General features: G+C 44.2%; 12 protein-coding genes, 1 non-coding gene and 1 pseudogene across 25 annotated transcripts; 5 read left to right on the forward strand and 9 right to left on the reverse strand.

Annotated features, from left to right (window-relative positions):
• Window positions 1-21,402: 21,402 nt before the first annotated feature.
• Window positions 21,403-26,118, forward strand: LOC129826060 (sphingosine 1-phosphate receptor 1-like). The gene is made up of 2 exons (XM_055886362.1): window positions 21,403-21,620; window positions 23,136-26,118. The coding sequence occupies exon 2, from the start codon at window positions 23,414-23,416 to the stop codon at window positions 24,614-24,616; it is 1,203 nt and encodes a 400-aa protein (XP_055742337.1). The 5' UTR covers window positions 21,403-21,620; window positions 23,136-23,413; the 3' UTR covers window positions 24,617-26,118.
• A 1,540-nt stretch (window positions 26,119-27,658) lies between these two features.
• Window positions 27,659-29,771, reverse strand: LOC129826068 (kinetochore protein Spc24-like). Its single transcript, XM_055886375.1, has 6 exons — window positions 29,684-29,771; window positions 29,277-29,445; window positions 29,030-29,174; window positions 28,279-28,383; window positions 28,063-28,139; window positions 27,659-27,935 (listed from the first exon to the last, which is right to left on the reverse strand). The coding sequence occupies exons 2-6, from the start codon at window positions 29,428-29,430 to the stop codon at window positions 27,829-27,831; spliced, it is 588 nt and encodes a 195-aa protein (XP_055742350.1). The 5' UTR covers window positions 29,431-29,445; window positions 29,684-29,771; the 3' UTR covers window positions 27,659-27,828.
• A 62-nt stretch (window positions 29,772-29,833) lies between these two features.
• On the reverse strand, window positions 29,834-36,954 carry LOC129826050 (protein KRI1 homolog). Of its 2 annotated transcripts, none has more exons than XM_055886349.1 (19): window positions 36,866-36,954; window positions 34,977-35,047; window positions 34,702-34,807; window positions 34,485-34,590; window positions 34,335-34,395; window positions 34,194-34,243; window positions 33,965-34,055; window positions 33,786-33,863; window positions 33,588-33,694; window positions 33,323-33,455; window positions 33,132-33,227; window positions 32,858-33,028; window positions 32,690-32,765; window positions 32,477-32,595; window positions 32,166-32,316; window positions 31,906-32,036; window positions 31,355-31,419; window positions 31,150-31,245; window positions 29,834-31,055 (listed from the first exon to the last, which is right to left on the reverse strand). In XM_055886349.1, exons 1-19 carry the CDS (start codon window positions 36,903-36,905, stop codon window positions 30,569-30,571), a joined length of 2,235 nt encoding a protein of 744 aa, XP_055742324.1. In that variant the 5' UTR covers window positions 36,906-36,954; the 3' UTR covers window positions 29,834-30,568. The 2 variants fall into 2 exon arrangements, with proteins under 2 accessions (XP_055742324.1, XP_055742314.1); XM_055886339.1 differs by lacking the exon at window positions 36,866-36,954 and adding an exon at window positions 35,355-35,590.
• Window positions 31,601-31,698, reverse strand: LOC129833821 (Z30 small nucleolar RNA). The gene has a single exon (XR_008756118.1). It is a non-coding gene; the product is annotated as a Z30 small nucleolar RNA (small nucleolar RNA).
• A 12,663-nt stretch (window positions 36,955-49,617) lies between the features above and the next one.
• Window positions 49,618-61,722, reverse strand: LOC129826074 (low-density lipoprotein receptor-like). Its single transcript, XM_055886387.1, has 18 exons — window positions 61,458-61,722; window positions 56,552-56,677; window positions 56,305-56,427; window positions 55,750-56,127; window positions 55,492-55,614; window positions 55,261-55,383; window positions 54,957-55,076; window positions 54,464-54,589; window positions 54,166-54,337; window positions 53,787-54,014; window positions 53,555-53,673; window positions 53,297-53,436; window positions 53,020-53,161; window positions 52,598-52,741; window positions 52,235-52,483; window positions 52,022-52,096; window positions 51,733-51,896; window positions 49,618-51,585 (listed from the first exon to the last, which is right to left on the reverse strand). The coding sequence occupies exons 1-18, from the start codon at window positions 61,513-61,515 to the stop codon at window positions 51,553-51,555; spliced, it is 2,643 nt and encodes an 880-aa protein (XP_055742362.1). The 5' UTR covers window positions 61,516-61,722; the 3' UTR covers window positions 49,618-51,552.
• A 5,087-nt stretch (window positions 61,723-66,809) lies between these two features.
• LOC129826082 (transcription activator BRG1-like) lies at window positions 66,810-85,612 on the reverse strand. 3 transcript variants are annotated; one of them, XR_008754996.1, is made up of 32 exons: window positions 85,405-85,612; window positions 81,886-82,143; window positions 81,569-81,704; window positions 80,412-80,837; window positions 80,068-80,166; window positions 79,230-79,786; window positions 78,644-78,817; window positions 78,346-78,528; window positions 78,135-78,185; window positions 77,646-77,776; window positions 77,361-77,415; window positions 76,624-76,887; window positions 76,322-76,485; window positions 76,028-76,094; window positions 75,774-75,884; window positions 75,402-75,644; window positions 75,199-75,312; window positions 74,897-75,004; window positions 74,682-74,768; window positions 74,515-74,561; window positions 74,231-74,397; window positions 73,800-73,963; window positions 73,345-73,611; window positions 72,834-72,911; window positions 72,393-72,611; window positions 71,997-72,268; window positions 71,734-71,842; window positions 68,896-68,997; window positions 68,513-68,651; window positions 67,877-68,013; window positions 66,985-67,631; window positions 66,810-66,825 (listed from the first exon to the last, which is right to left on the reverse strand). XR_008754996.1 is itself a non-coding variant. In XM_055886410.1 (31 exons), exons 2-31 carry the CDS (start codon window positions 82,099-82,101, stop codon window positions 67,599-67,601), a joined length of 4,917 nt encoding a protein of 1,638 aa, XP_055742385.1. In that variant the 5' UTR covers window positions 82,102-82,143; window positions 85,405-85,612; the 3' UTR covers window positions 66,958-67,598. The 3 variants fall into 3 exon arrangements, 2 of the variants coding, with proteins under 2 accessions (XP_055742385.1, XP_055742375.1); XM_055886410.1 differs by lacking the exon at window positions 66,810-66,825 and having other exon boundaries at window positions 66,958-67,631; window positions 78,135-78,182; XM_055886400.1 differs by lacking the exon at window positions 66,810-66,825 and having other exon boundaries at window positions 66,958-67,631.
• Window positions 85,613-88,226: 2,614 nt separating this feature from the next.
• Window positions 88,227-98,868, reverse strand: LOC129826096 (transcription activator BRG1-like). Of its 5 annotated transcripts, none has more exons than XM_055886448.1 (6): window positions 98,790-98,868; window positions 94,000-94,254; window positions 93,667-93,802; window positions 92,010-92,435; window positions 91,670-91,768; window positions 88,227-91,391 (listed from the first exon to the last, which is right to left on the reverse strand). In XM_055886448.1, the coding sequence occupies exons 2-6, from the start codon at window positions 94,210-94,212 to the stop codon at window positions 90,301-90,303; spliced, it is 1,965 nt and encodes a 654-aa protein (XP_055742423.1). In that variant the 5' UTR covers window positions 94,213-94,254; window positions 98,790-98,868; the 3' UTR covers window positions 88,227-90,300. The 5 variants fall into 5 exon arrangements, with proteins under 5 accessions (XP_055742423.1, XP_055742404.1, XP_055742433.1 ...); XM_055886429.1 differs by having other exon boundaries at window positions 94,000-96,663; window positions 98,790-98,842; XM_055886458.1 differs by lacking the exon at window positions 98,790-98,868 and adding an exon at window positions 98,145-98,567.
• A 547-nt stretch (window positions 98,869-99,415) lies between these two features.
• Window positions 99,416-103,118, forward strand: LOC129826126 (galactose-3-O-sulfotransferase 4-like; annotated as a pseudogene).
• Window positions 103,119-103,693: 575 nt separating this feature from the next.
• On the reverse strand, window positions 103,694-115,894 carry LOC129826118 (cysteine protease atg4da-like). The gene is made up of 11 exons (XM_055886472.1): window positions 115,742-115,894; window positions 110,377-110,624; window positions 110,205-110,288; window positions 108,325-108,498; window positions 107,864-108,140; window positions 107,696-107,763; window positions 107,454-107,602; window positions 107,268-107,346; window positions 107,105-107,181; window positions 106,713-106,832; window positions 103,694-104,630 (listed from the first exon to the last, which is right to left on the reverse strand). Exons 2-11 carry the CDS (start codon window positions 110,561-110,563, stop codon window positions 104,445-104,447), a joined length of 1,401 nt encoding a protein of 466 aa, XP_055742447.1. The 5' UTR covers window positions 110,564-110,624; window positions 115,742-115,894; the 3' UTR covers window positions 103,694-104,444.
• A 320-nt stretch (window positions 115,895-116,214) lies between these two features.
• Window positions 116,215-179,041, reverse strand: LOC129826134 (microtubule-associated serine/threonine-protein kinase 1-like). Of its 2 annotated transcripts, XM_055886494.1 has the most exons (27): window positions 178,070-179,041; window positions 167,443-167,474; window positions 143,909-144,006; window positions 143,713-143,788; window positions 143,055-143,127; window positions 140,569-140,805; window positions 139,947-140,156; window positions 139,245-139,346; window positions 137,141-137,273; window positions 136,952-137,019; window positions 136,462-136,538; window positions 136,074-136,282; window positions 135,811-135,949; window positions 135,553-135,685; window positions 134,776-134,941; window positions 134,561-134,662; window positions 134,164-134,286; window positions 125,889-125,998; window positions 125,425-125,469; window positions 124,419-124,579; window positions 123,984-124,255; window positions 123,655-123,885; window positions 123,216-123,445; window positions 122,906-123,028; window positions 120,523-120,659; window positions 120,191-120,378; window positions 116,215-120,066 (listed from the first exon to the last, which is right to left on the reverse strand). In XM_055886494.1, the coding sequence occupies exons 1-27, from the start codon at window positions 178,106-178,108 to the stop codon at window positions 118,394-118,396; spliced, it is 5,187 nt and encodes a 1,728-aa protein (XP_055742469.1). In that variant the 5' UTR covers window positions 178,109-179,041; the 3' UTR covers window positions 116,215-118,393. The 2 variants fall into 2 exon arrangements, with proteins under 2 accessions (XP_055742469.1, XP_055742476.1); XM_055886501.1 differs by lacking the exon at window positions 125,425-125,469 and having other exon boundaries at window positions 178,070-179,038.
• Window positions 179,042-193,871: 14,830 nt separating this feature from the next.
• Window positions 193,872-200,958, forward strand: LOC129826146 (riboflavin-binding protein-like). The gene is made up of 6 exons (XM_055886515.1): window positions 193,872-194,062; window positions 195,198-195,405; window positions 195,570-195,663; window positions 195,828-195,956; window positions 196,086-196,182; window positions 199,319-200,958. Exons 2-6 carry the CDS (start codon window positions 195,243-195,245, stop codon window positions 199,688-199,690), a joined length of 855 nt encoding a protein of 284 aa, XP_055742490.1. The 5' UTR covers window positions 193,872-194,062; window positions 195,198-195,242; the 3' UTR covers window positions 199,691-200,958.
• Window positions 200,959-201,022: 64 nt separating this feature from the next.
• Window positions 201,023-203,270, forward strand: LOC129867398 (peroxiredoxin-1-like). The gene is made up of 6 exons (XM_055940774.1): window positions 201,023-201,133; window positions 201,286-201,358; window positions 201,562-201,715; window positions 202,155-202,301; window positions 202,405-202,535; window positions 202,792-203,270. Exons 1-6 carry the CDS (start codon window positions 201,023-201,025, stop codon window positions 202,875-202,877), a joined length of 702 nt encoding a protein of 233 aa, XP_055796749.1. The 3' UTR covers window positions 202,878-203,270.
• A 3,592-nt stretch (window positions 203,271-206,862) lies between these two features.
• LOC129826150 (transcription factor JunB-like) lies at window positions 206,863-208,712 on the reverse strand. Its single transcript, XM_055886529.1, has one exon. The coding sequence runs from the start codon at window positions 208,347-208,349 to the stop codon at window positions 207,369-207,371; it is 981 nt and encodes a 326-aa protein (XP_055742504.1). The 5' UTR covers window positions 208,350-208,712; the 3' UTR covers window positions 206,863-207,368.
• A 57,759-nt stretch (window positions 208,713-266,471) lies between these two features.
• LOC129826157 (protein Hook homolog 2-like) lies at window positions 266,472-281,150 on the forward strand. Of its 5 annotated transcripts, XM_055886570.1 has the most exons (23): window positions 266,474-266,938; window positions 267,784-267,866; window positions 268,789-268,861; window positions 269,018-269,068; window positions 269,253-269,385; window positions 269,716-269,783; window positions 271,588-271,650; window positions 271,851-271,931; window positions 273,648-273,811; window positions 273,912-274,052; window positions 274,169-274,370; window positions 274,493-274,603; window positions 274,780-274,867; window positions 275,036-275,102; window positions 275,991-276,128; window positions 276,827-276,914; window positions 277,350-277,355; window positions 277,500-277,534; window positions 277,651-277,733; window positions 277,853-277,956; window positions 278,104-278,211; window positions 278,302-278,373; window positions 278,539-278,760. In XM_055886570.1, the coding sequence occupies exons 1-23, from the start codon at window positions 266,894-266,896 to the stop codon at window positions 278,668-278,670; spliced, it is 2,136 nt and encodes a 711-aa protein (XP_055742545.1). In that variant the 5' UTR covers window positions 266,474-266,893; the 3' UTR covers window positions 278,671-278,760. The 5 variants fall into 5 exon arrangements, with proteins under 5 accessions (XP_055742517.1, XP_055742526.1, XP_055742545.1 ...); XM_055886561.1 differs by lacking the exon at window positions 277,350-277,355 and having other exon boundaries at window positions 278,302-278,377; window positions 278,539-281,150; XM_055886578.1 differs by lacking the exon at window positions 277,350-277,355.
• Window positions 281,151-288,358: the final 7,208 nt, after the last annotated feature.

Here is a 288,358-nt window from a genome sequence, read left to right on the forward strand (position 1 = left end):
CATATATATGGCTATATAGGGAGTTAGAGATTTGGTTCTGTAGTCATATATATGGCTATATAGGGAGTTAGAGATTTGGTTCTGTAGTCATATATATGCTTATATAGTGAGTTATATATTTGGTTCTGTAGTCATATATATGGCTATATAGGGAGTTAGAGATTTGGTTCTGTAGTCATATATATGGCTATATAGGGAGTTAGAGATTTGGTTCTGTAGTCATATATATGGCTATATAGGGAGTTAGAGATTTGGTTCTGTAGTCATATATATGGCTATATAGGGAGTTAGAGATTTGGTTCTGTAGTCATATATATGGCTATATAGGGAGTTAGAGATTTGGTTCTGTAGTCATATATATGGCTATATAGGGAGTTAGAGATTTGGTTCTGTAGTCATATATATGGCTATATAGGGAGTTAGAGATTTGGTTCTGTAGTCATATATATGGCTATATAGGGAGTTAGAGATTTGGTTCTGTAGTCATATATATGGCTATATAGGGAGTTAGAGATTTGGTTCTGTAGTCATATATATGGCTATATAGGGAGTTAGAGATTTGGTTCTGTAGTCATATATGGTTATCTAGTTAGTTATATGGTTGTATAGTTATATATATGGTTACATAGTTAAAGATATGGTGCAATAGTTATAGATATGGTTACATAGGCAGATAGAGATATGGTTATACAAGCAGTAATACATATGATTATATAGGCAGTTATAGTTATGGTTAAATAGTTATAGATATGGTTATATAGGGAGTTATATATAATGTTATATAGGGAGTTATAGATATGGTTATATAGGTATATATTTGGTTATATAGTTATATATATGGTTATAGAGGTGGTTATATATATGGTTATAGAGGTGGTTTTATATATGGTGATATAGGGAGTTATTGATTTGGTTAAATAGGGAGTTATAGTTATGGTTATATAGTTATATATTTGGTTACATAGTTATATATATGGTTATATAGATAGTAATATATATTGTTATATATGGAGTGATATATATGGTTATATAGGCAGTTGTTGATTTGATTATATATGGAGTAATATATTTGGTTATATAGTTATACATATGGTTATATAGAGTATTATATATGTTTATATGGGGAGTTAATTCTAAAGTTATATAGTTATATATGTGGTTATATCGTTATATATATTGTTATATAGTTATATATGGCTATATAGGAAGTATATATATATATATATATATATATATATATATATATATATATATGGTTATATAGTTATATATATCTGGTTATATAGGTAGTAATATATATATATATGGTTCTATAGTTATATATATATGTTTATATAGGTAGTAATATACATATGGTTATATATGAATATATAAGGTTATACAGTTATATATATATGGTTATATATGTAGTTGTATATATGGTTATATAGGGAGTTATATATATATATATGGTTATATAGGGAGTTATACATTTGGTTATATAGTTATATATATATGGTTATATATGTGGTTAAAGATATGGTAATATAGTCATGTAGATATGGTTATATAGTTATAGATTTGGTTATATAGTTATAGATTTGGTTATATAGTCATGTATATGGTTATATAGTGAGTTATATATATAAGGTTATATAGTGAGTTATATATTTGGTTATAAAGGTAGTTGTAGATATGGTGATATAGGGAGTTATTGATATAGTTATATAGTTATATAGGGAGTTATAGATGTCATTATATATTCATATATTTGGTTACATATTTATAGATATGGTTATGTAGGGAGTTGTAGATGTCATTATATATTCATATATTTGGTTACATATTTATAGATATGGTTATGTAGAGTTATATATATATATATATATGGTTATAGGGAGTTAATGATTTGTTTATATAGGGAGTTATATATATTGTTATATATGGAGTTATAGATTTGGTTATGTAGTTATATATATATATGGTTATATATGTGGTTATAAATATGGTAACATAGTCATATATATGGTTTTATAGGGAGTTATATGTATGGTTATATAGGGAAATTTAGATTTGGTTTCTATAGGGAGATAGATATGGTTATACAGGCAGTTATACAGCAGACATGGTTATATATTTATAGATATGGTTAAATAGTTATAGTTATAGATATGGTTAAATAGTTATAGTTATATAGTTCCGGTTAGGCAGTTACAGATATGTTTGTATAGTTATATATATGGTAATGCAGGTAGTTAAAGATATGTTTATGTAGTTTTAGTTAAAGTTATATAGTTATACATATGGTTATATAGTTAACGATGTGGTTATATAGCCATATATATGGTTATATATGGAGTCATATATATGGTTGTATAGGGAGTTATAGATTTGGTTATATAGTTATATATATCGTTATATATGTAGTTATAGGTATGGTAATATAGTCATATATATGGTTATATAGGGAGTTATAGATTTGGTTATATAGTTATATATATCGTTATATATGTAGTTATATGTATGGTAATATAGTCATATATATGGTTATATAAGGAGTTATAGATTTGGTTATATAGTTATATATATCGTTATATATGTAGTTATATGTATGGTAATATAGTCATATATATGGTTATATAGAGAGTTATAGATATGGTTATATAATTATATATATCGTTATATATGTTGTTATAGGTATGGTAATATAGTCATATATATGGTTATATAGGGAGTTATAGATTTGGTTATATAGTCATATATGGTTATATATTTAGAGATATGATTATGTAGATTTATATATATGGTTATATAGGGAGTCATATATATGGTTGTATAGGGAGTTATAGATTTGGTTATATAGTTATATATATCGTTATATATGTAGTTATAGGTATGGTAATATAGTCATATATATGGTTATATAGGGAGTTATAGATTTGGTTATATAGTCATATATGGTTATATATTTATAGATATGGTTTTGTAGAATTATATATATGGTCATATAGGTAGTTATATATATGGTTATATATTTATAGATATGGTTATGTACAGTTATATATATGGTTATATAGGTAGTTGTATATATGGTTATATATTTAAAGATATGGTTATGTACATTTATATATATGGTTATATAGGTAGTTGTAGATATGGTGATATAGCGAGTTATTGATATGGTTATATAGGGAGTTATAGATGTCATTATATATTCATATATTTGGTTTCATATTTATAGATATGGTTATGTAGGGAGTTATATATATATATATATGGTTATATAGGGAGTTAATGATATGGTTATATAGTTATATATATGTAGTTATGTAGTTATATATATGGTTATATATGTGGTTATATGTATGTTTATATAGGGTGTTATAGATTTGGTTCTATAGGGAGATAGATATGGTTATACAGGCAGTTATAGCAGACATGGTTATATATTTATAGATATGGTTATATAGTTATATATATGGTTATATAGTTATAGACATGGTGATATAGTTATATATATGGTTATATAGTTATAGACATGGTGATATAGTTATATATATGGTTATATAGTTATAGACATGGTGATATAGTTATATATATGATTATATAGTTATAGACATGGTGATATAGTTATATATATGGTTATATAGTTATAGACATGGTGATATAGTTATATATATGGTTATATAGTTATAGACATGGTTATATAGTTATATATATGGTTATATAGTTATAGACATGGTGATATAGATATATATATGATTATATAGTTATAGACATGGTGATATAGTTATATATATGGTTATATAGTTATAGATATGGTGATATAGTTATATATATGGTTATATAGTTATAGACATGGTGATATAGTTATATATATGTTTATATAGTTATAGACATGGTGATATAGTTATATATATGGTTATATAGTTATAGACATGGTGATATAGTTAACGATGTGGTTATATAGCCACATATATGGTTGTATAGGGAGTTATATGATTATACAGAGAGTTAGTGTCAGTGTCAGTATGGTTCGATATTGTCTCCTCCCCTACGGCACCTCAATTAATGCCTTCATACTGTATGCATTGTATTCAAGCCAGTAATCACCATTTGCCCATGATGACAGGCCAGACAAATCACCTGAATCTTTTAACCCCCCTGGGATATGTGGGACGGTAGCATCCCACATGGCCAACATCCAGTGAAAATGCAGAGCGCCAAATTCAAATAAATTACTATTAAACATTTAACTTTCATGAAATCACACATTCAATATACCAAATTAAAGCTACACTTGTTGTGAATCCAGTCAACATGTCAGATTTCAAAAATGCTTTACGGCGAAAGCAAACAATGCTATTATCTGAGGATAGCACCCCAGCTAACAATCACAGACCATCATATTTCAACCTTCCAGGCGCAACACAAAACGCAGAAATAAAGATATAATTCATGCCTTACCTTTGACGAGCTTCTTCTGTTGGCACTCCAATATGTTCCATAAACATCACAAATGGTCCTTTTGTTCGATTAATTCCGTCGATATATATCCAAAATGTCCATTTATTTGGCGCGTTTGATCCAGAAAAACACTGGTTCCAACTTGCACAACGTGACTACAAAATATCTCAAAAGTTACCTGTAAGCGTTGTCTAAACATTTCAAACTACTTTTGTAATACAACTTCAGGTATTTTTTTACGTAAATAATCGGTTAAATTGAAGACGGGATGATCTGTGTTCAATACTGGAGGAAAACATTGTGTAGCATGCTTTCTGGTCATGCGCCTCTAACAAACAGTACACTTCACTGGAGCCTCATTCTGAACATGGCTACCTCTTCATTTCTCAAAGGAAAAACCTCAACCAATTTCTAAAGACTGTTGACACCCAGTGGAAGCGATAAGAACTGCAGGAAGGTCCCTTAGAAATCTGGATTCCCAATGAAAAGTCATTGAAAAGAGAGTGACCTCAAAAAAAAAGAAATCTGAATGGTTTGTCCTCTGGGTTTTGTCTGCCAAATAAGTTATGTTGTGGTCACAGACATGATTCAAACAGTTTTAGAAATGTCAGAGTGTTTTCTATCCCATACTAATAATAATATGCATATATTAGCATCTGAGACTGAGTAGGAGGCAGTTTACTCTGGGCACGCTTTTCATCCAAATGTGAAAATGCTGCCCCCTATGCTAGAGAAGTTAATAACCCTGTTTGTTAACTAATCATTGAAGGGGTTATTTTAGATGAACTCAGTTATGCAAAGGAAATGGGAATGAGCCCTGCAGTTATGAAAAGGGAATGGGAAGACGAAACCCCTCTATGAAGCCCCTACTGCTATTAAAAAGTACATCCACAATAAGCAGATAATATGACATTGAGGTCCGATATGTACTGTATCTCTCCTGACCTGCTAATGTTAGCTCGAGGGTTGACATACTATTGTTATCAAGTCTGGATTTCCTGTTATTTCTCTGATTGGTTGCATTACCTTTTCATCATCTGTGCCTGATTGTGTTTGGCCCATCTTGTTGGGGCTTCTTCAGATGCAGGGCCATTTCCTGCAGACAGCAGCAGTTTTACGTCCTGCCCTTTGACTGTTACACGGACCCGATAACAACTGTTATTAATCATGTGAAATTACATTTTTAGGAAGCCTGATATATCAAATCAATATGATATTACTTAGAGAGGTGCTTTAAGGTGGGGTCAAATGCAGACCACCACTCTCTTTACAGACAGACACAGGTTGTGGTTATTTCAGGTTCTCATAAAGGCCTGTCTCTTCGAGGTAATTTGGGGTATGACCATGAGGTAATAGAAGGTGCTAAAGGTTGCCCATGTAGGCTGGACTGACTTATACAAGGCTCATATTACATTTACTATGATGATTAATTACATCCAATCCAATTTCAAAACTTTTCAATATTATTTTAAAGATTACTTATGACTTTTAAATCTTACAGTGTTACATTGAGGCTATAATTCAATATACAGTTGAAGTCAGAAGTTTACATACACTTAGGTTGGAGTCATTAAAACTAGTTTTTCAACCAATCCACAAATGTCTTGATAACAAACTATAGTTTTGGAAAGTCGGTTAGGACATCTACTTTGTGCATGACACAAGTAATTTTTCCAACAATTGTTTACAGACAGATTATTTCACTTATAATTCACACAATTACAATGGGTCAGAAGTTTACATACACAAAGTTGACTGTGCCTTTAAACAGCTTGGAAAATTCCAGAAAATTATGTCATGGCTTTAGAAGCTTCTGATAGGCTAATTGACATCATTTGAGTCAATTGGAGGTGTACACGTGGATGTATTTCAAGGCCTACCTTCAAACCCAGTGCCTCCTTGCTTGACATAGTGGGAAAATCAAAAGAAATCAGCTAAGACCTCAGAAAAAAAAATGTTGTACCGCCAGAAGTCTGGTTCATCCTTGGGAACAATTTCCAAACGCCTGAAGGAACCACGTTCATCTGTACAAACAATAGTACGCAAGTATAAACACCATGGGACCACGCAGCCGTCATACCGCTCATGAAGGAGACGCGTTCTGTCTCCTAGAGATTAATGTTCTTTGGTGCGAAAAGTGCAAATCAATCCCAGAACAACAGCAAAGGACCTTGTGAAGATGCTGGAGGAAACAGGTACAAAAGTATCTATATCCACCGAGTCCTATATCTACATAACCTGAAAAGCCGCTCAGCAAGGAAGAAGCCACTGCTCCAAAACCGCCATAAAAAAAGCCAGACCACGGTTTGCAACTGCACATGGGGACAAAGATCGTACTTTTTGGAGAAATGTCCTCTGGTCTGATGAAACAAAAAAAAGAACTGTTTGGCCATCGTTATGTTTGGAGGAAAAGGGGGAGGCTTGCAAGTCGAAGAACACCATCCCAACCGTGAAGCACGGGGGTGGCAGCATCATGTTGTGGGGGTGCGTTGCTGCAGGAGGGACTGGTGCACTTCACAAAATAGATGGCATCATGAGGATGGAAAATTATGTGGATGGAGAATTATGTGGATATATTGAAGCAACATCTCAAGACATCAGTCAGGAAGTTAAAGCTTGGTTGCAAATGGTTCTTCCAAATGGACAATGACCCCAAGCATACTTCCAAAGTTGTGGAAAAATGGCTTAAGCAAAAAAAAGAGCAAATATCAATGGCAAACTTAAAGCTTGACTCCTTAATAGGTGAAACTACTACGTCCCTTTGGGATATTACGACAACAAACACAATTCTTTCATGTCGGACATCATTACACACGCAATAGAACAGCAGAATATGTACTGCAATTCTTTTTTCCACACTGCCGGATGCTTCTCTGCTCTGTTTTCATCAACAAAACAAAAACAATAGCAAAGGTACTAGGTGGCGAACAGTGGCTGCTGATTTAATCTTTAAAGGGCAACTGCCCCTAAAAACAAATTCTCATTTATAAAACAGCCTGTGGCATCAATATGAGTCAGAAACATGTATTCTACTGTTAAAGTGTGTCATATGATAATTTTGGTTATAGTCAGTCTTGTCCAAAACAGAGTTTTGTGAGACTTGTGGTCGTGACTGCATCAGAACGAAAATTAAGGTTGGGTTTGTTTTAATCCTGCCCACTTGCCCATAGCTGGCAGCACACAAGTATTCATCAATTCGGAGTGCAGCTGCACACAATTCAACTGTACCTCTGGGACTAGTTAGGGACCATCGGTAAATTACACAACGTACATGAGACAATATATTAAAATTCCAATGGCTCCAAATTTCTATGACTTATAAACCTCAACCCAACTGTAAATTGTAGAAATTCATATACAAATATTGAAAGCATTTAATGACAAAGCTAAAGGTGTGCAACATGAAAATATTGTCATATACATTAATAATAAATTCTTGACGGTCTCAAATTAGCCCCAGAGATAGGCTATCCAAAGTCAATCCAATTTTGCAACAGTCGCACACCAGCCGGCTGAAGCTAATTGACAAAATCATTTGGCTTACTCTTCCCACATCAAACCACACCCCAAAAGCCAACTTCCATTTTAATTCAGTCATGACCACTTGAATGTCTTAGTGAACCAAATCTAAAACGAGGCAAAATCAGGAAGTTCAGTCGCCCTTTAAGGTCAATGTGCTGAATAGGTTTTGTTGCACACTGATAAATGTCTCAGACTCAGGCAAAAATAAATTGTCTTCATTTGAAAGTGCTGAAATGACATCCTTTTCTCAGGTTATCACAATTATTAACCCCTGTACTGCACTCAGCTCTATGCTGACTACAGTAGCTGCTGCCCTGTACCTTGTACGTGTTGTACAGTATGTGAAGGTTTTGTCTATTGTACTTCAAGGGCACCTCGAGCATTTCATAAACCCCAGAGTCTTATACCGGCCAAAGACAGCCACAGGACACATGGTGGATCAGAGCAGAGGTTTATGGGAAACCAGAGCTGTTCTACAATACCTCAGGTCATCTGCAGCCCTGCACATGGTCCAGCTAGTGCACGTCATAAAGCCCTGGCTGCTGCTGCCTAGTGTAAATATTTCACCTCTCCCCGAAATGCTCTCCCTTTTTTACTGGCACAAAGAGCGGCTAGGCCTCTAAAACAACAAGGCTTTGTCCTCTGTCACTGGCCTGCTTCTCATTACTCCAGATCAGCCCTTTCATTTCACAGGTGTGCCCCCCCACTGCACAGTTTAAGCCCTTATTTGTCACTGTGTCATTGTCCGTACTCACTGCACCAGGGAATGACATCTGTTTGTGACTCAGTGGCCATCAATTGTGTTTGTCTCAGGCAGGAGGGTGAAGGGGGCAGGAGGGCTCTAGTAGACCAGTGTCCCCCAGCACTACTACCATAATGTTCAGAGAGCCTCCAGTCAATCCTATACATTCTGTACCATGTGGCCTATTGTACATGCAGTCCAGAGTAACATATTCTCACCAGGTCCTGCTGTTGCTCTCTTTGGGTCAGAATCCTCCATGATAAAAACACACGTGATGAAACTGACATTCCTCCAGCTAGCGCTGGTTTGGAGATTTGGAACCATGGACAGCTTGTGAAAACCACTGGCATCCAAACAGGGCTCTGCTTTCCCTCTAGTTAACAGTCCCCCAATTGTCACGATCGTTCTCCTCCTCTTCGTCTGAAGAGGAGAAGCATGGGTCGGACCAATACGCGTCAAGGTATGCAGTCATAATGAATTTATTTAAATGAAAGACGAACACTTAATACAAACTATACAAAATAACAAAACGACCGTGAAGCTACAAACGTTGTGCATAGACAGACAGGCTACAAACGTTCTGACATAGACAATTACCCACCATTAATGAGAGCCTATGGCTACCCTAAATAAGGCTCCCAATCAGAGACAACCGACATCAGCTGTCTCTAATTGGGAACTCATTCAGGTAACCATAGACTCTTCTAGATCACTCACCAACATAGACAACGCTAGACATCTACACTAAACACAAAACCATACTTTACACCCCATAACCCCTTTACCAAATAAACATCCAAAACCAACAAAACATAAACATTACCCATGTCACACCCTGACCTAACTAAAATAATCAAGAAAACAAAGAATAATAAGGCCAGGGCGTGACATAACCCCCCCCTTGAGGCGCGAACTCCGGGCGCACCATACACAGTCTAGGGGAGGGTCTGGGTGGGCTCCCCTCCACGGTGGCGGCTCCGGCTCTGGTCGTAGTCCCCACGTCACCACAGTACCTAACCACCTCCTAGGCCTCCTCCAAACGACCCCCCTCCACATTAACCCCATTGCATTCAGGGGCAGTTCCAGACTAAGGGGCAGTACCAGGGTAAGAGGCAGTACCAGGGTCAGGGGCAGTACCAGGGTCAGGGGCAGTACCAGGGTCAGGGGCAGTACCAGGGTCAGGGACAGTACCAGGGTAAGGGGCAGCACCAGGGTAAGGGGCAGCACCAGGGTAAGGGGCAGCACCAGGGTAAGGGGCAGCTCCGGACTGAGGAATGGCAGCTCCGGACTGAGGGACTGCAGCTCCGGACTGAGGGACTGCAGCTCCGGACTGAGGGACAGCCCATGGCTGGCTGACAGATCTGGCTGCTCATGGCTGGCTAACTGATCTGGCTGCTCATGGCTGGCTGACGGATCTGGCTGCTCATGGCTGGCTGACGGATCTGGCTGCTCATGGCTGGCTGACGGATCTGGCTGCTCATGGCTGGCTGACGGATCTGGCTGCTCATGGCTGGCTGACGGATCTGGCTGCTCATGGCTGGCTGACGGATCTGGCTGCTCATGGCTAGCTGACGGATCTGGCTGCTCATGGCTAGCTGACGGATCTGGCTGCTCATGGCTAGCTGACGGATCTGGCTGCTCATGGCTAGCTGACGGATCTGGCTGCTCATGGCTAGCTGACGGATCTGGCTGCTCATGGCTAGCTGACGGATCTGGCTGCTCATGGCTAGCTGACGGATCTGGCTGCTCATGGCTAGCTGACGGATCTGGCTGCTCATGGCTAGCTGACGGATCTGGCTGCTCATGGCTAGCTGACGGATCTGGCTGCTCATGGCTAGCTGACGGATCTGGCTGCTCATGGCTGGCTGACTGATCTGGCAGATCCTGTCTGGTTGGCGGCTCTGGCAGATCCTGTCTGGTTGGCGGCTCTGGCAGATCCTGTCTGGTTGGCGGCTCTAGCGGCTCCTGTCTGACGGACGGCTCTAGCGGCTCCTGTCTGGCTGGCGGCTCTAGCGGCTCCTGTCTGGCGGACGGCTTAGTGGGCTCATGGCAGACGGGCGGCTTTGCGGGCTCATGGCAGACGGGCGGCTTTGCAGGCTCATTGCAGACGGATGGCTCAGATGGCGCTGGGGAGACGGATGGCTCAGATGGCGCTGGGGAGACGGATGGCTCAGATGGCGCTGGGGAGACGAGCAGTTCAGTCAATGCTGTGCAGACGGCAGACTCCTGCCGGCTGAGGCGCACTGTAGGCCTGGTGCGTGGTGCCGGGACTGGTGGCACCGGGCTGGGGACACGCATCTCAGGGCTAGTGCGGGGAGCAGCAACAGGACGCACAGGACTCTGGGGACACACAGGAGGCTTGGTGCGTGGTTTAGACACTGGTGGTAAAGGGCTGGAGACACGCACCATATAGCTAGTGCGTGGAGGAGGCACTGGTGGTACTGGGTTGGGGCGGGGAGGTGGCGCCGGAAATACCGGACCGTGCAGGCGTACTGGCTCCCTTGAACGCCGAGCCTGCCCAACCTTACCTGGTTCTATGCTCCCCGTCGCCTGACCAGTAAGGGGAGGTGGAATAACCCGCACCGGCCTATGTAGGCGAACCGGGGACACCATGCGTAAGGCTGGTGCCATGTACGCCGGCCAGAGGAGACGCACTGGTGACCAGATGCGTTGGGCCGGCTTCATGACATATGGCTCAACGCTCCGTCTAGCCCGGCCGATACGTGGAGCTGCAATGTACCGAACCGGGCTATGCACGCGTACAGGAGACACCGTGCGCTCTACTGCGTAACACGGTGTCTGCCCGTACTCCCGCTCTCCACGGTAAGTACAGGGAGTAGGCGCAGGTTTCCTACCTGACTTCGCCACACTCCCTTTAAGGCCCCCCCCAAGAAATTTTTGGGTTGTACTCACGGGCTTCCAGCCTTGTCTCCGTGCTGCCTCCTCATATCGCCTCCTCTCGGCTTTCGCTGCCTCCAGCTCTTCACGAGGGAGGCGATATTCTCCAGGTTGATCCCACGGCCCCTTACCATCCAGTATCTCCTCCCATGTCCAGAAATCCTTTATGGGTAGGTCCTGTTGCCGCCTTCCATGCCGCTTGGTCCTATGGTGGGTAATTCTGTCACGATCGTGTACTGGAGAGAATGAGGACCAAGGCGCAGCTGGATATGAATACATCTTCTTTTTTAATTAAACGAACGAAGATGAACATGAAACGAAAAGACACTATTACAAACAAACAAAACAACAAAACGACCGTGAAGCTACAAACGTTGTGCATAGACAGACAGGCTACAAACGTTCTGACATAGACAATTACCCACCATTAATGAGAGCCTATGGCTACCCTAAATAAGGCTCCCAATCAGAGACAACCGACATCAGCTGTCTCTAATTGGGAACTCATTCAGGTAACCATAGACTCTTCTAGATCACTCACCAACATAGACAACGCTAGACATCTACACTAAACACAAAACCATACTTTACACCCCATAACCCCTTTACCAAATAAACATCCAAAACCAACAAAACATAAACATTACCCATGTCACACCCTGACCTAACTAAAATAATCAAGAAAACAAAGAATAATAAGGCCAGGGCGTGACACCAATAAGCCTTCCAATAAAACTACATTTTAAAACAGTCCCCCCATATAATTTTTTAAACATAATTTAACATGAACACCATGCCGGATCATTTTTCAGGGTTATAAACATGTGATGCACAGGGGAAAGAAGGTCAGTGGGGTAAATTACTTGTGGTAATTGGTTAATGAACAGAAGATCAGGATATTGTAAACCTTCCAAAGGGATCACACAAAAAGAACATGGAATCCATACGGGTAGTCATGTTTATGATAACAGAAACCATGTGTCCAAATAATCAGCCGTCCCACAAAATGATACATCTCTCAACTCAATTTAGACAGCTCATCAAAATAAACAAAGGGATGAGCCTGAATGGAAAGGCATGCTACTAATTTCCAAAGAACATCAACAAAGAGTGTAAACCAATATGAGCCTGTGCTGTAATTCCTTGTCCCTGTGTGTGGATGAGGTAGGATTTGGGGAATTGAAACCCTCTCCTGGGTTGAAGAGGGGGCTGTTCCAGGGCTACAGTTACAAAGTGCAGGAGACAGGAGTTTGGAAATCATCTACTCCTTGTCTCCTGGATATGTTTTACAGCGGAATACCTCACATGGCTCCACAGCCATACGGTACACAGACAGAGCGCAGACACAGTGGGGTGTTGATGTCCTCTTGCTGCCATGTGTTGAGCACTGTCACCATCATGCCCTTCACCGTTACAGTACACACTATCACCACCGGCAACTTGGCCCCACAGCTGTTTCCCATCTTTGATGCCTGTTTCCAACACGCACAGACTTGACATGATCGGAGAGAGACTGCCACGGACCACTACCGCCATGACCCAGATGAGGAAGTTACCGGTCCTGGTTTGTGTAGCCCAAGACCGGGTGGTTAATCGCTGGTGATGGGTAGAGAGAGGGAGGCAGGGATACAGAAGTAGCTAGAGACACATCAAACTCAGGCCCATGTCTGAATCTTCTGACTGTGTTCTCCAGATTGTGCTGGCTAGATCTACAGTAATGGGTTCTAGAGGGTTATTGTCAGCCAATGACAACCCAGTCACAAAAGGCAGGACAATTCACTTCCTGTAGTGATGGGAGTTATCACCACCACAGCCAGCATGCACTAACAAATTCTCTTCTCTTACTAAAATATGTCAGGTTTGAATTATATTCTAACAAGAGTCAAAGTTAGATTCACAAGTTTTTAAGAGAAAATATAAAGCCTTTGGGTTGTAAGTCCAATTTAAGCTCTTCACTACAATGAAAGGCCAAACATTACTCTCTCTTTTATGTGAGATGTAGTGCAGGAAATCAGAGAAGCAGAGACAACAATAGTTTTGATTTGGGTTAAGCTGAGCATCAGTGGAACATGCACGGCAGAACCTCTGTGATGGTCTGGGTAACTCTAACAGCTGCCTGGTTTCCCCCAGAGCGGCCCGTACCACACTGACAGAGCACACGCATAATTAAGGGTTTACCTTCCGCTTTTAGGGAATGCTATGAAACAATATACGGAACATATATTTAACATATAGGCGAGGGGGGTGGAAGAAGGCAGAAAGCGAGAGGTCTAGTGATAGCTGGGTGCTGTAACCAAACTCATAGATTTGTTTAGTTTCTCACTCAGACGGGTTTAAATCTAGCCTATTTGCTGGTTTGCATGGATTGAGCTAAGGAAATCCCATCCTTAGAAACATGGTCCAAGAGACAAACTTCTTGTTTATTCTTTGATTTGATTTAGTGCAAAGATGGTTATTTGAGATATTTGGTTTGTTTATTTGCTCGTGAAATTACAGATCCCATCATACTTTAGAAGTTACTGTCCAAACGTCCTCACCACAGCGTCATACGGGTTGAGCCAAGTGCATCTTATATGTAAACATCCATACCCTTGATTGAGAGAACTGTGCAGGCATACAACCTGAGGAATCTCCAGCACCACCATAGAACCTCACTTGAGTGAATGAGTGGGCTGGTTTCCCTCCACTGTGCTCATTTAACCCTAATAAACACACCAAAAGGCATAGGGGGAATAAAAGAAGGAACACTTACATTGTCTCAAAACATTGTTAGTCACGCTACACTTGACTTGAACAGGGCCGTATCAACAGTCAAAACGCTTGAAGCAAACCACATCCAAATCAAAAGAAAGAGCGGAACAAGGGGAGAAAAAGACTCCAGGGCATGGCCGTAGTAGCATTTTGCCTTATCAGCCTTTACACTCCATATTTTAATGATTAACTTTCCTCTCGGGAAGCCAGCCACTCCAGTCCGGCTCACTTCTGACACTGTAGGTTCAACTTTATGGTCTTATTTTTTATGGAGGTAAAAAGGTTATACAATGGATTGGGGAATAGTGATGTTTGTGAGATGACTGGCCTGGGGGTGGTCGTAGTTAGGTACGGCTATTGAATACAGACAATGGGCCTGAAAAAAGTTATTTTTAATGTTGACGTGTGCTTCTTAGAATGGCTTTACATTACATATTAGGTCTGTACACTTCCATAGTCTGTCCTAAATACAAATCAGAGATATTATATTACTTCCCCCAAACCCATAAAAGGCGTCATTGAGACACTGTTACAATGACCCATATCCTGTACCTCAGTAGCTAACACACAGGTGATGTGGTCAGAGGGTATGCTCTCCTCTCTACAGGAAGAGAGTATGAACCCAGGGCTAGATCTCATTAGTGCTGGAGTTCACCAGAGGAAAAATGAAGACAACTTTATTCATCTGTATTCATTCATTCAATGAATACACATTCACTCTTTTATCGTGTACCAGGGGAACACCAAAACTGGAAAGGGTCCCAGGGTCGGATGCTGGATTTTCCCATCGTCTAGATGAAAAGAGTCTTGCCATTTAGCATTTCATTTCGGATTCCGCCCCCCTCCAAGATGGCTGCCCCCTCTGTGTGGAAGCGAGGGTGGCTCTTCCCAGAATCTGACTCCTGACTAAGACATGGTGGGCTAATTGGTGCTTATTGGTCATTGAAAAAGTTAGAATAAATCTGGTGAAAGACCTAACTCATTCACATGACTCACCCAGAACGGTTACACCCCCACCCCTTTCTCCCCTTCTCCATGGGAATGTTATTTCTTCCATTCCTCCTTCCAGGATGAACTCATCCCAAACCACGATTCACCGCGGCTTCGTAGAACAAAACAGCCTTTCATAAGACTCTTCATTCAAATCATACTCAGCAACAGCTAATCTGGAAAAATACATATGTAATAGAATGAGCAAAATTTGTAGGTCATCCAACATGATGCTAGCTAGGGAGCCTGAGAATTGAAAGTGACAGTAAGTGTAATATTGTCAGTAAAACCCTTTATCCTAAGGCCTGGGGAGGGGCTGGGGACCAAACCAACCTCTAGAATGTAGTGTTTCAGAAGGTTGCTACGTCACTACATTCTCGAGGTTGGTTTGGTCCCCAGCCCCTCCCCAGGCCTTAGGATAAAGGGGACCTGGAATGCGTTGTTATATTATGTTGATAGACGAGACACAGCAGCAGGGAAAATGGGTTGACACTGCACTTTTAGGGTGATATCTCTGTGGTAGGGGTTTGTATTCAAAAAGCAATGCACGTCAGCTTCAGAGTGAGGATTTGTAGAGGTTTAGATAAAAGCTGAGGATGTTTGTGTTTATGCACAGACAAAGTCACATTCACATTTTGCAGAGTGTGTGTATAATCAAACTATTCCCAAATGGGAGCCTCTTCCTGTTGTTTATTTGTCCCAGACAATCCCCACTGACTGCAACGACAACATCAAACTGAACAAAGCGTTTTCCATCTCCTGTTCCACTCAAAAAGAGGAAAAATGTACATGGGAAAAGATTAAAACAAGTTTGTTTACCCAGTGAAATAAATGAATGCATTCCAGTGTAATTTCTGTTTTATTGCACCACCCCCCTCTATAAAGTCTGCCTGGCTTACACACAAAGGCTAAACTTCAAGAGTGTGTTTCCTTATAAAAACAAAAAGTCTGGATCACAGCAATTTGACATTCTGCTCTACTTGAGAATTCCAAACACACAAAGCTACAGACCTACAGGCGAGTCGAGACTATGGTCCATACACTTAATACAACAATTGCTGCCCACGTTTTATATTTTTGCATGCATTTCCATGTAAGACATGCTAGTTTATATACTAGAAGTCACACACAGGGAATGGACAAGAGAGGGAGGCAGATACAATCTTCATCCATCTATCCATACTCAAATTGTGAGAGAATAGTGTAGTGAGTCCTGTTGTGTGGTTTAGAAAAGGACTGCATCACAGGACAGCCTCAGAGTTCTCCAGACAGCCAGTGGCTGGGAGGAGAGTCAGGTGATGTGCCTGACAGAGGTAGACAGACCAGTAATGGAAAGGAAAAGTCCAGCAGTTTCATATGTTTCCCTTACTTCCTCTCATTTGGAACTTGGGCTGTGGTCATTGTTTGAACACTAAGCTGTAGTTAATCACCATCAAAACCTGGACTTTCTACACAGAAAGGCAGGCGAACAACTTGTTGCACACATTCAGAGACATTTTTATGAACTCTGTCAGTCTCTGTCCTTTAGTCTCTCCACTGTAGCCTCTGTGGGAGGTTTGTGATGGACAGAGGCTTTGTCCAAGCCACCCTACCCAGATACGGTGCTCCAGACAGGAGGAGTGGAAATCCCATGACCTCACTTCACCCAGAGCAACATTGGGTCAACAAGCCGCCCAAATCAACAACTTCCAAATTAAAAAACAGCCACTCCCTCAACCTACTGTACATTTGAAATATGACACTTTGCATTTAACTGAGAGAGAAAGAGAGAAGAGAGAAGAAAGAGTGCAAACACTTTCTGCTCATGTGTATCTTGTGGCTTGCATCTACGCGCTGTATGTTTTGTGATGAATCCTGCCAAAAAGATAGTGTGGAACAAGTAGGGGAGTAAGGGAAATCAAATCAAATCAAAGTTTATTTGTTACGTGCGCAGAATACAACACTCCTCCTGTCTGGACCTTACAGTGAAATGCTTACTTACAGCCTCTAACCAATAGTGCAAAAAAGGTGTTAGGTGAACAATAGGTTGGTAAAGAAATAAAACAACAGTAAAAAAGACAGGCTATATACAGTAGCGATGCTATAAAAGTAGCGAGGATACATACAGACACCGGTTAGTCAGGCTGATTGAGTTGAGCCAAAGGATGGATGAGAAGACATGTCCTTTTGAGTTCAACCAGTGTCATCCAGATGAAATATTGTTTAACCCCTCACTTTCATTCTCTGTTCTGTTGACCGTGTGAAGTGAAGGGGTCAGAGTTGAATCAGAGGATGAAGATATTTAACAAGCTCTTGATTGGATAAACACACTAACGAAACACCGTTCTAAGCAGTGGGAAGGTGTGATTGCTTTTCTCATGACCTTTTCAGGGTCCTTCATACAGTATGTACGGCAGGCACTGTTATTTTGACTGAGGTGAGAATATTATTCTGAGGTGAGAATGTTGCTCATCAACTGGATTAGCGCTGAAATGCTGCAGCCAAAGGAAGTTGTCATAGTCTCAGAATGCAATGCTACACTGAGGTGTGATTCTCGCATCCCACAATGGACAAAATAGTAAGAGAGAAAGAATCCTGTATCATTATGAAACAAGCAGAATTATCAGACTGATCAACAGGGACCCTCTTTTTTGGGGGAGTTTCTGGCTCATCAATCAAGACATGACAGCCATACTGGCAATGTGCCTACCCTAAAAGGACAACACACAGAGCACACAAACAACAGATACATTAAAAACTCATCTTTACTCCCATTGACTTCCACATTACAAGACCAACGTCACAGAAATATATCATCCAAATCCAAAGCACTTCATGCATGTACTATACTCCCTAGGGGCGATGGGCGACTAATGAAGTGTCACGTTCCTGACCTGTTTTCTCTTGTTTTGTATGTGTTTATTGGTCAGGGCGTGAGCTGGGTGGGCATTTCTACGTGTTGTGTTTCTATGTTGGGTTAAAGGGTTGCCTGGTATGGCTCTCAATTAGAGGCAGGTGTTTGGCACTTCCTCTGATTGAGAGTCATATTAAGGTAGGTTGTTCTCACTGTTTGTTGGTGGGTGATTGTCTCCTGTGTTTTCCATGTCTATGTCGAAGTGTTTTGTGTCAGCACTGATGTTTGTATAGCTTCACGGTCGTCTGTTCGGTTTGTTGTTTTGTTTTTTCCTTCTTTAAGAATAAAGAAGATGTACTTTCCACGCGCTGCGCCTTGGTCCTCTCTCAGTCCCGTTGACGATCGTGACATGAAGAGTACAGACACAAGACCTGAAGGAGAATAATGGGGGACTGAGTAGATTCCTACTGTGGGAAGCAGCTGGGCGGAGTCGGGTGTCATTCTGTCTACTCTTTGTGTGTTAATGAGGGTGATATGGTGAGATAGTGTCACAGCAGGAGGCTAACTGCCACTCGGGTGACAGGCCCATGGAGAGGATCACCTTCTTAGCAAGCAGCCACTGGGTGGGCCTTAGGCCAGGGGACAACTGAGACAGGCAGGACAAGTCAGGGTTTACCACCAGTTATCTACTGCGGGGCCAACTGAAAATTACTTAATGGGGGCAAGAAAATAAATAGTTTAACTCCAGAGAAGCAGCTGACGTGAGAAGTATGCCTCCTCAACAGTTAAATAAAACAGCCTTACAGAGAAAAATTGCTTAAATAGATTTAGCCTCTAGAAGCTGATGGAGCATGTCAAAGGAATGGAACCCAATCGACTAAAAACGAGTCTCATGTCTCATGCAGTAACAAGAACAATGTATGTGTGTTCTGTAAATGTGATTTGTTTACAACGTATTATGAGTCCTCTTCTAACTGGAAATGAGTAAGGTGGCATTGCATTCCCAAAGGACAGTGTGTTCCACGTCAAGCTGGAATGCACAGTGTCAGTGTCGAATCCGTCTTACTATGACTTCATAGGTGTTTCTCAAGGAAATCCCTCTCCCTTCTAGACACAATGAGACGGCTTCCTGTTTAGAGAAAGTAGGATCCAGCCACTCAGCCACCCACCATCCCTTTACGTAATTTCCACATACTAATGTAGTAATTTATCACAACTGCACAAAGTGCACATATTGTTGTATTTCCATCATCCTCCTCATCCTCAGAAACATGTACGGTTATGAGGAAGGTCTACATACTCTATACGCGTTGAGGTGTGGGAACTGACAGAGAGCATTGTCCAAATCATGAAAAAGAACCATGGACCACGTTTTCATTCAGAATGTGAATAAAGATAAGATGTAAACCAATAAAACTTAAAAAGGTAAGTACCATATCATTGTAGGAAGTGCAGTCTGGTCTCATATACTAGACGTAACATAGTAAAAGTAAATCCGGGCCCTCAAATTATGCTGAACAAAAAAATAAACGCATATGCAACAATTTCAATGATTTTACTGACTTTCAGTTCATATAAGGAAATCAGTGAATTTAAATAAATTCATTAGGCCCTAATCTATGGATTTCACATGACTGGGCAGGGGCGCAGTCATGGGTGGACCTGGGAGGGCATAGGCCCACCTACTTGGGAGCCAGGCCACCCACTGGGGAGCCAGGCCCAACCAATCAGAATGAGTTTTTCCCCATAAAAGGGCTTTATTACAGATAGAAATACTCCTCAGTTTCATCAGCTGTCTGGGTGACTGGTCTTAGACGATCCCGCAGGTGAAGAAGCCGGATGTGGGGGTCCTGGGCTGGCATGGTTACACGTGGTCTGCGGTTGTGAGGCCGGTTGGATGTTCTGCCAAATTCTCTAAAACGACACTGGAGGCGGCTTATGGTAGAGAAATTAACATTCTCTGGCAACAGCTCAAGTGGACATTCCTGCAGTCAGCATGCCAATTGCACGCTCCCTCAAAACTTGAGACATCTGTGGCATTGTATTGTGTGACAAAACTGCATATTTTAGAGTGGCCTTTTATTGTCTCCAGGACAAGGAGCACCTGTGTAATGATCATGCTGTTTAATCAGCTTCTTGATAGGCCACACCTGTCAGGTGGATGGATTATCTTGGCAAATGAGAAATGCTCACTAACAGGGATGTAAACAAATATATGCACAACATTTGAGGGAAATAAGCTTTTTGTGCGTATGGTACATTTCTGGGATCTTTTATTTCAGCTCATGAAACATGGGACCAACACTTTACATAGTATGATATGTTACGCTTGGTATGGTTACCTGAGACAGAAGGTTACTTAAGGCAAAATTAAAGGAGGGAAAGGGAAAGGGAAAGGGGGGTACCTAGTCAGTTGCACAACTGAATGCCTTCAACTTAAATAAATCAATCACTGAATCAGTGATTGGTCGAGCATATAACGTGTATAACGTCTAGTAACCCAAATGTTGCGTGTTCAAATTTCATCACGGAAAACTTGTGCATTTTAGTTAATTAGCAACATTTCAACTACTTTCTACTTTTTAGCTACTTTGCAACTACTTAGAATGTTAGCTAACCCTTCCCTAACCCTAACCTTAACCCTTTTAGTTAACCCTTCCCCTAACCCTAACCTTAACCCTTAACCTAACCTTAACCCTAACCCCTAGCTAACATTAGTCAACTAGCTACGGTTAACATTAGCCTCCTAGCCACCTAGCTAACGTTAGCTACAACAAATTGGAATTCATAACATATCATATATTTTGCAAATTCGTAACATATTGTACATTTAGCAATTTATAACATATCATACAAATTGTAATTCGGAACTTATAATACGAAATTGATGATGGATATCCACAAACTAATACATACCATACGAAACTTAACATATCATACTAAATGGAGTGTGATGTATTTATGTACAGAATCATATTAAATGCTCTGAGACCAGTTTGGGAAGTAGTATTGTGATCCATTTTACAACCACCGATCAAAAACGTATCAGATGGCATTGACCTAGAAAGAATGCACTTTTAAACCTTACAGCATGCGCAACTGCCTGTAGCCAAAACAGATCATAAATGCCTCCCACTGCATCCCTGCAATAATTGTAAACCAGAGAGTAATGCTATTTCATCTCCAAGCCACCTCGGACAATTTATTTACCTACAGTTATTGCGACTTCAGAAGCCAATTAAAGGAGAGGTAGGGAGGAAGCCTGAGCGTTGGAGGGCAGAGTCCAGCCCAGCCCACTTCAAGTCGAGTCCTGCACCAGTCTATTTTCTCTTATCACCATCTGTCACGTCTGATCATCAGTCAGAGCGTACTGTATTCAACGCAAGACAACTGTGCTAAATAAGAACACGTTCTCAGGCAAAGTGAAACTTTTAAAAGGTAGGTCTTTGTAGTTATATTTGTGTAATAGCCTACTTATATTTGTACGGAGTATTCTTCGGATTTATAGATATTTTAATGATACTTGTTTGGTATTTATATATTCAACAGATATTATGGTGTTTTAGACAGTTGATCGAAATTCTATAATTTGATGGCATATAAAAACTAGGCTAAAGCAAGGACAGGTTTATTTGTCTTATATTTGAGAAATTCAGCAATGTTGTGGAAAATCCAGATATTTACCTTCACAATTTTGATACAAGCCTGTAGCCTATACTTGCCCACTGATAAGTTGATGAAAACAACAGATTTCAGTGTTGTCTTGTTATTTTTCTGAAATAATAAAAAACTTGAATAACTAATAATTGTTTAAAAAACGTAACTTAATTCATACATTTGCATACCCAGTCCATAATAATTTTGAAGTAGTGTTTTATCATATGCTATGTTTCAAACAGATAGGCAACAGTGCCTCAAATACAATTTAATACAATTGTATTTGCACATGCTTGTAAACAACAGGTGTAGACTAACACTAAAATGCTTACAGACGGGTCCATTCCCAAAAATGCAGAGTTAAAGATTAAAAAAATAAAAATAGTGGGACAAGGAATAAATACACAGTGCACAACGAATAACAATAACGAGTGAAAATAACATGGCTATACAGGGAGTACCTGTACGGAGTTGATTTGCAGGGGTACGAGGTAATTGACGTAGCTGTGTATATATAGGTATGGGTAAAGTGACTGGACAACAGGATAGATAATAGACAGTAAATAGACAGTAGCATGTGTGTGTGTGTGTGTGTGTGTGTGTGTGTGTGTGTGTGTGTGTGTGTGTGTGTGTGTGTGTGTGTGTGTGTGTGTGTGTGTGTGTGTGTGTGTGTGAGAGAGAGAGAGTGTGTGTGGCGTCAGTATGCATGTGTGTGCGTTTTATGTGTGTGTTTTAAGGTGTTAGTGTAAGTATGTGTGATTGTAGAGTCCAGTGTGTGTGTGTATAGAGTCAGTGAAGGAGATTTAGTGCATACAAAAAGTGTTTGTGTGTGTGTTGGGGTGTCAGTGTAAGTATATGTGTATATGTGAGTGTGCCTACATTTATGTTCATGTGTGCATCGAGAAAATTAATCAAAGTTGACAGGCAGAATGACAGTTTTGCCCCCCAAAATAAAACTGAGCTTGAAGACAAAGATAAATATGCTAAAGATGAATATGAATTAGTGACATAATAGGCCAAGTTTCTCCAGGACAAAACACTAATATTGGGAATTCTGTTATTATGTCTTTTTAATGGCGCCTTAGCTTGGTAATTTCTCATTTGTAAGGCACTTGTGGAGTAAAGTCTTTGCTAGTTTCATACTCAAACACATTCTATTAGAATTTGAATGAAGACAGGTACTGTTAATTACAAGATTAATGAGGAATGTACGACCCCCCTTTTCTTTACATGTGTGTGTTGTTACAGATAAATAGGCTATTATACTGTATTTCAATACTGTTATTTTGTTTCCAGGTTTCTTGCTTGTCTGAGCCATCCAGTGGATTGTCCAGGCATTGCACAGTTTTGGATAATGCTATCACATTGAACATTCTTATTACCATCCATTCTAATACTAAATACAAAAAACTGGACTGATCTAGTTGTCAGAAACGACATTCAAAGATAGATTTCCTAAGGAATGTACATTCCCCACTTCCAACATATTGAATTATGGACTGCTTAAGAACTATGTGACGCAGAGTGGAAAGCATCTTGTCAGCTAAAAAGAAAGCAACATTCCCAGAATACCAATGGAAGCATCGCATGCCGCTTACGCTGCTGTTGCTGCCCCCACTGTGGTTCCCATGACCCCCTCGGCAGGGTACCTGCTCCGGATGTTCCACGAGTACCAGAGCAATGCTGTCATCAGAGAACACTACAACTACACAGGCAAACTGAAGGAGAACAAGTACAAGGATGGACTAAAGCCAGAGGCCATAGCCTTCCTGCTGATCTGCTTGCTCATAGTGCTGGAGAATGCTGTGGTGCTGTTAGCTATCTGGAGGAACAAAAAATTCCATCTGCCCATGTACTATCTGTTAGGCAGCCTAACACTCTCAGACCTGCTAGCAGGCTTCACCTACATGGTGAACATTGTGACTTCAGGGGCCAACACGTTAAATATGACCCCTGTGCTGTGGTTCCTGAGGGAGGGGGGGGTCTTCATAACGCTGGCCGCCTCCGTCATCAGCCTCCTGGCCATCGCCATTGAGCGCCACGTCACCATGGTGAGGATGAAGCCCTACCAGGGGGCCAAGCGAGGCCGGATGTTTGCCCTGATCGGGGCCAGCTGGGTTCTGTCAGTGTTCCTGGGGGTGCTGCCCGTCCTGGGCTGGAACTGTATGGGCCGTCTGGACCAGTGCTCCACCGTCCTGCCGCTCTTCGCCAAAAGCTACATCCTCTTCTTCATCACCGTGTTCACCGCTGTGCTGCTGGCCATTGTGGTGCTTTATGTGCGCATTTTCCACACTGTCAAGTCCAACACAAAGCACCTGGGCTCTGGCCCGCAGCGCAAAGGCCTGGCCCGCAAGTCCCAGAAGTACATGGCCCTGCTGAAGACTGTCACCATCGTGCTGGGCGTCTTCATCGTCTGCTGGCTGCCTCTCTTCATCCTCCTCCTGCTGGACTTCTGCTGCCCGGCACGGAGCTGCCAGGTGCTCTTCAAGGCGGACTACTTCCTGGGCATCGCCATGTTCAACTCTCTCCTCAATCCCATCATCTATACACTGACCAGTAAGGACATGAGGAGGGCCATCCTGAGGCTGCTGTGTCAACGCTGCCTCCTCACCAAGGATGGCCAGGTGAAGAAGATAGGTGTGCCCTTCCTAGAGTGCAGTACCAGTAAGACTGAGGCGCCCTCCCATAGGCTGGAGGGCCTGGAGATCACAGTCTCCTCTGCCAACTTCACCCCTTCCACTATTAAAGCCATCTACCCCAGGATGTCAAAGACATGACTTGTCCATGACGGCCCAATGTGACTCAGCAGTAATAATGGATAATTGTCCAATTACAGTAAGAGCACAGTTCTGGATACCCCCTTGACTGGACCACTCTTCGGCACCATCTTACAGCTGTGAGACTACTACATGTTACGTATGGGTTGTAAATGGAACTACAAGCAAGGAGGAAGTAATACTCTTCCTCTCACCTCAATGGTAGCGAACGTCAGCGGAACCCACCATTGTCCTATGTTTTGCCTTCCTCCGCTGGTCTGGCATTTTCTTCCTAGACAGATAAGCTGGAGGTTTCCACTTAAAGACTGGTCGGTCTATTGTTAGGAAGTCAAACCTCAGTCACAGTGTTAGAGAAATAAATACCTTGTTGGTTTTTACTCTTCGGCGCGAAGCATTAAACGGATTAATATGCTGTTCTCATACTGTGAAATTCCTTTTCTCGTATGCTGAGATACAGTATATATTTCATACGTTAACAATCTTCCATAATCCAAACTGCAGAATAGAAAAACCCTCCTGAAGGAATGGATTCATATTTGTAGCAGTATTTTGAATTCACCATTTACCGGTAGTTAAAGAGAACCACTCAACCAGCAGCTGTGAAATTAACGTTTTTCATGTATTTTTATTATACAAACATTGAAAACACATTCAGTAGATATTATTTTGAGTCATATACATAATTAAAGTATACATTTGAGTCATGCTAGGGCTCATCCTTATATCCCCTCTAAAGAAAATACATAATACAAACATAATGACATGTAGTTAAAACATGAAGCATCCACACCCAAAACTGCTGCCAGAACCATGTCATTTTTGTCATCTGATCTCACGTCAGCTGGAATTCTGGGTAGAGGTTCCCAGACCAACATTAGAGGCTTGGTGGCTTAGAAACACAGATAATTTCATGTTGATGCCTCTTCTGGTTTGCACATCTTTGGAGGTCTCTAAAACACACGTAGCAGCAGACATGATTGAGAGCAATTAAAAGGACAGATTAGGCTTATTGACGGCTCTGGTTTTGTGGACTCAAAGTATGGAAATCATACTGAACACAGCCTGTTCACAAAAACAATAGCCTTCAGAACTTTCCTGTACAAGCTGGAGAATATCCCTCTCATGCAATGAAGTGTTATGTCTATCTTCTGTAAACAGTGGTTAATTAATAGAAATTTGTCAAAAACAAACCACAAATGCTTGGGGTTCCATGTATGAAGTTCCATTGTGACAGCAGTGGTGTTTGAAAGCAAGCAATTCAAATCTTTCACATTGTATATAAATGTACAAATGAAAAAAAATTTTTTATCTTACTGTACTATACGGTATATTGTGTAAATAAAATGAACTATAGTTTCTGTATTTTGAACTAAACTTAATTTATGAGGCCACTGCCAATGTTTTATATGTACATTCAAACGATAAATAAATGTATGTAAACAACATCTCCAAAAACAGTATTTTTGGACATTGTTTTGCAGAATAAACATCCATACAAATAACATGTATTCTAGTTATTTCCTCTCACCAAATCTTTGTGAAGCCAGAGGCCTCATGTGTGAGAATATGACAGTGCTAGTGTCAATGTGGTGAGAGCGATGTTTAAGATCTTTCACAGGAAGCTTACACTCCCATCATCCACCAGCTATAAAAGGCTTTGACCTATAGTCACCACATACCATATACTTCAACACTGAAAAGTGCATAAACACTGATAAGCATATGTCAACTTAATTAATTTGAGAAGATGGAACAGTCTACAAAATATACATATACTTCAACACTGAAAAGTGCATAAACACTGATAAGCATATGTCAACTTAATTAATTTGAGAAGATGGAACAGTCTACAAAATATACATATACACCAAGGTGTAGTTTCCCACGATAGAGCAGAGACAGATGCCAAAGAAACAATGTACTGTATATCACAATAAAATGTAAATGTCTGATTGATGCTGAAGTTATTGAAGTAAACACACAAGCACACCCGACAAACCCCCAACATGACCCACAGTGCACCAAATCCATACCACAAGCAACCACCCAAGAAGAAGCATGCACTTGTGGTAACACAGAGAGAAGGCAGCAGTCATTGGGGACAATAGACTTGACGCCCCGTTTCCAGTAAGATTATCAACAAGAAACCACCAGCTGACGAGGTTACACGAGTTGAGATCCAAACGAAACCTGTCACCCGCCCTGTACCAAATCAACTACTCACCACATGCTACACTGGCAGAAACCTACCTAAGCATCGGCAATAAAATTACTAATTTACAAAACGTGTGGGACGTGCAATGAAGAGTAATGGTAAGATTTGCATAAATTGTGTGTGAGCAAAAAACTGCCCTTTTCCATTCAAAACTAGAAACAAGTCCTCTCAACCATAAATGGTTGAACTCACTTTGTCAACTTGGACTTTTGCAAGTGGGTCAAGTTTGGGCTGGCCACAAATTTAATAAATAGTTGCTCTAAAATGAAATCATCTTCACAATAACTCATGTCAGGCTTTCTGCCCTGCCAATTATTTTATTCCTTGGGCTTTTAGGCTAACAGATGTTCATTAGGAAAATTCAATGGGTTGACAACTAATAACAGCAACACATTATTACTGCAGCAGTTACAATGATCTTTTTATTCAACCAAAATCTCAGAAACACTATCCAATTGCGCATCCTCCTTGCTTTAGACATTGAAAGCCCATGGAGGAATAGCATTTACCATGAATAACAGTTACCATTCCAGAAACTCTCAAACTTTGCAAATTATTATTTTTTATTGCTGCAATGCAGTACAGAATACTGTCTGTTGCATAAGCACATCTTCAAATTGGACATTTATTGCATTAAAAAGGTGAGCAGCACCCAACTTTTCAATACAGTAATTTCAGTACTGTATCAAAAAGCAGTGGGCTTGCAATGACACCTATTGGGAGAAAATAGCCTTTATTAAAATCATATTGACTATGGTGAAAGTAGATACAAATAAAAGCTAGGGTTATAGGTTACTACCCAAATAAGTATTCTAGGAAATGTGATATTTAGAAAAACTGCTTTATTCAATATAACAAAATGTCATGGAAGGCAATACCAACAATAGGAATACAATCTTAGTTTAAAACAAATATATTACAACACAAACACAACAGACAATCCAACTACAGGACAAACAACTACTGGACAGATATGGCAACTTTACTTTGATCTCTTCTACCATTCAGTGCTGACAAAGTTCCACAGCTCATCACTGACTGAACACCGAGACCGCACAGAGGTGTCTATGTTGATTGGTGTGGCCAGGTCAGCTCCATAGTGAACTGAAAGGGATTAAAGTACACTCAAACTTTAGTTAAACGCAACCAAAATCCACATCAGCCAGCCATTAAACAAGAATTCCACATTTGTGACTCTGTGATGGAAAAACAGTTATGCAGTGACAAATACCTCCTCTCAGAATGTGTGGCTCCGTGTCATACTCCCACTTGATCTTGGTCACCTTGTGGTACAACTGGGCCACGTATCTGCAGAATGAACAGTTTGTCAAGTTGCACCATGCTGTTCATGATGTGAGATCAATGCTCACCGACTATCATGGTTTAGTGTGGTGGGCTCGTGTGGTGTTGGGAGTGATTATTTCAGTATGCTGTTAGTCCTACTCACATGGCTGATGGGATGACCTCTGTAGTGTCATCATCAACCTCCTGCTGCAGGGTCTGCAGCTCCTGCTCCGAGTCACGCAGACTCTCCAGCTCCCTCTGCAGGAACCTGAGGAACAGGTCAAGGAAACCAACACGGGGAGAATCTCAAGTGGTGCTGTTCGACTCCTCGTTTCCTCAACTCCATCTTCTACTACTCCTCAACTCCAACCTCTCCTTGCCTGATTTTGAAAAAAGTCAAAGGTAATTGAGGAGCGGAGTTGAGGAAACAAATGCGCTTGTATTAAATAAGAATCCTTGTCCACTAGTATGTCATCAGGCAAATTACGTTTACAGGGGTGGAGTCCCAAAATAAGTGTAACGTGATAAAAACATTTAGGTAGTATATCAAATCTATGTCGTTTAAAAAATATATATATATATATTCTTTTAAATGTGTGCATGGATTTCTCTTTTGCAAAAACAGCTGATTTAAAGGTGTTGTTGCATATTTTAACACACTTCAGCGCTAGTCACCGGGAGGATCCTCTGCATACTCACTGTATGGCATATAAACTGAAATCTCAAAATACTTTCAACAATGGATGGCAGCCTGGTCAGCCTGCAGCAATGGATAAGCTCAAGGTAGAATGTGACTGCTCCCTATATGTATTATCTGGGCAACACAGCACTCATGTGCACTTTTGAGAGCACCAGTTGCAGTACATTTAGAACTTGTTCTGTGTAGAGACAGAGCATGACTGGGTGAAGGATACTGTAGTTCTGAGTCCATGTTCTGGCTCCTTGCTGTACACTGCTGCAGCTCCTGCTCCAGGCTGTCCAGTTCCCGCTCTGCCTGGATCTTCTGCCCCTCCATGTCCAGCAGTTTCTGGCTCGCCTCATCCTCACACTGAACTACACCTGAGGACAATGGCGATCAAGATTAGGCTATATATCTTGAAGGCATGGAAAGAAAGTAAGTTATCATATGATAGGATCTACAAGTTAATTATTTTTCCTTACCGTTTAACACCAGTGTGATGGTTTTCTTCGTGTACAAGTGTCGCTCAAAGAAAGACTGCTGTTTTTCTCTCACTTTTCTTAATTCATCGTCAGCTTTGCTGCTTTTCAGTATTTTGACCATCGACTCTCCCGTGTCCATAACGTCCTGAAGCATGGTGACACGTCTTTTCTGTGGAATATTTTAGTAGAAATAGATAATAAATGACTGCCTGTTCTAGAGCAGACTAGCCACAAAAATTGTTTGCTGCCTACGGTCAACAAAATCAAATGCCATGTCTAACTAACGTTAGCTGCAGAGGCTCTTATTTGAAAACAGCAATCAACTTTAATGCCCAGGCCCTCTGACAGCTACTGTTACTAACATCTTAATTAGATACGTCTAGAAAGTTGTACAAGCATTAACTTGCCGTGTTTTGCCGAATGTAAACAGTTCACTGACAGTTTTGGTTCACTTCAGTAGTTTCCGTAATTCAAAGTTGTCCTGCGAACGCGCGCACTCACATGAGGTGCCAGCGAAAGTGCCTGACAGAATTTTTGATTCTAAACAAAAAACTAAATTACATGACAAATGTAAAGTATTTATTCACATACACAATAAGTAGATGTCTACAATTGAAAATATCAAATCGAAAGCGACAAAAATATCCAGCGTTGTGATTGGCTAGATACACATGGGGGTGACAATTTCATGAGATTGTGTAAAATAAATCGTGCAATGGAACCTGATGGACCCACGGAGTTTAATTTTCGTTAGACGAACAATGTAAGGCAGTGGTTCCCAACCCTTTTCGATTACTGTGCCACCAACTGAATTTTGCACTGCCCGGAATACCCCCTCGTGTGCATTTTACCAGTAAGCCTATGGTCTATTCTCAAATACCCCGTGGATAGGCCAAGTACCCCTGGTTGGGAACCAATGATTTATAGTATACATACTCTCTTCGATGGAACTGCGGTTGTGCGGTGAGATAGGTAGACTCACTGTACCTCCAGAGGTTATTTCTGGACAAAATGTGTACATTTTAGGGAACCATTTTCCAAGAGTTGTTCAAGCTGATCTGAGTTTTCAGGAATAAAATACAAAATATACAATTCTAAGCGGCCCTCAGAAAAATAGCAGGAATGGCAACTATCAGTGCCAATGCTATTGTAAGCTCATTCAACTTTGATTTATTAGGAACCATACTGTTCTCTGGTCCATTTATATTGTGCAGTTTGTCACTTTACCAACCATTCTCCGCAAACCACAAAAATATAAGGGGAAATAAATCATGATGGTGCTGTTCTCTACATCACTCCTTGATCCGTTGCTTCTCAGTCTTCTCTTGAGCCTTTCGTTTCTGCCTGCCAAGCTGCCTGAAGTGCAGTCTCTTGGGATTCAGTCCATAGGCCTTCAGTCTCTGTCCGCTGAACTCTCGCCCACCCATTTTCACCCTGAAGGGCCCCTTCCCTGACATGAGGCGGCTTCCTGGGTGCCTGTTTTTCTTCTTGGGCAATTTTGGCCTTTCAGTCCTTGTGTTGGCAGTCTCCTGAGTGGTAGCAACTGTTTCCTGCTCCAGTTTCAACTTCTTGGATTTGGGTACCAGGAACTCCTCTTCCTGGTCTCCTGCCTCTCTCAGTGCCTGGACTACCATCCCCTCACCAGAGTCGAATGCAGAGCTTTCCTGACTGGGTCCAGCCTCATCATCATCCTCCAGATCCTTGTCATCCTTCTCTGCATTCTTCATCCTGTCTCTTCTCTTCTTACCCACTTTGGTCTTGCCCTCTGCTTTGTCCTCCCTGCAAGGAAATATGTGCACAAATTGGTCAATGATGATAATTCAGTTTTCTGGCAGAATCTGTTCTCTAAATCTGCATATGGTAGAATACTCACTCAGCATAGAAAGAGTTCAAGACTTCTATCTTTTTCTTCACATTTTGTCCTTTGATTTTGTAGTTCTGCAAATCACTCATCTCTTCCTTGTCAGACCTGAAAAAGAGATTGAAGAAAAAAATAGAAAAGGAAAAATCTGAAAGGCCATTTTCCCCATTAGTAGCTGATTAGTAAATGCCTACTGTTTTGAGACCAGGTTCAGTACCTGAACATGCAGGTCTTCTTTAGCGAGGCCCAGCGGTTCAGCTCTTTCTCATCTGCTCCCAGGATCTGAGGGAAGAACAAGTTACTTTCTGTAATAGTAACATATTCATACAGCCACTTTAAACATAGATGCTAAATCCACAGAAATGACTTTAAACCTAATTTGTGCAGATAAGGCTCCAAGCAAGTTGATAACTCAGTGCATACAAGCATTTCTCTTTCTATCATTCTGTCTCCTCATCCTCGTCTGCTCAGAGAGAAGATTAACTGAAGTCATGCCCTGGTCAGAGCCGTCCCCGGAGGGTGGCAATACCAGGTCAGCCACATCTCAGCTCATCAGTGCAGGACTCAGGGTCTGTACAGTACAACACTATAGCACAACCCAGGGTTGTGGGGGTCAATTATATTTCAATTCCAGACAACTAAAAAAGTTAACCAAACTCCAATATTTTCTAATTGAAAAGCATGGGAAAGAATTTGAATTTTAGTGTACTTCCTGAACTGACCCCAACCCTGAGACAACCTAGTAGGAACTAGAGCTCCCAGTCTCACCTCGTCAGTGGACAAGCCAAAGTCATTGGCCAGGACTTGCCTGTAGCGAAACCTGCAGGGGATGTCGTCTATGATGTCCTCATAGTCCAGCTTATAGTACTCGTCCAGGTACTGCTCAAAGGACTTCTCCTCTGAAACACATATAAAGGATGGATGCATGAAAGAGCATTCAGTCTCAATATCTATAGTACATCGAACAGAATCTAAAAGGTTATGGAAAATAACCCAAGATTCATGGCGCTGAACCTCCTGAGACTTACGGGGGTCAAACACAGGCTTGTTTTGGGTAATGACCTCAGCAAAATGAGACTTCTTTCTCTTCTTTCCCATCAGCGGGGCATCCACCTTCATCTTCTTTTTCTTCTGCTTCTTGGAGGTGCTTGGCTGACTGGGATCATAGTCTGCATCCATCTGGTCAAGTGAGAGTTCAGATGAGTGAGTCACATACAATCTCAAAGGCCTGACTATCTCCAACATCAACGAGACCTTTATTTCTGACTAGCCTCCACTAAACGTGTTTCTGAAGGTCTGCAGGCAATGCTGAAGTGATGATCATATTAGAGGAACTCACAATAAAATCTGGATCTTCACAGTTTGGCTGGTCATACTCTTCTCCTTCATGCTCCTCTTCTTCACCACCATATTCCTTTTCTCCACCCTCTCCTGTCCATGTGTCCCAGTTCCAGTGTTCTGCAGGACAGAGAAAGCTACCTTATTACAATGCCACCGATTCTAAAGTATTCAATTCTACCTGAGATAATAAAATCAGCAACGAGGGACTTACCACCCTCTAGCTCTTCAACTTCAAACTGGGGCTTCTCCCCCCCTTCCTCTCCATAATATTCATCACCAAAGAATTTCTGGAAAAATAAAAAAATACAGGGAGAGACAATAAGAGGAGTGTCTTTTTATTTACAATCTGTTTCTCTTCTTGAGGTGTGTGAGTGGTCACCTGCATGAGCTGGTCATGCTGCTGGGGGTCAAAGTCTCCCTCCAGGTCCACCTGACTGAAGGTCAGCTGCTCGTTGCCTGTCAGCTCCTGCAGCCGCCGCAGCTTCTGCATGATCTCATTACGCTTCAGGTTCTTCAGCTGCTTCAGCTGCTCATGCTTCTGCTCCTTCTCCTGCATGGGCCAGAAGAGTGACAGGTCGGTTCGATGGGAGAGTGAGAGAAATGAGGAAGGGATGGAGTGATGTATAAGATTAACTAAAAGAGGGTCTACTGACCCTTTTCTTCCTATCCTTCACTTCCTCCCTTTTGAGCTTCCTGCGCTCGTCTTTGGAGCGGACAGAGGTGGCAATAGTACGGGGGTAAGTCTTGATCTGTAAGGAACAATAGGCAACTATATGAGACCAATATACATACACTACACCATACAAACAGACATGTGCATGTAGAGACAGACGGGAAAGTTCACCTTCTGGGCATCAGGCTCCTCAAAGCGGAAGTTGTAGTGTCTTTCAAAGTCCTCCTGGCGCTCCAAGAATGACTCCCCATCCTCTTCTGAGTCCTCCACGTCATCATTCACCACCTCATCATAGCTGGGAATCCTGCACACAGCCATGGCAGATTAGTACACAGTCAGAGTGGTGCTGAGCACCGCTCTACGATTACAATTGAAAGCATACATGGACAAAACATATGTGTAGACACATAAAATAACTTGTGTAAATAACTGTTACCTGTCCACGTCATCTTTCTCCATGTAGCCCTTATTCAGGACAAAATCCCTAAGGAAACACTCCTCCTCATCCAGCTCTGGGTCGTTCCAATAGTCCCTCAGGTATTTCTGTCTCAACACACAGCACATATTTCAGTCACAGCAGGTCATTACATATCGCTCTCTTGCCCTCTATTCCAACAGTTTCTCCATCACTCACCATGTCCTGCACCTCTTCTAGGCCCCCCAGCTCTGCCTGGCCTTTCAGCCAGTCCACATAATCCTCTTCCTCTTTATCCTGTTGGGTAGAAATATAACAGGTTAGAGGAATAGAATGTTTCTCTCTGCAATGCTTTATACTGTAAGATAAGACAAAGTCAGGCACCAGTTCCCACTGACCTTCTCTTCCTGTGTTTTGCTCCTCCTCTTCAGCAGCTGAAAGTCCTCTTCACTGCCTTCCTCATCACTGTCCTGTATGAATTTACGGAAGCTGGTGGAAGCATGACACAGTGTTTATGTTCCAGAGACAGTTATAAAAGACAGAAAACAAGAGTTTATTTATAAGTGTAAATACACCATGTTCTTCAGGGCAAAGGACACAGTGATTATGAGAGAATTTAACCCTTACCTCTCTTTCAATTCTCTCTGCTCCTGGATGTAACTTGGAGATGCAGCTCTCTGTCAAAGAAAGCAAAGGTAAACAATACATGACTTCTCATGACATACCTCCATGTAAATGTGTCATTACATACAATGTTTCATAACATGCCTCTCTCCTCTTTGCAGCCTCTTCATCATCACTCTCCTCGTCATCATCATCCTCATATTTACTGGGAACGAGACAAATTGTTATTGTCAAACCATTTGCCCCAAATGAGATACAAAGATATGCACAGTAGGAACACTGCAGCTCACTCACCCTCCCCTTTCCAATATAACTTTTCGCTCATAGTCTTTCAGATACATTGGCTTCTCTGTGGTTTTCTTTGAAGTTGAAGGCTGGGCATCATCCCCAATGGATGCATCTGATTAAGAATGAAAAGTTGGGTGGGGTGGTGAAAGACACCTCTTAAACAAACAAGCAACACAGAATCAAAGTGTCATACCGTAATCAGTTGCAGCAACAACAACAATACCTTCCACTGTGTAGAACGTTGCATCAGTCTGATAGATCTTAGGATCTTTCTTCTTCAGCAGAGACAATGTTCTGTAGAAGTCCCTTTCAACTTTGGGGTCAAGTTCCTAAGAAGACACACATTAGTCTGCATTGAAATTACAAATATACAGGTCAAGGACACAAGGGTAGGGCCAAAAACACGGACAAACTATAAACAGAACACCATGGCAGTGTTGGCATTGTGAACTTGAAACTATATAGCTAGCCAAATTTATATACAATAATAGTACTTACCACCTCGCTATCATCATCTGACCCTGAACCAGACTCACTCTCGTCAGCTTGGTCGCCATATTTGTCTTTCACTGAAATAAAGCAATAATGAACATGACAAGCCATTCAATGTGTTGCAAGCATTCCGCCAGGAAAACAAGTCAGAACTAAATTGCTATCTAGCTCGACATGCTAGCTACCTCGTTATAACCAAAAATGTAATGATGGCTAAGTTAACTTCTGATCGTATTATTATGTAAGTTAAATAATTACAGAATAAGAGTAATTTCAAGTGAGAATGGGATCAAAAGTTAGCAAGCAAGTTGAAAAGGATAACTTTAGCTAACATGAGCTAAACGGCTGGCTTGCTAGCTAACAAGCTTGGGAAGTCACACTTACGCCTTTGTAACTCTTCTTTTTGTCTATATTTGTCATATTTCTCTGCAAACTTTGAATTAATCTTGAAATCCGAATTGCCTGACATGATTACTTGTGAACTGGATAATATTTATCGGGAAAATAATTCAGTGAAATCTGTTCATGATGCTAACATCCATAGCTAACATCCACATGTATTGAACTACCACGTGGTTTCTTGAGAGGAGGGTCAGCAGTGTTGCTTTTTCGGGTAAGTTGCTAGAGGCAGGTTGATTTGTTGCTAAAAGTTGCTAAATGACGTTGTGATGTCATTTTGTGATAACGTAAAACTGCGTCATTACGTAGAATACACTAACGTTACTCAAAGTGATTTGACATTTTGTTCAGGTACAGACTCCCACTCTTTTCTGTACTTCTGGTTGTACAATTTTGATTGAGACATGTTGATTGATGTTGTAAGTTCTGTTCAAGATCAAACATTCGTGACCAACTATATTAATTGGGTTTGGCTTGTCGAACACGTACTACTGCTGCTGCAATCAGCCAACAATGATTTGCTGCTGCCTGTGCACGGGCTGAGCGCCTGCTGCTGACGTCACTCACAATGCACTTTTGCAGCCAGGCAGGTGTGTTGTAACTGAGTGTGTGACAGAGAAAATCATTTGTGTCATTTAGAGGAGATACAATGCTAATCTACTCTGTAGCTATCTAATGTTTTTGTGTTGTCTGACTCAGAAAGAACAGGTCAAAGACACCAGTTTACTCACCCTGTTTTCAATTGCAATTACATTACATTACATTTAAGTCATTTAGCAGACACTCTTATCCAGAGCGACTTACAAATTACTTCATCAATATAACGTTCTGTTTTTGTCTAGTTGGACGAGTTAGGCCTATGCCCAAATTATCTCAGTATATTCTGTTTGTCACCTCAACATTCCTGTGGCTCTGACCTCTCTGAATTGGGCTTTACTCAGATCCTTTCAAACAAAAATATGGTTTTACATGGCATCAATTATCACTGAAAGATTAGTGGAATCTATGTGGGTAGTGTAATAAATACCATTTAAAATAACACAAGCATATTGCTATTACATTGTTATAACTAACTTCTTTCTAAGCAGGGTTTCTCACACACCCAGAGACAGATGGCTGACAGAACATTCCTAAACACTGATAAGAAAAGGGTGCAGACACACACACATACTCAAGGACGGAGGGCTGACTACGCACACACAAAATCTCCTGCTTAGCTGAACATTTGATAACAAAGAACTTTTGCTATAAGACTCAGAAGGATGACGCCCAGCTCATCAGGACCAATCTGAGAAGACAACAACCTGTCCAGAACCAACCAAAGGACCAGAACTTCCAGACTCAACCTACTTTCTGTGTTGTATAAAATGTCTATGGATTCTGTTATCTGGGCTTTTTCTGGAGGTTCTCTATGAGCCGAAGGAACGAGACCGTATACGCTTGTACCAGATATCTTTACTCATAATTAAACTGTCGCTTGTCATACAATTTATCACCTTGTCTGAATCGATCCTTGACCGGCTCGCCCTTCTCCATATCCAATTATCAACAGTAGCTGGACGGGTAGGATGACTGACAGTGAAGGTGAACAGGTGGTCACGTGTCAGGTGACAGAAGAATGGATGAGACTGAGGCAGGAATTCCTTTAACCATAAAGTGGTATATTTACTGAGTAGTCTGTGGATTCATGGACGCACAGAACTTCTGGAGCAGACGGAGTTAAGGAAGAGAAAGCAGCGAGATCAGGCGATGCCGTTTTCCTCCTTTTATGTGGATGAGATCTGTCGGTCATTGCCACCTGACCTAATTAAAGCGCTCTGGCCCAGCTGAGTAAGTGGCCATGAATTAAAGGATTATTCCACCAACTCCATGGGCCTTTTCTACAGCCACCCTGGAAATTTGTTAAATTCCACACTCCTCAGAAAGGCTCATTGCTCCCCGTCCTCCGTCATCTCAGGGAGAGGAATTAGTCGAGCAACTGGCCTAATATATGTTCGGTTCTTTACCTGGATCTACTGATCTAACGCGACCATCGATCCCAGGCATGGTCTTAGTGATACGTCCCACCGGCCAGGAGGCTCGAGGCAGCTGAGGGTCCACCACCATTACTACTTGGCCAGTTTCCAGGCTGGCCATTTCTCTCCGCCATTTCCCTCTGTGCTGTAGGCTTGGTAGGTAATCCCGAATGAATCGGGCCCAGAAATGGTCAGCCAAGATCTGGCTGTGTCGCCACCGGCGTCTGCCAACGAGGTTGGTATCAGCATACATGGCTTGAGGAAGTGACGCATCCCGGCGTCCCATCAAGAGCATATTCGGTGTAACCGGATCGGGGTCAGCGATATCTGCAGAGAGATATCCCAAGGGTTTGGAGTTCAATATCCCTTCCACCTCTATCAGGACGGTCCGCAAGACAGTTTCAGTGACAGTTTGGTCCCCCAGGACGACACGTAAGGCCGTCTTCACCGATTTGATCTCTCGCTTCCATGTTCCTCCAAAATGAGGAGCTCCTGGAGGGTTAAATTTGAATAAGATTTGTTGGTCCATCAGCTGATCCTGAAGGCTGGGTTCCGTGGCTTGGAAGGCTTCCTCCAACCTGGCTTCCCCTGCCTTGAAGTTTGTGCCTCTGTCAGCCAGGATCTCGTAGGGTTTCCCCCGTCGGGAGATAAACCGCCGTAGGGCCATGAGGAAGGCTTCAGTATCCAAACTCTCCAGTAGGTCCAGGTGGACACACCTAGTCGTCAAACACTTGAATAGAATGCCCCAGCGCTTTTCCACTCGACGACCTAGCTTGATCGTCAAGGGGCCAAAGCAATCTACTCCGGTTGACCAGAAGGGTGGTTTGAGAAGGCGCAAGCGAGCAGGGGGTAAATCTGCCATTTTGGGCCCAGTGGCTCCAGCCCGCCATCTCTGACATTCTACGCAGGCGTATTGGTGCTTACGAATGGCTCCTCGTCCTCCAAGTATCCAGTACTTCCGCCTCATCTCCCCATAGACCCTCTCTGGCCCTGGGTGGAGAAGCTTTTCATCATAACTCTTGATGAGGAGCCTGGTAAGAGGGTGTCTGGAGTCAAGGATAATTGGGTGGATAGCGTCGGGGTCCAAAACTTCTGCTCGGCGCAGCCTCCCTCTGACTCTGATCACTCCAAGGATTTGATCATATTCTGGGGCGAGAGAGAGAAGACGGCTCTCCTTAGCAACTTCCCTACCAGCTTTCAGAGCTTTTAGCTCCTCAGGGAAGCTAACTGCTTGTGCATGCTGGAGGAGTAATGTCTCTGCCGCGAGGGAGGTGGGTATAGAAGCCACCCCATCTGAGGTCTGGTTTATGGCGGCGATCAGATCCGGCAGTGTTTGGGATTGTGCTAGGTCAGGGAGAGCTGTTGTTGGTTCCGTAGAGATGCTGTAACATTGGGCGGACTTCCTTAACTCATGAGTTTCAATTGGTTGCGGAGGAGCCGCACGCCTGGGGGCTTTCGGCTACTCGTTCTCTGGTTGGGACAAGAATGGTGGTCCCAAGCTCCAGCGATGGGGTTGAGCCAGTTCCTTAAGGGTTTTACCGCGAGTAACGTCATCAGCAGGATTGTTTATGCTATCAACATACCTCCAGTCCTGGACTTCTGTCAGGTCTTGGATTTCCGCAACGCGAGTTCCGACAAACACCTTATACCTGCAGGACTCCGATGTGAGCCAGGTCAATACAGTGGTCGAATCACTCCAGTAGATGACCCTCTGGATTGGCAAGGTGAGCTCGGCTCGCAAGGTAGAGGCCAACTGGGCTCCGGAAAGGGCAGCACTGAGTTCCAGCCTAGGCATTGACAACTGCTTTTTGAGTGCAACCCTGGACCTGGCCATGACAAAGGAGACATGGGTGTGTCCTGCCTTATCTTCCACTCTTAGATAGGAAACCGCCCCATAAGCTCGCTCCGAAGCGTCACAGAACACATGCAATTCCAGGCATGATCCCACTTGGTCAGCACAGGGTGGTACATAACATCTTGGCATTTGGACTCCAGAGAGCTCCGATAACTCTGTTTCCCAACAGAACCATCGTTCCACTAGGTCAGCCGGATGGATCGGTTCATCCCAGTCCCTCTTGGTCTGCCACAGGTCCTGGACTAAGACTTTGGCCCGGGTTGTGTATGGCAGGATATACCCAAGGGGATCGTATTGACTGGCCAGTGTCCGATAGATGGTGCGCAGAGTGGGGGTTTCGGTACTCAGGGCTGAGCGGTGCTTGTACCCAAGGGTATCCGGTATGCAGCTCCATCTCAGTCCTAGAGTGGGCTCTTGTGGGTTAGCACCAGACTGCGATAGCCAGAGTTCACTGCTACTTGACCTAGCTTGTGGTGGGAGGTGCTGGATAACCTCCGCTCTGTTACTCGCCCACTGTCGGACCTCAAATCCCCCTTTGGACAGGAGATTCCGTACTTTATCGAGGAGTGCTTTCGCTTCAGCCGTGGATGGGATGCTCTGTAAGCAGTTATCCACATAGAAGGCATTTTCCACTGAATCCCATACTTCTGGGTCACTGTCTGGGTGCTCCCGTGTGTGTCTCTGCAGAGCGTATATGGCACAGCAAGGACTGCAGGTGGTGCCAAATGGGAGTACTTGCCATTCATAGATGGTGGGCTCTGCGTCTCGTTCCATATCTCGCCATATGAACCGGAGCAGTGTGGTGTCGGAAGGCAGGAGACGAATCTGATGAAACATGGCTTTGATGTCTCCACTGATGGCTGTAGAGTGCTGCCGGAACCGGAGAAGGACACCGAGCAAGGAAGGACCTAAGGTTGGTCCCGGGAGTAGACAGTCATTCAGGCTTTGACCAGCAGCTTGGAATGAACAGTTGAAGACAAGTCTGTACTTCCCACCGTGTTGCTGGATAACATGGTGAGGGAGATACCAGGATTCGCTGAGTTCACCTCACTTGCTCATATTGTATATAGACTTATTTTCACTGTATTATTGACTGTATGTTTGTTTTACTCCATGTGTAACTATGTGTTGTTGTATGTGTCGAACTGCTTTGCTTTATCTTGGCCAGGTCGCAATTGTAAATGAGAACGTGTTCTCAATTTGCCTACCTGGTTAAATAAAGGTGAAATAAAATAAAATAAAATAAAAGTGGGTTTCCCTCTTCATGAGCGGTCACTTTTGTGACATAGCCTGCCTTCACAAGGTTCTGAATCTCCCGGTTATGAACTTCAGCAAGCTCAGGATTCTTCACCAGGCGTCGCTCCGTTCCACGCAGTAGTGGGAGTACAGCCCGTGTTGTGGTTGCCAGAAGAGGATGGTTGGGCACCCGTAGCAGTGGGGTTGCGTACCTCTGAACGCCATCCAGTTCAGTGGTAGTGGTGCGCTTCTCCAGGAGGTCTAATGCATAGGAGTCATGTTTCGAGCGGGTGACCTCCTGTAGCTTCCGGTTGGAGAAGGTGTCCATCTTCCAGAGCATCTCTACATTCCGAAGGAGGTCAGTGGCCGCACAGGGGGATGGAGCTGGATTGCTTCTGGTGAAGAGGACTTGCTGTGACTGTACAGCTTGGGTGGAAAGAAGTAGATGGACTGGACCTTGCACAGCCCAACCCAAGGCTGTATGGACAGCAATGGGCCCTCCTTCTGGTCCAGCTCGTATAGGCTCAGTCGGGGTGACGAGATGTGGGTGGTCTGACCCAATCAGGATAAGTGGCGCTACTCTGGCCAAGTTAGGAAGAGGTAATCCTCGTAGATGAGGATATTGTTTCTGGAGAACACTTACCGGGCAGGAGAGCAAGATTCAAGCCATCTGCCGTGAAGGCATTGGTGATATTATAGGCCACGTCCCGGTTTCCTGAAGGTGAAATGCTAAAGGTCACAGCAGAGCCTTTCATTTGGATAACATCATGTCGCACCGTTCTGAGGTTAAGGGTCTCGGGAGTCCCCTCCAGGTTTAGCTGACGGGTGGCCGCCGTGAGAATGATCGTTCTTTCTGACCCATCATCTAGAACGGCGAATGTATCAATGCTTCTCCCTTCACTTTGCAGAGTGACCTTGACCACTTTCAACATGACCCTTGGAGACCGGTTCTGCTGGTCGAGGTACAGCTCTTTTGCAGCTCCTACCATGAGCATACTCTGCTCCTTCTGTGCTTGGGGAATTACATCATGCAACACTGTGAGATGGATTTCCTTACAGCGATTGCAGGGTTTCCTCAATGTGCAGGTCTCCGCCTTATGGCTACGGGCACACTTGTAGCATCGCTCGCCTGAAGTGATCCAGGCCTTCATTTGAGTTTGGGTGAGCTTTTTTACCCTGGGGCATGAGCCAAGGAAGTGTCCCTTACTATTGCAATATGGGCAGTAAGGCTGGAATTTGATGTTCTTGCTCTTGAGAGGGGTCTTCCCGGGTTCCTCCCCAGCTTCACTATTTAAGTACATGGTAGTGGGATTTGGTCTTTTCTGTCCCCCCTGGCGTTCAAACTCCTTCCTTCCCCCGGTGGCTATGGCTGAGATTGTGGCCTGGTGAGCGATACTCTTCGCCTTTGCCTTCACCTCCAACCATGCGGCCAGGTCTCTGAGTGCATAGGTGCTTCTCGAGCCCTCTTTCAGGATGCCCCTGTTCAAACAATGTTCAATGAAACTGTCTCTGAGGTACACTGGAAGCTTGCTAAGAAGCCTGTCCACGTGGGAGCCACATTTCAGCTCGTTCCCATCTTCTCCTTCAACAGATTGGAGCATTGAGGTCAGGGATTGGACAGCCAGGGAGAACTCTTGGAAGGCAGCATGGTCTCCCATTTTAATTGGAGACGTGTTCAGGATGTTGTTTAGTTCATTCTGGACTAACTGGCGTGGCTCACCATATCTCGCCTTCAGGGCCTGGAGAGCTGCAGTGTATGGTGTTGCGGAGTGCATAAAAGATTGGGCCAGCCTGTATGCACTAGGAAACCGCAAATGATCCATTAGTACTTGGTATTTGTAGCGTTCTGAGAGATGACTGTGAATACCCAGTAGGCTCTCCAATGCCATTTCCAAAAGGACAAATTCACTCTCCTTTCCGCTCTCAAAGTATGGCAGTTTGGGTCTGGGAATTCCATAGGCTGAGGCTACTAGAAGTTTCATAATATTGGCTCCCTCTTCTGGTTGCGTGAAGGATAAACCCGGGACTTCTGATGAGCCCACTGTGACCTCATTGGGCCGGTCCCCTACTGTCCCAGACCCTCCATTGGTGGCAGACGGAATTGGGTGATAGCCCTTCCACCTGATGTTTGAGGACTGGCCTGGCCCTGGACGAGAGTAACGATTTGCCGTGGTTGGTAATTGGCGGAAAGGCGAAGGAGTGATGCTTTGTCCACATGGAGGAATGCTAACTTGTGTCACTGGCATAGAGGGCGTTGGTGGCGCGGCCTGTCCCCCGTGCTCCGTGTTGGCTGTTGACCCCGGAGCCTCCGGGGACTGTGTGCCATGTTGTACCAGAGGGGCAGATTGGGAAAGAAAGGCAGACAGATCAGGTCCATGTGGAGGGGTGGTCAGGTCAACTCCCTGTTCGTTCCTCTCCAGGAAGGATGAGACCATCCGTGCCTCCTCCAATTCCCTTCTGGCTTGACGGTGCCGTCGCTGTTGTGCCAGGTCCTTGGCAATGAATTCCCGTTCCTGTAGAGCACTACGGGCCTGCACATCCAATAGATGACATCGTTCATCAGCCTGTCGTTCCTCCTCAATCTGACGCTCAATTTCCTCCAAAGCTAATAGTTTCATCCTCTCTTGTAGGACAGCGGTCTGTGAATCGCTGTGGGCTAGTGAATGGCGGCTGCCATGGCCACTTCCAAAGGGGTATCCACTGGTCGAACTCCCACTCCGTCTAGAGTGCCTCGACGATTTCCCTTTAGTTAAGGAGTGAGCGGAGCCTGCCTCAGGAAGCTGGTTGACCTGTGCTGTGGGAGTCACCTCCATGGGTTCTTCCTGTAGACCACTTTCCTGCTCCAACGCAGTTTCCGGTGCTTGGCTCAGAGGAGATGGTTGATGGCTGAAACGTACAGTTGATCCATCATCACCTTGAGCTCTAGTGGGCTTGCCCTTTGATGTCGAAATCTCGACCACATAATCCTTAAGATAACCAGGTGCTTGCCTGGTTCTTCTAGTGCTGCTGGTGGTTGAGGATGAAGCCTTTGTTGCTTTAGGCTTAGCTCCTGGATATTTCCTTTGTTCCAAGACCTTTCCCTCAGCTGCCCTCTCCTCCTCTCTTCCCTCCAGTGGAGACAATTCTTCCCTCTCCTCCTCCATTTCACCTGTCTTTGGTTCAGTCATCATCCAGCTTGAAGGACCATTGAAAGATTAGTGGAATCTATGTGGGTAGCTGGACGGGTAGGATGACTGACAGTGAAGGTGAACAGGTGGTCACGTGTCAGGTGACAGAAGAATGGATGAGACTGAGGCAGGAATTCCTTTAACCATAAAGTGGTATATTTACTGAGTAGTCTGTGGATTCATGGACGCACAGAACTTCTGGAGCAGACGGAGTTAAGGAAGAGAAAGCAGCGAGATCAGGCGATGCCGTTTTCCTCCTTTTATGTGGATGAGATCTGTCGGTCATTGCCACCTGACCTAATTAAAGCGCTCTGGCCCAGCTGAGTAAGTGGCCATGAATTAAAGGATTATTCCACCAACTCCATGGGCCTTTTCTACAATCACCCATGTTCTCTTTGCTGTTTGCTCTTTGTACATAGCTACTCTGAGTCATGTCTTCATCTCCCTGGGCCCCACAATAAATTATCAGTGACGTTTACATTGCAATTCTTTGCCAATCTATGTAGCTTATCACCACTGTCAAACGAGTCTGCAAAAATAACACTTTCCCACCTAAAGCAAATAATAGTGCCTGAGATAAAAAGACTGTTTCTGGAATGATTAATGACTTTAAGTAGCTTCATTCACCTCATGTCTTGAATAGTTGACCAGGTATTGAAGAGCTCTAGGGAGTGTGGCTGCAGTGGGATTCAGAGAGGAGGAAGGTGTTTATTTGAGGTCTGAGGTGATAGCCAAGGGACAGCAATTTAACTGTCGTGTCACGAAATGAGTGCCTTTTTGCATCCCTTTGATGTTTTAAGTAGAAATTGTGGACCTATGTTACATTTTGAAAGCATGTTATATTTAATGAGGTGCTCTTTAATATAGACCACATAGATAATTAAAAAAATCAGATTTTTTATATAAATGAAGACAAAATTCAGTATTTTGACATGTCCCTCAGTGCACCCTCTATGACTTTCACCATCATCATAACACGTCAACCCTGTTATCCATGGATAAACAAGCTAGAAATGTTTTAACAATTTCATTTATTTTCTGACGCTTGTGTTCAATTGCACCTGCCTGTGGCACACAGCAAGCTTCCTTTTCCCCTGTCACAAGGGGATGTATGGCTAATTTAAGATGAAAACTTCAACCCTGTAACTTTATTCTGGACTCTGTGCCACTTACTGTAGTAATTTAGTTTTTGAACCTCTTGAGTTGTGAAAACTAGTTTGGCAAATATTCAATGTACACAAAAAAACATAAGGATGGCCTCACCATTTATCTCTTCTGTAATGTTTACTTAAAATGAGAGAGTATGGTTAATATGTGTAACGGTCCTGACCTGTTTTATGTTGTTTTTGTATGTGTTTATGGTCAGGGCGTGTGTTTTGGGTGGGCAGTCTATGTTTTCTGTTTCTATGTTGGTTTTGGGTTGCCTGGTATGGCTCTTAATTAGAGGCAGGTGGTTTGCGTTTTCCTCTAATTAAGAGTCATATTTAGGTAGGGTGTTCTCACTGTTTGTTTGTGGGTGATTGTCTTCCGTATCTGTGTTATGTTTTGCACCATACGGGACTGTTCGGTTGTTCGTTCGTTTTGATGTAGTCTGTTCCTGTCCGTGAGTTTTACGTTTAGTTAGTTAAGTTCATGTTCAGGTTTAGTCTACGTCGTTTTCTTGTTTTGTAATTTTGTGAAAGTGTTTTGTTTTTCGTGTTGCCATCGTCGTTACAAATAAAGAGATGGCTTATTTCCCTAATGCTGCATTTTGGTCTACTGATCCTTCTCTCCTCTCCTCATCCGAGGATGAGGAGAACGACAGCCCTTACAGAATCACCCACCAAACTAGGACCAAGCGGCAAGGGAGTGCTCAACAGAGCAACAAGGACTCCTGGACTTGGGAGGAGATCCTGGACGGTAGAGGACCCTGGGCTCAGCCAGGGGAATATCGCCGTCCCAAGGAGGAGTTGGAAGCAGCGAAGGCTGAGAGGCGCTGGTATGAGGAGGCAGCGCGGCGACGCGGTTGGGAGCCCGTGAGTCAGACCCAAAAATTTATTGGGGGGGCACACGGGGAGTGTGGCAAAGCCGGGTAGGATACCCGAGCCAACTCCTCGTGCTTACCGTGGAGGTAGAAGGCGTCGTACTGGTAAGACACCGTGTTATGCGGTAAAGCGCACGGTGTCCCCAGTACGCGTGCTTAGCCCAGTGCGGGCTATTCCACCTTGCCGCACTGGGAGGGCTAAGTTGGGCATCGAGCTGGATGTCATGAAGCCGGCCCAACGTATCTGGCCTCCAGTACGTCTCCTCGGGCCGGCGTACATGGCACCAGCCTTACGGGTGGTGTCCCCGGTTCGCCTGCATAGCCCAGTGTGGGCTATTCCACCTCGCCGCACTGGCAGGGCTACGGGGACCATTCAACCTGGTAGGGTTGGGGAGGCTCGGTGCTCAAGAGCACGTGTCCTCCTTCACGGTCCGGTAGACCCGGTGCCACCTCCATGTACCAGTCCTCCGGTGGCAGTCCCCCGTACCAGGCTGTCTCTCCGGGTTCTCTCTCCAGCTGTTTCCTCCTCTCCAGCGCAGCCAGTGCCTAGACCACGCACCAGGCTGTCTCTCCTTCTCCTCCCTACAGAGCCAGAGCCGTCCTGCCATGACCAGCCAGAGCCGTCCTGCCATGACCTGCCAGAGCCGTCCTGCCATGACCTGCCAGAGCCGTCCTGCCATGACCTGCCAGAGCCGTCCTGCCATGACCTGCCAGAGCCGTCCTGCCATGACCTGCCAGAGCCGTCCTGCCATGACCTGCCAGAGCCGTCCTGCCATGACCTGCCAGAGCCGTCCTGCCATGACCTGCCAGAGCCGTCCTGCCATGACCTGCCAGAGCCGTCCTGCCATGACCTGCCAGAGCCGTCCTGCCATGACCTGCCAGAGCCGTCCTGCCATGACCTGCCAGAGCCGTCCTGCAATGACCTGCCAGAGCCGTCCTGCTATGACCTGCCAGAGCCGTCCTGCTATGACCTGCCAGAGCCGTCCTGCTATGACCTGCCAGAGCCGTCCTGCTATGACCTGCCAGAGCCGTCCAGCCGGGACCTGCCAGAGCCGTCCAGCCGGGACCTGCCAGAGTCCCTCAGCCGGGACCTGCCAGAGTCCCTCAGCCGGGACCTGCCAGAGTCCCTCAGCCGGGACCTGCCAGAGTCCCTCAGCCGGGACCTGCCAGAGTCCCTCAGCCGGGACCTGCCAGAGTCCCTCAGCCGGGATCTGCCAGAGTATCTCAGCCGGGACCTGCCCCTTGTCCCGGTGCTGCCCCTTATCCCGGTGCTGCCCCTTATCCCGGTGCTGCCCCTTATCCCGGTGCTGCCCCTTATCCCGGTGCTGCCCCTTATCCCGGTGCTGCCCCTTGTCCCGGTGCTGCCCCTTGTCCCGGTGCTGCCCCTTGTCCCGGTGCTGCCCCTTGTCCCGGTGCTGCCCCTTGTCCCGGTGCTACCCCTTGTTCCGGTGCTGCCCCTTGTTCCGGTGCTGCCCCTTGTCCCGGTGCTGCCCCTTGTCCCGGTGCTGCCCCTTGTCCCGGTGCTGCCCCTTGTCCCGGTGCTGCCCCTTCTCCCGGTGCTGGCCGTTCATTTAGGGGATGTTAGTTTTAGGGTGGTCATTGGGAGGGGAAGACAGAAGCGGGGAGTGACTATGGTGGTGTGGGGACAGCGTCCAGAGCCGGAGCCACCACCGTGGTCAACTGCCCACCCAGACCCTCCCCTGGACTTTGTGCTGGTGCGCCCGGCGTTCGCACCTTGAGGGGGGGGTTCTGTAACGGTCCTGACCTGTTTTTGTATGTGTTTATGGTCAGGGCGTGTGTTTTGGGTGGGCAGTCTATGTTTTCTGTTTCTATGTTGGTTTTGGGTTGCCTGGTATGGCTCTTAATTAGAGGCAGGTGGTTTGCGTTTTCCTCTAATTAAGAGTCATATTTAGGTAGGGTGTTCTCACTGTTTGTTTGTGGGTGATTGTCTTCCGTATCTGTGTTATGTTTTGCACCATACGGGACTGTTCGGTTGTTCGTTCGTTTTGATGTAGTCTGTTCCTGTCCGTGAGTTTTACGTTTAGTTAGTTAAGTTCATGTTCAGGTTTAGTCTACGTCGTTTTGTAATTTTGTGAAAGTGTTTTGTTTTTCGTGTTGCCATCGTCGTTACAAATAAAGAGATGGCTTATTTCCCTAATGCTGCATTTTGGTCTACTGATCCTTCTCTCCTCTCCTCATCCGAGGATGAGGAGAACGACAGCCCTTACAATATGTTTCCATATAGATAGGTTGTATTTCATATTAACTACACTGATGATATAAACTGTTTATTACACCAATCTGTTTGAATACCAGTATAAAGAATACTGCCTATATTGATAGTTTGTTACAGTTTTACACTCTGCTGTACCTCTAAGCTCCAGTTCAGCTGTACTGAACTCATGTTGTTATGTTAATGATTAAGGACAACCCGAGGTTCTTTGCCTCAAAAATGCCTCATGCCAACAAAAACAACCAGTCTAGGACACTGTGTTAGGAAATGAAGTCATATTCCGGGGAGCAGTTATTTGTTTGGATGAATGTCACAAGTAAAGTAATCAAACAAAAGGAGGCCAAATCTCCAGTTGAATAAGTGTCCTAGTTACTGACAGCTGGTTAACATTGTTCAGCCAGTGATCCAAACCTAGCATTTACTTTATCTTTAATTGTGTGCAGTATTGTCGTACTGTAACATGATAATCTATTGTCGAATGTCAGTTAGCACCCATGACAGTCTAATAAGGATGGGGATTCTCCTCATTTTCCATCTTTCACAATGGCAGCCAGAGTCACAACTTGAATGGAATGGAGATGTATGTGTGTTTGTATGTTTTTTATGTATTTACTGCATATGCATAAGTACGGACGTGTGTGTGTGTGTGTGTGTGTGTGTGTGTGTTTTCTTGGTATGTCATAATTTATCCTCCCTTCACAGCCTTGAACTTTGTCTACAGTAGGGAGCCTGCTGCCAGGACACATAGACAGTTTGACGTGAGCGATGTAGCCTGAGACCTCATTGCTTTCTTGGATGCTGTTCCTGTTATTCTGGACACTGTTTTTTAAGGCTGCCACACAATCTGCAAAATTGTTTCAGTTGGAGATGTGTGCTGTGAAAAGTGTTCTCTTGATGTGTTCTTGTGCAGTAGCTTTGACATAAACTGGTGTCATTATGACTTTGTAGACCAGAAAGCTTGTGGCAATATGACAGGAAGATGAGATATTTCATTCTACATATGGAAAGAAAGTACCCATACACCCATTCATCCCAGCTTGAACAAAAACTAGGCCTACGTCCCGTCAATAAATAATCAGATCTATGCAGAAACAGTGCTCCTTTTTCTTTATTTAAGACAAAAACACTCCCATAGTTAGTTAGTTAAAAACACTAAAGGTCAGTCGTCTGAGTCCATATAATTAAACACAATAAATCAACATAGTCCGGAAATATAAAACAGCTGTGTGATTTGTGTATTTACAATCATACAATTTCATAAATAAATATATATCTTCCATGCTTCTGTCAGGAATTACAGAACGTTTGTGTTATTCAACAGGCTGTCATCCTGCTAATGTAATGGCCATTGGTAGTGCCTCTAAAAGGTTAAAGAAATGTAATTCTGGAAATATTTAATTCTCAATTTAGTGCTAAAAATCTGATGGAATGATAAGGTATAATAGATCTATGTGAAAGGTGACTATTTTGAAACTACTAAAGCATCTCAATATTGATTAATTATGGAAAACCAAAGGCAGCAAACACAATTAACACAGTTAACTTGTAACCTGTATTTTGTGTATGTATGATACATTTACAACACAAAAAGGCTTGTCAGACCAAAACTTCAGGCATACGTGAAGTACCAATCACAGTGTAATGATTCTAAAATAAATATAAGCATTTATTTATGTACATCAAATGTTTAACGGTGTACAAATTCTACACTGGGGGACATCATGGCCAAATTTTTTAATTAATATTTACAAATACATTATGAACATAATATTTACATATTTGTGATCTGCACTGTTGATGTTAGTTAACACACATTTCTGTATTTATTCAATACAGCTATTGAATTAAACAATATGTTTAGCCCACATTAAAAAAAGAAACATAAACAAACACTTTCACTGACCCAACAATAATGTCTTTGTTAGGCTTAGGCCATATGTAATTACCCAAACTCTCTGTCTGTCTAATACCTGTAACACTGTGACATCCTCAAGGTCAAACACATTTAATTGTAAACAGTTAGACACATTCATTTCACTCTGATCTCAGAGAAAGAGGTGTCAAACATTGTAGCCTAAAGCCACCTCAGCACTATCATTAGTATTTGAATAAATCATCTGGTTAAAAGGTTAGCAGCATGATATATAATGCACTTGGACAGCTTCTATTCCAGTACCTAGAACTGTCAAAATCAGTTTTTACTTAGTCAAATAAATATCTCTCTCCAGTAAACAACTCTGTGAAAACCATTGAAAGGCAACTTATGTTTCTGAACCTGAATGAAGACATGATATGCTACACTCTTAGAAAAAAGGGTTTTAAAATGGTTCAGCTGTCCCCATAGTAGAACCATTTTTGGTTCCAGGTAGAACCCTTTTGGATTCCATGTATAACCCTCTGTGGAAAGGGTTCTATCTGGAACCAAAAAGGGTTCTTCAAAGGGTTCTGCTATGGGGACAGCCCAATAACCCTTTTTCTAAGAGTGTAGTCATGGCTCATATGGTCCCGTAAACCAATTTTTTAAGGCTTTTTGTCATAGAAGAATTACACAATTATATACTGCTCTCACACAGTTGGGCTGAAAGAACAGGAAGCTTGAGAAGGAGTGGATGACAGAAAGTTAGACAAGGCAGAAAATGAGAAAGATACATCTCAGACAGACTGTCCTAAATCTACTGTCTTGGCTTGCAATTAAACACCATATTAGGGAAATTGACAGCAATAGTGTTACCAAGGCACATAGACATACAGTATAAGTGTCAGTGTGTTTAACCGTCCATTTGGATAGTGCTCCACTAGTGAGGCAATGTGGACGATTGGTATAAAAAGCTAGGAATTGACTTTGTCCATGTCTGGTGATGTTATAGAGGTAAAATTGGCTCATGTATAGAATTCAAGACGACATTCACTATCCAAGGGTTTCATTTCAACAAGTGGCTCAGGTGTTAGTTTAAGTCCAATTTTGATATTAAAACATTTCAGGAACAAAGAAATTAGTCTAGACATAGTAAAAGCTATGATCCGCTCATTATTTCTCAACATTTTGTCAGTCTCGGACATAAGTAAAATAAATACCTACGTTATTTACAATACCTAATTTCTGAATTCTACGTAACAAGAAAGAGAGATTTTTCTCAATTCTAAGTGGTGTTAAATAAAGTTGCATTAACCTCATATATCAAGGGCACTTCTTCACAAACACAAAACACTCAAATATTACAATTACATTACTGTTCTTTCATAATGGGGTTCAACTTCTAAACAGTCTTCTATTTGTAAGACATTTCACAGTTCAGACAAATAGTCTCTGAGAAAAATACTATGGTGTAGAATGGGCCAATAAAACTCAAGCTTGGTGGAGATGAGTTGATGGTCTCTTATGGCTCTGGATTGTGCACAAATGGGCAAGAAAGACACATGAATGAGAAATCTTCCTCCTTTTCCTGCTTTTCTTTCCAGAGCTTCCATTTGTCTTTGAGCACACAGTGGTTTGGTCAGCGGTATGACACTTTCTCTGCCTTCTTATGTCTTTGAGGTTGTGAGGTAACATTTTTAAAATAAGATTGTCCAGGTAGCTTATATAAAATGTTTCTCTTACTCCTCTGCTTTCTCCTCTTAAAGTGTTTGTGTTGGCAGGGAACGGCAGCACTACGGTCAAGCCTCATCATCAAGACTCACAATCTGTCTCTGAGGGGAAGGAAACAAAGAGTAATACATTAGGTCACTGAACTACAGCTAATGTACAACATTCCATAGGCTACATTTGCTAATACAAAAACACTAGCATACTCCAAGTGACATTGAGATTGACTGTATGAGAGATTGACCTCTTACCGGTGGGTAGGAGTAGCCGTCTGAACTGTGGCTCCTGCATATGTGCACCTGTTCTTCAGTGGTCTTCTGGTAGACTGGGTTTTCAAAGTGAATGGTGTTAGTGTTCTTCAGCCTGTAGTTCCTCCACACCAGCATGGCGCCAAAGGCCACCAGACACACAATGGCTGAGAGACACAGAGACATACAGGTCAGAGGGGATTTGTTGATGCTAAAGTGGGGTTTTCACATCATTGGTGTGTAATAATCATGCTAACTGTGTGTCTAAGTCGGTGATGTTAAAGCAACTTACCTATAGGCAGCGCGATGTATAAAGCTGCAGGGGTTGAAGGGGGTGTGGGTATAGCAGCAAATTCATGGCGGATGTCTGAAGGGAAAAACAAGACAGATTTAGACCAATGATACACCATGTCAAAGTGTGATGTTCCAGGAAAGTCATCTTTAAAAATATTCATTGCTGATAACTCCTGCATTTAATGAGAGCACACATTTAAGTCAAGCTTACCCTGAGTGGTGACTTGAGGCACTGTGGTAGTCTGGGCCTGGGGGATCCTGGGTCTATCTGGCTGGGCAGGTTGGGAGTTGCATGGCACAGGCTTGGTAGTGCGGGGAGGAGCAGGCGTAACTGTGGTAGCGATGATGGGGGCCTTAGTGGTGGCGCGGGCTGGAGGTGCAGGGGAGGTGTGGGCGGGTGCCGGTGGGGGGTTGGAGGCGGGAACAATGGGCTTGACTGGAGCTGCAGGTGTTGGTGCAGCTAGTCAATATACAGATAACACTTAGGTTAGATATTATACAGGAAGCAAGGGATCATATATTTCCCCTGTGTTATGCTACATAGAGAGGCTGAGGGTGCTAGCTAGATATATACCTGGTACACATTTCCTCATGTCTTTGGCCAGCAGCATGTTGTCAGGGCATGCACAGGTGTACTTGGGGGAATGTATGCCCACCTGGGGGGCTGCCAGACACATGAACTCACAGCCTCCGTTGGCCACCTTGCACCAGTCCCTGCCTGGAGTGGGGCAGAGGGGAGGAGGGGATTAAGTCTGGGTACTGGTTTGTCTCAATAGAAAGCACATTGCTATTGCTATGCTACTGCAGCATTGCAACTTAATTGTAATAGTCTGAGGCTCAAACACAAAAATAGCACTTTGAATAAAATGCATCCCTGAGGTGCAACCGTCACGCAAAAACCCATTGGTGCCTAACTCCATGGCTACTCTTGCATAAACAAACTACTGATCTAACTAACTATGGGAAGATTAAAAATCTGAGAGACCTGATACATACCAGTTGGCTGTTTGAGGTTGTGGTACAACACAATGTCCTCTGGGGATACCAGGTGCTCTGCCACAGGCTTGATGTCCCTGCCTGTCACACGGTTGGCACTCAGAATGGCATTGTTGCTGACATCTGTCCAAAACACTCTTTCCTACACACAGAATACACAGTACTCCATTTAAACATTTCTAATCTCTGCATAAACATATGAAATATATATGATTATTTTCAGACTTATTTTCATAGTGCCTCATTTAAAAGTTAAAGTTGTAATTTTGGCACTCACCTCAAACACAGTGATGCCTAGGGGATGGGCTAGCCTGTGTTCATCTATAATGAGTGTTCTTCGGCCACCACCCTGGACGTCGATACTGGAGAGGGTGTGCAGCTTGGAGTCCACCCAGTACAGCCGCTGGTTCAGCAGGTCTGACCAGGGGATAGGACAAGAGAAACTAGTCAGACCAGAGTGACCATGCAGAAACACACACACAATTATGCATGCGCACCCTCACACACAAAGGTAGGAAGTTATGAAAGTGCTCACCAAGGGTGATTCCATTGGGCCACACAATGTCGTCTGTGACCAGAGCAGCACGGTCCCCTCCGTTCAGACCTCCCTTCTCAATCTTGGCTGGAGTTCCCCAGTCAGTCCAGTACATGAAGCTACGAGGGCAGGAGAACACATTTATTGAAGCATGTCATCATTCAACAGATATCCTGTGTAGGCTCAATGTTTCAGTCATTATGCTCATTCCTGAAGCCAGTGTGGGACCTACTTGCTGTGGGGGTCGACCACAATAGCGCGGGGCTTGGCCAGATCATTCTGGAAGAGAGTCTTGCGGCGGCTCCCGTTGGCGGTTGACACGGAGATGCTGCTGCGGATACTGTCGGTCCAGTAGATGTTGCCATGGACCCAGTCAAAGGCGATGCCCTCCGGAGCTTCGATGTCGCTGTCAATCACAACTTTGTGTTGTGCTGTGTCTGCAGCCAAGTCTATTGAGGTGCTGGATTGTAGGAGAAGGGTGAACAATAGAGAGAGAATATATTTATTATACCATCATCATCATTCTAATCATTATCCTCATCAAAATATCACTGGGAGCAATAGGCCTACAACAGGGCTATGGATAAAGATAACATGGAAGCTTTGCTCACCTGTAGATCTTCTTCTGGGAGAGGTCAGACCAGTAAATCTCCTTGGCAACCATGTTCATGTCCAGAGCCACTGCATTCTTCAGGCGGGGGATGACACGCGTGTACTCACTCTTGTCCAATGTCATCTTCCTCACCTCATGGCGATTGGTGAAGAACAGATAGGCTACAGTGCCTGTGTGATCAGACGAGAGAGTATCGTTCCAATAACTGCAATGCATGACCCATGACAATATAAAAATAAACTTGATCAAAACATGAGCAAAGTAAGCATTCAGTCTTTCTTAGGTCCAATACTTACCGATGGCCTTGCAGGCTTTTGTGGCTGGGTCGACCTGGTAGCCCTCCTCACACTCGCACTTGTAGCTGCCCATATGATTGACACAGATCTGGCTGCAGATGTCTGGGTTGGCACACTCATCGATATCTGTGGGAAGAGGTACAGGACAGATATGACGTCTGTGTAACTGGCACAGTGTTGGAGAAGGTAAACGGTGGCGTAGAGTCAGATGAAGGGGGTGTGACAGTAACAGCACTGGGTCATCATGGCTCCACAGGGAAGTGGTCCAGTCGGGACAGATACCTTCTCACCCCACTATCACCAGCTTTACACTGCCATACAGGATTGAACTAAGGCAAAGGTATCAATGGGCACATCGCCTGGCACTAGGCCTAAAGGATGTACAGTCTGAAGTCCACATTGGCAAGGACATCAGATCCAATAGGGCTGCTGATTGAGCCAACTTTTTGGGCTCTGTGGACACAAATGCAGCTATAGTGGTAAGGAGTTTAACCTTCACAGTGTTTCTTGTCAGTCAGGTAGTAGCCGGTGGGGCATTGGCACTCATAGCCGATCTTCAGGTCATTGCAGATGTGTGAGCAGCCGCCATTGTTGTACAGGCACTCGTTGGAATCTGCAGGGAGGGTTAGAGGAGAGAAAAGTGACAGTTCAACACACCAGTCCACAACTCCTCTTTTCTTTCAGCAACCACAGCTAGATAGCATTCCCACGGTTTCCATCCAACTCATTTTACGTGAGAAGCTAACCATAGACAAAACAATTTCCCCCCTAAGTACATGTTCCATCTTTATACTCACCACACTCTCTGAGAGGCTCATCTGACCAGTCCCTGCAGTCACGCTGCTTGTCACACACCTTCTCCATGCTGATGCAATCCCCACTACGGCACTTAAACCTGGTGGGACCCTTGCAATGGCTCACTGTGGAGGAGAGGAGAGTGGGACTATAACACAAAGGTAGTATTACCATTCCAGTAGGTCACAGTAGTAGAAGCAGGGGTAGTAGCTTTATGTGGGGCAAGAGCCTACCATTGACACAGCCTATTTCATCACTCAAGTCTCTGCAGTCGTACTGGCGGTTACATTGGCGACCGCCGTGGATACAGGTGCCATCACCGCATTGGAAATCATCGGGGCGGCAGGTGAGGCGGCCTATGGAGAGAAGGAGAGATTGAGAGGTCAGTCAAAAATCCATATGCAATTTACATATTAAAGACAGAAAATATTAAAGTGAATATAGCTAAAAGAAGTAATAAAAGGGTAATATGAGAGAGGGAATGTACTCACTACAGTTGGTCTCGTCAGAGCGATCCAGGCAGTCGAACCCTCCATCACACTTCCAGCTGCCGTGGATACACTCCCCGCTGCCACATTGGAACTCCCGAAGGGAGCAGGACTTGGTGGCACCCTCAGGGGCTCGCGTCCCACAGTTCTGGGGCCACTCATCGGAGCCATCCGAGCAGTCAACGTCTCCGTCGCAGGCCCACAGGCGCGGCACACACACAGAGTTGTTGCACTGGAAAGAGGTGGAGCTACAGGTGGTGGGTGGGCAGGAAGCCTCGTCGCTCCCGTCATCACAGTCCAACTCCTCATCACACACAAAAGAGGCTGACACACACTGGCCGTTACTGCAGCGGAATTTGTTATCTGTGCAGCGCTTGGGCGCTGTGGGAGGAACAGAGATGTGTGTGTTAGAGGGGAGCCTCATTTGTCAGGCTTATATCAGTTGGGAAAGAATGGGACTGAGAGGGAAAAGAGAGAGTAGATGAAAGAAGGGGAAATGTTGGGAGGTAAGTTGGGGAGAAGGGTACAATAGAGAGTGGAGAAGACAGGACCACTCACCACAGCTCTCCTCATCAGCTCCATTTTCACAGTCTGCTTTGCCGTCACAGAGCCAGGTACTAGGAACACACTGGTTCAGACGTCCACCACAGCTAAACTCTGTGGTTCTGCATGTTCTGGCCGCTACAGGTGCAACCGAAAAGAGAGAACAACCATCAGTGACTGAAACTGAAACAGATGTTGAACTAGAAGTGTGGTTCAATCCTCTATTGTATTCCTATTAGCTACGGCGGTATGTGTTACTCACAGCAGGTTCCGGGGAGCTCGTCAGTTCCATCTCCACAATCATCTGTTTCGTCACACACCCATCTCAGCGTAATGCACTTTCCGTTCCCACACAAGAACTGCCTAATCCCGCATACTGTCTCTGCGTCTATAAGGGGAAAACACACGTACCCACACGGTCAGTCCATGACTATTCATTCTGGTGAACAACAAAATCTCAAAATCAAAATGGGCTTTAAGGAGCATTTAACTGACTAACCTTTACAACCCCGGATACATTGTATAGTGGGACAAAACATTTCTTATGAATGAAACCAATTGCTGTTCTATTTATTTCTGGGAAGCACACAACCCAGACGCTTTCCCGAGAGGACACTGTATATAGCTGCACATTGATCTGGTACTGGTACTCCTGGCAAAGTACACAAATCAGATGCTTTCCGAGAGGGGTCGCGTGGCAAGCCAAGCCCATGGCACTGCAAAGCCTTAGCAAGATAGGACAACCAGTGGTATTTCTCAGCTTTATCATCTACATACTGTCAGGTCAGTCAAGAACACTACACATTATTTGAACACCTGTATCCAGACATCACAATAAACCACAGGAAAAGGAAACATTGTCTGTTTTCTGTAACTCTGTGGATGTTATCTGAGGCAAATACTTGAGCAGACCATAAATCAGAATGTATAGAGTTAAAACAAAAGTGCCAGAGCAGGTTGCATCTGGTGGGTCTCATTTCCCAGCTTGCAGTCATATGTGACAGTGAGTGGGGGAGGGGATGGCTGTTCAGTGGGCTATGGCAGGGATGCTGGTAACACATCAACAAAGAGGCAGGGGGATGGGTGGGAGAGGCCCATTATGACCCTCTCCCTCAACATACACACATATACATGTACAGACACATAAACATGCAAATTCCAACCTGCCTATAGAGGAGGAATGTGGAGAATCTACAACTCAAACACACTGACACACTGACACACTAACGTTTACACCTGCCATTGGTAGTGGAGAATGTAGATTTTTGTCAGTAATTGGGTGGTGATGACTGAAGACAAATGAAAAGAGATCGTAGACATACAGTGCTGGCTGCTGTTATGTTCTCTTTAACATCTTCATTTTCCTCCATGCAGTTCTGAATGCTCTTCATCCATCAAACAAAGACATTCTAGACCTCCTACAGCTCTCCACCCAACCCCCTATCTAAATCACCCTAGTTAGTGAACTGGAAGAACCAATTAAGACACTGTACTGTATATCAGTGCCCCTTGCCGCAGAGATGACTCACAGCAGTGTCCAGATGCCACTGGGAATTCCTTATCCTGCACTTAGGCCTCAAAACACTGGATGGACACCTGTTTCTGATAGGAGCCAGAGGGAGGAGCTTGACCAGAGGGAGGAGCTTGAATCACACCACTGGTAGCTGATTGGGTCAAGAGGAAGGTTTGCATGATAATAACAGTAGAGACAATAGTGGGCCAGATACTCTTTTTACTGACCACTGGGGATGGATTTTCAAAACAGGACAGTTCCTGGGTGAGGTGAACCTTTAGTTTCTCACCAACGGTTTCAGTTTCAGGAAAAATAATACCTACTAGGGAATTTGGAAAGATTTAACAATTTATGCTCATTGGAGGAAGGCCCATAGTTTGGCCTACATTTTCTTTACTGAGATATTTTGGTCATAAACTGTGACAATGCAGTTCTGTTGCTTTTTGTTCCGTACTATTCAACAGATGTCAACAGCAGATCTGGGAAAGTGGATGGAAATGAAATGGGGCAATCTAGTACAGATATTTCTCTGTGAACAAACAGTATGAACATGAGAAGTCAATGTCCTCATTCACCATGTCTCCACAGCTAAACAGGTTACTGCTATTCCAGTTCTGGACCCAGCTGTCCCCATGTAAAAGTGTACTATGGGCGGCTGTATTGGTGGGACCCTCTTCCATGTGCATTCCCTTTCTTTAAAGGTTTTATCATTAGTGACTTTAATCTTATCTTACCTGGTTGTCTTATCTATAGAGTTCACTCGTGAGTGAACAAGACAAGCCACAAAATAAGAGCAGAACAACACGTGAATGAATACCCACACAACTGAGAGAGAACATAAAAGAATACCCAGATGTGATCACATTTCACACTGCCATCCCTTGGAAAACAGTTTGGGTTCTAGTAACTCACACAATATGACCCTCTAGGGCCAGGTGAGTATATTGACTTAATACCTGCAAACTCTAATTAAAGGCTATCAAAGTCTCTCTCTCTCTTTATCATATCCACCTGTCCTCATTCCCAGAGAGAAATGACGGTCAGATGCAGGCGAATACCCTGCCTTCAATAACATTTGGTTAGGCTTAAAGTTCAGTCCATCAAAGGCTCGGACTGACTAGGTTTACTGATTAACCTTGGGGAGAAATGTAACGTGGCATACTTGTTTATCTGTCCTCTGATGTGTGGTGTGTTTAATTGATCTTCCGTCCCCTATCAGGACAAGCTGGAGGAGAGTAAACAGCTCTGCCCACTGTTTGATGAGCTATTGAAGCTGGCTAATAAAAGTAAAAATCTCTTAATATGACACTTAGAAGGCATGGACATGGTTCACAGATAGTATGATAAAGTGATTTGCACAGGCTTACAGTTAATCAGTACCACTTTCTAAATAGGTGATGGAACAGCTCTTTTTTGAGATGGAGCATGTCATTCTGCAACTACTTTCATTTATCGCTCAGCATTCTCCATTTAGGCCCTCAGAAAATGTCAAGGCAAAAACGGTATTCTTTCTGATTATTTGCAAAGAGTTTGAATCAAGTTCCCAGTGTGAGTCTCCCATTCGATGTCACATTCTCGATATATCTGCACGTTACAAATTGCGCAATATGAGGGATGTCCGCTCCTCCTGATAAGACAATGGACAATGAGCACAAACGGTTTCAGACTGCTGATGCTCTCACAACAACACAACTCTGTTGTGTCAATGGATAGGAGTGTGAGAGTCAGTTCCAACACATTCCTGCCACTTTTCCCCAAACATTTCCATACTAATGATAAAACTGTTTATTGTTTACTCCATGTGTAACTGTGTTGTTGTCTGTTCACACTGCTATGCTTTATCTTGGCCAGGTCGCAGTTGTAAATGAGAACTTGTTCTCAACTAGCTTACCTGGTTAAATAAAGGTGAAATAAAAATAAATAAAAATACTGGCCCCAATACTAACACTGGATGTTATTGCATACAGGGCAGATGGTGTTGAACCAATATGTTGGAATGTTGCCTCAAGAGAAATACACAAAAGTCCTGCTTTGTGGAGGTGGGCAAGAGGGATTCCTTTAATTCTCAAGGTGGCCCACCACAATGATGCCATAGGGCCATCAATACATCATGAAAGGGTCAAAAACATGAGTGAACAACAGAGAATCTAGATTGCAATGTGACTGGTTATTACATCAGTTGATGAGAACACATATAGTCTATTGCAGCCTTGCTATGTAGCCTAATTATACAATAACTCACTTGTAATCGGCTGTACCTGAATTTGGAAGATTTTTGCACTTTAAAGCTAGAATGAGCAGTTGAAACAATAAAGCAACACCCCGCCTATGTTTTGGTAAAAAGCTGAGGGATGGGTCTGAAGAAATGTAACCTCTCTCAAATTCATAGACACAGCCAGACTATGGATGTAAGGACTGCCCATCCATGATATCAACATTATAATTTGAACCATGTTTTGAGACTCTGCAGGTTGTCATTTTTTATTTAGACTATATTGTTTACATTGGAGGGAAAAAGCTTATATTTTGGGTTCTGATGGGATTCAACAGCTGGACTAAGCTCATTAGGTATGTATAACTGGCACAGCAGTCTAAGGCACTGTATCTCAGTACTAGAGGCATCACTACAGTCCCTGGTTAGAATCCAGGCTGCATCACAGCTGTCTATGATTGGGAGTCTCATAATTGGCCCTGCATCGTCTGGGTTTGGCCAGGGTAGGCCGTTATTGTAAATAAAAATCTGTTCTTAAATTACTTGTCTAGTTAAAAAAATATATAATCAATGGGTGTATATATAATTAGGTAGATAGTCATTGCGCTAATGCTAGTTAGCACTGGCTCGCTAAACTACCTCAAACGTCCATCATACTGGCCACATGGTATCCACGAGTTCATCTGACTCTTGGTAAGTAAATGGCCTCATTGGCAAAATCCCGTAGTATCCATTTAATTCATAAATCCTGACATGGATGTAGCAATGAAGGATTATAGCTTTAAAATAACAATAGCCTACTAACAAAATAATTGTCTTGCACAAAAAAGTATTGCACAATAGTGCAAAACTGTAAACTGCCGCTCTTCTCAGGGTGCACAACAATGCAAACATCCTTTAGCCTCAATTCCACAACAAGCTTTCGGAAACGTCTTGTTGCACATTCTTAAATCTGATTGGCCACGGAATCTCATGGCCAACAACAAATCAGAGGCTGTGAACGTAGATCATTCAAACAAATGCCGGTAAAAATAGATCATGTAAATGTATCTAAAGGTAAATGCGAGTGCAATGACAAAATAAATACTCGCCTACGCATTGTGTTCTGATCATAATAAGAAACAATTTGTGTTGCACACTATCGCAGCTTCTTCAAGATGCAACACAAATTTGACCTACATTCTACAAATAACTATCCCCCTCCCCCGTCGTGATGCGTCAGGCGATGTCCAAGAGTGGGTTATTTAAACATTTCAAATCGATTGATAACTGCCATTTACGATAGACATAATATTTAACAAGAAGGTAGGCTGTGTTTCAAAATATACTTACTTTGCCACTATGCATTAATGGAACAAATAACAAATAAGCCAAATTAATTGGTAATTATTCTGAAGTTTACGATACACTAGAGTAGACCTATGTTAGAATAAAGATACTTACTTGTTTGGACAACACAGCAAGCCAGGAACACCAACAGCACGCACAGCAGCCGCTCCATAGCCTGCAGCCAAATTGTTAAAATGATTTACACTTTACTCTGACTGTCAATAAGGTATTATGATACAGCTATAACAATGTTAAAACGATTGTTTTATTTTAAAGTCACTGCTTCCAAGCTATTGAGTTCCTCTGCTCTTATGTTCTGGATTCAGATGCGCTTGGGACGAGAGGTTAGACAGGGATGCTCCTGACAGTGTAATCATGTTTGGCAACATCAGAGCAATTTCAATGTGGTCCAGGAGTGGGTTGGAACGGGAGGAGCCCAAGAAGCATAGGGCGGGGTTTGGAGTGGTGTGATCTCTGGAATACAGAGCCTCTTTATCGAAAGGCGTGTCTTCAGACGCTCTATTTTACTACTGTTTAACCCTTGAGTTCATTCTTAAAGCTCCACGCACGCACGAACACACACACACACACACACACACACAAGAGGCGGGCCAAGACATACAAATATTTGTCTATAAGCTCATTCTGACAGGCGTTTCTAAGTATTCAAAAGCAGGATCTCCCTGGTCAAAACAATAGATAAAGATTGTTTGAAGTTTTGGTCATAACATGTTTCCTTGCTTTTCCGTGGAGTTGGTAAAAGTGGTAACTATAAAGGTGATTCTTAATAGTGATAGGTTCTACATATCTATCTTGTGACATTTTGATAAAACTGTACATTTTCATGACTAAGCTCAATCCAGACACAAACAGAAAATGACATAGGCTGTTGGGGTTCCTCGAGGTTGTCCCTATGCAATACAAGAGAACTGAGTGGGGGGAGAGAAGAAAAATAAATAGGATGTTAGTGAACCAAACAATAAGCACAGAACATGTGATCAGGTCTATCATGATGGCCTTGAGGACTAATTCTCATCTAGTTTGTACTTGCTCTATCTATTTTTAATATTGATCTATCCAATGTCCATCAGTGTGCAATGACGCACCATCTCTTAAACAAAAGACAAAAACGCCACAGCCAAACGACTGTTTTTCCCTCATGGTCAGAGCGGCAACGCGCGACAACATAAATAATAGCAAAACAAGTGTAGTCAAACTGCTCTAGTTCTCATGGGTCTGCTGACCCGACCAGTATTAGTATGACATCCTGCTATGCCTCTGTCAACCAGTAACTGACTACAGCTCCCTATATTATTTCGGATCTAATAGAACAAGCTAAAAACTGTAATCTAATAGTGGCTTCACATCAGAGTTGAGGATCTAGCTACACACAGTAGCTGGAAATAAGATGGCAGGATAAGCCAAGGCTTTGATGATGACAGCGATTATATAGCTATTACCCTCTCCTTCTGAAGCAATGGTGTTTTATTTAGTAACAGGGAGTGGTAACACAGATGTAATCAAGATTATGTCAGACAGATTTGGATCATACTACACTACATCAAGATGAAAGATTAACAGTTCAATTTCTTGTTACAATACCTTACAAAATAATCATTGCTAATTGGTTTTTACTCCAGGATTGAGATGTATTTCGTCCACATGGATTCTGAGAAAGCTAACCTACACTTGAGACCAATAATAGGAGTTGACAGTCACACAACTCTCTTCCCTCTGGTGAGAGTGGGTCCTCTCAGTGACTTGAATAGCCCACCATGGGGCATGAAAGCTTCTGAAACTGTGCAAAGGAGAACCACAGAAGTGCCTAATGAGACTGTCATTAATTGTGCTGCCCTCACTGCTCCCGCTATTGGAATGCTGATGGAGCAGATACAGTGACATTTCACATTGTTAAAATAAAGTGGTGGTCCTAACTGACCTAAGACAGGGAATTTTTACAAGGATTAAATGTCAGGAATTGTGAAAATTTTTGTTTAAATGTATTTGGCTATGGTGTATGTAAACTTCCAACTTCAACTATATATCTCCTTCAAATGTTGATATTTGAGTATTGATAACATTGCAAATGTTATATAGGCCTAAATAGCATCAACGATGATATACAGTTGAAGTCGGAAGTTTATACACCTTAGCCAAATACATTTAAAATCAGTTTTTCACAATTCCTGACATTTAATCGTAGTAAATATTCCCTGTCTTAAGTCAGTTAGGATCAACACTTTATTTTAAGAATGTGAAATATCAGAATAATAGTGGAGAGAATGATTTATTTCAGCTTTTATTTCTTTCATCACATTCCCAGTGGGTCAAAAGTTTACATACACTCAATTAGTATTTGGTAGCATTGCCTTTAAATTGTTTAACTTGTGTCAAACGTTTCGGGTAGCCTTCCACAAGCTTCCCACAATAAGTTGGGTGAAATTTGGCCCATTCCTCCTGACAGAGCTGGTGTAACTGAGTCAGGTTTGTAGGCCTCCTTGATCGCACACGCCTTTTCAGTTCTACCCACACATTTTCTATAGGATTGAGATCAGGGCTTTGTGATGGCCACTCCGATACCTTGACTTTGTTGTTCTTAAGCCATTTTGCCACAACTTTGGAAGTATGCTTGAGGTCATTGTCCATTTGGATGACTCATTTGCGACCAAGCTTTAACTTCCTGGCTGATGTCTTGAGATGTTGCTTCAATATATCCACATAATGTTCCATCCTCACGATGCCATTTATTTTGTGAAGTGCACCAGTACCTCCTGCAGCAAAGCACTCCACAACATGATGCTGCCACCCCTGTGCTTCATGGTTGGGATGGTGTTCTTCGGCTTGCAAGCATCCCCATTTTTCCTCCGTACATAACGATGGTCATTATGGGCAAACAGTTTTATTTTTGTTTCATCAAACCCAGCCTTGTGCAGGTCTACAATTTTATCCCTGATGTCCTTAAACAGCTCTCTGGTCTTGGCCATTGTGGAGAGGTTGGAGTCTGTTTGATTGAGTGTGTGGACAGGTTTCTTTTATACAGGTAACGAGTTCAAACAGGTGCAGTTAATACAGGTAATGAATGGAGAACAGGAGGGCTTCTTAAAGAAAAACTAACAGGTCTGTGAGAGCCGAAATTCTTACTCGTTGGTAGGTGATCAAATACTTATGTCATGCAATAAAATGCAAATTAATTACTTGAAAATTAAACAATGTGATTTTCTGGATTTTTGTTGTAGATTCCGTCTCTCACAGTTGAAGTGTACCTATGATAAAAAATTACAGACCTCTACATGCTTTGTAAGTAGGAAAACCTGCAAAATCGGCAGTGTATCAAATACTTGTTCTCCCCACTGTATATGAACTGTAACGCAGTAAAATCGTTGAAATTTTTGCATGTTGCGTTTTTATTTCTGTTCAGTGCATTTCATTTTTCAGGTGAAAATCCAGTAACAATCATTGCCACGATAGCACATTGATAGTAGTCAGGGACAACTAACATAGCGAAGCAGGGGCTGGGTTTGGTTAAAGCCCTGCATGGGAGACCAAAGGGTAACTGTTGTCTACAGGAGGAGTTGTCTACAGTAACTGTAGTTATTTTTTTTCTTCTGATTGTGAATATAACTTTGAAGATCTGACATTTTTTGAAAGGTATTCTACATATTTTATACAAGTTTTATCTATGTTGGAAGTTGGTTACCATGATAACAAAATCCTGTGGTTGAAATTTCACCCTAAAAACAACAGTTTACATTGATGACTTTTTTCAAATCCAATGTATTTTCCATGTAGATTCCACATCACAACACATTGACAAATTACATTGGAACAACGTTGATTCAACCAGTTTGTGTCCAGTGGGTTGGCTGGGAATGAGAGTCCTTTCTCCCTCACAAAAGAGGAGACATGAGAGTCAGATTAGGATCCTCCAGCTGCAGTAGAGCCTGTTGGCCCAGTGAATCATCTTGACAGACCTGGGAAGCATATGCTGCGTAGACATTGGATGCCTTGCACTAGATGCATTATAAAGTTAAAATTAGGAAAGCACTAGGTTCTTGGCATGTAGACTAACTAGTCTGATGTTTCATGTGGAGGCCTTCACCTAGCAAAACATCAGTCTGTAGACAACAGGGCAATCCATCACCAACCAGCTGGAAGGACTGCCATTATTTATTTGCCAAGACTTAACTATCAAACACCAGAAAACACATGGCTCTAATATCTCAATACAAAAACATGGTTTTATTTCTAATGGGAGGGAAGCGGTATGCTTTAAGAATTGTTTTACAATGTTCTGCCCTTGGACAATTGGATAAGGCAGAGATAAGCGATACGTTGGGTGGATACTGAATAATATATAGTAAAATGACTACATTGTCCTCAAATGAGAGTTTGTGTCCAACGCTCAAGGTCACTTCTGTTGGAACCTTGCTATCCAGCTTTCTCTCGTATGTCACGAGTCTTGGAGATATGACAATGTGAGACAACTTGTGCAGATACATGTTGAAACATAACCACTGGTTGCAGCCCCTCCGCCTTGCCCTCCACTCAACCCCTCAAGACAGCTCACATCCATGACACACCCCTTGTTCATAACAGACCATCTCCTCTTCCTGCCTGCCTACAGTGCAGTGAGAGAAACTGTTCCATTGGTTACTTGGTTCTTCCACCCCTGTGGGGCACCAGCTGTAAATCCTGTACACCGATCTGTTCTACTGGTTTCAACCATCACATTCTTTTCCATCTCTCTTCAGATTTCACCTCAACTGACCATCATCCCTCCTAGCAAATAAGCTTTTTTATTGGAATGTATTTCTGATCAATGACAAAGTAAAAAGAAAATCACAAAATAAACTGGCCATGTTAACCCATATACACATAGGCTAGTATAAGGCTAGTCAGAGGTTGGTCTCAGCGCAGTCAGAAACTCTGCCATCATGGTTAATGCGGTGACGGTAGCTCTTTAGTCACTTAAAATGAGTTAACAAACCATTTGAGGAGAGAACGGACTCTAGTGCAGATCCATTCAAAAACATTCTACTGAAAAACGACTTTCCACACACAGAAAAAAGTATTTGTCCAGGTGTTATGACATGAGCCCAATGCTGGAACAAAGCAGTGTGAGGGGGAGCGGGAAAAACAGCAGGGTCAATGAGTGACCTGAGGAAGAAGAAACTGGTGTATATCTGAGATCAGAGGCATGGAAGCCCTGGCAGGATCTCACACATGCCCAGAGTAACACTGTTTGAAATACAACTGTGTGAGTGCTACAAGCCTATAAAAGCACTGTGGCCTAAAATACATAATTCATATAATTCAGTTTATCATAGCAAACTAGCATTCATTTAGTGGTCAGCATGTTTACAGTTCAGACTCAAGGAGAAAATCTTCAACATAAACATCAACAAAACACCTACCTTTTCAACCCATGGCTTTTCATCCAGAGGCATTCAGTACTGTTATCTGGTCAAGGTGAGAGGGCCATCTAGTATGCATACAAGATAACTACAGTTAGTCAAAGATGGCTTAACAGTTCATTCCATTCAGCACATTTAGGATACAGCAATCAATCATGTGTAGTGCATAAAGTGAATAAAGACAACAGCAGCGAGGAAAGTTTAATTACGAGACGCATTTATTGTACTTTTTGGAATCCAGTGACACAGACGTGAGACAGAGTCCCGCCCTTCCCTTCTCACTCGTAGCCGGAGGAAGGCCTAAGGGGGAACGTACCGTTATCTCACTTGTATTCTTAAATTAAACAGAGATATAATAGAACGACACACCCAGGTGCATTTCCACAGACCAAACCACATGCATTCAAGGGACTTAGAAACCACAGCGACTCCGGTCACACAGCTCCATCTCAAAGGAAACAAAACGACAAAACAAACTCACTTAAAAAGTCAGCAAACTCTCCCTATGGTCCACGATCAGTCTGCTAATCAAACCCTGTCCACCTTAAATCACTTCCAGGAGAAAACAACAAGGCAAAAAGACATACAGTCCAGCTATTCATACCAGGATTGCCTGCTTAAATATGTAAGTGTTTTTTTTGTTATGTGTTTTTTATTTTTTAATTGATGGTGTATTTTAATTATGGAATACATTTCTCTCACTAAAAATCAGCTCATCTAGGTAAAACTAGGCCCCTCTCCACTGGCTTGTCTCCCTGCTATAGAATCTAGGTAAAATATATAAGTTCCAGTCGAGGGTGTCAGTGGGCCGTTGGTCCTCACAGAACAGGAGTGGTTCAGTTCAGTCCTCCTCACTGCCGCTGGCCGAACCCGCCTGGAACAGAAGGCCGAAGAAAAAACACTTAATCCTTCAACCCAATACAACATAGCTTGTTGATCACCAGCCTAGTCTACTGTAGACGTTTAAGAAAACAATTCTGAAAGTGTTAAAGACAATCCCCCAAAAATACTGCTGCTCTGAGTTACATAAGTTAATCAGTGTTGCCAGTGTTGTTGGCTTCGAAAGGAAGCTTAAATGGACAGTTAAGTAGTGTCTCAATGTATTTGTGTGTGTCTTACCTCCTCCTGTTCCTCCTCGCTGTCGTCGTCGCTCACTACAGGTTTGGCCCGGGAGCCACGGCCCCTCCGGCGCTGGCCCTTCCCTCTGCCCTCCTTCTCCTTCCTCCCCAGCTTAATCTTCACCTTCACTGAACGAGCTGAAAGAGGGAGAAAGAAAGAAGAAGCATGGACACAAATCCATGAGTATACAATTCCTCAAAAGTACAACAAATTATTAAATAGTTTAAAGGGGCAATCCCTGATTGCAACATCTATTTTTGGACTTTTCAATTAATGATTTACACCCATTGATTCTTGAAGAATATAAGTTATAAATGCCTCATGAGCTGAGTTAAATTGTCACATTCCACCAGAACCCAAAATATAATCTTGTTTTACTCCTTTGTAAACAATGTAATTGTAAACAAACACTGTACAGCCTCAAAACATGGTTAAAACTATAATTATGCATTCATAGCTCAGTCTATGAATTTGAGAGTGGTTTCAACAGCCCCATGAGTCAGCTATTTACCAAACACTGGTGGGGGGGAGGGTGGGATGCGTTGTTGTTTGAACGGCAGATTGCCCTTTTAACAGTGGACTATGATACTAAGTGCATGTAATGTAAATACTGTATGTAAATACTGTAACACTCACATTCAGACTCAGAGCCTTCGTCCACCTCCTCCTCTTCTTCCTCACTGTCCTCTCCCTCACTCTCCTCCTCCTTCTCCTTTTCAATCTTCTGCCTGACACTGGTGAAGACTGACTGCAGTACGATGGAGTCCTCATAGATCTAGGGGGTGAGAGAGAAATATAGAAGATGTCAGCAGCAGGGTAACAGGCTACTGTGACATTTCTTCAGAGTATGAGAGGTTCCATTCAATTCACCATAAAAAGGTTGTGACAAGTCTCCTCGGATCTGTAATACATTGGGCTGAAACAGGCCCTTCATATCCCAGCACCCCCACAACGTTGTCTTATCATGCCCAACAACGGTCTGCCCTCCCCTCATTCCCTCCCTGTTGCCAGACACTCACCAGAGAGCCCTCCAGGTTGAAGGTCTGAGCGTTACTACACAGCAGCATCACATCCTTCTCCAGGTCATTCAGGCTGCGGTACTTATGGCCGCGGATCCTCTCCTGGAGGGGAAAAGAGGAGAGGACATCAGAATAGTCATCAGACCAGTAGAGCACAACACAGGACTGAGAAGATCAGGACGAGACAGCTAGATGTGACTTGTCAGTCCCCTAACCTCCCAGAAGGACTATTTTACTGATTGCGATTCCCTAGTCGATTCCCGCGATGTCTAATATTAAAGAAGTCTCGAGGTATTGCTCGCCTGAGGTAGAGTACCTTATGATAAGCTGTATACCACACTATCTACCAAGAGAGTTCTCATCTATATTAATCGTAGCTGTCTATTTACCACCAGACCGATGCCGGCACTAAGAACGCAATCAACAAACTCTAAGGCCATAAGCAAACAAGAAAATGCTCATCCAGAAGCGTCGCTTCTAGTGGCAGAGACTTAAATGCAGGCAAACTTAAATCAGTTTTACCAGCATGTCACATCTGCAACCAAAAAAAATAAAATTCTAGACCACCTTTACTCCACACACAGAGATTCATATAAAGCTCTCCCCTACCTTCCATTTGGCAAATCTGACCATAATTCTATCTTCCTGATTCCTGCTTACAAGTTAAAACTAAAGCAGGAGGTACCAGGGACTCGCTCAATACGGAAGTGGTCAGATGACGCGGATGCTACGCTACAGGACTGCTTGCTAGCAGAGTGGAATATGTTCCCGGGATTCATCCAATGGCATTAAGGAGTATACAACCTCCTTCTTCGGCTTCATCAATAAGTGCATCGACGACGTCCCCCCCAACAGTGACCGTACGTACCGATCCCAACCAGAAGCAATGGATTACAGGCAACATCCGCATCGAGCTAAAGGCTAGAGCTGCCGCTTTCAAGGAGCGGGACACTAATCCGGACACTTATAAGAAATCCCGCTATGCCCTCAGACGAACCATCAAACAAGCAAAGTGTCAATACAGCATTAAGATTGAATCCTACTACACCGGCTCTGACGCTCGTCGGATGTGGCAGGGCTTGAAAACTATTACGGACTACAAAGGGAAACCCAGACACGAGATGCCCAGTGACACGAGCCTACCAGACGAGCTAAATGCCTTTTATGCTTGCTTCGAGGCAAGCAACACTGAAGCATGCACGAGAGCACCAGCTGTTCTGGATGACTGTGTGATAACGCTCTCGGTAGCTGATGTGAGTAAGACCTTTAAACAGGTCAACATTCACAAAGCCGCGGGGCCAGACGGATTACCAGGATGTGTACTCAAAGCATGCACGGACCAACTGTCAAGTGACTTCACTGACATTTTCAACCTCTCCCTGACCGAGTCTGTAAGACATACATATTCAAGCAGACCACCATAGTCCCTGTGCCCAAGGAAGCGAAGGTAACCTGCCTAAATGATTACAGCCCCGTAGCACTCACGTCGGTAGCCATGAAGTGCTACCCACCTGAAAAAAAGGAACACCTATGTGAGAATGCTGTTCATTGACTACAGCTCAGTGTTCAACACCTTAGTGCCCACGAAGCTCATCACTAAGCTAAGGACTCTGGGACTAAACACCTCCCTCTGCAACTGGATCCTGGACTTCCTGACGGGCCGCCTCCAGGTGGTAAAGGTAGGCAACAATTCGTCTGCCACGCTGATCCTCAACTCTGGGGCCCCTCAGGGGTGTGTACTTAGTTCCCTCCTGTACTCCCTGTTCACCCACGACTCCAAAACCATAATTAAGTTGGCTGACGACAACAGTGGTAGGCCTGATCAACAACGATGAGACAGTCTATAGGGAAGAGGTCAGAGAACTGGCAGTGTGGTGCCAGGACAACAACCTCTCCCTCAACGTGAGCAAGAGAAAGGAGCTGATCGTGGACTACAGGAAAAGGCGGGCCGAACAGGCCCCCATTAACATCGACAGGGCTGTAGTGGAGCGGGTCGAGAGTTTCAAGTTCCTTGGTGTCCACGTCACCAACGAACTATCATGGTCCAAACACACCAAGACAGTCATGAAGAGGGCACGACAAAACCTATTCCCCCTCAGGAGACTGAAAAGATTTGGCATGGGTCCCCAGATCCTCAAAAAGTTATACAGCTGCACCATCGAGAGCATCCTGACCAGTTGCATCACCGCCTGGTATGGCTACTGCTTGACATCTGACCCTAAGGCGCTACAGAGGGTAGTGTGTACGGCCCAGTACATCAGTGGGCCAAGCTTCCTGCCATACAGGATCTATATAATAGGCGGTGTCAGAGGAAAGCCCATAAAATTGTCAGAGACAACAGTCACCCAAGTCATAGACTGTTTTCTCTGCTACCACACGGCAAGCGGTACCGGAGCGAGAAGTCTAGGGTCAAAAGGCTCCTTAACAGCTTCTACCCCCAAGCCATAAGACTGCTAAACAAATCATCAAATGGCCACCACACTATTTACATTAACACCCCCCCTTCCCCTCCATTTGTTTTGTACACTGCTGCTACTCACTGTTTATTATCTATGCATAGTTACGTCACCTCTACCTACATGTACAAATTACCTCAACTAACCTGTACCCCCGCACACTGACTCGGTACCAGCGCCCCCTGTATATAGCCTCTTTATTGTTATATTTATTACTTTAGTTTATTTGGGAAATATTTTCTTAACTCTTCTTGAACTGCACTGTTGGTTAAGGGCTTGTAAGTAAGCATTTCACGGTAAGGACCACACTTGTTATATTCGGCAAATAAAGTTTGATTTGATTTAGTCTTATAACCGATACATTAAAGGGTTAGCGCCATACCTTAATCTTCCTGAAGTCGACAGGCTTGCGGATGAGCTCGTAGTACTCAGGCAGCTCCTTGCGGGACGGCAGCTGGATGAAGACTTCACTCAGCTGGCGCCCATTGCTGCTGTGAAATAGGAGAACAGGGAAACTCCGGGATAAGTCCACCTCAAAATGCTCTGCTCTGACCATTACATGACAAAGTAGGTTGTGTTTGTATATGTTGTCATGTGCTGATCTTCACTGGGTTGTCATCCAGACATAGGAGCTCACCAACTCACCCGTCCTTGTACTTGATGACAGTGTCCACCACCTTTTTCATCTTCTTGGTGAGGGATGGGGGGTTAGGGGACAGTTTTTCAGCCGGAGGGCGCCCGCGTTTCTTGGCCTTCTTAACCTCCTCATCCTTGTCACGGCTGCGACCACCGCCACCACCGCTGGAGCTGGGCGTGGCTGGGCCGGGCATGTCGTCACGGTCTCGCTTGCGCTTCCGGGTCGTCTTCTTGTGACGCACCTCCTCCTCGAGGTCCTCCAGATTACCGTCCTCTATGGCCTGTTGGAGGGGGAACCACACATCAGCATTGCAGGTCATAGACCATAGAGGACGGTAATCTCAGTTATAGGACTTTCAATTATTAGCTAAAATCTTTTTCAACTACAACAGTTGGATAGCTGACCTTGAGCCACTGCTTCTCTGTCAGTGAGTCGCTGTAGTCCACCTCCTTGCGCTGGCGAGAGCCGCGACCAAACATCTTCTCCTCCTCCTCCTCACAGGTGAGCCTCTCCACCTCGGCATCATCCTTTAGGATCCAGGTGGGCAGCTCGTCATCCTCCATCAGACGGGGCTTTCTCTTGGGGTTGCGGGCATCCTCACGGCGCCGGTCCAGGTCCATACGCTGGAGGGGAGGTACAATGTAAGAAAAGAGAAAAAAAACAGTTGAAGAATGGTAGATTTCCATCGTAAGTCTATGTATCGGTGTCATTTTATCAGACTTGAGGTTGTGTCAAAGCCTCCAACAGGGCAGTCTTCAGTCTAGAGACTGACAGTGAAGCCTCCAGTTGCCTCAAGCAAGACTCAGACTACATTACTGTAAATCTTGAAGAATTATGGGACTGACCATGAACTGGTCAAACTCCTCCTCGCTCCTGGCAATCATCTGGTTGACAGTCTCATCATCAGGCACCTCGTCCTCCTCCTGTAGACAATAGAAAGAGTGAGCACAAGGCTGTTAGTGGTGCCTCAGTCTCTGAACTATAATTCTTGAATGCTTATCAGTTATGTTAGTATCATATAAAGTGCATTGTAACATGTAGCGCGTGATGTATTGGAGTGAATATCCTACAATAGGTGTGATGCATACGTCTACCAGAAAACCACTGCTCCTACTAACTGTATAGATAGTAGCCGTCCTAGCTGGAAGTCTGTTCTATGTTATTGAAAAAGAGCTTCATTAAATAAATAAAGTTTTTTTTTTTTTAAGAAAGCAGGAAGAGGAGAAGAGGAAACCAAACCTAAAAAAAGGAACAGCCCCTAAATTCAGAAGGTAGAGAAAAAAAAAGTAAAGAAAGGTTAAATGGTAGGGAGGCGTGTGGGTGGTTGGGAAGTGTGGTGGACGTGATCACACCCACCAACGCCCCCCCAGCGCGCCAGCCCCCTGGGGCCCCGACCTCGTCCTGTTCCTCATGCTCCAGGATGGCCTGCAGGAAGGCACGGCGCTCATGACTCGATGACTTCTGGTCGAACATGCCGGCCTGGATGACCTTCTGGTCCACATTCAGCTTGTACTTGGCAGCCGCCAGGATCTTCTCCTCCACACTTTGAACGGTGCAGAGACGCAACACACGCACCTCGTTCCGCTGCCCGATACGGTGGGCTCTGTCCTGGGCCTGCAGGTCCTGTACAGGGGAGGGCGAGAGAAAGAGAGGGGTGAGTGATCAGAGTTAGGGGAAGGGTCGGAGTTGGCTATGTTACCTCACAAAATCACCTCAATAGCCACTAATCCCAGCTGTTTTCTAAATATATATCAATAACTCCAGTGAGATTCCTAGATCATAACACTACAGTAGAGGGTAATGAGCTGAACCTGATGTGGGTTCCAGTCGGAGTCAAAGATGACCACAGTGTCAGCAGACTGAAGGTTGAGGCCCAGCCCGCCGGCCCTGGTGCTGAGCAGGAACACAAAGTACTGAGAGTCGGGGTCATTGAAGGTCTTCAAAAGCATCCCACGATCCTCAGCCTTAGTGGTTCCTATGGACAAAGACCAATGGTGTTAGTTACCAGTTTCCACAGAACAACAGCAGGAGGGATTTGCAAATAACATGAGCTCGTGAACATACATCAGCCTCCCCACATCACAATGTTGAGCCATTGTGTTCTAGTAAACTGCATACCGTAAGTACAAAACAAATCCTACACATAGTTCTGTATTTCTCATAGTACAAAATAGTTCTGGAATTTGTCTTGAATTCATTTTCCCAGCACCAGACTAAATCACTTTCCTATCCCGCCTCTCACCGTCCAGACGCAGGTACTTAAAGTTGCGCCAGCCAAAGTAGTCCTCCATGATGGTCATGGTGGAAGTCATCTGACAGAAGAGCAGGACCTTGTGGTTGGTGACCATCAGCTTGGGCAGGATACGGTCTAGCAGCTCAAACTTCCCAGCTGCGCGGTACAGGTCAGGTCTGGAGGGAGCAGGGGACGAGAACAGAGGGGTGGATGAGGGAACGCGCCACACATAGTAAGATCAACCACAAGACCATGAAGCGTCAACATGCAACGTCAGCAGAAGATTTGCTTACCCAGACACTACGCCTCCAGTGAATCCCAAATGCTCAGAGAAGGACTCCTGTGAACAGACGAGTCACAACTATTCGGTTAAAATGAGAAGCTTTAACCACAATCTTACACTTCAGTCAACATCTCTTCTCAATTCATGTAAGAGTTGAGGTAGGCCCTTGCACTGTACCTCGATCTGCTGGAACATGTAGGGATGGTTACAGATCTTCCTCAGCTGCATGATGGTGTTCATCAGGGTCTTGGTGCCTCCTTTACCCTGAAACACAACACTCTACACTTAGTCATCCTGTAGTACCCATCTAAACAGCCCAGTATAACTGACCCCCAGTCAGTTGTTAGGGGGTGTATGGAGAGCAGTGACGGGGGTTCTCTACTCCTCCTTACCTTCTTGTCTTTCTCAGAGCCGTCGGTGAGCAGCACACCCTTAGCCTGCATGTGTCTGTACAGCACTCTCTGCAGGGCCGACATGTCACACTTGATCACATACTCCACCTGCGGAACACACACACACACACACACACACACACACACACACACACACACACACACACACACACACAGGGAGAGAACAGGTTAAAACATTGCATTGATTGGACAGATATGAGTTTAAAGTACTGAAAAAAATCAATTGATTGATCTTTATTGTCCTTGGAGACTGAAAGCCAAGTGATTGACAGGAGTCAGACCTTCTCAGGCAGCTGGGACTCCACTTCCTTTTTCAGTCTGCGCAGCAGGAAGGGGCGGAGCACTTTGTGCAAACGACGGATAATCAGGATGGTCTCTTCCTCGTTCAGATCCACCTAGGTTCGAGAGAGAGGGGGGTAAGAGTCCAGCCATGATGACCCCAATGTCTCCAAAACACCCCTGTACACAGCCCTGACTAACTCACCTTCTCTCCAGTCATGGCGAAGGGGGCATTGAACCACTGCTCGAAGGTTGTGCAGGACTTGAAGATGGTCGGCAGCAGGAAGTTGAGCAGGGCCCAAAGCTCCGGCAGCTTGTTCTGCAGCGGAGTGCCGGTCAGCAGCAGACGCCGCGGGGCCAGGTAGTGGGTGTTCAGAACCACAGTCAGCTTACAGTGGTGGTTTTTCATACGGTGGCCCTCGTCCACTATCATGTACTTCCATCGCAGCTGAGAGGGAAAGAGTACAGTGGCGTGAGAAGTTGAAATGGAAGTTTCCATAGGTTTACCTGTCTGACTAGGGCCATTTCTAAGGCGATGTATAATTGCACAGGGTGATTTGAAGAGGTGGGTCCCTACCTTAGCCAGCACTTGCTTGTCTTTGATGATGTACTCGTAGGTGGTAAGCAGTACGTTGAACTTGCCGCTGCGCAGGATGGGGAGGAATGCCCGGCGAGCTTGTGGTGAACCCTGGACATAGACATAGTAGAACACACATCAATTTTACATCTACAGAACACTATAATCAAAGGATATTCACATGTACATGCGGACCACCTACTACGCAATTGTCAAACTTCACCCTGGAAGAAGCGTTGAAAGGGGCTACTCACTTTGTAAGAGACTTTTACCACAGATGGAGCCCACTTATCAAACTCATACACCCAGTTGGACAGAGTTCTGAAAACAAAGACGGGAGATACATTTATAAACATATACTTTCTCTGTCCACCTCAAGATCGCACTGACATAACACAAGGCAAAAATACCCATAACAGCCCTTCTGGGCTTGTATCTGTATAATTACAGGAGAACATCTCGATTGAAACAACAGAAATAGTGCATCAGTCCCGGTCTATAAAGGAGCAGAGAAGTGACTAGAGGAAAGGAGAGGCAGAGGGACTCACGAGAGGGGCACGATGATGAGGAAGGGGCCGTTGATGCGCTTGTGCTCCATGAGGTAGGTGATGAGGCCGATGGTCTGGATGGTCTTGCCCAGACCCATCTCATCAGCCAGGATCCCATTCAGGTTGTTGTTGTACAGAGACACCAGCCACTCCAAGCCCTTGATCTTAGATGTGAGGGGGACACAAACCAATCATTCTACTGTCTCACAATATCATCAGGTGTGCGTCATCTCTTCTTTTTTGACACGTTACTTCTTGTAAGCATTGTGAAAGGTAATGAAACACATGGGTAGACTGTGCACCTGGTAATGTTTGAGCTGCCCGTTGACCAGCAGTGTGGACTGTTTGTCCACCGTCTCAGTGACGGCGTGGGCCACAGCATAGTAAGACTGCAGGCCTCGGGCGAACGCCGCCTCGGCACTGTTATACTCATCATCCACATCCTGCTTGGCTCCCTCGATGATGTAGCGGACGTCGACCTCAGACACGTCCTCTGTGTCGGGGTCTGGGATCTTCTTTTTCTCCTCAGTGGGAGCCTGGGAGGGCTGGGGCTCCTCCTCTTCCTCCTGAGGGGTGCGGAGCAAGAGGATGGACTCAGATACAGATGCCACACAGCCTGGCTCAAATTGTCTCAGCCAAGGTCAAGTCAAAAGACATGTTATAGAATCGCAATATAATATTCTTTATGGAAACTAGAACACGGCTTGTCCCATGAACTGGTCAGGATTAAGATTAATCTGGAAAAGATCTGTTCCAGTAAAGATATTTACAGCACAATATGTTTTAATTTACATGAATATAAGCTTTATAGTACACAATGCAGAGAAAAGGTTACATTAGTTTGGGCTTGGCAATGGCCTAGTTTCTGATAGCCCAAGGCGAGAGTGGTACGCCTCTGAACAGACTCCACACGCAAGGTCTCATCCACGGCGGTCTGCTTACATTTATTTAAAGGTGACTTGAGGTTTACGATATACATATATTAGAGGGGAAAGTGGGGGGTAAGGAGAGAGCATTGCGGTCTCTGTAAGGTACATACCTCCTCTTCCTCTGAGCCACTGTCCTCGCTGTCTGAACGAGGAGCCACTTCATACCTGCAGGAGAAAAGTTAAAATGATTAGTTGTGATGCCTGATGTCATAGTTTTGAGATTACAGTGTTTATGTACTTATGGCTAAGCAACAGTGTGAAAGGCATTTAGAATTGTACAATGTTCATTCTTTCCAAAGGAAAATGGTATTTCACATTCCTCAGGCTCTCGTGTCGTCATTATTCCCACAGTCGGGTAAACAAGTGTGTCTCCTAGCAAGCTGTGTTTAACTGACCCAGGGTTCATCTCCAGCCAGGTGTCCAGCTGGCCAGCCCGGGGTGCGTCCAGCCCCGTCAGGATCTTCCCACTGTCTACATGGATCACCTTCACAGGCAGGTCACTCATCTGACTGGTCTCATCCAGAGGCTGAGAGTGGAAGAGGGAGTGAGTGAGAAATTGACTGGAAACTGTGTGATATTACTTGTCAATATGATAATTTCATGGTAAATTAAACAAGTATTCCTGTGGCCTTGTGAAAAACAGGGAGCCTGGAAACAATGCTACTTTTCAGTTTCTTATCAACACATCATGAGGCAAATGGCCTATTACCAGACATGAAAAGGTCCTATTAGTTAAAATTTTGAGTGATGGGGCTTACATTCGTTCATTATATTGTTCTTCATGAACTGATGGCAGAGAAGATGACTTTGTAAAAAATCTTGGGGGGGGGGATTATTGTCTGGATTTTATCAGACCAAATCTTTCACTGGGACCTGAAACTCACCTCACCGTCGGGTCCAAGGGCAGGAGGCTGGCCTTCCCCACTCTCTGGCTTCTAGGGAACATGAACATCAATTTCTCATATTGCAATGACAGGCTCAACAACGGAAACACGGGGGGCTGCATATCGCAGTAAAACACAAGGTAACACAATACAACAAATGGAACTTCAGAAAGATGCACTTTCAACATTTGTCCTTGGCCTCATTCATCACCTTCTTTTTCTTCTTCTTCTTTTTCTTCTTCTTCTTCTTGTCCTTGAGGGCCTGATCAGCCTTGTGGGCTCTGACCAGATCGGTGAGGTTGGCCACGTACTCGTCTGTCTGCTGCAGCAGGTAGGCCAGACGCTTGTCTTTTTTCTGGTCAATGAGCTTACGGTAGCCCTCCTCATCTTCAGCCTAGGGAAGGACACACACATTGACGACAGGTGTTAGAGGCATTGGGTGTGAGAGTAGATCTATGGCTATGTAATAGTGAGTGTGTAAACGAGCACGCAGCTGTGTGGTCACTCACCATCAGCCTACTCATTCTCTCCTTCTCAATGCGCTCGTTCTCCTTCTTCTGCTCGCGCTCAGTGTTGGCATGGTAGGTGGCCACAGCTTTGGTGGCCTTCTGGAGCTTGGCTGTGATGGAGCGGTGGTACTCCTTGAAGTCTTTAGCATGCTGCAGGATGCTGTTAAGGTATTCCTGTACAAAAACCTCTGAATATTAGTGTCTATACAATACAACGCAAAGCATTGGAGGTCTTACAAGCATTGGAGGTCTTACAGGATCACCTGACATCTAGATTGTGAACTTCAGTCCCGACCCCTCTGTGTACCCGCCGGTTCTGCCCCGACCCCTCTGTGTACCCGCCGGTTCTGCCCCGACCCCTCTGTGTACCCGCCGGTTCTGCCCCGACCCCTCTGTGTACCCGACGGTTCTGCCCCGACCCCTCTGTGTACCCGCCGGTTCTGCCCCGACCCCTCTGTGTACCCGCCGGTTCTGCCCCGACCCCTCTGTGTACCTGCCGGTTCTGCCCCTACCCCTCTGTGTACCCGCCGGTTCTGCCCCTACCCCTCTGTGTACCTGCCGGTTCTGTCCCGACCCCTCTGTGTACCTGGTGTTTCTGGCGTCGTTTACGCTCCTGTTCAATCTTTTGTTGCTTCTCCAGTTTCTCTGTGATGCGGGCCTCGCGGAGGGACTGGCGCTTGCTGCGCTTGTAGGCCTTAGCGTTGAGGGCCGTCTCCAGGGCCGTGTCACGACGCATACACACCACTACCTCCTGACGCAGCTGTCTCTGGAAATTGAGCAGCCTCAGGGCCTTGAGCTCGATGTTGGCTTTGGTGCGCAGGTCTCCGGCCAGAGACCCTGGTAGATGCTCCAGCTCCTGGATACGGTGGGTGATACGAGCCTGCAGCCTGTACTCTCTCTCCTGGAGGATCTCCACTGGGTCCAGACCACGGGGCTTCTGGATGGGCGTGATGCGGTTCTGTTTCTGGTGCAGCACCATAGGTGGGGGCTGGGGGGGCTGCCCAGGGGACTGGGTCTGGGGGGGCATGACCGGGGAAGCAGCAGGGGGCACGGAGGGTGGAGCAGGGGAGGGTCTGCCAGTGGGCTGAGGGGGAATCAGCTTCTGGGGGGCACTGGATGGAGCAGCAGCATTCACCATGGGCCCTAGAACATATGGCATTGAAAGAGTTATTAGTTCTACCATCCCACAGAGTGTTTTGGTGCAATGATTATGTGTTCAATATGTGTGTATTACTTGTTAATTTTTATTTAACTAGGCAAGTCAGTTAAGAACAAATTCTTATTTACAATGACAGCCTACCCTTGTGATAGGTCTGGTGAAATTATCAGCACAGGAAAGAGAAGAACATGGACTAAAAACACTACAGACTAGTGCCCTCTCACACACAGGTGAATCACTGCCCAGGGGTCAAGCTGAGGCTCACCTTCGGGCCATTGTTTAGGGGGTCCATTGGTGGGCTGTCCCTGCATACCAGGGGGAACACCTGAGGGTCCTGGAGGAGGCATGTTTGGGCCTACCATTCCTGCAAGATGACATTAGATATGATCAGACACTACCTGGGCATTCATGCCTACTGAAGTCTAGTTAACGTAGAAAATGGTGCCTGAGCCAAGAGCACGTGTTTAAGTTTCACCACCAGGGGTCCCTGTTCAGCATTCAAAGTATTTATTTTATTTGTTTGAGACAGACAGCATTTGTGTGTCATTCATAAGGTTGCAAAACTCATTGACAGACTGTGTAGCATAAACTTGTACATTCCCCCCTCACCATGAGGTCTGTTGTAGTTTGCTGGTGGCTGTCCAGGCCCCGCCCCAGGCCCAGAGGAAGGCGGCATGTTGGGCATCCCTGGCTGCTGCTGCATCCCTGGCATGGGCCTCTTGCCCTGCACAGCCATCTGCAGGTGGTCTGGCAGGGGCTGGCTGCGAGCCAGCATCTTGTAGGCCATGATCTGGGCCCTGAGCTGGTGCAGCTGGTTTTGGTTGAAGGGGGTGGGTCCACCCGGCCCAACCCCGCCTGGCCCAGAACTACCACTCGGACCTGGGACCCCAACGCGGTTCTGCTGGCCCATGGACTGGGGGTCACCGCTCTCCATGGGGACACCTGGGCCAGAGGGCATCATGGGGCCGGGGGGAGGGCCGTTGGCTGGCACAGGGCTGGGAGAGTGCTCAGAACCCCCCAGTGGAGAGGGGTAGCCTGGGGAGGAGACAACAGTACAGATGAGAAAAGTCATCTTCCCTGGGAATGGTAGGGCATGACTGTCCCTTTAACAGTAAGAAACTGATTTGAATGACCAATAAAATGGCTAGATACATTGAAAATGGTGGAGAAATGGATGCTAAGAGACCAGAAGAAATGTTAACCATATCCAGACTGGTATTATGATTATGAGCTGGACTGTCGAAACAAACACTTTACAAATCAGTCTCTAACAGACATGCACACATTACAGCTGAGCCTCGCCCTCTGTCACACCAGTCAATACAGGATAGAAGAGTGAACAGAAAAACACCCTCTCCTGTGTTACAGTATTTCAACAGCCCCTCGGTCTCCCTGTCCCTCTCTCCTTGGTGACTGAGTAGTTTTGTAGCAGACAGCTGCCACCGTCATTGTCTGAAAGGGGAAGCCTCATGCCCCGCCCCTCCACTGAGCGTCTGCTGCTCACGCTACCCAACAAAACGACAGAAGTGAAAGAGGAGAAACTAGCTTGTTGAGTTCACAGTACAAGTGCACACAAGTCTACACGAGTTAGCATTCTCTTTTCAGCTAATCAGCTTTAAAAAACAATTGTGCTTAACTCTAAAATCATAAGCACCATATTTAGATCATATGGAAAGCTAATAAGTTAACCTTTTGTATAAAGGTCCTTCAATAACAGAGTCAATGTTTCCTCTATCCAATCTAATCATTACCCCATGGTATGGTACCTTGGGAATGTTGATCCATGGGGCTAGGAGGGGGTCCCATTCCAATGTGGCCTCCACCTGGTCTCATGCCCATGCTCTTCATTGGTCCATAGCGAGGGTCATCAGACATGCCCTTCTCATGCATGCCTTCCATAGGCTGGGAGAAGACAATACACATTAATACATTGACATAAGAATGTCCTACTTAGATAGCACATACATTTCTTAGGTACAGTAATGGAAGAATAGATTAATGCAAAAAAAGTATAATGAAATGGTACTGCAGACCATAGCAGACATTTTACATACATTACAGTTATGCCCATTTTCTGTCTTACTTTGTGCATCTGATGCATATTCTCCTGAGGATATCCTGAGGGCCCCTGTTGTGGGTGGGAGTGTCCAGAGGCTGGGGGACCTGGGCTGGGTCCCATCATGCTATGAGCAGAGCCCGGGGAAGGGCTGGGGCCCATCATTGCTCCTGGAGAAGGCCCCGGTCCTGGGGAGGGGCCCGGCCGAGGTGTCCCTCCCATGGGGGGGTCTGGGGTGGACATCTCTCAGCTGAGTCTGAGAATTTGACAGCACCAAGCTCCACTCTGCAGAGAGGACAAATTACAAATGATACTGAGCAAATTGTTGTTGACAATTTCGCAATATTTGTTTGCGTTAGTTGGCTGTACCTGCACCAAATCTCCAGTGGTTTTCCTTCATAGCTTGTTTTCCATTATCTTTTTAAATAGGGAGGCTTTTTTGTTGCAATTTCATTTCCATGATGGATCAAAAAACATGTTTTCACATGACTCCTGTCCCTCTACAGCAGACATATGGTATTATAATTGGATTTTAAGGCACGTATGAATATCCTGCGTAATATAATATTTGTGTCATTATCACAAATCAACTGCATTATACTTAAATACTTCAACGTCAACGAGTAAAATGGCTCTTTGTCTAGCTTTTGCTACAGGATTTATCAACGAGCGTTAGGATTCTAGCTAACAATTGACGCATCCAAAATAGTTATTTTGCAAAGACAACCAAATATAATCTCAGCGACTTTTCAAGCAAGAATCAAAACATCATTGTAAGCGTATGAAAACGTAAATCTTGGCTGCTGAATGGGCGCAGATGGAAACAGATTCTTACTGCAGCCAAGAGTCACGCGCATCTGTGTGTAACGCTAGTGTTTCATGTACTGTAAAAGGGTCTATAGAATCATGAGAATCACAATAAATATTGTATCGGCACCTAAGTATCGTGATATTGTATCGTGAGGTCCCTGGCAATTCCCAGCCCTGGTGCGTACCAGATGATCTCTATGTAGCCATCATCCAAATGGACTTTGTGTTCTCGGATGTGCCCAAATGACCCAAAATACACCAGTTGGTCTGAATAACAAGATCCAATTCCCAAGATAGCCTTTTTGTGGTCATTTGAGTATGTTTTGTGTTAATATGCACACCTTGCACAAATATACACAAGTAGGATTAGGGGAAAAAAGTAGAAAATAAGACACTAGACTGGTAGAACCTGAAAGCACAGTTCACACATCTCCTGAGTTAGTTTATTTATCTTCTGCTTCAGTCACAAGGTGGCTCATTTTGTCAAGATAAGTTGACAATGCTTGGGCTAATTAAGACAAAAGTGTGCGTGTAGGCAACAACACATCCACCACACTGACTCTCAACATGCCCCCCCCCCCCCCAGGGGTGCGTGCTTAGTCCCCTCCTGTACTCCCTGTTCAGCCACGACTGCATGGCCGAACACAACTCCATTAAAGAATATGGTCCACCCCACACACCAACACAGTCCCGAAGGCACGACAATGCCTCTTCCCCCACAGGACGCTGAAAAGATTTGGCAAGGGCCCTCAGATCCTCAAAAAGTTACACTGCTGCACCATTGAGAGCATCTTGACTGGCTGCATCATCGCTTGGCATCCAAATGCAAGGCACTAAATAGGGTAGTGTGTAAGGCACAGTACATCACAGGGGCCGACATCCCTGAATTCCATGACCTCTATGCCAGGCAGGGTCAGAGGAAGGCCCTAGAAATGGCCAGACTCCAGCTACCCAAGTCATAGACTGTTCTTTCTGCTACTGCATGGGAAGTGGTACCAACATAATAAGTTTGGAACCAACAGGACCCTTAACAGTTTCTACCCCCAAGCCATAAGACTGCTAAATAGTTAACCAAATAGCTACACAGACTGTCTGCATTGACCCCCTTCAGCACTAACTCCGACTCATCATATACACTGCTGCTACTGCTTATTATTTATCCTGTTGCCTAGTCACTTTACACCTACCTATTTGTACATAGCTATCTACCTCAATTCCCTCGTACCCCTGCACATTGACTCGGTAGGGGTACCTCGTGTATATAGCCATGTTATCGTTACTCATTGTGTATTTTGGCTATTCGTCATATTATTTTTTATATTTTTCTCTACATTGTTGGGAAGTTAGTCTACACCTGTTCGTTATGAAGCACTTGATTTGTTGAAAGACACCAATGTTCTGTTTATCTTCAGTTTGTACAGGCCTACCTAAAGACCTCTGGATGATTACATGAAGTGGCCCGCCTTTGATAATACAACCTATATCATAAATAAATTATAAATGGTATACTTTTATTAATAATTGCTTTACTGAAATATAATAATTGCACATAGATTGTTGGACAGAAATATGCTCCAATGACAAAAAAATGTTCTTCCAGTGTGTGGCGATAGACAGAATGAGGAGAGTTCTTGCTTGGAAACCTTACACTCAGACGAGGTGATTCGGATGATGCTGCCCAGCAGCAGCTGCATGCATAAGAAGAACCCCCATACACTCCTGACAGAATAAACAACATAAAAGGTAAACAGCAACCATGATGTGTGGGTAAAGTTGTCGACATCATGACATTCATGTTAGTGAGACGAATAACGTTATAGCTAGCTATTTAAACGATTGAGAGTGGAATCTATTGTCGTTCCTCCTCACTAGATATTGTTATGTTAACAGTTATGTCCAAGGAGTGATGCATTCTCTTTGGTGAGACAGTAGTAGCTTGATATTGTAAACCCTGCTACCGGCGACTTGACTTAAGCTAGCTAGCTTTAGTAAAACACGGATATTTAGCTAACTAGTGGGACATAGTTGCCGGTTGCAGTTGGTAATCGTAGCAATTGAATTACGGTAGCTAGCTAATTAATTAAAGACTTCGTTAACTACTTGCTAAATATTTAGTTATAGAAGCTAACTAAACAACGTTATAAAAAAACAGTTAACGGATGCTAAGCTAATGTGGTGTACGGTGTAGTTAGCATAGCTTGACTTGGCTAGAAAGCTAGTTATGTATAGTAACTCAGTTCCGTTTACAACACAGGTTAGAAACCATTCACTCATGTGATGTGCTAACAAATATTATTTTCTAACTACACAATAAGTGTATAAAATGAAAACTAACAAAATCTAAGAAACACTGCCAGGCAGTTGGCTAACGTTAGCTGGTATAGTCTCTACCAGCCGAACATGCTGTCGTAACAAAATGTATGGTGAAAATTGGGTTATTTTGCTGACTTTGGAGATGCAGCAAGAGAGTAAAAGTTAAATAATAATTTCAGTTGATTGATCCAACCTGCAGCCCGTACCCCCGCTCTTGCTAGACTGTTACATTTACAAAAAACACAATTCATTAATTTCACTCTGCCGCCAGTCTGCATTGCAGACAAGACTAATAAATGTTCGTCGAGGCTAACGTTCCTTCCAACGATAAACAAAAGAAAGAAACTGAAATTACGTATCAATAATCTGTTTAAGGATACCATCGACGAAGTCTTAAAAATACAACTTTTGAATCTGACTTACATTGAAATCACCCTTCGCCGATAGGTCCCTTCGATTTCCAACGCTAGCCAGAAACAAAGAGCGACCTAGCCTGTTAGCATTTTTTCTCTCACCACCCCCAATTCTCGTCTGATTGTATCGCCAAGGAACGGCCTTCACTACAGCAACCGTGATACAAGAGCGCCCCCCCTACACGTTCACCCCCATGAACGACTGGAAAATCAACGCATGCCCAGTCTAGGCCCCATTGCAGAGAAGAATGCGGACGAAGTATGTCGACGTGGGGGATGGGTGTACAAGTTATTTACATGTAGTAAAATAAGATAATGAGGGATCCTTGTTGATAGTAGTCATTGACAGTAACAATTAAATCAATTGAGCTCCGTTTACATACATTTTTCTGCCTGAATAAAAATTGCAATGTCAAAAAAGCATTTGCCGATATCCACACTAGCTTTTTTTATTTAACTAGGCAAGTCAGTTAGAACAAATTCTTATTTACAATGACGGCCAAACCCGGACGACACTGGGCCTATTGTTCCACCCTATGGGACTCCCAGCCAGTATTTGAACCAGGGTGTCTGTAGTGACGCCTCTAGCACTGAGATGTAGTGCCTTAGACCGCTGCGCCACTCGGGCTCGCCACTCAGTAGATGGCGTAGTATAGGCCTGGTCCTTCAGCAAATGACTTGTGCGAGAATGATACTATAAAGACACAGAAGAGCCTTGTCTAGAATAACCCCAGAGCTGCAAAATAGAAAGTAAACATGATTTAGGCTAGGCTTATTCCACTATCTAAATATGTGTGTTATTTAACGGACATATAATTGCATAATTTATTTTTATAGCCACATGGGGCCACTGTAGTGATCATGTAACCTAATGAATCACACTTTTTTCCAGTATTTGGGAGCACGGACTGTAGGCCTTATATTAGGCATTTTGACTGTTGTATTTGCGAAATCTAACCTGTATGTAGGCTTGTTATAGCCATTTGCATTGCACAACCCCATCACACAGAGGCTATATCCATATCAAATAACGAGACAAAACAAAATATTAAGTGTTGGCTATTAAGTGTTGTCTTGAGCGGAATAGCCAAGGGGTCCCAAATGGCTATCAAGACTATCTATAGCCTATTCTTACTGCCAGATCTGTTTTCCCTATCAGCCACTGCATGTGCTTCTTCAACTATTTTGTTTAAAATGTATTCAGAGGCTATATTTAGAGGCCTGTGAGCTAGGGTCTCTTTTTAAAGGAGAGGCCTATAATAAAAAAAGTAATAAAACACAAATAGAATCCTACAATTATTCCGCAAGACACCAGTACCAGAATTATAGCCTACATTGCAATGCCTACAAGTTGATGGCCCATTGTTTTATTTGGATAGGCTTAAATTAAACATTGAATTATTAAAATGATAGGCAACTTGAGAATTTAGATACTTTTGAATACACACATGGATTTCAATAAACAAACAGATAAGACTGTTCTATTCTCTTTGATTTAGTTCCTATTGCAACTCAGATCATAGAATGGATGACTGACTGACTGGCTGAACTGAATGAAGGATGAATTAAATGTTGAAATATGTTGGAATGAGTTGCACACATCGTGCATGCTCTGTACTTTATTTGGCTAGTAGGCAAAAAGGCCTAGATTAGGGTATAATGACTATGGCTGCATGCCTCCAGAAGGGCATCTTCTGAGGCTGAGGGGTGCTCTTCCGAAGGCGCATAGTGCTGTGGTATTGCATGGAGATCACAAGCTCTTCAACTGGCCAGCAGTTTCACAATGGAGGGAATAGCCTACACGGAGACTACTTAAGACCACTGCAACAGAGTTATTGTAAAGTGTGGGAATAAGATCATGCTAGACTTAGCCTACGTTTAACCTCTCCCTTGTTCAGTTTAAAGGCCATATGTTCATGACCTGATTCATATAAATCATGTCAAATTAGTTTTAATTCATATTAACCCCTCCTACAGAATATGCTTTGGCAAAATTTAGTGATTAAATAAATGTCAAAATATTCAACAAAAAATATTGAGTGGCAAAGGCTCCAGTGGTCATACGTAATTCATAGATTCACCAAACATCTATATTTCATTATTCCTGGTATATACTACTGGTTATGATTGCAGACAGAGAATGGGATGGTGCAGTACTAATTAGTCATATGTTGATAAGGTGCGTGCATGGGGATGTCCACGTCACCCAGAGATATGCCCAAGCTGTAGATTCACCTAGCTGACTGAAACTTCACTGTTGTAGGCACAATACAGCTAGTGTTATCTAGACTCGTGCTGGCAAACAAATCCATGACATTAGCTACTGAAATGTGAAGTAAACTCAACTGAATAAGATAATGGAGACTTTTAACTTGAAAACATGCAGGATAACTCTTTCCGGTTTCTCCGGCTTCAATTTATTTATTTTTGTACACTGTGTTATGCTTGTTCGTGCAGCACTCCTCACAGGCCGTTTGGTGTACGTTTTTTTTGTTGACGGTGAGATGAAACTGCCCTAACTCTGAAAGGTATTATTGTATGTCAGAATTGCAACACAAGATTTGTTCAAGCCTAAAATGTTAGTCCGTAATCGTAACATGGTGTTTCTATGTTCACAGATAAAATTTCACGTTTACGTTTTACGCATGGCTTTTCTTACCATCCTAACAATTTATGTATGGATTTTCTTACGATCCTAACGATACGTATGTTCAACCTTTTGGCAGCTATCTGGCTCCATAGAAAAACTGCGACATTTACCTGGATCTCACGCTGCAAGTAGCACTGCTGGCTAATTTGAAAAATCAGTTAATCAATCAATCAATAATACTCTTAGCAAAAAATGTTATATTTAATTTACAATCTGTGAAACTAATGAGAATAGAAAGGTTCCGAACTTTCGTGAAACATCACAGTACAGTTGAAAAATATTTGGCAAATAGACATCAAAACTGGATGGTGTTCAGAGATGGATGGGAGGGGTTGAGAGGAGCTGAAGTGTGGGACTAAAAATAACAAAAAAACAAGATAACTAAAGTAAAATGTATTGTGTCCGTAAAATGTACAGGATATAGTATGTATAAGCTGTAAGTAAAAGCCTAAGTGTTGTTGTCCATTAGTGTAAATCCAATTAGGGGAGGGGTGGTAGGGTTATGGGAAAATAATAAATGGACAATATATATAACAAAAATTCAAGGGTTTTTCTTTATTTTTACTATTCATTGTAGAATAATAGTGAAGACATCAAAACTATGAAATAACACATGAAATCATGTAGTAACCAAAAAAGTGTTAAACAAATCAAAATATGTAATATTTTTCAGAGTAGCCACCCTTTGCCTTGATGATAGCTTTACACACTCTTGGCATTCTCTCAACCAGCTTCATGAGGTAGTCACCTGGAATGCTTTTCCAACAGTCTTGAAGGAGTTCCCACATATGCTGAGCACTTGTTAGCTGCTTTTCCTTCACTCTGCGGTCCAACTCATCCCAAACCATCTCAATTGGTTTGAGGTTGGGTGATTGTGGAGGCCAGGTCATCTGATGCAGCACTCCATCACTCTCCTTCTTGGTCAACTAGATCTTACACAGCCTGAAGGTGTGTTGGTTCATTGTCCTGTTGAAAAACAAATGATAGTCCCACTAAGCGCAAACCAGATGGAATGGCGTATCGCTGAAGAATGCTGTCGTAGCCATGCTGATTAAGTGTGCCTTGAATTCTAAATAAATCAGTGTCACCAGCAAAGCACCCCCACATCATCACACCACCTCCTCCATGCTTCACAGTGGGAACCACACATGCAGAGATCATCCGTTCACCTACTCTGCATCTCCCAAAGACACGGCGGTTGGAACCACAGATTTCCAAGGTCTAATGTCCATTCTCTCGTGTTTCTTGGCCCAAGCAAGTCGCTTCTTCTTATTGGTGTCTTTTAGTAGTGGTTTCTTTGCAGCAGTTTGACCATGAAGGCCTGATTCACGCCGTCTCCTCTGAACAGTTGATGTTGAGATGTCTGTTACTTGAACTCTGTGAAACATTTATATGGGCTGCAATCTGAGGTACAGTTAATTGCTGACTGGTAACTGTAATGAACGTATCCTCTGCGTCAGAGGTAACTCTGGGTCTTCCTTTCCTGTGGCGGTCCTCATGAGAGCCAGTTTCATCATAGCACTTGATGGTTTTTGCAACTGCACTTAAAGAAACGTTCAAAGTTCTTGACATTTTCCAGATTGACTGACCTTCATGTTTTAAAGTAAATATGGTCTATCGTTTCTCTTTGCTTATTTGAGCTGTTCTTGCCATAATATGGACTTGGTATTTTACCAAATAGGGCTATCTTCTCTATACCACTCTGACCTTGTCACAACACAACTGATTGGCTCAAGCGCATTAAGGAAATAAATTCCACAAACTAACTTTATCAAGTCACACCTGTTAATTGAAATGCATTTCAGGTGACTACCTCATGAGCTGGTTGAGAGAATGCCAAGAACGTGAAAAGCTGTCATCAAGGAAAAGGGTGGCTACTTTGAAGAATCTCAAATATAAAATATATTTTGATTTGTTTAACACTTTTTTGGTTACTACATTATTCCATAAGTGTTATTTTATAGTTTAAGTCTATACTATTATTCTACAATGTAGAAAATAGTAAAATAAAAATAAAAACTTTTGACTGGTACTGTATAAACTTTTGACTGGTACTGTATATATATATATATACACAGCCAAAAAATATGTGTGGGATTGGAAATGATGTAGATATTTACACTGATAGAAGCCACAATCTATCTGCAATATTTGAGCTGATCTAACCCCCCTGACAAAAAAAAATTGTGTAGACTACATGACCAAAAGTATGTGGACACCTGCTCTTTGAACATATAATTCCAAAAATCATGAGCATTAATATGGAGTTGGTCCCCCATTTGCTGCTATAACAGCCTCAACTCTTCTGGGAAGGCTTTCCACTAGATGTTGGAACATTGCTGCGGGGACTTGCTTCCATTCAGCCATAAGAGCATTAGTGAGATCGGGCACTGATGTTGGGCGATTAGGCCTGGCTCGCAGTCTGCGTTCCAATTCATCCCAAAGATGTTCGATGGGGTTGAGGTCAGGGCTCTGTGCAGGCCAGTCAAGTTCTTCCACACCAATCTCGGTAAACCATTTCTGTATGGACCTCGCTTTGTGCATGGGGCCATTGTCATGCTGAAACAGGAAAGGGCCTTCCCCAAACTGTTGCCACAAAGTTGGAAGCACAGAATCGTCTAGAATGTCATTGTATGCTGTAGCGTTAAGATTTCCCTTCACTGGAACTAAGGTGCCTAACCCGAACCATGAAAAACATCCCCAGACCATTATTCCTCCTCCACCAAACTTTACAGTTGGCACTATGCATTCGGTCAGGTAGCTTTCTCCTGGCATCCGCCAAAGCCAGATTCGTCCGTCAGACTGCCAGATGGTGAAGCGTGATTCATCACTCCAGAGAACGCGTTTCCACTGCTCCAGAGTCCAATGGCGGCGAGCTTTACACCACTCCAGCCGACGCTTGGCATTGCGCATGGTGATCTTAGGCTTGTGTGCGGCTGCTCGGCCATGGAAACCCATTTCATGAAGCCCCCGACGAACAGTTCTTGTGCTGACGTTGCTTCCAGAGGCAGTTTGAAACTCGGTAGTGAGTGTTGGAACGGAGGACAGATGATTTTTACTCGCTACGCGCCTTAGCACTCGAGTCTGCAGCCTGTACTCTCTCTCCTGGAGGATCTCCACTGGGTCCAGACCACGGGGCTTCTGGATGGGCGTGTGGCGGTTCTGTTTCTGGTGCAGCACCATGGGCAAGGGCTGGGGGGGATGCCCAGGGGACTGGGTCTGGGGGGGCATGACCGGGGAGGCAGTAGGGGGCACGGAGGGGGGAGCAGGGGAGGGTCTGCCAGTGGGCTGAGGGGGAATCAGCTTCTGGGGGGCACTGGATGGAGCAGCAGCATTCACCATACACCCTAGAACATACGGCATTGAAAGAGTTATTAGTTCTACCATTGATTCTACAGTGTTTTCGTGCAATGATTATTTGTTCCATTTGCGTGTATTCCTTGTTTAATTTAACTAGGCAAGTCAGTTAAGAACAAATTCTTATTTACAATGACAGCCTACCCTTGTGATAGGTCTGGAGAAATTATCAGCACAGGAAAGAGAAGAACATGGACTAAAAACACTACAGACTAGTGCCCTCTCACACACAGGTGAATCACTGCCCAGGGGTCAAGCTGAGGCTCACCTTCGGGCCATTGTTTATGGGGTCCATTGGTGTGCTGTCCCTGCATACCAGGGGGAACACCTGAGGGTCCTGGAGGAGGCATGTTTGGGCCTACCATTCCTGCAAGATGACATTAGATATGATCAGACACTACCTGGGCATTCATGCCTACTAAAGTCTAGTTAACGTAGAAAATGGTGCCTGAGCCAAGAGCACGTGTTTAAGTTTCACCACCAGGGGTCTCTGTTCAGCATTCAAGTTTTTTTGTTTGAGATGGACAGCATTTGTGTGTCATTCATAGGGTTGCAAAACTTATTAACAGACTGTGTAGCATAAACTTGCATGTGCCCACCCCACTCACCAAGTTGTCTGTTGTAGTTTGCTGGTGGCTGTCCAGGCCCCGCCCCAGGCCCAGAGGAAGGCGGCATGTTGGGCATCCCTGGCTGCTGCTGCATCCCTGGCATGGGCCTCTTGCCCTGCACAGCCATCTGCAGGTGGTCTGGCAGGGGCTGGCTGCGGTCCAGCATCTTGTAGGCCATGATCTGGGCCCTGAGCTGGTGCAGCTGGTTTTGGTTGAAGGGGGTGGGTCCACCCGGCCCAACCCCGCCTGGCCCAGAACCACCACTCGGACCTGGGACCCCAACGCGGTTCTGCTGGCCCATGGACTGGGGGTCACCGCCCTCCATGGGGACACCTGGGCCAGAGGGCATCATGGGGCTGGGGGGAGGGCCGTTGGCTGGCACAGGGCTGGGTGAGTGCTCAGAACCCCCCAGTAGAGAGGGGTAGCCTGGGGAGGAGACAACAGCACAGGTGAGAAAGGTCATCTTCCCTGGGAATGGTAGGGCATGAAATGGTGGCGAAATGGATGCTAAGAGACCAGAAGAAATATTAACCAAATCCAGACTGGTATTATGAGCTGGACTGGCGATACAAACACTTTACAAATCAGTCTCTAACAGACATCAGCTGATATATCAAAGTGCTGTACAGAAACCCAGCCTAAAACCCTAAACAGCAAGTAATGCAGGTGTAGAAGCACAGTGGCTAGGGAAAACTCCCTAGAAAGGCCAAAACCTAGGAAGAAACCTAGAGGAACCAGGCTCTGAGGGGTGGCCAGTCCTCTTCTGGCTGTGCCGGGTGGAGATTATAAGAGAACATGGCCAAGATGTTCAAATGTTCATAAATGACCAGCATGGTCAAATAATAATAATCACAGCAGTTGTCGAGGGTACAACAAGTCAGCACCTCAGGAGCATCAGTAAGCCAGTGACTCAGCCCCTGTAATAGGGTTAGAGGCATTCGTCACATGCACACATTACAGCTGAGCCTCGCTCTCTGTACATATTACCTCAATACCCCCGCACATTGACTCTGTACCGGTACCCACAGTAAATAGATAATAAATAATATTGTTATTTACTGCTGCCCTTTATGATTTGTTAATCTTATCTCTTACTTTATTTTATATAAAGGTATTTTCTTAAAACTGCCTTGTTGGTTAAGGGCTTGTAAGTAAGCAACACCTGTTGTATTCGGCGCATGTGACAAATACAATTTGATTTGTCACCAGTCAATACAGGATAGAAGAGTGAACAGAAAAACACCCTCTCTTGTGTTACAGTATTTCAACAGCCCCTCGGTCTCCCTGTCCCTCTCTCCTTGGTGACTGAGTAGTTTTGTAGCAGACAGCTGCCACCGTCATTGTCTGAAAGGGGAAGCCTCATGCCCCGCCCCTCCACTGAGCGTCTGCTGCTCACGCTACCCAACAAAACGACAGAAGTGAAAGAGGAGAAACTAGCTGGTTGAGTTCACAGTACAAGTGCACACAAGTCTACACGAGTTAGCATTCTCTTTTCAGCTGATCAGCTTTAAAAACAATTGTGCTTAACTCTAAAATCATAAGCACAATATTTAGATCATATGGAAAGCTAATAAGTTAACCTTTTGTGTAAAGCTCCTTCAATAACAGAGTCAATGTTTCCTCTATCCAATCTAATCATTACCCCATGGTATGGTACCTTGGGAATGTTGATCCATGGGGCTAGGAGGGGATCCCATTCCAATGTGGCCTCCACCTGGTCTCATGCCCATGCTCTTCATTGGTCCATAGCGAGGGTCATCAGACATGCCCTTCTCATGCACGCCTTCCATAGGCTGGGAGAAGACAACACACATTAATACATTGACATAAGAATGTCCTACTTAGATAGCACATACATTTCTTAGCACATACATTTCTTAGGTACAGTAAAGGAAGAATAGATTAATGCAAAAAAAGTATAATGAAATGGTACTGCAGACCATAGCAGACATTTTACATACATTACAATTATGCCCATTTTCCGTCTTACTTTGTGCATCTGATGCATATTCTCCTGAGGATATCCTGAGGGCCCCTGTTGTGGGTGGGAGTGTCCAGAGGCTGGGGGACCTGGGCTGGGTCCCATCATGCTATGAGCAGAGCCTGGGGAAGGGCTGGGGCCCATGGCTCCTGGAGAAGGCCCCGGTCTTGGAGACGGGCCCAGCCTAGGCGTCCCTCCCATGGGGGGGTCCGGGGTGGACATTTCTCAGGTGAGCCTGAGAATGTGACAGCGCCAAGCTCCACTCTGCAGAGGACAAACGACAGATGAGATACTGACCACTATTTACAACAAACCAACCCAGCAGTGGGGAGTAAAATGTTATGTGTACTAGTGATGGGGGGGATTGATACCGTTACATATCGGGATACTGTTGACGATATATTGTATCGTTTTGACAATATTGCATTAGTTGGCTGTACCTAGGGTTGCAAAGGGTTGGAAACTTTCTGGTAAATTTCCAGATTTTTTTCCGGGGAAGTTAAGCCCTGGAATTTGGGGAATTTTGCTTAAATTCATCAAAAAAGTTTGCTTAAAACAGTGAACCTTTTTTTGTGGGATACATGGCAATTCTAGGTCTTGTGGCATATCTTGGTTAACCTATCCCCAATTCAATGGAATTGCAGCCCTCTGCATGCACAGTGCATTCTTCCATCACATGTACAGCTGATTCTCAAGATCTTGCACACTAATGAGATGCTATTCAGCCCACACTACTACACAGTCTGAGCTAAGGACTACATGTTTTCTGGTAAGTTTTGAATACAATATTGGGTGGGGTGAATATTTTTTTTGTTAACTAGTAAATTGTAGCCTACAGAAAAGTGTGTTTAAACAATTTCTGCTAGTTAGTTTTTGCTACCATGTGGGATTTAGCTTGCTTGAGCCTGCTAACTGAGGAGTGTTAATTCACCTGTTTCCATACATGTTTCATTTTAAAACATTTATCTTACAAAATGAGTTATTTAATCTAACTGCTTAACTATTTATCTGTACATGGAATTGTATTTGATTTTTTAAACCATTTTTTCCCTAATCTTTACAGGAAAATGCCACGGGCACCATCTGATGTGTGGAGACATTTCACTGCAGCTAACATAGAAGGAAAAGTTGTGTACATTTGCAAATACTTGGCCAAATCATATGTGAAGAATGCAACAAAGATGCAGAATCATCTGGCCAAGTGCATTCAGCCAACTGGTTCACCTCTGATGCTCACAGGCAATGTGTATTGGAAGAGATTTCTGAATGTTCTTCGCCCAGCATACACCCCTCCAACCAGACATGCTTTATCTATTCATTTGCTGGATGCAGAGTTCAACAGAGTTCAAGTCAAGATCAATCAAAGCATAGAGAAAGCAGACTGTATTGCAATAATCTCTGATGGGTGGTTGAATGTTCGTGGCCAATGAATAATTAACTACATCATCTCCACCCCTCAACCAGTATTCTACAAGAGCACAGACACAAGAGACAACAGACACACCAGTCTCTACATTGCAGATGAGCTGTCATCAATGACCTTGGACAACAGAAGGTATTTGCACTGGTGACATACAATACTGCAAACATGAAGTCTACTTGGTCTAAAGTGGAGGAGTCCTACCCTCACATCACACCCATTGGCTGTGCTGCTCATGCATTGAATCTGCTCCTCAAGGACATCATGGCACTGAAAACAATGGATACACTCTACAAGAGAGCCAAGGAAATGGTTAGGTATGTGAAGGGTCATCAAGTTATAGCAGCAATCTATCTCACCAAGCAAAGTGAGAAGAATAAGAGCACCACATTGAAGCTGCCCAGAAACACCCGTTTGGGTGGTGTTGTCATCATGTTTGACAGTCTCCTGAAGGGGAAGGAGTCTCTCCAAGAAAGGGCCATATCATAGTCTGCCGATATGGACAGCCCCATCAAGAGGATCCTCCTGGATGATGTATTTTGGGAGAGAGTGGTAAGCAGCCTGAAACATATAGCAGGATTGAGGGAGACAATGCCATCCTGTCTGATGTTCAGACTCTGCTTGCAGATGTGAGAAGAAATCCGTACTGCCCTGCCCACTTCACTGTTGCTCCAAGCAGAGGAAACTGCAGTTCTGAAATACATCAAAAAGCATGAAGACTTCTGCCTGAAGCTCATACACGCCGCAGCGTACATGTATGCTGCCAAGAGCGTCCTGTCTGGTGCAGAGATCAACAAGGCCTATGGTGTCATCACTACCGTGTCTCGCCACCTTGGCCTGGATGAGGGCAAGGTTCTTGGCAGTCTGGCGAAGTACACTTCCAAGCAAGGGCTTTGGGATGGAGATGCAATATGACATTCGTGCCAACATATCTCATCAGCCACCTGGTGGAAGGGACTTTGTGGATCTGAGGCTCTTTCCCCTGTTGCCTACATTATCCTCCAAATCCCACAAACAGCCGCCGCCTCGGAGCGCAACTGGTCCTTGTTTGGAAACACACACAACAAAGCACGCAACAGGCTGACCAATACATGGGTTGAAAAATTGGTGTCCATCCAGGCAAATTTTAGGCTTTTTGAGTCTGACAATGAGCCATCCTCAACAAGGTTGGAAAGTGACAGTGAAGATGAGGCCTCAGAGTCTGATGTTCAAGAGGTGGACATCGAGGAGGTCCAGGGAGAAGACATGGAAGCCTGAGAGGAAGACAACCAAAGCTTTAGTTTCATTTTAAAGATGTATGTTGAAAACGTTTTTGGGAGATGCGATGGATCATTGGGGATCATTCAATATTCCCTTTCTTTTGTTGTTCATCCCATGTGAAGAGTCAACTCATTTAATTAAAGTTCAATTCGTAACAATTTTTATTTTATTATTATTTATATTGGAAGGATTTAATAATTTGCAATTATGTATACTTATAAAAAGGTAAAAGGTTTATCTCCATATATGGTAAATATTTCCAAAGCAAAAAACATCTCCATTTAAATGGTATTAATATTAATTTGCATATTCCCATTAATTCCCAAGTATCCACCTCTGAATATTCACCATAATGTGCAACTCTAGACACACCTACTCATTCAAGAGTTTTCCTTTATTGTGTACTATTTTCTACATTTTAGAATAATAGTGAAGACATCAAAACTATGAATTAACACACATGGAATCATGTAATAAAAAAAAAAAGTGTTAAACAAATATAAAATATATTTTATATTTGAGATTCTTCAAAGTAGCCACCCCTTGCCTTGACAGCTTTGCACACACTTGCCATTCTCTCAACCAAAATTCACCAACGCAACACATACCTTTGTCTCATGCCCTTCTGCATACCTAGGAACCTCCCTTCTACACTGCTGCCACATGCCCATTAGCTTGACACACCTGTAACGTTAACATCGTAATGTATTCGTTACAAAAGCTCAGACGGGGATAACTGATTTAACATCACTTTGCCGGGCAAAGACTCAACATCAAAAGAACAACGACTCCTCTGTTTCTCCACTCAAGCCACACAGTCTGCGTCGCACCAAACGAAGAGCATCACAAACACCGGGAATCTTCCCCTGGCTTCAGATTGTCCACTTTCACATTTACCGCTACCCCAGTAATCACTCCTTTTAATGGCGCCCTATACTTGAGAGCAAAACAATTAACATATCCTGTCCTCAGACGTTTGACGCGGAGCGCCTGTTTCATCTGACCAACAGAAACGCAAACAATCACAAGACTACTTCAGGTTACCTTCACCGATTACACACCACCCAACTCAATTTTCACCCACCCTGAAACCACAAATGGATCAGCCAAAAGGCAAGGGTCCACTTTTTCCCTAATTTCACTCCTAGTCACATACTCATCTTTATCCTGACCCTCCGTGTAATCCTCGGGCTCCGAGAACTTCACCACACCTACCACCTGATACTTCGCCCTTATTCACTTTCATTTCTCCTGTCTTCGATCCGGTGTACAGATCACACTTTCTACCATTCTTCAACAAACCATCTCCCTTTTGACCAATTCAAGATCACCTTCCTCTCTGTTTCCTTCCATTCATCCTCCGTAATCCAAGTATGTCTCCTGATAAATCTAGGACGCCATTCCTCGCTCGCTCCAGCCCTCCGCATCCTGCACACACTTTTCAAGTTTGATCACCCCAAACATTATCCCTTACCAAAGATAATGGTAACTCCTTATCGGTCATCGAGGCCGTTAACACTTTCAAAACTCGCAAAGATCTACAGTATTGCAGCGCATGAGGCACCTAATGTGGTGTATAGCTTGACTAGAAAGCTAGCTAGCAGCAAAACAACCTCCGTTTGCTCCGTTTACAACATAGTAACACGCTATATTTGTTTGAGGTCAGAAACCATTCACCCATGTGATGGGCTACATTTCAAACATTGTTTTCTACATAATAAATGCGAATAAACTGGAACACTGCCAGACAATTGGCCAACGTTAGCTAATGTTATGGTCTCTGCTAGCCGACCATGCTGTCTTAACAAAATGTATGGTGCGAATGACGTTGTTTTGCTGACTTGAGAGATGCCGCAAGAGTATTTTTTTTATTTCAGTTGATTGATCCATCCCGTCCCCCTGCTCTAGTTAACTAGATACGTTTACCAAAAACATGTATTCATTTCAGTCTGCCGCCACTGTCTGCAGAGAGACAGACGAGTAATGTCAGTCCTGACTACCGTTCCTTCCCAACCCGACGATAACCAAAAGGTATTAGAAAGTTTAATTACGTATCATTAATCTGAACAAGGATAACATCGACGAAGTATTGAAAATAAAACACCTGAATCTGACTTACATTGAAATCACCCTTCGCGAGTAGGTCCTTTCGAAGTATGTCGATGTGGGGGATGGGTGTACAAATTATTACATGTAGTAAAATAAGATCATGAGGCATCATTGTTGATAGTAGTCATTGACAATAATAATAATAATAGCAATTGAGCTCTGTTTACATGCATTTTTCTATCTGAATAAAATGTGCAATGTCAAAAAAACATTCACCGTTATCAACACTAGCTATATTGACTCGTTTAATAACCACAACCAAAGGTGTGTTTTGTAGATTGGGATATGTACCAGTCCGCTTTACAGTAAAACAAAATATGATAATACAGGTTATTGAAATTAAATGCATAGGGACTAGATAGAACCACTAAGTGAACTGGGTAGTGGTGGATAGTCGACTCCAAAATAATCGATTCCTCGACTCCTTGCCTGTCGACTCCCTTTTCTTGGTGTCAAGCTTCGACTCCTAAGATTCAGTATTTTTGCAATGGAGAAACTATTACCCGTAGAACACAAACTCGCTTCTCAAAGCAGGATCCTCGCTGAACTTTTTGTAAATGGTAAATTCACTTTCTCACCCATATACACAATCAAATGTGTATATACCGTTCAGCAGCTCAAATCATCCGGATGTGGGGCATTGTTATTCGGAAGGACGTCATGCTTGGATCGCAAAAATAATGGTTTTGATAAAACTTCATCAATATAAATATTATGGGGAGACCTATATTTTTGTCAACGCACATACTTGGATAATAATTACAAAACTAACGTCTCTAGTAATACCCGTCCGAATAGGGCTATAACAGGTCAAAGAATAGGCTTATCAGCACCGAGTGCGCAGTATCATCGCATGGGATCCGTGGAGGTGGCACACGGCAGAAATATCACTGAAATATTATAGATGTAACTTCTTACACATCACCTTCCATATTCAAACAAAATAGTCCTTTAATATGCAACTGGGAGGCATCATGCTCTTGCCAGTCCTCTGAAACGCAAATATATTCTTCCTAGTAGGACTGCAATAATGAGGTTGTGCGTATGTGTGTGTGCATCCGTTTCAGCGTGTTTTTGGAGTTGAGCAAGAGTCAGAGTCAAGTAAGTGGCGACTCATTTCGACTCTAATCACAGGAGTTGGAGTCGACTCCAAAAATCCTGAAGTCGCGCACCACTGGAACCGCGTTCACCAGGACAAAACTTTTTAAATTGTTTTATTTAACCTTTAACTAGGCAAGTCAGTTAAAGAACAAATTCTCATTGACAATGACGGTCTACCGAAAGGCCTCCTGCGGGGACGGGCCCTGGGATTAAAAATACAAAATAAATACAATATAGATATAGGACAAAACACACATCACAACAAGAGAGACAACACAACACTACATAAAGGGAGACCTAAGACAGCAACACATGACAACACAGCATGGTAGCAGCACAAAACATGGTACAAACATTATTGGGCACAGACAACAGCACAAAGGGAAAGAAGGTAGAGACTACAATACATCACACAAAGCAGCCACAACTGTCAGTAAGTGTCCATGATTGAGTCTTTGAATGAAGAGCTTGAGATAAAACTGTCCAGTTTAAGTGTTTGTTGTAGCTTGTTCCAGTCAAAATTTTGGCCAACGTTCAGATAGAAATGTATGATGTAGAACAAACATAGCTACCTCTTTATTGTATAGAATCAGGTCTGCTCTAGTCATGGCATTTCTATCTGCAACGTTTTTGTAATGAACATGGCCTGCTCACAGGAGGGTAAGGGTTACCCGTTTATCACCGGTTTTATTATGAACCAATAGTATCTTGACATGTAGCATTTTAAACAAATGAATGATAATGCACATTAAGGGTCGATGAGGAAAGCAATGCCCCCTCCAACATCAGACCCGTCCCTTTCAATGAATAGCACTGTCAATGTGTTTGCCACAGTCATATCACACACATTCATATCAGACAATAGTGAAATACCATAAAAACAAGGGTGTCATTAACTTGTTTGTAGATGTGTAGGCTATTCTTATATACATTTTCATTGTTGCACACCTTGATTTAGGCCTAGGTGGTTTTACTATTCTTTGTGTTGGGGAATTTTCTGTTCTTATTTATTTTAATTGTATCTAATTTATTGTATTTGTTTTCCTTAATGTCCTTGTCTCTTGTCCAATTGAGCTTTTAGTATTTGGCATCCTTAATATTCAAAAACAGTGATTGCTGCTCTTAACCAAAAACTCAATCATGGCTTCTTGGCTGGAGAGTTGCTGGCTGGCTGCGTGACGTCTCGCTGAGCCAGCTTAGAGGGTGAGGTCAGGTCTCTCTCAGTTTCTTTAAGCTCCGGAACCCAGTCTCACCTTCAAAGTCCCAGAGCCTATTTACCATGCTAGGAGGGAAGAAGGTTCCAGAAGAAAGTGTTTCGGGTGGGCCACGGAAAGGCGATGACCCTCCGCTGGTTGTCCACCCAACTTTGGAGACACCGTGTGATGGGTCTCCTGATGGCTTTGTGTGTCACCTTGTTACTCATGCTCCTGGCTACTCAGTCATTGCAGCATCCAAGGTAAGGGACAGTCTGTCTCTCTCTTTCTCCCCACACCATTATGCACTCTCTGTAGCTGTAGGTGGTGGTAAAACTAATATATTTAGCTCAGTGGTTATTGTGAAAATGTACCAGAGAAACACTACATATATTTGTGTAAATGCATTACAGATTAAAACACCTTTTAAATACAGAATTGATTAATGAGGAGTTCTTTGTCATGGCATACAGCTAAGCTGCATAAGTTCTGTTGAGACTTTGTTGACCTAGATGTCTGTTGAAATCCTCTTTCTTATTTCGAAAGCCACTATGGTGGGCACAAGGGCCATAAGGTGGATGAGAGGGGAGCACTTTCCAACAATGCTCCTCCAAACACCCCCGTCCCATCCCACACTGCCCCTAACAGGAGATAGTAGTCGTGCCCATACCTGTCTGGGTAGCTGAACTGGTATGCGTAATAGGGGAAGGCGAAAGTGAGGTTCTCCTTCTCCCCAAGGCGGAACATCAGATTCTGGACAGTGCTGCTTCCAGTCTTGTGTGTTTTGAGGAAAGCTACAGGTGGAGGGCTCCTCCTTGTCCTCATAAAGGTGTACCCATTGGGGTCTCTTTGATGCTGCAGATTGGGTGTTTGAACCTCCTTCCTCCTGTAAGATACGGTTACCTCTATTCATCTGATGAGTAGATATGTTCTATTGCAATGTTCAGATTATCAAATTTACTGTCAGGTCTCTGGTACATTTGGAGCCCCTCCATTTGGTGGATATTAACTGCAGATAACTTTCACTGCTTTAACATGTTTAACCTTCCTTATGGCTCCAGGTTCCGAGCAGACTTTGTAGATGAGCTGCCACCGGGTTCCTCTCAGTTCGACATGCTCTGCAGCCACATGCGGCTGGACCTGGGACAGCTGAAACAGGTGATGCCCAAGAACACTATCTACATTACCCTGCTGCGTGATCCTCTACAGACCTTTGAGTCCGTTTTCAGCTACTACACTTCCACTGTACCTGCCTTCACTCTAGCCAAAAAGGCAGCTGACAGGAAGTCAGCCCTCTGTCTTCCTGGAGGCCCCAGAGTCCTACTGGGACCCTACAGAACTGGGAATGGCCTAGCCAGGAACCCTATGAGCTTTGACTTGGGCCTCAGCAGCCAAGAGTGTTACGCATCCTGGCCCATGGAACTGACTCAGCTGGAGGAAGCCTTCCAGCTGGTGATGATCGCTGAGCACTTTGATGAGTCTCTGGTTCTCCTGGGGGCTCTGCTGCAGCTGGAGCCTGAGGAGCTGGCCTATGTGCACCTGAACGTCTGTGTCCCCTCGGACATCACCCCGATAGAGGACACCAAGGCCAGGCTCTGGGCCTGGAACAGTCTGGATGTGCTGCTCTACAACTTATTTCTGCAGGTGTTCTGGGAGAAAGCTGAGCAGTATGGCCTGGGGAGACTGAAAAGGGAGGTGACCCTACTGAGGGCCTCCACACAGAGGCTCAGACAAGTGTGTGGCCAGAGGAGGAGTGCCCCCTGGTGAGCTGGAGGACCTGGTCAGGCCCTGGCAGACCGACACAGTCACCATCCTGGGATACGAGGTACGAGGGAACCTGACTCTGCAGGAAGAGGGGCTCTGTGTGCGACTAGTGCTGCCTGAGCTACAGTACCATTCTCACCTGTATTTCCAGCAGTATGGTCATGACATGAGGTCCATACCTACAGACTAATGTGTAGCACTTTCCCTTTTAGATTCTACACCGCTCAGAATTTCTGCTTTTGATGTATTTTTCCAATAAACCAGAAATACTAACATTCTTAGGTCTCTTTCCAAATGTATTTTTATTTTTTAAATGTGGATCTTGTTAAAATACTATAACAACCTTAATTCAACTCCTAGAGACCTAATCAAGAGATGTTAGCCTCTTGGGGAAGCTAAAAGAGGCATAGTTCAGCCATAATCCAAGAGGAAGTGGCGTATCTCTTTACTAGAAGCTTGAGGACATTATTTTAGCTATAATCGTTACATTTTTCAGTAAAATTTTCAGATTTTTTGGGGTGGGGAGAAAACTGAAGAGGGGTATCAAACAGATGTATTTATAGACCTTTTTACATCAGCAGGTCAAAGTGCTATACAGAAACCCTGCCTAAAACCCCAAATAACAAGCAATGTAGGGTATCCGTTAAACATGTAATTCAAATTTGTATGGCCTAAACTAAATCAGTCTGAAGTTTAGTGATTTTTTTTACTGAGCTTTTATTGAGTGCATTGTGCCACTCATTTTCCATTAATTCTGAAAACAGGGAAAATACAACCCCATATTGCTCAGAATGTGCCTCTTAATTGAAATTATTTTAAACTCTCCCCTCTCAACCACATAAAACCAACACATCTCTAAGAAGATAAATTTATTCCTTCAACGGTTCCATGTGCACGTCACAAGGTCTAAGGAATCCAATTTCCTAATCCATTCACAGAGCAGACATCCTGTCACATAACGTCAAACAGCAGCTCAGAGCCCAGATTGTCTTGAGTCTAATGCTGGACAAAGTAGTTCAACAAAAGGTTGTAGTGGAGAGGACTATGGGATCAGCAGCCTATCTACACAATGATGAAATAGGGTCAGTTAGTGTCTTTCAGCCAGGCAGAGAGTCACCCATGACTTCATGTAGAATAGTAAACAACGGAGTTGAAGGCAGGTTATTTAACGTAAGAACCTCAAAACCATACTAATATCAAAACCTTAAAATTAAAAACAATTAAACAAAAACCTTCATTTAAAAATATTGTTACATTCATAAAAACACATCCCCTTAAAACAAATAATTAGCCCAAACTAATAAATACACAAGAATAGTGTCATTGGCCTGTTCTATTCAGCAACACATCACCCAGCCTGGGTATTGCCTGTGGAGGTTGGGGATAAAGGCTCATGCTGGAGCATGTCCCCCGTCAGTAGCTGCCACTGATAAAGCTCAGTTCAGTAACCGCGTGTATGAGTGGGTATGTGAATTATGTTCCCTGCTGGCCACATTAAGTCAGTCTGTTCACAGCACCCTTATCGGAGTCGCCAACAACCGGATGTTCCGGTTTTCAGGGATACAGCTAATTCAACCGAGCTTAGAACTTATGCCTGCTACGTTAGTTCACAATAACACAAACTCATCCATGCTGTTGCTGTTATTGGTCCTTCTCAGCCTCGCCTTGTCCTTGGTCAAGATGTGGGTGACAGAGTTTGGGGGTGCATCGCTCTCATCCTCCTGCCCCCCATCCTGCCCCTGACCCTCTGCAATGGTGAAGATGGGGTACTTTTCTGTTGATGATGAGAGAGCCTGGGGAAGAGAAAGATCAATTAGAGAACCATCTCTAGGAGAGCTTATTTTTCCCCTCATCTCAATTTAACCATTAACCAATGACTGTATTACTGACATACTGTAAAAGCAATAATGTACTTGGCTCCTTGCAACTAAAACATGTTCTGCACCAGTTATACAGCATACTCTTCATATATGCATATTTGATCTCAAGAGTCAACAGCATCTTGTCCAAGGTTCAAATCCATAGCCAGCCTATGCCCCTGACATGGACACCACAAATAAAATCAAGTTGGTCACATGCACAGGATACCAGGTGTAAACGGTACAGTGAAATGCTTACTTGCAAGCTTTCCTCAACAGTGCAATACCCATTTATAAAAAGAAAACAAAATAAGTAATACAAAGTAGTAACAAAATAACCATTTTAATATTTGGGATTTTTATGTTTGGAAATATATACACAAAAATAATACACTTCTCAAAAAAATAAAGGGAACACTTAAACAACACAATGTAACTCCAAGTCAATCACACTTCTGTGAAATCAAACTGTCCACTTAGGAAGCAACACTGATTGACAATAAATTTCACATGCTGTTGTGCAAATGGAATAGACAAAAGGTGGAAATTATAGGCAATTAGTAAGACACCCCCAAAAAAGGAATGGTTCTGCAGGTGGTGACCACACACCACTTCTCATTTCCTATGCTTCCTGGCTGATGTTTTGGTCACTTTTGAATGCTGGCGGTGCTCTCACTCTAGTGGTAGCATGAGACGGAGTCTACAACCCACACAAGTGGCTCAGGTAGTGCAGTTCATCCAGGATGGCACATCAATGCGAACTGTGGCAAAAAGGTTTGCTGTGTCTGTCAGCGTAGTGTCCAGAGCATGGAGGCGCTACCAGGAGACAGGCCAGTACATCAGGAGACGTGGAGGAGGCCGTAGGAGGGCAACAACCCAGCAGCAGGACCGCTACCTCCGCCTTTGTGCAAGGAGGTGCACTGCCAGAGCCCTGCAAAATGACCTCCAGCAGGCCACAAATGTGCATGTGTCAGCATATGGTCTCACAAGGGGTCTGAGGATTTCATCTCGGTACCTAATGGCAGTCAGGCTACCTCTGGCGAGCACATGGAGGGCTGTGCGGCCCCACAAAGAAATGCCACCCCACACCATGACTGACCCACCGCCAAACCGGTCATGCTGGAGGATGTTGCAGGCAGCAGAACGTTCTCCACAGCGTCTCCAGACTCTGTCACGTCTGTCACATGTGCTCATGTGCTCAGTGTGAACCTGCTTTCATCTGTGAAGAGCACAGGGCGCCAGTGGCGAATTTGCCAATCTTGGTGTTCTCTGGCAAATGCCAAACGTCCTGCACGGTGTTGGGCTGTAAGCACAACCCCCACCTGTGGACGTCGGGCCCTCATACCACCCTCATGGAGTCTGTTTCTGACCGTTTGAGCAGACATGCACATTTGTGGCCTGCTGGAGGTCATTTTGCAGGGCTCTGGCAGTGCACCTCCTTGCACAAAGGCGGAGGTAGCGGTCCTGCTGCTGGGTTGTTGCCCTCCTACGGCCTCCTCCACGTCTCCTGATGTACTGGCCTGTCTCCTGGTAGTGCCTCCATGCTCTGGACACTACGCTGACAGACACAGCAAACCATTTTGCCACAGCTCGCATTGATGTGCCATCCTGGATGAGCTGCACTACCTGAGCCACTTGTGTGGGTTGTAGACTCCGTCTCATGCTACCACTAGAGTGAAAGCACCGCCAGCATTCAAAAGTGACCAAAACATCAGCCAGGAAGCATAGGAACTGAGAAGTGGTGTGTGGTCACCACCTGCAGAACCATTCCTTTTTTGGGGGTGTCTTACTAATTGCCTATAATTTCCACCTTTTGTCTATTCCATTTGCACAACAGCATGTGAAATTTATTGTCAATCAGTGTTGCTTCCTAAGTGGACAGTTTGATTTCACAGAAGTGTGATTGACTTGGAGTTACATTGTGTTGTTTAAGTGTTCCCTTTATTTTTTTGAGCAGTGTATATAGTATAGCTTAGATAAATAGTAGCAGCAATAGTGCCTGTGTGCCCCACATACCGTGCTAACAGCTGAGCACAGTAACTCAAATTCCTTCTGGCTCTTGGCATAGAAGCCTATAGTGCAGCTGGGATCCATGCGACTGAAGGCGATCTTCCTGGGACACTTACAGTGAAATGACTGCAGGGGGAGTGGAGAGGAGAAGAAGGCCCCATTAAGGCGAGAGATGGTGGCGTCAGGGTAGCCCAGTTTCTAGACCGAGATTTTATCTTGATTGTATCACGAAAGCGTGGCCAACAGGCACAGACAGGTCGGTAAATAAGTGTGTTATACTGCTAGACCGAGATACAATCTTGGTCTAGGACCTGTGCTAGTGTCATGGATATACAATAATGTATAGGGTTTGCAAACAACACAGACAGCCAAAACAGGAAGAGAGCGCCTTCCATTACCTCTAAGGGGAAGTTATCCTGTGTGATATCTACTGTGGACTGGCTGTAGTGGGGGTCCAAGTACAGCAGCTGTTCGTCTAGCACAGGAGACATGAGCATGGTCAGAGTGAGGGTACAAGGACTGTAAAATTACAGAATGACAACAGAAAGACCATACACCTACCTTGGTACCCAACAAAGAACAGAGAATGCTTGGGTTTGCCACCAATGATTCCAATGCAGCATTCTAACCTCAGGAGATTCTATGGAAAGAAAAACACAAGATTGGTTTACCAATCTCTCACTGTGTTTTGTGGTTGTCAGTGTCTGTGTGCATGTCTCTAGCATGTTACTCTGACTTGACACATACTTTGACACATTTGATGTAGGTGGGGTTGAGGACTTCTCCTCCCAGGCGCACAGGGACCAGGATGATGACAGACTTCCAGGCTGGACTGGGTCCTGTGGAGCCCTCAGATAGAGGTCTCTCACACAGCCTCACCACGTCATCTATGTACACTACACAGGGACCACATAATGATACCACCCATTACTATAGTCTGATGGGCACCCTGCCAAATAGTGAGAATGAGATAACAAGGGAACACTCACCAGTGCAGTCCTGTGCTACATACACTGTCAGATTGGACACCTCTGCTGATGCTGCGTCAACAGCCTTACTAAAACAAACAGACACCCCACATCACTAAGGGAAGATGTATTTTATGGAATGCAGATGGCTGGGGGGGGGGGGGGCAGGTTTAGCTTCTAAGTTCTCACCGAAGTATGTGTGCTACGATGGAGGGGCCGTACCAGTCCCCTGCCTTCTTCCCTGAGCTTGTGCCCTGTTCCACCAGCTGGTGCAGCCCGAACGGGGCGATGGGATGGTCCCCAAACCAGGACACCACCCGTCTGTGAGTGACCTCAGTCCGACTCTCCAGGAAGGGCACTATGCTCTTCCTCCTTCCCTTCTTAGTCACCTCTGGACCCAAGGAGCGAGACTCCTGTACCTCTATGTCATCTTTGGACACATGGTTGGCAGAGAGCCAGGTCCAGCCTGGCAACAATAGAGAGACAAGGGACAAGGCTAAGTAGTGATAAACTGTAGTAGTGTGTTACTCAGGAGATACTTTGAGATGCTGCTGGAAACATGTACCTGTATGTATGTATGTATGTATGTATGTATGTATGTATATGTGTGTGTGTGTCTCCCATGTGCACAAGTGTGTTTTTTCTTTTACCTGGCGGCAGCAGGTGTTGCAGCAGCCCCTGTGCCAGCAGCATCTGTCCACTGCGCAGCATGCAGCCCCACCCACTGTCTGTGGTCAGAGAGGAACCATCCAGCTGTGGGAAGCCCCGCCTGTACGTCAGCCACAGCAGAGTGGCAAAGGCCCGGCGAAAGCACTCCCTCTCCACTGACAAAACAAAGGACAGACACTGGCCTTGAATATACACTGCTCAAAAAAATAAAGGGAACACTTAAACAACACAATGCACAATGTAACTCCAAGTCAATCACACTTCTGTGAAATCAAACTGTCCACTTAGGAAGCAACACTGATTGACAATAAATTTCACATGCTGTTGTGCCAATGGAATAGACAAAAGGTGGAAATTATAGGCAATTAGCAAGACACCCCCAATAAAGGAATGATTCTGCAGGTGGTGACCACAGACCACTTCTCAGTTCCTATGCTTCCTGGCTGATGTTTTGGTCACTTTTGAATGCTGATGGTGCTCTCACTCTAGTGGTAGCATGAGACGGAGTCTACAACCCACACAAGTGGCTCAGGTAGTGCAGCTCATCCAGGATGGCACATCAATGCGAGCTGTGGCAAGAAGGTTTGCTGTGTCTGTCAGCGTAGTGTCCAGAAAATGGAGGCGCTACCAGGAGACAGGCCAGTACATCAGGAGACGTGGAGGAGGCCGTAGGAGGGCAACAACCCAGCAGCAGGACCGCTACCTCCGCCTTTGAGCAGGAGGAGCACTGCCAGAGCCCTGCAAAATGACCTCCAGCAGGCCACAAATGTGCATGTGTCTGCTCAAACGGTCATAAACAGACTCCATGAGGGTGGTATAAGGGCCCGACGTCCACAGGTGGGGGTTGTGCTTACAGCCCAACACCGTGCAGGACGTTTGGCATTTGCCAGAGAACATCAAGATTGGCAAATTCGCCACTGGCGCCCTGTGCACTTCACAGATGAAAGCAGGTTCACACTGAGCACATGAGCACATGTGACAGACGTGGCAGAGTCTGGAGACGCCGTGGAGAACGTTCTGCTGCCTGCAACATCCTCCAGCATGACCGGTTTGGCGGTGGGTCAGTCATGGTGTGGGGTGGCATTTCTTTGTGGGGCCGCACAGCCCTCCATGTGCTTGCCAGAGGTAGCCTGACTGCCATTAGGTACCGAGATGAGATCCTCAGACCCCTTGTGAGACCATATGCTGACACATGCACATTTGTGGCCTGCTGGAGGTCATTTTGCAGGTCTCTGGCAGTGCTCCTCCTGCTCAAAGGCGGAGGTAGCGGTCCTGCTGCTGGGTTGTTGCCCTCCTACGACCTCCTCCACGTCTCCTGATGTACTGGCCTGTCTCCTGGTAGCGCCTCCATGCTCTGGACACTACACTGACAGACACAGCAAACCTTCTTGCCACAGCTCGCATTGATGTGCCATCCTGGATGAGCTGCACTACCTGAGCCACTTGTGTGGGTTGTAGACTCCGTCTCATGCTACCACTAGAGTGAGAGCACCACCAGCATTCAAAAGTGACCAAAACATCAGCCAGGAGGCATAGGAACGAGAAGTGGTCTGTGGTCACCACCTGCAGAATCACTCCTTTATTGGGGGTGTCTTGCTAATTACCTATAATTTCCACCTTTTGTCTATTCCATTTGCACAACAGCATGTGAAATTTATTGTCAATCAGTGTTGCTTCCTAAGTGGACAGTTTGATTTCACAGAAGTGTGATTGACTTGGAGTTACATTGTGTTGTTTAAGTGTTCCCTTTCTTTTTTTGAGCAGTGTAGAATTTTCTCAAATCCAGTTACATACCAGTTTACCATTAGGTGTGGGTCTTTTTAAAAGGGTGGAGTTACCCAACCAACAGAACATCTCTCACCTCCACGACTGAGCAGATAAGACTGTCCAAGCATGGTCAGAGGAGAGGTCTTGCTGAAGCGGGCCTTTGACTTGAACGACCAGCCTGGATGGGCAAAGGAAAACAAACTATAAAATGACAAACAATAAGTGACTAATCACTGTTAGGTCAAAACGGTTTTAGGCACACATACCATATTTGACATTGTTCCATGCTGACACCAACTTGGACTTGAGTCTGCCTCTCTCCTCAGGTTCCTCTGGGTCATCCCGGCTTCCATCAGAGCCCTGAGTTCCCAGAGACATGGTGGAAAGGTGGAACCAATCATCTGGAGGGTCACCCTCAGGGCTCTGGCCCTCACAGGGAGAACTGGGGTTCATGACTACTGGGCTTGTCCAACTGTCTGGAGTCTGGAGGTTGTTTCTTTATCGCCATATCAACCTGAGAGTGGACACACCATTGAGTATTCAGCTATGAAGAAACCTTGATTACCATCAGGGGCAAAGCTCAGATTTAAGCTGAGATATATTGACTGCACAGATCATTGTAGTAGCTTATACTAAGTCTTCTCTCCAGGAAGTAGCTACAAACGTATGTTAAACTGCATCACGTTAATAAAGCTAAAACGTGGAGTACAGTGACATCACCCATCCCTGCATTGAGGTATGTTTTCTGTGCCATCTCTCCAGCTAGCTCCACAGTGTTTTAATGTAATCATGATTGTGTTCCGACCCCAGTGCAGCTCAGTTTAAACAATCGTAACGGTAGGGTCAGTATCTTCTGGAAAAAAATTGTGGAACAACACTTTCTTTTCAGCGGACACTGAAAATGCAGTTACACACACAGTAGAGCTCCATCTGCCTTCACATGTACAGTGGGGCAAAAAAGTATTTAGTCAGCCACCAATTGTGCAAGTTCTCCCACTTAAAAAGATGAGAGAGGCCTGTAATTTTCATCATAGGTACACTTCAACTATGACAGACAAAATTAGAAGAAAAAAAATCCAGAAAATCACATTGTAGGATTTTTAATGAATTTATTTGCAAATTATGGTGGAAAATAAGTATTTGGTCACCTACAAACAAGCAAGATTTCTGGCTCTCACAGACCTTCTTTAAGAGGCTCCTCTGGGGAAAGCTGTCTCTCTTTGTACTCTATTAGCCAAAAGGCTCATATTGCAATTTTGGAAATTGGAGACTGTACCTACCTTTGAAATGTGGTTACGGGATTTAGGGAATGTAATCCATATGGAAAAGATTCGATACAACACCTCCAATAGAAGTCCATTGTTTTACAAAATATGGCAGCCGATACTGGATAAATGGTCTAGTCCCGCTTCATAACTGGGCTGACGATCTGCTGCTACTCTGTGCTGTACTCCACTCAATATTTATTTTTGGCTGAACTACACTGCTTGTAATGACTATATGCTGTCTTCTTATACATGTACCACCTAATAGGATTTTGTTTTATTTTGTGTATGTGTGAGTTAACTTTTGTTTTGTCCTCTAAACTGGCCATCCCATCCAACAGTACAATGAATGTCATTGTTTGTATTGCTGTCTTTTTTACTTTATTTTTATTGGAAAATAATAAACATATTATAAAAATAAAAAAAAGAGGCTCCTCTGTCCTCCACTCGTTACCTGTATTAATGGCACCTGTTTGAACTTGTTATCAGTATAAAAGACACCTGTCCACAACCTCAAACAGTCACACTCCAAACTCCACTATGGCCAAGACCAAAGAGCTGTCAAAGGACACCAGAAACAAAATTGTAGACCTGCACCAGGCTGGGAAGACTTAATCTGCAATAGGTAAGCAGCTTGGTTTGAAGAAATCAACTGTGGAAGCAATTATTAGGAAATGGAAGACATACAAGACCACTGATAATCTCCCTCGATCTGGGGCTCCACGCAAGATCTCACCCCGTGGGGTCAAAATGATCACAAGAACGGTGAGCAAAAATCCCAGAACCACACGGGGGGGACCTAGTGAATGACCTGCAGAGAGCTGGGACCAAAGTAACAAAGCTTACCATCATTAACACACTACGCCGCCAGGGACTCAAATCCTGCAGTACGAGATGTGTCCCCCTGCTTAAGCCAGTACATGTCCAGGCCCGTCTGAAGTTTGCTAGAGAGCATTTGGATGATCCAGAAGAAGATTGGGATGAAACCAAAATATAACTTTTTTTATTTTTTATTTATTTTATAAATTTTACCCCCTTTTCGCCCCAATTTTCGTGGTATCCAATCGCTAGTAATTACTATCTTGTCTCATCGCTACAACTCTCGTACGGGCTCGGGAGAGACTAAGGTCGAAAGCCATGCGTCCTCTGAAGCACAACCCAACCAAGCCGCACTGCTTCTTAACACAGCGCGCCTCCAACCCGGAAGCCAGCCGCACCAATGTGTCGGAGGAAACACCGTGCACCTGGCCCCCTCGCACTGCGCCCGGCCCGCCACAGGAGTCGCTGGAGCGCGATGAGACAAGGATATCCCTACCGGCCAAACCCTCCCTAACCCGGACGACGCTAGGCCAATTGTGTGTCGCACCACGGACCTCCCGGTCGCGGCCGGCTGCGACAGAGCCTGGGCGCGAACCCAGAGACTCTGGTGGCGCAGCTAGCGCTGCGATGCAGTGCCCTAGACCACTGCGCCACCCGGGAGGCCCCCAAAATATAACTTTTTGGTAAAAACTCAACTCGTCGTGTTTGGAGGACAAAGAATGCTGAGTTGCATCCAAAGAACACCATTCACCTACTGTGAAGCATGGGGGTGGAAACATCATGCTTTGGGGCTGTTTTTCTGCAAAGGGACCAGGACGACTGATCCGTGTAAAGGAAAGAATGAATGGGGCCATGTATCGTGAGATTTTGAGTGAAAACCTCCTTCCATCAGCAAGGGCATTGAAGATGAAACGTGGCTGGGTCTTTCAGCATGACAATGATCCCAAACACACCGCCCGGGCAACGGAGTAGTGGCTTCGTAAGAAGCATTTCAAGGTCCTGGAGTGGCCTAGCCAGTCTCCAGATCTCAACCCCATAGAAAATCTTTGGAGGTAGTTGAAAGTCTGTGTTGCCCAGCAACAGCCCCAAAACATCACTGCTCTAGAGGAGATCTGCATGGAGGAATGGGCCAAAATACCAGCAGTGTGTGAAAACCTTGTGAAGACTTACAGAAAACGTTTGACCTCTGTCATTGCCAACAAAGGGTATATAACAAAGTATTGAGATAAACTTTTGTTATTGACCAAATACTTATTTTCCACCATAATTTGCAAATAAATTCATTAAAAATCCTACAATGTGATTTTCTGGATTTTTTTTCTCATTTTGTCTGTCATAGTTGAAGTGTACCTATGATGAAAATTACAGGCCTCATCTTTTTAAGTGGGAGAACTTGCACAATTGGTGGCTGACTAAATACTTTTTTGCCCCACTGTAGCTAGTATCCAACTGTTTAATATACATTGAAAGATTTTGTAGCTGGCTAGTCTACAGCGCATTCGGAAAGTATTCAGACCCCTTGACTTTCAACATTGTTACGTTACAGCCTTATTCTAAACTGGATTCAATATCCCCCCCCCCCCCTCCCCTCCCCTCATCATTCTAAATACAATACCCCATAACGACAAACCAAAAACAGGTTTAGACATTTTTGCAAATATATATAAAATCACGAAATATCCCATTTACATAGGTATTCAGACCCGTGACTTAGTACTTTGTTGAAGCACCTTTGGCAGCAATTAAAGCCTCAAGACTTCGTGGGTGTGACACTACAAGCTTGGCAACCCTGTATTTGGGGAGTTTCTCCCATTCTTCTCTGCGGATCCTCTCAAGCTCTGTCAGCTTGGATGGGGAGCGTTGCTGCACAGCTATTTACAGGTCTCTCCAGAGATTTTCAATCGGGTTCACGTCCGGCCTCTGGCTGGGCCATTCAAGGACATTCAGAGACTTGTCTTGAAGCCACTCCTGCATTGTCTTGGCTGTGTGCTTAGGGTCATTGTCCTGTTGGAAGGTGAACCTTCACCCCAGTCTGAGGGCCTGAGTGCTCTGGAGCAGGTTTCATCAAAGATCTCTCTGTACTTTGCTCCGTTCACCTTTCCTTGATCCTGACTAGTCTCCCAGTCCTTGCCGCTGAAAAACACCCCCACAGCATGATGCTGCCACCACTATGCTTCACCGTAGGGATGGTTCCAGGTTTCCTCCAGACGTGACACTTGGAATTCAGGCCAAAGAGTTCAATCTTGGTTTCATCAGACCAGAGAATCTTGTTTCTTATGCTAAGAGTCCTTTAGATGCCTTTTAGCAAACTCCAACCGGGCTGTCATGTGCCTTTTACTGAGGAGTGGGTCCGGTCTGGCCACTCTACCATAGAGGCCTGATTGGTGGAGTGCTGCAGAGATGGTTGTCCATCTGGAAGGTTGTCCATCTGGAAGGTTCTCCCATCGCCACAGCAGAATTCTGGAGTTCTGTCAGAGTGACCATCGGGTTCTTGGTCACCACCCTGACCAAGGCCCTTCTCCCCGATTGCTCAGTTTGGCCGGGCAGCCAGCTCTAGGAAGAGTCTTGGTGGGGCCACTGTGTTCTTGGGGACCATCAATGCTGCAGAAATGTTTTGGTAGCCTTCCCCAGATCTGTGCCTCGACACAATCCTGTCTCGGGGCTCTACAGACAATTCCTTCAACCTCATGGCTTGGTTTTTGCTCTGACATGCACTGTCAACTGTGGGAACTTATATAGACAAGTGTGTGTCTTTCCAAATCATGTCCAATCAATTGATATTTACCACAGGTGGACTCCAATCCAGTTGTAGAAACATCTCAAGGATAATCAATGGAAGCATGATGCACCTGAGCTCAATTTAGAGTCTCATAGTAAAGGGTCTGAATACTTATGTAAATACGGTATGTTTTTTATTTTTAATACATTTGCAAACATTTCGAAAAACCTGTTTTCACTTTGTCATTATTAGGTATTGTGTGTACATTGATGAGGAAGATCATTTATTTAATCAATTTTAGAATAAGGCTGTAACGTAACATGTGGAAAAAGTCAAGAGGTCTAAATACTTCCGAATGCACTGTATATCAGTAACGTTAGCGAGCTGTGTGATAAATCAGCACCTGAATTGTTTAACGTAAGTAATAATATTCGTGTTGACAACCAGCTAACATTACAGTGACACGCCTAGTGCTGAGGTAACTACATGTCTCAACATTACAGATGAATAGTCAACATTTTTTCCAACACAATGGCAAGCACGTTGGTATTCATTTGTCACTGTCGATCTTCTTGCTGGCTGAATGTGTTCTAACGTTTCATTGTAAAAAAATATAGTTAACAAAAATATTGTATATTGCGTTCAAATCTTAAGCGAACTCAATGCAGGCTGACTGACTTACTAGTGAGTGAGCTAATAACTAATTGACAGCGGGTTAACTAGCTAGCCAACGACACCCATGTCTTTATTATATTCTGTAAACAAGCTAACATTAGCTGTCCTTCTCTCCGGAGCTCTTTATAGTTGGTCGATCATTTGTCCTCTTACCTTTATTTACATATCTGTCATCTTGTATGTTTCACTTACAAACTACTGTCAACAAAATAATCGTCGGAATTGGAGATGCCTTTCAAGAACAAGTTATCCCATGATTAGCTAGCGGCCTGACTTCCTGTTTGTCTACTTGGCAATCGGTATCGTGATTGGTCAATTACCCCCATTGACTTACTCCCTACACAGCGGCGTGTTCAGCATGACGCAACGTTCCAAAACGTTCATATATATACATATATACATATATACATATATACATATATGCCACGTAAGCTATGTAAAACAAACATGCCTCTCTGACGTATAGAATAAAGATTTATGTATTGCCCTATTCATGAAATGTCTATCTGTAAGGTTGGGCAAAGTTTTGCTGAATGTGGCCCTGCTGTAGATCCATCTGAAATCCATTTAGAAGTTGTCTGTCGAAGTTCTGTCTCACAACAAGAAAACAAACAGGCACATAATCATTTAAGGATTCTCTTTAAGGATTTTATTACTCTTTAGGCTTTTTTTTTGCATTGGTTTCATAACAGCACCTAGGGAATAAAATAACATGGACAACAATGAACTGAGAGAAGTGTCATAAAAAAGTCAAAACTCACAAGTAAGTCAACATGGACAGAGGCCATGGTGTATTGCAACTCTCTTATGGAATGACAGAAGTATAACTGCACAAAATAGGACAACCACATAGATTAGGTAAATTCTCTCATTTGTAGACTTACAATTTAGAGATATAAATAACAATTCAAAAAACAATGCACAAGTAAACCGTTTGAGAGCAATTGACAAATAATCAAATACAATAAATAGTGTAATAAATAGATAAATAAATTTGACACAAAATAAAGTGCAATTTCCACACAAACCCCCGCATACACAAACACAAGCTTTTAACTAGCATTCATCTAAATATGAGCTGTTTGTCGTCTCCTAGGAGCACTGTATCAGTATCATACATCTCTCTTTATCGGTCAAATTACACACAACAAAAGTTTTCAAATTGTATTGAGTCAAACAAGTTTCTAGTAGCTATATGAATGGAACAATGGTTACAATAGAAAATAATGAAGATATGAGGGTAATATCTCGGATAAAATCTAATCTTGTGTCATTCAATTGTGAACTGATTATGTGTAAATGACATTTTGACCTCAAATACTATGTTCAGGACAGTTGTGTGATGACCACAAGATGGCAGTCTGATACAGGTATGGGCATGAACATATTAAGTTATGTCACTGATGAGAGTGCTGCCTAGGTCTACGGCGGGCTCTCAGATCTCACTAGGAATTCTACATAGAACTTGCATAGCATTACACATCACTGTAAACAACATGTTATCCCTCAATTAAAACTGGCACTTTTATTCACACATTACATTATACAATGCTAATTTTGCATACATTGAAAAGGGAGAGAGTTCTAGCCTACGTTGCCAGAGTACAAGTAAGTCTCAAAGAAGACTCCCATTCTATAGTATCTATTTCATCACCTGACCACACTTAATTCACACACAGAGACATATGGGTTCCACTTCTTTAGTTCAATTCATTAGCACTGTATTCATGTCAGAACCTAAATAATTGCACAATTCACAATGCCCACTGGGCACAGACGTCAATTCAATGTCTATTCCATATTGGTTCAACGTAATTTCATTGAAATGATGTGGAAACAACATTGATTCAACCAGTGTGTGCCCAGTGGGTGGAGTCAATGCAGACAATTCGTAGAACAATATATCTGCTCTGCTTGGCTTATTGCAAACCTTTACCTCCCTAACATCCGTTCATGGGTACATTGTAGGGGACACACAGGAAAATACCTAAAAATTCCATTGCATAGTGTCCCTGTGCAAGTTCAGATAGTCCACCTAAATCCAACCAGGACTCAGCCCTTAAAACACTCAAACAAATTCATTCAGCTCTTCTTTACACAATACAATTCCAAGTTCCACATTTAGCAAGCAGGTCATCATCTTAGTCCAGTTAGGAACACATCTCAATGTGTTACACCAATGCACGTTACACCAATGCATGTTACACCAATGCATGTTACACCAATGCATGTTACACCAATGCAACAATTCTTCTCTCAATCTTTTTTCCAGGTACTATGTGAGAAAAAGACAAGGTCTTTGTATTATCTTTGTATTTTAACTGAGTGAAGAGATGGCATCGAAGTTGACGGACATGGGTAATGCTCCTCATGGTGACAGACTGTGACAGAAGCCTGCCTATTGACATGCTGTTTACATTGGGAACATGTGGGGCCTGTTGACATGATGTTCACAGTGTTCACTACCATCAGGTCTGTTAGATGTTTTTCCTCATCTCTTTAAATATTCTCTTTCATCTCTCATGTACAATTTGGAACATGCAAGAAGACACGCTTTTACTATATACATTACACATACAGTACATACATACACACATTTGAGAACAGCATTAAAGCACATTCCTCCACATATTCTTGTTTTATCTACAGGTCTGTATTTTCTAGCTATTTGGTGTGTGTTTCTTTAGGCGTACATGTTTTTGTCCCTTTTTTAAGGGTGCCCTGTCCGTGCCTGATATGGTGGCATGATATTCCGGTCCAAAAGGCATTTTCCGGGAGATCCCAGGTTTGTCCCTCACTCGCAGATCAGGAGTGGTGCTTACCTGAATTCCTCGTGTTTGCCTTTTCAGGCTGAGCTGAGCCGGCAGGACTTTGAGATGTCCCCTGAGCCCCCCGTCGACCACCTCCAGATGGAGCCTCAGACTTTCCTGCTGAATTTCCCCGCTTCTCCTCACCGCCCTTGGGCCCTTCCTGGGATCCCATCTTCATAGGCCCCAGCACGTTTTTGGCCGCACTGGTCAGCTGAGTCACAAAGCTTGGCTTGTCACCAGGGGAAACGGGGCGTGACTTGCTGGAGCAGGGGGAGGCAGCGGTGGAGGAGGGGGACATAGGGTTCTCCTCCACCACCTCCAGGTGACTCCTCTCCTCCTTGGCCCCTCGGTAGCTGCTCAACAGAACAGAAACCTTGTCTGCTCTGGATTTTGTTGAAGCAGGAACTGGGCCTATGGTAAGAGGGGATGTGGCCGGGGTTGGGGCTGGTGCTTGGGTTGGGACTGATGGAGCAGGTCCTTTAACCTTGGTCTCATTGGCTTTGTCAATACCACCCATCCCTCCTTTCAAAGTGCTCTCTCCCATCTGTGTGTCTTTACTTGCCTTGGCCAACTCTGTAGCTCCCACCCTCTGTGTAGTGACGTTGTCTGGGCCCACAGTCCCTTTCTCCTCACTCTTCTCCTGGCTTCTGCTTACTGGGGTGGTGTCTGTCTGGACAGCCTGGTGCTTACGCTCCTGGGAGAGCGGACTCTGGGATGTAGCCTGGACTGGGGCCCTCTCAGTGGGATTAGGGCCTCCACTGGCTGTCTCAGAGCTTGGAGCACTAGAGCTTAGAGGTCTGTCTGCTGGGCTGGACTTGGCTCCTGGAGTGGAGGGGGTTGAGGCTGGGCTAGGCTGGGCCTCACCTGGTACTGGGGAAGCTTTTCTCTTCAGAGCCTCACAAGGGGTTAATGTCTGAACTGTCTCACCAGCGCTGGTCTTGGGCTCTACTTTAACAGGTGTGCTGTCAGTGTGAGGGTCAGATGCTGTAGTCTGGGCAGCTCTCTCCCTCCCTGTCTGCAGTGTGTCCCGGCTCAGGGGTGACTCCTGTCTCCCCAGCCTCCTCGCAGGCTTCAGGCACACTGTCTCTCCAACCGTGGGGGGAGAGGGGGAGGAGGAATATGAGGGAGAGGGGGGAACGGGCCCGTTCTCTCCCTCCATCTCCAGCAGACTCTGCAGGCTGTGCTCGCAGTGGAAAGACTCCCTCCTGTAGTCCCCATGTGACACCTCCAGGCTGTGCTTACGCATTGACGCCCCCCCTGCAATGGGCGAGGAAGCTGATGACGAAGATGAAAAGGAGGGCAGGAGGGTCGCGCCCAGTTTCTCTGACGACTGAACCCGCTGTAGCAAGGGTGAGCGGGGTGGCTCTGCGCTTTTGGGCCTGGGACGGGCCACAGGTGGAGAGGAGTGGAGCTTGGCTGGGAAGGCCTGGGTGGTGTTGGAGCTACCCACCGTGTGGCCAGACAGGGGTGGGGGAGAGGCGGTGGTGGGGGAGGGTGTGTGGGCCAGGGGGGACAGGGGGATGTTGCCAGCTGACTTGCAGCGGGCTGAGCGGTACTGGCGGTGCAGCTTGGGGGAGAGGCCGTGCAGGGAGCTGGGTCTCATGTGCTGGGAGGCAGCCGGGGAGTTAGGTGTGCTGGAGACTGGAGAGCTGCTCTGAGAAGAGTTGCCTGAGGAGTGAAGAAGAGATATAGCAATAATTCAAACTGTATTATTTTGTTGTTATGTGAGGGTGCAGATGCTAAGAGGAGTGCTGTACAGTAATGTAGGTAGAGTATTGCCCTTCATACTGACCCAGGTAGGTGGAGTCGGGGGTGGAGCGGTGGCTCTGTGTGGGGGAGCGGGCAGAGAGGTTGTGGGTGGGGGAGCCTGGAAGGCTGTCCCCTGATGACAGAGAGCGGTTCAGAGAGGACAGGCTGCGGCTGGTGTGGAGCAGGTTCGACTGTTTAGTGATCTTCCTGAACAACGAGCTGCGCTTCTTACTGCGAGTGAGAAGTGAAAAGAGAGAGGTGGGAGGATGAGAGGAGAGAGAGAGAGTTAGAAAAACAGTCAATGACATTGATTTTCTAGAGCGCTCATCTGAAATCATAGTGTAGCATCTGCTGTACAGAGAAACCCACTTGTACCTTTCTTGTCCCTCCTTAGCCCCTGTCTTCTTGTTGCGCCGTGCCATCTTGGACTTGTAGCTGGACTTCCGGGCAGGACCAATCTTGATGGAGGTGTTTTCAAAGGGCGTGGTGGTCACCGTCACATTGTTTCCACTCTGGAGAAACAACGTAAACAAAAAACGTACAGTATGCACTGCTTGCACAATTATTAGGCAAATTGTATTCCTCAGGATTCATTTTATTGTTGAACAAACACAATGCTCTCAGTCAATCCAAAATGTTATTGCATCTCAAACCTGAATGTTTAACAAAGGAATAGTAAGGTTTGTCTTTCTCAGGGGAATATATAAGTGTTAGGCAACTATTAGTGTGCACAATTATTAGGCAACTGAACTACAAAAATAATTTCTCCCAACTCACTTTTTATTCTCAATTTTTAGAGTAAGTGTAACAAATAAGTAACACAAAATGACAATTAAATAACAAGTTTGGCCTTTCAAAAATATTCAGTGACCAATATAGTGTCACGCTCGTTGAAAGATGGATTGGACCAAGGTGCAGCATGGTGGGCGTACATTTTATTTTATTTGAAATGACACCAAAAAAATACAAAATACAAAACGAACGTAAAGCTACATGCAGTGCAGAAAGCAACTACACACAAACAAGATCCCACAACTGAAGGTGGGAAAGGGCTGCCTAAGTATGATCACCAATCAACGATAGACAGCTGCCTCTGATTGGGCACCATACCCGGCCAACAAAGAAAAAGACAAACTAGAATGCCTACCCAAATCACACCCTGACCTAACCAAATAGAGAAATAAAAAGGCTCTCTAAGGTCAGGGCGTGACATATAGCCACCCTTCTTTTAAATAACTGCCGTGAGCCTTCCATGCATGGAGTCTTGTCAGTTTCTTGATCTGTTCACAATCAACTTTCGCTGAAGTAGCAACTACAGCCTCCCATATGCTGTTCAAAGAGGTGTATTGTCTTCATTCACACTAAATCTCACATTTGGGAAGGGCCCACAAGCTCTCAATAGGATTTAAGTCAGGTGAGGAAGAGGGCCTGCTCATTATTCAGGCATCTTTGAGGCCCTTGCTGGCTAGCCAGGCAGTGGAGTACTTGGATGCATGTGTTGGAGCATTGTCCTGCATAAAGATCATGGCCTTCTTGAATGCTGAGGACTTCTTCCTGTACCACTGCTTGAAGAAAGTATCTTCCAGTTTCAGTCCATCTTCAACCTGAAAAGGTCCAACTACCTCATCCTTAATGATAGCAGCCCATACCAGTACCCCTCCTCAACCTTGCTGGCGCCTGATTTTTTAAATAAATAAAAGAATATTAACTTCCGGCGCCGACAGAGATGGCCGCCTTGCTTCGCGTTCCTAGGAAACTATGCAGTATTTAGTTTTTTTTAACGTGTTGATATTCTTCATCCCTTTATACTTGTGTGTATAAGGTAGTTGTTGTGAAATTGTTAGGTTAGATTACTTGTTGGTTATTACTGCATTGTCGGAACTAGAAGCACAAGCATTTCGCTACACTTGCATTAACATCTGCTAACCATGTGTATGTGACAAATACAATTTGATTTGATTTGATTCGAAGTGGTGCCCTGTGTCCATTACTGATCCAGCCACGGGCCCATCCATCTGGTCCATCAAGAGTCACTCTCATTTCATCTGTCCATAAAACCTTTGAAAAATCTGTCTTCAGGTATTTTTTTGCCCAATCTTGACGCTTCAACTTGTGAATCTTATTCAGTGGTGGTCGTGTTTCAGCCTTCTTGACCTTGGCCATGTCTCTGAGCACTTCACACCTTGTACTTCGGGACACTCCAGGTAGGTTGCAGTTCTGGAATTATGGTGGCACTGGAGGATAATGGGTTCTTGGTAGCTTGATGTTTAATTCTTCTCAAGTCTTTTGCAGTTAATTTGCACCTTTTCTTCTCCATGCGTTTTATGCCCCCCAGTTGACTATTCGCAACAAAACTTTTGATTGTCCGGTGGTCACGCCTCAATAGTTTAGCTATTTCAAGAGTTCCATCTGAAAGGCATTTTACAATTTTTTACTTTTCAGTGTCAGTTAAATCTCTTTTTTGGCCCATTTTACCTGAGGTAATGAAGCTGCCTAATAATTATGCACACCTTGATATAAGGTGTTATTCACTTTCACCACACCCTCCCTCATTACACAAGTACATTATCACCTGAAAATGATTCAATCCAATAAGCATTCAAGTTTATATGGTTTGGAGTTGGAAAATGTACATAGAAATAATGATAAGATCAGAATACTCACTTGCCTAATAATTCTGCACACAGTGTATGTTAGGCTTCACCTGTATTCTATACTGTTGAAAAAAACACATGTTGTTTCTTTCCTTTCCTCTCACCTTCAGAATGAGCTCCACCACCTCAGTGTGCACCAGCCCGTGGACAGACTCCCCGTTCACATGAGTGATGAGGTCACCAGCGCAGAGTCCCGCCTCCTGGGCAGGGCCTCCGTCCTCCACATGCTGTGATTGAAACAGATCAACATCAATCAAACAAGTCATCATGCTATTGGACAAGTCTGTTTTTTCCACTACAATTGTAGCGATGCTTTGTTCTGATACAGAACTTCTTCAATAGAGTGATGTCTACTTAACACTACTTTCTCCATAGAAACAAACACAAAACATATCATCTCTATCGCTGTCTCACCCAGACAACGTGGTGTACGCTGTAGACATCACTGTCTCCCATGTAGACTCGAATGGCTCGGAGGGTGAAACCGTACTTCTTCCCAGAGCGGTGGATGGTGATGGGAGAACGCAGCACGTTGACCGTGGGCGAGTAGTCTCGGCTGGGGGAGGAGTCACGAGACGACAGTTCGGAGGAGATGGATCGAGGAGACATGGGGCTGGCCAGGGGGGACGTACCATGCTGCTCCACTGAGGAGGGGGGAGAGAATCACAGGAATAAAGTGTGAGAAAAAACATCTGAATAAGTCAATTGAAGGTCAAAGCAATAGATAGTCTTTAAGAAATGTACTATTTTCCATAACAAGCCCAGTTAACCGTTTTACTGTTTAACATTAATATTGTCATTAGCAACAGACAGCCCCGCTCTTCTCACACTCCCTTGCCTTCCAGCTCCTCACCTGTAGGTATGATGACAGACAGGGCTGTGGTGGAAGCAGACTTGATGACCTTGGTTACGGGTCGCGAGTTGCGTTTCTCTCCCTCAGCTGAGAGCTGGCTGTGGCGGACCCTCCTCAGGACCAGTTCGTTGGTGGCCCGGGACCCCTGGGGCTCTGTGGCCCCAGCAGTCACAGTACTGTTGGGGCTGGGGATGACTCCGATTGGTACATCAGCTGGCCTCAGAAGCTTGTCTGGAGCAGAGCAGAAAGATGGAGGAATAATATCATGTAGGCATCAAAGTGTATGTCAAGCAAGGATTCATCCAGTATCCAATGCCAAATGCCCTCACCTCCAGCAGTCAACCCGTTGCCCTCCTTTTCCTTCCTAAAATCCCCCTGGCTGGATGTGGTGCCCATGGATGTGGTGCCCATGGCCCCCTCCAGAGAGGTGCCCCTGGCCTTGACTGGGGGCTGCCTGGTGGGCACTGGCAGCTCAGGATCGGCCTCTAGTGGGGAGGCGAAGCGGTGAGTGTCCATGAGGGCAGAAAAGCGTCGCCGGGCCCCAGATGGAGGACTGGAGTCACTCTCAGTGAAGGATGACTCTGAGCATGACAGTCGCTTCCTAGACACAACACAAAATAAATTGATTGTATTTATGAAAACAAACAATGAGTAATGATAATGAGAGCCTTGATAATGAGGACCAACAATGTCACATTTCTGACATGTTATGCAAGGTAAGAAGGCACTAGTACTAGTCAGAGTACAGTAGTGGTCATACTCACATCTCAGGTGATCCTGTCCTCCAGCTCTTATCTCTCAAGGTCAGGCTGCCCAGGCTCTCTCTCTTGGCCGCCCGGTCCTCCCTGGGGCCCTTGTGCTCCCGCCGGGTCACCGTCGGGGGCTTGTGCTCCAGCTGGGACAGGTGCTCCATGCTGCTGTACACCTGTAGTTCCCAACAGAGAGAGGACGCGTAGGCTTTCAGAACCCACAGAGAGAAAAAATACATATTTTCCCATGATTCTTTCTTTTACAATGGATTCAGTGGCACAATTAGCTTTCACAGATTAGTCAAGAAGGGGAGATCTGAGCAGAAAGATACATATGTCTGAGGCATGTGTGTCGATAAAATCCAAGGTTACCAAAGAGGTTCTTTCATGACTTAGTCTACCATGTGTGATAGTCACATTAAGTCACTTGGCTCAGACGTATGTCTCTTTCTGCTCATCTCCCCTTCTTGACTAATATGTGAAAGCTAATTGTGCCACTGAAACCATTTTAAAAGAAAGACACATGAGAATTTAGGATTATGAGATTTACTGACAGGCTTTAGGGAAGGCACGTTTACATGGCCTAGACTTGTACAATGAGGGGCATCAAGTTAATCTAGATCAGCAAGGAGTGTTGGAGAAGGGAGGTGAGACAGAAGAACTGATTAGGCCGAAGTATAGGTTTTAGAGTAAACATCAATTAATAGCCCAGGCGTTTATTTGCTTGAATCACTGAACACAACAGGCGCTTATTAGACACAGGCTTCTATTTGAGTCATGAGTCTCTTTCCTTAAATGCACACAGCGTTTGCTCATTTGCTTACTTAATTGTTTAATTCCAGCATTAACTTCCAGTATTTTAATCAACATCTTAATTTCCTGCACTAATGTGCTATCATTTACACACAGTGCCACGTTTATTTTGTCTTAGTTTGCCTCTAATAAAAATGTATTAAAAAACCCACCCTTGACAGAATAATTATTCTCCCCTTTGAATGTGCATTTTTTCTGCAGTTCTTACTTTCGTCACTAGAGTGAACAGCTGATTTCTGGGGGGTCTGTATTCCTGAAGTTGATGACAGTTTTTGTGCTTGCCAGTTAGCTAGCAGTTCTCATCTGTTAGCAACCAATGGCTAGCAGTTCTCATCTGTTAGCAGCCAATGGCTAGCAGTTCTCATCTGTTAGCAGCCAATGGCTAGCAGTTTCTTACTGGTGATAAAAACTGATGATTGCCATCACTTTTTCAAGACATTACTGAATTATTGAATGTAACAAATGAAACATTAAACCTTATAAACAATTCATGGTAATTCATGGTAATGTTGTAAACAATTCATTTAGACCCAGTGTTTATTTGAAAAAGATGTTTATTAGCTGAAATGGGTAGCGTTGGCCGGCTATTAAAATGAACACGTCGGCTATTTGAGACTGTGTTTAATTGAAGTTTTAATGTAAGTTTAAGGATGAGTAAGTGTAGAGTTTGACCTTGCTGAAGCGAGGGGAGCAGGAGGAGAAACGACGGATTTCAACAGGTTCGTCATCATTGGTGTCGTCCTCATCATAAGAGTGGACGTGGTGGTAGCGGTCCGAGCGGGCTGGGGACGGAAGAGGACATGACACACACACACACACACACACACACACACACACACACACACACACACACACACACACACACACACACACACACACACACACACACACACACACACACAAATGAAAACAGACAAATAGCATGGACAAGTGCCTCAAAGCTCCAAACACAGCTAGTTCTTATCTCTATCCCTTATGCCACTGGTATTCAAAGTCGGGTTTAAGACCAAACCTATTTTATTTAGGAACAAAGAGTAAAGATTATTGTATGGAGCAATATGCAAACCTTTTTGAGAAATACCATTTTATTAAGTAAATGTATTTATTGGTTTCTTTGATAAGAGATTCAAATGTTAAAACTTTTTTTTTTAATTGAATATCCGAAACATACAATATACTTGCAGTGAAGCCGCTCAACAACTACATCATACCAGTCATCCAACAGATTCCCATTCAGAGCGACACACATAAGCATCCGGGGTTAATGCCATGCTCAAGGGCACGTTGACAGATCTCCCACCAGGCCAAAAAACATGAACCCGAACCCTCCAAAATCCCCCCCACAGTTCCCCAATAGCTGTCCCTCAACCATTCGAGACCTCTCCCACAGTCCCCCCCCCAAGAAGAAAAAAAATATATATAAAATACAATTAATTCCATTCCCCACCCCCAAGAACCCCCTAATGCACCAACAACCAAGAGAATGAACTAAAGAGAAAAAAGGAAAAGACAGGTGAAAACAGCAAACAATACAAAAATATATATATAATAAATTAAACAAAGGACATCAAGGACAACTAAAATCATAACAGCAATGCCAACTGTATATGTTTGTGTGCATGTCTGACACTATTACATGTATGTGTGTGTTCTTGTATGCGTTTATTTGAATGAGAGTGTGTGTATATTCATGTGTACAAACACCTGCACGGGATCAGCTTCAGGCAAACCGGCATTAGTTGTAAAAACACTACCCCCCAGTGTCATTCAAATGTACTTTTTATTATGTTTTTATTTTGACTTTAAAAAAATATATATATCTTTGACCATGATTCTATCTCCTGCACAGCAACTCCACTCCCACTTGTCTCCAGTTCCACATCCAAACCCTCAGCTTCCCTCAGCCCATCCCATCTATCTCTGCTGGCCACCCACTTCGGGTTTCTATGCAACACATATCTTTCAACTATGCTGTGATGTCTTTCAACTATGCTGTTAACGTACAATTTCAATCTATCTAATCGAATAGAATCCACAGATTGCAAGTTCAAGATAAATACTTTTACCAAGAGTATTAGTATATTAGTAATTGACTGACCCGGTCTCTCCAGATCTCCTGACAGTACTATTTCTATGGTCAATTTTAGATCAATGGTATGCATTTTCAGCCATTCCTGAACCTGAGACCAGAAACAGGCTACCTGAGGGCAATACCAAAATAAATGGTCTATTGATTTTGTATCCTCACAACAAAACCTGCAGAGCTTCGATGATTTTATTCCCCAAATATTCAACATTTTGTTGGTGGCAAGAATTCTATATAATAATTTTAGCTGAAAAGCACGAAGTCTTGAATCTTGCGTTGTTTTATATATATCAACTCATACACCCTGTACCATGGAATCGGTACATCAAAAATCTCTTCCCAACTATTTTGCAATCTGTATGGCACAGTTGTCAACATCCTGTCCTCTAATGAAACTGGTATACTTTCCTATTTATGCTATTTTCTATTCCTCCGCCAGTTTTGATCCTTTATATTGGGCAGACAGCTGCCTCCTGCTGCCAACTGCCTCCTCCATTTTAGAGGTAATGCTGTGATCAATTGGTTGTACTCTTGGATTGAGCAGACCTTCCCGTACAATTCTGTTAACTCCATGAAGGACATAACTCTTCCATTCCAATTTACAATATCATTAAAGAACAAAATACTCTTTTCAAACTTTCCCATAAATACAGGTGTTTTATCAACCAGCACATTTGAGTTCAGCCTTTTTTATTTTTTATTTTTTATTTTTTTATTATTCCCTGCGACCCTACCACCAATCCCCCAATTGGAGTAAACTTATAAACACTTCTGCTTTTACCTTCAATTTCTACATCTTATACCTATCTTACAGACACAGTCCACTTTACAATAGTTCTCTCTTATTTGTTCTTAGTCCTTCCTCTATTTCTGTTGTCCATCCAATTTTATTTCCACTTGTAACTGTGCTATTTCACAAAAGCTCCGCACCTAAACACATTTCACAGATCCCGTATGCCCTATATTGTTTATCTTGTTATTAGTCCCACCCTTCAGGTCCACCCAACCCCTCCCATCTATCTTCCAACATCATCCATTTCGGATTTCTATTTGCCATACATTTCTCAACTGTGCTGTGATGCTTCACAAAAGACCTGAACCTTCCTATTCTCATAGCTTCTACAGATTGTAAATTAAAAATAAACATCTTTGCCAAAATAATTATTATATTATTGATTGATTGACTATGGCTTTTCAAATCCCCCAGTATTGCTATCTGTAGCGTTAGTTTTAGGCAAATGTTGCAATTCTTCAGCCATTCCTGGACCTGTGACCAAAAACGAGCTACATATGGACAATACCAAAATAAATGATCTAATGACTCTGCCTCCTCACAACAGAATCTGCAGAGCTGGGAAGATTGTATACCCCATATATATAACATTCTATTAGTTGCAAGAATTTTGTACAGTAATTTATATTGAAAAATTCGAAGTTTTGAATCCGGCGTTGTTTTGCGTATCAATTCATAAACCATGTGCCATGGAATGGGTACATCGAAAATCTCTTCCCAACTATTTTGCAATTTGTATGGCACAGCTGTTAGTTTTTTGGTCCTTAAATGAAATTGGTATATGTTTTTATTTATCACACTTTTCTTTAACCATTTTTGTTCTTTAATACAGGGCCGACATACAAGTTCCTTACTTTTTTCCCCTTCTACTTGCCTCTTCCATTTTTGTGGTAATGCTGCAATTAATTGGTTGTAATTTTGGGTAGAGCAGACTTTTCCATATGTCTGTGTTAGCTGCATGTGTGACATAACTCCACCAGTCCTATTTATGATATCATTCACAAAAATTATACCTTTTTTAAACATTTCTTCGATAAATACATTTTTTTTATCAATTATTATATTTGAATTTAACCACAATATTTGTTGTACTATTTGTTCCGTCCCTTCAGGTGGATTAAACTGAAATTGCAACCAACTTTCTAAGGCTTGTTTAAAGAATAAGGATATTTTGGAGATCATTTCCTTTTCAAACAACCGAAAATGAGCAGGTGTAATCTGAATAAAGGGAAAAAGGCCCTTCTTGAACATAGGATGAGACATTCGTACCAGTTTACTAGAGAACCAGTTTGGATTTAAGTATAACTTTTGTATGACCGATGCCTTTAGTGAGAGGTCTAATGCTTTAATATTTAATAATTTCTGCCCTCCGAATTCATATTCGTTATATAAATAGGCCCTTTTAATTTTATCTGGCTTGCCGTTCCAAATAAAATTGAATATTTTTTGTTCATATAATTTAAAAAACAGGTCACTAGGAGTAGGCAAAACCATAAGCAAATAGGTAAACTGTGATATGACTAAAGAGTTAATTAGGGTGATTTTTCCACAAATAGACAGGTATTTTCCTTTCCATGGTAGCAAGATCTTATCTATTTTTGCTAACTTTCTATAAAAATTTATTGGAGTGAGATCATTTCTTTCTTTTGGGATTTTTATACCGAGTATGTCCACATCTCCGTCAGACCATTTAATTGGTAAACTACATGGCAATATAAAATGTGTATTTTTTAGTGATCCAATACGTAATATGGTACATTTATCATAATTTGGTTTTAATCCAGAGAGGATAGCAAAGGTATCTAGATCCTCTATGAGGCCCTGGAGAGACTCTAGTTGTGGTTTTAAAAGAAAACATGAATCATCAGCGTACAATGACACCTTAGTTTTTAAGCCATGGATTTCTAATCCTTTAATATTAATGTTTGATCTAATTTTAACAGCTAACATTTCGATGGCAATAATAAATAGATATGCCGATAGTGGACAACCTTGTTTTACTCCTCTAGATAGTTTAAAACTTTCTGAGATGTAGCCATTATTTACTATTTTACACCTAGGGTTACTATACATAATTTTAACCCATTTTATAAGAGATTCCCCAAAATTGAAATATTCTAGGCATTTATATATAAACTCCAGTCGTACTTTATCAAAAGCCTTTTCAAAATCAGCTATGAAAACCAGGCCTGGTGTCCCCGATATCTCATAGTGTTCTATTGTTTCCAGTACTTGCCTTATATTATCTCCAATGTATCGTCCATGTAAAAAACCTGTCTGATTAGGATGAATAATATCTGACAAAACTTTTTTTATTCTATGCGCCAAGCATTTTGCTAGGATTTTTGCATCACAACACTGAAGTGTAAGAGGTCTCCAATTTTTTAATTGGACTGGATCTTTATATATACCACTTGGGTCCTGTTTCAGTAATAACGATATCAGACCTTCTTGTTGTGTGTCTGATAATCTACCATTTATATAGGAGTGGTTAAAACAAGTTAATAATGGTCCTTTGAGTATATCAAAAAACGTTTTGTATACTCCCACTGGTATGCCATCCAGCCCTGGAGTTTTCCCATCTTTAAAGGCCCCAATTGCAACAAGCAGTTCCTCCTCTGTAATTTGGCCTTCACATGAGTCTTTCTGTTCAGATGTTAATTTTACATTATTAATAGGAAAAAAATCCATACAATTAGTTTCAGTTAGTGCAGGACCAACCCTGCCAAGCAGGCTCAGAATCTTGAGGGGGCAGTGCTGCTCTTGGTCTCTGACCTCATTTTAGCTGCATATAGACCGCTTACAGCGAGCACATAAAACAGTTAGGGACTTCTCCTTAATATCTGGGTCATTCAGGTGGGTGTCTAGGGTATAGGGCCATAGACAGTACCATTAAAATAGGATAATAATTAGATATAATTTATTAAGATAAAAAAAATGTAGTTTTCCATGATAGGACAATAAATAAATAAGACGTATAATTCATTATAAAAGTATATCCATCATCTGAACAACATTGAAAGCCCTCTCATACCCGGCTCACAGCAATACATTGGCTCTGGGATATGCAACCATTTCATTACTCACTCACTCAACTTTCCAAACATAACAAATAAGATAAAAAATAAAATAAACACAAACCATACCATCCACACATACTGTGCCTTCTGTTTACTTAGTTTTTATCTTCACTGTGTAAAAATAGTGCTTGTGTGTTCAATTAGTTATATGTGAAGATTTATAAAAAAGCTATATTTTTTGTTGTATTGTTACAATCAGTAACCGGGCTTGAATTGTGTTTATTTTCCTCGTCTATGAGAATTTTGTAAATTTTAAAATAACCATGGAGTAGTCTTTGTGTCTCTGAACAACTGGTTATCAATATATAGTTTATCAACGACGAGAGCTACTCGTTTCGCTTTTAATCTGTTTTCTTTGAAAATTGGATACAGAACTTTGCGCCGTTCTGCAATTTCTTTCGGAAACTGATCATTCATGCCAATTTTGGTCCCAGCAAGTCTTTTACCTAGGCTTTTAACCATTATTTTATCTTTAAATGAAGCAAATTTTGCAACGATTGGGCGTTCGTACCTCTGCCCTCTCTGTCCGAAGCGGTGAACACGTTCAAGTTGGATTTTGTCGACAACTTCGCATGGAATCTGAAGCGCTGTACGGAGGAACTCTCTAACTATAGATTCAGGAACTTCTCCTTCTTTTTCTTGGATACCTGTAAGTACCAAATTCTCTCTCATGGATCTAGTTTGAATCTCCAGTAAGGCTTCTTTCAGAACGATGTTCTCTTTTTTAATTCCATTCATTTCGGTTTGAATCTTATTGACTGTCCCTTTTAGCACGTGTTTCCTTCTCCAATGTCGCAGCTTTTTCATCACTCATCTCTAGGCTTGCCTTTAACTCTTTTATATCCTTACTAAGTAATTCAAGTAAACCCAGTTTGTCATTTATTGATTTTAACAGATCAGTTTCGACCTTTACCATTCCCGGTGGTGAGAATATTAAATCGTCAGTATCTGTCGAAGAATCTCGCTTGCGTTTTGTAAACGGTTCCCCTGTCTTATTCTCCGTCATGTTTGGTTGTTGTCTGTGTTCGTAATATTTGTCGATAAATGTCTCTAGTCTTAGGATTTGTTTTGTGTTATTATCCAGATTGAAGGTTTATCACTCACCAGATTATGTAGTGCTAATATTTTAGTCTATTTAGCAGATATTTCGAATATTATGTTTTATCTTGAGGTGCTCTACATAACTTCGTTCAGTCCGCCATCACCTTTACGTCCGCCGTCTACGTCCTACGTCTACCAAGAGTTCAGCCTTAATATTTGTTCTATCTTTTCAGGGGGATGAAATGTAAATTGTAGCCAGCTCTGCAATGCTTGATTGAAAAAGAGAGATACTTTAAAAAAAAGTATCATTTTCAATTAATCGAAAAGGCAATTTTTAAACAATGGATGAGCTTTTCTTAGTAATCTACTTGAGAACCATTTAGGGTTCAAATAAAACTTTTGAATAAGTGAAGCTTATAGAGAGATGCTTAGTGCTTTTATATATAATAATCTCAACACACCCAATTCATATTCATTATATAGATAGGCACGTTTTATTTTGTCTGGTTTAGCGTCCCAGATAAAGCGAAATATTTTTTCCTCATATGATTTGAAAAACGAATCATCAGGAGTAGCCAGTGCCATAAGTAAGTGAGTAAACTGAGATATGATAGACAGGTATTTACCTCTCCATGGTTGCAGGATTTTGTCTATTTTTACAAGTTTTCTATTGAAATTCATTGTGGAGAGCTTATTTATATATTTTGTGATATGAATACCAAGTATGCCTACTTCACCATCAGCCCATTTTATAGGTAAACTGCAGGGTAATGTAAAAGTTGTATTTTTTAAAGATCCAATACGTAATATTGTACACTTATCATAATTAGGTTTTAGTCCGGAGAGTACAGAAAAGTTATCTTCAATGAGACAGTGCAGGGATCTAGCCTGCGGACTTAATATAAAACTTGAGTCATTGGCATACATGGACACCTTGGTTTTTAAGCCTTGGATTTCTAATCCTCTAATGTTGTTATTGGATCTGATTTTAATAGCTAACATTTCGATGGCCATAACGAATAGATATGGTGACAGAGGACACCCTTGTTTAACTCCTCTTGAAAATTCAAAACTATCTGAGAAGTAGCCGTTATTTACTATTTACACCTGGGGTTGCTATACATTCGTTTTATCCATTTTATAAGAGAATTACCGAAATTGAAAAAATCCAGGCATTTCTAAATAAAATCCAGTCTTACTTTATCAAATGCCTTTTCAAAATACGCTATAATTACCAGGCCTGGCTTCTTAGATGTTTCATGATGTTCTATTATTTCTAGTAGTTGTCGTATATTATCTCCAATGTATCGTCCATGTAAAAAACCTGTCTGATCAGGATGAACAATACCTGGTAAAACCCTTTTTTTTACCAGGTATATTCTGAGTGCTATGCATTTCACAAGTATTTTTGCATCACAACATTGAAGTGTAAGGGGCCTCCAGTTTTTTAGATAGACTGGGTCTTTATATTTGCCATCTGAGTCTTGTTTTAATAATAGCGAAATCAGACATTCCTGCTGAGTACCTGACAGACTACCATTTCTATAGGGGTAGTTAAAACAATCTAACAATGGAGCTTTTAGTATATCAAAAAAGGTTTGATATACCTCTACCGGTATGCCATCAAGGCCTGGGGTTATTCAAGACTCAAAGGATTTAATAGCCTCAAAAAGTTATTCCTCTGTAATTTGGCCTTCGCACTGATCTTTCTAATTCACATGTTATTGAAGGTTATTTGTTGATGTAAAAATCAACATATACCTTTTAAGGTTTTGTCAATAGATTAGGGATGGGGTTCCCCAGAAATTCTGGAGAAGAGAATGGGATCCCCGTTGAAAAAGTTTGAATACCACTGCCTTATGGTGATTCTATACATTAAGAATGCAACAAATCAGTACAGTTCCCCTCCATGTGACCAGGGGGCAGTGCAGTTAGAGAGAGACTCACTGTCGAAGTAGCTGGTGTCCTCCTCTGACTCTAGGTGGGGGATGAACTCAGCCTTCTGTCTCAGCAGACTGTTCCAGTCCAGTTCAGTGAAGAACGAGTGCTGCTTCACCTCAAATGCACCGCCTGGGGCAGCGAAAGAGAAGGAGTGAGTGAGTGAGTGAGTGAGTGCGTGAGTGAGTGAGTGAGTGAGTGAGTGATTGAGTGAGAGCGAAAGAGAATGAAAGGGAGAGTGAGAATGAAAGGGCGAGCGAGAGAGGGGGAGCGAGAGGGAGAGAGAGATAAGATGTGTGTTGTTGAGTGAATCTATATTTTCACTATGAATAGGCAGTTTAGTCCATCTCTGTTACAGCACACGTCTGATGTTAAGCATGTTGTCAACATGCACGTTTATGCTGACCTGTGCCCAGTCGGACCAGTGGGTTGGTCTGAAGCAGAGTAGAGATCAGATGCTGGGCATCAGCAGGAAGAGCGTCATCACCTTCTGGCCACACTATGTCATCTACAAGAGACAGACAGAGATAAGTTGCATTGGACAATGTAGACGTGAGAAAGATGGCTTCAAAATGGCTGTAAGATGCTGCTCAATGAACCCACTAACCCCCGACCTCTCACCTGTGATGACCTGTCCAAAGAGCTCCTCAGGCGTGTCTCCAAAGAACGGCACACAGCCCACCAGGAACTCATAGAGGATGATGCCCATAGCCCACCAGTCTACTGGCTTCCCATAGCCCTGTCTCAGGATCACCTCCGGGGCGATGTACTCTGGCGTGCCACACACCTGATGGAGGGCAGAACCACAGCACTCCAATGAGAGGCTCTGTATTCATATTTATGGTTAAAACACTACTGGTGAGATGCTAAGGCCAGTCTCTCTCAAAATGTGAGTGGGAGACATGTGTGGCCAATACACGTTTCTGCCAAGCTGAGGGGATCAATGCGAGAGTGCCAGGATGAAACATGAAAGCTTTGGACGTTGTGTTTTCATGTGCAGATGGGTATTCATCAAATGCTAACAGATCTGTGGCTGTGAGAAAGCCGAGCCAATAAATAATTGGGGATTTAATTGAAGCAGCACCATTCAAAGGGTGGGAAAAACAAAACATCTGAAAAGACAGTTGATTATAATAACTGAGGCATATTTGGTTCATTTTGTTTGATGTTGATCATTTCATTTCTTCACGCTTTGACAACTATATGCACACATTTATAAATTCAGCATTTATTAATTTGTCTAGAAATAAATACATAAAAAATGGATTAGGTATAGTTTTTTTCTGAATGGTTATGGAAAACGTAGAAATTTAAATATATAACTGCAAATTCATTTTGAATTCCTGCCAAGGTTGTGTATACTGTGGTGGGTTTCTCTGCTCTATATACAGTGCACACCTGTTTGTCCAGGAACTCTCTGGTGTCCTTCTCAATGTGTCCCTCGTACAGGTTAGTGGTGAGGCTCATCAGACCCATCTTAGACAGGCCGAAGTCAGTCAGCTTGATGTGCCCCATGGAAGTGATCAGAAGACTGGGGACAGACAGGTCAAAGGTTACAGGAAACACTCTTCGTGTTTGTAATATAATACAACTTTGAGTTCAGTCCAACGAGTCCCATATGATAATTGTTCAATGCCAACCCAAGTGAGGTCTTACTTGTCTGGTTTGAGGTCGCGGTGCACGATGCCATAGTTGTGGATGTACTCCAGTGCCAGGACGGTCTCGGCAAAGTACATGCGCGCCATCTCCACAGGCAATGCCCCGATGTTTTTCAGCAGGGTGGCACAGTCTCCCCCTGGCAACCGATAACACGTGATCAGACTGACTGCTAACATTCCCATCACCAGCAATGTCCTAAATGCTGCTCTTGTCCTAAACAGACAAGTAATGGTGTCCAGTAAATTATTGTGTTAACTTACCCTCCACATACTCCATGACCATACAGAGGTGCCTGCGGGTCTCAAAGGAGCAGAACATGGAGACCACGAAGGGGTTCTCAGCGAAGGTCAGGATGTCTCTCTCTACAAAGGCCTGCTGTATCTGGTTCCTCAGTATCAGGTTCTGCTTGTTGATCTTCTTCATGGCGAAACGCTGACGGGTCTCCAGGTGACGGACCAGGTAAACAGCCCTGGAGACACACACATGCATACACACAGTTAGTATTCAGATTTTTTACACATTTTACTGAGTAAATCCAGTGTTTTCTCCTAAAACCATTCTATGGACATCAACAAGATGGCTCAGAGACATGTACTAATGTAACATTCGTATGCGTGAACACACCCTCACACCCACACCCACACTCACCCATAGGCTCCATTGCTGATTAGCTTTATGGTCTGGAAGTCAGCCTCTTCGGGCGTCTTCATAGCTCTCATCTTGCCCTGAGGGAGAGAGCATGACAGCAGGGTAAGACGAGACTGGATCTGTCCAGACCTCCAACACCAGGCCCACAGGAGTGACGTCGTCTCTTTTTCCCCCAGTGCTACCCTTGTCTTCCTGACTTCTTGTCCAGTTAGCAGAATTCTGGTACCTGTCCTGATGGTTGAAGGAGGGTTGATTGCAAGCCTACAAGGCACGAGAGGATATCCTGCTTTGACTTCAGACTCTAATCAAAGCAAATGGACTCAATTGCGTAGGGTAATGTCCACTGTGCCGAGTAATTAGTAGAGGAATCATATTCATTGGAGTCAGCAGGGCCTTGGACTACAGTTTGACTTAACCCAAAGGTACAGAGGGAGAGGGGGGTTGATGGTGGGTGGGCTGGGAAGAGGTGGAGTAGGGACAATGTTCTCACCTCTGTTGAGTCGTCTGTTTCTGGGGTGAGAGGTCCCTCACTGTCGTAGCTGTCCAGGTTCACCATTTCTGGGGACATACAGAGGGAGTACATATGAGCTGCATTTCAGCAATACATAGAGTGAGAAAGCAACAGTAGTCAACACAAGTCAAGGTTTCCTCTCTCTCTCGGACTCATTTTCTCACTCACCCTCTATAGGGTCTCGTGTCAGTCCCAGCTGGCTGATAATGTAGCGAGGGATGTCCGTCTTCATCAGGTGTCCCTCCTTGGCGTGGTCCTCTGCTGCCTCCAGCAGGTGGTAGAACTCCTCTGGATTAAACTCCTGAGGGACAGGAACAGGGGGACCACATTCAGTGTGACACAGGTATAACACTACTTTAATCAATTTTATTGCATGCACTACAGACGCTATATCAGTCCGCTAATACTGGATTAGTAAAGGCCCAGTGCACTACTGTTTTGAAGACATTTGTTTCAAATAATTATTCAGATTTTTCAAGGGGTCCCTCAGCACCCCTACTTCCCGCGTCTATGCATGTACCAAATATAGAATACTGGTTAAATGAGTTTCTATCACATTTTCAACTCCACTGATGATTTTCTCACACCAAATGTTTTATATAGCGAGTGAGTCAGAGTCATCAGAGTCTCACCCTCTTTTACACTACTGCTACTCTCTGTTCATCATATATGCATAGTCACTTTAACCATACCTACATGTACATACTACCTCAATAAGCCTGACTAACCGGTGTCTGTATATAGCCTTGCTACTGTTATTTTCAAATGTCTTTTTACTATTGTTTTATTTCTTTACTTACCTACACACACACACACATACACACATTTTTTTACACACTATTGGTTAGAGCCTGTAAGTAAGCATTTCACTGTAAGGTCTACACCTGTTGTATTCGGCGCACGTGACAAATAAACTTTGATTTGATTTGTGCCCACACTGGTATTGGCACAGTACTGTTTCTGCGCCCTGCACGCTGTTGGCTAGAGCACACGCATAGCCTACATCATGGGTATTCAACTCTTACCCTACGAGGTCTGGAGCCGGCTGGTTTTCTGTTTTACCTGATAATAAATTGCACCCACCTGGTGTCCCAGGTCTAAATCAGTCTCTGATTAGAGAGGAACAATGAAAATAATGCAGTAGAACTGGCTTCGAGGTCCAGAATTGAGTTGATTAGTTTATTGTGGACAAAAGAGCGACATCATTTTTATTTGTCAAACAGCACCCAAGCATCGATGATGATGTCACCAGAATAAGACCCTCGAAATTTATTGGAAAGGAGCATCAAGATCACGACCTTCCACTTTCACCACCCTGTGAAGTTCATCATAAATGATTTAATCTGTAGCCTAATAAACTGCATGCTTCCCTAACGAGTTGTAGTGGGAGGACCATACAACATGTCATTGCAAGACTCGAAGTTAACTTCCATTTGATGGGTTATTATTTCAAAATTTGAGCATAAAAGAGTCCGAGTGGAGTATAACTAAATGTATGCTGCAAATACTGCGTCAAAAATAGCACTCTTTTATTTATAGCAGCAATTTAGAGTGCAGTATCACTACAGTTATTCTGCAATTACTGCGTCCAAAATACCACAGTCAACTGCAGTTACTGCACTTTTACTGCAGTTTCAAAATTGCAATCTTTTTTGTAAGGGCTTGTCTAATGTATTTTGTTTGGTCAACATTTGGAAAGTTTACGGGGAAAAAATGATGTTTCCATCAGGCCTGTCATGACATTTTCTTTACCAACATGTCCTTTACGCACATAAAAAGGTTGGATGGAAGCCAAGTTTATGAGGCCTGCTGGCTGCGTTCACCCAGAGGAAAGGACTACTGCTCTACCAGAGACCCTGAGTCAGTCTGGGCTACACACACAGGCTCAAACTTTAAACGACACAGGCACGGTCTGTGAGACTCAGACAGCACTTCAGGGGGCCGCTGGTATTTGTAATACTGTAGCAAGGCAAATGGAATTTAAACTAAACGCAAATGGGATTGCTAGCCAGTCAGATTGGGCCTTTTATCAAGGTGCTTAGTTGGAGCTCAGTATTTTTGCCCTACTGTGTAATAAACCCCCTGTTTAAATGTTTATAATGACTGTTTGTGCTCATATTTATTTAAGGAAATGAATTTGTCTTTGGTCCAGGACAGGGATATGGTCTGTTAAATAATTAGTGGGGCCATGGACCGTGAATGTGACTGTGAACACTCCCATGACCATTACCATGACTGTGATTGTGTTGAGAGTTCTGTTTTCTGTTCTCACCAAGCACTCCAGCAGCCTTGCTGGGCGAGAGATGATGATGAGGAGTTTCTTCACCAGCTCTGTGACGAAGGCCACCTCTGAGCTCTCTGATCGCTCGTACGCCTGAGAGAGAGAGAAATAGATGGAGGAAGAGAGAGAGAGAAATGTTGAGGGAGAGAGAGAAGTAGAGAGAGAGAGAGACAGACAGCAACAGACAGAAAAATACCAAATAAATCAAAGCTTGGCAGCAACTTTGGATGTGAGAACAGTCATATTCCAGGCAAAACTAATCCAATCAAACAGAATACTGGCAACCCAGAATAATCAGACCGATTTAATCAACCCGCCAAACCAGGGGTGCAGAGGAAGTTCCGTGATAGGTTCTATCTGCTCACACAAATCACACACACTATTACACAATTAGCCTTATTTTACTCCTTTACTCGTTCTTATCCTTCTGAAAGGAGTAGTGCTGTCATTTGAAATGAGACAATAGGAACTAAATGTGCCTCTCAGCAGCCCGCAGCGTGGCCACCCAGACTTGAGAAGAGCCTGATATTGAGACAATGTGGCTCCCATTCAACAATTCCACTCAGGGCTATGCTGATGTTATACACTGCAACATAAGAGTGGCATATGGGCAGCTCTATAACCCCAGAACTGACCTGTCCTGGCACCTATCATGACATCTTAGCCTATAGTTGCAGCGTTTCTGTGACTCACGTCATTGAGTAGCTTCTCCAGGTTCTCCTGCAGCTCAAAGAAGTAGACAGTAGTGATGAGGCCTTCGCGAGCTTTGGACAGGCAGTCCCTGGACAGCTCTGCTATCTGATGGTGGATGAAGCTGATGACTCCGTCGGCCAGCGGCAGCACGCTCTCAGGGGAGAAGGCATTGATGAACTCTGCTAGATGCTCCTCCATCTGAGCCGTGGCCTGGGAGAGGGAGATACAGGAAACAGAGTTAGGAGAGTTTTACCCATGTCATATTTGACATTCAAAACTGAAATAGTTCAGTTGTGCTCCATTGACCAGTGGTATTTCCATCATTCTCACTTCCACCTGTTTAAAAGTAGACATAACTCCTGACATACAAATCAGAGAGGAGACAGCCTCGTTTCCCCTCAATTTCCATAGAAGAGAGTTTTCTATCTCTAACATACAGTACCACACACATACAGTAACACCATAACCTGCTTCCTTTTGATACCAGTCTGCTCTAACCAATCCTTATCCTTACTTGCACTTGAAAGTGTGAGAGACAATTATGTTTTGTGTGTGTGTGTGTGTGTGTGTGTGTGTGTGTGTGTGTGTGTGTGTGTGTGTCTGTGTGTGTGTCATGTCTTACTTTGGGGAAGCGCTCTTTGTACACATGGTTCATCATGACAATCTCATTGTCATAGCAGGAGGGGGAGCGTCCAGGACTGAGGCTGCGGGAGCGCAGTCGCATGTGTGGTGAGCAGCGGCCCCCATCATCGTCGGTGATGCTCTCCGTGCTGCCAAAGTGCTTTGACAGGAAGTGCAACTCGTCCATGGTGGGCTGGAAGGGCAGCTGGTGCAGCCGCTCCTGAGATGAGCTGGAGGACTGGAGGGGGAGGAAGAGAGAGAGAAGGAGGAGAAAAAGAAGGGAGGAAGAGTGGAGGTGTTGGACAGAAGACAAAAGAGGATGAAAATTGATGTTCTCTCATACGTGAAATCCAGTTATTGTATTGGCCAGAACCATAGCTAATCATGTCCTCTGGTGGCTCTGGTAGTGGCTATACTGGGAAGTGGGGACAGTTAACCTCATCCATCTGTCTCACCTCTGAGAGACAGAGAGAGAGACACTAATGAAGTGAGCACAGCACCAGGGTCTGCTACATTAATCTGTCTCTTTCAGAATCAGACTCATTTACCTGCTGAGTCAAAGCAATGGAACTTCACATTCACCACTAACCACAGGCTCAAACCCAAATCAATCCCAATTGGCATCCCTGCTTAAAACAATCAGGACAAGGTTGGATGGAAGGACGGGAAGATTATCTCTGTCACTGCATTTCATGGTTATAAATGTTCTGTTATTCATCGATGCTGCTTCCTCAATATGTCTGCCAGGGTATTGAAAAAGCACAGTTTTCACTCCCAAATGGATCTGTCTCCACCATAGCCATGATCAGACTCAGTCCAGGGGAGAGGAGGGGACTCTGTAGTAGGACTGGTACTAGTTGTGAAGAGGGCACGATAACACCCTTTCCCACCCAGGAGACGGAAAAGATTTGGCATGGGTCCCCAGATTCTCAAAAGGTTCTACAGCTGCACCATTGAGAACATCCTGACCGGTTGCATCACTGCTTGGTATGGTAACTGCTCGGCATCTGACCGTAAGGCACTACAGAGGGTAGTACGTACGGCCCAGTACATCACTGGGGCCAAGCTTCCTGCCATCCAGGACCTACTGTACATACTAGGCGGTGTCAGAGGAAAGCCCCAAAAATGTTCTCTGCTACCGCACGGCAAGCGGTTCTGGAACGCCAAGTCTAGGACCAAAAGGCTCCTTAACAGCTTCTACCCCCAAGCCATAAGGCTGCTGAACAATTAATGAAATGGCCACCCAATTATTTACATTGATCCTCCATTTGTGTTGTACACTGCTGCTACTCGCCGTTCATTATCTATGCATAGTTACGTCACCTCTACCTACATGTACAAATTACCTCAACTAACCTGTACACCCGCACATTGACTCGGTACCGGTACCCCCTGTATATAGCCTTGTTATTGTTATTTTATTGTGTTACTTTTTACACTTAGTTTATTTGGTAAATATTTTCTTAACTCTTTCTTGAACTGCATTGTTGGTTAAGGGTTTGTAAGTAAGCATTTCACGACAAGGTGAATTCGGCGCATGTGACAAATAAAGTTTGATTTGATTTGAAGCCGCCCTGCCAGCTCCATGTCTGGGCTCATTCAGATATATATGTGTTGTTTGTTGACTTATTATTTCCAGTGGGGGTATTTAGCTAAATAGAGCCTGTGGTGATTTGGGCATCGAACAGCGTGTACTTGCGCTATCTATTTTCTCCTCTTTTCTACTCTCCTCTCTCATCCCACCGGTCTGGTACTTATCTAGCTACCCTCCTCTGTTCCTCCCTCTCTCACTGGCCAGACGAGAGCAGTCCCCAGGCCTCTGATGTTGTGTTACATAAGTGAGAAAAACACAGAGAGAGAGAGACAGAGACAGAGACAGAGAAAGAGAGAGAGAGAGAGAGAGAGAGAGAAAGACCTGAGGGAGGAGAATCAAAGACAGAGATAATGTGGGTAGAGATGATGTGTGTGCCGGTATGTGTGTGTGTCTATGAGTGTGTGAATGAGAGAGAGAAACTGAAGAAGACCCTGAGGCAATGACAGAGACGGTAAGAGTGTACCATAGTGTTAGAAAGAGAAAGGAGACAGAGACAGTAAGAGTGCACCATAGTGTTAGAAAGAGAAAGGAGACAGAGACAGTAAGAGTGTACCATAGTGCTAGAAAGAGAAAGGAGACAGAGACAGTAAGAGTGTACCATAGTGCTAGAAAGAGAAAGGAGACAGAGACAGTAAGAGTGTACCATAGTGCTAGAAAGAGAAGGGAGACAGAGACAGTAAGAGTGTACCATAGTGTTAGAAAGAGAAGGGAGACAGAGACAGTAAGAGTGTACCATAGTGCTAGAAAGAGAAAGGAATCAGAGACAGTGAAGTAAGTTAGACAAAGGAGAAAGAGAAAGTGGAAGAAAGTGAGTTTGAAGAAAAGACTAAGAGCTTTTTAGGAAAATGCCATTGATGCATGAGATGAGACAAAGCAGGGTAAATCTGTGCTACCGTGGAGCTGGGCGTGTTGGTGCCATATCCAGAGGAGGGTAGAGATGCCAGGGACCATCGTCGACCATCCGCCCTTCAGAGGAGAAAAACAATGTACAGTATTAAACCTGAGAGCATCAGACCTATGCCCAACATCCTCAATGCATCCACCAATCAAACTAATATGGAAATATGCGAATGAGGCGGCGCCCGCATCCTGTATAACACAACTGATCCACAGTATTGTGTTAGTCATAAGAGCCATCCGAAGGGAAAGGGAATAGAGTGGAGTGGCCTGGCCTTTGTGTTTCTATGGGGCTGCAGCATGCTGCAGTGACAGACTGGCAGAAAGATTTGATAAACACGAGCAGTGAGTACAGAAAGCTATTACTGCTCCTGCCTCTAACTCTGACTGACTGACTGCATGGGAAGAGAAGGGATGACTGGATTGGACCTCTTCACATGTGTATGTTGTTGTGTATCTCAAACATACATACACACATTCCTACCTCCTGGCTAGGCCCTTTGGTTTCCTCTCACCACTGACTCTGAGAGGTGTGATCATTCTCACTGGGAGGTGCTAGACCTGCATCTAACTGGTATTCACCTCTCCCTCCCTCCCTCTCTCACACACACATACACACGCATGCATACACACACAGTGTCAGGGAGCTGTTACCTTCTGGAGGAGGCAAATGAGAAGTGTGCCGGGGTGCTGGAAGAGAAGTTGCGTGGGCTGTCCAGAGGGCTACTTCCTGGAAACATAAAGGAATGGGAATAGAGAAACAGACAGAGCATGAGAGAGGAGGAGAGGTACTGTATGATGACGTGTTTACAGTAAGATGTTTCCAGTCCGAGATGGCTGTAGTACGTACCGAGGTGTACAGGGAGGGGCAAAGGAGAGTGTGGGCGGTGGGGCAGAGTTGGGGAGGTGGTGGACAGGATCAGACTCTTCCTGTTACTGGTACGACAACTGGAAACACAGAGAAAGACAAATAGAGGGAGTTTTATGAACAATGATGTATTAGCAGGAGACCTTTTGTGAAGGTTTAGTGTGGTACATAAAAGAGAGAGTGTGTTACTGCAAGTATGTGTGTGTGTTTGTCTGTGGTTTAGTGTGTTCAAGTGTGTGTGTGTGTGTTTTCAAATGTGTGTGTGTGTGTGTGTATGTGGACATGTGCGTTTGCAGGGCTCACTACAGGAGGACCAAGACGATAAAGAAAATTCAATTTGCCATCAATCCCCAGCCGTCTCCTCTCATGCAAGATAAGGGTGAAGAGTAGGAAGGAGGGAGAGATACAGAGCGAGAGAGAGCGAGAGAAAGAGAAAGAGAAAGAGAAAGAGAAAGAGAGAGAGAGAGAGAATGGGAAGACAACAGGATCCTCTCAAATCCACAGGAGACCCTCAATCCTAATTGGAACCTCCACTCCACACACTCTCCTCCATGTCGTACTACACATGATGACTCTGAGTCACACACAGGCGTTCTCAGTAACGTCACGAGGCCTCTTTAATGGCACTCTAAAAGCCCACAGCTCAGATCCATTTGAAACACACTCAGATAGCTCCATCACCAGCACTATGGCATATTGCCCCATCCACTCCTCTTTAATACTGTATGCACTACTAGTCAGTCAGTGTAGCTTGGCTTTACCGTCAAGGAAAGGAGGAGAGATGCTGCATTCATATGCTGGTCGGAAATAGGAAACTCTAAAATGTCCGACTTGCTGATTCGTGGAACGCGGTAAGTGTATAACTACAACCAGTTAGAACGATATTCCTAGTTCCATATAGCACGTGAATGCAGGAAGAGTCCTGCTGTTTTTCCACATCCTACCTCTGTCACACAGGGGAGAGGTTATATAGACATGCCTGTTGCCATAGCCGCAGGAAGTAGGGGTGCTGAGGGTGATGAAGCACCCCCTAAAAAATCTGGATTAAAAAAACATATATATTTTTCTCTTCACAAAAGTGGTGCACTGGGCCTACTAGTCCTTTATTAGCGGACCGGTGTAGCCCTCTGTAGCGCGGAAATATTTTTTTTTCCCCAAAAAGTGCCTCAATCCTTGAATAATACAACATTTAACTGATTGAAAGTAAGGGGATATCAGTGAACAAATTCCATGGTCAAGGCTACGACGGCGCCAGAGCAATGAATGAAGCTTACTCACGTGTTCAAAAGCGCATATCAGACCGGGAGCCTTATGGTTCTCAGGCAGGCCTAACTCTTTATGTGTTTAAGTTTAGAAAACTATCTCTCCACAGAAGCGACAGTTACAGGGTTGATGAAAACAGCTTGATTGCCCTAGCAACATCCGGGAAACTGGGCAGAAGGGAATGGTACTTCAAATACAGAAATTGTACAACATCTTTAATTGAGCCTCTCATTCTCCTTCCACATATTATTGAAAGAGATAAATTGCATCAAAAAGTTATTTAACAATCTGCAATATTTGAATTTCCAACTTTAATTACTGAACAAGTAATTACATTATTGCCGCCAGCAAGCAGTCTAAAGATGGCAGCATTGCGACACCATGTATAGTGTCGTGAAATGTTAACATGAGGAAAGGATGACCAAATAGGCCTACCAATAAACATTTATCCATTAGCTAAAGCTCTAGGCTACATTCTTTGGCACCATAGAAAGCCCATCATCGAATAGATGTCGCAATTTCAGCACCATGAACAGTGATCAGCAGTCTATACTTTGTGAGTGCCTGTCTGGTTAACGGGAGGACGAACTCCTACCATGTGGGGATCCAGAGAAGCTACTTTATACCAGTGGCACAGATAGGGGGGTCTACCTGCGTCAGAGGACCTTCCCCTTTGCCATCCCACTCCTCAAGTGCCCTTTTGGGTATTTTTCTGTATACCGTTTTTGTCATTGTTGTTCTGAACCCACTGACCCCAAGTTGTCGTGATGTCATCAAGTAACACTTGATAACACTTGATTTAAATAGTCATCCATATTAGGTCTGGTGGTTAACTGTTACCGTGACAATCCAATCGCTAACTCAACGACAAGCCGATGCTGATGACCAGTGCAACAGTGGTGCAATTCCATCGAGGTGCAATTCCCACTCTTTCTTCCTTCCTTCCGACTGGGCAGTAGTAGAGAGGCAGCAGCTGTGTCACACACCTCTGTGAAGCTAGCCACAATAAGGATTAGCCACAATTGTGGAATTTGTGCTTCGCCTTCAAAATTAAAGTCCCCAATTAATACTGACCAAAACAGATAGAGATAGTGGAATAATGCCATATTTGGACTAGATATTCATGCTAAACAAGGTTGGAATGTTGTTATATAACTTAAAAATAAATACAATAATTTATTAATTTGACAATAAACAGTAAAAAAAAAAAACAGTTAATTGGTGGTATTAATATATGCACATGTATAGCCTTGCCTATAGAGTGTGCACCCATGAAATGGGGTATCAGACTACTGTACAGTGACACCCACAGAACACAACTATGTCTCGGGTCAGATCTTGGGTATTCGGATTATGAGTGGACCCGAGAAGAATTCTAATCCCCACTCAACTATTGCTACATGACATATGTCATCAATTTAGGGCACAACGCATATCCATTCAGCCTTTCCCAGCACACAGGCAGATACGTGAGAGGAACTCTCCTTGACCACACACATACACAGCCCGTTGTTTCAGAGGAGGGTTTTTCCATCTGAATAAATGCAGAGTCACTGGCACTAATAGGCTGATTGCTGAGTCATGACGTGAGCTGACTGTAGGATCACCCAGTCGGACAGACACAGAGGCAGTCGCAGAGACAACCTCCTCTATTCCATTGGGAGACAGTAACAGCAACCAATCACAGACAGTCTAGTCAGGCTGCAGGTAATGCTAATGATTAGCATGACTCTGCAACAAATCAGTTCAGTCAACCCCTGTGTTTGCTCTATCTGTTTGTTTCAGTTGTGAAGATTATACTCCTGTGCTTGTGGTTATTACTGAGAATGTTGATAAAGAGTTGATCACAAAACCAGCTGTTAGCCTAAACCCAAATATCACCAACCACTAACCAGAGAGAGTTCATTCATTTTTGTTTTCATTACCTATCCTATAAAATACGATCTGTCATCAAGCTTATAGTTATGGTCATTTAAGGTCTCGACTCTTTAGCCTTTGCTACTGATGGATGCCTCTGTAATCCTAATTTGTGGCCCTCATCCCCAGCACTGGGCCTCTCCAGATTCAGTCCTAATTCAACGTGAGGGAGAGGTTTTGAAGACGTATTAATTAACGTTTCATTTCACTGCAGATGATGGTGGGAGCAGAAAGTGCCAGCGAGCACATTAAACACTGTTTCACTTGGCTTTCATCACGTTCGTGGTTTCTTCAGCGACTGGGGCTATTTAAAGGAGTGCAGGGCGCTCTGAGGCATCAGTGAGAAACCCAGAGTACAAAGAGCCTCACTGGCTGAGATTCTACTTCTGTGGTTCTCAGACTAGCAGGATAAATGCACTCTCAATGCCGTGGGAAATAAATAGGGCTAAGTGTTCACACATATATGTACACACGCACACAAAGGCATGCACGCAAACGTACACACATGCAATTTAAGATGCACTACATGGCCAAAAGGTGTGGACACCCCTTTAAATTAGTAGATTTGGCTATTTCAGCCACATCCGTTCCTGACAGGTGTATAAAATCGAGCACACAACCATGCAATCTCCATTGACAAACATTGGCATTAGAGTGGCCCATTCGGAAGAGCTCAGAGACTTTCAACGTGGCACCGTCATAGGATGCCACCTTTCCAACAAGTCAGTTCGTCAAATTTCTGCTCTGCTAGAGCTGCCCCGGTCAACTGTAAGAGCTGTTATTGTGAAGTGGAAACATCTAGGAGCAACACCGGCTTAGCCGCGAAGTGGTATGCCATACAAGTGCACAGAATGGGACCACCGCGTGCTGAAGAGTGTAGTGCGTAAAAATCATTTGTCCTTGGTTGCAACATTCACTACCGAGTTCCAAACTGCCTCTGGAAGCAACATCAGCACAAGAACTGTTCATCGGGAGCTTCATGAAATGGGTTTCCATGGCCGAGCAGCCACCACAAGTCTAAGATCACAATGTGCAAAGCCAAGCATCGGCTGGAGTGGTGTAAAGCTCGCCGCCATTGGAGTCTGGAGCAGTGGAAACACATTCTCTGTAGTGATGAATCACACTTCACCATCTGGTAGTCTGACAGACATCTCTGGGTTTAGGGGATGCCAGGAGACCACTACCTGCCCCATAGTGCCAATTATAAAGTTTGGTGGAGGAGGAATAATGGTCTGGGGCTGTTTTTCATGGTGAAGGGAAATCTTAACACTACAGCATACAATGACATTTTAGAGTTACATTTTTTTTTAAACTAGGCAAGTCAACAAATTCTTATTTACAATGACGGCCTACCGTGGAACAGTGGGTTAACTGCTTTGTTCAGGGGCAGAACGACAGATTGTCAGCTCGGGGGATTTGATCCATCAACCTTTCGGTTACTGTCCCAACACTCTAACCACTAGGCTACCTGCCACCCTGAATGATGATTCTGGCCTTCCAGGTTTGAGGCAACAGTTTGTCGAAGGCCCTTTCCTGTTTCAGCATGACAATGCCCCCGTGCACAAAGCGAGGTCTATACAGAAATAGTTTGTTGAGATCGGTGTGGAAGAACATGATTGAACTGCACAGAGCCCTGACCTCAACCCCATCAGTACACCCCCTTACTCATTATTTAAAGGTAAATTAGTGTTGGTGTAATGGATTTATAATTTAGGACCAGTCCCCTACGGCCCCGGGGCCCAGGCACAATCTCTGGTTGCTCATTCAGGGTCACAGGCAGAAAGGACAGTGGGGAGATGTGGCTGTTTGTTTCAGCCCCAGTGACAAAGGCTGGACTGAACCGGCTGACTCCACACAACCTCCCAGCTGACAGGCTGCTCACTGCCTGGGGCTTCTCACTGAAGAGGAGGGTGGGAGGGAGATTAAGAGGAGGGAATAAATTAGGAGGGATGTAAAGGAAGAGAGAGATGGAGAAAGAAATATAGGTGGGGAGAAGAGATGGAAAAGAACAAGGGCAAGGGAAGAAAGGGATGGATGGATAAAGAAAAGAAAATCATGTGGAAGAGAAAAAAAGAGGGAGGAAAGAGAGAGAGAGACAAAGAGAAATCAGGTAGGGAACGGGAGGATAGTTCTCCCAGTGGTGCTCATCATCCTTGCATGTGTAACCAGTGTGAAATGGCTAGCTAGTTAGCGGTGCGCGCTAGTAGCGTTTCAATCGGTGACTTCACTCACTCTGAGACCTTGAAGTAGTTGTTTACCTGGTTGTCGATGTGTTCAGAGGGTCCCTGGCTCAAGTCCAGGTTGGGACAAGGAGAGGGACGGCAGCAACACTGTTACACAGGTGTTAGGTAAACATGACCCAGTTCTTTCACAGTGCTGTACACACACACACACACACACACACACACACACACACACACTATAATGTAAACACATGGAAACATAGCGAACACACACATTCACAAAAAAACACAGGCCGTTCTGCTTGAACAAAATGCCTGACAAATAGGAGCCCTCATAACCTTATTTATGCTTATCCTCTGCCTTTTCATCTATTCCCCCTCTCTCTTCCTCCATTCACAGCAGAGGGAACAGACCTCATTAATACTGAGCAAACCAAACCATGTCTCCCTCCATGCTAACAAACAGGCAGGTGCAATATTGTATTATATGGATGAGGTGACAAATTTGAAACTGACTATATTCTGAAGGACAAAGAGAATGCGAGAACGTGAAAGACAGCAAGAAAGAGAGACACACAGAGCTGCGATGGAGGGAGGAAAAGAGAGAGAGAGAGAGAGAGAGAGAGCAAGAAAGAGAGAAGCTGAGGTTGAGATGAGGTACAGCAGGTCTTTTACATCTGGCACTGGAGAGATGGATAGAGGAGGGGGCAAAGAGATGGGTGGAGAAGAGCTGAGACTGGTAGAGAAAAGGAGGGGAAAGATGGATAGAGGTTAGCGTGAGCGATGGGTGGAGAAGGGGAGATATTAGTAGAGGAAAGGAGTGGAGAGAGATTTAGGTAGAATAGGAGACAACTGGGTACAGGAGAGGTGGGAAGGAGGTAGAGGAAAGAGTTAGTGGAGAGGAGAGAGCACTGAGCAGTGGGCTCAGATCACATGTTGGCTTGTTGCTACGCAATGTGCAGCAGAGGAGACACAGATAAGAGTTGAGAGAGGGTGACCAGTGAGACGAGGAGAGGAGACAGAGGAGAGAGACACCCGACTCCGTAGTTATTCAAGTTCACAGACCATGTGAGATGAAAATAAAATGACAAAGGAGAAGCAATAATGTGAAAGAGAGAAAGAACAAAATACGGTGAATGTATGATGTGGGTGCAATAAGAATTTTTAAAAATGGTGTAAACAATTGCTACAATAGTACCAAAGATTTTTGTAACTAACCCAAGATAGACCACAGTCAGTCGTTTCCATTGTGAGCAAATTAAGCATAGTGGGCAGAACAAGCATGGAGATGGTTAGAGCCAAGCACGAGCTAGCGAAATCCTATTGGCGTGGTCTAGCATGTATTAGCATATTTCCGTTAGGGAACGCCTACTCTGCGAAGTGTGTGTGTGCAATAACTCAATTCGCCCCTGCACCCCTTCTAAGGGACTGTACGTTATTTATAATGAGGGATACCTGAAGAAAATCAGACCACTCTGAAATAAAAATGGATGGCCCTCCTTTCAGTAAAATATATTTTTAGCCGATCCTACCTGAACTTTTGAAAAAAAACAAGTGACCCTCCCCTAGACCCAAAATAATAGTGGATAGCAGAGGACATGCCTACCATTTATCCTCACTCCTAGCATAGAACAGAGCCTTTAGATATGCAGTTTTAGAAACTGTCCTTCATTTTGTAAGCATTAGCCTACATGGCAAAGTAGCCAGAAGGTTGTGGATTCACATTACACCGCTGACAACGGTAGCTGTGAAAAGATCTCCATTATAATTAAAACACTGCATGAATGTATCATCTTATTTGTGGTCTGAGAAAAAATTGCCTTTTATAAAAGCATTTCATGCAATTCTACATTATTTTACATGACTGGAAACAAGCAGAATCTTTTAATATCACAACAGCGCATGACAACTAATGAGAGCATACTGCAGCACCGGAGAGGTTGGGATTTCTTTACAGGATCATGTTTAAAAAAGAGGATGGTCTAAGTTTGGAACACTGCTAAAGTTGTCTATCAACTGTAAACATTGAGCACAACAGTACCAGTTACAACTGATGTTTCCAAAAGTAAATTCAAAGGCTCTGTAGAATGACTGTATAGCCTAATAAGGCCTTTTTCATTTCATTATTATTTAATTCTAAATACATTAAAAAAAATAAACTGCAGAGGAGTATTTCTGCCTGTAATAATCCCCTTTTGTGGGGAAAAACTCATTCTGATTGGCTGGGCCTGGCTCCCCCATGGCTGCGCCCCTGTCCAGTCACGTGAAATCCACAGTGGTGTAAAGTACTTAAGTAAAATATACTTGCTATACTATACCTGGCTATCAGCGGAGCCTTGTCTGGCACCGAAACAGTTAAATATAAAAGTCGTTTTTTGGGGGTATCTATACTTTACTATTTATATTTTTGACTACTTTTACTTTTACTTCACTACATTCCTAAAGACAGTAATGTACTTTTTACTCCATACATTTTCCCTGAAACCCAAAAGTAGTCGTTACATTTTGGATTCTTAGCAGGACAGGAAAAAGGTCCATTCATGCACTTATTAAGAGAACATCCCTGGTGATCCCTAGTGCCTCTGATCTGGTGGACTCACTAAACACACATGCTTTGTTTGTAAATGATGTCTTAGCGTTGGTGTGTGCCCCCTGGCTATCCGTAAAATAAAATAAAAAACAAGAAAATGGTGCTGTCTGGTTTGCTTAATATAAGGAATTTAAAATGATTTATACTTTTACTTTTGATACTTAAGTATATTTTAGCAATTACATTTACTTTTGAAACCTAAGTAAATTTAAAACCAAATACTTGTATACTTTTATTCAAGTAGTATTTTACTGACTTTCACTTTTATTTTAGTCATTTTTTATTAAGGTATCTTTACTTTGACTCAAGTATGACAATTGGGTACTTTTTCCACCACTAGTATGTTGTTTAATAGCTTGTGGGAATGTTGATCGTCAATTAGTGACAGAATCACACATTACTTCCTAAGAAAAGTACATGTTTTGTCTCTTCGGCTATAGAATGTTGTAGTGCAGCCTCTGAATAACAAACCAAAGATATCCCTTCAGCATCGGAGTCACGTCTTTCCCCTGCATTTTATAGCTTGCTTCTAGCATAAAGCTCTGCGGACTAAAGTGTTGATTAAGATCGCATTGTATAATCAGGCCTTTAAAAAAAACATTTATCTAAAGCTAACAAAGGATAGGCCCAGTGGCGATTTTAGCCTGTAAATCCTGGTGGGGCTAACTCCCCCCCAAAAATGAATTGCACTATAACGGTGACAAACGGTGCCCACAATCTGTTAGAGCTTACATAAAGCTGTCCCAACAGCAGAACTTTCTTTTCAGCACCATGGAGTGAATCCTTACCACCGCTACACCTGGCTATCGGCGGAGCCTTGTCTGGCAGCGAAACAGTTCATTCAGCCTCATTTACTGCCTTTTTAAAAACAGCTAATATTTTTTATTTAACTAGGCAAGTCAGTTTAGAACAAATTCTTATTCTCAATGACAGCCTAGGAACAGTGAGTTAACTGCCTTGTTCAGGGGCAGAACGACAGATTTTTACCATGTCAGCTCAGGGATTTGATCATGTAACCTTCAGGTTACTAGTCCAACACTCTAACCACTAGGCTACCTGCCACCCCGTATGGCTGACTTGCTTAAACAAATGTGGTTTCTACTGACAATTTAGACGTACAAATGAGCATTAATGAGCGAGCTAGGATGGGCGTAGTCAATATAACTATTTGTTCAGCACTTCTGAAATGTACAGCAACAGAATTCAGAACATGAGCCGTTCTTACAGTATTCTCCCTGTACACCAAGTCAGAACTGTAGGATAAATAAAGTGCGCATATGAGCAGACAATGAAAGCTCTTACAATATTCAATGATTACATTTCACTAAAACAGGCTATGGGCTACATGTGCACCACCAAGTCAGAACAAATGGCTAAATTATGAGGGGAAAAGGGGCCAAATTATTAGGGTGAGGCACATTGGCTAATAACAGCTTATAACGGCTCCTATAGTATAAATATCTCCCTGGCATATTACAGCATTTATGCAGCAGCATACAAGACATTTTTGAACTCAGCATGTTGTGCTGTGCTCACTTGAACAGAAGGGTGGCGCGGAGGTCCTTTGTGGGCAAATTTTGGCATCAAACTTTGTCATCAAAGTCTGGCATTCTCTGGATTTATGGTGCTTTCAAGACAACTGAAAACTCAAAGAAAAAAACCCAAAGTCGAATCATGATGTTAGTGATTTTCAGGTCGGAGCTCTAGAAAGAGGCTCAAGTTCCAGACTTGGAATTCCAAGTTGGATGACTGTTCAAAACGTATTTTCCCAGTTCATTTTTTCCAAGTTCCCAGTTGTCTTGAACGCACTGAAGTCTGAGATTTCCCAGTTCCGAGTTTCCAGTTATTTTGAACAAGGCAGAAGTCATGCTGGATTGACAGCATAACCAATGTATTCAACCTTTTCTGGCCCATCGTGTTAAATGTTTATCCTTTAAACATTTACATTCCATTACTTTAAAGCTTGGAAAAGAGACGCTTAAACCGAGACCACACACCCACTCCACTGAATTTATTCATCAAAACTCAGACCTTTCTGTGCCACTGTAAGCACTGAGCCAATCATTTTTGGCTATGAAAATAACAAACATATATCTGGTGTCACGTTCTGACCCTAGTTCTTTTGTTATTTCTTTGTTTTAGTGTGGTCAGGGCGTGAGTTGGGTGGGTAATCTATGTTCGTTTGTCTATGTTGGGTTTTTCGTTTGGCCTGGTATGATTCTCAATCAGAGGCAGGTGTCGTTAGTTGTCTCTGATTGAGAATCATACTTAGGTAGCCTTTTTCCACCTGGGTTTTGTGGGTGGTTATTTCCTGTTTAGTGTTTGTGTGGTTCACGTTACGGGACTGTTTCGGTTTTCATTTTGTTTCACTTTGTTAGTGTGTATTTTGTCGTATTCATTCTCATTAAAAGTCATTATGGATACGTACCACGCTGCATTTTGGTCTCCGATCCTTCCTACTACTCCTCGTCAGAGGAGGAAGAAGAAAGCCGTTACATCTGGCACATCCCCGAATCTAAAGGTCTACAGCCAGCACTTAGATTTACTATTGCAATAGGTTTGGTTATTTTCTTTATTGAACTAGGCAAGTCAGTTAAGAACAATAATCTTTACTCTTATTTACAATGAAGGCCTACCCCAGCCAAACCCTCCCTAACCCGGATGACGCTGGGTCAATTGTGCACTGCCCTATGGGACTCCCAATCACGGCCAGTTGTGATACAGCCCAGGATCGAACCCGGGTATATAGTGACGCCTCTAGCACTGTGCCTTAGATGACAAATTACATGACCCTCTAGAAAAATACTAAACCCTCCCCCTGACTGAAATTGTAAAAGCATGACCTTCCCCCATTTTCCTCCAGGTAACAATTGTGTACATTTCGACCACTCCCTAAACAATGAAAATTTTTCTAAATTTTGGCAAAGGGTAAAGTCTACAAAACTTAGTCCAGTTTTCATCTATGAGAAAATGTGCAGAATGTCAGCCAAAACCCATCTTGCTACATCTTCTCCCACTGCTGGCCAGTAGACTTCCTCTCATCACCATATTTGGTGGTGAGTGGAAATTCCAACCGTATGCTTCAGATTTATACATCCGGTGAAACATCTGGCTCATTGTTCTATCTGTGATAGTACTGTATAGGCTACACTGTGTGACCACAATCGATGACATACCAATCAAAGAAAACCAGGGTAGAGAGAAGAATATTACAGTGAAAAAGAGAGTGCCTTGTCTTGTCCTCTATCCTGACACACAACACCTAGAGCCATCAAGAATCTTCTGTCAATCCAAAATCACACATTCCTTCCATCTCCCAGCATCCTCTCCTCCTGACCTCCACGGGCTGGGACAAAGTTGCCAGCATCAGCACATCACAGCAACCCAATCTGGACAGACACCCGAGGAGAGGCGATGCCACCCCAACCTAGAAAACTGTACACGACTACTGAAATATTGCTACTGAAATGGATATATGGAGCTGAGAGTTCCTAAAAACATACAGAGATAAAGGTGTGAAAATGTACAGTATATTTTATATATGAGGGAACCTTTGTCCCAGCCTACTGTATGTCTACACTTTATATACATATGATGGATGTGGCTTTATTATCCCTGAGAGTTTAAACACTGACAGATGTTGAAATGGACATGCCAGCCCTCAAGCAGAGCTCTGGCTAACAAAGCTTTGTCACATCTCCACCGGACCACATAAGGATGCTGTGTGTTAAATGTCAAATTGTGTGGCCTAACTTCATTACCGCCACACGAGAAGTCAAACAGAGCCTAGTCACCTTCTACTGACCCTCTTACAGCTGTCTGAGACACAAGTTCGAGAGCCTCATACAAGATGCCATGAGGCACAGATCTAGGATCAGCTCACTTTCCCCAGATCCTTATAAGTGTACAAAACAAAAACAAACTTTTTAAGTAAGAAGTAGGCATTGGTGTGAAGCCGAAAAATAAAGGATATTCACGAGCACTACAATTCCTACTCCACCCATGCTCTACCAAGGTTTTTCAGCACACAGCTTTGACCTAATACAATAGCTACATTGGTCTATTGTACTTCAAACAATGTGTATGCAGGTTGCTTAGAATTTAAACCTTATCAAACACCCACAGTAACTCAATATTAGGAAGTTTTTGTTTATATATATTTTATTTTATTTTATTTATCCTTTATTTAACTAGGCAAATCAATTAAGACCAAATTCTTTACAATGACGGCCTATACCCGCAACGTCCTGACCAGAGTTCTTATGTGTTTTGCTTGTTTAGTGTTGGTCAGGACGTGAGCTGGGTGGGAATTCTATGTTGTGTGTCTAGTTCGTCTGTTTCTATGTTCAGCCTAATATGGTTCTCAATCAGAGACAGCTGTCAATCGTTGTTCCTGATTGAGAATCATATATAGGTGGCTTGTTTTGTGTTGGGGATTGTGGGTGGTTGTTTCCTGTCTCTGTGGTCTGCACCAGCTAGGACTGTGACGGTATGTTCTTTTGTTATTTTGTATAGTGTTTTTGTTTTGTCTAAATAAATTCATTATGTCAAATTACCACGCTGCACATTGGTCCTCTGATCCTTCTCGCCTCTCCTCGTCTGAGGAGGAGGACGACGTAGACTGCCGTTACAATACCAGCCAAACCCGGACGACGCTGGGCCAATTGTGCGCCACCCTATGGGACTCCAAATCACAGCTGGTTGAGATACAACCTGGATTCAAACCAGGGTGTCTGTAGTGACGCCTGAGATGCAGTGCCTTGGACCACTACTACACTCAGTGTATGTAGACATTATAGTTTTTGCACCATAACATAGCAATACAGCACGTAAAGTAAAAATACACAGTAATGACAAATGGCAACAGAAATATTGTAGTTATTAGTATTTATTTAATATTAAAAGCTGATTTTCCAGAGGGAAGTGAAAAACCAGAAACCCGTTTAAGCCAATATGGAGTAAACTGGAAAAATATCCCTGATCTCATTTAACAAGACAATCTAGCAAGCTCCTGGAAAATATACAAATAATCAACATATAGCCTACCAATAAACTATTCACATACATTCTTGACTGTCACATTAGGTGGCACGGACAGCAAGGCACAAAGTGCAAGAAGTGACACAAACTGCTCTGTGTTCTGCGCCAGCTCCCCCTGACATCCTACTTCTCCCCCTGGCATCCTAAGTCTTCCACCTCGGTCGAAACGACTTGGGATATACCAAGGGGACGGCACTGGTGCAGCAGATGCAAAGATTTAGAGGTTGTCATCCGAATGTTTCCCGGAACAACGGTGGTCTTCTCTGATATCGCGCAGCAGAGGAGCTGGATGTTCCAGTGAGGCCAGAGGATAAACAAGTGCATAGAGAGGGCCCGGCCCTCTATCAATCATCTGGTATATGCATTTCAGGGCACACAATCCGCCACCCTGATGTCAAGCAGTGTGTCCCTAGGATGTCCCGTAGGGATGGAGTACATTTGATGGATGAGGGCAACAACGTATTCTTTGAGAGTTTACAGTTGGTCTCTCCAGTCTCTCCAGCGTGGCAGTTTACCAAGGTTTGGTGTTGACAATGGACTTTACTTAGCTAGCTAGCTGTGCTTTGTGGAAGAATGTGGGAGGTTTTGTCAACATTGAGTTGTGCCGGTTCATGATCAGTCCATACAGCTAATGTTAAAGCCTTGTTAGCTTATAGCTAACTAGTTAGCTAACATGACTGGCTAACATTAGTTGGCTAGCTAACTGGCAATAGCACCCAAGGACGTTCGCTATCTTATTTGTGATTATTTGTTTGTGCTCTGATTACATGCAAGTTTCAAGGCCAACAGTTTACACAGATGACTTCAGCCATGTGAAAAACCTTCCATAGCAAAATATAGCTAGCTTCCTTTGCTTGTAGCTTGCCTCTCATCCGACTGGTGAAAGCTAGCTACTAGCGCTGTTGCTGCGCAATCCAAGTGCTTTGGTCTGGTTTTAGAACTCTTGAAATTCGGCTTAAAAGATGCCCAGCTAGCAATGAGAAATCTGCCCAGAAGCGGCCCTTTTCCGGGGGGGCATAACTGATTGAATCAGCTCGGAATTGGGTGTCGGACTCGGCCGGAAATCAAAATGAATGATTGACCAGAATCGGCCCGATGTATCCATCTACCGGAATTCAGCCGACTTTGCCGGCATTTTACCAGAATCCCTCCAAAAGCGGCTCGATGCAATTTTCAATAAATGTATAAAAAATTACCTGATTTAGTCATTTTTAATATTACTATTATACATACAAATTATACCCATCCACATTTTTTTTTAAATAGTTGAATTTATTTATTACCCCCTTTTCATCATATCCAATTGTCTTGTCTCATCACTGCAACTCCCATACGGCCTCAGGAGCGGCGAAGAGCCATGCATCCTCCGAAACATATCCCAGCCAAGTCTCGCTGCTTCTTGACACAATGCATGCGGTGCAGCCCATCACCGGTACACTTATGACAACATCCAGCTCAGGTGCAGGGCGCGAAATTCAAAATCTATTTTTTTTTAATATTTAACTTTCACACATTAACAAGTCCAATACAGCATTTGAAAGATAAACATCTTGTCAATCCAGCCAACATGTCCGATTTTTTAAATGTTTTACAGAGAAAACACCACATATATTTATGTTAGCTCACCACCAAATAAAAAAGAGGACAGACATTTTTCACAGCCCAAGTAGGATTCAAGTACCATGCACAAGCCAATCTAACCAACCTAGAACCAACCTAAATAACCTAGAAAAAACTACCTCAGATGACAGTCCTATAACATGTTACACAATAAATCTGTTTTGTTCAAAAAATGTGCATATTTTAGCTATAAATCAGTTTTACATTACTGCTCCCATCATAGCTACAGTCTGAAATCGCACGGGAGTCGCCAGAGAAAATACAGACACCAACGTCAACTACTAATTACACCTCATAAAACATTTCAGAAATATATATGGTGGATAGCTAATGAAAGACAAAGATCGTGTGAATAGAGCCAATATTTCCGATTTTTGAAGTGTTTTACAGCGAAAACACAATATATCGTTATATTAGCTTACTACATTAGCTAGCATACGGCAGCATTGATTCTAGTCAAACGGTAGCATAGCACAGTTCGACAGATATATGAAAAAGCATCCCAAATTGGGTCCTTATCTTTGTTGATATTCCATCAGAATGTTGTAAAGGGGTCCATTGTCCAGTACAGTCTTTGTTTGGGTTCCAGAACGAACTATTTCCCTCTTGTATTAGCAAGCACACTGGCCGTGCGGCGCTAATCTCTCTTTCTTCAAACAATTCTTGCGTCACATCACGTCTAAAGTCCAGAATAAATTTCAATAATATAATTAAACTATATTGAAAAAACATACTTTAGGATGATTTTGTGACATGTATCAAATAATATCGTAGCCAGAGCTCATATTCACCTTTAACGAGCGTTTTCCATGAGCCGAGTCCATGTTGTACTTCGTGACCAGAATTTTATTTTTTGTGCGCAGGTCTCACTCCAAGATGTTGTGTTCAGCCCCTGGAAGAGATATTCAACTCCTTTCTGCTCTCACTTCCGCATTACACCCAGAGGAAGGCATATGACGTGTTTCTACAGTCCTAAGTGAAATGCCCTTTTATAGACAAGCTCTTAAAGAGAGACCTCGCATTTGGAAATCTCAATTCCGGATAGGAAATGGGCTGTAAAAATAGTTCTGTTCCACTTAGAGAAATAATTCAAACGTTTTTAGAAACTAGAGACTGTTTTCTATCCAATAGTAGTAAATATATGCATATTGTAAGAGCAAAATTGATTAAGAGGTCGTTTGAAAATGTGCACATATTTTCCAGTTTTTCAATATTCACCCTGCAGCCATAAGAAGTTTTTAACCCACAAACTAGCCGCACCAATGTGTCAGAGGAAACACAATACACCTGGTGACCGTGTATGCGCCTGGCCTGCCACAGTAGTCGCTACAGCACGATGGGACAAGGACATCCCGGCCGTCCAAACTCTCCCCTCACCCGGACGATGTTAGGCCAATTGTGTGTCGCCCGGTCACGGCCGGCATGGGTATTGAACCAGCATCTGTAGCAACGCAGTTTGCACCGCAATGCAGTGTCTTAGACCGCTGCACCACTCAGGAGGCCCCAACCACAGGTTTTAATGCTCATCAATTGTCTTGCACAAAGTATCAAAATACTAAAATACTACTTAAAGAATTTTATTTAAAAAAAATATATAATTATCACAGAAACAATGAAAAAATAAATAAATAATGAAATGTTAAGTATATAAAGCAGCCTGTGTAATCATCTGCCAGAGAGTAACCACAATCGGCCCGAGCCCCAAGTAATATATTTGGGCCAAATCGGCCCGAGCTCAATCCCCACAACCTAGCCATAAGTAATACTGCCAAAGGCAGCCCAGACTCGGGCCACATGACGTCGGCCAAGTCTAACTCTCAGCCGGAAACAGCCCAGATCCACTGTGCTAGCTGGGTGTTAGCGTTGTCAGAGATGTAACAAAAGAGTAGCACATCGTCGGTTCTTAATGGACAGAAACGAGCACGTGAGATTGATAAATTATACATTTAATCAAAACTGTTGCCCCTACAAACAAATTCAGTCCAAAAGGTGGCCAGTCTAATAGTCACTTTATGGACTCTGTAGTCTTGTTCTTATCCAACTCCTAGATATTGAGCTAGGTCGGGACAAGACATTTTATTGTTTTCCTAATTCTAACAACCCAGATGGCTCATGACCAGAGGCGGGGAGTGTGTTGTGTACCTGAATTTAACATTGAGCTTCAACCAATGCCATACTGTTGTGGGGGCTATAGCCAGTTAAGGGAAATCACAACTGACCATAGATCAGTGTCTAGGGCAGTGATATTCAAACTATTTTTTCGGCAAAAGTTTCTGGCCACGCCATCGGACTCCAATAAAAAAAATTAAAAAAATACATTTACTCAATAAAATAACAATTTTCAAATTATCTTTCTCAAAAACGTTTGTATATTGTCCCATACAATAATCTTCACTCTTAATTTTTTAAATTTTAATTACAACCCCAACATTGAATACCACTGGTCTAGGGGCTTACTTCAAAGGTAGAACAGCTTTTGACATTGCAGTCTCAGAGACAAAACATTAGCTTCTTGTTATTGTCTTCGATTAACAAAGATCCCTTTTTTTGTCTAGAAACATAGAGGCTGACAGAGAAACAGGACAGTGTCAAGAGTGGCATTATTCCGATTCAGTATTGAGGGGGTAGACTTTTCCTGGAACTGAAGTCAGGCTCCGACGGGACTAAAGAAGATCAAAGAGAATAAAAGCCCCATTACTCCGCTGAAATGATTTTTACTCTAAGAGAGGAGTAATGCTACCACTTCCACCAAAGCTACTGCTATTGAATCCAAACATCCCCTGAGAGACAGGAGACCACTCAGAAGGACGGATTCTTTGGTCTGGCCCAGGTATCTTGACACCCAACTTACGGGTTTGCTTCACACTGTGAACAACGTGGCAGCCAGGGCACCAAAACAGTGGAGAAGTTGAGCCTTGTGCTTCAATGCTCTTAGTTGTTGTGAAAATTGACCCACTACGCTCTACTTTCTGCATCTACCTCATATTACTGAGTCTACCTTTAAGTACTGTGTAATAGTGGTCTGATGGCCTTGTTTGTTTGTAAGGGTTAAGGTGTGGCCATTAGAGAGGGAGAGGTATGTGTAGGTGTGTGTGTGTGTGTGTGTGTGTGTGTGTGTGTGTGTGTGTGTGTTTTCCAGGGAGGGGTTAGGGATGGAGACGTGTTGTTTTCACTCGGATCTTTTTTGTGATGAGGTACACCTGAGCCCAGCACCCGAGGGACATACACTGTCTGATTATCAACACTCATTATCTCTCCTTTTATCTCTCCTTCCCTCTTTATCTTCTTTACCTCTCACTCCTTCCATCCTGAACACACCCACCCACTACATCTGTATTTAGCTCACACACACACAGAAACACACACACCCCCACATAAAAAGAGGAGAGACTCGTGTGTACGCATGTGCCTGACTACAGCTGAATGGACACTCATCCCAGGACGTTCTCTCGCTCACTAGCTCTCTTTCTCTCTGTCATCCTCTCTTTCGTGTTTAATCTGTAAAGAGCTGGATACGGACAGAAAGGAGGAGAGGGAAAGAGAGAGAGAGAGAGAGAAAGAGAGCGAGGCCTGTGCATGTCTTCACTGCTCACATAACCCCAGTGTGTTGGTCCTTGATCGAGGCTGAGAGAGATATTACCCTTGGGCCCTGTGCTCTTACTCACTCCCTCTCTCTCCCGCTCTCATTTTCTCTACCCCTTTCTTTCTCCCTCACTCTCTCTCCTCACTTGCTAAGCCACTTTGACTTGAGGATGTGACTGGAAGATAATGTAGTGTGATAATGGCATGTCCATTCAAAACAAATAGGGAAAGATGTTGATAACTTAACTGCTAACTTAAAATGGTAACACAGACCGATAGATCTATTACACTGCAGTGTAATGGGAATATAGACATGTGTTTGAAAATAATAATACAGGGGCACTATGAGATGATTGAGCACACAAATTCATATTAAACTACTACCATCAGCACAACAGACTTCTTGTTAATCAGCATGCTGACTAAGTCAAGTATTTTCTGTCTGGTGGGTGCTTGTGTGTGTTGGTGTGTGTGTTAAAACTGCAGTAATAACAGGCCAGAGGCAGCCTAATCCCTGGCCAATCAGCAGGAGAGAATGAAGTCATTGGGAGTCAGAGGGACTGGGGCACAGTAGGAGAACTTCTCTGAGATTAAAGCAAAATGATGTTGATCATGGCTAGAACTAACTGTTTTATGATATTCTGTGTCAGAGAGCTACAGTTGAAGTCAGAAGTTTAGATACACCTTAGCCAAATAGATTTAAACTCATCTTTTCACAATTCCTGACATTTAATCCTAGTAAAAATTCCCTGTCTTAGGTCAGTTAGGATCTCCACTTTATTTTAAGAATGTGAAATGTCAGAATAATAGTAGAGAGAATGATTTATTTCAGATTTTATTTCGTTCATCACATTCCCAGTGGGTAAGAAGTTTACATACACTCAATTAGTATTTGGTAGCATTGCCTTTAAATTGTTTAACTTGGGTCGAATGTTTACGGTAGCCTTCCACAAGCTTCCCACAATAAGTTGGGTGAAATTTGGCCCATTCCTCCTGACAGAGCTGGTGTAACTGAGTCAGGTTTGTAGGCCTCCTTGCTCGCACACGCTTTTTCAGTTCTGCCCACAAATTTTCTATAGAATTGAGGTCAGGGCTTTGTGATGGCCACTCCAATACCTTGACTTTGTTGTCCTTAAGCCATTTTGCCACAACTTTGGAAGTATGCTTGGGGTCATTGTCCACGTGGAAGACCCATTTGCGACCAAGCTTTAACTTCCTGACTGATGTCTTGAGGTGTTGCTTCAATATATCCACATAATGTTCCATCCTCATGATGCCATCTATTTTGTGAAGTGCAAAAGTCCCTCCTGCAGCAAAGCACCCCCACAACATGATGCTGCCATGCATCACGGTTGGGATGGTGTTCTTCAGCTTGCAAGGCTCCCCATTTTTTCTCCAAACATAACGATGGTCATTATGGCCAAACAGTTCTATTTTAGTTTAATCAGACCAGAGGACATTTCTCCAAAAAGTACGATCTTTGTTCCCATGTTCCCAAAAAGTACGATCTTTGTTCCCAACTTGACGCACTGTCAAGTTGCAAACCGTAGTCGGGCTATTTTATGGCGGTTTTAGAGCAGTGGCTTCTTCCTTGCTGAGCGGCCTTTAAGGTTATGTCGATATAGGACTCGTTTTACTGTGGATATAGATACTTTTGTACCTGTTTCCTCCAGCATCTTCACAAGGTTCTTTGCTGCTGTTCTGGGATTGATTTGCACTTTTCGCATCAAAGTACATTCATCTCTAAGAGACAGAACGCGTCTCCTTCCTGAGCGGTATGACGGCTGCGTGGTCCCATGGTGTTTATACTTGTGTACTATTGTTTGTACAGATGAACGTGGTACCTTCAGGTGTTTGGAAATTGCTCCCAAGGATGAACCAGACTTGTGGAGGTCTACAAAAGTTTTCTGAGGTCTTGGCTGATTTCTTTTGATTTTCCCATGGTGTCAAGCAATGAGGCACTGAGTTTGAAGGTAGGCCTTGAAATACATCCACAGGTACACCTCCAATTGACTCAAATTATGTCAATTAGCCTATCAGAAGCTTCTAAATCCATGACATAATTTTCTGGAATTTTCCAAGCTGTTTAAAGGCACAGTCAACTTAGTGTATGTAAACTTCTGACCCACTGGAATTGTGATACAGTGAAATAATCTGTCTGTAAACAATTGCTGGAAAAATGACTTGTGTCATGCACAAAGTAGATGTCCTAACCAACTTGCCAAAACTATAGTTTGTTAACAAGAAAATTGTGGAGTAGTTGAAAAACGAGTTTTAATGACTCCAACCTAAGTGTGTGTAAACTTCCGACTTCAACTGTACGTATCCCCTTACAGTCATCGCTCAACAAAGAGTTTATCTCAGCATCACTGAGTCAAACTGATTCAAACAGAGCCATGGATATAATCAAACAGTCACCTTTCATTTTTTGAGTCACTGATTAGTAAATACTACATTAAGCCTGAAATAATGATACAGTCCTATCTTAGCTGGTACATAGAGGATGTCTGTAGAACCACTGACACAGCAATCTTCATAAACACTACTCTAAGTCACTCGACAGCCTCACTAAGCAGAACTGAGCAGAAATACAAAACCAGATGGACACTCACACACGCACGCACGCACTCACGCACTCATGCACACACACACACTCACGGTGACCTTATAAGCACAAACACATCAGTTGCACTGTCAATGCTAACCACCTCCTAATGTACACTTAGCTGATACACACACACACAGAGAGGGAGAGAAACCCAGATAGATGAGGTGATGGAGGGAGGGAGAGAAACCCAGATAGATGAGGTGATGGAGGGAATTAGAGAAACCCAGATAGATGAGGTGATGGAGGGAAGGAGAGAAACCCAGATAGATGAGGTGATGGAGGGAAGGAGAGAAACCCAGATAGATGAGGTGATGGAGGGAATTAGAGAAACCCAGATAGATGAGGTGATGGAGGGAATTAGAGAAACCCAGATAGATGAGGTGATGGAGGGAAGGAGAGAAACCCAGATAGATGAGGTGATGGAGGGAAGGAGAGAAACCCAGATAGATGAGGTGATGGAGGGAAGGAGAGAAACCCAGATAGATGAGGTGATGGAGGGAAGGAGAGAAACCCAGATAGATGAGGTGATGGAGGAAGGGAGAGAAACCCAGATAGATGAGGTGATGGAGGAAGGGAGAGAAACCCAGATAGATGAGGTGATTGAGGGAGGGAGAGAAACCCAGATAGATGAGGTGATGGAGGGAGGGAGAGAAACACAGATAGATGAGGTGATGGAGGAAGGGAGAGAAACCCAGATAGATGAGGTGATGGAGGGAGGGAGAGAAACCCAGATAGATGAGGTGATGGAGGGAGGGAGAGAAACCCAGATAGATGAGGTGATGGAGGGAGGGAGAGAAACCCAGATAGATGAGGTGATGGAGGAAGGGAGAGAAACCCAGATAGATGAGGTGATGGAGGGAGGGAGAGAAACACAGATAGATGAGGTGATGGAGGGAGGGAGAGAAACACAGATAGATGAGGTGATTGAGGGAGGGAGAGAAACACAGATAGATGAGGTGATGAGAGAGGGAGGGATAAGAAAAGGATAAAAACAAAAGGGAGGACAGGGAACAACATCACGTATTACAAAGACAGAATCCCCCACCGCTCAAGACACACTGACCTATTTAACAGTGCCCTTTGTTTTATATTGTACCTTTTGGTGCGTCGGAACATGTTGCTTGCGTAGTGAGGGTAGCTTAGCGTAATGCTAAGCAACGAGAGCAGTTGAGAAGTGAGAGTCAGGAGGCAGCAGGGTCCCTTGAAAATGTCATCGCAAACACTCCCTCAACCTTTAGATGTGCACCGGTGTCTGAGTGCTGTGGCGGTAGACAAACGACAGTAAAGGCGAGTGAGGGAGGGAGGGAGGGAGGGAGCGAGAGAGAGAGAGAGAGAGAAGGGGGGGGGGGGTGGAGGGAGGCTGTCTTTGATTTTAAATAGGAACAAAAAACCAGACGGAATTTTTGGTCGTGTCTCAAGGGTAAGGGCAATGGCAAGGGAAGGGATGATGAATTCATTATCCCAGGGAGGAGGAGAAGACTCTCAAAGAAGTCCAGAGCTTGTTAATTGAAGCTGATGCTAGAAGGTGGTAGAGGTGTGTGTGTTTATCTGCAATATGTGTGTATACAAGTGGACATGTCGTACATAACAAAAAACAGATATTTAAGATTAGATATGTGCACATCCATTCCATAATTCATCCAAGCAAATGTAAAACCACATCAGTGCTGATAAATACAAGCCTACTGAGAACAATAGAGACACCCCATCCAGATGAATAGATCAAGGCAGTAGATGATTGTGAGCTCATCTATAATGGATGATATGGATGATACTGGTCTATGGGGAGGGAGGCCTAGAATGGGAACCAGACTGAAACAGAATGAACCCAGATGGTACATCTCTGGAGGAGAGCATAGAGTTGATGACTAAAAAGGGGACAAAATGAAAGCTGAATACCACTGTGAGGGAAAGATAGAGGAGATGACCAGTGGTCACTGAGGTCAGAGGTCAGCACGGTCCCCAGGTTCATTTCCTGGTTTATTTCCCAGGGGTATGGTGTGGGTGATATGGGCAGGGGGAAGAGACGGGTTACAAAGAAAGGCAGAGAGAGGGACTGGATGGAAGTAGGGACAGACTACACAGAGAGACTGCTTGGGTCTGTGTTCTGTATGCTGTGATTTTAAACACACACAAGCGTGCGCACACACACACACACACACAATGATAGAATGATAAAAGCTTCATCTACCACATTATTAACGTATTATAACATTTAATTAACACAATCAATCATTTCAGCCATATCTTTGTCTTGCTGACACAGACAATAACATACTGGGGCTGTTTCCCTGCCACACACAAGCTAGGGTATGAGAAGGAGGGTGAGAGAGAGAGAGCGAGAGACAGAGCGAGAGACAGAGCAAGAGAGGCAGAGCGAGAGACAGACAAAGAAAGAGGAGGAAGTGTTTCAGCACCATGGAAAGCAATCAGACGCAGAGCACTGTCTACCCAGACAGACTGCAGGATTGCCTCCTCCATTCATTCTAATTCCCCTCTAAGTACCTCTCAAGTATCCTCAAACCCTCAATAGGGTGTTGAAATGCTAATCATGTCTCAACTGGGATTCAACAGGGATGAAATCTTCCAACCAGGACAGTAGAGCCCTCGGCTGATAAAAGAGTTGTTGTTTCCAAACACACACTTCCCCTGGCTCGGGGTGTGTTTCATAGGGAGTGCCCAGTTGGCCAGGAGGGAGGGAAGATGTACTAACCTGCTGTTCTTGCGGGGCAGTGGCAGATCCTTCTGGAAGAAAGGCAGAAAAAGAGAGGACAACAGAGATCAGGTACTGGTAACATTAGAAGGATTCACAGGTAACGAGGTGATTAGAAGCAGAGAAACAGACATCAACTAAACCCCTGTACGTCACCTCACCACATTGGTACATAAGCTAAGCAATGGAATGTTATGACTTGACACCTCCCTTCAGTCTCTTAGTCCACTTGGACCTCGCCTCTGCTATAAAGACTCACATATACAGTACATTAATATATACAGTACATGGTATTGTCACGCCCTGACCATAGAGAGCTTTTTATTCTCTATGTTGGTTAGGTCGGGGTGTGACTAGGGTGGGTCATCTAGGTGATTATACAATATAGCTATGTTGGCCTGGTATGGTTCCCAATCAGAGGCAGCTCTTTATCGTTGTCTCTGATTGGGGATCATATTTAGGCAGCCATTTCCCCATTGTGCTTTGTGGGATCTTATTTTTGTGTAGTGTCTGTTAACACTGCAATTACTTCACGGTTCGTTTGTTTTCTGTATTTGTTTTGGTGTGCCTCCTCCCCGCACTCGCCCTGAGGTGTGTGTCACCAGCCCGGTGCCACCTGTACCGCCCCCGCGCATCAGGCCTCCAGTGCGCTTCCCCAGTCCAGTATGTCCTGTGCCTGCTCCTCCACCAGTGCCTGTCCCACGCACCAGGCTTCCGGCGACAGTTCCCAGTCCAGAGCTTCCGGCGACTGTTCCCAGTCCAGAGCTTCCAGCGACAGTGCCCAGTCCAGAGCTTCCGGCGACAGTGCCCAGTCCAGAGCTTCCGGCGACAGTGCTCAGTCCAGAGCTTCCGGCGACTGTTCCCAGTCCAGAGCTTCCGGCGACAGTGCCCAGTCCAGAGCTTCCGGCGACGGTCCCCAGTCCAGAACCTTCTGAGACGGTCCGCAGTCCGGAACCTCCTGAGACAGTCGGCAGTCCAGAGTCTCCAGCGACGGTCGGCGGTCCAGTCTCCAGCGACGGTCAGCGGTCCAGAGCCCCCAGCGACGACCCACGGTCCGGTTCCTCTGGCGACGATCCACGGTCCGGAATCTCCGGCGACGATCTACGGTCCGGTTCCACCGGCGACGACCCACGGTCCGGTTCCTCCGGCGACGAACCACGGCCCGGTTCCTCCGGCGACGATCCACGGTCCGGAGCTTCCGGCGACGATCCCTGCACCAGAGCCGCCACTGAAGATGACGTACTTCGCCCCACACCGGAGCCGCCCCCGACGGTAGATGCCCACCCGGACCCTCCCCTATTGAGTCAGGTTTTGTGGTCGGAGTCTTCCCCCCAATTGGGGGGCGGGGGGGGGGGGGGGGTACTGTCACGCCCTGACCATAAAGAGCTTTTTATTCTCTATGTTGGTTAGGGCGTGGTGTGACTAGGGTGGGTCATCTAGGTGATTATATATCTATGTTGGCCTGGTATGGTTCCCAATCAGAGGCAGCTCTTTATCGTTGTCTTTGATTGGGGATCATATTTACGCAGGAGAGCAAAACTGGGTAATCAACTGAGCAGTTTTATTCATAAAACCACCGGAAACCAGAACGACAAACAAATGGGTACAAAACCCGTCACGCACCAGAGAAGATGTGCACATGCTCTTACAATAAACAATTCCGCACAAAGACATGGGGGGAACAGAGGGTTAAATATACAACATGTAATGAGGGAATTGAGACCAGGTGTGTGGGAAGACAAGACAAAACAAAATGAAAAGTGGATCGATGATGGCTAGAAGACCGGCGACACCGACCGCCGAGCGCCGCCCGAACAAGGAGAGGAAACGACTTTGAAACGACTCTCTCTCTCTCTCTCTCTCTCTCTCTCTCTCTCTCTCTCTCTCTCTCTCTCTCTCTCTCTCTCTCTCTCTCTCTCTCTCTCTCTCTCCCTCTCTCCCTCTCTCCCTCTCCCTCCCCTGGGTCCCAGATGGACCCAGAACACTGGGCTGGAACAGCAGCTAACGCTGAGAAGTGCCAAATCCTACCCCAGCCTGGCTCTTTGAAATGCTTCATGGTACCGATATTTGCGTTTTTCATGCATCATGTACAAATCATTTATAAGTGACATTGTTGAGCTTCACAGTCAGAGCCTCAACCAGAGCCTGATTCTGCCTCTGTGTGTCCCTGATTGCTTACTTCTTACACACATTCACTACAACATACTCCCACTCTCTCCAGACATACATGTAGAACATGAAAGAGACAGAAAAATTGCAAATTGAACAAGAGGTACTGCAAAATAAATCGGGGAAGAGAGGGGTCAAGAGAGAGAAGGCCAAGAAGAGGTGAACAGAGAGATAATGGAGAGAAAAGAGGATCCAGAAAGTTCAAATGCTCACAGGCATCACTTTGGTGACCAACACTGAGCCCGTTTCCCAGGTGTGTGTTGTGTAGAGCGCTAATTAATGCATTAGCCACTCCACATCCACTCCTGTCAATGACGGGCGACTCAGTCAAGATGCCATTAGCATTGACTGACAGGCAACCAGTAACAATCAATACAATACTAGGTTAATCTTGAGCTAAAGTGTACATGTTTGTTTGAGTGTGTGTGTGTGTGTGTGTGTGTGTGTGCGTGTGTGTGTGTGTGCTTACATCATTACTATAAGCTATTAGGGCTGGGAATTCCCGGGGACTTCACAATACGATATCATCACAATACTTAGGAGCTGATGCGATATGTATTGCGATTATCATGATTCTATATTGCGATTTGATGTTCCGAACATATTGCTCACTATATGTCTGCTGCAGAGAGACGAGAGAGCATGATAAAATTAGTTTGTCACGTCCTTACCACAGAGAGCCCTTGGTTCTCTATGGTGTTTAGGTCAGAGCGTGACTAGGGGGTGTTCTAGTCATTGTATGTCTCTGTCGGTGAGTTGTATGGTTCCCAATTAGAGGCAGCTGGTAATCGTTGCCTCTAATTGGGGATCATATTTAGGTATCCTTTTTCCCACCTGTGTTTTGTGGGATATTGTTTGTGTTAGTGTGTTTGGGCACTACGTCGTCATGGTCTTTGTAAGTTCTGTTATTTTGTTTCTAGTTTCACTTTGGTAATTAAAGATGTGGAACTCAATTCACGCTGCGCCTTGGTCCGCTCATTTCCAAGTATGTGACAGAGTTTTGATCTGTCAGGGAAATAAAAGTGCTGAAAACATGTTGGCTCACTATTTAAAAGGAAGATGGCGAACAAGCTATAGGATGAAAAATACAGGAGTTTTGGGACAGGTACAGACAACTATCTCTACCTACAATTATTTGTATTCTTTTTTATTATTACAAATCAATACTTAATATCATCCAAAAATAATGTTTGCGATATGTAACTGTATCGTTTTCTTCTCCATCCCTATAGGAAATAGACTGAATAATGTGTGTGATCCTCTTCTTAAGGTTCTCCCTCTGGAACAACTAGAGAAACCCTCTCCACAGTGTGTGCTTGTCTAGTGGAATGTCTTTGTATCCCAGGGACCAACCTCCCACATAGCGGAATACCTTCAACACTCAGTTACCTTGAAGTGTCAAATGGAACACTCCACAGATTTAGTCTTACCCCATAGAGAGCTGGTAAAAGCTATGAATGCTTGGGAGAGAAGGCAGTAGAACCTTGATTGAGGAGTGAATATGAAATAAATAATTTTGGATCAAAAGAGAAGTAACCTCACCATTGTAAGGTCAGATACTCACATGAGTTTTACACCCAGCACAAGCCGAAGGTCATCGATAGTTGTTGGTGTATATTAAGCTCCTCCCATGGGTTTACGTGTTAATAGAAACAACTTCCTCTTTACAAGAACGACCGAATATTCAACCTATTGATTCCTCCTCACTCCTCCATTGGTCAGACTAATTGATCCTGAGCCATCAGAGCTCTGTACATTACTTGAAAGTGTGGATGGAGGGAAGACAGTGCAGAGAGAGACTAGCGATGGGGAAGGTGTATGAACATATCTCAGACACAACATCATAAAGCTATCTGGCTCGTACCCGTCATACTGCACATACCAGTGAATCACTTTATAATTGCCACTTTAAGAGCTGTGGCATAGATCCATATTGAGTCTATGTCTGTACTGAAATGTACTTTCAATAGATACTCTCCATTGCGCATACTTTTTCATCCAGGTCATGTAACCTCTCATAACATGATTATCTAGTTCGCTTTGACACACAAAGAGCGGAAATCTTTTTATGCTACAAGTGCAGACCAGTTAGAGTAAGAAAGAATGAAGAGAAAACCTTCTGAATATAGAGGTATTAAACCAAAGGAACAAAGCAGGATGCACTACGCCGACTACAGCATTTAATCAAAATGAGTCTGCTCGTTGTCTGATGTCCTCAATAGGGCCCTTTACTGCTGTGGCGTGTCTGAGGCATGTCTAGACAACAAAGAGAACAATGTGGTGCATCAAAGAGAATGCGACCTTCTATTTGTCTGGGAGGAAGGAATCATAACCATGGACAGGGCCCTACAGGTGTAGGATCTTAATTTGAGCCAGTTTTTTACTTCAGGAAAATGTGCAGCAACAGGAAATGTGAATTATTATGTTGATTACTATTCATGGAATTGTTTGTCGGGGTTGATACATTTTAAGCAAGAGAAAATCAAGTCTGAAATTTCAAAATGTAAATTGCTGTCACGGATCCCTCCGGAACTTTCATCACGCACACCTGTCCCCTATTCCCACTGATCAGTATTTGTATATATGTGTCCTTTGGTTTCCATTGGGGGGTCGGTTATTGTTCCCATGTCCGTTGCTGGTGTGAATACCTATGCGTTGGTGCAGCGGTTATGCTGCGTGCTATATATATTGTGTATTATGGGTATTGTGTCGGTCAATGAGGTTTACCATCGCTCTTTTGTTTGGGTACAGCACAGTGTTTTTGTATACGTGTTTGTTTTGGGTGTATTAAAACCCCTATTGCGCCTGTCTCCAAAATCCTTCATACCAGCGTGACAATTGCAAACTTCAGAAGCCTTTTAAAACGTAAAATACATTACAAGTTTGGACAGGGTCCTACCTTGGAGGAAGGAAACAGCACCATGGACAGGGCCCTACCTTGGAGGAAGGAAACAGCACCATGGACAGGGCCCTACCTTGGAGGAAGGAATCAGCCCCATGGACAGGGTCCTACCTCGGAGGAAGGAATCAGCACCATGGACAGGGCCCTACCTTGGAGGAAGGAATCAGCACCATGGACAGGGTCCTACCTTGGAGGAAGGAATCAGCACCATGGACAGGGCCCTACCTTGGAGGAAGGAAACGGGACCATGGACAGGGCCCTACCTTGGAGGAAGGAATCAGCACCATGGACAGGGCCCTACCTTGGAGGAAGGAAACTGGACCATGGACAGGGCCCTACCTTGGAGGAAAGAAACTGGACCATGGACCGGGGATACTTAGGAGGAGGTCACTCCACAGAGCCAACTCAGGAGTGGGATATGGAAGAGGGATATAGTAAAGGGATTCAGGGACGCATATAGGTTCAAAAAAAACAAATGAGATCAGGAGAGGAGATTAGCTGCTTGAGAGCCAATGTATCCTATCAGCGCATATATGATGGAATAACATCTGGTCTGGAGAGGGGTCTGACAAAAGGTGCCTCCCCTCCTAACTATTCATTTGCTTTAGATTTGCATCAGAATGTCAGATAATGTACGTTAAAATGTCATGTTTTCTAATAAAAAAATATGCAGGTCACTCCCTCAAGCAGCCCTACAAATAACATGATTTTCATTGTTGAACCAATATTTTAATGCACTCTCACTTTGTCAGGCCATATGGGGAGAAACTCATGTCACACTGAAATCTAGACTTTATCAATGGCCAGCCATTGTGTCATTGACTTAGTCAATCCAGAAAGCTGAGACTAATGAAAGAGATTGTAATTGAGTTTCCGCTCTCTGAATGTTAAACACACTAAAAGCACAGCGACTGGCTGGCTGCTCTGAATCTGATGGATCTGGAGCGGAATGGCGACAGATGGAGCTCTGTCACAACCGTACCGTTCCCACTGACTGATCACAGATTTGAAAGCAAAACAATTATGCTCTATATTTTCCCCTCTCTGTGACGAGGATGACTGCTCTTCCAGAAGGTTCTGCACTGTGGGTTGAGGAGTCTAAATGGTCCCTCTGAGTCGCAACCACATTGGGATGTTTGTGACACAATGACAAAACATACGTCAAATGTCTATGAATATTCAAATAGACTGTATTGTCCTGTGATTGCTGTGGTTGGCAGCATTACAAATAGAGTTCAGGTACATGTTTATATTGCCTGATTGTAATGCTGTGTACAGTACAGTATACTATGCTGTGGCCCAGAGGGGATGTTGAACTCTCAGTTATAAGTCACTGTTCCAACGGATGCACCACAATATACTTGTGTATTCAGCCCAGAGCAGAACGTGGTGCGCTGGTGACCGTTTCAACACGGGATGGTGCATCTCAAGGAGCTTTATCCTTTCAATAAGACATTTAAAAATGTATAGAATACAAATGATTGGGATGTACAGTGCATTCGAAAACTATTCAGACCCCTTGACTTTTTCCACATTTTGTTACGTTACAGCCTTATTCTAAAATTGATTAAATTGTTTTTTCCCTCATCAATCTACACACAATACCCCATAATGACAAAGCAAAAACAGGTTTTTAGAAATGTATGTAAATGTCATAAAAAACGGAAATATCTAATTTACATAAGAATTCAGACCCTTTACTCAGTACTTTGTTGAAGCACCTTTGGCAGCGATTACAGCCTCAAGTCCTCTTAGGTATGACGCTACAAGCTTGGCACACCTGTATTTGGGGAGTTTCTCCCATTCTTCTCTGCAGATCCTCTCAAGCTCTGTCAGGTTGGATGGGGAGCGTCGCTGCACAGCTATTTTCAGGTCTCTCCAGAGATGTTCGATCGGGTTCACGTCCGGGCTCTGGCTGGGTCACCCAAGGTCATTCAGAGACTTGTCCCGAAGCCACTCCTGCATTGTCTTGGCTGTTTGCTTAGGGTCGTTGTCCTGTTGGAAGGTGAACCTTCACCCCAGTCTGAGGTCCTGAGTGCTCTGGTGCAGGTTTTCATCAAGGATCTCTCTGTACTTTGCTCCGTTCATCTTTCCCTCGATCCTGACTAGTCTCCCAGTCACTGCCGCTGAAAAACTTCCCCAACAGCATGATGCAGCCACCACCCTGCTTCACCATAGGGATGGGGACAGGTTTGCACAACATGACGCATGGCATTCAGGCCAAAGAGTTCCAGCTTGGTTTCATCAGACCAGAGAATCTTGTTTCTCATGGTCTGAGAGTCTTTAGGTGCCTTTTGGCAAACTTCAAGAGGGCTGCCATGCATTTCACTGAGGAGTGGCTTCTGTATGGTCACTCTACCATGAAAGCCTGATTGGGGGAGTACTGCAGAGATGGTTGTCCTTCTGGAAGGTTCTCCCATCTCCACAGAGGAACGCTGGAGCTCTGTCAGAGTGACCATCGGGTTCTTGGTCACCTCCCTGACCAAGGCCCTTCTCTCCCGATTTCTCAGTTTGGCCGGGTGGCAAGCTCTAGGAAGTCTTGGTGGTTCCAAACGTCTTCCATTTAAGAATGATGGAGGCCACTGTGTTCTTGGGGACCTACAATGCTGCAGAAATGTTTTGGTACCCTTCGTCAGATCTGTGCCTCGACACAATCCTGTCTCAGAGCTCTACGGACAATTCCTTCGAACTCATGGCTTGATTTTTGCTCTGACATTCACTGTCATCTGTGGGACCTTATATATGCAGGTGTGGGCCTTTCCAAATCATGTCCAATCAATTGAATTTACCACAGCTCGACTCCAATCAAGTTGTAGAAACATCTCAAGGATGACCAATGGAAACAAGATGCACCTGAGTTGAATTTCGAGACTCATAGCAAAGGGTCTGAATACTTATGTAAATAAGGTATTTCTGTTTTTTTTAACATACGTTTGCAAAAAAAATTATAACTTTGGAACAAGTCTCTGAATGTTCTTCAGTGGCCCAGCCAGAGCCTGGACTTGAACCCGATCTAACATCTCTGGAGAGACCTGAAAATAGCTGTGCAGCAACGCTCTCCATCCAACCTGACAGAGCACACCAAATACAGGTGTGCCAAGATTGTAGCGTCATACCCAAGAAAACTTTAGGTTGTAATCGCTGCCAAAGGTGATTCAACAAAGTACTGAGTAAAGGGTCTGAATACTTTTTTAAATATGATATTTCTGTTTTTCATTTTGAATAAATTAGCAACCATTTCTAAAAACCTGTTTTTGCTTTGCCATTATGGGGTATTGTGTGTAGATCGATGAGGGGGAAAAAACGATTTAAATGTGGAAAAAATCAAGGGGTCTGAATGCATTCTGAAAGCATTGTACATAGAACCTTCCACCCCCAGCTGAGATATGGATGCTGATGAAGACCTAATGGTCGAAACGTTGTTGTAATAAAATCCCCTGGGAGCATGAGCAACAGTGTGCAGCGTTTTTCCTTTCTATTAAACATGAATTCACCTAGAACTCCAGCACCTGCAAAAAGAACCCGGATGTGCGTATGTTCTTCAGCTTTTGTACAACACCTCAATATCAGCAATATGGTGCTACTTTAATTATCTTCCCCCAGACCACTTCCTGGCAGTAATCTCTGTGAAGCTCTCTGATTATGAGATGGGCTGGCTAAGACACCAGCCAGCCATGAGGATCAGACAGAGGCAGGCAGAGAGTAATGCTGCTGCCGGACCCTGCCATGAGATAGGAGAAACAGCAGCACTATAAATGGTCGTCTGACGTCATGCCCTTCAGCTCCTCCTGTCTGAGCCGGAGGAGAAAGGGCCCCGGCTGTAATGAAACAGTACTGGCTGGACTCCCTGCCCACAGCTACACCACCGCTGGCCCCATCATTTCGTGGACACATGAAGGACAATGGTGAGAAAGTGAGTCTGGGGGGCTGATCAGAACCTAGACAGGGGCCTACTCATCACCTCAGTCAGTGTCAGTGATTGGCTTACCGTCCCATGTCTGACAGAGAGGGGCTGGGGAGGAGGGTCATACTGTAGTTTGGAAGTGTCATGTCATCCCCACTGGCTGGCACACAATCCTCAATACCCCACACATTATTCAGATCGGTCCTTCCCCTGTATGCTACTGTACATACTGTACATGTATATACGTGTGTGTGTGTGTGTGTGTGTGTGCGTGCGTGCGTGTGTGCGTGCGTGTGGGTGTGTATGTGTGTGTGTGTGTGTGTGTGTGTGTGTGTGTGTGTGCGTGCATGCGTGTGTGCGTGCGTGTGTGTGTGTGTGTGGAGGCTGGAGGGATAGTGTCTGGAGCAGATACAAAGATGTTTGTTTCATGTTAGTCATGTTGAAGCAGTGCATTATGGGGCTGACCTTTGACCTGCTCTCTGTGGGAGTGGGGTGTGTCACCATATGGCGCAGAGAGATGAGAGATGCACCAGAAGGGGGATTTTAAACAGACACTAACGGTTGTGAGAGTGGCTGGGATGATGGGACTCCAGGGAGATGAGCTGTTGGATGAATCTGAAGGATGGTCATCCAGACACTATCCATCCTCATAAACACACAGAGAGAAGCACACTGGCATACACACACATCTTCCTTATGCACATTCATGACTCATGCTTGTTGTTGAGACATGTAGATGTTTATAGTTGTCACGCAATGTCACTAGTTTGCTTTGCCTTACGTTTTAGTTCACACACACATCCACTGTTTGTTTGCTGTTGTGTTTGTGCTGTTGCCAGTGTCTTCTGTCTGTGTTGTCCATTTAGTCTTACATTGCCATTTGCCTCTTGCCAGGCCATCATTGTAATTAATGATTTGTTCTTAATTGAATTGCCTGGTAAAATAAAGGTAAAATAAAATACTGTGAAGTCAAGCATATGTGCACCGACACAGACCCCCCCAAACATGATGGAATTGAGAGTGTTGACAATGGCATGAGGTGGATTTTCCCAGCACAATAAAGAAACGGAGTAATGGTCAACCCCAGTCTCTCCATCCCCAGCTCTCTATCCTCCCTCCTCTTCATCACTATACTGCCCAGCCCTAATGAGGCCCTAAGGCCCTCTGCCTGCCTGGCTGACTGCTCAGCTCAGTTCACTTGACTGAATCACGCTCCAAGGGGGAGGGGTGACCCGTACTTAACCAGGCTACTTCATAATGGATGAACACGTAGGCTTCAGTAATATGAACATGTCATATCAATATGCATGGCGGTACATGTTCATTATGGAGATATTACCTTGAATGGCATTATAGACATAGAGTCGCCAAGTATCTTATGAATATGACCTCTGCTGAGATACATTAAATCAAGATTTATGCAGCTGAGCATATGAAGTCATAAATGCATAACACAGTTGTTATAACACATGCTCTAAAAGGGATGTTGTGTGTGGGGAGTTGGTTATTAACGTATTAGCCTAAAAATGGTATTGAACATAATCTCAACTCAATGGCACATTATGTACGATTTCTATTGACATGAGTGTAGCCTACATGGAACTAACTGTCAAATGAGAGATACTATCAAACACATTACACCCGAACCTCACCTGCAGCCTCCGACGCCGAATTATCCCCGAGTCATCCATGGTGTAATAACGCGCAGTCGGATGGGGAATTCCCCAAAACAGCCCCCTGACCCTTCACTTGTTTCGGTTTCGACCCAAACAACTCTGCGGCATCCACTGGCGTCCGGTTCTCACTCAAACAACACAGCCGAGACGGCGGCGTTGCTCGCTTTGAGCCAAAGCGTACAGTGCGCGTGTAGTGTCACGTTGAGGAACCGCTTGAAAACCACCAAATGCCAGGATGTCCCGTAGCATCTGAAACGAGCAGGGTCTTCGTGCTTTTACGTCTCTAAAATAAAGTTATTCCGTTGTAGCCTATAGGTTAATTAAATGATTAAGTCAATGACTCATAAATCGCCATGTTGATAGTCGACTGTCACCTTCACTTCTTCCGGTTGTTTTTAGAACATCTTTGTGCACCACCAACATTTCTTTAGAGACTTCACTTGCAATATAGTCTAATGCACCAGTTCTTTGGCGGTGTCTAAAATAAGTTACACCTACAGTATTAAATGATCACAATATACCAGAATGTTCATTTCGCGGTTGATGCTGCTTGAACAACGGTGCGAGACGTGCAAAGATGCTTCCTCGAGCTCAGTTAGTCCCTTTGACATTGCCGCTGATTCGCCCAGGAATCCATCCACTTCTTTGGACTCCCAAGGCAATAACAGTCCATGACATAACAAAACACATCGTCTTTCCGCTCAACCTTTAAAAATTCGAGAGAATGTTCTTCTCCCTGGCTGCATATCGCGGTCCATTCATTATTCCACCTTCACTTCCTTTGATAACGGACGACAATAGCGCGATATCTGTAACCCTTCCGTGCATGGGATTCCCTCACGCCCCTCCTCCACGCGCAATCCGCAACCGGGCCAGTGTGATGAATTTAACATCCCTCTCCTCTCACCACAGGTAAATGGGGGGGATAAGAAGGATAATATGGAGTGAACTACTTCATTGTTGGGCAACGATGAGAACCGCATGCGTGTGATCAGCCATACTGGTCATTCAGGACCATGGACAGGGCCACGTAGCCTACGAATGAGTGCCTTAGCTTTTAGATAGTTTTACTGCGAGCCATTGCATTGTCATATATATTTTTTTACCAGCATTACAATCAAAATGTTGTACATTGTATACGATATACAGTACCACTCAAAAGTTTGGACACACCCACTCATTCAAGGGTTTTTCTTTATTTTTACTATTTTCTACATTGTGGAATAATAGAGAAAACATTGAAACTATGAAATAACATATATGGAATCATGTAGTAACCAAAAAAGTGTTAAACAAAACAAAATATATTTGAGATTTGAGATTTTTCAAAGTAGCCACTCTTTGCCTTGATGACAGCTTTGCACACTCTTGGCATTCTCTCAACTAGCTTCACCTGGAATGCTTTTTCAACAGTCTTGAAGGAGTTCCCATATATGCTGAGCACTTGTTGACGGTTTTTCCTTCACTCTGCAGTCCAACTCATTCCAAATTATCTCAATTGGGTTGAGGTCGGGTGATTGTGGAGGCCAGATCATCTGATGCAGCACTACATCACTCTCCTTCTTGGTAAAATAGCCCTTACACAGCCTGGATGTGTGTTTGGGTCATTGTCCTGTTGAAAAATAAAGGATAGTCCCACTCAGCACAAACCAGATGGGATGGCGTATTGCTGCAGAAGGCTGTGGTAGCCATGTTGGTTAAGTGTGCCTTGAATTCTAAATAAGTCACAGTGTCACCAGCAAAGCACACCCACACCATCACACCTCCTCCTCAATGGTTCACGTTTGGAACCACACATGCAGAGATCATCTGTTCACCTACTCTGTGACTCACAAAGACACAGCGGTTGGAACCAAAAATCTCAAATTTGGACACATCAGACCAAAGTACAGGTTTCCACCTGTCTAATGTCCAATGCTTGTGTTTCTTGGTCCAAGCAAGTATCTTATTATTATTGGTGTCCTTTGGTAGTGGTTTCTTTGCAGCAATTCGACCATGAAGGCCTGATTCACGCAGTCTCCTCTGAACAGTTGACGTTGAGATGTGCCTGTGACTTGAACTCTGTGAAGCATTTATTTTGACTGCAATTTCTGAGGCTGGTAACTAATGAACTAATCCTCTGCAGCAGAGGTAACTTTGGGTCTCCTTCCTGTGGCGGTCTTCATTAGAGCCAGTTTCATAATAGCACTTGGTGGTTTTTGCGACTGTACGTGAAGAAACTTTCAAAGTTCTTAAAATTTTCCCGATTGACTGACTGTCATGTCTTTTTGCTTATTTGAGCTGTTCTTGCCATAATATAGACTTGGTCTTTTACCAAATAGGTTTATCTTCTGTATACCACCCCTACATTGTCACACCACAACTGATTAGCTAAAACGCATTAAGAAGGAACGAAATTCCACAAATGAACTTTTAACAAGGCACACCTGTGTATATAAATGCATTCCAGGTGACTACCTCATGAAGCTGGTTGATAGAATGCCAAGAGTGTGCAAAGCTGTCATCAAGGCAAAGAGTGGAGAAGAATTTCAAATATAAAATATATTTTAGGTTACTACATGATTCCATATGTGTTATTTCATAGTTTTGATGTCTTCACTATTATTCTACAATGTAGAAAATAGTACAAATAAAGAAAAACCCTGGAAAGAGTAGGAGTGTTCAAATGTTTGAGTGGTACTGTACATATTTATCCTTTTGCAATATCTGTTCATGGTGTATGTTGGTCTCAAAGCTCACATCAGGTGACCATGCAAATGGAATCCAGTAAGTCTACTGATCTTCTGTTTGATCAAGCATGGATCATCTTTATCATGCATGGCATACCCAGGATTTAACCCCCCTTGGGATGACTGATCATTCCTGGCCCATATCCAATATCTTTAGGTCCTGGTTATTAATAGGTCTATATGGGGTGGCAGCATAGCCTAGTGGTAAGAGCGTTAGACTAGTAACTGAAAGGCTGCAAGTTCAAACCCCCGAGCTGACAAGATACAAATCTGTTGTTCTGCCCCTGAACAAGGCAGTAAACCCACTGTTCCTAGGCTGTCATTGAAAATAAGAATTTGTTATTAACTGACTTGCCTAGTTAAATAAAATATGCATCAAACATTTGTTATCCACTTTTTGCATAGTATGAGGGCTGGGAGCTGAAACTTTTGAATGTCTCTCCATCAGAAAAAGGCTTGAGTGGAGAGAATGTTTTACCCGTGGTTTGGTGCCCTCAACATTTGTGAACAAACTGAAACAGACAGTCAGACAGTGCATGACCTGAGTGAAAAGAAGGAGCACAAACAATGGCCAATGTTTGCCCTTGGACAGTTGGCCATTGGATAGATCTACTATAATGAGTTCCTCTCATCATATTTGTTTTTCTGGGATGATGATGAGGGACAGATGGGTTGCCCTTTGGTAGAGAGAGGTTGCGTAATGCTTTGCGATCAAGGATTAGGACTTTCACGCTGTTTTTATGTAACATATGGTCAGTCCGAGTGTATGGCCCACGCAATGATGACCTCACCCTCAGCCCAAACATAGCCAGCCCACAGAGCAACACTGCACCACACACACACACAGACACACAGACACACAGACACACACACACACACACACACACAGACACACACAGACACAGACACACACACTCACACACACACACACACACACACACACACACACACACACACACACACACACACACACACACACACACACACACACACACACACACACACACACACACACACACACACACACACACACACACACACACACACACACACACACACACAGTCCAACTAGACCATCCCGTCCAAACAAATATACTGACTGTAACCAATTTAAATGTATTCAACAGATTACTTCTCCACATAGAATTGTGATGCCACTTGAATTAGTACATTGTGCTCATAATGCAAAATCATGGAGAAAAGCTGTGGTAAGCAGGCTTTGATTCATTTGATTAAATAGCAACCATCAGGGCTTTCTGGCTGGCTGGCACACTTTCCTAATGCTGATGGCTGCTCTTTATGTTCCAATTCTATCCAGCCAACATCCACCTCACAGAGACAAACACTCACAACACAATCAGGAAGCGATTAGAGTCCCTCACCCAAACCCTGTAGCACCTCATCCACTCCACTCAGTGAAATCCTCAGGTATCTCTACTGCTGTGGTGCCTTTAGACATACTGCAGGCACTGTATTGATTTTTGCTCCATGTTGCTTTAACTCATCTGACTGATAGACCCTGCAAGATGCCCTGCATGGCAGGTAAAAGCCTGGTGGGCATACAGTACATTCGGAAAGTATTCAGACCCCTTGACTTTTTCCACATTTTGTAACATTACAGCATCATTTTAAAATTGATTAAATACAAATGTTACTTAATCAATCTACACACAATACCCCATAATGACAAAAACAGGTTTTTAGAAAAACAGAAATACCTTATTTACATAAGTATTCAGACCCTTTGCTATGAGACTCGAAATTGAGATCAGGTGCATCCTATTTCCATTGATCATCCTTGAGATGTTTCTACAACTTGATTGGAGTCCACCTGTGGTAAATTCAATTGATTGGACATGATTTGGAAAGGCACACACCTGTCTATATAAGGTCCCTCAGTTGACAGTGCATGTCAGAGTAAAAACCAAGCCATGAAGTCAAAGGAATTGTCTGTAGCTCCGAGACAGGATTGTGTCGAGGCACAGATCTGGAATTTTGACATTATTGAAGGGCCCAAGAACACAGTGGCCTCCATCATTCTTAAATGGAAGAAGTTTGGAACCACCAAGACTCTTCCTAGAGCTGGCCGCCTGGTCAAACTGAGCTATTGGGGGAGAAGGGCCTTGGTCAGCGAGGTGACCAAGAACCCGATGGTCAATCTGATAGAGCTCCAGACTTCCTCTGTGGAGATGGGAGAACCTTCCAGAAGGACAACCATCTCTGCAGCACTGCACCAATCAGGCTTTTATGGCAGAGTGAGCAGACAGAAGCCACTCCGCAGTAAAAGGCACATGGCAGCCCGCTTGGAATTTGTCAAAAGGCACCTAAAGACTTTCAGACCATGAGAAACAAGATTCAATGGTCTGAGGAAACCAAGATTGAACTCTTTGGCCTGAATGCCAAGTGTCACTTCTGGAGGAAACCTGGCACCATCCCTACGGTGAAGCATGGTGGTGGCAGCATCATGCTGTTGGGATGTTTTTCAGAGGCAGGGACTGGGAGACTAGTCAGGATCGAGGGAAGGATGAATAGAGCAAAGTACAGAGAGATCCTTGATGAAAACCTGCTCAAGAGCGCTCAGGACCTCAGACTGGGGTGAAGGTTCACCTTCCAACAGGAAAATGACCCTAAACACACAGCCAAGGCAATGCAGGAGTGGCTTCGTTGACAAGTCTCTGAATGTCCTTAAGTGGCCCAGCCAGAGCCCGGACTTGAACCCGATCGAGCATCTCTGGAGAGACCTGAAAATAGCTGTGCAGTGACGCTCCCCATCCAACCTGGCAGAGCTTGAGAGGATCTGCAGAGAAGAATGGGAGAAACTCCCCAAATACAGGTGTGCCAAGCTTGTAGCGTCCTACCAAAGAAGACTTGAGGCTGTAATCGCTGCCAACGGTGCTTCAACAAAGTACTGAGTAAAGGGTCTGAATTCTTATGTAAATTAGATTTTAAAAAAAGAATTTTTTTATACATTTGCAAACATTTCTAACAACTTGTTTTTGCTTTGTCATTATGGGGTATCGTGTGTAGATTGATGAGGGAAAAATACTATAAGTCTGTTTCTGAATGCACTGTATTAAAAAAAAACATTTGTGTTCCTTTGGATTTTTCTATTCCTTCTGTGCGAAGGTTAGCGCTGAACTAGACCCCACATGGTCAGCAGAGGAGAGGGTTTATTTTCAGGGGTAAGGAGTCCAGGTACAGTAAATGTTCTGATCACTGTCATTCCCTCTCCTCGGCTCATCCTCAGCACCTACTATTCAAACTCCACAGTGCACCCAAATACCCTTCTTCTCCTGCAAGTACGTTTTATATAAAAGCCCTTTTAAAAGTGTATCTGAATGTGGTGGCAGGATGGCAAAATGGCATAAATGTTTCATTGAGATTGGATGGAGACCAGAGGTTTTTACTAACGAACGATTCTGGGAAAGCATACAGACTGTGTAGGTTATCAAGGGATTTTTACACCCTCATGCCCGCGAGCAAGAGGCACTGACTACAAAACACATGTGGTTGTGGTTGATTATGTCAGGGGTGAGGAGAGGCAACCTCAGCCTGAGGTGATGTAACAAACTGAAGCAGTGTTCATCCTAAGACACCTGTCATGTCATACACAGACACATATACGCGCCACATATACACACACATATACACACACATATACACACACACACCGATAGGGGAGCACAGATGGAAAATGAGAGATGCATTCCTTTCCCCCTCTCACTCAGCCAGAAGACAAACCAAGCATTACCAAAGACAACCGTAAAGCTGTCACTCAGTGCTCCAGAGTGCTCTCTTTTTGGTGTTCTGAGTGTTACTGTAACAGATAGTTTCATTTTAAGTGTGTATGTGTGTGAGGCGACATAGCCCTGCTAAGTGTGTATGTGTGTGCATGAGAAAAAATCTCTAGCTTTTCTAAATGTCTGTTTTCATTGTTACAACGTTAACCATAATGTTTCCCTCTCCCACTCGCCATAGTAAAGAAGTGGGTCACAGTTTCCACACACACACACACACACACACACACACACACACACACACACACACACACACACACACACACACACACACACACACACACACACACACACACACACACACACACACACACACACACACACACACACACACACACACACACAACACACACACACACACGCACACACACACACACACACACACACACACACACACAGACCGCCTGCGTGGATAGAATCCCCAGAGGATCATCATTAAGAGGGAACAGACGTGGCTCTGGACCTCAGAGAACACATTCAGCCACACAGGGGGCTTGTTCCAATGCCAAGGCATGAGGAGTGTAAACATCACATAAACGAGGGGATGAGAGGGAGGAGGATAGACAGAGATAAAAACACAACTGATGTTGTCAGTTATTTTTCCCTCTTCCTCTCTGAACCATTCATTGACATTCCCATAGGAACATCAGTTTCCTTGTTTCTCTTTTCCTTGCCTTTCATCAACCACTGTAACCTTAGACCAGACTGCTCTATACTCAATCTGATTATTCCTAATGAGTAGTTTCATTTTGTTACATTTTGAAGAGGTGGTGCTATAGTTCATACCACAGCCGCTGTGGAGGGCCATGAGTCAGGTAAATAAGACCAGGTTCACTGTAATAAATCCCAACTGTGCCACTGCCACCAAGTGGTGACATGTGACAGTGCAGCAAAGTTGCCGCACCTATTTGAACAGCACTGAGTGGACCCATTATGGACTTCTCCGAGTGAGAAGTGACTGACAATATATTTTACATAGGAAATCCATGAGGAAATAAAAGGATCAGGCAGTTTAATGTAAACCAGTCTTCAGGCAGTCTTTCAGTTATTGTTCATGGTGGTACAGTCAGATCTGGATTGGCCTGCTTTGTATTATTCAATTGCAGATGGCACTGCCCCATCATAGAGTCACTAACAAATCAAAGACACAGTGTTAGACATCACAGCAAACTGTATCCTATCTATTCTCTCTCTGTCTGTCTGTCTGTCTGTCTGTCTGTCTGTCTGTCTGTCTGTCTCTCTCTCTTTTTCTCTCTCTGACGCACATGCCCCCCCACCCAAGCATTAACAAGATGATGTCATTACTAGATGATGACAGAAGGCATGGTGGGTAATTCGTGTAGTCTGTGTCTGAGTCAGGAGGTGAGTCCCCTCTGCTAAACCAATGGATGAGCCCAGCAGGATGCCATTAAGCTCTGATCAGCACCACAGTCATCACCCACTGTTAGGGACAGCCACTCTAAGATGATTTGTCAAACACACACACACACACACACACACACACGCACGCACGCACGCACGCACGCACGCACGCAAGCACGCACGCACGCACACACACACACACACACACACACACACACACACACACACACACACACACACACACACACACATCTCAAATAGCTCACAACCAACCAGCCAGGGACTGAGGAGGGAACAGCCTAGTCTAATGACCAAGGCATGGCTCCTTTCTTTTGGGTAGCTAGATTTTCTCCTGGATCAAACTCTTTTTACTGTAACTGAGAGAACAGCAGACGGTAACCGTAACCCCATATGTGCCAGATAACTGTATTAGAGATCCAGGTAAATTAGTCCATGTTCCTGACTGACAGGGGATTTCAAGGCAGGATTTGCCCTGGTCACGTTGGGGTCTTACAATCTTCTTTTCTTTACTCAATGGCACTTTCTGGTAAAAAAAAAAAAGGTGAAACAACTTTACTTATGAGAGAGTTTTGCTGTCACTCTTTTAAGCCAACTTCTAAAGAGAAACTCCTTTTCATGTATAACTCATAGTTGCTTAGCTCAGGCAGAAGGCACTACTCAATATACCAGAGATAAAAGGCAACAACAAAGACAGACACAGCAAACGTCATTAGAGGAAAGTGTTTTCAGAGAGCAAACTGAGATAGATTAAAGTCTTAGTGCAGTCTTTGTGTGTGTGTGTGTGTGTGTGTGTGTGTGTGTGTCTGTGTGTCTGTGTGTGTGTGTGTGTGTGTGTGTGTGTGTGTGTGTGTGTGTGTGTGTGTGTGTGTGTGTGTGTGTATGTGTGGAGTAGAAAACAATGTTTAGCACTGTTGCCAAGTGGCTCTGCAGGCACTGTGAGTGAAACATGGATGGATGTCATACACAGCATGTTTATAGGATGTACTACTTCTCTGTTGATTTGATGACCACAGAGACAGCTGGAGTTATGGTCTCCCTGGACACCTCCTGTCACACTCACACACATACATGCAGGCTTTACACACACACTCTGTTCCTGTCCAACTAAGCCTATTAAAAAGAAGCAGAGGGTCAGTGTGTGAATCTGTTTGAGAGCGTGTGACGGCGTGAGAAACAGTACGCTGCTGCAGTAACAGGCTTAAAAGTGGTAATGCCCCACTGACCCACTGAACATAGGTCACAGGGGTGTTCCATCCAAACAAGTCTTTCTCAGGTTTTTTCCGGTTCCGCTAATTTCATTAACAGTGGTTACAGCATGCCCCTCGTCTACAACAGTGAATGATGATGAATGCCAAAACAAAGTGTGATCAGCATGCATATGGCTGGTCGCGCTGCAGAGAAGGCAGAGAGGGGGAGGTCAGTGTGGTGTATTGATCTGTTCCCTCTGAGGTGTCAATGTATAGGTGGAGTTATGGGACAAACAGGGCCTTACGAGAGGACGCTCCCCTCCAATCTATCTACAGGAGATGAGATTGAGTGCAGAGACTGCTCGTAATACAAACATGAATCTGTCTGCATACTGTCTCATGCAATCTACACTGAGTGTACAAAACATTAGGAACACCTTCCAAATGTTGAGTAACACCCCCACATCCTCAATTTGTTGGGGGCATGGACTCTACAAGGTGTCGAAAACATTACACAGGGATGCTGGCTCATGTTGACTCCAATGCTTCCCACAATTGTGACAAGATGGCTGGATGTCCTTTGGGTGAAGGACCATTCTTGATACACACGTCAAACTGTTGAGCGCAAAAAACCCAGCAGCGTTGCAGTTCTTGACACACTCAAACCGTGGCGCCTGGCACCTACTACCATACCCCGTTCAAAGCCACTTAAATATTTTGTCCTGACCATTCACCCTCTGAATGGCACACATACACAATCCATGTCTCAATTGTCTCAAGACTTAAAAAAATATTATTTAACCGGTCTCCTCCCCCTCATCTACACTGATTGAAGTGGTGACATACATAAGTGATCATAGCTTTCACTTGGATTCACCTGGTCAGTCTATGTCATGGAAAGAGCAGGTGTTCCTGATGTTTTGTACACTCAGTGTATCTCCCCTGTGTGTGCACACAGACAGACACTCCGGAGCTATACTCTCAAATAAAGGTCACAACACCGTGGGTGCTTAAATGTCACCACGTTTCTGTAGGCATTAAGGTGTGTTGGGAGTGATGAAAATAGAGAGAGAGAGAGAGAGAGAGAGAGAGAGAGAGAGTGTGTGTGTGTGTCAGTGCACCTCTGTCGAAATCAGATCTGATTATTACTCATTGATTCTTTCTCTCTGTTCCTCACTCCATCTTTCTCTGAGCCTGTCTGTCACGGAAAGGAAATTAAGAAAGATAATCTTGGAAAGCGTAAAATGTCTACCGCCTCCCCCAGCCAAGTCATAGGCTGGATGGATGCCAAAAGAAGATGAAAAAGACAATGAAAAGGCCTTGCTTTGCCACTCTCGTTTATACAGATACATTGTTTTATTGAAAACAAACTTCATCCATGTAACCATATGACATGCTCTGTTGTAGACCGAGTCCAATAATGTCCCTGTTGGTTGTTTAGAGACACAGTAGACAGTATATAGGCAATCCCATTCTGAAAAGAATGGGAGGTAAGTTAGTATAGGCCTTGGCCCCATAGAGAGGGGTAACAGAGCTAGTTTGGCCTGACCTGCTGTTAGGTCACAGGCTCTTTCGGAAGGCTGTGGTGCTGTCCATGGTCCTGATTTAGGTGCTGGAGTAGAGGCAGTATAATGTTGTGTGGGACTTTTCTTCAGAAAATAGATGAATGGATAGCACCTCTTTGGCATGGCAGGACTCTCTAATGCAGTTACAACCTTTCAATCCTTTGCTAATGCAATTGTACATGTCCAGACATGGGCTTATCTGTCACCAATCCTGTCAGCGCAGCAGGCCAGGGTGCTTAGCTAATTTGGAAGATTTTACATATCATGACAGGTTAACAAAACACTGCATATATTAGAGCGCTGAAACAGATGCCGAGTTCAAGACAACTCAGAAACTCATAAACTCATAGTTGAAATGTGAGTACATTCTTTGTGTCGCACTTCCTATTGGTTGATTCTGATACTTTCCAATTGGGAAACTCAAACGTCACCTTCTACGAGTTTCCAAGTCAGAAATGTTGGAGTTTCTGATGTTCCGAGGCAACTTGTCTTCAATACGACAAGAAGGTTAGAAGCGTAGTCTTACATCAGATAGAGTGTTGAGTTCACCTGCACAAATGGTACTTTCAAGACAACTCGGAAACTTTGAACTTCTGAGTTAAAATGTGGGTCTGTTTTTTTGCGTAGAGCTTGATATTGGTAGATTTTTTTCTGATACTTTCCAATTGGGAAACTCTGAGGTCATCTTTCCACAATGTATTTCCAAGTCGGACATTTCTAAGTTTCCGAGGTCTGAGTTGTCTTGGACGCAGCATGATATCGGTTGAGTGACAAGCGTTGCATAGGAGTGACGCCATTTGACATAAAACAATGGGTTAGTTATGCCGCGTTCAAATGATGTCGGGGACTCTAAATATATACTTCCTACTGGGAAAAATGCACGTGTATGATGGTATGATGGCTGGACCGCGATCTTTCCAACATCATGCACCACTGAAAATGGCAACAAACATGGTTTCTGCTGTCAACACGATTTCTGCTGTCAATCGTGAGAATGGTTCTTGCGTACCTTCCGAGCCCCGAGCACGTCAACGCTCCAAGTCGTTCCTTCGAACTTGACAAGTCATTTATCCGATCAGTCCGACATGACATTAACGCAGCATTAGAAGCACATCCGTCCTGAACAGGTGTCTGTCTACAAGTTAGCCAGGTGAGCTACTAATCCGGTAGGCCTCTAAGGAAGAAGCGTTTCAGTCCAGACACTCCACAAACTTTCAGCCTCCACCGAGAGCAGACGTCGATCACACCTCACAATCCGTCGTTGCCTCCGACGCCCACTTCCAGAGGCGGGGATAGAGCATTGCACCCCGGGGCGCCTCTTCCCAATTCGTGGGGAGCACTAACACAGCAATGCATTTAAACGTTATACTGAACCATTTAAAAAGTGTCTCTCCTAACTCCCCCCCCCACCCCCCCAATAAACTACATGGATGAATAATAATACTGTTTTTTACTATTGAGCATGACATGTTAACGTACTATTTTATGGTTTGTTTTTTTATGTTCTTCATGTAGGCCTGATGGACCTCGGGTGTTTTTGACAAGGCCATCAGGCTGAGAATAACCCTACAGAGTGTAATAACATAGTACAAACACAGGGTGGGAGTCTTGCCATTAGATAATGCTTCAGTTGGGCTTCAAACCTATGCGCCATGCTCTACCAACTGACACACACACACACTCTTTATTTTCATCACACCCAACACACCTTAATGAAACATGGTGACATTAAAGCACCCAGGTTGTTGTGACCTTTATTTTCAGCCTAAATGATGTATCCATTTTAAATCCTCCGCAATCTACACACAATACCCTATCATGACAAAGCGAAAACAGGTTTTACATAAGTATTCAGACCCTTTACTATGAGACTCCATATTTAGCTGAGGTGCATCCTGTTTCCATTGATCATCCTTGAGACGTTTCTACAACTTGATTGGAGTCCACCTGTGGTAAATTCAATTGATTGGACATGATTTGGAAAGGAACACACCTGTCTATAAAAGGTCCCACAGATGACCATGCATGCCAGCGCAAAAACCAAGCCATGAGGTCGAAGGAATTGTTCAAAGAGCTCCGAGACAGGATTATGTCGAGGCAGAGATCTGGGGAAGGGTACCAAAACATTTCTGCAGCATTGAAGGTCCCAAGAACACAATGGCCTTCATCATTCTCAAATGGAAGAAGTTTGGAAACACCAAGACTCTTCCTAGAGCTGGCTGCCTGGCCAAACTGAGTAACCGGGGGGAGAAGGGCCTCGGTCAGGAAGGTGACAAAGAACCCGATGGTCACTCTGATAGAGCTCTAGAGTTCCTCTGTGGAGATGGGAGAACCTTCTAGAAGGACAACCATCTCTGCAGCACTCCACCAATCAGGCCTTTGTGGTAGAGTGGCCATACGGAAGCCACTCCTCAGTAAAAGGCACATGACAGCCCACTTGGAGTTTGCCAAAAACCAAGATTGAACTCTTTGGCCTGAATGCCAAGTGTCACTTCTGGAGGAAATTTGGCACCATCCCTACGGTGAAGCATGGTGGTGGCAGCATCATGCTGTGGGGATGTTTTTCAGCAGCAGGGACTGGGAGACTAGTCAGGATCGAAGCAAAGATGAACGGAGCAAAATACAGAGAGATCCTTGATGAAAACCTGCACCAGAGCACTCAAGACCATAGACTGGGGCAAAGGTTCACCTTTCAACGGGACATGTACCCTAAGCACACAGCCAAGAGTTGCTTCGGGACAAGTCTCTGAATGTCATTAAGTGGCCCAGCCAGAGCCCGTACCTGAACCCGATTGAACATCTCTGGAGAGACCTGAAAATAGCTGTGCAGCAACGCTCCCCATCCAACCTGACAGAGCTTGAGAGATCTGCAGAGAATGGGAGAAACTCCCCAAATACAGGTGTGCCAAGCTTGTAACGTCATACCCAAGAAAACTGAGTAAAGGGTCTGAATACTTATGTAAATTTTATATTTCTGTTTTATACCTGTTGTTGTTTTGTCATTATGGGGTATTGTGTGTAGATTGATGAGTAAAAAAAACAATTACATATTTTTTTTAATAAGGCTGTAACCTACAAAAATGTGTAAAAAGTCAAGGTGTCTGAATACTTTCTGAAGGCACTGTATGTAAAGAGTTTCTTTTTTTGATAATATAAAGTATGTAATGCTATCAATATTCTGTAATTTCTAGGGTCCATTATTTCCATTATTTCTAGGGTCCAGTCTTGAGGAAGTAATACTCAAGCCACATTCTGTTGGCCTGGAATTCCAATCAGTCTGTATTTCACTTGTCATTGCGTGAGAGGTCAGGTTGTGTGTAGCCTCTCTTAGCTTACATAATCGCACTACACAGCCTCTGCAAAGCAACACAGACTACACTAATATTTTTGATTTGTTTGGAAATTCTAAAGGGGGACTATGAGATTAGTATTTTGAGTTGTCTTCCTCTTTAGTTGTCCACCACTCTTAAACCGATCAGAAAATAAAAGCCTAAGAAATGGGTCAGTGGATCAAAGCAAAGAATGTCTTGCAATTAGCGAGACAACAAGGATCGCTATACTGTTTGCCAACTCTAGGACTGGTTCCCGGCAACCTCGCGGTTAATTAAAAACAACAGTTCACAGCAATGCAAATCTCTGTCCCCCATGTCATTGGTCCCTGAATAGCTCCCACACAAAGGATATCATTATTCGCCTTCTAATAGCCAAATGGAAATTGTTTCTGTCTGCCTCGCGCCCCCTCATCCTCGTAAATGAGTGCATTGTGAACAACCCCTGATTATGAAACTGTCTGGTGAATTTGGGCCCATGTGAGGCAAATGTGTAGAATCCTCCTCCTATAGGATGATATGAATCTAGGCATTCTATAGGTCTACTATATGTTATTGCTCCATTAAGCTCCATCCTTTTCTTATATGAATACACTTGAACTCAATACTGTACAATGGACTTATATAAAACTCAAGGTATTGCACACCAATGCTACCAAACCCAATAATGGATCAGAATGTCATTATCTTATTGCCATATCTTATTGTCATATCTTATTGTTATATAATTTCAGGTTCTTGGTTTTAGGCAATCGTATCTAGGCCACAAGGAACTCCATCTGCTGTGAAGAGGCCAAAAGGCTAGTGACGACACAGGGAGTCTGGGGCAGGGATTAGCTGGCACCCCGGGTCTGAGGAGGAGAGAGATTACAGGACAAGAGTACAGGACAGGATGAGCACTGGGCAAAGTGTCTGTTTGGATCTCTATTTTCACCAACATACAGTAGGTCACAAAGGCCCAAACATCAAAACATTGAAACAAATGTATGCCTCATTGCAAAAATAAATGGAGTGTGGATTTTGCTGCAAGTGGCAGATTTAAGTTATTTGTTGGGCAATGGTTGTCAGCAGGGAGATGTATTCCAATGCTCTCAGCATATCATACAGTATCAAATCTCATCCTTCACCTCCCCTTCACACAAAGCCCTGACCTCTGGGTTTGTGGGAGGAGGGGAGGACAGGTGACTCAGCACTTGAGGAGGATGCACTTATACCAAGGACAACGCCGCGCCAACACGTTCATATAGGACCAAATCAATTTGATGAATCCACTGACAACCATATCCTGGTGTTTTTCAGTAACTGGTGCTTGATACAGAATGACAGTACGTTTGATACAGAATGACACTACCTGGACATAATATGCTCAGGCCAAATCATTTAAAGGTCATCATATTACATGGTACAATACTGGATGGGAATACCTCCACACATATCTTTCTAATGTATATGATACAAATTAGTGTGTGTGTGTGTATGTGTGTGTGTGTGTGTGTGTGTGTGTGTGTGTGTGTGTGTGTGTGTGTGTGTGTGTGTGTGTGTGTGTGTGTGTGTGTGTGTGTGTGTGTGTGTGTGTGTGTGTGTGTGTGTGTGTGTGTGTGCGCGTGTGTGTGTGTGTGTGTGTGTGTGTGTGTGTGTGTGTGTGTGTGTGTGTGTGTGTGTGTGTGTGTGTGTGTGTGTGTGTGTGTGTGTGTGTGTGTGTGTGTGTGTGTGTGTGTGATATGGATTACCAGCAAGCGGGAGGAGGAGGAGGAGGAGGAGGAGGAGGTGGGGGAGGTGGCCAGGGGCTTAGATGTCCTTCAGTTAAACCAGTGAGAAACTGTCGTGCTGCCTCTAGGATGAAGTGATCATAACAAGCAGTCAGCCAGGAGGAAGAGCTGCGTAGAGTGGTGCTGTTTCCACGACGATTCCAAAGCTGAGGAGACACGTCGCACAAGACCAAGCAGAATCAATAGGAAAACGGTTTCTCCCACCGACAGGTAGGCTAAGGCAGGCGAGGAGTAAAGTATTTTTTCGATAGTGGAAAATAAACAAATGGACACAGATAGCAAACTACGCAGTAGGGATGTTGTGGTGTTACATCTTGTCATTCCCGTTATTTGGTTTAAAGCTAATCAAACATGGTTTTACAGTAGCCCATCTTTGCATTTTTTCAAATCTTAATTATTTTGTTGTTAAATGATTAGTTGATAGTTGAGTTTGTCAGGTTTGGTCATCGTTTTACTGAAAGAAAGTCAGTCGGTTGTAGGTTTGTAGCTGATAGTCTCAAGTAGCCTACATTGTTATACATCTAACAAAGCGATTAGTAAACTCTGAAATGTGTTAAACTTGTCTGTAACTCATTTTCTATCAAATACTTAAACGGAAGTTCATAAGAAAATACCATATTTAGGATTTAATCAGGTATTGTTATGCATGCCTAGCGTTATCCAATCGCTAGATAGGCTATAATAGCTTAATATTTCACAGGCTGTGTCATACATCACACCAATCCTTGAACCTCCTTAATTAGGCGAGATGCTCCACGCCACGTCATTGAATACAAACTATGTTATGGACAGACTAGACCGTTTTTGATCAGTGGTGGTTGATCTTACTCCCTTTTGAGGGAAATATTCTCTTTAGTGCTATAGGCAATAGGGAAACATTCTCTTTAGTGCTGTAGGCAATAGGGAAACATTCTCTTTAGTGCTATAGGCAATAGGGAAACATTCTCTTTAGTGCTATAGGCAATAGGGAAACATTCTCTTTAGTGCTATAGGCAATAGGGAAACATTCTCTTTAGTGCTATAGGCAATAGGGAAACATTCTCTTTAGTGCTATAGGCAATAGGGAAATATTCTCTTTAGTGCTATAGGCAATAGGGAAACATTCTCTTTAGTGCTATAGGCAATAGGGAAACATTCTCTTTAGTGCTATAGGCAATAGGGAAACATTCTCTTTAGTGCTATAGGCAATAGGGAAATATTATCTTTAGTGCTATAGGCAATAGGGAAATATTCTCTTTAGTGCTATAGGTAATAGGGAAACATACAAATGCCACATTATTTAAAAAACTGGTCTTCATGTTGTATGGTTCACTGAACCCGTTTGTCTCTCGCTCCGCTGTCCAAGGTCCTGATTATAGCCGGCTAGCTGAACGTATCGCAGGTTGAAGAAATGGCTATCAAGTCAAACTCCCTGCCATTGGTCTGTGCATATTTAGCGGCTACCCTGATTGGTCGCATTTTGTGTTTGGAGGGGGCGTGTCTACAGGACGGTAGACAGAAGATCACGCCCAGCCAGGAACCTCACCTGAAAGAGTGCACAATCTATGCTGAGAGTGAGTGAGAGCACTGTGCTTTTTAAAGACAACAACATGCATCATCAAACCATGATAAAGAGAGAAAACTGCTGTTGGAAGTTTACTATCTAAATCCTCAATCCTCCTATGAGATGAGGTGTCTCCCCATGGTCATAATCTATCCATATCTGTTCTCTCATCAGATGCATGTTGTTCAGAGGTTGACATCCAGGACCTTAATCCCATGACCAGTGAGAAGAACAGCCCCTGGGACAAGTGTGGGAAACTGAGCCCGAAGTAAGTCTGCAATTTACAGCGGCCTTTGATCATGATATAACCAATATTTTCAACCTATCACATCAAAGCCAACAGAGACAAAAGCATTGCACTGCTGGAGCATGGTGGTGGCAGCATCATGCTGGTCTACCCTCTCTCTCTCTCCCATCCATCTCTATGTCCAGGTGTGAGGACTTCCTGAAGCGTGTGACCTGTTTCTACCGTTGTTCCCCTGATGCAGCCCGCTGGCCACACTCTCACCTCCAGTCCTCCATGCAGGCCGTGCCACTGTGCCACAGCTTCTGCCGTGACTGGTGAGCTCACTACAATAACCTAGGGTCCCCAATGTAAACTGTACTGAAGGCTCTGCGCTAATCACATCATCCAGCAGTATCAAATGTTGATCTGTCATCTGGTCATTGCAACATAACATTTTTCTTCAGGTATGAGGCCTGCAGGATGGACATGACATGTGCTCGTAACTGGGCCAGAGACCCCAGAGGACAGAACTGCACTGGGAACTGTGTGCCGTATCAGCAGGTAGGCTGTTGATTGGATGGGCAGCAGCCAGTCTCATGGGAGGGAGCCATGTTGAGTTGGCTGTAATGCTGTGTTGAGCTGTGTTTTAACCTTGCTATAAATATATATTTTTTTCAAAAAGAGATATTTAGACTCAATGATTAATTTCTTTGAGGAAGTTAAGAACCATCCTAGTCTCTTTCTCCAGCTGTGTCTCTTATAATAGAGCTGTAGGAAGATAGAGAAACCTGGCATGCAAGGCTAGGTTAGCAAATAATCATGGTAGTATAGCTGAGTCAGTGTTAGTTGTACTGGTACTGCTGGTCTCAGTGATCAGTGAGGGATTAAGGACACAAAGCCTGGCTAAGTGGAATAAAGGAGGGGCTCTGCCAGGGGCGGACTGGGACCAGAAATCGGCCCTGGCATTTCTAACAAACCTGCCAATTTTTTTCCTCGAGGCCCCCACACTGGCCCATTTCTTTCCTCGAGGCACCCACACTGGCCCATTTCTTTCCTCAAGGCCCCCATTATTAGCCAGATAATGATTATTTTGCACAAAAAGTCCAAGTTAGACAGGCCCAATGTGATAAAAAATGGTCCAGCCTATCTGGCATTTGCTCAGAATGCCAGATGGCCAGTCCGCCCCTGGGCTCTGCTCTGTACTGCTCCACTGGACAGAGGAGGATATAAAAAGAGGCAGAGTGACCCAGGGCTTGTGCACAGCTGGGACCAACTGTGAACCTCCCAGTCACACACAAACATGCACGCACACCAGAGGAGGCTGATGGGAAGAGATGTATGGGGACGTGCTCATTGTAATGGCTGTATTGGAATGAATGGAATGGTACCAAACACATCAAAAAAGAACGGTTCCATTGATTCCATTCCAGCCATTACAATGAGCACGTCCCACTATAGCTCCCCACACCAGCCCCCTCTGACACACACACACATAATCAGTGGTTGGATGTGATGATGAGAGGTGACAGGAGTGTGTGTATGTTTATGTGGAAGAGGCAGGCCAGGGAACCACAAATATACCAAATAAAAATCTAATTATTGTGAGGCCATTCAATTAAAGTTAAGCTGTTCTGAATATGAGGGTCCTGCTACACAGAGACCTCCAAAACACCCCATAAGGAGGAGTCAGAATGTTTGAACAAACAACTCACATCTAATAGAAATATTGTTTACACAATAACAATATTTTCACAGATTTATGCTATTCATTAGTTTGACCCTTTGCTTAAGAGCAACTGACTTTGGAACTCAAATGAGGTTGGAAGCAATTTGTGTCCAGGCATTTTAATGACGGCTCTTTTAATGATCTTCAGCTGTTCAAAAAACAATTATTTTAACATAGATAGTAAACAGTTTGTAGGTTAGACTGGAATGTTCAGTTTGATTCCTCATCAGACAAAGGAATTGGGAAGCTAACTGCACCTCACCCATTCACATGTCCTCCCTAATCGAGCTGACAATGCTTCAGTCTGCCTCAGGGCCACTGTACACAGCAGGCAGGCTGCAAATAAATACACGGAAACACACACACTTGCACGTTGGCTACTGCACTCACATATAGGCTACACACACACACAAACAAACACATGCACATTCTGTACTCACATATAGGCTACACACACAAACACATGCACATACTGCATTCACACATAAGCTAAACACACACAAAAACATTTGTACATGCACACACAATACTGCACACACACGTACAAACCATCAAAACGTTCCCCTGGCCCTTCTCCCAGGATCCTCTCTGGCTTTCTCCCTCATCGTCTGTAAGCTCTGTTGGCTCCTCTCCATCGCCTCACTGGCCACAGCAATGTTCTGGGGCTTCTTAACATCATCAACAAGGAAACCAACACTCTCTTCACGCTCTCCACTCAAACACTGGGTCTGAAATGGGCAGTGAAATGGGCAGTGACTCTGCACTAACATGCACTCCTGTGTTGCGATAACAGCAGGTTGACGTTTATTGGGATGAATCTTCTCCTTAAGGCAGAACTGAGCAATTTCCTCTAGATCCAGCCAACGGCAAAGTAAAAATATTGTCGATATTGTAAAACTTCATGAAAACAAATGTAAGGTTAGGGTTAGGCACTAGGGTTAGGCACATGACCATGGCCGCCCCAGGAGAGGAAGCTAGTAATAAGACCAGCTAGTAGCTATCTGCTGCACAGCAACAGTGCTGTCCTTCTAACACAGTGAATATAGCAGTGCTTCCTAAATGTTCTGAGTGACTAATTCACTCCTTATCCCTCAGACAGACAGGATGAGAGAGGGGGAGAGGAGAGAGGAGAGGGGGGAGGGAGGAGAGAGGAGAGGGGGAGGGAGGAGAGAGGAGAGTTGTAACGGTAGCATTTCTTACAAAGTGGTGATGACTCACTCCCCAGAGAATCAGAGCTTACAGATATAGGATCTTAATTTGACCTATAATGTCACAGCAAAATAATCATTCAGCAACAGGATTTAAATGCTTAGTCCATAATGTAGCTGGAGCTGTGGTTAAGCTATTATCTGGCCAAAAGTAGGCTACATGAAAAGTGTAATACTGTTAATATAATTGTGTGTTAGATTGTGTTTACAGTTCATTTAAATAAGAAAGCTCATCTGCATTGCTTGCGGTGCAGGAAAATTCTCAGCAACAAAAGAGTGATCAAATTAAGATCCTACATCTGTAAACGCGTAGACCCACGGTGTCAGTACCATTCTACTAATAAGCTTTTCCAATATCAAGCTTTTCTGAGAAATGTAGGCTTAGACTTCATTATGTTTTTTTTGGCCCTAGAACCTGAATTTGGATTAAAGTGAAGGGGAAAACATATTTATTTCCCGCAATCAGCTGGCTTTTAGATGAAAGATGAAGCATGACCTTGTGTGCTGGTCCCCCGTGTCTCTAAAAGCCTTTCTCTGTATGATGAGGGCACTAATGGATGGATGAGAGAGAAGTGGGAGTGGCAGCTGCTGCCTGGCAAATGCTATGTTTTTTCAGAAAAGGTACATCTTAGTGTAATCAATAGTCCCAATTAAAATGAGTGCCTTAATCAGAGATATAATTTGCAACACACAGAAAAGATAAGGGTCATATTGAATCTAATGTCAAACTACACCTCCAATGATTTGCTCTTTGCTACCACAGATGTACCAGCACGGCCGGGACCTGTGTGAGAGCCTGTGGGGGGACGCCTTCATGACGGTGGAGGATGAGGAGGAGGAACGGGAGGGGGGTGAAAGTATTAGCAATGGTAAGGGTGGACGTCCCTGTGGATGCCTGACCCTCAGCCCCTCGGACAGGGAGGTGATCTCTGCCCTCAGGGCCCTGGAGGAAGACCCAGAGGAGCTGGACACCACCAAGAGTGGCTTGCCTCATTACCGTGCCCCCTGTCACACGCAGCCCCAGACCAAGCCTGCCACACTGCCCCCGCAGGCGCGGAGGAGCAACGGCAACATTGTGATGCGGAAACGCTCAGTCGTGGTGGATGATGTGGAGGGTAGTGGGAGTGGGCTGTAGATGAACTGACAGAATCTGATCTCTGAATCTGTAGCACTGTTCCCAAGCTGGGGTTGTCATATCTTGCTCTTATAACTAACCTTACCTCACATACTGTACCTCTCATCATTACGCACCATTATAACCCATCAATCAAATGTTGCTTAGAGACGCTCCATATTTTGAAGTAATACCAAACATATAAACCATTATGACATGACATGCCCTTAACACTGTGTAAATAATGTACGAATAGTGACATTGACTGTAACATTATTCTGAAAGGTTAAACAATCAACAGATAACATCAAAGTGTATGACATCATGTTGTATTACAGTCTGTTGTTACATGGTACTTGGCCCAGGGACTGCAGTTGAAAATGAGCCGGCTGACTAAAACTTTTATACAGTAGTAATGTTGATTAATGTCCACTGTCCCTGTAAAAGTAAATGTAATAAAGTAAAGTAGTTGCTAAAACAGGTGACACCATTCATGATCGCCATCAATGTTTGGCATGTAATTGTCAGTCATGTATGCTCATTATAAACATATGTAGTCTTGCAGCTACATTAGTAGGCCTACAAATGAAAATATCGATCACCTTGTGAGGCGCCTGGGACTGCCTCGGTGCATATCATACTGTAGAGTTGTATTTACTCACCAGTAGACTGCAGTAGTTTCTAAACTGTATTGTGTAACTTTGCCATCAGACTAGGCATACAGGAGATATACATATCCATACTGAAGCGTCCAAAATTCCTCTATTCCTCAATCCTAAACACCTTTTTTAGACATACCTGTACAACTGTCAACACGCTTGGCATATTTTACTATCGTGATATAACGTAATGTACTACTGTCTTCTTGTCATGAAATGTTTGATAGTGGAGGAGGGAGGTAGGGTGTTTGTGATGGTGGTGCACAGCCACATCATTAGAGTGGTTGCCATCCTGCAATCATAGGAGTCAGTCAGCTGTTAAAAATGATGAAGTATTCTTTATAGCTGGAGGAAGTCTTGAATTTCAGAAAGAGAATCTGCGCAAAGGACAGACTTAGACTGCTGATGTAGAAACATGACTCATGCCAGTAAGGCTTTTGTGTTAGTTTGATAATGCATCAGAACTCTATTCAGGCAATGTGCTGTGATGTAGAATTAGAGCCAAACTCTATAGAATGTCTATAGAATGGAGGACCTAAAGGGAACCTGTTTGTCTGAGTGTGATAAGAATACCTATTTGGTGTTCTTTTGTTTCTTGACATCCTCAATAAACACTGGATTTCAAAATCATCCCATTGGTATTTTCTATTGTGTTGTTATTAGAGCCATTGCCAGATCAAAATACATAGCAAATATGTGTTCTGTGTTCTCCATATGCAGCACTGTCCAACCGTTTGACCTGTCACCTCAGGATAAGAACACTGTGTATTCCAAGGATGATGTCATCACCAAACATGGCCGCAGGGTCAGTCCACCTCTGATGTTCTCACCAGTCCAGCTCAAGCTGGCAGACAGCTTGACAGTTTGATTATGGGAGTGAATAAATATAGTATATGTATTGTTCAAATTACAAAGGCGCCACACCAGCAGTTACACCGCTAACCAAGGTTTTCCCAGCCAGCCCCAGAGTTCACTGCTACAGCCGTAGTGGACGGACAGTTCAAAGAGGTCAAGCTGTCCTACTACAGAGGCTTCGCTTTGGTGTGAAATCAACTACACACAAACACAAAAAGTACATTCAAACTCAACATTTCTCAGACTTAAATCTTTGCTTAGCTATACACATCCCATGGTGTTGAGGTTAAGTCATGGAAGCAGATTTTGAACTATTAGGCAAATGACCATAAACCGTATGCAATACTTTTGAAATCCCTTTTGTCTTTTCTCCCTAAGGGAAGTATGTAGTGCTGTTTTTCTACCTGCTGGACTTCACCTTTGTTTGCCCCACTGAGATTGTGGCCTTCAGTGAACGTGCTGAGGAGTTCAGGAAGAGTGACTGTGAGGTCTTGGCAGCCTCTACAGACTCCCACTTCAGTCACCTGGCCTGGTGAGACCACTATCTTACTAGGGTCATATATGGAAAATACTGATATAGGAAAACAAACCAGAATCTTGTCCTCTACTGTCCTTCTGTATAATCTATGTTTTTATTTTGCATATTGCTGCATATATCTAACTTAATACCCCAAATCGTGGCTATTGTTAGGTAATCATTTTCATGTTTGTGAAGAGGAATCCAGGAAGTAAATGCACTAGGCTGCATAGGGTCCTGAAGCCCCACCCTGCCCAGAGTTAAGCTTCTCTGTGTAGCTGTGATAAGACCCTGGAAGACTGCCTGAGTTGGTTTGCAGCTCCAGATACACAGCAGATGTGTAGCGGCCACTGTTCAAGTCATCAATAATCATGCAGGCGTGCAGTGCATTTGCCTACAGTCCTGTATTTATTGTGTGTGTAATAGTGATTCTCTCTCTCCCCCTCCTGTGCAGGATCAACACAGAGAAGAAACATGGAGGTCTGGGCCCTATGAAGATCCCTCTGCTGGCTGACCCCACCCAGGCCATCTCCAGGGACTACGGAGTGCTGAAGGAGGATGAGGGCATAGCCTACAGATCTGTTACCAAGCTCTGGGACAAGTCTTATAATCCTATTCTCTCTCTCACTTACAGCTGCCCATTTCCTGACCTTTATACAGTGCTCAGCCCTAAACCTGTTTTAACCTTCCTCCCTACTGTCCAGAGGTCTGTTTGGGATTGATGACAAGGGCATCCTGAAGCAGATCCCCATCAACGACCTGTCAGTAGTGTGCTCTGTGGATGAGACACTGCACCTGGTGCAGGCCTTCCAGCACACTGACAAGTTTGGAGAGGGTAAGAGGAGGAGGGGACAGAGAGCAGGTTAGAGATTTAGAGTAGGATGTGCTGACATCTCAGGACATGGCAGGAGACTCATATTGTTAGGCACCAATAGACCTCCATTGTATGCACTCTAATGCTACTTGACCTCTAGCCCCTCTTCAGCACAGTTCCCATTCTTATTAGAATATACAGTACATTTAGTGAGCAAATGTGTTTGATATACACTGTATGTTCACAGGGCAGATGTGTGACTTGTTTCTCTTTACAGTGTGCCCAGCAGGATGGAGACCAGGCAGAGACACCATCGTCCCGGACAGCCAGAAGAGCAAGGAGTTTTTCTCCAAACAGAACTGATCCATCCACACCTCCTTAGAGGTGCTACGTCTATACAGGGTACTAACTGAGCACTTACTGTTGTTAGCTGGATCGCTGACTGACTGAGTCTGCTGATCGCATTGATTCTGTGTCAACTACACTGTCAGTGGGGATGTGTTTTGTGAGATTTCTTGAAAATTATATATTATTTGTGTATTAGGCTTGATGTTGATTCGATCATGGGGCTTATTTTACTGCTGTTCTCTAATGATTTTTTATTTTTAACTTATCTAACTTTTACTTAACATATTTTTATTAAAACTCCATTGTTGCTTAAGGGCTTGTAATGAAGCATTTCACTGTAAGGTTACACCTGTTTAATTCGGTGCATGTGACAAATATCATTTGATTTGATTTGATTACAATTCAAACACTGCCATGTGAGTATTTTGTTGATGAACTGGAATGTTAATAAAAAAACAGAATTTCTAGCTAAATTGTTCTCTAGTTTTGTAGTGATGAAGCATTTGGAAGTTGCTTTTGCCTTTTTAAAGAAAATATAGTTTAAAACCAAGTGTTTAATTCAGTACTTTTATATTGGAATATGACATAAACACTGGTATAGAGTTAATAGTAGGCTTCAGTTACTAACCACTAGATGGTGCTATGCACACATTCAACAAGCAATGTCCCTGTTTTTCTGGAACACATTGGTTTTGTATAGGTTTTGTTTATTGATACAATACAAACAAATTAGTCTTAAAGAGCAACTGCCCATAAAAAACTACTTCTCATTTAGAAAACAGCCTATATGGCATCGAGTCGGAAACATTTATTCTACTGTCTAAATTTAGTATAATGTGTAAATAGGATCATTTTGGTCATAGTCTCATCCAAAACTGAGTTTTGTGGGACTTATGGTCGTAACTGCATCACAATGTAAAGGAAGGTTGGGTTTGTTTCAATCCTGCCCACAGCTGGCAGCACACAAGTAATCATTCATTCGGAGTGCAGCTGCATGTGACCAGATTGTAATGCCTGTGCTTGGGTTGACTTTGGATCTACTGTACCAATGGGGCTAGTTAGGGACCATTGCTAAATTACACAATGTACATGGGACAATATGAGAAAATTCCAATAGCTGCACATTTCAATGACTTAAACACCTCAAATCAACTATAAATTGTAGAAATTATAATACAAAAATGTAAAACATGATGAGAACTAAAAGGTGTACAACATGAAAATATTTGCATTTACATTGTGTAATTTATTGACAGTCCACTAATTGACAAAACAGTTTGGTTAACTCTTCCCACCTGCGAACACACACACACAAGACACCCACATCAAACACCCTGATATCAACTCATGTTTTGAATTCAGTCATTCAGTCAGCATTTCTTAATTAACCTAATCTAAAACGAGGCCAGATCAGGAAGTGTAGTTGCCGTTTTAAAGTTTCTATATTATAATATATTATAAACATTCTCTATTTTTGAATGACCCCACTTGTTATGACCAAAATGCTTCTTGTATCTCCCAGGGTGATAGTGAACCCTGCATGTCTCAGAAGAGGTTATAATCTGTTCTCTGTGTTGCAGAGGTCATTAATGGTGAGCTGCACAGTGTACACTGCATATCAACTCCATTCTATTACAATTTAACTTACTCCTCTGGTGACACATGGGACAAAGAAACCAGACATTATGTAGACTACTACTTATCACAAATTGACTGTCTTTAAAAGATTATGGGATTACCTCCCTCGGTTTGAGATAGATGGAAAACGTTTGTAGTAGTGTTTTAGACGATTCCTATTGAAGACCCATGTCGCCTTTACATAGACATTCAGCATGCAAAATCCCATTTAATCTGCATTGTCCTAGTAGATCTAGATGTCTCGGAAATTAGTTATGTAATTATTGAAAGAAGCTCAGATGGCCATGGTGAGGTGGGAGGAATATGTATGACGCGAGAGAAATGTGGGAGATGGAGCGAGAGAGTGAGGCCTGTAGCAGTGAAAGTGGGCTAGAGGGGAGGAAAATAAACTCACCCCAGATCTTCATACGTCATCACTTGCATCACAGATGTTCCCACAGACACTGATGGTTGTGGGCTGTGGTAGCGAGAAGCTGAAATGGGCAGGTTGTGCGTGTGTATTTATACATGTTGTGTAGGCCTATACATAAATAACCCTGTTAACGCCATGTTTTTATGTATTTCCCCCTTGGTGGGATCTGAGAAATCAAGTATCCAAAAAACATTGGTTCCATCTGACAATGGAACATTTACGCTCCCACCAATGTGTCGAGAAGTGAAAACAATAGAAGAGTACAAGAAATTGGTATAGGAGAGAGAAGGGTTAAATTAGGACACCTTTGCTCTTGACTGTCACATTTTAATTATGTATAACAAAATCAAAATAAATCAATCTTACACAAGTGTTTTGTACTAAAACACAGAAACGGTGGAAACTGCACTTGTTTTTATGAATACTAGTAGGACTATTTAAACTGAAAGATACAGAAATGGAGTACGCGTAGGTGTCGTAGCTGATATTTTCCATATTGGGGCATAATTTAAAAAAAAGTTTTAACCTCTCTCCTAAACGGCTGAGGTGAGAAAGTGTGTCAAAACCCCAGCGTTCAGCGATTCTTTTGAAGTGGTTTTATTTTATTTTCTTCTGAAGTGTGCTGAAGGTTGTGGAGAGCAGGCTGGCTGGGTTGTTTGCCTAGCTGGCTGCTGTAGCCTACATCATTAACTGCTTAACAGGACAGAATTCCCCTCCTGGTTTTCTGAGAGCAGCTTGTGCATACTCAATAACTCCTCTGTCTGCCAAAGACCGCAAAACAACAGGAGTTGCAACTGTTGCCAACTCTGAAGGGCTTGAATTAAAAAAAAACTGTTTGGATAAAAAGTTAATGTATGATGACTAATCTTCAATTAACTCGACTTTACTGAGACTTTTCCCATATCCCTGACTCAATTCAAAGAGAACAGGGCCTCACATATTTTTCTGATGTCGCCACAATGTTCTTGTCCTTGGCAATGCCAACCCAACCCATCCATACACACAGATGCGCTCACACACCAGATGCCCACTCGCTTCTACTGCTCTGCCAAGCTGTGTGGCATCTTTAAACACCCCCGGCATTCCAAAGGCCACTGTCACTTCCATGTGCACTCATTCAAATATAAGACCCGAATCTGTCTTAACTGTGGTGTGTACGCAACCACCATGTTTAGTTACCCTGGCTAGGCATCATGGGAAACAATGTGCCCAGAATGAGCTGGTGGCCATTGGACATAAGTCTTTATACAAATAGATGATTCAACTAGAGAATTGATGGACTGAGAACAGACACCTTGAATATGGGACGACTTTGAATATTTTTGTCTAGTGGTTGACCACTTCATGCCATATGAAAAATTAAGTAATATACAGTCATTTAAAATAGTCAAGAAAAGTTAGCGGCTGAACTTTGTCCGTAGTCATTTGATAACCCTTGCGAAATTATGACTGTGCCAAGTCCATATCTGGTCAAAGTTTGTTTCCCCTTGTTATGCTCCTAAGCTCAGTTCTTAATTATTACCCTATACACCAGCTTAGTTTCAATAATTATATTGGAAATTCCGTTGTGCCAAACCATCTTATTGATACTAAGTGTTAGATGAAGTGGAATGAAACCAATTTGCAAGGAAGGCGGGAGTTCCCAGAAAGCTTCGCTCACTGTGACGTAGTCTACCAGAAGAGTCCTTATATGGACACGCTGTGCGTAAAAAGGTAGTCTAATAGCATCGAATCTCTCACTGTAAAGGAGCATGACCTAAACACATCTTCAATGAAAACTAGCCATTTAATTCACACGCTTAAGGTTGTTGTTCATGCATAACACTAGACTTCAGTAAATGTGTAAAATCCCCTGCGCATACAGCCATCATTCAACGACCAATATAATTTCCAAGTCGCATTTTTAGCAAACACCATGAATGACACCAATAGACAAACATGAAGCCAAAATCGTTTTGAAAAGAGACTTTACTTAAATATACATCGCACAAATAAAAAATACATTGTAAACATGACAATATTAATTTGTCAGGATCAACCTGGCAAACAATAACTTAAACATTTAATGAATGCAGCATTGCATGATGATATGCAAAATTACAAACAATACAATAACATTTCCATTGATTAGGTATCAAAATCAGCCTATCAAGTGGTCTCTGGTTTGTTTTTGTAGTCACTCAGTGTCAGTGCCTATGTTCAGTCTGGATGCTGTTCCTGTTGTCATGTATTTGGATTATATGGTCCCTTGTGCGGTGTCCAGCATCCGGAAGTACCATTTGTCAGTCTTTTACCAGAAATGAGAGCAGCCTACACACAGCCTGTGGCCGTGTTGTCATTACCAACAATAGCCTGCCGGTATATGGCCTCTTCCAGTGCTGTTCATGTAGAACATTCCTCCAGTGTTGTCACTTCTAAAACATGAATTACTCTGCGTAATGCCCTCGCCTCTCCATTTAAAATGCCTCCATTTTGCTCGTCAACATCAGCTGACAGCCGCTGCTTACATGTGTCAGGACTTTCTGTTTGAGCTGGGCGACTTGTTCACGAAGCACAGTCGCTGTGTTGGAGAGCCCAGCATTGTCCGACTTCAGAACTTTCACCTTGTCCTCCAGTCGGGAGATGCGCTCCAGTTTGCGGCGCCGGCATTTGGTTGCTGCTAGTCGGTTTCTAAGCCGCTTCCGCTCGGCCTTGATTATCTCTTGATTTTCCATGTCGATTGGGGACATTGGCGGGGAACCGTCGCTGCTGTGTAGATCAGGGACGGTTTGTGGTTCTTCTTTGAAAGCCACAAGGCGCTGTGGATGGACCCCAGCGCCAGGTAGAGAGTACTGAAAGGGGTGTGACGCGTGCGTCGAGGTCTGTTGGTGATGGCTCTGCTGGTGGTGCGGCGGTAAGTAGTTGATGGTGGTACTGGGGTAACTGGATGCGGAAGAGAGGTTAGTGTTTGGGCAATAAGCGTTCAGTGTTGTGTAAATTGGAGGCTCGGGCTGCAGGGAGGAGCCGAAGACACTAGAGGCCGCCGCCGAACAGGTCGTCACACCACCCGCTCCAATAGACACGTTGGGCGGGGCCATGGGCATATGGTTTATCTTGTGGAGCTCGTCCAGGGCTTTCACGAAGCCCTCCGCAAAGCCCTCCTGCTCATCGGTGATGCTCCGGTTGTAGAAGTACTGGCCTGGGGTGGGAGTAGTAATTATACCGTTACTGTTTTGGATGATAAGCCTTTCGAGTTCAGGGGAAGCAAGCTTCAGTGACCCGACATCCTGGTGCGCTGCTTGGTACAAGTCAGACTTGAGGTTGCGATATGGCTCTGTCAAGTTCATATTCATATTCTGCTTTAGGAGTTTGTAGTCGTGCAATGCAGCATCAGAGTGGCCATAAGCCGAGATAAAAGAGTCGTCGTGATAAAAAGGCTGCTCCATTTTTGTAGACATAAAGTCGTAGGAAAGTGAGCTTACCAGTTGTGTTTAAACAGTCTCAGGATATTGGTCAACAAATGACGGTGTCAGCAAAAAGTAGGATTACGCATCAACGCAAGCACCCCTCTTTTTCAGCAATGACCCCCCAGTTCAAAACTAGAATTTCACTTCTAAAAGTGTGAGGGAAAATCCAAGATGTAGAACAGAGCAGTGGTCCACGAAGGCTGTCAACAGATGAATGACCGCAGTATTGACGTGATCCAATGGCTTGAACTATCTATTTCAACCTTGTATAAGAAAAAAACTCAACTTTATACACACACATAAGGTTGCGTTCAGGGTATGTTGTTCTATGTGATAAATTCACTCTGAGTGAGCAGCTAGTAACATGCCGTTTTATATACACGCCAAACATTGGGCTAGTTCGTGTTGCATGGCCCGGTGGCCCGGGTGGCAGAGTCTGTGTATTTTAGACTATTCCATTGGTTCATAAACGAAATCTCCACTCACCCGGTGCACTGGCCATGCAAACCGAATCAGCCCACACGCGTGCTGTCAAGATTGGCAAAGGGAATTGATTGGATAGAAACTATTTGTGCACGCCCAACAACATAACGTCATGTTATGTTATGACGCGATTGCCAGGAACTACTTTGATTGTAAACCGATCGTTAACACGCTCAAGTAGGCAAGAAAAGTGAACAGTGAAGCAGGGCTGGATTAAGAATAAACTTCTATACATTCTTCACCTAATTTATTGAAATCGCTGTAAAGATGTACAACGATGTACAACGATGTTTAGACTAATTTGTCAACATGTTTCTAGGCTGTTGATATACGTTGTTTTGTGATCTGACTGTTATATTGTGTACAACGATGTTTAGACTAATTTGTCAACATGTTTCTAGGCTGTTGATATACGTTGTTTTGTGATCTGACTGTTATATTGTCACTACAGTAGACTACATTACTGTGATGTTGCACGGTCCACGTTGTTACATTGTTACAAATTGATAGGCATTGTCCATCAGACGCTGAGCTGCGCTGCCTAGGCCTACATATTATGTGGACGCCAAATTTTGTAGGCCTATAAAATGAGTTGCAATTCACTTGTTAATTTGAAAGCAAGTTTGTTTAATGAATTGCATGTAGCAGGGATAACTATTAGCCTAATGTTCTGCTGAAATTATATTTGATTGTTCCGTGTGCAAATGTGATGAACAATGCCGCGATGGGGTTAACGTAACCGTGGAGACCACATAATGTATACCATGTATTAACTATATATATATTGATATACTATGGTGGGATCGATTATTTTTTTATTATTATTTTTGATCGAGTATTTAGATATGAGGAGAAAATCCGCGTTCCATATTTGGGCATGCCGACGCGTTAGTTCCTCTGAGAGAACGGGGAAGCTGCCCCCCTCAGCCTCATTCCAGCAGGATTCCTGTTGTATAAAGCTCATCCGTGTGAGAGCTAGGGACTTTTTGTTTGAATAATTTTAGATGAAAGCAAAAATTTCTCAGCTACATTTTGTATTGTTGGAAGGCAACTCCTTTACTGAGTTCATGGTTATCAATTGATTTAATGTACCCCATGAGTCTTATTTATTTGTAATTAATCGGTTAAAATGAATAATTCAATGTTTTCCAATTGTAGCAGCGATATTGCCCTTTCTCATCTTATGCATCTTACAGTGCATTCGGAAACTATTCAGACCCCTTGACTTTTTCCACATTTTGTTACGTTACAGCCTTATTCTAAAATGTATTCAATTGTTTTTGTTTTTCTCATCAATCTACACACAATAATGACAAAGCAAAAACAGATTTTTAGACATGTTTGCAAATGTATTAAAAAACAGAAATATCACATTTACATAAGTATTCAGACACTTTACTCAGTACTTTGTTGAAGCCACTTTGGCAGTGATTACAGCCTCTAGTCTTGGGTATGACGCTACACGCTTGGCACACCTGTATTGGGGAGTTTCTCCCATTCTTCTCTGCAGATCTTTTTTAAATATTTTTTTTGATTTCACCTTTATTTAACCAGGTAGGCCATTTGAGAACAAGTTCTCATTTACAACTGCGACCTGGCCAAGATAAAGAAAAGCAGTGCGACACAAACAACAGAGAGTTACACATGGGATAAACAAACGTACAGTCAATAACACAATAGAAAAATCTATATACAGTGTGTGCAAATGTAGTAAGATTAGGGAGGTAAGGCAATAAATAGGCCATAGTGGTGAAATAATTAGAATTTAGAAATTAAACACTGGAGTGATAGATGTGCAGAAGATGAATGTGCAAGTAGAGATACTGGGGTGCAAAGGAGCAAAACAATAAATTACAATATGGGGATGAGGTAGTTGGGTGGGCTATTTACAGATGGGCTGGGTACAGGTGCAATGATCGGTAAGCTGCTCTGACAGCTGATGCTTAAAGTTAGTGAGGGAGATATAAGACTCCAGCTTCAGTGATTTTTGCAATTCGTTCCAGTCATTGGCAGCAGAGAACTGAAAGGAAAGGCGGCCAATGGAGGATTTGGCTTTGGGGGTGACCAGTGAAATATACCTGCTGGAGTGCGTGCTATGGGTGGGTGCTGCTATGGTGACCATTGAGCTGAGATAAGGCGGGGCTTTATCTAGCGAAGACTTATAGATGACCTGGAGCCAGTGGGTTTGGCGATGAATATGTAGCGAGGGCCAACCAACGAGAGCATACAGGTTGCAGTGGAAAACGGATGGCACTGTGATAGACTGCATCCAAATTGCTGAGTAGAGTGTTGGAGGCTATTTTGTAAATGACATCGCCGAAGTCAAGGATCGGTAGGATAGTCAGTTTTACAAGGGTATGTTTAGCAGCATGAGTGAAGGATTCTTTGTTGCGAAATAGGAAGCCAGTTCTAGATTTAATTTTGGATTGGAGATGCTTAATGTGAGTCTGGAAGGAGAGTTTACAGTCTAACCAGACACCTAGGTATTTCCACATGTTCTAAGTCAGAACCATCCAGAGTAGTGATGCTGGACGGGCGGGCGGGTGCGGGCAGCGATCGGTTGAAGAGCATGCATTTAGTTTTACTTGCATTTAAGAGTGTAACGGATGTGAAATGGCTAGCTAGTTAGCGGGTACGCGCTAATAGCGTTTCAATCAGTTAGGTCACTTGCTCTGAGACTTGAAGTAGGGTTTCCCCTTGCTCTGCAAGGGCCACGGCTTTTGTGGAGTGATGGGTAACGATGCTTCGTGGGTGACTGTTGTTGATGTGTGCAGAGGGTTCCTGGTTCGCGCCCGAGGTCGGGGCGAGGGGACGTACTAAAGTTATACTGTTACATTGATGCTGTTGACCCGGATCACTGGTTGCTGCGGAAAAGGTGTAGGTCGAAAGGGGGGTGAGTGTAACGGATGTGAAATGGCTAGCTAGTTAGCAGGTACGCGCTAATAGCGTTTCAATCGGTTACGTCACTTGCTCTGAGACTTGAAGTAGGGTTTCCCCTTGCTCTGCAAGTGCCGCGGCTTTTGTGGAGCGATGGGTAATGATGCTTCGTGGGTGACTGTTGTTGATGTGTGCAGAGGGTTCCTGGTTCGCGCCCGAGGTCGGGGCGAGGGGACGTACTAAAGTTATACTGTTACAAGAGCAGTTGGAGGCCATGGAAGGAGTGTTGTATGGCATTGAAGCTCGTCTGGAGGTTTGTTAACACAGTGTCCAAAGAAGGGCCAGAAGTATACGAAATGGTGTCGTCTGCGTAGAGGTGGATCAGAGAATCACCAGCAGCAACAGCGACATCATTGATGTATACAGAGAAAAGAGTCGGCCCGAGAATTGAACCCTGTGGCACCCTCATAGAGACAAACAGAGGTCCGGACAACAGGCCCTCTGATTTGACACACTGAACTCTATCTGAGAAGTAGTTGGTGAACCAGGCGAGGCAGTCATTTGAGAAACCAAGGCTGTTGAGTCTGCCGATAAGAATGCGGTGATTGACAGAGTCAAAAGCCTTGGCCAGGTCGATGAAGATGGCTGCACAGTATTGTCTTTTATCGATGGTGGTTATGATATCGTTTAGGACCTTAAGCGTGGCCGAGGTGCACCCATGACCCGCTCAGAATCCAGATTGCATAATGGGGAATGTACGGTGGGATTCAAAATGGTCGGTGATCTGTTTGGTAACATGGCTTTCGAAGACTTTAGAAAGGCAGGGTAGGATGGATATAGGTCTGTAACAGTTTGTGTCTCGAGTGTCTCCCCCTTTGAAGAGGGGGATGACCGCGGCAGCTTTCCTATGTTAAGCGATCTCAGACGATAAGAAAGAGAGGTTGAACAGGCTAGTAATAGGGGTTGCAACAATTGTGGCGGATAATTTTAGAAAGAGAGGGTCCAGATTGTCTAGCCCAGCTGATTTGTAAGGGTCCAGATTTCACAGCTCTTTCAGAACATCAGCTATCTAGATTTGGGTGAAGGAGAAATAGGGGAGGCTTGGGCAAGTTGTTGTGGGGGGGTGCAGGGCTGTTGACCGGGGTAGGGGTAGCCAGGTGGAAAGCATATCCAGCCGTAGAAAAATGCATTTTGAAATTCCCGATTATCATAGATTTATCGGTGGTGACAGTGTTTCCTAGCCACAGTACAGTGGGCAGCTGGGAGGAGGTGCTCTTATTCTCCATGGACTTTACAGTGTCCCAGAACTTTTTGGAGTTTGTGCTCCAGGATGCACATTTCTGTTTGAAAAAGCTAGCTTTTGCTTTCCTAACAGTCTGTGTTTATTGGTTCCTAACTTCTCTGAAAAGTTGCATATCGCGGGGTCTATTCGATGCTAATGCAGAATGCCACAGGATGTTTTTGTGCTGGTCAATGGCAGTCAAGTCTGGAGTGAACCAAGGGCTATATCTGTTCTTAGTTCTACATTTTTTGAATGTGGCATGCTTATTTAAGATGGTGAGGAAAGCACTTTTAAAGAATAACCAGGCATCCTCTACTGATGGAATGAGGTCAATATCCTTCCAGGATACCCGGGCCAAGTCAATTAAAAAGGCCTGCTCGCTGGAGTGTTTTATGGAGCGTTTGACAGTGATGAGGGGTGGCCGTTTGACCGTGGACCCATTACAGACGCAGGCAATGAGGCAGTGATTGCTGAGATCCTGTTTGAAGACAGCAGAGGTGTATTTAAAGGGCAGGTTGGTCAGGATGATATCTATGAGGGTGCCTGTGTTTCCGTATTTAGGGTTGTACTTAGTAGGTTCCTTTATAATTTGTGTGAGATTGAGGGCATCTATCTTAGATTGTAGGATGGTCGGGGTGTTAAGCATATCCCAGTTTAGGTCACCTAAGAGTACAAACTCTGAAGATAAATGGGAGGCAATTCATTCACATATGGTGTCCAGGGCACAGCTGGGGGCTGAGGGGGGTCTATACCAAGCGGCAACAGTGGGAGACTTATTTCTGGAATGGTGGATTTTTAAAAGTAGAAGCTCGAACTGTTTGGCCACAGACCTGGATAGCATGACAGAACTCTGCAGGCTGTCTCTGCAGTAGATTGCAACTCCACCCCCTTTGGCAGTTCTATCTTGGCGGAAAATGTTGTAGTTGGGGATGGAAATTTCAGAATTTTTATTAGCCTTTCTAAGCCAGGATTCAGACATGGCTAGGACATCAGGGTTGGCGGAGTGTGCTAAAGCAGTGGGGGAAAAAAACTTAGGGAGGAGGCTTCTGATGTTAACATGCATAAAATCAAGTCTTTTACGGTTACAGAAGTCAACAAATGATAGCGCCTGGGGAATAAGAGTGGAACTGGGAGCTACAGGGCCTGGGTTAACCTCTACATCACCAGAGGAACAGAGGAGGAGTAGGATAAGGGTACGGCTAAAGGCTATAAGCACTGGTCATCCAGTGTGCTGGGGACAGAGAATAAAACGAGCAGATCTATGGGCGTGGTAGGATAGATTCAGGGCGTAATGTACAGACAATGGTATAGTAGGATGTGAGTAAAGTGGAGGTCAACCTAGGCGTTGAGTGATGATGAGAGAGGTTTCGTCTCTCGAGGTACCAGTTAAACCAGGTGAGGTCTCCGCATGTGTGTGGGGTGGGACAAAAGAGCTATCTAAGGCATTTTGAGTGGGACTGAGGCCTCTGCAGTGAAATAAAACAATAAGAACTAACCAAGACAGCATTAGACAAGGCATATTTACATTAGAGAGAGGCATAAAGCAAACACAGGTGTTGATCAGGAGTGCTAAGACAACAACGGGTAAATGGCGATAAATGGTCAGTTAAGTACATACAGGACCTGAGTTCGAGGCTGGGGCCGACAGGTCAACAAAATTAGGTACCGTGTTATTGAAACAGTCCAGGGGGCATCAGCTGTGTAGCCGAGTGATCATGGGGTCAAAAGAGCAGCAATATGTGAGTCAGGGTGCCATTCGGTAGTCACTACTACGCTAGGCGAGCAGCGGACACAGCGTTCAGAAAAGCTAGCGGGCCGGGGCTAGTAGATGGTTCTTCGGCGACATTGTAGCAGAATAACCTGATGAGACCACATCGAGCGATCACGTCGGCAGACCTGTCGTGCTGGATCGGCGGGGCTCCGTGTTGACAATAATGGGTCCAGGCCAATTGGCAAAGGAGGTATTGAAGCCCTAGACTTAGCTGGTATATGGGCCTAGCTCAAGGCTAGCTGGTGCTTGCTTAGAGACAGAGTAGCCACTCGTTTGCAGTTAGCTAGCTGCAATGATCTGGTGTAATGATCCAGAGCAGCAGGAATCCGGTGATGTGGTAGTGAGAAGCAGTCCAATATGCTCTGGGTTGATATCACGCTGTGCAGACAGGCTGGTGTTGTTCGAGCTAAGGCTGGCTGGCTGGTGACCGGGAAAAAGGTGAAGAATGCTAGCCGTGGCTAACAAAGACTAGTAGCTAGTTAGCTGGCTAGCTCCTGATGGAAGTTCGAGTTATAAGGAAGAAAAATAGCAGATCCGTGCCACATTGGGTGAGGCGGGTTGCAGGAAAGTATATTTAGTTCGTAGATATAAAGTGAGATGAAGATATATACGAAAAAGACTGGCTATTTACACAGGATAAGACAAAGACAAACACACACGTCCTACTGCTACGCCATTTTGGGTATAGTAGTATGTCTTCTCAAGCTCTGTCAGGTTGGATGGGGAGCGTTGCTGCACAGTTATTTTCTTTCCTTAGATATTCGATCGGGTTCAAGTCCAGGCTCTGGCTGGGCCGCGGAAGGACATTCAGAGGCTTGTCCCGAAGCCACTCCTGCATTGTCTTGGCTGTGTGCTTAGGGTCATTGTCCTATTGGAAGGTGAACCTTCGCCACAGTCTGAGGTCCTGAGCTCTCTGGAGCAGGTTTTCATCAAGGATCTCTCTGTACTTTGCTCCGTTGATCGTTCCCTCGATCCTGACTAGTCTCCCAGTCGCTGCCGCTGAAAAACATCCCCACAGCATGATGCTGCCACCGTAGGGATGGTGCCAGGTTTCCTTCAGACGTGACGCTTGGCATTCAGGCCAAACTCTAAGCGGGCTGTCGTGCATTTTTACTGAGGAGTGGCTTCCATCTGGCGACTACTAAAAAGTTCTGATTGGTGGAGTCCTGCAGAGATGGTTGTCCTTCTGAAAGGTTCTCCCATCTCCACAGAGGAACTCGGGTTCTTGGTCACCTCCCTGACCTAGGCTCTTCTCCCCCGATTGCTCAGTTTGGCCGGGCGGCCAGTTCTAGGAAGAGTCTTGGTGGTTCCAAACTTCTTCCATTTAATGACAGAGGCCACTGTGTTCTTGGGGACCTTCAATGCTGCAGATATTTTTTATACCCTTCCCCAGATCTGTGCCTCGACACAATCCTATCTCGGAGCTCTACGGACAATTCCTTCAACCTTAGGGCTTGGATTTTGCTCTGACATGCACTGTCAACTGTGGGAACTTATATAGACATGTGTGTGCCTTTTCAAATTATGTCCAATCAATTAAATTTACCACAGGTGGGCTCCAATCAAGTTGTAGAAACATCTCAAGGATGATCAATGGAAACAGGATGCACCTGAGCTCAATTTCAAATCTCATAGCAAAGGGTCTGAATACTTATGTAAATAAGCTATTTCTGTTTTCAAAAATGTCTACAAACCTGTTTTCGCTTTGTCATTATGGGGTATTGTGTGTAGATTGATGGGGAAAATGTTTTATTTAATCAATTTTAGAATAAAGCTGTAACGTAACAAAATGTGGAAAAAGGGAAGGGGTATGAATACTTTCCAAATACGCTGTATATCTTTCATGACTGCTCAGAGAGGGATACAATTTGTCCCAGGAGTCGAGGATCATAGGGAGTCAACCTTTCTCTCAACTGTTGTGGTTTAATTGGTTTCGCCACAGGTCAGTGTCACACAGAGCAGAGTCATTGTATCTGTTGAGCTGATTGACTGTGTGAGAATGGGAGAGGTTTTTTTGCCGCTCTCCATCACCTAAAAGACACCTTCTGCCTGTAACTAATATAATGAACAACTCCATCTAGCCTGCTGTGTTAGAACTTTTTGTGCTGCAGATGGGTTTCATTTGGAATCTTGCCACGAGTTCTATTCCTTTCATCATAGATTGGATTCAAAGACAATGTCAAACAATGGGAAGATAAGCCAGGCTGCAAGCAGAATCTTGTTTGATAAATTGCTCCAGTGCTCAGGTTGAATTTGACCCATAGGTTGTCCCAATAAACCACATTTGATTTGTCTTTCTGCAGATCAGTTTCTGTTTACTCCCCATCCCAACTCAGTGGATTTTGAGAGGAGGGAAATGTGATTCCCCCATAGTGCACCAGTTTTGGTTGATGAGAAGGGTGCCTTTGTCTCGTGTGTAATCTTTCCATCACCCACACAAACACGGCTCAAACCTGCAGATCCCATTGTGGTTCAAAGAACATGACAGTGAAATGTAACCGCTTTGTCTCACTAACTCATGCATGCATCAGGAGCTTACTTGAAAAATCCATGTCCCTTATCTTAAGCATATTCAAACCTAGAATTTCGATGTTGTGTTGATATCACAATTCTTGGCACCCTCATTCACACGGGTTAGTAGAGCTGTGCTGGAGCGAAGGGGCTGGGTTAAGCTTTCAACATATTTACCATCTTGGAACAAACCAGAAACAGCAACCTGCGTCAACATGTATTTAATGTGAATGGCACAGTCAGCACATATATTTGTTAAGAAAATACTGTTGTCATGTTTATGCCTGTGGTCCAACTTCTCACGAGGCTAGAGGATAACTGATCACTGTGTTATGTTAGCACACAAACTCAAGAACTGCACATTATTGTCATGATTTTACGTGACACTTGAAATCGAATTATCCAGAGCCCATGTTGAAACTTGAAGCTGTGGCTTGCCACTGCTTTATTTCGTATCCTGAATGATGCCTGTATAATGGCTGTCTTTCTGGTAATTTTAAAGTATTTAAATACTATTATTGAGTCTGCCTTTTTGTCAGTATCCATGGGAATAGACCCTAACAGAGGAAAACAGTTACTGGCAACGTTAACAGTCCCAAACTGCCACCTCCCTCATACATTCTATTCTGTCTCTGCTAGCTCTGGTCAGGTTGGTTTTGGTTTAATGTATCATTGTGGTTAAGTTTTGACCTCAGCTCCTGTGGCATTTGGCATTGACTGCAGCCCAGTGGGGTTCAGCGTAGTGAGTGTTTCTCGTAACACCCATGAGAGTACATGATGCCACTGCCACACATTACTCTAAAACACTCCCAGGTTATCCAAGAGGGAAGAGGGATGAATGTACGCAAGAGGGACACAGAAAACATGGTTATTGAATGCACACTTCCAGTTGTATATGCAATGTGCTGTACCACCTTCCCATGTAATAAAAAGCATTATAACAGAACAATGTGCTTCATCAGCCCAACCTCTGTGTACAATAGAGATTGAATTCAACAACCCTTTTTATAATGTGTCTTTCTGAAGATCTCTATTCTATTTTATCAGTGTTTGTACTTGTCTTGTGCCAATGTGTAATTGTGTTTTTCTGTAAACTCTCTGAGATAGGAGGGGCAGGCCTCTTGGGAAGAGACATGGTTTACACGGATGGGATCCCATGGATGAAGGCCAACTCAATGTTACCTGCTGTTTCTCCTGGGTGAGTTTGGGAAAGACAAGCCTTAAGGGGTGGGGTGTAAGTCATTTACGGTAAGAGTTCAAACTGTGTGTGTGTGTGTGTGTGTGTGTGCGCACACACACTGATTGGCTGGAGTGTGTGTACAACAGTATGTGTTACAACAGATGCCCATGCAGCTGTGTGAACATCTGCAGGGAAAGAGGAGGATAACGTGATCATTATTTCCTTTCTGCATATATTGTTTTTCAGTATTGAAAATTACTCCTGCACATGATAACATCTGCTTGTTTTATTGTGTTGACATTTTCAAGAGCTTTATTACAAGGAGTGTAATTATCTATGATGAACTAAGCAACAGGCCTTTTACTCACTGCACCATATGGAGAGACTGTGTGATGTTCTCCATGTTAGCATTCACTTCAAAAGTTAGCTATAGTTCAAACTATTACATTATCTGTTTTCTTCTTTACAATGGTTATGAGAAAAACGTTAACTAGGTTTAGTCTAATAGTCATTGACCTATATACAGTGATAATATCACGGTTGGATATAACTTCTAGCCTACTAACCAGTAGGTAGACATGCATAACTCTATTCCTCAGTTTTTCCATTCTCAGTGTTATGCAATATTACCTCCAGGGGAAGAAATCCCTGGAAAATGGGGAATGTGGGACTTTTCCAAAGGCACCCCAGACAAAGCAGGCTCTCACAATAAGACACTCATCTGAGTCTTCAGCCCTCCACACCACCTCTTCACAACCATCCCATTGTCCCTCTCCACCTCCTCACAACCCTGCTATTGTCAGTCCCGGCTCACAACAGCCTCAGCCACTGTCCTGGGCTCTGATTGGCTGGAAGCTCCCGCTCTCTGACTCACCCTGGCTGGAGGAGTCTGTGCCAATCAGAGGTCAAATCCCCGATACCAACAAGTCTTCAAAGTCTTTTCACTGTCCTTCATACTCTGCAGAACACCCAGTCAGCAAAAGAGAGTGGTGAGGGAAAGAGGGGAGAGAGAGGGAAGAGAGAGGGAAAGAATGACATGCTTGGTTGGATGGGGGTTGTGAATGCCCTCTCGGCTGACTCTTGACTGAGTGGGTGATTCTCCCATTAGGACACAATGGTGCCTCTCATGCTGTTGTTGTCTTCTGGGGTCAGTGTTGTGAGGCTATAAATAGAACCATCCATCATCATTATCATCATCAACAACATCACATGATGGTTACAATGGTGTTTTTCTCAAGTTCAAACTGTTGATCCAAACAGCTTAAACTCATGTCGATCGATTGGCATCTATTGATGTCATGGTTGGCCAATGGACGGCACAGAGAGAATCCCGGTTTCATCTGCTCACCCCCAGTTCACCGTGCTTACTAACTGATGGGTGGTTCCATGATTCTGTAATTCTCAGGTTCAGCTACTACAAAGTCAAGTCTTGTTTAAGTCAGGAAAGGACAAGACAGGCTTTACCCCTGGAGACCAGCAGCCTCTGCAGCCCATTCTAGGCCTGTCACAACCTTTTGCTCACATCTTTTTGATAAAAGGGGAAAGCCTGTTGGGCAGAAACGCGGCCCCATGCTTTAGCACTGGCTAAAGCAGCTAATGGGGCAAAGCTAAATCTACCCAGCCTTTCTCCTTTGCATAGTACCACACTCGCCAAGCTCTCTCAACCTAAAGGAGCCTGTAGGAGAAGTGAGTCAGGTAGCTGGCCAGGGTATCGGGGGCATGCCCCAGGGTAACCGTCCCTCTGCTCGGCCAACCAGGACGGAGAGGTCCTGTTAGTCAGCTATAGGTGGGGGTCAGTGATGTCAGCGCCAGAGGTCAACACATTCTCTTTACCTCATGGCTCTGTTCCCCTCCTCCTCTGCTCTATCATGTAGCACTCTCTCCGTTCATTATTCTGTTAGTGCAGTGGTGTATAATCATTATAATGAAGGCTGAATGTACTCTTAATGAGCTTGGCCTATACAGAACTACAAGTTAAAAGGCAAAGAGCCTGTAGCGCAAGAGAACATTTATTGTAACACGGGAATGCGGGGGTGAGCGAGCATGGCATGATAAAACAATTGTCTCCTGATTGTTCTGTGTGTGCATGCATGTGAGAGAGATAGAGGTGTGTGTGTGAGTGAGAGAGAGAGTGAGAGAGAGAGAGAGAGCGCCAAGATTTTGTTCCCATGACTTAGAAAAGACAAATCAAAGATAAGAGGATTTTTCTCTTCCCTCCAAATCCAATCGCATGTTTGATCTCTGTCTTATTCTTCTGCTGACTCTTTCTGGGTTCTTTGTTATTTCCTTTGAGTTGGTCCGCTTAGTTACGGTTTGGCCCGGCACCAATGTTGTCTGTTTGTTTTTGCTAGTTCTCTATATTCCACATGGCTGAAATGAGCCTTTGTTTTTTATTAAAAGTGAATGCCACAAGGTTATTGCCATGTCAGGGCATACGGTGCTCATAAAGTGGGGTTTTATAATAACATAATTTATACAGCACTCTGGGAGTTATTTCTCCCTTAGGAGGTTCTGCCGACCCAGGCACTTTTCAAAGCAGCAGCCTACTGATTTACGGCTTTCATTACAAACCAGATCTCATAAATAAAAAAAACTCAAAGAGCCCCTTAGACAAATCAAAAATGTATGTGTGACCTGACGATCAATCTGTGGCACGCTGTGGAGAGGCTTCGTTCTCAGTCAGCAGTTGTTGATGTTTAGTGGAGTCACATCCACTCCCAGAGTCTGGTCTGTTTCCTGATATCTCACCTTGGCCGTCTGAACTGCCTGAGCTGCTGTGGAAAGTTGGCAGTGTTAACTCATCATCATAGCATTGACCTGCTGGCCAGGGAATCCCTTCATGGGTGATAGAGATTTTGAGGTCATGACTTTCAAAAGGAAGAAGGTCATTGGCTGGGGAGAGGGAGCGATAAAGAGTGAGAGGGGATGACGGTGCAGTGAGTAAGTTACAACTCACACACCCATTGTAACCGGAAACGCAAAACAAATGTAAACACATCATACATCTAAAGACTGGCATATTACTCAGTTTATTATTCCACAAACATAATGTGCAATGAAATGTCTCACAAAATATCATAGTTTAGAAACAGTAGGCCTATACATGGAACCACAGTGCCAGCGGTTTCTGGGGGCAAAAGCACTCATATATTTTTTGCCAACACACAAAACCAAAAAGATCTGACTTTGGCCACGTCTGCAACTCCTGTAAAGCCCAAGGGAGCCGTGTGTGATTTTGTAACCGAGTGTCATTCCCAAGGCCTTGAATTGAGCATGTCTTAAACAGGCCCAGACATGGTTGTCCTCAAGTAAAGTAGTACATGTAAAAACGATCCATTCCCCTCCCACACCCACACACGCATATACCCATACGTTGCTTCGCAAGCACAAACACATATAAAAACTAAAGCTCAGAATTATTGCTCTCATCTCCACTCTGTGCCATCACAATGTTCAATTTTTTTTTATTTCACGTCAGACGATAGTTCCTGGCAGAGCCTTTGGTTCAGTGAGGTGATGTTGTGAAGGTTACCCTCCAAGGTTGGTGTTTACAGCGGTGGAGGTTCTGTAGGGTGGAGACGGGCTGGGACTACCACATGCAGCTCAATTAGCAGTCTGCGGTCTGTATGTGGCACGGTAATTACCTCACATTTTACCTTAAGTAGTGCATTTAGGAAGCTCCGCTCCAAATATAGACTCTCTCTGACAATTTCATGGTCTCGTTTTGGCACAAATCACAATTGAAGTGTTTGCGTTGTTTACTTGTGGCAAATATTTTGGTTTTGGACATTTGAAGGCCAGTCAGTACAAATCCTTTACATACAGTATATACTGTATGTACTATATATAGGCCACAGTAATGCATAACATGTATAATGTACAATCACATTTGGCAGGTAACTGCCAAAATAAAGGAAAATACTTGAGTAAATGAGGGATACAAAGTATATTGTAATCAGGTGCTTCCACACAGGTGTGGCTCCTGAGTTAATTAAGCAATTAACGTCTCATGCTTAACATCCCATGCTCATGTATAAAAATTCCTACTTACCCATTATTTTGGTTACCATGGCTAGAAGAAGAAATCTCAGTGACTTTAAAAGATAGGTCTCAAAGGTGCATGTGGGGTTTAAAGTGTGTCTGTGTGCGCTTGTATTACTATCCTCGTGGGTACCTGAAATCAGGTCCCCACAAGGATAGTAAAACAAGGACAATTCTCCCTCGTGGAGACATTTCCCAGGTCCCCACAGGACAAAGATTTTAGGCATAGGGTTCAGTTTAGGGTTACAATTAGGGTTAGGAGGTAGGGTTAGGGTTGAAGGTTTTGGGATAGGAGTTTGAATGAAAATACATTCTAGGTCTCCACAAGGATAGTAATACCAAACGTGTGTGTGTGTGTCTTATTCACCAGATCTCAACCCCATTGAACACTTATAGGAAATTCTGAGAAGGCTTTTTCCAGCAAATTATGGAATTTCTCATTGAAGAATGGCGTTGCATCCCTCCAGACACTTCTAGAATCTATGCCAAGGCACATTGAAGCTTTTCTGGTGGCTTGTGGTGGCCCAACGTCCTATTAAGACACGTATTGGTGTTTACTTTATTTTGGCAGTTACCTGTAGCCTTCTTCCCCTCCCAACTCCTAAAAGTTTAAGTAGACCAGAGCAGACCGTAACATACAAACAACTATCACCACAGGAAAAACTCCCACCACAGGAAAAACTACCACCATAGAAAAACTCCCACCACAGGAAAAACTACCACACAGGAAAAGCTTGTTAAGGTCTCTGTGACATCAAAAGCCTCCTCAACTTGTTCTCCCTGAAGAAGAGACAGAACTTCCACTCATCCCTCAGTCTGAAAGTTAAGTTAGTCATCTTCTCAGTGCCTGTCAAACAGCTCGCCTCTTCGTCATTCCACATCAGAATGATGGACTAGGCCAAGTCGGGTGTCTTCATGTGTTATCATGTGTATACTTAATGAAGGCACTTAATCATTAATGTGTTGTAAGTTTACAAGAATTAGGTTGTTTATGTGTCATCATGGGTAGTGAGTTGCCATTGGCAATTAATCATTCATTTATTTGTTGTGTGTCCCTCTCTACTGTATTCTGCGTAAAGAGGTTTCCAAACATCTGAGGAACATATAGAAAATAACATGCTAATTCATCAAAGCATTATTATTTTTTACCTCTGGATGTATTTGATGTATCTAAGGTTGTCATTATATTCAACCCATCTGATTTGAATGATCAAAAATAGTTGACACTAAAAGCAAAACAGTTTTCTTTCAGTAATGTACAACACTACCAGCTCACATTTTCCCTACAAGATGTACTGGTACAGTAATGCTGTCTCTCTAGCTGTTCATTTTTATCCTCAGTTTTAATGGGGCTCTGGTGGATCTTTCAGTGTAAGGCGAGCGGACAGAAATAGCTAAACAATGCCTGGCGGCTAGAGGCTCACATCTATAATGACCCTTATGTTGTTTGAAGAGGCCCCTCTAAAAGGCTGAGCAGGTGGGAGTGTAGGTGGTCTCCAAACTCCCTCAGCATCCTCCTGCATACGCACACACAGCTGCCCCACGACACACACACACCCCTGATACATGTTCTTTGTTTTCTCTCTCTAAAAGACACACAATACTGATTGGTTCTCTCTCTCTCTCTCTCTCTCTCTCTCTCTCTCTCTCTCTCTCTCTCTCTCTCTCTCTCTCTCTCTCACACGCAAGCACAAGCACAAAAATACAACTCTAAACCATCTCAGATTCCTTCTCTAAGATGTCTTCCTCCTCTCACTCTCTCTCTGCTGAAAGTGAATGTTGACCCCATATTTAAAGGTGACTGAAATTATATTCCTGCTGTTCTCATATGGAAATAAATCAACCACGTTCTCACATCGTTTTACCCAATAGCATTTGATGAGCTCTATTTTTGGGTCTCTCTATGGAACAGTGTATCATGTTTGTACTGTTTGTACTGTGTTTGTACTCTTCTGATTCCGGTTGGAGAAAATAGTCTACTTCAGGGACTGATGATAATAATTACAACTCTTACTTGCGTCACACATCCAGAGTTCTGCTTTCTGTAGAACCGGATGCATGGACTCTACATTTAATCCCTTTGAAGATCGATAACTTTTCTTTATATACTGAACAAAAATATAAACGCAACATGTTTCATGAGCTGAGAGAAAAGACCCAAGAAATGTTCCATACACACAAAAAGCTTATTTTTCATAATTGTTTTGCAGAAATTGGTTTACATCCCTGTTATTGAACATTTCTCCTTTGCCAAGATAATGCATCCAACTGACAGGTGTGGCATATCAAGAAGCTGATTAAACAGCATTATCATTACACAGGTGCACCTTGTGCTGAGGACAATAAAAGACAACTCTAAAATGTGCAGCTTTGTCACACAACACAATGCCACAGATGTCTCAAGTTGTGAGGGAGCATGCAATTGTCATGCTTACTGCAGGAAAGTCCACCAAAACTGTTGCCAGAGAATTTAATGTTAATTTTTCTACCATAATCTGCCTCCAATGCCTTTTTAAAGAATTTGGCAGTACGTTTAACAGACCTCACAACCGCAGACCAGGTGTAACCATGCCAGCCCAGGTGTAACCACGCCAGCCCAGGTGTAACCACGCCACATCCACATCTGGCTTCTTCACCTGTGGGAATAATCTGAGACCAGCCACCCGGACATTTGATGTAACTGAGGAGTATTTCCGTCTGTAATAAAGTCCCTCTGTGTCGAAAAACTCATTCTGATTGGCTGTGCCTGGCTCCCCAATGAGTGGGCCTGTGCCCTCCCAGGCCCACCCATGGCTGTGCACCTGCCCAGTCATATGAAATCCATAGATTAGGCCCTAATTAATGTGTTTCAATTCACAGATTTCCTTATATGAACTGTGACTCAGTCAAATTGTTGAAATTGTTGCATGTTGCGTTTATATTTCTTTCAGTACAGTAATACTGATATCCTTTTTTTTCTTCTATTGTGTTATTGACTGTAGGTTTGTTTATGTGTAACTCTGTGTTGTAGTTTTTGTCACACTGCTTTGCTTTATCTTGGCCAGTTCGCAGTTGTAAATGAGAACTTGTTCTCAACTGGCCTACCTGGTTAAATAAAGGTGAAATAAAATAAATAAATAAAAATACCAGAAGTAGCACTGAATGATTTGCTAATAAATGTTGTACTGTAGGCCTATTAATAAAAACGCAATCAAAGCAGCACTAGTTTAATTGAATCCTTGTACTTTCCCACTGTAATAATGACTAATAGTGAGAGTTGTACTCTCATCACATCGTCTTTGTGATGCACCAGTCCATTGACTGTCTATTAAATGGTGGTGTGGTTATGATATGATTGTCAGTGAGAACCTCAATAACACCAACTGACATACAACTACGCCCCGAAACAGAGACGGGAGGATAGCGAAAGTTTCAGACAAGGAGACCACATTCTGCTTAATTCCAACCAGCATTTAAACGGTTAAATTTATTTTCTTCCACCACCACCCAAAAACATGACTGCTCACAATTGCAGTTACTCATGTAACAGACTGCCTTACAGATGCCCCGTGTGATGACAGTCCAAGTTTATTTGATGTTATCTGGTTACGGCTTCTGCCAAAACCATGGTATTCAAAACCTGTGACTCATTCCCATGTATGATACCTAATGCTAAATCTATCGCTTTGATGTGAATATGCCTGGTATATCGGTATGGGGAAAGCTGTTTTCTCATTCAGTACTTTTCAGTAGATAATTAGATTAGTAGTTTTATGCTGACTCAGTTCCAAGCACAGATGTGGTAGATGATTGCATGCAGGTGGCTCCACACCAGTGAAGGCTGCTGAGGGGACAATGGCTAATAATAATGGCTGGAATGGAGTCAATGGAATGGTATCAGACACGTTTTTGGGGGGGTTTCATGTGTTTGATACCATTCCATTTATTCCATTCCAGACATTATACTCAGCAGCCTCCATTGATCCACGCAGGTGTTCTTCAGATGACTCTCACGCTGCTGTTCACCCACAGTTGCACTTTATGCACTTATTTGAGAAAAGAACGATCTTATGAGGCTATAATCTATACATATATTTACCCCTAAGTATTGGTCATAGCATAAGAGACAGAAATTTTGGAAGATTTCAGACCTCAAACTAATTATCAAGAAGTGCTCTTTATGAATTTATACATGCCATTTTAGAAATCTTCAAGTATTCAGGTGAGAGTGTTAATAAGCACCCACATAAGAGTATGAAGTGTTGATATGAGGGTATTTATTTAACTAGGCAAGTCAGTTTAGAACAAATTCTTATTTATAATGACAGCCTAGGAACAGTGGGTTAATTGCCTTGTTCAGGGGCAGAACGACAGATTTTTACCTTGTCAGCTCGAGGATTCGAGCCACCAACCTTTTGGTTACTGGCCCAACGCTCTAACCACTAGGCTACCTGCCGCCTCCAATCAGCTCATAGGTGAGTTCTGTCCCTGTAGGACAGTGTGCTGTCGTGCCTGTCTTTCTGTGTTCCAGACGTGAGGATCAGATTGCGTAGAGCATCTGTCCTGTCAGGCCACATCAGGCGCTCCCTCTTAACGAGCCCTAAAGAGCACCTGAGTGTAATCGGCCCACTCAGAGTTCACTCTAATGACAGGCCTCACTCTCTTCTCCTCCTCTCTCTGTCTGTCCTTCTCTCTCCTCCCTCCCTCTTTCTTTCTTCCGTTCTCTCTCTTGTTCTCTATCCCTCTCTGCCCATTTCTTTCTTCTACTCTCTCTCCTTCTCCCTCCCTCTCGCCCTCTCTCTCTTTTACAACCTGCACCTGCACTTGGCCTCCCTATGAGGCTCCTTGGGTCCAGTTGGACCTGCCATCCCAGCAACAGCCCTGGTCCAGCCATCAGAGGCACAGTGTGCCCAGACTGACCACATCCACAATGCCTCACAGCACATGAAGCTGATGCGTGTATGGAGCTACTTAGACAGGCCCTTGGAAACCATGTGGACTCCGCAGGTGCCCTCCCTCCTGCAAACAGGAAGCCCCCCGAAGCCACTCACACCGCCGCACATCCAATCAGGATCACAGAGAAGAGCCATGTCCTGCGGCAAGTCATCTGCTCTATCAAACATTATCACATTATCACTGACTACTCTCTCTCAGGTATTGTACACTCAGCTCAATGTCTTATTCCCCACCATATCCCTGCAAGCCCCCATGTCCTACTCTCTACAGAGGACACTTCCTGTGCCGCAGCAGTGTTGCCGCACTTACACCGGATGTGGAGAGGGCAAATAGGATGCGCACATTTTAATCTCATCCTGTGTGTGTGTGTGTGTGTGTGTGTGTGTGTGTGTGTGTGTGTGTGTGTGTGTGTGTGTGTGTGTGTGTGTGTGTGTGTGTGTGTGTGTGTGTGTGTGTGGTAAATGTGGCCAACAGCGACACACGTAAATATATATTGTGTGTCTGTGAATGTGTGGATAATATAGGAAACGTAATCAACAAAATACAAAGCAGATTTTCCTGGAAGGTATTTAACCAGGTTTTTACCCAGAGTTAGTGGGAGGGCTTTAGCCTGCTTCTGGTTGTGATTCCCACCAGCTGATGCTGTGATAGCTTAGAAAGGAAGAGAGGCATCACAATAACCAGAAACCAGGAAGTCTGAAAAGCCCCGGGGGCAGACAGATAGTCAGACACAGCGAGAGAGAGAGAGAGAAGGGGACACACACACAATGGGTAGTCTGCCAGAGGGCAAGGAGACACCAAACCAGGAGGAAGGACAGCAGACACAGGGTCAGACAGGCTGACAGACAGACTGTGGGTTGGAATGGTATTCTATTCAGACCAGTTTCATTTGAATGGCCTTTTTTTCCATTCCCATTCCCATTGTCACAGAACCAGACTGAAAACCCCATGCCTGAATCTCCCTGGTAGGCTTGGTGAGCATAGGTCAAAAGTCAGGTTCTGTTCAACAATGGGTCTTTGTATTGGAGCTGATTCTATGATAATGGCCATGGACGATACTAGTGGGTTTCCATGAAATGTCAAGATTGGCTGCTGCAGGTGAAAATCTAGCACTTGGAGAAAGAGAAAATTAGGAATATACTGTACGTATAATTATTTAACTACATGTAACGTACATGTGAGCTAAATAGCTGTAAGTAGCAGTAGAAAAAAGTGGGGGGAAGAGGAAAAACATAATGTTGTTTTTACATAGCGTGTGTGTTTGGTGTGAAGGGTGGTGTGTGTGTGTGTGTGTGTGTGTGTGTGTTTTGGTGTGAGGGGTGGTATATGTGTGTGTGTGTGTGTGTGTGTGTGTGTGTGTGTGTGTGTGTGTGTGTGTGTGTGTGTGTGTGTGTGTGTGTGTGTGTGTGTGTGTGTGTGTGTGTGTGTGTGTGTGTGTTTGGTGTGAGGGGTGGTGTGTGTGTGTTTGGTGTGAGGGGTGATGTGTGGTGTGTGTGTGTTTGGTGTGAAGGGTGGTGTGTGTGTGTGTTTGGTGTGAAGGGTGGTGTGTGTGTGTGTTTGGTGTGAAGGGTGGTGTGTGTGTGTTTGGTGTGAGGGGTGGTGTGTGTGTGTTTGGTGTGAGGGGTGGTGTGTGTGTTTGGTTTGAGGGGTGGTGTGTGTGTGTTTGGTGTGAGGGGTGGTGTGTGTGTGTGTGTGTTTGGTGTGAAGGGTGGTGTGTGTGTGTTTGGTGTGAGGGGTGGTGTGTGTGTTTGGTTTGAGGGGTGGTGTGTGTGTGTTTGGTGTGAGGGGTGGTGTGTGTGTGTTTGGTGTGAGGGGTGGTGTGTGTGTGTTTGGTGTGAGGGGTGATGTTTGGTGTGAAGGGTGGTGTGTGTGTGTGTGTTTGGTGTGAAGGGTGGTGTGTGTGTGTGTTTGGTGTGAAGGGTGCTGTGTGTGTGTTTGGTGTGAGGGGTGGTGTGTGTGTTTGGTTTGAGGGGTGGTGTGTATGTGTGCTTCAGTGGGACAGAGTGTGTGGGCATGTCCTGAACCCTTGGAATAGAATTTGTTGTAAATATCTGTGTGCAACAATCAATACCATCACTGTTGTAAACAAGATAAGAGAGCATTGGTTTGAAGTGTGTGTGTGCTGCTTGTCTGTGTGAGTGTGTGTGCATGTGCGTACAATGGAGCCCTAATGGGGTAGGTGAGTGTGCGTGAGCGTGTGTGTGGGCTGCAAGGCCACCCTCTGATCGTCTCCTTGGCAGCCGCTGTGGTGAAGTGCACTCTGGGTGTTTGAGAGGCCTCCCAGAACAAGAAAGAAAAGACACACACTAAACGCTTTATCAGAATTGACAAGCTCTATTTGTCTGCTTGCTCGGCAGGGACTAACATAGCCTAGATGCAGCTCTGCAAGGTTGTGCAATGTTATGATGCCAGCCCCCCCCCCCCCCCCCCCCCATTCGGCTTCCCTTGTTTGATGTGGTCTTTGGAGAACTCTGTTTAAAGAAATTCTTCTCCCACTTTGAAGTCTCCCTCTTTTCGCTCTCTTTATCTCTATTTTTCTACTTTTTTATCTTCTGGTAGTTTGTGAGGGAGAAAAAAACAAACAGGGATGAAATTGGATACTTGTCCTACATACGCTGCTCACCTTGTGTTATGAATTTGAGACATTTCTCAAGAAGAAACTATTGGTTGGTTAAGGAATAGTTACACACCTCCTGTCACCAAACACTGGGATTTTAACTGACTGGCTTCTTTTGATACAAAAGCCTTGGTAGAAGTGTTTTGATGTCATTCCAAGCATTTATCAAACACTGTTATGAGGGTTGAAGTCTTGAACTACGCCTGGTAAGCTTAATCAATTACAGAGGGTGTCATTTTAGGATTTTTCACTGCAGAGACAATTACTTCAAAGCTCTTTCATCTGCAGCTAAAGTACATTTATCTTTTTGACTTGACATCCTCCACTCACAAAGCATGGAATTCACTCTCAAGTGGTGACAAGACAGGTTTGACATCTCATCTCATACTGTGGAGAAAATCCTGCACGGAGCCTTCGCCGTGTGCTGCCACTTTAAGAGCTCACCAGCTGTCAGGAAGATGCAAACCCATAGAAACTTGCCTTGTTCTAAAGCACAGTCTTGTCAGCAACACTGCTTTGATGGTAGCGCAACAATTTGCTGTAGTTAGTTCCTGTTGAAGTCTGTTTTAAATTGTAGAGACAAGAGGAGTTAAAGTCAATTCCACTTCAGCTCCAGTCAATTCATGAGTGAAAAATTGCCCATAATGCACTATGAGGATTTATTAGATGTATTCCCTTATATTTTAATGAAGGGAATTAATTAATATTAATTGGTTAGGATTTATATGGAATGGACTACGACCCTGACTGAAATACTGTCTCTTGAGTACAGCGTAGTATAAGTACATCAAGCTTCAAAAAGTATGGCTTTATTATCAATCTCCTAGTATTTTGAAACATAACGTAAAGGGAACCAGTAGAGGCAATTAGATAAATTGCCTTTGCTCTTAGCTCTGAGGCCTCATTATGCATGGCTGGCTTGATTGACCTTCTTCACAGTAATCAGGCAAAGAGAGCAGCCGTGTTCACAGGTCAGTAGAACTCACATTAACAGTATTTACAGAGGTCAGGGATCACAGCCCTCATTAACTGGCTTCATCAGATGGCCCCAATAAAAAAACAGCAGCTAATGCCCACTATGGTAATGAAATATGTGACCCAGGGTAGCTTAAGGAATAACAGACTACAGTTTAAAAACCTAAAGGAAGATAGTGGACATGTTACATCACAGGTTAGAGGGGTTAATGTTATACCCCAGGCCTTTTCCTCGCCCATGGCCTATCTATGGTCATTAATGATCAATGTCCACTCCCTCCCCTGTGTAAAGCCAGACAGACAAACAGGAAGCAGCTGTTGCCAGGGCAACACCCCGAGGGTCTGTAGAGTGGCGTGGGAGAGATGTTAGGTAAGGAAGACTGATAAAAATGGAGGGAGGAAAAAAGACGACAGTGGTGGTGGAATCTAATTTGATTTTGACAGGGATATAGAGGGATATTTCCCCCATGCGCAGCTGTGTGTGTGTATGTGTGTGTGTGTGTATGTGTGTGTGTGTGTGTGTGTGTGTGTTCATACCCATGTGCGCATGTACCTGCGTGCATCTGTGCCTGAGAATAGCTTGACTGACGCAAGCCATTACAGAACGGCTTTAGAGACCTGGCAACCATGCTCTCTCTCCTCCTGCTCCTCCTCTTACACCCCCCAGTCCTCCTCTCTCTCTCTCCCACCATCCCTTTCACTTCTCTCGCTCTCTTGGCATGTAATGGTTGCATATGGAACATCATATAATCAGATTCTGTCACTGAGAATAGCAGTCTTAAATACTGGGCTTTATCAAAAGTGTTATCTATGTACATTTACAGATTGTACTGCATAATATATGTATATGTGTATATGTATGTACACTGAGCAAAATCGTAAACACATCATGTAAAGTGTTGGTCCTATGTTTCATGGGCTGAAATAAAAGATCCCAGAAATGTTCCATACACAAAAAAAGATTTCTGTCAAATGTTGTTTTCAAATTTGTTTACATCCCTGTTAGTGAGCATCTCTCCTTTGCCAAGACAATCCATCCAACTGACAGGTGTGGCATATCAAGAAGCTGATTAAACTGCATTATCATTGCACAGGTGCACCTTGTGCCGGGAACAATAAAAGGCCAGTCTAAAATGTGCAGCTTTGTCATACAACACAATGCCACAGATGTCTCAAGTTGTGAGGGAGCGTGCAATTGTCATGCTGACTACAGGAATGTTCACTAAAGCTGCTGCCAGAGAATTTAATGTTAAATACTATACCATAAGCCGCCTCCAACATCATTTTTGAGAATTTGGCAGTACATCCAACCGGCTCACAATCGCAGACCACTTGTAACCATGCCAGCCCAGGACCTCCACATCTGGCTTCTTCACCTGCAGGACTGTCTGAGACCAGTCACCTGGACAGCTGATGAAACTGCGGGTTTGCACAACTGAAGAATGTCTGCACAAACCGTCAGAAACCGTCTCAGGGATGCTCATCTGCGTACTCATCGTCCTCATCAGGGTCTTGACCTGACTGCAGTTTGGTGTTGTAACCAACCTCTGTGGGCAAAGGCTCACCTTCGATGGCCACTGGCACGCTGGAGAAGTGTGCTCTTTAAGATGAATCCCGGTTTCAACTGTACCGGGCAGATGGCAGCAGGTAGCCTAGTGGTTAGAGCGTTGAACTAGTAACCGAAAGGTTGCAAGATTGAATCACCGAGCTGACAAGGTTAAAATCTGTTGTTCTGCCCCTGAACAAGGCAGTTAACCCACTGTTTCTAGGTCGTCATTGAAAATAAGAATTTGTTCTTAACTGACTTGCCTAGTTAAATAAAGGTAAAATAAAAATGGTGTTGTGTCCCAGTTCAAATCAAATGTTATTTGTCACATACACATGGTTAGCAGATGTTAATGTGAGTGTAGCAAAATGCTTGTGCTTCTAGTTCCGACAATGCAGTAATAACCAACGAGTAATCTAACCTAACAATTCCACAACTACTACCTTATACACACAAGTGTAAAGGGATAAAGAATATGTACATAAAGATATATAAATGAGTGATGGTACAGAACGGCATAGGCAAGATGCAGTAGATGGTATCGAGTACAGTATATACATATGAGATGAGTAATGTAGGGTATGTAAACATAAAAGTGGCATAGTGTCACGATCGTCGTAACTTTGAAGAGAGGAGGACCAAGGCGCAGCGTGATATAAAGACATTCTTCTATTTATTATAACGTAACGAAGAATACTTAAACAGACTTACAAAACAACAAACGACCGTGAAGCTATACTACGACAAGTGCAGCCACAGGCAAGTCACGTAATGACATAGACAATCACCCACGACATACCCAATGAATATGGCTGCCTAAATATGGTTCCCAATCAGAGACAATGAAAAACATCTGCCTCTAATTGAGAACCAATCTAGGCAGCCATAGACATACAAACACCTAGACTAGACAAAACCCCATAAACATACAAAACCCCTGGACAGGACAAAAACACCTACATCCCCCATGTCACACCCTGACCTAACTAAAATTAAAAAGAAAACAAAGATAACTAAGGCCAGGGCGTGACACATAGTTTAAAGTGGCTAGTGATACATGTATTACATAAAGATGTCAAAATGCAGTAGATGATATAGAGTAGAAGTGTCACGATATACATATACATTATATACATTATATTAAGTGGCATTGTTTAAAGTGGCTAGTGATACATTTTTGATCAATTTCCATCAATTTCCATTATTAAAGTGAGCTGGAGTTGAGTCAGTATGTTGGCAGCAGCCACTCAATGTTAGTGGTGGCTGTTTAACAGTCTGATGGCCTTGAGATAGAAGCTGTTTTTCAGTCTCTCGGTCCCTGCTTTGATGCACCTGTACTGACCTCGTCTTTTGGATGATAGCGGGGTGAACAGGCAGTTGCTCAGGTGGTTGTTGTCCTTGATGATCTTTATGGCCTTCCTGTGACATTGGGTAGTGTAGGTGTCCTGAAGGGCAGGTAGTTTGCCCCCAGTGATGCGTTGTGCAGACCTCACTACCCTCTGGAGAGCCTTACGGTTGTGGGCGGAGCAGTTGCCGTACCAGGTGGTGATACAGCCCGACAGGATGCTCTCGATTGTGCATCTGTAGAAGTTTGTGAGTGCTTTTGGTGACAAGCCAAATTTCTTCAGCCTCCTGAAGTTGAAGAGGCGCTGCTGCGCCTTCTTCACAACGCTGTCTGTGTGGGTGGACAAATTCAGTTTGTCCGTGATGTGTACGCCGAGGAACTTAAAACTTACTACCCTCTCCACTACTGTCCCGTCGATGTGGATAGGGGGGTGTTCCCTCTGCTGTTTCCTGAAGTCCACAATCATCTCCTTTGTTTTGTTGACGTTGAGTGTGAGGTTATTTTCCTGACACCACACTCTGAGGGCCCTCACCTCCTCCCTGTAGGCCGTCTCGTCGTTGTTGGTAATCAAGCCTACCACTGTAGTGTCGTCCGCAAACTTGATGATTGAGTTGGAGGCGTGCATGGCCACGCAGTCGTGGGTGAACAGGGAGTACAGGAAAGGGCTCAGAACGCACACTTGTTGGGCCCCAGTGTGGAGGATCAGCGGGGTGGAGATGTTGTTACCTACCCTCACCACCTGGGGGCGGCCCGTCGGGAAGTCCAGTACCCAGTTCCATAGGGCGGGGTCGAGACCCAGGGTCTCGAGCTTGATGGCGAGTTTGGAGGGTACTATGGTGTTAAATGCTGAGCTGTAGTCGATGAACAGCATTCTCACATAGGTATTCCTTTTATCCAGATGGGTTAGGGCAGTGTGCAGTGTGGTTGCGATGTGGTGTGGTTCTTCCATGGTCTGCATACTCACCAGACATGTCACCCATTGAGCATGTTTGGGATGCTCTGGATGGACGTATATCATAGCGTGTTCCAGTTTCTATCAATATCCAGAAACTTCACACAGCCATTGAAGAGGAGTGGGAGAACATTCCACAGGACACAATCAACAGCCTGATCAACTCTATGCAAAGGAGATGTGTCGCACTGCATGGTGGTCACACCAGATACGGACTTGTTTTCTGATCCACGCAGATCTGTATTCCCAGTCATGTGAAATCCATACATTAGGGCCTAATGAATTATATGAACTGTAACTCAGTAAAATATTTGAAATTGCTGCATCTTGCGTTTTATATTTTTGTTGTGTGTGTGTGTGTATACTGTATATAATTTGTAGTGTCCAGAAAACTAGAGTCTCAGGCTTTGACATGACTCGTTGCTAAAATGTTATTCATGAGTGTGCAGTCTGGTAACTGTTTTGTGGACCAACATGAAAGGGACCTGTGAGTTCGCCTGGTCTTCTTTCCATTCTCTATTTCCTTAAAAATGACATATAAACCCCCAAGCTAGCTAGAGTCAGGCCACCTGACTGACTTTGATCCTGTGCTTGGAAAAACATGTGTGAATCTATCCAACCCCACCCACACACTTAGTTTGAACATACACACTCGCACACACAGAGAGAGTGAAAGAGAGAACAAGGAATGCTTGGAATCAGAAAATACAGTTAATTGATACATATAATAGTTAATCTAACCATCACACAACCATATCAGATATCACCTTCCAATCATTGCATTGAAATATAATAACTGTGTATTAAAAAGTGTCAGATAGATTGCAAACACATGGGTGCATCTGTGTCTGTTGCCTTGGGGTGAAATCAGAATGCAAAGCCTCCAATGAGAAATGTGGCCATTGGCTTACAGTGTGTGGACTTTCCCACACAATGTCATTGTATTTTCCTTTTCCTGTCATTGTATTTCTCCACCTGTCAAAGGGCATCCATCCAGACTCTCATTTTCTCCCAGCCTATCCTGGTCAGAGCCTCTTCCAGTCATAGTGAATTTACCAGACAGTTTCTGGAAGCCGCAGCTGTGGCAGGATGCCCAGGAAGTTACATGCTTGCAGTGCTTTCAGCCCAAAACTGTTGCTGAGTCTTCTAAACTGTGTGAATTAATTTATATCACAAATATATTGTCATGTCTATGTCTGTTTGGGGTGTAAAGGTGATGCATCCTGTGATACTAGCAATTTGAATGTGCTTCTACAAGAGACTTACAGCCAGACACGTACACACAGGAGGCCAGGAGTTTTGAGCAAATCGAGTCAAGTTGTACGTCAGTGAGAAACGTTGCTCAATCACCTCCCAAACCACAAGGCAAGGAAGCTGTGACCTCACCATTCAGATTTGTTTGAATTGGCAAGGGGAAATGGCTTAACGATACATATTAGGAGGCTAAAAACATTCCACTCAGACACAACATTTCCATAAAGGAGTTTGAGAGGAAGGAAGAGTCAGATGGTGTTAGTCATGTGAAGTGGTCAGTGTCTTTGCCAGCCATGTTGTTCCATTCATTCAATAATGGGCTTTATGGCTTCAAACCATATGTGTTTGTATTTAGATGTACTTGAGCGAATCCAGTAGGCTTATATTGTACTTTTTGGTTATGGTACTGTATGTGATATCTACAGGAAATACCAATATTGCTTAACTTTAACATGGAAGCAAAGGTGTTATAACTTTCTGTTAATAACTTGGGGTATTTTCCTTTGTAGCGTTCCTTGTTTCACTCAGAAAACAAACACAGTCCTCACCTGCTAAGATCTGTGACCAGACAACAATAAATCTCCTTTGAGAAAAAAAACAAGTCTGTTGCAAATGACCAGTATCCGTTTAAAGTGCATGACATATCTCTGACCTCAGGGTGATACCAAATGAAGTTCACCTGTGATAAAAAGAAAAACAGTGGCGTGTGTATTATAGTGTTGAGCATCAGTATCTTGAACTCAAAAAGACACCTCCAATCATCCCATCTTACACCTCAAAGCTTACCCTACACGGGTGGAACACTACACATTTCTGCTTACATTCCATGACCAAGAGGCTAATGATAATACTTTAAAAGGAAGTGTTGTGTAAAACCTTTTCTTTTTTTATATTCCATGGTCACTCTCTAAGCCAGGTCGTCATACCTGCTTGCTATCTCCACTGCCCCCCCCCCCCCCCCCCCCCACCCACCTCGTCCTTTTTGTCTTAACAAACAGCCAAGCGGGTGATTAATAACCACTAATGCCATTGTGACAGTTAGGAGGGCCTCACACAGAGGCAGACGGAAATGGGATCTTTCCACGCAGGCAGAAGAGAGTTACTCATCTCAAGGTGAAATCCCTCTGTGATGCCCATGTTCTCCTTATTGACCTGATGGACTACAGGTGTGTCAGACCACAAGGGACGAGGGAGAGGAGAGGCTGGGTCAAAACCACCCACACTACAACTCTGCTGTAGTCCAACACATATCTCTTTCACATGAGGAACCAGACCAGACCAATCGGAAAATAAGTCCAGTATCTTGTGGGTGGTTGGAATCAGACCAGTATCAAGTTATTGATTTACACTGCATCTAGACTGAGAGGCCACCACAGTGGCACAATGGAAATATTAGCAATCAAGTCGTAACAGTTTACAAGGTGTGCTGCATTAGAGTGTGGATGATAAACATTTATACAGATTCCATATCTTAATTTGATCAACCTGTTGTTCCAGGACTTTTTCCTAACATCCTAGTGTATTCCAGGTTTAAAAATACCTCCACTTTAACATTTCAGACTTGATTTGCCCTAATGAAAAATGTGTCAAACCTTACAACAACAAAAAAGAATTACAATTCACATGTCCTGTTTCAGCAGGATTATTTTCCTGCTGTAGCAAACTGGCGGAAATTAAAATCCTACATCTGTAATCACCTCAAACTGTGTCACGTTCCTGACCTGTTTCTGTTAGTTTTGTATGTGTTAGTTGGTCAGGACGTGAGTTTGGGTGGGCAGTCTATGTTTTCTGTTTCTATGTTTGTTTAAGGGTTGCCTGGTATGGCTCTCAATTAGAGGCAGGTGTTTGGCGTTTCCTCTAATTGAGAGTCATATTAAGGTAGGTGTTTTCACACTGTTTGTTGTGGGTGGTTGTCTCCTGTGTCAGTGTATGTGTTATGTTACGCCACATGGGACTGTTTCGGTTTTGTTTGTTTGTTCGTTTTATGTAGGCATTTTCCTGTTCATGCGTTCTTCGTGTTTAATGTAAGTTCGTCGTCCAGGTCTGTCTACTCCGTTTGTTGTTTTGTTAGTTTATAGTGAAGTTCGTGTTTTCGTCTTTTCTTTAAATAAATTATGTCAACTCAAGACGCTGCATTTTGGTTTAATCCCTGCTCCTCCTCTTCGGCTGAAGAGGAGGAGGAAAACCGTTACAGAACCACCCACCTCTCCAGAACCAAGCAGCGCAAGTTCGAGCAGCGGCCAAGAGATCAGGACTCATGGACTTGGGAGGAAGTATTAGAGGGAAAAGGACACTGGGCGCACATTGGGGAATATCGCCACGCTCGTGAGGAGATGGAAGCAGCACGAGCCCAGGAGCGGTGGTATGAGGAGGCAGCAAAGAGACGTGGCTGGAAACGGAGAATGAAGCTCAAAACCGGATTTATGAAGGTATGCGGCTAGCACGGAAGCCCGTGAAGAAACCCCAAAAATTTATTGGGGGGGGGGGCTAAGAGGTAGTGGGCCAAGGGCAGGTAGAAGACCTGCGCCCACTTCTCAGGCTAACCGTGGAGAGCGGGAGTACGGGCAGACACCGTGTTACGCAGTAGAGCGCACGGTGTCTCCTGTACGTGTGCATAGCCCAGTGCGGGTTATTTCACCTCCCCGCACTGGTAGGGCTAGATTGAGCGTTGAGCCGGATGTCATGAAGCCGGCTCTACATATCTGGCCACCAGTACGTCTCTTTGGGCCGGCTTACATGGCACCAGCCTTACGCATGGTGTCCCCGGTTCGCCTACATAGCCCGGTGTGGGATATTCCACCTCCCCGCACTGGTCGGGCGACGGGAGCATTCAACCAGGTAAGGTTGGGCAGGCTCAATGCTCAAGGGAGCCAGTACGCTTGCACGGTCCGGTATTTCCGGCGCTACCTCCCCGCCCCAGCCCAGTACCACCAGTGCCTACACCACGCACCAGGCTTCCAGTGCGTTTTCAGAGCCCTGTTCCTCCTCCACGCACTCTTCCTATGGTGCGTGTCTCCAGCCCAGTGCCTTCAGTTCCGGCACCACGCACTAAGCCACCTGTGCGTCTCCAGAGCCCTGTACACACTGTTCCTTCTCCCCGTACTCGTCCTGATGTGCGTGCCCTCAGCCCGGTGCCACCAGTGCCGGTACCACGCACCAGGCAAATAGTACGCTTTGAGAGTCCAGTGTGCCCTGTCCCTGCTCCCCGCACTAGGCTTCTAGTGCGTGTCTAAAGTCCGGTGCCTCCAGTTCCGGCACCACGCACCAGGCCTACAGTGCGTCTCAGCCGGCCAGAGTCTGCCGTCTGCCCAACGCCGCCTGAACTGTCCGTCTGCCAAGAGCCGCATGAACTGCCCGTCTGTATTGAGCCTTCAAAGCCGCCCGTCTGCCATGAGCCTGCAAAGCCGCCCGTCTGCCATGAGCCTACAGAGCCTTCCGCCAGACAGGAGCCGCTAGAGCCTTCCGCCAGACAGGAGCCGCTAGAGCCTTCCGCCAGACAGGAGCAGCCAAAGCCTTCCGCCAGACAGGATCAGTCTGAGCCATCCGTCTCCCCAGCGCCATCTGAGCCATCCGTCTCCCCAGTGCCGTCTGAGCCATCCGTCTCCCCAGCGCCGTCTGAGCCATCCGTCTCCCCAGCGCCGTCTGAGCCATCCGTCTCCCCAGCGCCGTCTGAGCCATCCGTCTCCCCAGCGCCGTCTGAGCCATCCGTCTCCCCAGCGCCGTCTGAGCCATCCGTCTCCCCAGCGCCGTCTGAGCCATCCGTCTGCCCAGTGCCGTCTGAGCCATCCGTCTGTCTCGAGCCATTAGAGCCGCCCGTCTGTCCCGAGCCGTTAGAGCCGTTAGTCAGTCAGGAGCCGCTAGAGCCATTTGTCAGTCAGGATCTGCCAGAGCCGCCAACCAGACAGGATCTGCCAGAGCCGCCAACCAGACAGGATCTGCCAGAGCCGCCAACCAGACAGGATCTGCCAGAGCCGCCAACCAGACAGGATCTGCCAGAGCCGCCAACCAGACAGGATCTGCCAGAGCCGCCAACCAGACAGGATCTGCCAGAGCCGCCAACCAAACATGAGCGTCCAGAGCCGTCAGCCAGCCATGAGCGTCCAGAGCCGTCAGCCAGCCATGAGCGTCCAGAGCCGTCAGCCAGCCATGAGCGTCCAGAGCCGTCAGCCAGCCATGAGCGTCCAGAGCCGTCAGCCAGCCATGAGCGTCCAGAGCCGTCAGCCAGCCATGAGCGTCCAGAGCCGTCAGCCAGCCATGAGCGTCCAGAGCCGTCAGCCAGCCATGAGCGTCCAGAGCCGTCAGCCAGTCATGAGCTGTCCCTCAGCCCAGAGCGGCTATTTATCCAGAACTGCCCCTCAGTCCAGAGCTGTCTCTCTGTCCGGAGCTGCCCTTCAGTCCGGAGTTGCCCCTCTATCCTGAGCTACCTCTCTATCCTGACCTACCTCTCTGTCCTTAGCTATATCTCTGTCCTGAGCTACCTTATCCCGGTGCTGCCCCTTGTCCCGGTGCTGCCCCTTATCTTAAGGTTACCTTTTAAATTTAGGGGGTGTAATATGAGGGTGGTCATTCGTAGGGGGAGACGAAAGCTGGGATTGACTATGGTGGGGTGGGGACCTCGCCCAGAGCCTGAGCCACCACCGTGGTCAGATGCCCACCCAGACCCTCCCCTAAACTTTGTGCTGGTGCGCCCGGAGTTCGCACCTTAAGGGGGGGATTATGTCTCGTTCCTGACCTGTTTCTGTTAGTTTTGTATGTGTTAGTTGGTCAGGACGTGAGTTTGGGTGGGCAGTCTATGTTTTCTGTTTCTATGTTTGTTTAAGGGTTGCCTGGTATGGCTCTCAATTAGAGGCAGGTGTTTGGCGTTTCCTCTAATTGAGAGTCATATTAAGGTAGGTGTTTTCACACTGTTTGTTGTGGGTGGTTGTCTCCTGTGTCAGTGTATGTGTTATGTTACGCCACATGGGACTGTTTCGGTTTTGTTTGTTTGTTCGTTTTATGTAGGCATTTTCCTGTTCATGCGTTCTTCGTGTTTAATGTAAGTTCGTCGTCCAGGTCTGTCTACTCCGTTTGTTGTTTTGTTAGTTTATAGTGAAGTTCGTGTTTTCGTGTTTTCTTTAAATAAATTATGTCAACTCAAGACGCTGCATTTTGGTTTAATCCCTGCTCCTCCTCTTCGGATGAAGAGGAGGAGGAAAACCGTTACAAACTGTTAGATGAATGATGCAATGCACTTCCATCAATGCACTTGTACAGAAAGTGTTGGTAGAACATTACTGATGAAGTAACTGATTCTCACTTTCTTGTAGAGTATGGTTCTTCTCCTGAGAGTAAACCACCTGATAGAAAAAAAGAACCTGATCGGATGGGGTCGTCCCTATTTCTGCGTCTAGATCTCACATTCTCACCCAAAACTGGACTGCTCCTACAGTGTCTCTCTCTCTGTAGGTGTGTGGGCGTGAATAGGAGCAGAACATAACATTTCCCCATGGAGTCTGACACAGCAGCAGCGCCAGGGGAAGGAATACTGTCCTCCTTACACGGCTGTCAATCACACCACATAACTGGCATGGTTTTCAAATGCTGCTGTCAATCACATCACACAGGGTGCGTGTGTGTGTGCACGTGTGTGTGCACGTGTGCGTGTGTGTGTGTGTGTGCATGTGTCAATATCCATGTACGTGTGTGTGGGTTTGCGTGGATGTTTGTCTGTGGCTTTTGGTTCTTGTTGAGTCGCACACTGAGCATCCCTTGTGACTCAGCCACACGAATCACGAGTAAAATCTCAACCCACTCTAGCCACCACCTCGTGTTGGGGGCCTCTTCATGGACGTGACGGCTAGACCAGAGACCAGACCCACGATAGCAGGACTCGCTCCTGGGGAATCTGTCTGTGGCTGACCAGTGTTAGATCCATTCACTCAGTCTAAACTTACTACAGAGCAAGCCCAAACAAAAAACTACAATTCAGTGTTGGACCTGTGCCCAAATGTGTCTCAAATCAATTATGTTTCTCTTGAAGATTATTCTAGAAGTGCCATCAGAGTATACTGGTGGCGGAGGGGGGGGCGGTAGTAGCTGCACGCTTAGAGAGGAAGGAAGCGTGAAAGAGAGCGATAACGGAACCGAGACAACAGATATGCAGACAGATAAGGCTTTATTACTCGACAGTGGAAATGTGGGCAAGGCAGCAAGAGTTGGAAAAGAAAGGCGATTAGTCCCAAACAGTTAGATTCTTCACCTTCTGTCCTTCCACCCATGCTGCAAAATAACCATCTGCAAATAACGATCTAACGATCCACACACACACAGAAAGATATTAAAATCATAATGGCAATCATGTGCCGATCCCTCCCTCCATCTCTCATTCTTTCTCTCTGTGATTCAGCCGCACCGGGCCACAGCTGCCAGCTGCTAATGGCTTCCAGATCCAGCCAATCTCTTCCTCCCTCTGTTATGCTCCCTGTTTCTCTGTACTATTTCAGTGGAACAAAATGGATGTGGAAATCCGCTGCACTTCAGTCAGTGAGTCAGCCCGCTAGGCCGCTTTTGAAGGAAAACCACACCAGGGGTTTGGAGAAGTAAAGCACTTTGTTTTTCATAAATCACTGCCGAGGTTGTTTATTTTTTTCTGTTTCAAACGGAAGGTTTTTGTAGTTGTGTGCTTGACTGAAATACTGTATGTGTCAGTGTGTTTACACCGGGGACCACGTTAACAGAAACGCTATTAAAAATAATTTAGTCTCCCTGGAAACTGAAAAGGAGTTCTGTGTGTAATTGCTGTGAGATGTGTATTGTGGTTTAACGAAAACATATTGATGATGGTGTGCGTGTGTGTGTATGTGTGTGCGTGTGTGTTTAATCTTAATCAGAAAGGGGTGAGTGTTATAACGAATAGCGCTGTAGGAGCAGCTCATGTATTAGTGTGTGGAAGTGACTTTACGCCTGTCTTCCTAAGTGAAAGCAACAGAGGGGGAGGGAGGGTTTGCATGGACATGACAGCTATTGTTTTGAACACAATGTGTGTTTGTGACTGATGACGAACAAACGGCCCGCGACAGCAAATGGCAACCCTCCGAATGGAGCCTGACAGGCAGGCGACACAGAGAGAGCATGGGCCCGCATCACAACAACACAACTGACAAACACAAGCCTTTACTCCCACCACTAATAAACAGCGCAGCCAGCCAAATGAAGACCATGCACTTAACATAGCCTAGAAGTATCTCTGTTTTATATCAACTACCTGATGACACTTTCATGGTAGCCTAACAACCGTGGCTGTGAAGTGGGGCTTTTTCTTTCCAATTGTTATTACTCAGTGTTACTCATCAGTGGCAGCAGCAGTGTGGCCTCATGGGCCACATACCACAGCGGTTACAGTGGCACAAAGAGTCCAGTGAGACTGAAGCCTATCAATCATGTGAGGTCACTGTGGTTAAGCAGAAGGGAGAGTGGGACGGGGTCCTTTTGTTGTATGTTGGTGTGTTGCGGACAGTGACGTCATCCCTTGCGGAGTCTGTCATTAAAGAGTGATAAATGTCCCATATATTGAAGAGGGGGGAGAGGTGCTGTCACGTTCCTGACCTGTTTTCCTTTGTTTTGTATTCATTTTAGTTGGTCAGGGCGTGAGTTGGGTGGGTTTGTCTATGTTTTGTATTTCTATGTGGGGTTTTGTGTTCGGCCTGGTATGATTCTCAATTAGAGACAGGTGTGTATTGTTTGTCTCTAATTGAGAGTCATACAAAGGCAGCCAGGGTTTCACTGGTGTTTTGTGGGTGTTTGTTCCTGTGTCCTCACAGGACAGTTGAAGGTTAGTCACGTTTGTTGTTTTGTAGTTTGTAGTGTCTTGTTTGCTGTGTGTTCATTAAAAGATGGCTTATTTCCCTCAATCCGCATCTTGGTCCTATCCATGCTCCTCCTCGTTAAAGGGGGAGAACAACATTGACTGCCTTTACAGAAACACCCACCACAACAGGACCAAGCGGATTGAGGAGAGAGAGAAAGAACAACAGCAATGGGGAAAAGAGGAATGGACTTGGGAGGAGATTCTGGACGGAGAAGGACCCTGGGCAGAGCCAGAGGAGTGTCGCCGCCCCAAAGCGGAGCTGGAGGCAGCGAAAGCGGAGAGGAGGTTCTATGAGGCAAAAGCACGTAAGAGCGGCTGGAAGCCCGAGAGGCTCACCCAAAAATTTCTTGGGGGGGGGATAAAGGGGAGTGTGGCGAAGCCGGGTTGGATACCTGAGCCAACTCCCCGGGCTTGCCGTGGAGTAAGAGGGCGTCGTACTGGTCAGACACCGTGTTATGCGGTAAAGCGCACGGTGTCCCCAGTACGCGTGCTTAGCCCAGTGCGGGCTATTCCACCTTGCCGCACTGGGAGGGCTAGGTTGGGCATCGAGCCGGATGCCATGAAGCCGGCCCAACGTATCTGGCCTCCAGTACGTCTCCTCGGGCCGGCGTACATGGCACCAGCCTTACAGGTGGTGTCCCCGGTTCGCCTGCATAGCCCAGTGCGGGCTATTCCACCTCGCCGCACTGGCAGGGCTACGGGGTCCATTCAACCTGGTAAGGTTGGGGAGGCTCGGTGCTCAAGAGCACGTGTCCTCCTTCACGGTCCGGTATATCCGGCGCCACCTTCCCACCCCAGCTCAGTACCACCAGTGCCTACACCACGCACCAGGCTTCCAGTGCATCTCCAGAGCCCTGTTCCTCTTCCACGTACTCTCCCTATGGTGCGTGTCTCCAGCCCGGTGCCTCCAGTTCCGGCACCACGCACCAAGCCTCCTGTGCGTCTCCAGAGCCCTGGACGCACTGTTCCTTCTCCCCGCACTCGCCCTGAGGTGCGTGCCCTCAGCCCGGTACCTCCAGTTCCGGTACCACGCACCAGGCCTAGAGTGCGCCACGAGAGTCCAGTGTGCCCTGTTCCTGTTCCCCGCACTCGCCCTGAGGTGCGTGCTCTCAGCCCGGTACCTCCAGTTCCGGTACCACGCACCAGGCCTATAGTGCGTCTCAGCCGGCCAGAGTCTGCCGTCTGCCCAGCGGTGCCTGAACGGCCCGTCTGCCCAGCTCCGTCTGAGCCATCTGTCTGCCCAGCGCCGTCTGAGCCATCTGTCTGCCCAGCGCCGTCTGAGCCATCTGTCTGCCCAGCGCCGTCTGAGCCATCTGTCTGCCCAGCGCCGTCTGAGCCATCTGTCTGCCCAGCGCCGTCTGAGCCATCTGTCTGCCCAGCGTCGTCTGAGCCATCTGTCTGCCCAGCGCCATCTGAGTCAGCCGTCTGCCACGAGCCATTAGAGCCGCCCGTCTGTCCCGAGCCAGTAGAGCCGTCCGTCAGTCAGGAGCCGCTAGAGCCGTCCGTCAGTCAGGAGCTGCCAGAGACGCCCGCCAGTCAGGAGCTGCCAGAGACGCCCGCCAGTCAGGAGCTGCCAGAGACGCCCGCCAGTCAGGAGCTGCCCGACAGTCCGGAGCTGCCGTACAGTCCGGAGCTGCCCTACAGTCCGGAGCTGCCGTACAGTCCGGAGCTGCCCTACAGTCCGGAGCTGCCCTACAGTCCGGAGCTGCCACTCAGCCCGGACCTGCCGGAGTCCCTCAGCCAGGACCTGCTGGAGTCCCTCAGCCAGGACCTGCTGCCCCTTATCCCGGTGTTGCCCCTTATCCCGGTGTTGCCCCTTGTCCCGGTGCTGCCCCTTGTCCCGGTGCTGCCCCTTGTCCCGGTGCTGCCCCTTGTCCCGGTGCTGCCCCTTGTCCCGGTGCTGCCCCTTGTCCCGGTGCTGCCCCTTGTCCCGGTGCTGCCCCTTGTCCCGGTGCTGCCCCTTGTCCCGGTGCTGCCCCTTGTCCCGGTGCTGCCCCTTGTCCCGGTGCTGCCCCTTATCCCGGTGCTGCCCCTTATCCCGGTGCTGCCCCTTCATTTAGGTGGGGTTAGTGGGAGGGTGGTCATTGGGAGGGGGATAAAGAAGCGGGGATTGATTATGGTGGGGTGGGGACCTCGTCCACCGCCAGAGCCGCCACCGTGGACAGACGCCCACCCAGACCCTCCCCTAGACTTTGTGCTGGTGCGCCCGGAGTTCGCACCTTAAGGGGGGGGTTCTGTCACGTTCCTGACCTGTTTTCCTTTGTTTTGTATTCATTTTAGTTGGTCAGGGCGTGAGTTGGGTGGGTTTGTCTATGTTTTGTATTTCTATGTGGGGTTTTGTGTTCGGCCTGGTATGATTCTCAATTAGAGACAGGTGTGTATTGTTTGTCTCTAATTGAGAGTCATACAAAGGCAGCCAGGGTTTCACTGGTGTTTTGTGGGTGTTTGTTCCTGTGTCCTCACAGGACAGTTGAAGGTTAGTCACGTTTGTTGTTTTGTAGTTTGTAGTGTCTTGTTTGCTGTGTGTTCATTAAAAGATGGCTTATTTCCCTCAATCCGCATCTTGGTCCTATCCATGCTCCTCCTCGTTAAAGGGGGAGAACAACATTGACTGCCTTTACAGGTGCTTGGTTTGCAGGCTAAACGTTCTCTAATTGGGGGGTGAGGGTGTTGTGTGGTTGCAGGAGGCCAGGGGTCCTGGTGGGGGAAAAAAAACTAACCGCAGAATGATGTCAGACCATTTGTGAAATGAACCGCTTTGAGGGTGGATGAATGGTCAAACAGAAAGGCTGTCCAGAAATAGAGGAAATAATGGCAATAAAATATGTGGTTCTCTCCATAAGATATGTAAATACTTACCATTGTGTGGTTCTCCCATGTTTTACCTCTACCATGTTTCACCTCTACCATGTTTCACCTCTACCATGTTTTACCTCTACCATGTTTTACCTCTACCATGTTTTACCTCTACCATGTTTCACCTCTACCATGTTTTACCTCTACCATGTTTTACCTCTACCATGTTTTACCTTTACCATGTTTTACCTCTACCATGTTTTACCTCTACCATGTTTCACCTCTACCATGTTTCACCTCTACCATGTTTCACCTCTACCATGTTTCACTTCTACCATGTTTTACCTCTACCATGTTTTACCTCTACCATGTTTTACCTCTACCATGTTTCACCTCTACCATGTTTTACCTTTACCATGTTTCACCTTTACCATGTTTTAACTCTACCATGTTTTACCTCTACCATGTTTTACCTCTACCATGTTTTACCTTTACCATGTTTCACCTCTACCATGTTTTAACTCTACCATGTTTTACCTCTACCATGTTTTACCTCTACCATGTTTTACCTTTACCATGTTTCACCTCAACCATGTTTTACCTCTACCATGTTTTACCTCTACCATGTTTTACCTCTACCATGTTTCACCTCTACCATGTTTTACCTCTACCATGTTTCACCTCTACCATGTTTCACCTCTACCATGTTTTACCTCTACCATGTTTCACCTCTACCATGTTTTACCTTTACCATGTTTCACCTTTACCATGTTTTACCTCTACCATGTTTTACCTCTACCATGTTTTACCTCTACCATGTTTTACCTCTACCATGTTTTACCTTTACCATGTTTCACCTCTACCATGTTTCACCTCTACCATGTTTTACCTCTACCATGTTTTACCTCTACCATGTTTCACCTCTACCATGTTTCACCTCTACCATGTTTTACCTCTACCATGTTTCACCTCTACCATGTTTCACCTCTACCATGTTTTACCTCTACCATGTTTCACCTCTACCATGTTTCACCTCTACCATGTTTCACCTCTACCATGTTTTACCTTTACCATGTTTTACCTTTACCATGTTTCACCTCTACCATGTTTCACCTCTACCATGTCTTACCTCTACCATGTTTACCTCTACCATGTTTCACCTCTACCATGTTTTACCTTTACCATGTTTCACCTTTATCATGTTTTACCTCTACCATGTTTTACCTCTACCATGTTTTACCTCTACCATGTTTTATCTTTACCATGTTTCACCTCTACCATGTTTTACCTCTACCATGTTTTACCTCTACCATGTTTTACCCCTACCATGTTTCACCTCTACCATGTTTCACCTTTACCATGTTTTACCTCTACCATGTTTTACCTCTACCATGTTTCACCTCTACCATGTTTTACCTTTACCATGTTTCACCTTTACCATGTTTTACCTCTACCATGTTTTACCTCTACCATGTTTTACCTCTACCATGTTTCACCTTTACCATGTTTTACCTCTACCATGTTTTACCTCTACCATGTTTCACCTTTACCATGTTTTACCTCTACCATGTTTTACCTCTACCATGTTTTACCTCTACCATGTTTTACCTCTACCATGTTTTACCTCTACCATGTTTTACCTCTACCATGTTTTACCTTTACCATGTTTCACCTCTACCATGTTTTACCTCTACCATGTTTTACCTCTACCATGTTTTACCTCTACCATGTTTTACCTTTACCATGTTTCACCTCTACCATGTTTTACCTCTACCATGTTTCACCTCTACCATGTTTTACCTCTACCATGTTTTACCTCTACCATGTTTTACCTCTACCATGTTTCACCTTTACCATGTTTTACCTCTACCATGTTTTACCTCTACCATGTTTTACCTCTACCATGTTTTACCTCTACCATGTTTTAAATTTCCTCTTGACCACGTCTGGACAAGCACTTGGCACACACTTACCACATTCAATGACAGGTTGGAGTGACAATAAATGATAGTTCAGTAGCAGTTAGGGGCCTTTTCAGGACCCTCTAGCTGCTGGAGGTCTTTCTTGTTATCCAACCAAGTTTCAGTGTTGATTGCTAGGCTACTAGCTCTGTTCTACACTTCAAAGAGCTCCCGCCAGCAGTCCCAGCCGGCCAGGCAGCTGCAAACGCAGGACGAGCACTGTGTGAGTCGCTTGTCAAAATTCGATGCGGCCCGCTGCAAAGCATGACAGGGCAAACTGTAGTGGAGGTATTCAGAGTCTGTGGACCAACGCCGGGGGGACCGCCAATAGAAAAGAAAAAGTGATGACTCACCGAACTTCCCAAAATCCCCCTCCCCTTCATGATTTACGGGAACAGGAATGTTGTTTCCTTTTTTTCTCCCAGTCCCCGGCATTTATCTTTTTTTGACAGGCTGTGGGGTCAGGCTCTGGGTTAATGTTTGTCTGTGTGGCTGTTTAATCTTTCCTTCGGGCGAATGGGTAATTGTGGACGTGGCCATTTGAAAGTTTGTTAGCGGTGCGGGGGAAGGAAGGCTTGTTAGACAGATATCTCTTTGTTCTGGACCCAAAACCAGAGCATTGGCTTTTCTTTAGCTGGGCTCACCAACTGCCAAAACTTAATTGACCACCTTTTTAAAAAGGGTTATGTTATTTTACTGGTTATACTGGTTCATATAACCATTAATAAGAAGCTTTTGGTTAATTGGCTTTTGGTTAATTGGATCCTGTCCAGTTGTCCTACATTTTTTGTCTTAAAACAGGCATAATTAAACAGACATTTCCAGAGCTACTGGGAATTTGGGGGACTTTTCCTCTCCATTGTGTGAGTGGTGAGAGAGTCTGGATGGGATGTGTCAATGGATGACAATGGGCATTTATAACACATTTATTTATCACAGAAATGTATATGGATGCCTATGAGATACTAATACAGTATATAGGCTTGCTGACTCTTCAAGTCAATGTTAAACCAATAAATGCACATAAGAGATATCTATGCCTTATTAGGTTCCATTACATTGGGCCTAGGTACAGTAGCCTACTATAGGCTGCAGTTTACCCACCAAAGTATTGTTTATCAGTGAACACTGAAGGCCAGGGCCCACCCCACAGATAACAAAAGCAATGCATTGTGATAGGGAGTGGTGGAGTGGTGAGGTTGAGCTGCCTGAGATTAGGTGTGCTTTTCTTTGCCCTGCAGAGAATTAAAGGTTGAAAGTTCACAAGGGTCATGCTTTCAACAAAGCTCTAATCCTAACACCAACCTTTTCAAACACCTCCAGAGTGTACCTGCTCACTCAGCTGTACTGCACTCTCCTATCCTTATCTTATTTGACTACCTCTTTGTAGTGTTCTTTGACTACCTCTATGCAGTCTTCTTTGACTACCTCTATGCAGTCTGTTTTGACTACCTCTATGCAGTCTTCTTTGACTACCCCTATGCAGTCTGTTTTGACTACCTCTATGCAGTCTGTTTTGACTACCCCTATGCAGTCTTCTTTGACTACCTCTATGCAGTCTTCTTTGACTACCTCTATGCAGTCTGTTTTGACTACCTCTATGCAGTCTGTTTTGACTACCTCTATGCAGTCTGTTTTGACTACCTCTATGCAGTCTGTTTTGACTATCTCTATGCAGTCTGTTTTGACTACCTCTATGCAGTCTGTTTTGACTATCTCTATGCAGTCTGTTTTGACTACCTCTATGCAGTCTTCTTTGACTACCTCTATGCAGTCTGTTTTGACTACCTCTATGCAGTCTGTTTTGACTACCTCTATGCAGTCTGTTTTGACTACCTCTATGCAGTCTGTTTTGACTATCTCTATGCAGTCTGTTTTGACTACCTCTATGCAGTCTGTTTTGACTACCTCTATGCAGTCTGTTTTGACTACCTCTATGCAGTCTGTTTTGACTACCTCTATGCAGTCTGTTTTGACTACCTCTATGCAGTCTGTTTTGACTACCTCTATGCAGTCTGTTTTGACTACCTCTATGCAGTCTTCTTTGACTACCTCTATGCAGTCTGTTTTGACTACCTCTATGCAGTCTTCTTTGACTACCTCTATGCAGTCTTCTTTGACTACCTCTATGCAGTCTTCTTTGACTACCTCTATGCAGTCTGTTTTGACTACCTCTATGCAGTCTGTTTTGACTACCTCTATGCAGTCTTCTTTGACTACCTCTATGTAGTCTTCTTTGACTACCCCTATGCAGTCTTCTTTGACTACCTCTATGCAGTCTTCTTTGACTATCTCTATGCAGTCTGTTTTGACTACCTCTATGCAGTCTGTTTTGACTATCTCTATGCAGTCTGTTTTGACTACCTCTATGCAGTCTGTTTTGACTACCCCTATGCAGTCTTCTTTGACTACCTCTATGCAGTCTTCTTTGACTACCTCTATGCAGTCTGTTTTGACTACCTCTATGCAGTCTGTTTTGACTACCCCTATGCAGTCTTCTTTGACTACCTCTATGCAGTCTGTTTTGACTACCTCTATGCAGTCTGTTTTGACTACCTCTATGCAGTCTTCTTTGACTACCTCTATGCAGTCTTCTTTGACTACCTCTATGCAGTCTTCTTTGACTACCTCTATGCAGTCTTCTTTGACTACCTCTATGCAGTCTATTTTGACTACCCCTATGCAGTCTGTTTTGACTACCTCTATGCAGTCTGTTTTGACTACCCCTATGCAGTCTTCTTTGACTACCCCTATGCAGTCTTCTTTGACTACCTCTATGCAGTCTTCTTTGACTATCTCTATGCAGTCTGTTTTGACTACCTCTATGCAGTCTGTTTTGACTACCTCTATGCAGTCTTCTTTGACTACCCCTATGCAGTCTTCTTAACAGTGTTTATTTGATGGCAGTAACCATGGCTTGAACATCTTCAAACGATATGAAAACTGATGCAATGTGTTTAGAACAGGACAGGAGTTTGTGCTGGCAGGGGAGAATCAGCAGTCACTCAGTCTGTATGGTCACCAGTCAGTCTGTCACTTGGTTGGTATGTCAATCAATGGAGCAGTCCATCCGTCACTGTGTGAGTGAGCGGAGTGAACAGCAATTCACCTGGTCTTGGATCAGTCACTAGACGCTGTCTTAGTGGATCAGTGTCTGGAGGTACAGGACGCCCTGCACCCCCAGACCTAGACAATGACTGATCTGTTAACAGTGCTAAAGGCAGATAGATGGGAGAGCAACAGGTGGGCAAGCAGCCCCGGCCTCCCCCACTGCATCTGGAGAACAGCTGGAATGAAGGATGCCGAACTAGTCAGGCAAACAGAGAGGAGAGGCTGGGATAGAGGAGGACATCAATGTTTTTATTTTAATTTCCTACAGCAAATATGTTTTGTTAAGATGTGTTAATTATAAATATAGTATATACATATAAAGTGGGTGAAACAGTATGTAAACATTATTAAGGTGACTATGTACAGTACCAATCAAATGTTTGAACACACCTACTCATTCAAGGGTTTTTCTTTATTTTTACTCTTTTCTACATTGTAGAATAATAGTGAAGACATCAAAACTATGAAATAACATATATGGAATCATGTAGTAACCAAAAAAAAGTGTTAAACAAATCAAAATATATTTGAGATTTGAGATTCTTCGAGGTAGACACCCTTTGCCGTGATGACAGCTTTGCACATTCTTGGCATTCTCTCAACCAGCTTCACCTGAAATGCTTTTCCAACAGTCTTGAAGGAGTTCCCACATATGCTGAGCACTTGTTAGCTGCTTTCCCTTCACTCTGTGGTCCAACTCATCCCAAACCATCTCAAATGGGTTGATGTCGGGTGATTGTGGAGGCCAGTTCATCTGAAGCAGCACTCCATCACTCTCATTCTTGGTAAAATAGCCCTTACACAGCCTGGAGGTATGTTGGATCATTGTCCTGTTGAAAAACAAATGATAGTCCCACTAAGCGCAAACCAGATGGGATGGCGTATTGCTACAGAATGCTGTGGTAACCATTCTGGTTAAATGTGCCTTGAATTCTAAATAAATCACTGAAAGTATCACCAGCAAAGCACCCCCACATCATCACACCTCCTCCTCCATGCTTCACAGTGGGAACCACACATGCAGAGATCATCCGTTCACCTACTCTGCATCTCACAAAGAATCAAAAATCCCAAATTTGGACTCATCAGACCAAAGGACAGATTTCCACCGGTCTAATGCCCATTGCTCGTTTTTCTTGGCCCAAGCAAATCTATTCTTCTTATTGGTGTCCTTCAGTAATGGTTTCTTTGCAGCAATTCGACCATGAAGGCCTGATTCATGCAGTCTCCTCTGAACAGTTGATGTTGAGATGTGTCTGTTACTTGAACTCTGTGAAGCATTTATTTGGGCTGCAATTTCTGAGGCTGGCAACACTAATGAACTTATCCTCTGCAGCAGATGTAACTCTGGGTCTTCCTTTCCAGTGGCGGTCCTCATGAGAGACAGTTCCATCATAGCTCTCTTCTTGAAATGTTCCACATTGACTGACCTTCATGTCTGAAAGTAATGATGGACTGTCATTTCTCTTTGTTTATTTGACCTGTTCTTGCCATAATATGGACTTGGTCTTTTACCAAATAGGGCTATCTTCTGTATACCACCCCTACCTTGTCACAACACAACTGATTGGCTCAAACTCATTAAGAAGGAAAGATATTCCCCAAATGAACTTTTAACAAGGCACACCTGTTAATTGAAATGCATTCCAGGTGACTACCTCATGATGCTGGTTTAGAGAATGCCAAGATTGTTCAAAGCTGTCATCAAGGCAAAGGGTGGCTACGTTGAAGAATCTCAAATATAAAATATAATTTGATTTGTTTAACACTTTTTTGGTTACTACATGATTCCATATGTGTTATTTCATAGTTTTGATGTCTTCACTATTATTCTACAATGTAGAAAATAGTAAAAATAAAGAAAAACCCTTGAATGAGTAGGTGTGTCCAAACTTCTGACTGATACTGTACATAGGGCATCAGTTTCTAAGTTGCAGGGTACAGTACTAGATGGTAGCCGGCTAGTAACAGTGACTAAGTTCAGGGAAGGGTACTGGGTGGTGGCTGGCTTGTGAGTGAGTATTTAACAGTCTGATGGCCTAGAGATAGAAGCTGTTTTCAGTCTCTCTGTCCCAGCTTTGATGCACCTGTACGGTCTCCGAGTTCTAGATGGTAGCGGGGTGAACAGGCCGTGCCTCGGGTGACTGAGGCCCTTGATGATCTTTTTGGCCTTCCTGTGACACCGGGTGCTGTAGATGTCCTGGAGGGCAAGCAGTTTGCCCCCGGTGATGCGTTGGGCTGACTGCACCACCCTCAGGTGAGCCCTGTGGTTGCGGACGGTGCAATTGCCATACCAGGCAGTGATACAGCCCGACAGGATGCTCTCAATGGTGCATCTGTAGAAGTTGGGATGGGCTTAGGGACAAAGCTGAATTTCTTCAGCCTCCTGAGGTTGAAGAGGCACTGTTGCACCTTCACCACACTGTGTGGATGGACCATTTCAGGTTGCCAGTGATGTGCACGCCAAGGAACTTAAAGCTGTTGACCCTCTCCACTGCAGCCCCATCTATGTAGATGGGAGCGTGCTCCCTCTGCTGTCTACTAAAGTCCACAATCAGCTCCTTCGTTTTGTATATATCAATGATAATAAATCAGTGCATCAGAGTTTAAATATTCCCCCTTCGGCTGTATAGGAAAGAAAATGCAAAACTGAATGCTTTTTATTGTCAACATTTTGGCTGGAGCGTTTCTCAAGACAAGTCTCCTAAATATTCACGTTATGAACTATAAAACGTTTTTGATGTATTAGTACTAGCCTACACAGGCTCAAAGCTAGAATTAGCCACCCTGTGTGGTCCAAGAGTGTCCATCAGACCTGCCTGTACATTGTGTGTGTGTGTGTGTGTGTGTGTGTGTGTGTGTGTGTGTGTGTGTGTGTGTGTGTGTGTGTGTGTGTGTGTGTGTGTGTGTGTGTGTGTGTGTGTGTGTGTGTGTGTGTGTGTGTGTGTCCTTTGTGTGTGTGTGTGTCCTTTGTGTGACAGCTCTGTGTGGACTCTATGATGAGGATGAGGGGGGACAGGGGAGAGGGCACTCACAGGGTTAAAAGCGCTGAATTAAAGTCAGGCCAGATGCAGGCGTGTTGATTGTGGTGGACAGGTCCAGTAAACAGGGCCAGATTGCTGAGTCAGGTGGCTTGTCACTCTGGGTGAAGGGCTGTGGCTTGTTGACAAGCAGAGCTCAAGTCCTGCTGTATAATTAAGGTTGTTAGGGAAGGGCATCAACTGGCAGAGCTGCAGCCATCTGCAGCAGGGTAAACGGCTGAATATGGGTGTGTGTGTCTGTGGAGAATGTGGACAAGAAAAATCGGGAAGTTGTGCAAGCTTGGAGGTGTGGCAGGCTCTTTTTGAAAAGATTCTTCAGAATTTGGTCTCACACCCTATAGAGATTGATAAGTAACCACACACACATACATACACACATGCACACATGCACGCGCACACAGACACACACACACACACACAGCTCTGTATTACTATTCTTATGCTGACTTTTTATTCTAACCTTAACTCCTAAACCTACTTTTAACTCTAAACCTGCCCCCCCCCCCCCCCCCCCCCCCACACACACACACAATTACACTCACTGTCACACTGTGGAAGCTAATCATTTCCCGCTCTCTCCACACCATTGATGTGTTTCATTTTACTGGTACAGTACTTCATTATGCCGGCAAGCACAGTCACGTAGCAACACAAACACACACATCCCCAGGTTCAACACGGCCTCAACCATGCCACCAGGCAATCTCAATGGTCTCAACAATTTGGTTAAAGGGCGTATGGAATGTGTCTGAAAGGGCAAGGGCCGGGGTGGTGCAGGGTGGTGCAGGGTGGTGCAGGGTGTTTCATTGTTTAGGCTGTGTGGGCAACATATGTGTTTGCAGTACTTCACCACGTGCTGGGAGAAACAGGTTCATGTGGAGTCTAGCCTATTATTAGTCTTACTCTGCAATTACTAAATGTATTACAATTGACAAACAGTGTCCCCAAGCTCCTTTTAGCAAGATTCAAGCATTTGTTATTTGTAGTTGAAGACATTCTGTATATACACTGTGTGTACAAAACATTAGGAACACGTTCCTAATATTGAGTTGCCCTCCCCCTTTTCCCCTCAGAACAGCCTCAATTTGTTGGGGCATGGACTAGAAGGTGTCGAAAGCGTTCTGGCCCATGTTGGCTCCAATGCTTCCCACAGTTGTGTCAAGTAGGCTGGATGTCCTTTGGGTGGTGGACCATTCTTGATACACACAGGAAACCGTTGAGCATGAAAAACCCAGCGGCTTTCCAGTTCTTGACACACTCAAACCGGTGCTCCTGGCACCTACTACCATACCCCGTTCAAAGGCCCTTAAGTTTTCTGTCTTGCCCATTCACCCTCTGAATGGCACACATACACAATCCATGTCTCAATTGTCTCACAGCTTAAAAATCCTTCTTTAACCTGTCTCCTCCCCTTCATCTACACTGATTGAAGTGGATTTAATAGGTAACATCAATAAGGGATCATTGCTTTCATCTGGATTCACCTGATCAGTCTATATCATGAAAAGTGCAGTTGTTCCTAATGCTTTGTTCACTTGGTGTACGTTCTTCATTACAGATATGCAAGTAATATAAACAAACCAAACAAGCACTGGTTCTCCATAGGTTAAATAAACTGATATATTCCTATTAAGCAGCTGGGCCTAAATTCAACATGGAAAAAATGCCGAAGGGCCAGTTAAATGTAATAATGTCTTGTCATAATGTAGCCTATAGATTGTTAAATACATTATACATTACACAGTGGTTGTATAATATAATCTCCATGTGTTGTGCAGAGCTAAGATGCTTTTTCCCAGAGGAGGGAGGTCAACCATCCTGTGTCCATGGGGCCAGGGGCGGATTGGGACTAGAAATTGGCTCTGGTATTTCTAACATACCGGACCATTTTTTTTCTTGTGGTCCCCACACTGGCCCATTTGCCGAAATGCCAAATGGCCAGTCTGCCCCATATGGGGCTCTGGTGAGAGGACAGCAGGCAGATCTTTTGTCAGCACCAGAACAAAGATGGTTCTGCATGCAGCGATGATTCGTGTAGGATTGCTATGCCTGATAGCATACGCTTCAACATGAACATGTTTTTAACCATACGATACTGGTGTCATATTAGACTACAACTGGAACACAACAACACTATAAAGGAGCAGAACTGGGCCAAAACAGCTATCAATTGATATACACTGCTAAACCCTTTTCACCTTGCGGAATGTTTGTATCACCTTTCAAGTGAGCGCAGCATTGTGGATCTAACAATGGGTGGCGGTCTCACGTTGCCCAGAGAGAAGGCCCACCTGATGCCCTCAGGGGTTGGCCATAATCACAGGTATGCATGTAAGGACTCTCCCAAGGGGAGGCGCCCTCTGCCAGGTCACTGTGACTCACCCTACACTGGCCGTGTGTGTGTGTGTGTGTGTGTGTGTGTATGTGTGTGTGTGTGTGTGTGTGTGTGTGTGTGTGTGTGTGTGTGTGTGTGTGTGTGTGTGTGTGTGCGTGCGTGCGTGCGTGCGTGCGTGCGTGCGTGCGTGTGTGTGTGTGTGTGTGTGAGAGAGAGAGAGAATGGGTGAGAGAGGATTACACAAACTCTTACACTTAGCAATGCCAACCAAAATTGTCTTTCTGAATGTAAAACTAGGTGAGTGGAATGAGGCCCACCTAGTTTTTAATGTTCAGATGCTATGGGAGTGATAGACTTGTACTCTTACATCAATTAGTTGAATCCAGGGTATAACCCAGTGCTAATGCCCTTGGTTTGATGCTGTGGATCATGCTTTATAATAGGAGGTTGGTATGTTGTGGCTGTTGCATAGATCGAGATCTATTTCAATAACATTGAGGGTCATCTCATCTTTGTTACATAACATAACCTTTAACTTAACTTCAGTGGTCCAAACTACATTGACCTATCACTGAGTCACCAGACAGGGCTAAACTACATGATAATAAAGTATAGACTAGCTACTCCCGGAACGATGTTCTACAGGCATCACTACAGTCAGTGGCCCAGCGCCCAGTTAGGCCAGGTTGCCTTGTGTTTATGTGCGTGCATTTTGTGATGAACACTCAAATACCTGATATTGCCAAAGCCATAAATCTCTGTTTAGAGAGCGAAGGAAGAGACGGCCGATAAGGAGGAACAGTAAATCTCAGTCAGGTTTTTCCCTCCCATTTTATGTATTTTCGGTAGAACTATATAGGCTGGATGTCTTCATGTCTAGAGAGCTTGGGTTCTAATTGGACTTCTGCGTATCTCTCACTAACCATGCACTCCCTCTTTCACCCCCACTGCTCTATTCCCTCTTTTCAGATAGTTTTGTTTTCCTGCATTTCCAACACCTGGCCTGGGAAAGAGCTGTGGGGAGATGAAACTTCTGCCAACATTCCAACAAATTCCAGCACCCAATGCCTGGGCACAGCAGTGGATTGTTCACATTCCTTTATTTAAAGGCGCAGTGTGCTATTGTTTCTCACGACCACAAACTTAATTAATGTGCAGGGACAGGCTAAATACATGAAGGAGAACTTGAGAGCTACGATGTTTGCTCTTTATTCTTCTTCTACACCAGTATCAGATCAGCATGACATTATGATAGCCTTCAACAGAAGAACTCTGAATCTTGTGTGTCTATGCCATGGATAAAGTTACTGAAACCTGTGTGGAAAAGGCAATAATGTGAAAACTGTGAAGTGTGTAGGTCCGTGAAGAGTGAATAAGGAACCATCACCAAATAGTTTTCCAACCAAAGAAACCACAACATTTAAAAAAATATATAATTACACAATCTTTTTCTGTTTTCCCTCCCCACCTCCCTGGAGGATGCATGTGCGTCAGACTGGGGTCGGAAAAGAGGAGAAGTACTGCTTTCTGACTTTCAGGAAGGAAACACATCTGGGGAATAAGGAAAGAAAGAACAAGTAAAAAGAGGAATTAGAGTGAAGGGGGGGGGGGGCGGGCCAAAAATAGTCAACCTCCTCTTAGGCCTCGCCAATATCCCCAGCCCACCACACAGTGTTAGTCAGCAGACCCCTCCCTCAGTGGATGACTAAACCACCGAACCCCCAGCCATGAACCTTACTTCCTCCCAGGTCTCATACTCTTACTCTGGGTTATTCAGGCTGCAACCCCCTCTCACTAACCAAACATACACACACCCTGAAGTGTTCCCCACAGGGGTCGGGTAGTGGGGAGTGTGGGAGGGAGAGCAGATAAATATGTGTCAAAACCATTTCCACAAAGGATCACATAAACCCAGTACTATAGTGTTGTAGCCTACATACAGGGGAACATTTTGTACGTCAACAAACTGGCAAGAACACATATTCTTATAAAATATCGTTTTTTATTATTATAGTGAATATCCCTCAATAAATACCATAGGGTTATTGTATTATACTTCTATGGTGGATACATTATATAACATCTAAACACTTTTTCTGAGACTATATTGGTAGATGATGGGTGGGCAGCAATGTAGTCTATAACGGACAGAGGATAAACATGTGCAGACATTCACACAGAACATTGGCTCTGGTGGTTTGACAAATATGGTGAAGACGCATGTAAGTGTAACGGATGTGAAATGGCTATCTAGTTAGCGGTGGTGCGCGCTAATAGCCTTTCAATCGGTGACGTCACTTGCTCTGAGACCTTGAAGTAGTGGTTCCCCTTGTTCTGCAAGGGCCGCGGCTTTTGTGGAGCGATAGGTAATGATGCTTCGTGGGTGACTGTTGTTGATGTTTGCAGAGGGTCCCTGGTTCGCGCCTGGGTCGGGGCGAGGGGACGGACTAAAGTTAAACTGTTACATAAGTCTGAGTTTACTATTCAGTAGTGACCAAACAAAGTTGACGGGCAGGCCTGATTGGGAGACATAGAGTGCCTTGCAAAAGTATTCATCCCTCTTGGCGTTTTTCCTATTTTGTTACATTACAACCTCTAATTTAAATGGATTTTTACTTGGAATTCATGTAATGGACATACACAAAATAGTCCAAATTGATGAAGTGAAATGAAAAAAATGATTTGTCTCAAAAAATAAAATACAATTTAAAACGTAAAGTGGTGCTTGTATATGTATTCACTCCCTTTGCTATGAAGCCCCTAAATAAGATCTGGTGCAACCAATTACCTCAAGAAGTCACATAAGTAGTTTTAAAAAAGTCCACCTATGTGCAATCTAAGTGTCACATGATCAATATATATGTGTTTATATATACAGTTGAAGTCAGAAGTTTACATACACTTAGGTTGGAGTCATTAAAACTTGTTTTTCAACCACTCCACAAATTTCTTGTTAACAAACTATAGTTTTGGCAAGTCGGTTAGGACATCTACTTTGTGCATGACACAAGTCATTTTTCCAACAATTGTTTACAGACAGATTATTTCACTTATAATTCATTGTATCACAATTCCAGTGGGTCAGAAGGTTACATATACTAAGTTGACTGTGCCTTTAAACAGCTTGGAAAATTCCAGAAAATGATGTCTTGGCTTTAGAAGCTTCTGATAGGCTAATTTGTCACGACTCCGACCGAGGCAGGCTCTCCTTCCCGTTCGGGTGGCGCTCGGCGGTCGTCGTCACCGACCTATTAGTTGCCACTGATCCTTTTCTCCCCCTCCTTATGTGTTTATTGATTACACCTGTTTTCATTTGTTGGTAATTAGTTGGACTTATCAGTCAGCCGGACCCCTCTCTAGCATTCATAGTGGAGGTGGACGCGTCCGAGGCTGGGGTAGGTGCCGTGCTATCACAGCGCTCTTGTACGCCACCAAAACTCCACCCCTGCGCTTTCTTCTCGAAGAAGCTCAGGCCAGCGGAGCGTAACTATGATGTGGGGGACCGGGAGTTGTTAGCAGTGGTCAGTGCTCTGAAGGTGTGGAGACACTGGCTTGAGGGGGCTAAGCACCCTTTTCTCATCTGGACCGACCACCAGAATCTGGAGTATATTCGGGCAGCTAGGAGACTGAACCCACGTCAGGCAAGGTGGGCCATATTCTTTACCCGATTCCAATTTACGTTATCGTATAAACCAGGCTCCCAGAACGTAAAGGCGGATGCACTGTCCTGGTTTTACGACACGGACGATCGGTCCACCGAACCTACTCCCATCCTTCCTGCATCAAGGCTGATGGCACCAGTGGTGTGGGAGGTGGACTCTGACATCGAGCTGGCGTTACATTTACGTTACGGGCGGAACCCGCTCCTCCTCAGTGTCCGGTGGGTTGGAAGTACGTGCCGCTTGGTGTTCGGGACAAATTGATTCGGTGGGCTCACGTTCTACCCTCCTCGGGTCACCATGGGGTGACGAGGACAGTGGGGAGCCTTCGGGGGAGGTATTGGTGGCCTACCTTGGCTAGGGCCATTAGGGTTTATGTTTCCTCCTGTTCGGTATGCGCCCAGAGTAAGGCTCCTAGGCACCTTCCTAGAGGGAAGTTACAACCCCTCCCCGTTCCACAACGGCCTTGGTCGCATCTGTCCGTAGATTTTCTGACCGATCTTCCCCCGTCTCAGGGGAACACTACGGTACTGGTGATTGTGGATCGGTTCTCTAAGTCCTGCCGTCTCCTCCCGTTGCCCGGTATCCCTACAGCCGTGCAGACTGCGGAGGCATTCTTCCGGCACTACGGGGTGCCGGAGGACATCGTTTCTGATCGGGGCCCCCAGTTCATGTCCTGAGTATGGAGGGCGTTCATGGAGCGTTTGGGGGTCTCGGTCAGCCTGACCTCCGGTTATCACCCCGAGAGTAATGGGCAGGTGGAGAGAGTGAACCAGGAGGTGGGTAGGTTTCTGCGGTCGTATTGCCAGGACCGGCCAGGGGAGTGGGTGAGATACATCCCCTGGCCCGAAATGGCCCGGAACTCACTACGCCACTCCTCTACTAACGTGCCCCCCTTTCAGTGTGTATTGGGGTACCAGCCGGTCCTGGCACCATGGCATCCGAGCCAGACCGAGGCTCCTGCGGTGGAGGAATGGGTGCAGCGCTCCAAGGAGACATGGAGGGCCGTCCAGGAATCCCTCCAACAAGCTAGTGGACGGCAGAAGAGGAGTGCTGACCGCCACCGCAGTGAGGCCCCCGTGTTTGTACCGGGGGACAGGGTCTGGCTCTCGACCCGAAACCTGCCCCTCCGCTTGCCCTGCCGGAAGCTGGGTCCGCAGTGTGTAGGGCCCTTCAAAGTTCTGAGGAGAATAAACGAGGTGTGTTATCGATTACAACTCCCTTCCTATTATCGTATTAACCCCTCGTTTCATGTGTCTCTCCTCAGGCCGGTGGTAGCTGGTCCCCTGCAGGACGGTGAGGTGCCGGAGGTCCCTCCTCCCCCTCTGGACATCGAGGGGTCCCCGGCGTACACGATACGGGCCATTCTGGACTCGAGCTGCCGGGTGAGGGGCCTGCAGTACCTCGTGGACTGGGAGGGGTACGGTCCGGAGGAGAGGTGCTGGGTACCGGTGGGGGACATTTTGGATCCGTCTATGCTGAGGGATTTCCATCGCCTCCATCCGGATCGCCCTGCACCTCGTCCTCCGGGTCGACATCGAGGCCGGTGTCGGCGCGCTGCGGGAGCCGCGCGTCAGAGGGGGGGTACTGTCACGACTCCGACCGAGGCAGGCTCTCCTTCCCGTTCGGGTGGCGCTCGGCGGTCGTCGTCACCGGCCTATTAGCTGCCACTGATCCTTTTCTCCCCCTCCTTATGTGTTTATTGATTACACCTGTTTTCATTTGTTGGTAATTAGTTGGGCTTATCAGTCAGCCAGCCCGCCCGGTTCTTTGTGCGGGATTATTAGTTGTTAAGCGTGGTATCTGTTTTGAACTACGTGTCTACGTGGTTACTGGACTGCTTTCATTCCCCCCGTGTCTGGGGTAGTTTTTGTGAGCACCCAGTGTATTAGAACGGTGACTTTAGTTTCTCAGTGTTCATTAAAAGGGAACATTTGTTATTGCACCCTCTGCTTCCTGCGTTTGACTTCGCACTCCGACACCCAGTCCTTACATAATTGACATAATTTGAGTCATTTGGAGGTGTACCTGTGGATGTATTTCAAAGCCTACCTTCAAACTTAGTGCCTCTTTGCTTGACATAATGGGAAAACCAAAATAAATCAGCCAAGACCTCAGAAAAAAAATTGTAGACCTCCACAAGTCTGGTTCATCCTTGGGAGCAATTTCCAAACGCCTGAAGGTACCACGTTCATCTGAACAAACAATAGTACGCAAGTATAAACACCATGGGACCACGCAGCCGTCATACCGCTCAGGAAGGAGACGCGTTCTATCTCCTAGAGATTAACGTACTTTGGTGCGAAAAGGGCAAATCAATCCCAGAACAACAGCAAAGGACCTTCTGAAGATGCTGGAGGAAACGGGTACAAAAGTATCTATGTCCACAGTAAAATGAGTCGTATATCGACATAACCTGAAAGGCCGCTCAGCAAGGAAGAAGCCACTGCTCCAAAACAGCCATAAAAAAGCGACTACGGTTTGCAACTGCACATAAGGACAAAGATTGTACTTTTTTGGAGAAATGTCCTCTGGTTTGATGAAACAGATATATAACTGTTTGGCCATAATGACCATTGTTATGTTTGGAGAAAAAAGGGGGGGGGCTTGCAATCCGAAGAACACCATCCCAACCGTGAAGGACGGGGGTGGCAGCATCATGTTGTGGGGGTACTTTGCTGCAGGAGGGACTGGTGCACTTCACAAAATAGATGGTATCATGAGGCAGGAAAATTATGTGGATATATTGAAGCAACATCTCAAGACATCAGTCAGGAAGTTAAAGCTTGGTCGCAAATGAGTCTTCCAAATGGACAATGACCTCAAGCATACTTCCAAAGTTGTGGCAAAATGGCTTAAGGACAACAAAGTCAAGGTATTGGAGTGGCCATCACAAAGCCCTGACCTCAATCCTATAGAAAACTTGTGGGCAGAACTGAAAAAGCGTGTGCGAGCAAGGAGGCCTACAAACCTGACTTAGTTACACCAGCTCTGTCAGGAGGAATGGGCCAAAATTCACCCAATTTATTGTGGGAAGCTTGTGGAAGGCTCCCTGAAACGTTTCACCCAAGTTAAACAATTAAAAGGCAATGCTACCAAATACAAATTGAGTGTATGTAAACTTCTGATCCACTGGGAATCTGATGAAAGAAAGAAAATCTGAAATAAATCATTCTCTCTGCTATTATTCTGCCGTTTCACATTCTTAAAATAAAGTGGTGATCCTAACTGACCTAAGACAGGGGATTTTACAAGGATTAAATGTCAGGAATTGTGGAAAAACTGGGTTTAAATTTATTTGGCTATGGTGTATGTAAACTTTCGACTTCAACTGTATGTATATATGTATATATATACACCTGTTCTGAAAGGCCCCAGAGTCTGCAACACCACTAAGCAAGGGGCACCACCAAGCAAGCGACACCATGAAGACCAAGGAGCTCTCAAAACAGGTCAAGGATAGAGTTGTGGAGAAGTACAGATCAGGGTTGGGTTATAAAAAAATATCAGAAACTTTGCACATCCCACGGAGCACCATTAAATCCATTATTATAAAATTGAAAGAATATGGCACCACAACAAACCTGCCAAGGGAGGGTCGCCCATGAAAACTCACAGACCAGGCAAGGAGGGCATTAATCAGAGAGGCAACAAAGAGATCAAAGATAACCCTGAAGGAGCTGCAAAGCTCCACAGCGGAGACTGGAGTATCTGTCCATAGGACCACTTTAAACAGTAAACTCCACAGAGCTGGGCTTTACGGAAGAGTGGCCAGAAAAAAGCCATTGCTAAAATAAAAAAATAAGCAAACACGTTTGGTGTTTGCCAAAAGGCATGTGGCAGACTCCCCAAACATATGGAAGAAGGTACTTTGGTCAGATGAGACTAAAATTGAGCTTTATGGCCATCAAGGAAAACGCTATGTCTGGCACAAACCCAACATCTCTCATCACACCGAGAACCACATCCCCACAGTGAAACATGGTGGTGGCAGCATCATGCTGTGGGGATGTTTTTCATCGGCAGGGACTGGGAAACTGGTCAGAATTGAAGGAATGATGGATGGAGCTAAATACAGGGGAATTCTTGAGGAAAAACTGTTTCAGTCTTCCAGAGATTTGAGACTGGGACGGGGGTTCACCTTCCAGCAGGACAATGACCCTAAGCATACTGCTAAAGCAACACTTGAGTGGTTTAACGTGAAACATTTAAATGTCTTGGAATGGCCTAGTCAAAGCCCAGACCTTAGTCCAATTGAGAATCTGTGGTATGATTTAAAGATTGCTGTACACCAATGGAACCCATCCAACTTGAAGGAGCTGGAGCAGTTTTGCCTTGAAGAATGGGCAAAGATCCCAGTGGCTAGATGTGCCAAGCTTATAGAGACATACCCCAAGAGACTTGCAGCTGTAATTGCTGCAAAAGGTGGCTCTACAATGTATTGACTTTGGGGGGGGGGGGGGGGGGGGGGGGGGTTGGATACTTTCGCAAGCCACTGTAGGAAGGGAAACAGACATGTCACACAGGTAGGTGTTCTAGGAGAGCAGGTAGCCTACAGTGGGTGGGCCATGGAGGAAGCCTGACTTGTTGGGCTGGCCAGAGCAAACAGGAAGTTGGCAAATACATCAGGTTGAACTGTGAGCATTGGAGCGAGAAGGGAGAGGTGTAAACAGGGAGATAGAGTACTTCGGAAAATAAGTGTATGTCTGCATGTTATGACACTGGAGGGCCTCACACTGAGCTGATAAAGCACATTTTCTCAGGAGTCAGATCAATTTGAGAGCTATGCATATGCCTAGTATAGATGGCCTCGATATATCAGCACTTAGGCACAGTGAATTTAGACCCTGGAATAATTTTTAAACCATTGGGCTAATTGCTGTGATACATTAATGTGTCTTACTTTACAGCCACTAGATAAACACATTTTGACAAAGTGAGATTGTATTTATTTTTTATATTTCAACTGGAGGGAAGTGTTTTCTATTTTAATTGCTAAACAAAATTGATTTGTGTACTTGTTTCTGCTAGGCTATCTACATGATCAGAGTTTTGTTAGGAATCGAGACACCTTCACTCCTCAGTTCTGTGTCATTTTGTCAACTTGAGCCATCTACTGTTCTTTTGTGGAACTTTTTCGAACAAATTCCTTTTTTAATTTCAAAAAATCATGCTAAAGGTTTTCGAAACATAGACAACATGACACCCACAAATGATCTCTACAATACCGCGCTCTGTTTTGAGCAACATATAAGCGAGCCAACAACAAAGACAGTACAGTATGAAGATAGGCAGAAACTGCTTCTCCAATTAGAATCCCCTGATCACGCTGGTAGGCGATGTCATGGCGACGTTGGATAGCTGGTGCCGCGTGCAAGTGCTCGTCGGGCCTGGGAAACTCGGAAATGTCCGAACTCTAGATGGTTGTAGTTATACACGTGCCGCGTTCAACGAATCAGTATGCTGGAAATATCGGAGTTTCCTAGTTCCAACGAGCACGTGACCGTGGCAACTGCTCATGCGCAGAAACACGTAATAGGGCGTAACGGTTGTCTCGCGCCAAGCTGCGCATGTGCAATAAATAAAAACCTGTCAGTTTGTCACTTTCACGAGGTTGGAGTAATAACATGTTCAAATACTTAGTACATTGTCTCGAATCTAGGTTGTGTCTTTAGATTTAGAGAAAATTAACAACTAAGGAAGAATTTGTCACTTCTCAAACACCGGCCTGATCTGCTCCCAAGCGTTACGGAAGACTCGCGATGTTGCGTGCGTCTCTGGGTTTTGAAACTCTGTGACAACAACACGTAAACACGGTCATCCGTTGCCATGACAATGTTCTTAATACGGAGTCTCACTCGGATGGTTTATGGAGGTAAAACGCGAAAGTCAAGCTAGCTAACAGGAGGCCAAGGTTTGCTGACGTGATAGTGCAAGCTAAAAATAAACTTGAAGCTGAAAGTCTCCCAATCGATTGCTAGTGTGCTAACTGCAGTGTGTCGGTTAGACAAACCAAAATGAGTCTGGATAAAGCAAAGCTATGCGATTCGTTACTAAATTGGGTAAGTTTTACAAAGTTAAATATGAATGCGAATTCAGGTAACTGGGATATCTTGCTAGCCTGTCGTCATCCAAAAAGACCTCTCGCTTGCAGTTAGCGAAATTAAATTAGGTGTTTTTACAATTAAATGTAGCTAGGCATTTTATAGTTAATAGTGTCTTGAACCAGCTCAAATAAAAATAACATAATTAACTAGCTGTCACTGTCAAATAAAGCTAACTAAATTGTTTTGATGGTCTGCTGTCCACATCAGAAATTGTCGTCTTGGACAAGTTCCAAAGTTTCCAGCCAGCAACTGAGCTAGCCACTATCTTATGCAATCAGTACGAAGGTCTAGCCAAGCCCCAGCAAGCCAGTCACACTCCTAGCTAGCCTCTGAGTTTCTCAACTCCACGATATGTACCATTAAGATGGTACATAGTTGAAAAACTCAGCCATGAACCCTCCAAATATAGGTTGTTTAGGCTATGTTAAAATTGGCTAGAAATGTGGAATGATCTCTAACAAACAAATTGCCAGCTAAGTAGCTAGCTGATGTGTATCATTTAGTGGTTAGCAAACACTTTAGCTGTACAGTATATAAGTAGAATGGCTTTCCAGCACTTCTAGACGGCACAATCAATCAAATGTATTTTATAAAGCCCTCTTATCAACAGTTGTCACAAAGTGCTTAATAGATACCCATCCTAAAACCCCAAATAGCAAGCAATTTGCCCAACGTGTTGGCAGTAGCATTTGCATTGTTCCTCTTCTCGATCAGTTGATTTCTAATTGATTGTCACGGGAAGTAGAATAAATAAAACACTAACACATTTTCTTCTCATTCATCATGTCCAACCCTTCCAGCTACAGACATTTCAGGTGCCCTCATGCACCAGCAAGCAGGACCTGATGAGCGGAGTGGCTATTGCACACGTTCTACACAGGATGTAAGGGCACAAATCTTTTTTTGTGTGTTTTGAGGTTGGTGATAATGGTGGTGGTGGGTTAACACAAGAGTAGACAACAGCTAAGCTTAGGAAAACGGGGAGATATATGCAGTGTTCACATGCTAGTCGGAACTAGGAAACTCAGGAATGTCTCGACTTGCTGATTCGATGAACATGGCATATGTATAACTGCAACCAGTTAGCGAGTTGAACATTTCTGATTTTCCTAGTTCTGACTAGCATGTGAACGCGGGAAAAGGTCCTTACTTGCAGAACCCATTACCCTGTCACAGTGGCACATGGCAATAGTAAGAGATTTGTGGAGTCCGTTCAATCCCAGTCATTCTCAATTCACAGACCGATTTGCTTATCAGTTGCACACTGACATTTTGTTTTGGGCCTTTAACTACTTTGAATAGAACCTGATTAGAGCAAATTCAATCATCTATTCAAAAGCCTTTTTATATGGTTAGAGGATGTTTTATTTTTATTCCTACGCTTGATAGGGAATAGGTCTATATCTCTCAAGGCCTGGGTCTGGCAGATTGTGCCCATGTGGGATTTTGTGCAAGGGCCTGTCCATTTTTAAGGGTACTGTCTGTCCAAGCCAAATTACCTTCATACCTCATCTGCTGTAGTATTTGTGTGCCTTTCTGTCCACACACACACAAACACACAAATGTATCTGTTTTTGTGTCAAACTGGAAACAAGCAGTGCTTTTATCTGGAGGTTAGTTGAATTGGGTAATGGCAATTCTGGCCTCAAGCAAGTTTCCAATGATTGCTTGCTTGCTTGTGGCATTCATTGAGTGTCACATTAGGGAGTTTGTGTTTTCCAGTTTAGAAATACTCTGCCCTGTGGCTTCCTGTGTATTGTATGTCCCTAGAATATGTCTTGTTAAGTGTTTCATCTCGTTAACAGAGACCCCTCCTGGTTTAATGAGGCATGGCTGGGCAGGATCAAGGAGGAGAGTGAGGCCAACTGGCGCCTCAAGGTGTGGTATGAGACAGAAGGATATGACACAGTGCTTCTAGGTTGTCACCTAGGCAACCTAGTGACCACTGGCCTTACTGTTTTTAAAGATGGTGTATTTTCACTAAGGCAAAGATGCCTGTATTCTCCAGCTCAGATTTATTTCATTTTCCTCCAGGTCAGCAACCTGAAGAAGATTCTTCAGAGCATGCTTGAGTATTACCATGATGTGAGTAAAGGCTTTTCCTCATTAAAGATCAGAAGGAAGGATGGATGGTATATATGCACGTTTCCTGCATTTCTTTTAAGAGCTCAATCTCTTCCAGTTGTTCGTCAGTGTTTGCACCAGTCTTAGTCCATTTGAAATATCATTGCTCAATGCATATATTTTCTCTCCATCCCTGCATGAACAGGTGCTTGGCCACCAGGTAGCAGACGTGCACCTGCCAGACATCAATCTGATTGGGGAGTTTGGAGATGTGACTGAACTTGGCAAGCTGGTGCAGTTGGTGCTTGGCTGTGCTGTCAGCTGTGACACGAAGCAAGGTGAGCTAGCTGGGATAGAGGAAGCTCTGCTGGGTAACAGGAAGTCACCTATGGAGAAAATGCAGAATTAATGCAATGACCTGATTTATGACGAGTTGATAAACTGAGCATTTATTGGTTCGTTCCTACAAAGCCCCAACCATGTACTGTATACAAATTATGATAAAACAGAGTTTTAAAAGACAATGTTATCCTCAGATGAACAAGCTAGTGGGTTTGATGTGAATGCAGGAGAAACTATTGCACTGTGTGTAAAGCAGTGTGTTTGAGTGTCTGACTGTCAGATGTGAATGTGATATTCAGTGGACTCCTCCTCTGTTTTTTTCTCAGAGCAAATCCAGCAGATAATGACCCTGGAGGAGTCTGTCCAGCACGTTGTTATGACGGCCATACAGGAGGTGAGTGATAAGTCTTTTCGATATTATCCTCTTTGTAGATCTGTCCTTTTGTGAGATTGCACCTACAGTCGTGGCCAAAAGTTTTGAGTGACACAAATATTCATTTCCACAACGTTTGCTGCTTCAGTGGCTTTAGATATTTTTGTCAGATGTTACTATGGAATACTGAAGTATAATTACAAGCATTTCATAAGTGTCAAAGGCTTTTGACAATTACATGAAGTTGATTCAAAGAGTCAATATTTGCAGTGTTGACCCTTCTTTTTCAAGACCTCTGCAATCTGCCCTGGCATGCTGTCAATTAACTTCTGGGCCACATCCTGACTGATGGCAGCCTATTCTTGCATAATCAATGCTTGGAATTTGTCAGAATTTGTGGGTTTTTGTTTGTCCACCCGCCTCTTGAGGATTGACCACAAGTTCTCAATGGGATTAAGGTCTGGGGAGTTTCCTGGCCATGGACCCAAAATATCGATATTTTGTTCCCCCGAGCCACTTAGTTATCACTTTTGCCTTATGGCAAGGTGCTCCATCATGCTGGAAAGGGCATTGTTCATCACCAAACTGTTCCTGGATGGTTGGGAGAAGTTGCTCTCGAAGGATGTGTTGGTACCATTCTTTATTCATGGCTGTGTTGTTAGGCAAATTGTGAGTGAGCCCACTCCCTTGGCTGAGAAGCAACCCCACACATGAATGGTTTCAGGATGCTTTACTGTTGGCATGACACAGGACTGATGGTAGCGCTCACCTTGTCTTCTCCGGACAAGCTTTTTTCCAGATGCCGCAAACAATCGGAAAGGGGATTTATCCGAGAAAATTACTTTACCCCAGTCCTCAGCAGTCCAATCCCTGTACCTTTTGCAGAATATCAGTCTGTCCCTGGTGTTTTTCCTGGAGAGAAGTGGCTTCTTTGCTGCCCTTCTTGACACCAGGCCATCCTCAAAGTCTTCGCCTCACTGTGCGTGCAGATGCACTCACACCTGCCTGCTGCCATTCCTGAGCAAGCTCTGTACTGGTGGTGCCCCGATCCCGCAGCTGAATCAACTTTAGGAGACGGTCGTAGCGCTTGCTGGACTTTCTTGGGCGCCCTGAATCCTTCTTCACAACATTTGAACCGCTCTCCTTGAAGTTCTTGATGATCCGATAAATGGTTGATTTCGGTGCAATCTTATTGGCAGCAATATCCTTGGCTGTGAAGCCCTTTTTGTGCAAAGCAATGATGATGGCACGTGCTTCCTTGCAGGTGAACATGGTTGACAGAGGAAGAACAATGATTCCAAGCAGCACCCTCCATTTGAAGCTTCCAGTCTGTTATTCGAACTCAATCAGCATAACAGAGTGATCTCCAGCCTTGTCCTCGTCAACACTCACACCTGTGTTAACAAGAGAATTACTGACATGTCAGCTGGTCCTTTTGTGGCAGGGCTGAAATGCAGTGGAAATGCTTTTTGGGGATTCAGTTCCTTTGCATGGCAAAGAGGGACTTTGCAATTAATTGCAATTCATCTGATCACTCTTCATCACTCTTCATAACATTCTGGCGTATATGCAAATTGCCATCATACAAACTGAGGCAGCAGACTTCGTGAAAATCAATATTTGTCATTCTCAAAACTTTTGGCTACGACTATACAAGCACAATTCTTTGCTCCCTGAAACCTTTCTGTATTTAACAGCAATATACACTAAAACAGGCAATGGCTCACTTATTGGCCTGCTTACCTCTATATTGACAATGGGTTTCACCATGTGATCTGTCTTTCTGGAGTTTGAACCAGCAATTGACTGTTTTGTTGTGGTGTAGCTCCTAGCTAAAGAGCCAACTGTTCCAGGAAGTCCTGAGACCTACGGGGACTTTGATTACCAGGTGGGACCCGCTCTCTTCTTACTCTGCTTATCTGAATACATTAAACTTTCACTCCCCTGCAAGTTGGTTTTATCGCTATTCTTCAATTGACGTCTCATTTATTTGTCTTTGTGGTATTTCTCTCTCTCTCGTTCTCTCTTGTTCTCTACCTCCCACTGTGCTGTCTATAACCTCCCTTGTGCGCCTCTCTGTGTCTGCAGTCCAGGAAGTATTATTTTCTCAGTGAGGAGGTGGAGGCGAAGGAGGATCTGGGCCAGCGCTGTCGGGACCTGGAGCACCAGGTGGGCAGAGAGGACTGTTTGTTAGTTAGCATGTTGAGTGTGTATCTGCAGCTCTTTGCCATGAGTGAAGTGACCCTATTTATTCGCTTGGCCTAGGATTGTTGTCCAGTCTGATTCCCCCTGATGGTTTGTTGTGTAAACGGTGCATAGAGCGTGATTGAGGACTCTTCTTTGTATCTGTCCCATTATGGCTTCTGTGAGTGCACAGGCAGCACCATTGAGGCCATCTCCATTTTGAACAGTGGAGGCTGGTGGGAGGAGCTATAGGATGATGGGCTTATTGTAATGGCTGTTATGGAATTAAAGGAACGGAGTCAAACATGTGGTTTCCATATTATTGATGCCGTTCCATTTATTCCATTCCAGCCATTACAATGAGCCTGTCCTCCTATAGCTCCTCCCACCAGCCTCCACTGATTTTGAAGTAGTGAATGTTCTTCTACTACTTCTGAGTTGGTAAACAAACTGAAAGGGTGCATACTGCCACCTGGAGTGTGTTATTTGAACGGGTATGAATGTTGGCGATGTACTGCCACCTGCAGTTATGGAATTTTTGCTCACAAATAATTAATTGGCTGATCCTTCCTGATGTCCTGGATGGAATTATGTGATCCTTCCTTAACCAATAGGAAGCCACACCCAGTTGACTACTTCAAAATGGTGAAAGTTCTCAATGGTGCTACACATGCTAAAATGGGCTTTTGAGTACTAGAATCCTCTATTATTCTCTATGTGCTAACTGTGCTGTTAATGCTGCCTCTGATTAGGCAATGTCATTGGGTACAAAGACTTAGGTCATTGATCCCCAATAATTACATTGTATAGTATTTAGGATTAGAAGGCAATTACCACTTATGTATTCAGCACATTTCTTAACGTTAACATTCAACACATTAAGAAATTCTCAGTAGTTTATGTAGTTCTTTACTTTCTCCCTGGTATGATGCTAAAGCAAGCCATTTGTCCTTAAAGTTCAGTGTAGAGTTTTGCTGTGCTCAAACTGGAAAGATGTCCAACAGGTAAGTAATAGACGCCCCCTTTTAATATTGGCATGCCTGCTTGCCTAACCCACATAAACATATTCAGGGTGGACATTTTACCCTAAACCACCAACCAACATTCTTGTCCATGATAACACCAAGGATAGTCCATCTTTCATCAAGCCTCACTAGCTTGAATCCTTAATCAACATCCCTTTCTGAGCCCACTCTCCAGTCTCTCCACTTTGTAACTGTTAGTCAGACTGACTCAGACATCTGGTTTTCTATTCACCTCCTTGAGAGGTAATGCTAACAACTGCTCCATTGAGAAAGTGGCCCATCTGATGGAGATCATAGCAGACCAGCTGACTAACTGCTTTGACGTTTGTGCATGTGAAGTTACCACCAACCCTCATGGAAAAACATTGCATGTTTTGCAAGCAATGTACAGTGTCTGTTGCTGGATATGTGAGTGTGGCTCTTTTTTCTTTAGCACTTGTGGAGTGTCTTTTCTGTTCAGCATTTTCATGAGTAATTCTTTTTTCTTTTTTGCCGGTGTTCTGCATTTTGAAGTGTTCTTTTTCTGTGCTCAGCACTTTCTATGACTCAATGTGTGACTGTTTGTTCATTTGTCTCTAGGTCTCCTCCCTCTCTCTAGCCTTGGTTACATGCCACTTTGTCTGGTTCTCTCTCTGCCATCTCCACCCCTGACTGTCTGTGTGTGTTTGGTCCTCAGTTGGCAGCCGTCCTGGAGGAGAAGTCGTCCCTGCAGGTGGAGACACAGTCCCTGAGGGAGAAGCTCAGCCTCAGTGACCCACAGGATGCTTCCACCACCATCACTGGCAAGAAGCTGCTGCTGCTGCAGAGCCAGATGGAGCAGCTACAGGAGGAGAACTACAGGTCAGAGTCATACCCTCAACACAGACTTCCAAACTAAATGCATTCTACTCTTTTGATACAATTAATTTATACTTTTCTGTTTGCCCCCTGTTTGTGACAGACTAGAGAACAGCCGAGATGACATGCGTGTGCGAGGGGAGATTCTGGAGCGTGACGTTTTGGACCTCACTCACCGTAACGATGAACTGACCAGCCTTGCCCAGGAGGCCCAGACTCTCAAAGATGAGATGGACATCCTCCGGTGAGCCAAGGGGGATAGCAGCCTCTCACTAGTCTGTGGCCTCCTATCCTTCTCTCCTTTCTTTCCTGCCCCGTCCTCAAAACGGCTTCCCCGTCTCACCCTCTCCCCTTCTACAGGCATTCGTCTGACCGGGTGAGCCGGCTGGAGGCGCTGGTAGAGACGTACAAGCGTAAGCTGGAGGACCTGGGGGACCTGCGCAGACAGGTGCGTCTGCTGGAGGAGCGCAACACTGTCTACATGCAGCGCACATGTGAGCTGGAGGAGGAGCTACGCAGGGCCAACTCAGTCCGCACCCAGCTGGACACCTACAAGAGACAGGTGGGCAGAGAGGGCTAGAGAATGGTGGAGGGTTAACAAAGGTGTGGAGATGAATGTGTGTATGACATAAGGTGCTATGACCTCTCTTCAGACCCTGAATGTCTTTGCCTCCCTGCTGTCAGGTCCATGAGCTTCACACCAAGCATTCGTCAGAGGCACTGAAGGCTGAGAAGTGGCAGTTTGAGTACAAGAACCTTCAGGATAAGTATGACGCCCTGCTTAAGGAGAAAGAGGTGAGAGGATGGCCCGGGACAACTCCTCTCCAGGCTAAGATGTATTACAAGGGCATGATGTCAAAGTGGATGTGGATTTAAACTCTCTGAAATTCTGAGTCAGTCACTTTGAACACTTCTAGTAGGATCAGATTGAGTGCAGTCTAATCCCCACGTTATCCCAATGTGTTTTCCAGCGTTTGATCTCAGAGCGAGACACACTGCGGGAAACCAATGATGAGCTCAGGTGTGCACAGGTCCAACAGAAGGGCCTCAATCAACCAGGTGAGTCCAATGGACACAGCTAACATCCTGAACCTTCAGCCTCTGTTTTTCTAAATGACCAGATGGTAGAGGGGGGGTTGTTTGACCTTTTGTGGCAGTTGATAAGACTACTGTCAAAACAAATGTGATATATTTTCCCCTGACATTTTGGCTCTCTTTCTCCTTCAGGTGGATTATGTGAGGACTCTGGCACAGTGGGAAACCTGGCCTCCGAGATGATGCCCACAGAGTTCAAGTATGTGAGACTGTGTGAAAGGTGTTATCTAACAGATGAAGCTATCTGACCTATCAATAGACATACAGTGGTGTCAGAATTCAATTGCTCATTTTCAACTGTAGGCTTGGGCGGTACCGGGGTGTTTAGAATATTTATCTTTTTTTAAACTGCAATTCAGTTGAGCCAGTCACATGGTATATTTGTTTACTAAGAGCATGTGGAGCAAACTGAAGTTTCGTGACGTCCACTGTCGAGCAGTACAAGAGCTGATCAAGTTAGACTTGAAAATCACTACTAATGTTTGCCAGCTAAATATATCTATACGTTAACTATCTTAATGCCAAATACATTTTCTCCAGCTAAGCATTTGGTTTGCTAACCTGCTAGCTATAGGTGGTTACAGCAGAGACAATCAATCCCCTCCTAGATTAAGTGTGAGTAGCCTTTTGAGATAGAACCCAGCTCATAAAGTTATAGAACTGTCTTTGCTTTTAGTTTATGTTCGCTTGCGCTTGTTAGCATTTAGCTAACGTCCTCTATGGGAATTCACTAGTACTTTGATAGCATTTGAACATAAATGATGCCCTTTGTGTGCACTGCCGTTAATGCCGTAAACCCGGTATGGTTCAGGAACGATGTGGAAATCTGGATCCGCCCAAACATAGTGTTCAGCTGTGATAAATGGCAAAGGTCTTATTCCTCAGCCACACTATTTTTAGAACCAGAATGTGCCATTGGGTCCATGAATAGAATGGCTCTGTCAGATGGCACTGCTGTTAAATTGGCTGAGGCAGAGTTGAAAACTTCTGTTGGTGTGTAGTGTACAGACCTTTGCCTACAGACCTTTGCCTTTCTGCCCCACTTCCCTGCCTTCTCTCTTTGACCTCATCCCTTCTGCTTCCACAGGGAGACGGTGGTGCGTCTGCAGAGTGAGAACAAGATGCTGTGTGTCCAGGAGGAGAGCTACAGACAGAGACTGGTGGAGGTACAGGGTCAGCTTGAGGAGTCTCATCGCAGCCAGAACACCCTGGAGACACAAAACAGGTGTGTGTGTGTGTGTAGGCATGCGTAAAATAAAAGATACGTTCTATACGGATACCACTGCATCTCATCCACAAAAGTAAAATAAAGCGTTTTTAGTTATGCACATTGTGATTTGATTGTATGTATCAAGGTCAGTCCGTGACGATATTAGTCACAGTATATATTGGCAGAGTTTCTGTTTGAGTTTCACGTTTGGCTAAACGGAGGAGCGATCTAGCTAAATGTCAGCTCACTCTCTGGTCTGTGTGTTGAGTTGTGTTGTGTGGGCCGGAGCAGAGGATGGACAGCAATGAGCCAGATTGTCCCCCGGCTGTCCGTACAGTGCGTGTGTGTGTGGGCGGTTTTTCTGAGTGGATCGTGTGTGTGACGATGGGTCCAGAGTGTGGATCGTGTGTGTGACGATGGGTCCAGAGTGTGGGAGGCAGGCAGCCATCTTCAGCAGCAGGAGGAGGAGAGCATCCCGAGCTGTGGAGTACGGCTGAAGTGGCTCCGTCTTCCCCTAATGAACCACAACACAGAGGGGAGTGGGTGGGCGGGACACCTCTAGAATGGACTAATGCAGCGGCTGATGTGACATTGTATGCATCGCCAGCCTGTCCCACTCACTCACAACCAGCTTAATCTAATTTCCTCGTTCTCTCTTCCTTCCCCCCCCCCCCCCTCCTGCTTTTCTTATTTGTTTTCTATCATCCTTCCAGGTTGAACCAGCAGCAGATCTGTGAGCTGCGGTCCCAGGTGGAGGATCTCCAGAAGGCTCTACAGGAGCAGGGCAGCAAGGCTGAGGATGTGAGTGGAGAGACAGCCTCCTCATTCAACCCTCCTCTAACATCCTCTTACTCCTGTTACCTTGTCCGTACCAATCACTGAGTGGACCCAGTCTTCTCCAATCAAAGACGACAGTATACTGAAAATGTATAGGAATTAGGAATGGAAAGGACCAATCTCTCTTAATCGATTGACCATCTTAGTTCAAATATGTTTTTTTGTTTTTAATCATTTATTTTGTAGTCATTATAATTGGAAAAAGAGACCTAGACCTCAATATAGTCCTTGAGGACTGTTGTAGACTGTATCCTTCTCTCCCCTCTGACTGCCTGCCTGTGACTGCTCTCTGAGATTTTGTGTGGGAACTTTAACCCTTGTTTGCTGTGTTGATTCACCATTAACGCCTACCCTTCTGTCTCTCCGCCTGCCCCCACCGACCGACGTCCGGCCAATCAGGCCATTGTAAGTACGGCCCATCCCTGCCTGGGCTCTGATTTGACTTTGACTACTTCAGCTGTGTATAATGCTTATTATTTGTGCCTCTGTCTGACAGAAGTCTGTTTCTCAGTAGTTTGAGTGTTGACTGACTTTTTCCTCCCCGTTCAGTCCTCCATGCTGAAGAAGAAGCTTGAGGAGCACCTGTGAGTACTATTATCACTGATGCTTGTACACTGCACCTGTGAAGGGAGTATTATTACCGCTCTGTAGATTCTTGCACGTCCGGCTCCTCCATGCTTTCCCTCTGTCCTCGTCCCAGGGAGAAGCTCCATGAGGCCCACTCAGACCTGCAGAAGAAGAGAGAGGTCATTGATGACCTGGAACCAAAAGCGGACGGCAACAGTAAGCAGCCTCTTATTTCCTGCCCTTGGGAGCAGTGCTATCAAATAGTATCAATCTAAGAGCACTTTCAAGCTCTGAAAATGCCGTTAATATTTCCTCTTCAACCTCCCTCCTGTCAGTGGTGAAGAAGATTGATGAGCTGCAGGAGATCCTGAAGAAGAAGGATGAGGACATGAAGCTGATGGAGGAACGCTACAAGCGCTATGTGGAGAAAGCCAGGACGGTCAGTCAACACTGCCTGACACTAAACTCATCCATACAGCACAACGGTGCTTGGCCGCCGCCTTAAATCTGAGTTGCAGATATCGTCAAAGTGACATAGTAGAGAATTTCCACACCAAGTATATGTGTGTTTGTGTTCATTGTGCAGGTGATCAAGACTCTGGACCCCAAGCAGCCGCCTTTGACTGTGTCTCCTGATGTTCAGGCCCTCAAGAACCAGTTGACTGAGAGAGACCGGAAGATCCAGCACCTGGAGGTAAGAGCCACTCTACATTGACTGACGAGATGCAGATGAGTGGTGCATTGTCTGACCCTCCATATGCATGAACAACTCCTCTGTGTGCAGCATGACTATGAGAAGAGCAGGTCCAGACATGACCAGGAGGAGAAACTCATCATCAGTGCCTGGTACAACATGGTGAGTAAGTAACCCTCTCCGTATCTGCCTAATCTACATAGTATTAAAGCAGTTGGCATGATGGGTGCTACAATGCTGTGCAGTGACTTGTATAATGGTCTTGGTTTTTATGGTAGTAAGACTTGTACCTGTCTTATGGCTCTATTTCTCTCTCTCCCTCCCCAGGGTATGGCCCTGCATCAGAAGGTGGTGGGAGAGCGGTCGGGTCCGTCCAACCAAGCCCAGTCCTTCTTGGCCCAGCAGAGGCAGTCCACCCACGCCAGGAGAGGCCTCGCAGCCCGCCACCAGCCCAGATAAGACATATCAACTCTGGGGGAGGATGTGGAAATGAGGCAAAACATTGTCTATATCTTAGTGTTCACTTCTTCCGTACTCCTACTCTCACTGCTCTGATGCCTTCTCCACTTGGTGTTTTGTGAAGATTGCTGCTGCTGCCCCCTGCTGGGCATCTCTATTACATAATTTTCTGGAGTGTCTGTGATGCAGAGCTACTTAATGCACCTTCAAGTGCTTTCAAAGCTGCCAGGACTTTTGAACAAAGATGAGTCTTGGGTCTAAATGAGAGCTGGAATGAAGGAACATGAAGTGGATAGAAAGAAGCTGAGCGACTAATCCTTAGTCATGGAATTCTTAGACAATGTTTATCATTCAGTCCCTCCATTTCTTTCAAGCCCTCTTTTTTTAGCTATAATGTATTTTATGTTTTCTAAAGGTTTAGATTAGGACATTAGGAGAATAAATGCTTTGGAAGGCCACAATGATGACAGAGATGGAAAGGGATGATTTCTGCTGTCAATAGGGTAGGGGTCTTTACCTCCCCCCTACTACTACTTTTATATATTTTCACCCTTATTATCCAGCCCACTATCAGGCTAAATAGATATTATCCTTTTACTATGACATGGAAACACTAATAAGAGAGACCTATGGGTTGAGAACATGGTGAATTTGTGCGATTTTGTATTAACACTTTTTTATATGTACATGGTGAGAGAGACTGGTGAAGCGCTAGAACAGGGGTGTCATCCGGATCCAGATTTTTTTGGGGGGGATGTGTACTCAATATACTTTTTCAATGATTAAAACCAAGTTTGAAACTGTAGAAATGATAATGGACCTACATTCATACAGTTTATTGACTGTGTCCAGCTCACCAATAATCATCAAAATGACAGTCAGGGTGCATCACTTTTTGCCAATTTTGATGGCGAGTAAATGTTGTTGAAGACTGAATTTGGACCCCGGAGCAAAATGAGTTTGGCACCTCTGATCTAGAAGAGCTCAATGTCTTTGATATGAGAGGAACACATTTTCTCTACACACACAGTCATGACCTCTTTATTTCTGTGTGTTTAGACTCTTCTTTCAAGCTGTATCATCTACTTGATTTTTCTTCATTTGTTATGAGTTGTTTTGTTAGAGTTTGAAGAGCAGGAAGAATGGCTTTCTAGACATTTTAGTTTTTTTTTTTCAAAATGAACCTCGGCATTTTGTAGTTGTGTTAGTCTGTATAATAATGTACAGAAAAGCACTCCCTCCTTTTTGATTATGATTAATTTCCTTGTGAAAGACTAGAAAAATGTCCCTGACTCTGTTAACCTATCTACTTTTAAAAACTTTTGTATCAAATTCCTGTATGGTGTGGTGTTCACATGTAATGGCAGAAGTTCCGAAAGACTAGCAGATATGGGTCCTCTTATGTCAGGACCATTTTACTGGAAGTATTTGCACAGACTATTGAACAAGCTTTTGTTTCAAGCTGTAATATGGGAATTTATTCTTTGAATGATTGACTAGATTTCCTGATGGACTACATTTTGTTCTTTTTAACTTTAATTTTTCCCCTCTAAAGAGTTAAACAGGGTGTTTTTTAAGAATTATAATTGGTTGCACACACCACTTTAGACTGATGTGAATGTAGGAAATGCTGGTGCTTGTGAACCAGAATGTGGGGTTATTGATTCACATAGTTAATTGATATGTGGGGGGAAACTGGCCACACTGGATGTTGTTACTGTGTAATCCTGAAGGGAAGTAAGGTTTCAAGATAGCAATGCTATGTAGCTTTTCTCTCATTTTCAGCAGAAGCACTCAACGATAGATGCTTTTGTTCGCTGACACGAACTTACCTAGCTAATGAACAGACAATGTGTACTCTCTTTAATGTCAGAATTATTTACAACTGAATTTATGTACATTTTTACCTATCATTTTCTCAAGATGAACCTGTGAAGGACAGCACTATTGTTGAACACTACATCTATCTGATTACTTTGACAGTATCCACTTAAACATGGAACTTCTCTTTGGTACCCAAACTGCTCTCTATGACTTGTACCTAACCCTCTTAAGTGTGTAACTATCTGTGCAATGTTATTTACCAGGCTATGAAATCACAACTGTGTGTACATTTAACTTCACTTAGTGTTTTACTCGTTAAGTAGATGTGTTTATTTGGTATTAAATCGGGAAGTTAGACCTTTTTAATTTCAAAGTAGTAAATCAACATTCCAACTGAACTGCTATGTTCTAGTACTGAGAGATGAGGCCTGCGCAATTCAACCTATCGTGACTGACAGATTTGAATAGGTATTTCCAATGTACTATCCAATTGCAGTATAACTTGACACTGTCCCTTAGCAATATATTACAATTGGCATTTACCATCGCAAATTGGACATGCAGTTAAAGGGCTTAAACTCTACTGAACACAAATATAAACACAACATGTAAAGTGTTGGTTTCATGAGCTGAAATAAAAGATCCCATAAATGTTCCATACGCACATCTCTCAAATGTTGTGCATAAATTTGTTTACATTCCTGTTATTAAACATTTCTCCTTTGCCAAGGCAAGCCATCCACCTGACAGGGGTGGCATATCAAGAAGCTGATTAAAGTGCATGATCATTACAAAGGTGCACCTTGTCCTGGGGACAAGAGAAGGCCACTAAAATGTACAGTTTTGTGACGACACAATGCCATAGATGTCTCAAGTTTTGAGGGAGCGTGCAATTGGCATGCTTACTGCAGGAATGTCCTACAGAGCTTTTGCCAGAGAATTGAATGTACATTTTTCTACCAATGTTGTTTTAGAGAATTTGTCAGTATGTCCAACAGGCCTCACAACAGCAGACCACGTGTATGGTGTCGTGTGGGTGAGCAGTTTACTGATGTCAACGTTGTGAACAGAGTGCCCCGTGGTGGGGTTATGGTATGGGCAGGCATAAGCTACAGACAAAGAACACAATTGCATTTTATCAATGTCAATTTGAATGCACAGAGAAACCGTGATGAGATCCGGAGACCATTGTCGTGCCATTCATCCACCGGCATCACCTCATGTTTCAGCATAATAATGCTCGGCCCCACGTTGCAAGGATCTGTAGACAATTCCTGGAAGCTGAACATGTCCCAGTTCTTCCATGGCCTGCATACTCACAAGACATGTCACCCATTGAGCATGTTTGGATGCTCTGGATCAACGTGTACAACAACGTATTCCAGTTCCCGCCCAATATCCAGTAACCTCACACATGTCCATTAGCAATATACAGTATGAGTCAAACAGTGTTTCCTCTCCCTCACTCTTAGGTGGTCATTTCAGTCTGTCCATTTCATAGTGGTAAATCCCTATTCAAATATACTGGCAATGGACACTGTCCAATTGCAGAATAACATGTTGAAACTGGCAATACATGTGTAATGGACATGTCACAATGGGTATTTACCATCACTAATTGGACATGCTGAAACGCCGACCCGTTGAACTCGGGACGGCCTAACAGTGCTAGTGATTCCTCTCCCTCGTTTGTTGGTGTTGATTTCAGCCTGTCATTTTGGTCATGGTAAATCACTCCTTAAATATATTGGAAATGGACAGTGTCTGTTAGATATATGATAAAATGCCAGTACCAACATTTGCAGTATGAAATGTTGGCACTGGCAATATACACTACATGACCAAAACTGTGGACAACTGCTCATCAAACATCTCATTCCAAAATCATGGGCATTAATATGGACTTGGTCCCCCTTTTTGCTATACAGCCTCCACTCTTATAGGAAGCCTTTCCACTAGATGTTGGAACATTGCTGCATGAACTGGCTTCCATTCAGCCACGATCATTAGTGAGGTTGGGTACTGATGTTGGCCGATTAGGCCTGGCTCGCAGTCTGCGTTCCAATTCATCCCAAAGGTGTTCGATGGGGTTGAGGTCAGTCTGTGCAAGCCAGCCAGGTTCTTCCACACTGATCTCAACACACCATTTCTGTATGGACCTCACTTTGTGCACAGGGGCATTGTCATGCTAAAACAGGAAAGGGCCTTCCACAAACTTGGAAGCACAGGATCTTCTAGAATGTAACTGTATGCTGTAGCATTAAGATTTCCCTTCACTGGAACCAAGAAGTCTAGCCCAAACCAGGAAAAACAGCCCCAGACCATTATTCCTCTTCCACCAAAATGTACAGTTAGCACTATGAAGTGGGGCAGGTAGCGTTCTCCTGGTATCCGCAAAACCCAGATTCGGCTGTCGGACTGCCAGATGGTGAAGCGTGAATTGTCACTCCAGAGAATGTGTTTTGACTGCTCGAGTCCAATGGCCCTAACCTTTACACCACTCCATCCGACGCTTGGCATGGTGATCTTAGACTTGTTGGAAAGGTGGCATCCTATGACGGTGCCACGTTGAACGTCCCTGAGCACTTCTGTTAGGCCATTCTACTGCCAATGTTTGTCTATGGAGGTTTCATGGCTATGTGCTTGAATTTATAAACCTGTCAGCAACGGTATAGCCGGATCCACTAATTTGAAGGGGTGTCCACATACTTTTGTGTATAAACTCAGCAAAAAAAAGAAACGTCCTCTGTCAACTGCGTTTATTTTCAGCAAATGTAACATGTGTAAATATGTGTATGAACATAACAAGTATCAACAACTGAGACATAAACTGAACAAGTTCCATAGACATGTGACTAACAGAAATGGAATAATGTGTCCCTTAACAAAAGTGGGGGTCAAAAACAAAAGTAACTATCAGTATCTGGTGTGGCCACCAGCTGCATTAAGTACTGCAGTGCATCTCCTCTTAATAGACTGCACCACATTTGCCAGTTCTTGCTGTGAGATGTTACCCCACTCTTCCACCAAGGCACCTGCAATTTCCCGGACATTTCTGGGGGGAATGGCCCTAGCCCTCACCCTTTGATACAACAGGTCCCAGACGTACTCAATGGGATTGAGATCCGGGTTCTTTGCTGGACATGGTAGAACACTGTCATTCCTGTCTTGCAGGAAATCACGCACAGAACGAGCAGTATGGCTGGTGGCATTGTCATGCTGGAGGGTCATGTCAGGATGAGCCTGTAGGAACACACAGCATTGAGATTGCCTGCAATGACAACAAGCTCAGTCCGAGGATGCTGTGACACACCGCCCCAGACCATGACGGACCCTCCACCTCCAAATCGATCCCACTCCAGAGTACAGGCCTCGGTGTAACGCTCATTCCTTCGACGATAAACACTTATCTGAACACCACCCCTGGTGAGACAAAACCGCGACTCGTCAGTGAAGAGCACTTTTTGCCAGTCCTGTCTGGTCCAGCGACGGTGGGTTTGTGCCCATGGGCGACGTTGTTGCCGGTGAAGTCTGGTGAGGACCTGCCTTACAACAGCCCTACAAGCCCTCAGTCCAGCCTCTCTCAGCCTATTGCGTACAGTCTGAGCACTGATGGAGGGATTGTGCATTCATGGTGTAACTCGGGCAGTTGTTTCCATCATGTACCTGTCCCGCAGGTGTGATGTTCGGATGTACCAATCCTGCGCAGGTGTTGTTACACATGGTCTGCCACTTCGAGGACTATCAGCTGTCCGTCTTATCTCCCTGTAGCGCTGTCTTATGCATCTCACAGTACGGACATTGCAATTTATTGTCCTGGCCACATCTGCATGCCTCCTTGCAGCATGCCTATGGCACATTCACGCAGATAAGCAGGGACCCTGGGCATCTTTCTTTTGGAGTTTTTCAGAGTCAGTAGAAAGGCCTCTTTAGTGTTCTAAGTTTTCATAACTGTGACCTTAATTGCCTACCGTTTGTGAGCTGTTAGTGTCTTAACGACCGTTCCACAGATGCATGTTCATTAATTGTTTATGGTTCATTGAACAAGCATTGGAAACAGTGTTTAAACCCTTTACAACGAAGACCAGTGAAGTTACTTGGATTTTTACTAATTATCTTTGAATGACAGGGTCTTGAAAAAGGGACGCTTCGTTTTTTGCTGAGTTTATATAGTGTAGGTCCTGCCGGCCAGATAGGTAGGTCCATAGGACCAGTCGGCCAAATTAAATCAAATAGGGAGGTCTCGCAAGACAACTGGAGTGCTGGGCTAGCCACTCTTAAATAGCCCCTGGGCCAGCACAGGTGAAACACCTTCCTTCTAATGAGATGACCAACAGGTGTAATACAGACTGACTAACAAGGTGATACCAATCGGTGCGCCCCACTTGCTAACGTCCAACCTTTTAAATATAAAATGGAAAAACCTAATCCTGTAACACTGGTGATTTTGCTACTGTCAAGTGTGTTTACATTAAAAAAACGGAATGTGCAGTATCTATGTAGGCTGAATTTGTTATATATTCTTATGTTTGTCATTTTTCGTTATAACATCCTACTCTCTTCCCAACAGCAGAAATATATGTTGGTAGGACAAGGCTATGTATGTGTACATGGAAGTCAGTGATTTATGTTTACTATAGGTTAATGAGGCAATACAAATGTGATGTGACTTAAAATTAAAGGACATTTAGTTGACTAAAATGGCCCACTATTTGCATCATTTTGAAAATAACTACACTAAATTGTTATTCAACTGACAAAAATGTGACTAAGACTTAATGATATTTTAGTCATAATGATGAAGACTAGATTACATGTGGGATGAATTGGTATGCCAACTGCGAGCCAGGCCTAATCGCCCAACATCAGTGCCCGACCTCACTAATACTCTTGTGGTTGAATAGAAGCAAGTCCCTGCAGCAATGTTCCATCTAGTGGAAAGCCTTCCCAGAAGAGTGGAGGCTGTTCTATCAAAGGGGGGACCAACTCCGTATAAATGATTTGATTTAGATTTTGGAATGAGCTGTTCAACAAGCAGGTGTCCACATACTTTTGGTCATGTAGTGTTGCACAACGTTAGTAGGTGGTGGAAGCATGATAAGGATATTTTATTTGTCGATAGAACCAGATAGGCAGGCCGACTAGATAGCTAGGTCCGGTCAGCCAGATAGCTAGGTCTGGCCGGCCAGATGGGTCCGGCCTGGTGGACCATCTAATCCAATCTGTCCGGGCAACTGTTACAAAATAAGGTCCAGCCGGATAGATAGGACTGGTCTGCCGGATTGGACCAGCCGGCCGACTGGTACTAGATAGCTGGTACTAGATACTTAGCTATCTGGCTGGACGGACCTACCTGGCTGGCCGGCAAGACCTACCATGCAACCCATCTCCACGCCTTGTACTAAGACACTGTAACCATTTGCTGAAGTGTCAGGCAAAAGCAAAGCACCCTCCTAAAAGAAGGACTCAACATCTTTTTTTGTAACTCAAGCATGCATGGTGTGAAGGGGTTTGTGTTTTTCTTTTTATATCTGTCTTTTTCTTTGTATAACTTTTTAATCAGTGCATAGAGGGTTATATAAATATTAAGGTGAAGGACAAGTTTGTAGTCCAGTCTTTTCTAGTATTTTGCACTACAAATAAAATGGGGACACCTGTATTTGAAAAAGCCAGTGATGATGATATTGTTTTTGTAAGTTGGCCTCCAGTACGGTAGATGACGACATATGCATTCATTTACTAGGCTAACTGACGATTGACGTGACTGAGGTGAAGAGCTTTTTGAGTTGATGCGACATGGATACAGTAACCATTTGAACAGTTTGCTACTACAGCGTATGGAGGAGCGGAAAGATCGTGGATATTGACAGCGACGAAGAAGGAAATGACATTAGGGAACCAGTATGGTGTGGAAGATTGACGTCAAGTACAAAAACAAAAAAATACCCTGGTAGCTCAGAAATGGAATGTGACGAGCGTGAGGGTGAATTACCTGCGGTGGCAGGTGTGGTGAAGACCGCAGAGTTCGAGCCTCGCCCCAATGATTCTGGCCCAGTGCGAGTGAGATCTTTTCCTTTTGGCTGATCCATACGTGGTGTCAGGTTGGTTGGACAAGGGGTTGGGGACTGTTGAATCTGTGAAAGGAACTCGAAGTGTACTTGTGAAAAGACCTGTGACTTGCTTTGCTCTCGGGAGCAGGGCTTCATTGAAAGGAGCGCCAACTGGGGTGGCGTTAGGTTCTGACACCCGCCGTTTGGTGCAACGCAAGCCCAGTGGAGAGCGTTGTGAAGCAGAGAAGACTGTCTATCCTGCTGAGTTTTGATGAAGTCTTGACTCGACAAAGTCAAGTTAGGATGTGTCAGTTATTCCGTGAGCGCTTTTGTCCCAAAACCATTACGGTGTTTTAGGTGCCAAGCTTATGGTCATGTTGCAGCCGTGTGTAGGAAGGAGATGTGAGAAGTGTGCAGGAGGGCATGAGACAAAGGAATATGTAGTATTGGTGGAAAAAACTGTGTGTGTAAATTTGCCCGCAGGCCACCAGTTGGGGAACAGAAGTGTCCGTTTCAGAGAAAGGCAGGTCAAGGTTGCCAGGGTCAGAGTAGTACAGAAGGTGTCATATGCTGCAGCAGTGAAGAGAGTATTAGAGGAAGATGGATCCAGGGCAAGGGATCCTAAGATGCTACCTGTGAGTAGGATGAGACCAATAGAGAGTGAAAGAAATAGGGTGCTTCAGTAAGATTGGCTTCTTAGTGTGCATAGTGTTGTGGAAATTCTAGTCAAGTGAGAGACTTGTAATTTCTTCAAACAATCAATCTTTATTTGATATTGATTCATTATTGCAACAATGGAACAATTTTAAAGGGAGAGATAGGGACACCCCATCCTCTCCTGACGAAGAAAATAAAAATGTTAAATCTTAATCTGTCCAAGCAATTCAAAATTTGAATTCTTATTTTCCATTTTACTTTCTTTCCCACTTTCTTTGTTACTTTCACTAGTCTAAGTACCTGTTTACTTTAACTCAGAAGCTCTCTCAATCACTATCACCCAGTACATTTCTCTTCCATTCAAATACTTGTTTACCTCTACAATCTTTCCGTCTAACGTTACTTTACCAGGTGAACAAAACGTTTTAAATTATAGACAAAAGAAACCTGATAATTTATGTTAATTTGTATTTTAATCCACTCCAACATTTACTGTATATAAAATAACCAATCTCCGTTGGATATTCACTATTTGCTTCAGACTGATTAAATGTCTATTTTAAGATTAACATGTAATGCGCCGAATTTATAAACTACATCGGGCAATTTCAGAAGGGAAAATATAAACTTTCTAAAGTAGCTCTCGAGTCTAGATTTCTTTCTGATTGCTATAACATGCCTGGCACTATCTACCCTGTAGATGGCGCTCTCTGTCCATAATATGTTTGGCGCCTGAGATGGTGTTGATAAGAAATCAGACACTTTCCATTTTGCCTACTCACGAATTGGTTTAGAACGTCAAACTTTAGAATATGAACAAAAACTCCATCGGGACTACAATAAATTATAGCCTTAAGTTTAAAAACAAATCTATACATGTTCAACATTTCAATGGTTCTATTTAACAGGGCATAGGTTTTGTTTCAAAATGTATTACCAGGACGGAGGGCATCCCATGTATTTATAGTTTTATTGGTTATGGGTAAATCAGTTCCCCGTACTTTTACCCGAAGTGGACATACGCCAATTTTTTTGTGAGACTATTTCCCAGGCCCTGTATAGTCAGTCATGTAATGTTTTAACCGTATCTCTGTCAAATGATCAATTTTTGTATTTTTATTGAACATTTATTTAACTAGGCAAGTCAGTTAAAAACA

Source organism: Salvelinus fontinalis, chromosome 2 (assembly GCF_029448725.1).
Source record: "Salvelinus fontinalis isolate EN_2023a chromosome 2, ASM2944872v1, whole genome shotgun sequence".
NCBI classification, from domain to species: domain Eukaryota; kingdom Metazoa; phylum Chordata; class Actinopteri; order Salmoniformes; family Salmonidae; genus Salvelinus; species Salvelinus fontinalis.

Bases quoted from the DNA above. Each gene is read 5' to 3' on its own strand.
- LOC129826060 (XM_055886362.1), top strand. From the start codon at position 23,414: ATGGAAGCATCGCATGCCGCTTACGCTGCTGTTGCTGCCCCCACTGTG.
- LOC129826068 (XM_055886375.1), bottom strand. From the start codon at position 29,430: ATGCTTCAGGACGTTATGGACACGGGAGAGTCGATGGTCAAAATACTG. The intron at 29,175-29,276 runs GTAAGGAAAAAT...CATTGTCCTCAG, and splicing joins CATCACACTGGTGTTAAACG to GTGTAGTTCAGTGTGAGGAT. The intron at 28,384-29,029 runs GTATCCTTCACC...CCTGTTCCTCAG, and splicing joins AACATGGACTCAGAACTACA to GTTCCTGCAGAGGGAGCTGG.
- LOC129826050 (XM_055886339.1), bottom strand. From the start codon at position 35,439: ATGTCAGGCAATTCGGATTTCAAGATTAATTCAAAGTTTGCAGAGAAA. The intron at 35,048-35,354 runs GTAAGTGTGACT...GCTTTATTTCAG, and splicing joins AAAAGAAGAGTTACAAAGGC to TGAAAGACAAATATGGCGAC. The intron at 31,420-31,905 runs GTGAGACTGGGA...TTCTTCCCTCAG, and splicing joins TTGGCTTGTCCACTGACGAG to ATCCTGGGAGCAGATGAGAA.
- LOC129826074 (XM_055886387.1), bottom strand. From the start codon at position 61,515: ATGGAGCGGCTGCTGTGCGTGCTGTTGGTGTTCCTGGCTTGCTGTGTT. The intron at 56,678-61,457 runs GTAAGTATCTTT...TTCCCCTTATAG, and splicing joins TTGCTGTGTTGTCCAAACAA to ACGCAGAGACAGTATGCGGG. The intron at 52,742-53,019 runs GTATGTATCAGG...GCCCCACTCCAG, and splicing joins CAACCTCAAACAGCCAACTG to GCAGGGACTGGTGCAAGGTG.
- LOC129826082 (XM_055886400.1), bottom strand. From the start codon at position 82,101: ATGTCCACCCCAGACCCCCCCATGGGAGGGACACCTCGGCCGGGCCCC. The intron at 77,416-77,645 runs GTCAGTTAAACA...TTTCTCCTGCAG, and splicing joins TGGCTGGAGATGAACCCTGG to GTATGAAGTGGCTCCTCGTT. The intron at 75,885-76,027 runs GTGAGTAGCCCC...GTCTATGTCCAG, and splicing joins TGGTAAAAGTCTCTTACAAA to GGTTCACCACAAGCTCGCCG.
- LOC129826096 (XM_055886448.1), bottom strand. From the start codon at position 94,212: ATGTCCACCCCGGACCCCCCCATGGGAGGGACGCCTAGGCTGGGCCCG. The intron at 93,803-93,999 runs GTAAGACGGAAA...GTCTTCTCCCAG, and splicing joins ATATGCATCAGATGCACAAA to CCTATGGAAGGCGTGCATGA. The intron at 91,769-92,009 runs GTGAGTGGGGTG...GTCATCTTGCAG, and splicing joins AAACTACAACAGACAACTTG to GAATGGTAGGCCCAAACATG.
- LOC129826118 (XM_055886472.1), bottom strand. From the start codon at position 110,563: ATGAACCCCAGTTCTCCCTGTGAGGGCCAGAGCCCTGAGGGTGACCCT. The intron at 108,141-108,324 runs GTAAAAGAAAAA...TATTGTTGCCAG, and splicing joins GCAACACCTGCTGCCGCCAG to GCTGGACCTGGCTCTCTGCC. The intron at 107,182-107,267 runs GTAGGTGTATGG...CTCCTGTGCTAG, and splicing joins GTTCTTTGTTGGGTACCAAG to ACGAACAGCTGCTGTACTTG.
- LOC129826134 (XM_055886494.1), bottom strand. From the start codon at position 178,108: ATGGATGACTCGGGGATAATTCGGCGTCGGAGGCTGCAG. The intron at 137,274-139,244 runs GTGAGAACAGAA...CCTGTCCCTCAG, and splicing joins CAAGGCTGCTGGAGTGCTTG to GAGTTTAATCCAGAGGAGTT. The intron at 137,020-137,140 runs GTGAGTGAGAAA...GTATGTCCCCAG, and splicing joins GACACGAGACCCTATAGAGG to AAATGGTGAACCTGGACAGC.
- LOC129826146 (XM_055886515.1), top strand. From the start codon at position 195,243: ATGGCTATCAAGTCAAACTCCCTGCCATTGGTCTGTGCATATTTAGCG. The intron at 195,957-196,085 runs GTGAGCTCACTA...ATTTTTCTTCAG, and splicing joins CACAGCTTCTGCCGTGACTG to GTATGAGGCCTGCAGGATGG. The intron at 196,183-199,318 runs GTAGGCTGTTGA...TTGCTACCACAG, and splicing joins ACTGTGTGCCGTATCAGCAG to ATGTACCAGCACGGCCGGGA.
- LOC129867398 (XM_055940774.1), top strand. From the start codon at position 201,023: ATGTGTTCTGTGTTCTCCATATGCAGCACTGTCCAACCGTTTGACCTG. The intron at 201,359-201,561 runs GCTTCGCTTTGG...TTTCTCCCTAAG, and splicing joins CAAGCTGTCCTACTACAGAG to GGAAGTATGTAGTGCTGTTT. The intron at 201,716-202,154 runs GTGAGACCACTA...CCTCCTGTGCAG, and splicing joins CACTTCAGTCACCTGGCCTG to GATCAACACAGAGAAGAAAC.
- LOC129826150 (XM_055886529.1), bottom strand. From the start codon at position 208,349: ATGTCTACAAAAATGGAGCAGCCTTTTTATCACGACGACTCTTTTATC.
- LOC129826157 (XM_055886542.1), top strand. From the start codon at position 266,894: ATGAGTCTGGATAAAGCAAAGCTATGCGATTCGTTACTAAATTGG. The intron at 269,784-271,587 runs GTGAGTGATAAG...GTTGTGGTGTAG, and splicing joins TTATGACGGCCATACAGGAG to CTCCTAGCTAAAGAGCCAAC. The intron at 275,103-275,990 runs GTATGTGAGACT...CTGCTTCCACAG, and splicing joins ATGATGCCCACAGAGTTCAA to GGAGACGGTGGTGCGTCTGC.